This window comes from Ovis aries, chromosome 3 (assembly GCF_016772045.2).
Source record: "Ovis aries strain OAR_USU_Benz2616 breed Rambouillet chromosome 3, ARS-UI_Ramb_v3.0, whole genome shotgun sequence".
Taxonomy (NCBI): Eukaryota; Metazoa; Chordata; class Mammalia; order Artiodactyla; family Bovidae; genus Ovis; species Ovis aries.
In genome coordinates, this window is record NC_056056.1 from 65,841,386 (window position 1) to 66,129,743 (window position 288,358).

At 37.2% G+C, this 288,358-nt stretch overlaps 2 protein-coding genes across 18 annotated transcripts; one reads left to right on the plus strand and one right to left on the minus strand.

Moving 5' to 3' along the window:
- Positions 1–27,531: 27,531 nt before the first annotated feature.
- FANCL (FA complementation group L) lies at positions 27,532–116,897 on the plus strand. 11 transcript variants are annotated; one of them, XM_060412167.1, is made up of 15 exons: positions 27,532–27,668; positions 40,060–40,112; positions 41,586–41,644; positions 43,838–43,898; positions 44,935–45,062; positions 49,587–49,643; positions 56,751–56,851; positions 77,941–78,034; positions 83,036–83,104; positions 109,917–110,067; positions 112,922–113,005; positions 113,454–113,499; positions 113,577–113,658; positions 114,508–114,624; positions 115,926–116,897. In XM_060412167.1, exons 6-15 carry the CDS (start codon positions 49,590–49,592, stop codon positions 116,046–116,048), a joined length of 921 nt encoding a protein of 306 aa, XP_060268150.1. In that variant the 5' UTR covers positions 27,532–27,668; positions 40,060–40,112; positions 41,586–41,644; positions 43,838–43,898; positions 44,935–45,062; positions 49,587–49,589; the 3' UTR covers positions 116,049–116,897. The 11 variants fall into 11 exon arrangements, with proteins under 11 accessions (XP_060268150.1, XP_060268148.1, XP_004005981.2 ...); XM_060412165.1 differs by lacking the exon at positions 44,935–45,062; XM_004005932.5 differs by lacking the exons at positions 40,060–40,112; positions 44,935–45,062 and having other exon boundaries at positions 115,926–115,997; positions 116,352–116,897.
- VRK2 (VRK serine/threonine kinase 2) lies at positions 116,424–215,163 on the minus strand. Of its 7 annotated transcripts, XM_060412156.1 has the most exons (15): positions 214,976–215,163; positions 212,799–212,960; positions 185,948–185,997; positions 185,202–185,271; positions 183,044–183,131; positions 181,640–181,745; positions 180,365–180,457; positions 148,141–148,273; positions 139,584–139,704; positions 136,958–137,016; positions 132,801–132,967; positions 129,208–129,306; positions 122,887–123,048; positions 118,091–118,128; positions 116,715–116,800 (listed from the first exon to the last, which is right to left on the minus strand). In XM_060412156.1, exons 2-14 carry the CDS (start codon positions 212,932–212,934, stop codon positions 118,117–118,119), a joined length of 1,296 nt encoding a protein of 431 aa, XP_060268139.1. In that variant the 5' UTR covers positions 212,935–212,960; positions 214,976–215,163; the 3' UTR covers positions 116,715–116,800; positions 118,091–118,116. The 7 variants fall into 7 exon arrangements, with proteins under 7 accessions (XP_027822607.1, XP_027822608.1, XP_060268138.1 ...); XM_027966806.3 differs by lacking the exon at positions 118,091–118,128 and having other exon boundaries at positions 116,424–116,800; positions 212,799–212,939; XM_027966807.3 differs by lacking the exon at positions 118,091–118,128 and having other exon boundaries at positions 116,424–116,800.
- Between the last annotated feature and the right edge of the window lie 73,195 nt (positions 215,164–288,358).

The following is a 288,358-nucleotide window of genomic DNA, read 5'->3' on the forward strand; positions in this document are numbered from 1 at the left end:
CATGGGGTTTCTTAACCTCAGCAATATTGGCATTTTGAGCTGAATCATTCTTTATTGTGGGTGACTGTCTTGTGTATGGTCATTCATTAGCCTCTACCTACTAGATTTCAGTAGTGCTATACACCTTCCCAGGAGACAACCAAAAATGTTTCTAGGTATTGCCAAATGTCACCTGTGGGTCAAAAATTGCTCTTGGTTGAAAACAATTGGTCTATGGGCATCTCTATATAAAAGTTCCACAAGAACTTACATCTTAACATGTTATATACTAAATATACCAATTTTCTCTTTATTATGCCTATTCTTAGATATTTGTACCATTATCAAGACCTTAGGCCTCCCAGGTGGCATTAGTGGTAAAGCACCTGCCTGCCAGTGCAGGAGTCAAGAGACATGGTTTGATCCCTGGGTTAGGAAGATCCCTTGGAGGAGGGCATGGCAAGCCACTTCAGTATCCTTGCCTAAAGAATCCCATGGACAGAGCATCCTGTGGACTATAGTCCATGGGGTTGCAAAGAGTCAGACACGACTGAAGTGACTTAACATGCACGCACTTCAAGACTTCACCAATTCAGAAATCTCTTTTTTCCAGGACCATTGCATATGCATGTACAACTGGTTTATTCAAATTACCATTCAAACAAAGTTTCAAATTGCTCTTAAGTGTTGTTTCTAAGTCTCTTTTTAAAATTGAACCATCATTTCTCCTCTTGTCTTTTTTCCCCCCGTAACTTTGAAGAAACTGCTTTAGTTGGCTTTTGGGACTTCCCTGGTGGCTCAGAAAGTAAAGAATCTGCCTGCAATGCAGGAGACGTGATTTCGATCCTCGAGTCAGGAAGATCCCCTGGAGAAGGGAATGGCTACCCACTCCAGTAATCTTGCCTGGAGAAGTCCATGGACAGAGGAGCCTGTCAGGCTACTGTCCACGAGGTTGCAAAGAGTTGGACATGACTAAGAGACTAACACTTTCACTCATACTTGGCTTTCTGAACTTGCCTGATCTTTTCCTTCTGATCTCATTCAACTTCTCGCTCTTTTTTTTTTAACCAGTAAACTGGAAGTTACATCCAAAATCTTGGTTAGATTTGTATCCAACACTTTTGGTGCTGTACTTCATATTGCAGTACCTCTGTCAACACATAATGTATGGACATGTGGCTTTTAGCTAAGGAGGTATCAGGTGGTGATGACTTGATTCCACCATTATAGAATTGAGACCTTAACCACTGGACCACCAGGGAAGCCGCTGGAGGTCCATTTTTGACCCAACAATTTGAGATGACAATTAGATATCTAAAGTAGATATATTATGTGGTCGTTAGGTAGGCAAGTCTGAAGTCTGTAGTGAGAAAGATAAGTTTAGAAGTCATCAGTGTATGGAAAGACATTAACCTTCATAGACTAGATGGGAATCACTAAAGGGAGAGAGTATATGTCGAAGAGGGTCCAGGAGTGAGCGAAGAACTACCCCAGATATTATAACTGGATGAAGAGAAAGAGCTAAAAGATTTCCAAGAGGCAGGATCTACCTCATTAAACATGAGTTCTCATAACTGTTCCTCAGCACCTTCCCTGTACTGTGGTAATCATCTCCTACATGGTCTTACTGCCTCTAGTTCTGCGTCTTCTAATTCATGTTCCACAGAGCTCTCTGATAAACATTTCTAAAAGTGAAGTTTCTTAGATTCATTTCCAGACTAAAAGCTTTTAATAGCTCTGCTCTTTTTGAGGATCAATCCCAAATGCCTACTCATGTGTTTCTTTCCTACCTGCTCAGCCTCACCTCTTGCCGATCCCCATCCCTTCTCTGTAAGCATCTCATGGCAGTTTCTCAGATATCCTAAGCTGTTTTTTTCTGTAACTTTTATTCAGCTTCTTCGCAGGATAATTTATTTCACTTGGTGGACACATAACTCACAGATCATGTGCATGAGTGCACGCTCGGTTGCTTGATCATGTCAAACTCTTGCTATCCCATGGGCTGTAGCCCACCAGACTCTTCATCCATGAATTTCCCAGGTAAGAATACTGGAGTGGGTTGCCATTTCCTCCTCCAGGGGATCTTCCCAACCCAGGTATTGAACCCTCATCCCTTGCATCTCCTGCATTGGCAGGTGGATTCTGGAAGCCCTAACATTCATAGTTTTGGACTGATCTAAAAGTAATTCACTTATTAAGCCTTTACTGACACCAGTGAGGTGGAATTGACCACTATTATTCTGCCACCACTGAACTGTGTGTGTGTCTCAAAATGTGATCTTAATGCACTGCTCCACAAACTGAGCATAAATATAATCACTTTTTAAATTTCCAGTGAATTACCTAAAGTAGGTAATTCTCTGGTAGATCAGACAGTAAAGAATCTACCTGCTGTGTGGGAGCCCTGGGTTCGATCCCTGGATTGGGAAGATCCCCTGGAGGAGGGCATGGCAACCCACTCCAGTATTCTTGCCTGGAGAATCCCCATGGACAGAAGAACCTGATGAACTATATAGTCCATGGGGTCATAAAGAGTCAGACACGACTGAGAGATTAAGTGCCAAGTAGACCTTAAATGCCATATCAGGGGGGAAAAAGCATTTCTCACTCTATCCTTCCCTCAAATTTTCCAAGGCTCTACAGGTTTACATAATCTAAAAAGAATAATCAGAAGGATATTCAGTGTGTGATAATCAATAGAGCTGTTGAAAAAATCCTGGTTCTGCTTCCACACACATAGTGAGCATATACTTTTCTGCTCACTTGAAGAAAGAGGTGTCCATGTTATTTTCTTTGGCCAATGAAATATGAAATGACGTGGTTCACTCCTTGCAGGAGACTTTAAGTTCTGCTATCTGTCTTTACTTTGCCTCTGCTGCAGTGACTATGCAAGCACATGCTGAAATAGTCTTCATCAGCCTGGGTCCCTGCTGTGATAAGCATTTCAACCTGTATTGGAATGTAGCATGAGCAGGGAATAAGCTTTTTTTTGTATTTAGCCACAGAGATTTCAGAAGTGTTTGTTCCAGGGAATAATATAGCAAATTCAGTGATATGTACACTAAGCAGGGAGAGTCTGAAAATTCTAATAAATAAGGCATTAAAAAAGCATTTAATGCCTCTGGAAATTGTCCTAAGGGAATACATTACAGGAAGAAATAGTTATTCAAAAATATCAACTTGAGCCATCATTTGCTTTCTCTCTGTCCCAGCTTCCTTAGCTCAATATGATGATATCTCCAGTTTGGATGGTATTACTGTTGCAGAAACCAGTACTCAAGAAACCAAGCACCATACTCGGCGAGTTGGAGAACTCAGGTTTATTTCACCAGTGGGCCCAGAAGAGTTAACACTCCAAGTTCTGAGCCCCGAACAGAAGGGTTAGAGTTTTTATACATGGATAGGCATGATTAAGTGGTTTGTGGGTTTGCAGGAGCTGGGCAATTGCAAAGAGCAGGACGAGGGTGAGTGAGACAAACTCCAATTCCCAGTATTGTGAGTCCCCACTTTCTGAGACCTATGTGATCCAGACTTTGCAAGGAGCAAGCAACCTGAGTTACAGAGGTAGAAGGAGCAGGAGGTTATTTACAATTTTAAATTTTCCTCTTCATTATCAGGAAGACAGCGCTCCTTTTCCCCTCAGCTCACAGTCAAGGGATACAATATCTCACAGAGAGGTAGGCCACCACTTATTTCCTCTGGCTCTGAGTTGCAGAGGCTAAATTTTGGCAAGTGTAGCCAAGAAGTCACAAACTCCCTTCTTCCACACAGCTCCCACTCATAGGGTGGAGGTTATACCCTAGGCTCAGCATGGCCCAGAATACAGGAGCTTCCAATCACCTTCACCCCAGCTTGTTTGTGGTGTGGTAGTCCCATGCTGGGAACCAGAAAATGGGGGAAAAATGATATACAACTGGTGAATTAAGCACATGAAAAGATGCTCAATATCATTAGCCATAGGGAAAATGCAAATAAACCACAAGGAGATACCACTTCACATCCACCAGGAGGACTATGGTGAAATAGGAATATAATAACATGTGTTGGAGAGAATGTGAGGAAATTGGAACTCTTATATACTGCTGGTGAGAATGTAAAATGGTGTATTTTAGAAAAGAGGCTGGTGATTTTTTCAAATGCTAAGAACCTCTAGAATTACCATATGACTCAGCAATTCCACTTGTCTATACATCTGAAAGAAATGAGAACATATATCTGTGTATAATGTGATACATGAATGTTCATAGTAGCACTATGTTTAATAGTAAAAAAATGGAGACAACCCAGGTGCCCATCAACTGATCACTGGGTAAATAAACAAAATGAGGCCTATCCATACAATAGAGTAATACTCAGTCACAATTGAAGTACTGATAGATGCTACATTGTGGATAAATTTTGAAAACTGGGTTAAATGAAAGGAGCTAGGTACAAAGAACCACATATTGTACAATTCCATCCACATGAAATATCCAGAACAGGTAAATAGATAGTGGCAGAAAGTGAATTTGTGGTTGCCTAGCACTGGGTTAGGGAGTGGCTTCCCTGGTGGCTCAGACAGTAAAGAATCCACCTGAAATGCAGGATACCTGGGTTCAATTACTGGGTGGGGAAGATCCCCTGGAGGAGGGCATGGCAACCAACTCCAGTATTATTACCTGGAGAATCCCCGTGGACAGAGGAGCCTGGTGGGCCACAGTCCATAAGGTTAAGAGTCAGATACGACAGAGCGACAAACACACACACAGCCACTGGATATGGAATTGCACAATTTAAATTGGTGAGTTATGCATGAATTATATCTCAACAAAGCTGTTTATGGAATTTAAAAATATTCATCACAACCTAAAAGTTGAAAGTAATGTTTTATTCACTGGAAACTTTTAGGACTTCAAGTAACCCTGAGAGAACGGCTCTGAGGAGGCAAGAAGAGGAGCCAGGTTACATAGAAGTTTTGCAACAAAGGGCAGGTAGTCTGAACATCAAAAGATTATTGTTAAGTAAAGAAAACCAGGTATCTCAAATTAAGGAATTTAGCACTTTACTATGTATGGGCTCTTCGTTTTCTGAATGTTGAGCTTTAAGCCAACTTTTTCACTCTCTTCTTTCACTTTTATCAAGAGGCTTTTTAGTTCCTCTTCACTTTCTGCCATAAGGGTGGTGTCATCTACATATCTGAGGTTATTGATATTTCTCCCGGCTATCTTAATTCCAGCTTGTGCTTCTTCCAGCCCAGCGTTTCTCATGATGTACTCTGCATATAAGTTAAATAATCAGGGTGACAATATACAGCCTTGACGTACTCCTTTTCCTATTTGGAATCAGTCTGTTATTCCATGTCCAGTTCTAACTGTTGCTTCCTGACCTGCATATAGGTTTCTCAAGAGGCAGGTCAGGTGGTCTGGTATTCCCATCTCTTTCAGAATTTTCCACAGTTTCTTGTGATCCACACAGTCAAAGGCTTTGGCATAGTCAATAAAGCAGAAATAGATGTTTTTCTGGAACTCTCTTGCTTTTTTGATGATCCAGCGGATGTTGGCAATTTGATCTCTGGTTTCTCCACCTTTTCTAAAACCAGCTTGAACATCTGGAAGTTCATGGTTCATGTATTGCTGAAGCCTGGCTTGGAGAATTTTGAACATTACTTTACTAGCATGTGAGATGAGTGCAACTGTGCAGTAGTTTGAGCATTCTTTGACATTGCCTTTCTTTGGAACTGGAATGAAAACGGACCTTTTCCAGTCCTGTGGCCACTGCTGAGCTTTCCAAATTTGCTGGCATGTTGAGTGCAGCACTTTCACAGCATCGTCTTTCAGGATTTGAAATAGCTCCACTGGAATTCCATCACCTCCACTAGCTTTGTTAGTAGTGATGCTTCCTAAGGCCTACTTGACTTCACATTCCAGGATGTCTGGCTCTAGGTGAGTGATCACATCATCATGATTATCCTGCTTGTGAAGATCTTTTTTGTACAGTTCTTCTGTGTATTCTTGCCACCTCTTCTTAATATCTTCTGCTTCTGTTAGGTCCATACCATTTCTGTCCTTTATCAAGCCCATCTTTGCATGAAATGTTCCCTTGGTGTCTCTAATTTTCTTGAAGAGGTTCCTAGTCTTTCCCATTCTGTTGTTTTCCTCTATTTCTTTGCATTGATCACTGAGGAAGGAAGGCTTTCTTATCTTTCCTTGCTATTCTTTGGAACTCTGCATTCAGATGCTTATATCTTTCCTTTTTGCCTTTGCTTTTCGCTTCTCTTCTTTTCACAGCTATTTGTAAGGCCTCCCCAGACAGCCATTTTGCTTTTTTGTATTTCCTTTCCACAGGGATGGTCTTGATCCCTGTCTCCTGTACAATGTCACGAACCTCCATCCATAGTTCATCAGGCACTCTATCTATCAGATCTAGTCCCTTAAATATAGTTCTCACTTCCACTGTATAATCATAAGGAATTTGGCTGCAAAGAATATAATCAGTCCGATTTCAGTTTTGACCATCTGGTGATGTCCATGTGTAGTCTTTTCTTGTGTTGTTGGAAGAGGGTGTTTGCTATGACCAGTGTGTTCTCTTGGCAAAACTCTATTAGCCTTTGCCCTGCTTCATGGGAAATCACTTCATGGGAAATAGATGGGGAAACAGTGGAAACAATGTCAGACTTTATTTTTTTGGGCTCCAAAATCAGTGCAGATAGTGACTGCAACCATGAAATTAAAAGATGCTTACTCCTTAGAAGGAAAGTTATGACCAACCTAGATAGCATATTCAAAATTAGAGACATTACTTTGCCAACAAAGGTCTGTCTAGTCAAGGCTATGGTTTTTCCAGCAGTCATGTATGGATGTGAAGGTTGGACTGTGAAGAAAGCTGAGTGCTGAAAAATTGATGCTTTTGAACTGTGGTGTTGGAGAAGACTCTTGAGAGTCTCTTGGAATGCAAGGAGATCCAACCAGTCCATCCTAAAGGAGATCAGTCCTGGGTGTTCATTGGAAGGACTGACGCTAAAGCTGAAACTCCAATACGTTGGCTACCTCATGTGAAGAGCTGACTCATTGGGAAAGACTTTGATGCTGGGAGGGATTGGGGGCAGGAGGAGAAGGGGACAACAGAGGATGAGATGGCTGGATGGCATCACTGACTCGATGGACATGAGTTTGGGTTAACTCTGGAAGTTGGTGATGGACAGGGAGGTCTGGCGTGCTGCGATTCATGGGATCGCAACGACTGAGCGATTGAACTGAACTGAACTGAACTGATGTATGGGCTCACTGAAATCCTTCTTTTGATAGGCACCTCAGCTATCTGGGGCTGATTTCCTCTTTTCACATCCTTAATTTCCTCAGGGCTCACCAGCTCACCATCTGTGGTGGCTGCAATTGCTGATGACTGAGACATCATTTGTTTACTGATATGTCAGGAGAGACCTGGGTTTGATCCCTGGGTTTGGAAGATCCCCTGGTGGAGGGTATGGCAACTCACCCTAGTATTCTTGCCTGGAGAATCCCCATGGACAGAGGAGCCTTGCTGGCTACAGTCCATAGGCTTGTAGATTTGGTCATGACTGAGCAGCTAAGCACAGCACACAGCATTCCATATCTCATGTTATAAATTATAATCGGTATTATAGCATCTTTCCATACTAGATAGTAAATCCTTGACAGGAGGAGCTATGACTCATTCATTTATCTTCTTCATTTATCAGAAAGGCGTAGTTTGAGTGTGAAGAGTATACTTTTGGTATTAGGACAACCTCAGTTTTGTAGGCTTGAGAAAATTATTTCAGCTCCCAAAGCATCAGTTTCCTCAGCTGCATAATGGAAATGATAGAACGAACATTGTAAAGTTTTCACAGGGGTCCACTGAGATAACACATAAAAAGCGTTTACTTCAGTGCCAGGCATATAGTGGGTTCTTAATAAATGTTATATATCATTTATAGCAGATGCTTGAGACACATATTTTGAAAGGACAAAAGAAGGTAAAATAATGTATGCATGGGCAATGGGATTTTGGGGATAATAGCTTGGGAAAATCTGAATATGTTGATGGTGTTGAATTTTACACTGCCAGGAAGACAAGTTGGGAAATATAACAAATTCTAAGAAGCAGTTTTATAGCAATTATGAATAAGAATCTTTTAGAGAAGTGGTAATATATGCAATAAAGCAAACTAGAAGAAAACATGAATTATAACTGCTGTCTGGAATCAAGAAGTCATTTATCTCCAAGTCTCAGTTTATAAAGCTATAATACGTGGATAGTAATCCTTGTCCCAGCTACCTCACAGAATTACCGGGAAGCCCCATTGAGAGAGTAGATATGAATGGGTTTTGAAAACAATGCAAATGAAAGTACTCTCCTTTATTAAATTATTAGTTCTTTACAATAGTAGCAGCAATCCTGCATACATAATTATTCAGATATTAATTGATGATGGCCACAGGTTGGGTTCCCCATGAAGCAGATGATGAGGGGAAAATTTCTTAGAAGGAAGTTTATTAGAGAGTTGTCGGGGGATCAGTACTTACAGGAAATGGAAGGAAGAAGGACTGGGTGGAGGGAAACAGGCTTGCATGCTCAGTCACGTCCAACTCTTTGTGACCCCAGGGACAATACTCCGCCAGGCTCCTCTCCCCATGGGTTTCACCAGGCAATAATATTGGAGTGGGTTGCCATTTTCTCCTGAAGAGGCTCTTCCAGAACCAGAGACTGAACCCGCATCTCCTGTGTCTCCTGCATTGCCGGTGGATTCTTTATCACTTGAGTCACCTCCCTCAGCTGGAGGGAGAAGTGGGAATGTAATTCAGGCACAAAGAGTCCTTAGCTGATGACAGGGCGAGCTCTGAAGCTGAGCTAGCCCTTCAGAGTGTCCCTCACTGTGGAGAAAGAGAAGCCTTCTGTACCCATGCATTAGCAACCTGGGAACAAGTTACGACCTTGGGACAGTCAGCTCACTTTTCAGCAGAGGGCAATTTGCAGAAAGGGCCGACAGCTAAGAGCTGTTCAACCTTCTCAGTTGGCTGAGGAACATTAGCTGGTCCTACAGGAAATTTTGACCAGCACGACACATCATCCACAATGACAAAGTAGGGAGTTCGTAGTCAGTGAGTGCTGTGTTGCACTGTTCTTAGTTGTTCAGTTGTATCTGACTCTTTGTGACTCCACGGACTGTAGCCCGCCAGGCTCCTCTGTCCGTGGGGATTCTCCAGGCAAGAATACTGGAGTGGGTTGCCATGCCCTCTTCCAGGGGATCTTCCTAATCCAGGGATCGAACCCAGGTTTCCCACATTGCAGGCAGATTCTTTACCATCTGAGTCACCAGGGAACCCCAAGAATACCGGAGTGGGTAGCCTATCCCTTCTCCAGCAGATCTTCCTGACCCAGGAACTGAACTGCAATCTCCTGCATTGCAGGCAGACTCTTTACCAGCTGAGCTACCAGGGAAGCCTAGTCAATGAATACAATCTACCAAAAGACTTCCAGTTTGGATAAATTAGGCCAGTTGTGTTATTTGTGCCTTGGCTATTTAAACTGAGAAAACACACACACTTTTCTTTTTGCCTCAATGATAAAGAAAAATCAGCTCTGTCCATAACTGACAGTTTCTAATAGAAACAGTTTTGGTAATCAGGATTATTAAGAAGATAAGAATTCAAAATGTCTAAATATTACATCATTTTAGTTGGTAAAAACAAATATTTCTTTTTATGGAGTAAGTTCATTAGGAAGGTTTGGGGACAGAGAAATTATTGATTACATCAAAGATATAGTTCACTGCCATTAAGTTAATGTTGATATTAAAACACTGTTTACAAAATAATCTTTATAACCATTAGAACAGCAAAACAATGCTGATTTCAAAATGTTTTGATAAAGAACCAAATATATCAAGACACATGCAAAATTCTCCAACTACATCATGAGAAAAATTGTTATTTTTGACACAAGTCTTTTACCAGATTTCTTGAAGAGTGAAAATATGCTAACATTTTTGTCCATTGGAATCATACATTACAACTGCTATTTGAAAGATTTTAAAAGTTGGTTTATAATTTATTTTTTCCTCAAAGCTTAAGAGCTTATTCTTGAAAAACTTTTCACTTTTTTATAACTTTTTTACCTTCTGATATTTTTAAACGTCCAGAATTATTGCCTTTAGAAGTAAAAAAAAATGTAAGAACACATTTATGTACAATAAATTGTTACTGAAATTTAGGATGAATTTGTTACTAATCTGTAGTGCTAGCTATTCTCAAAGATATTCAATTTTATTATTCCTCAGTAAGAAGAAGCTGGTAAAATGTTTTCAAATAGAAGTTTAGCAAAAAAAAATTTGATAAATAGATAAAATGGTTTATGGTTGTTTATTCCAGGATAGGTATTTCAGATTTGTTGAATGTGTTTAAGTGTAGATTCTTACTCTACATAATATCACCTGGGCCTTATCACAGAAGTTCAGGGAAGAATAATAGTGGAGTTTCAGAGAAGTGGTCTTCATATTTTCAACTCAAACATTACCCAGATTAAAATGTTTAATTGTACATATTTCTGACATCTAAAATTTTTCATTATAAGTTTAAATAGATCCTAAGATAATTTTGGCATGTTATAAATGTTGGACTTTTTACAATATAGCTCTTACTGTACTCTTTTAAATGATGAAATGAAATCTAAATACCATCGCGATTTGCTTTCCACTGTATTAGAATAATATGTGCTACATCCTAGTGTAACAAATGAACCCCACAATTTCAGTGCCTTAACTATAACATGGTTTATTTCTCTTCCATATGAAGTCAGTTGGAAGACATTTCAGACACAGCTTCTTTCTACCTCATGCCTCCATCATTCCTGAGGGCTTCAGAATCCTTTGATTCAAGCCAGTGGACAGGAAAATAGAATGTTGAATCATGCACAGAAGGTTCCATTGACTACAGCTCAGTCACTTGGCCACGTCAAATAGCAAAAGGGACTGGAAATGTTTAGTTACAGGCCCAGGAGAAAGAGGAAATGGGTTTGGTGAGTCCTCAGTGGTCTCCAATATAGTTTGCTCTTCTGATCACCAAATATCCTTCCTCTTCTCAAGCAAAAGGCATATTCATCACCTCCCCCAAGGGGACACCCAAAGTTTCATCTGTCACTGCATTCATCTCAAATTCCAGGATCTCTCAGCGGTATATAACTTCTCTATTAGAATCGGGATTTAGATTTCTCAGTCACTGCCACCACCCCTTGCCACTTCAAAACACACATACATACACACACATACACAATACAGTGGTGAAGCAGGGATGGGGTAAATATATTCAGTTTACTCATTTGGGGAAGGGAATAGAAGATAATAGAAGATAACTGTGTTCATAGAGTTTAGGAAATCTTGCAAGTTAGGTACTGTAAGGAGCCTCTACTCTGGCAGAAGGAAAATTTTCTGGGTTTTGATTGGGTTTTGATTCTGCTCATCAAGTCCAGTGATTTCTGTGGCTTCTGCCTATACACAGATTCATTTTTATCCATTTTTCATCCATAGTCACATTTGACATGGGCATAGCTTCATTTAGATGGCTAAAGGATTATGGGCTTTAGCTCAATATATTCTACACAGCATATAAAGTTGTATTTGACTGAAATGAGGTTAGTTGAAATTTAACTAACTAAAGATATTTAAGACTATTCTGGCACAGGGGTTATCTGTGGGGCTTTACAGTTGTTGGATGAATTTCTTTGCTTTCAATTTTTATATTCTTCTGAGTTTACATCTATTTTTCAGAGTATCAGGACAGCTGAGGAAGAGAGAATAATTTCAGTTGTGACTTCCACCAAATCATGCACAGGAAGGTAACAGAAGATACTTTTCAAAATACTGAACAAATTTTAAATACAGAAAATACTTCTACACTATTACAATTTATAAGAAATGTACCAGTACAAAGCTGTAAGTATACTTATATTAATCTATGTTCAGTGAATAATAATCTAAAGAGTTCTACATAGTTGTATGATTTCATCTTTTGTCAGTCAGATTTTCATATGAAGTCCTAGCCTTAAAACTTTGACTTCACCAACCTCAACATGTGACACCTTTTCCTTTGTGCCTTTTCACTTTCACAATGTCCTTTCTTTTGTACCTTTTTTAGGCTATAAAGAAAAATCACATTAAAATGAATCTTCTTCAGATGGACCATCTGAAGATTTTAACTATTTTACATGAAACAATTTTATATACTTGAGAGGATTTTGAAGTTACTTAAAATGTTTTTGTCATTTTGAAATAATGAGATATATATATATATAGTTACTTTATATATATAATTACTCTGAATTTTGGAATGATGCTATATAATCATTTCTGAATGATAAGCACCTACAAATGGGGAAATTATCTACATCTTCCCTAATAAGGTTTATGTGCATAATTTGAACATGATCATCTTAAGGGTTTGATGAATTCTTAATTCATCAAATAAAATAATCATTATGTAAAGATGTTTTACTGTAACTCTTTGTTGCAGCTCAGTCTAGACAGAACATGAACTTCAGCCCCTGCTGCAATAATTGGTTCATAACTTTTCACCATTTCCTGAAAGCATTTATTGTCCACCTGAAAATAGCAAAATTATCTTCCTAATTGTTGACAAAATAGTAAAAGCATCCAATTCCAGTATTCTACTTTAGATTTCAGAAACATATTCTTAATTAGGCAGACAATTCACAATATGAATAAGATTTTAAAAGTTTTTTTCAGGTTTATTATTCAGATAATCCATATTTGACTGTGTGTGTAGGTTTTATTTTTGAACCCATTCATTTCTTTCAAATCCACTTTCAGAATTGCAAAGGACCTTAGAGATCATTATGTGATTTATACAAAAGCAAAGTTTTGAAGTTTCTTGACTCTCTTCATTATACTATATTTCCTCCAGCTTGATAGATAACTTTATACCTGACAACAATTACATTTATAAAAATATTTGCTAATACCTTCTTTTAAAAAAATTTATGGTATTGTTAAGTAACTGACTTCACAAAGAAAAATGAAGAATCTTTTATTTTTAAAATATCAACTAATTATGCAAGTTCCTTCTTATTTTCTTGACACTGATTTGCTCTTTGATATACTGGGATTTCATATACACTTTTTATATTCCAGTATTTTCTACACGGGTTTACCTGGTGGCTAGGTGGTAAAGAATCCGCTTGTCAATGCAGGAAACATGGGCTTGATCCCTGGGTCAGGAAGATCCCCTGGAAAAGGAAATGGCAACCCACTCCAGTATTCTTGTCGTGGAAATTCCACAGAGGATCCTGGGAGCTACAGACCACGGGGTCACCAAAGAGACTGACGTGACTTAGTGACTAAACAACAAACAACTGTATACACATACACACATATCTATGCAATTTTAATGACTTTTAGACATTCTATTGTTTCACATAACTTAAGCATTTCCAACTTACTGGACATTAGGTCATCTCCTAGATCTACAAGCTTTTATTTTTTCTATAAACTTTTAAAAGTTATTTTCTTAGGATATACTCCCATAAATGGTACTTACTCAAAAGAAGATAATTTTATGGTTCTTCCTACATATAAGTAAGTTTCTTTTTAGAAACAGTTTGCAAATTATACCTACTATCAGAAATGTATCATTGTAGGCTTCCCTATAGATCTGCTAACATTGATGATTTTGAATAGTAAGATTTTGAAGAATAAAGTATTACTATTTTTTTTATTAAGACAGTTGAAATGATTTTATTTTGAAATGACTTATGTGTAAAATCACTTCTGAATTTTAGGATGATTTTAATTTAGTTTTGTTATTTCTCAGAATTTTGTAAAATTAGCTATTTTCACATTACAGATAATTCAGGTTACTTTATTTGCTCTATTTGTCTGCTAATAAAGCAAGCAACATTAAACAGAAACTAAATTACTATTTTAGTAAATGCTATTCTATCAACAAAGAAGTCTTTAAAGGAATAGCATGAACCACACCATATAATATACTTTCATAGTTTTCTTATTCTACGTGTAGCATATTTCATTACTGTATAGTTCACACATAAATTTATAAAATATGAAGTTCTGTATTGCAGAACTTAACTGATATTCTACTTGATATTCAGTTAGTAAATAAAATATAAATTAATTTTAGTATTCTTTTGAAAAATCAACTTGTAAATATGTAAGTTTCTATATATTTCCCTTATAATAATTAAAATTATCTCTGTATTATGAGGATCATTTAAATATTGGATTGACACTAATAAACTATGTTTTCTTCTTTAGCTAATATCCTCTAAGCCTTAACCATGTAGCCAGCTAATTGTGAATGTGGAACCATAAAACATGTGTCTGAACAATTATTTGTTTGATTAGTGCAGTGACTTCAACTGGCTGCACAATAGTTCAGTTCAGTCACTCAGTCATGTCCGACTCTGCAACCCCATGAACTGCAGCACGTCAGACCTCCCTGTCCAAAACCAAATCCCAGAGTCCACCCAAACCCATGTCCATTCAGTTGGTAATGCCATCCAACCATCTCATCCTCTGTCATCCCCTTCTCCTCCTGCTGTCAATCTTTCCCAGCATCAGCATCTTTTCAAATGAGTAGGGACTTTGCATCAGGTATCCAGGGTATTGGAGTTTCAGCTTCAGTATCAGTCCCTCCAATGAATAGCCAGGACTGATTTCCTTTAGGATGGACTGGTTGGATCTCCTTGCAGTCCAAGGGACTCTCAAGAGTCTTCTCCAACGCCACAGTTCAAAAGCATCAATTCTTCTGCACTCGGCTTTCTTTATAGTCCAAATCTCACATCCATACATGACCACTGGAAAAACCACAGCCTTGACTAGACAGACCTTTGTTGACGAAGTAATTTCTCTGCTTTTTAATATGCTGTCTAGGTTGGTGATAGCTCTCCTTCCAAGGAGTAAGTGTCTTTTAATTTCATGGCTGTAATCACCATCTGCAATGATTTTGGAGCCCAGAAAAATAACGTCTGCCACTGTTTCCCCATCTATTTCCCATGAAGTGATGGGACCAGATGCCATGATCTTCGTTTTCTGAATGTTGAGCTTTAAGCCAACGTTTTCACTCCCCTCTTTCACTTACATCAAGAGGCTCTTTAGTTGATCTTCAATTTCTGCCATAAGGATGGTGTCATCTACATATCTGAGGTTACTGATATTTCTTCTGGCAATCTAGATTCCAATAATGCTTCTTCCAGCCCAGCATTTCTCATGATGTACTCAGCACATAAGTTAAATAAGCAGAGTGACAATGTACAGCCTTGACATACTCCTTTTCCTATTTGGAACCAGTCTGTTGTTCCATGTCCAGTTCTAACTGGTGCTTCCTGATGTGCATATAGGTTTCTCAAGAGGCAGGTCAGGTGCTCTGGTATTCCCATCTCTTTCAGAATTTTCCACAGTTTCTTGTGATCCACACAGTCAAAGGCTTTGGCATAGTCAATAATGCAGAAATAGATGTTTTTCTGGAATTCTCTTGCTCTTTTGATGATCCAGTGGATGTTGGCAATTTGATCTCTGGTTTCTCTGTCTTTTCTAAATCTAGCTTGAACATCTGGAAGTTCACGGTTCACGTATTGCTGAAGCCTGGCTTGGAGAATTTTAAGCATCACTTTACTAGTGTGTGAGATGAGCACAATTGTGCTATAGTTTGAGCATTCTTTGGCATTGCTCTTTGGGACTGGAATGAAAACTGACCTTTTCCAGGCCTGTGGCCACTGCTGAGTTTTCCAAATTTTACTGGCATATTGAGTGCAGCACTTTCACAGCATCATCTTTTAGGATTTGAAAGAGCTCAACTGGAATTCCATCACCTCCACTAGCTTTGTTAGTAATGATGCTTCCTAAGGCCCACTTAACTTCACATTCCAGGATATCTGGCTCTAGGTGAGTGAGTGATCACACCATCGTAATTATCTTGCTTGTGAAGATCTTTTTTGTACAGTTCTTCTGTGTATTCTTGCCACCTCTTCTTAATATCTTCTGCTTCTGTTAGGTCCATACCATTTCTGTCCTTTATTGAGCCCATCTTTGCATGAAATGTTCCCTTGGTATCTCTAATTTTCTTGAAGAGATTCTTTCCCATTCTATTGTTTCCCTCTATTTCTTTGCATTGATCGTTGAGGGAAGCTTTCTTATCTCGCCTTGCTATTCTTTGGAACTCTGTATTCAGATGCTTATATCTTTCCTTTTCTCTTTGCTTTTAGCAGGTATTTGTAAGGCCTCCTCAGACAGCCATTTTGCTTTTTGCATTTCTTTTCCTTGGGGATGGTCTTGATTCCTGTCTCCTGTTCAATGTCACGAACCACTGTCCATAGTTTATCAAGCACTTCAGATCTAGTCCCTTAAATCTACTTCTCACTTCCATTGTATAGTCATAAGGGATTTGATTTAGGTCATACCTGAATAGTCTAGTGGTTTTCCACACTTTCAATTTAAGTCTGAATTTGGCAATAAACAGTTCATGAACTGAGCCACAGTCAGCTCCCAGTCTTGTTTTTGCAGACTGTATAGAGCTTCTCCATCTTTGGCTGCAAAGAATATAATCAATCTGATTTTGGTGTTGACCATCTGGTGATGTCCATGTGTAGTGTCTTTTCTTGTGTTGTTAGAAGAGGATGTTTGCTATGACCAGTGTGTTCTCTTGGCAGAACTCTATTAGCCTTTGCCCTGCTTCATTCTGTACTCCAAGGCCAAGTTTGACTGTTATGCCTGGTGTTTTTTGACTTCCTACTTTTGCATTCCAGTCCCCTATAATGAAAAGGACATCTTTTTGGGGTGTTATCTCTAGAAGGTCTTGTAGGTCTTCATAGAACCATTCAACTTCAGCTTCTTTAGCGTTATTGGTTGGGGCATAGACTTGGATTACTGTGATACTGAATGGTTTGCCTTGGAAATGACAAGAGATCATTCTGTCATTTTGGAGATTGCATCCAAGTACTGTGTTTCGGACTCTTTTGTTGACTATGATGGCCACTCCATTTCTTCTAAGGGATTCCTGCCCACAGTAGTAGATATAATGGTCATCTGAGTTAAATTCACCCATTCCAGTCCATCTTATTTTGCTGATTCCTAGAATGTTGATACTCACTCTTGTCATCTCCTGTCTGACCACTTCCAATTTGCCTTGATTCATGGACCTAACATTCCAAGTTCCTATGCCATATTGCTCTTTACAGCATCGAACCTTGCTTCTATCACCAGTCACATCCACAAATGGATATTGTTTTTGCTTTGGCTCCATCCCTTCATTCTTTCTGGATTTATTTCTCCACTGATCTCCTGTAATATTTTGCGCACCTACCAACCTGGGGAGTTCATCTTTCAGTGTCCTATCTTTTGCCTTTTCATACTGCTCATGGGGTTCTCAAGGCAAGAAGATTGAAGTGGTTTGCCATTCCCTTCTCCAGTGGACCACATTCTGTTAGATCTCTCCACCATGACCTATCTTGGGTGGTCCCACACGGCATGGCTTAGTTTCACTGAGTTAGACAAGGCTGTGGTCCATGTGATGAGATTGGCCCGTTGTCTGATTTTGGTTTCAGTCTGTCTGCCCTGATGCCCTCTCTCAGTGCCTACCATCTTACTTGGGTTTCCCTTACCTTGGACATGGGGTATCTCTTCACGGTTGCTCCAGCAAAGCGCAGCCACTGCTCCTTACCTTGGGCATAGGGTAGCTCCTCTTGGCTGCTGCCGCTGACCTCAGACATGAGGTAGCTCCTCTCGGCCACTGTCCCTACCTTGGACATGTCAGCTGCACAATAGAGTCATATGTAAAATGTAGATTCACTAAGTCCAGGATAATGGTTTCAAACTTTAGCTTGCATCAGAATTGCATGTGAAAAAATAAATTTGTTTATCACTGTTGAGCTTGTCTCCCAGATTTAAGAGATTCAATAGGTCTGGAATGAGATCTTCCTAGGTGATGCAGGTCCAAGGACCAAACATTGAGAAACACTAGTTGAGGGTAAATCTGCACACCTGTGTATTAAAATAATTTAATATGATTCAGTTCAGTTCAGTTACTCAGTCATGTCCAAGTCTTTGCGACCTCATGGACTGCAGCACACCAGGTCTCCCTGTCCATCATCAACTCCTGGAGCTTGCTTAAACTCATGTCCATTGAGTTGGTGATGTCATCCAACCATCTCATCCTCTGTCATCTCCTTCTCCTCCTGCCTTCAATCTTTCCCAGCATCATGGTCTTTTCCAATGAGTCAGTTCTTTGCATCAGATGGCCCAAGTATTGGAGTTTCAGCTTCAGCATCAGTCCTTCCAATCAATATTCAAGACTGATTTTGTTTAGGATTGGCTAGGTAGATCTCCTTGGAGTCCAAGGTACTCTCAAGTGTCTTCTCCAACACCACAGTTCAAAAGCATCAGTTCTTCACTGCTCAGCTTTCTTTATGGTCCAACTCACATCCATACATGATTACTGGAAAAACCATAGCTTTCAATAGACAGACCTTTGTCAGCAAAATAACGTCTCTGCTTTTTAATATGCTGTCTAGGTTGGTCATTGCTTTTCTTCCAAGGAGCAAGCATTTTTAAATTTCAAGTCTGGACTCACCATCTGCAGTGATTTTGGAGCCTAAGAAAATAAAGTCTGTCACTGTTTCCATTGTTTCCCCATATATTTGCCATGAAGTCATGGGACGGTAAACCATGATCTTTGTTTTTTTAATGTTGAGTTTTAAGCCAACTCTTTTACTCTCCTCTTTCACTTACATGAAGAGGCTCTTTAGTTCCTCTTCACTTTCTACCTTAAGGGTGGTGTCATCTGCATATCTGAGGTTATTTATATATCTTCAGGTAATCTTGATTCTAACTGTGCTTCATCCAGTCCAGCATTTCTCATGATAAATAAGCAGGGTGAGAACATACAGCCTAGACATATTCCTTTCCTAATTTGGAACCAGACTGTTGGTCCATGACCAGTTCTAACTGTTGCTTCTTGACCTGCATACAGGCTTCTCAGGAGGCAGGTAAGGTGGTCTGGTATTCCCATGTCTTGAAGAATTTTCCAGTTTGTTGTGATCCACACAGACAAAAGCTTTGGTGTAGTCAATGAAGCAGTAGATGTTTTTCTGGGATTCTCTTGCTTTTTCCATGATCCAGTGGATGTTGGCAATTTAATCTCTGGTTCTTCTGCCTTATCTAAATCCAGCTTGAACATCTGGAAGTTCTCAGTGCATGTAGTCTTGAAGGTTAGCTTGGTGAATTTTGAGTATTACTTTGCTAGTGTGTGAGATGAGTGCAATTGTGTGGTAGTTTGAACATTCTTTGGCACTGCCTTTCTGTGGGATTGGAATGAAAACTGACCTTTTCCAAACCTGTGGCCTTTGCTGTGTTTTCCAAATTTGCTGGCATATTGAATGTAGCACTTTCACAGCATCATCTTTTGGGATTTGAAATAGCTCAACTGGAATTCCATGACTTCCACTAGCTTTGTTCGTAGTGATGCTTCCTAAGGCTCACTTGACTTTGCATTCTAGTATGTCTGGCTCTAGGTGAGTGATCACACCATCATGGTTTTCTGGGTTATGAAGATATTTTTTGTATAGTTTTTTTGTGTATTCTTGCCACCTCTTGTTAATTATATTCTTCTTCTGTTAGTTTTATACCGTTTCTGTCCTTTATTGCGTCCATCTTTGCATGAAATACTCCATTGGTATCTCTAATTTTCTTGAAAATATCTCTAGTCTTTTCCATTCTATTTTTTCCCTCTATTTCTTTGCACTGATCCCTTAGGAAGGCTTTTTTATTTCTCCTTGCTGTTCTTTGGAACTCTGCATTCAGATGGATATATGTTTCCTTTTCTCCTTTGCCTTTCTCTTCTTTTCTCAAAAACCATAACTGAAAAACGGATCACAAACAGTCAGACACAACTGAGCGACTGAAAAACAACAATGAAAAGATCACAAGTGTTCCCTCAAGTGTGTGCCTGCTAAGTCACTTCAGTTGTGTCTCACTCTGTGCGACCCTTCGGAGTATATCTTGCCAGGCTCCTCTATCCAAGGGGATTCTCAAGGCAAGAATACTGGAGTGGTAATACTGGAGTCAGGATCTTCCCAACCCAGGGATTGAATCCGAGTCTATGTTTCTGGCATTGGCAGAAGTATTCTTTACTACTAGCACCACCCGGGAAGGCCATCCCCTCTAACCCCCTTTTATTTCTCAGCTTCAGTTTTCTAGAATAAAAGTGAGGACTTTGTGGATCTTCTCTTTGTGTGCACTTTCCTCTTGCTTGCCTTTGGTTTTTCATTGAGTACTTTTTCATGATCTGTTGGACGTTTCTTTATTTTCTTTAGGAAAATGTCAGTTCAGGCCTCTGTCCATTTTCTAATTGGGTTGTGTTTTTGTTGTTTTGATGTTGAGTTGTATATATTCTTTTTGTATTTTGGATGTTAAACCCTTATTGGATGTATTGTTTGCAAATATCTCCTTCCATTCACTAAGTGGCCTAATAAGGTTGTTGATAGTTTCCCCTGTGTAAAAGCTTTTTAGTTTGATGTAGTCCCATTTGTTTATTTTTGGTTTTGTTTCCCTTACCTGAAGAGACATATAAAACAAATGTTTCTAAGACCAATGTCAAAGAATTTACTGTCTACATTTCCTTCTAGGAGTTTTATAGCCTTAGCTCTCACATGTAAGACTTTAATCCATTTTGAATTTATTTCTGTACATGGTGTGAGACAGTAGCACAGTTTGATGCTTTCTCATGAAGCTGTCTAGTTTTTCCAACACCATTTTTGAAGAGGGCTGTCTTTTCTCCATTGCATTTTCTTGCCTCCAATTAATTGACCATATGTATAAGAATTTATTTCAGGCTCTCTATTCAGTTCCATTGATCTGTGTCTGTTTTCGTGCTGGCACTATACTGTTTTGATTACTGTAGCCCTGTAGTATATTTAAAAATCAGGGCGCATTATACCTCCAGATTTGTTATTCTTCCTCAACATTGTTTTGGCTACTCAGGGTCTTTTATGTTTCCATACAAATTTTAGAATTATTTGTTTTAGTTTTATGAGAAATGCCATTGGTATATTTGATAGAGATTGCATTGAATTTGTAGATTACCACAATCCCAGAGGTCTCTTAAACTATCCTCATTTTAAAAAATTCTTTTTCCTTTTTTTCTGTTCAGCTGGGGCAATTTCCACTACCCTATTTTCTAGTTCAGTGATTGTCAAATCCATTCCTTTGTATCATCTAATCTACTGTCGAGTCCTTCTAGTGTATTATTTGTTATTGTGTTCCTTTGCTCTGTTTAGTTCTTTATATTTTTTAACTTTTTGCTAATCTTTTCACTGAGTTCATGCATTCTTGATTTATGATTATAAAGATCAATGTTCATCCATTAAACATATTTATAATCATTCCCTTGGACTTCTTATTGGGTGTATTGCTTATCTTCATTTAGTTCTTCTGAAGTATTATTTCTTTGTTTTAAACACATTCCTGTCTCTCCTCATTCTACCTGATTTTCTGTGTTCATTTCTCCTGATCTTAGAGAAATGGACTCATGTTGGAGAGGTTTTATGGGGCCCAAAAGCTCACTCCATTCTGTTTACTAAAGGTGTCCCCTATGCTCCAGAGGTGCCCCCTTTATGTGGGCTGTGTGGCCCCCTTCTCTTATGGTGGGGCCAACTACTATGGGCACAATGGTAAGCAGTGCCAACCTTAAGCCTATCTGGCTGCCAGTGCACTGCCTTATGTGGTAGCTGCTTCCTTGCTGGTGGGCAGGGCTGGGTCTATGCACAGCTGACATCTTGAACCAAGGGCTCTGAGGACTGACAAGTGACTCACTGGTGGATGCATAAGCTTCTGGCACTAACAGGCTAGAGGAAGGACTCCAAAATGGTGCTTGCCAGCATCAGCATCCGTGTGGTAGAACATACTCCCCCAAATGCTCTCACCAGCATCACTGTCCCCAGGGCAAATCCCAGTTGCCTCTTGCCTCTCTGAAAGCTTCTCCAAGATTAGCAAATGTGTCTGGTAGGATCCCTTCAAATTACTGCCTTTGTGTAGGAACTTGGAGCCTGTGAGATTTTGTGTCCACCCTTTAAGAGCAGAGTCTCTATTTCCCTACAGTCCTCTGGCACTTCCCTATGCACGCCCTGCTGGCTTTCAATGGCAGATGTTTTGGGGTGTCATGTTCTCAGGTCAGGACTCCTGGGCTGGGGAGCTCAATGTGGGACTTGGACCTCTTGTTCCTTATAGAGAACTCTGCAGTTGTGATTATCTTCCCATTTATGAGTGATATCTATCTACCAGGGTATGTGTGTATTAACACATGAGTATATCCCTCTACCTGTCTCACTGTGGTTCCTTCTTTGTATGTTTAGCTGTGGAAACGCTTTTCTGTTGTTTTCAGGTTGTTCTCATAGGAAATTGCTCTGTAAATACTTGTCATTTTTGTGTGCCCATGGGAGGATGTCAGCTCAGGGTCTTTCTACTCCATCATGTTTGCCACCAACCTAGAGGGCTCTTCCACCTGGCTGCTCTACACCATTCTTCCTTAATGTTGGCATTTCCCAACATTCTTACCATCTTTCTTCAATACTCTCAAGCAAACTCTCCCATATCATTCTCACTAATGTCAATGGTTGGCAGCCCACTTCTATATTCATAGGAACTGGGAGAAGAAACAAGTGGGACAAAGCTGAAAATCTGGGCAATAAAATAGTTATAGACCCTAATTAAAATGGTACAAGTACTTAAGTTCAGTTCAGTTGCTCGGTCATGTCCAACTCTTTGCAACTCCATGAACTGCAGTATGCCAGGCCTCCCTGTCCATCACCAACTCCCTGAGTACACCCAAACCCATGTCCACTGTGTCAGTGATGCCATCCAATCATCTCATCTTCTGTCGTCCCCTTCTCCTCCTGCCCTCAATCTTTCCCAGCACTGGGGTCTTTTCAAATGAATCAGCTCTCCGCAGCAGGTGGCCAAAGTATTGGAGTTTCCGCTTCAGCATCAGTCCCTCCAATGAACACCCAGGACTGGTCTCCTTTAGGAAGGACTGGTTGGATCTCCTTGCAGTCCAAGGGACTCTCAAGACTCTTCTCCAACACCACAGTTCAAAAGCATCAATTCTTCAGTGCTCAGCTTTCTTTATAGTCCAACTCTCACATACATACATGACCACTGGAAAACCATAGGTTTGACTAGATGGACCTTTGTTAGCAAAGTAATGTCTCTGCTTTTTAATATGCTATCTAGGTTGGTCATAACTTTCCTTCCAAGGAGCAAGCATCTTTTAATTTCATGGCTGTAATCACCAATTGCAGTGATTTTGGAGGCCAGAAAAATAAAGTCAGCCACTGTTCCCCCATCTGTTTGCCATGAAGTGATAGGACCGGATGCCATGATCTCAGTTTTCTGAATGTTGAGCTTTAAGCCAACTTACCAAATGCCATGATCTTAGTTTTCTGAATGTTGAGCTTTCAGCCAACTTTTTCACTCCCCTCTTTCACTTTCATCAAGAGGCTTTTTAGTTCTTCTTCACTTTCTGCCATAAGGGTGGTGTCATCTGCATATCTGAGGTTATTGATATTTCTCCCAAAAATCTTGATTCCAGCTTGTGCTTCTTCCACTCCAGTATTTCTCATGATGTACTCTGCACAGAAGTTAAATAAGCAGGGTGACAATATACAGCTTTGATGTACTCCCTTTCCTATTTGGAACCAGTCTGTTGTTCCATGTCCAGTTCTAACTGTTGCTTCCTGACCTGCATACAGCTTTCTCAAGAGGCAGGTCAGGTGGTCTGGTATTCCCATCTCTTGAAGAATTTTCCACAGTTTCTTGTGATCCACACAGTCAAAGGCTTTGGCATAGTCAATAAAGCAGAAATGGATGTTTTTCTGGAACTCTCTTGCTTTTTCGATGATCCAGTTGACGTTGGCAATTTGATCTATGGTTCCTCTGCCTTTTCTAAAACCAGCTTCAACATCTGGAAGTTCACGGTTCATGTATTGCTGAAACCTGGCTTGGAGAATTTTGAGCATTACTTTACTAGCATGTGAGATGAGTGCAATTGTGCGGTAGTTTGAGCATTCTTTGGCATTGCCTTTCTTTGGGATCGGAATGAAAACGGACCTTTTCCAGTCCTGTGGCCACTGCTGAGTTTTCCAAATTTGCTGACATATTGAGTGCAGCACTTTCACAGCATCATCTTTTAGGATTTGAAATAGTTCAACTGGAATTCCATTCCTCCACTAGCTTTGTTCATACTGATGCTTCCTAAGGCCCACTTGACTTCACATTCCAGGATGTCTGGCTCTAGGTTGAATGGGAATGATCACACCTTCATGATTATCTACGTCATGAAGATCTTTTTTGTACAGTTCTTTGTATTCTTCCTAATATCTTCTGCTTAAAACTTTAAGACAAAATTTTAACTTAAAATTTTAAAAGTTTTTAATATTACAGATGAGGTGAAAGTCTCCCCAGGCCATCACCCCCATTCCTTGTCTCCTATCTCTTGCCCCAGATGTAACCATTGCTAAAAATACACTGTGAGTTTATTTAAACATAAATGGTATAGTAGTAAACATGTTATGCTGGAACTTGTATTTTTCAATCATGAGAATGTTTTCAGATTTTCCTATGTTAGGACATGTAGTTCTTCCCCAAGAAATAGCATTTAATTACTAACTCAGAATATATAAGAAGTCACAACCCACTCCATTATTCTTGCCTGGAAAACTCCATGGACAAAGTAGCCTGGAGGGCTACAGTCCTTGGGGTAGCAAAGAGTTGGGTACGACTTACCAACTAAGTATGATGTAAAAGAAGTCATGCCTAGGACATCTTAAAGAGGGTGAACTTTGGTGCGCGTCTGTGTGAAGTTTGTTAAAGTGATAATTCACCGTCTTTCTGAATTTTAAACATACTGAGTATTCCCTGTGAATTTGAGGGTGGCTGTTTTAGACTGTGCTATATGTAAACAATGGTCTTAGCATAGCACATACAAATTGATGATAGTGAGAGCCAGGACTTAATCTTGAACACCTGAAGAGAATGACTGACTTATTGAGTCAAAAAACCTTATATGCTACCTCTCCTTGTTCTCTGATGGTTGGATTCCTCACACAGACGTTATCAATATAGAATGCTCAATTACAAATTTGACTACCATGAATGGGTAGTTGAAATTGGGTATCTTTTCCTTAAGGACTAAGATGATATCTAACAATAAATTTTGTGAAAATTTCTATATCTGTGGTTGGTTATGAGGATTCAGAGGCAAGGAAACAACAGTGTGGCTATTAACTGCACAGTTCACTATATCGATGGTAGGAGTGAGTGTAATAAAGATGGCTTGTCTGGACAAGTAATTTCTGTTCATGGAAGACTCAACTGATATTTAGGAAGTTTCCAGAAGTTTATAAGCCCAGAAAGTCCTTTGTGAATACATGATAACAGGAAACCGAAGATATTTAGGTATCAACAGATATATAATAATAAATTAATAAATAAAATCAGTGCAAAGAAATAGAGGAAAACAACAGAATGGGAAAGCCTAGAGATCTCGTCAAGAAAATTAGAGATACCAAGGGAACATTTCATGGAAAGATGGGCTCGATAAAGGACAGAAATGGTATTGACCTAACAGAAGCAGAAGATATTAAGAAGAGATGGCAAGAATACACAGAAGAACTGTACAAAAAAGATCTTTACGACTCAGATAATCACGATGGTGTGATCACTCACCAGGCTTCCCCATCCCTGGGATTCTCCAGGCAAGAACCCTGGAGTGGGTTACCATTTCCTCCTCCAATGAGTGAAAGTGAAGTCTCTCAATCATGTCTGACTCCTAGTGATCCCATGGACTGCAGCCTACCAGGCTCCTCTGTCCATGGGATTTTCCAGGCAAGTGTACTGGAGCAGGGTGCCATTGCCTTCTCCAGCCTATAGGACTACTGGATATTAATTAACATTTTAGTAAATAGTTAATGAACACCAACAATATACCAAGAAATATACCAAGTGATTAGGGAAAGCAATAATTTTCATCAATAAAAGGTTTCCAAAAAGAGGTAGCAGTTGAAAAAGCCTTCCATGGGGAACAGCGTTGTGGGGGTGGTAGAGAAGTTTGAAATACTGGAAACAGCAAATTAAAAAAAAAAAAATTTATTTACTTACTTGGCTGCTCTGGGTCTTAGCTGAAGCATGTGGGATCTAGCTCCCTGACCAGAAATCCGGATCGAACCTAACCCTAACCCTGCATTGGGAGGGAAGAGTCTCAGCCACCGGACCACCAGGGAAATCCTTGGTAACAGCAAGTGTTTTAACTAATAAGTTATAAGTCCTTGAAGGTATTGTCTATACGTGCTAATTATCCTACTGTTTTAACGACCTTCACTTTATGCCCCTCACAAAACTTGTAGCCTGTCATCTTTCATAAACGAACTGCATAACTTGAATGGAGGCATGCCATGCCTCTGGGGAGATTCTCTAACTTTAGCCTGTGCAACATAGTACCTCCAGGGCTTGTAACACAGATGATTGGGCATCTCTCTCAGAGTTTGGGATTCCCTAGGTCTGAGACAGACGGGTGAGAATTTGCCTTTCTGTAAAGGTGATGTAAAATTTCCCACATGATGCTAATGGATCCAGGATCTTTGGAAAGCCACTGCTTTAGAGTAATTTATATTTACATTGCTAACATTCTTGTTTTTCTCTAAGCATCCAGAAAACTTATAGTTTTTGTCAAACTAAGTATCTTGAAAAAGTCTCATCCGATTTTGAGGGCAATCAAAACGTTTGGGTGTGAATCTTACTCATTTTTGCATAACCTGTAGCCTATTACAATGACGTTTAGCAAATACAAGGGTTCAAAAATACAATATTGAATACTGAATTGACTGAATATTGATTGAATTGATTGCAATATTGAATACTGCATTGAATATTGATTGAAATCAAATGTGCAGTAAATATTAAGTTCCTTAATCACCCCTTAGTAAAAAAAAAAAAAAAAAAAAGGAATGGATAATTACCATTCCTGAATTAGAAATATGTATACCAGTATCCTTGCCTGGAGAATCCCACGGACAGAAAAGTCTGGCTGGCCACAGTCCATAGGGTCACATAATCTTTGTGTTGGTCCTACTTAAGTGACACGACTTAAGTGACTTAGCACGGCACATAGAAGGGTTGTTACAGAAATATTAAATTCGGCTCCTCAAGTCCATTAGCAATTTCCCCTCCTGTTTTGCCTTAGATATTCACAAGTGCAACGCACCAGAAACCTGGTGTTGACTTGAGTCTGGATTAATATAAACATCCAACACGGTTCTCCGGACAATCATAGCTAGTATGATCAGGTTGGGTCAGGTTCAGAAAATAATCTTCCCTCCTGCCTAGCGTTGGGGCCAATGCTGCCTCCTGCTGAGCCCAGGCATCCCGACTACCACCGGACCTTCATTTTCGCCCAGGGAAAGCTCGAGACTTCCCGCCAAACGCGCCGAGTGTACGTCTCGGCGCCCCAGGCGCAGGCAAGACTGCGCATGTGCGGAACCAGCGGCCGCCAGTACCCCAACGGTGCAGCGGGCCGCGCGCTATGGCGGAGACGGAAGCGACCCTGCTGCGCCAGTTTCCGCTCTTTCTGCCCCAGAACCGGGCGAAAACCGTGTACGAAGGCTTCATTTCGGCTCAGGTATTCGCCCGGCTGATGCTCTTTCGCTCGGAGAGCTTTCCTTTGGCGGTGCAGCCTGGGCCGTGGAAGTCTGTGACCCGAAGGATTGGGGGAATCGGACTTGCGGTTTTTGAGAAGGGTGGCCCGCGAGGGCTCCTCGGAGAGTAGAAGTTTGAGAATTGTGGGCTGTTGCTGGAAACCCGTTCCTCGCCGCCGTTTGCACGCCTGGGCCCCGGTAACCGCCTACGGGAGACGCCAGGAGGTCCGCGCGCGCGGGGAGAGTGGGGCGGGGGGCCGGGGGGGAAACCGGCTGCGGGCCACGCCCCCTCGTCCCCGCCCCTCTCTGCCTGGCTCCTAGGTTGGCGTCGGTCGCACGTTTCAAGTTTTGAAAAAATTGGTCAGTTTTTGCTTGCCGCGATACTTAACATTCGCTCAGCCCCAGGAAGGTTGGAGGCCATTCAGAGGGTTGTCCTGTGCTCGCTCGTTATATTGATATTTCCCGAAGAAAGAACATTTTTGAGGAGAATCTCATTTTGGCTCTCTGCCAAATCCAGGGTACCAGAGCACATCCAGTTGCGGTATTTTGTAGGAACTCATGACAACCGAATTATCTTTGCCGATTCCAGGTGGCCTCTCTTGGTGGAGTTTATTACACATAGTAAACACGTGTAGGGCTTTGAAGTTACAAAGCGCTTTCCAACTACAATATCTCACCTAATCCTCAGTCTTTTGAAGCAGAAAAAAAAATCTCATTTTATTGTTGAGTAAATCACGGCATGGGGAATTGAAGGGGATTAAGTTACTTGTCCTTGATCGCAATAGACTCCTTTAAACTCAGTATATCTAATGCCACTCGTAGGGTTTCCTCCTCTACCAAGCTACCTTAGGTTAGAATTCTGAGTATAGACTTTGCTTTCCGGACAAATTCGCCCTCTCCCCAACTAGCACACATACTTTTTGAGGATAGGGGCCATGTTTTAGCAATTACCACATGGTTTGAAGTTTCCTCAAAACACTATCAAGAATATTGAGTGAATTATTTAAATTCACATGCTAAATGAAAATTTTACCTATTCCTAAAAATATTAGGTGTAGAACTAATCCTAAATAACACGGATTAAGAAAAGATTATAGACCACACACTTGAACTTCATTTGTTTTCAAATTCATTGTGACCATCACAGAAAGTAGATTTCATCACGAAAGGTTAAATTTCATTGTTACTTCTGAAATAAAGTTAATCCACCGTTTCCTCCCCCAGTTGGAAGTATTGGTCTTGAGTGACCGAGTTGAAAACTTTCACAACATTTAGAAAAGTTGAAGAGATATTGCTTGTATCTGCTGAAGCTTCTTAGAAAACATGTAGCCATCAGTAGTCAGATTAGATGAAATTTTATAGAATCCTTGCTTATAGCTACAATTTTCATTTTACTTGGCTTAAGCAGCTGTTGAAATCCTAACCTGAAGATCTTATTTAACATTTGTTTTGGTGGAGCTCGGTTTTTCTAAAAATGTTTGTCTTGTATATAATTTCAAATTTACAGAAACATAGCAAGGATGTAGGAAAAATTTGTATATACATTTGAGGAGATTCACTATTTTCTATTTGTCTCATTTGATTTATTCTGATGTGTATGTGGCTGGGTGTGTACACACATTATTTCCCTGAACAGTTTGAGATTAAGTTGCAGACACAGTGCTCCTTTATTCCTGAATACTTAGTGTATATTTCATGACAACAAGGACACGCCCATAACATTGCCTCAGTACCATTATCAAAATCAGGAAATTTAATCATCATATAATACCATTATCTAATCTGAAGTCCAAATTCAGATTTTTTTTTTTAATGTTGCCAGTTACGTTTTTTATACCCCTTCCAGCCCCTAACCATCTGGTATAAAATGTCACATTACATTGGTTGTCCTGTCTCTTTAATCTAGAGTAGTTCCTTGGTCTTCCTCTGTTTTTCATAAACTTGACATTTTTGGGGTACAGGCTGGTCATTAGGTAGAATGTCCCTCAATTTAGATTTGACTCTTTCCTCATCCTTAAGTTCAGGTTATGCAGTTCTGACACATATGCCACAGAAAGAATATCATGTCCTTTTTAGGGCGTGGGATGTCAGCAGGTCTCATTATTGATCATGTTATCTCTGATCACAGGTTTAAGGTGGCATCTGCCAGATTTTCCTCTTATAATTATTAAGGACTTAGAGGAAGCTACTTTGAAACATCAAATTCTCTTTCCTCCCCACCACCTCCATTGTAGCAGCCATTGACTCTTGTTCCAGTCAGTTAATTGATGTTTCCCAATGATGATTTTCTTTCTTCTGTATTTATTAATTGTCATTCTGTGATAGAGTGACTTTCCCTTTGCCATTTATTTATATCAGGCTTATGGATTTTAAAAGTAATTTACCTAATGGATTATAATCCTTTCTTTCCTATTTGACGTTTAAATTATCCCAAATTTGGCCAGTGAGACAATATTTTTCTTGATGTGTTTTTAACAATCAGCAATTTTCCCTCATTACCGTTTTAAAGGTATCCTGTAGATGCTGACATGTATGTTTTATTTTTTAAAAGTTAATTTTAATTTGTAGTTTCCCTGCATTCGGGAGTTATTTAATAGATCTAAAATTTTTCTCATGGAATGTCTTTTTTCATTTTAATTTGCTATTTCTGGTTTTATTGCACTGTGAATAAACAGTGATGTTTTTAAAAATAAAATTTTATTTATTTGTGGGTGATCTGTGCGTGAGTAAAAGGTGTTTTCCCTGTTATCAGATTCTTTATCTTCCCTTAAGTAAGCTTTGGTAGTTTGTTTCCTTTGAGAATTTTCATCTAGATTTTTGAATTTATTGGTTTAAAAGTTTATGATATTCTCTTATTATCCTTTTAATGGCTTTGGGATCTGTAATGATGCTCCCTATTTTGGTTGCCTTTTGCTGTATATGACTGTTCCACACCTTAGTGCCTTAAAACAACAGACATTAAATTATCTCACCTTTTCTGTGGATCAGGAATTTGGATGTGACTCAGCTGGATGACAGAAGAGGCGATGGCACCCCACTCCAGTACTCTTGCCTGGAAAATCCCATGGACAGAGGAGCTTGGTGGGCTGCAGTCCATGGGGTCACGATGAGTCAGACACGACTGAGCTACTTCACTTTCACTTTTCACTTTCATGCATTGGAGAAGGAAATGGCAACCCACTCCAGTGTTCTTGCCTGGAGAATCCCAGGGACGGGGGAGCCTGATGGTCTGCCGTCTATGGGGTCGCACAGAGTTGGACACAACTGGAGTGACTTAGCAGCAGCAGCAACAGCAGCTGGATGATCTTGGATCAGTGTTTCTCCTGAGATAGCAGTGAAGATTTTGGCCAGGATGTCTGTTATCTACACACTTAACTAGAGCGAGAAAATTTTGCTGCCAAGATTGCTTATTCACGCAGCTATAGATTCAGTTCAGTTCAGTCACGTCTGACTCTTTGCGACCCCATGAATTGCAGCACGCCAGACCTCCCTGTCCATCAAGAACTCCCGGAGTTCACCAAACTCATGTCCATTGAGTCAGTGATGCCATCCAGCCATCTCATCCTCTGTTGTCCCCTTCTCCTCCTGCCCCCAATCCCTCCCAGCATCAGAGTCTTTTCCAATGAGTCAGCTCTTTGCATCAGGTGGCCAAAATATTGGAGTTTCAGCTTTAGCATCAGTCCTTCCAAAGAACACCGAGGACTGATCTCCTTTGGAATGGACTGGTTGGATCTCCTTGCAGTCCAAGGGACTCTCAAGAGTCTCCTCCAACATCACAGTTCAAAAGCATCGATTCTTTGGCGCTCAGCTTTCTTCACAGTCCAACTCTCACATCCATACATGACCACTGGAAAAACCGTAGCCTTGACTAGCTATATATAAAAGGACTCAATTTTTTACTGCTATTGATAGAGGCCTCAGTTCCTCACCATGTGGACCTCTCATAGTGTTGTTTGACTGTCATCACAACAGGGCAGCTGTCTTCCCTCTGAGTGACTGATAAAACAGAGAAGTTAAGCAGAAAGCTGCACCGTGCTTTTTCTCTCCCAGCCTCTAAAGTTACACATTTACTTCTGTTTTATTCTGTTTGTTAGAAGCAAGTTCTCAAATCTGATTCATATTAAAAGGAGATGAGGCGCCAATGCTTTAAGGTAGAATTGGCAAAGAAGTTATGAATATAATCTCATGTCCATTCCTGATATTGGTATTTTGTGTGTGTCTCTCTTCTTTTTCCTGATGGATTTGGATAGGGACCTGTAAGTCTTACTGATCTCTACAGAGAATCAACTTTGATTTTTTATTTTTCTCTGGTATTTTCTGTTTCTGTTTCATTGATTCCTGATCTTAAATTTCCTAATTTTTTAGGTGGAAGATTAGGTCTTTGATAATGAGACATTTTTCTTTTATAGTGTAGATAAACAATATTATTTATATAATAAGAATTCTGTTAAATTTATTGGATCTCACTTGATAGTGTAGAATATGGTTTATTTTGGTAAATGTTCTGTGTATACTTGGAAAGAATGTATATTATGCTGCTGTTGGGTAGAGTGTTCTATAAATGTCAGGTCAGATTGGTTCATAACGCTATTCAAGTTTTGTATATCCTTACTGAGTTTCTGTAGTTGCTCAGTTAATGAAAGGGGGTATTGAAATTTCCAGCTACATTCAGTTTGTTTAGTCGCTCAGTCTTGTCTGACTCTTTGCAACCCATGAAGTGCAGCACGCCAGGCCTCCCTGTCCATCAACAACCCCCGGAGTTTACCCAAACTCATGACCATTGAGTTGGTGATGCCATCCAACCATCTCATCCTCTGTCATCCCCTTCTTCTGCCCTCAATCTTTCCCAGCATCAGGGTCTTTTCAAATAACTCAGCTCTTCACATAAGGTGGCCAAACGAGTTTAAGTTTCAACATCAGTCCTTCCAATGAATACCCAGGACTGATCTCCTTTAGGATGGACTGGTTGGATCTCCTTGCAGTCCAAGGGACTCTCAAGAGTCTTCTCCAACACCACAATTCAAAAGCATCAATTCTTTGGCCCTCAGTTTTCTTTATAGTGCAACTCTGAAATCCATACATGACTACTGGAAAAACCATAACCTTGGCTAGACGGACCTTTGTTGACAAAGTGATGTCTCTGCTTTTAATACGCTGTCTAGGTTGGTCGTAACTTTGCTTCCAAGAAGTAAGCATCTTTTAATTTCATGGCTGCAATGACCATCTGCAGTGATTTTGGAGCCCCCCAGAATAAAGTCTGACAGTGTTTCCACTGTTTCCCCATCTATTTGCCATGAGGTGATGGCACTGGATGCGCTGATCTTACTTTTCTGGATGTTGAGCTTTCAGTCAACTTTTTCACTGTCCTCTTTCACTTTCATCAAGAGGCTCTTTAGTTCTTCTTCACTTTCTGCCATAAGGGTGGTGTCATCTGCATATCTGAGGTTATTGATACTTCTCCCGGCAATCTTGATTCCAGTTTGTGCTTCCTCCAGCCCAGCGTTTCTCATGATGTACTTTGCATATAAATAAACAGAGTGACAATATATAGCCTTGACTTACTCCTTTTCCTGTTTGGAACCAGTCTGTTGTTACATGTTCATTTCTAGCTATTGCTTCTTGACCTGCATTTGGATTTCTCAAGAGGCAGGTCAGGTGGTCTGGTATTCCCATCTCTTTCAGAATTTTCCACAGTTTCTTGTGATCCACACAGTCAGAGCCTTTGGCATAGTCAGTAAAGCAGAAAAAGATATTTTTCTGGAACTCTCATGCTTTTTCCATGATCCAGCTGATGTTGGCAATTTGATCTCTGGTTCTTGTGCCTTCTCTGAAACCAGCTTGAACATCTGGAACTTCATAGTTCACGTATTGCTGACGCCTGGCTTGGAGAATTTTGAGCATTGCTTTACTAGTGTGTGAAATGAGTGCAATTGTATGGTAGTTTGAGCATTCTTTGGCATTGCTCTTTGGGGTTAGAATAAAAACTGACCTTTTCTAGTCCTGTGGCCACTGCTGAGTTTTCCAAATTTGCTGACATATTGACTGCAGCCCTTTCACAGAGTCATCTTTTAGGGTTTGAAATAGCTCAACTGGAATTCCATCACCTCCACTAGCTTTGTTTGTAGAGATGCTTCCTATGGCTCACTTGACTTCACATTCCGGGATGTCTGGCTCTAGGTGAATGATCACACTATCGTGATTATCTGGGTCATGAGAATCTTTTTTGTATAGTTCTTTCTGTGTATTCTTGCCACCTCCTCTTGGTATCTTCTGCTTCTGTTAGGTCCATACCATTTCTGTCCTTTATTGAGCCCATTTTTGCATGAAATGTTCCCTTGGTATCTCTAATTTTCTTGAAGAGATCTGTAGTCTTTCCCATTCTATTGTTTTCCTCTATTTCTTTGCATTGATTGCTGAGGAAGGCTTTCTTCTCTCTCTTTGCTATTCTTTGGAACTCTGCATTCAAATGGGTATATCTTTCTTTTCTCCTTTGCTTTTGCTTCTCTTCTTTTCACAGGTATTTGTAAGGCCTCCTCAGACAGCCATTTTGCTTTTTTGCATTTCTTTTCCTTGGGGATGGTCTTAATCCCTGTCTCCTGTACAGTGTCAGGAACCTCTGTCCATAGTTCATCAGGCACTCTGTCTATCAGATCTAGTCCCTTAAATGTATTTCTCACTTTCTGTTAGGGATTTGATTTAGGTCATACCTGATGGTCTAGTTGTTTTCCCTACTTTCTTCAATTTAAGTCTGAATTTGGCAATAAGCAGTTCATGATCTGAGCCACAGTCAACTCCCGGTCTTGTTTTTGGTGACTGTGTAGAGCTTCTGCATCTTTGGCTGCAAAGAATCTAATCAGTCTGATTTCCGTATTGGCTATCTGGTGATATCCACGTGTAGAATCTTCTTTTGTGTTGTCCTTCCAATGAATATTTAGAACTGTTTTCCTTTAGAATGGACTGGTTGGATCTCCTTGCAGTCTAAGAGACTCTCAAGAGTCTTCTCCAACACCACAGTTCAAAGGCATCAATTCTTCAGTGCTCAGCTCTCTTTATAGTCCAACTCTCACATTCACACATGACTACTGGAAAAACCAGAGCTTTGACTAGATGGACCTTTGTCGGCAAGGTAATGTCTCTGCTTTTTAATATGCTGTCTAGGTTTGTCATAGCTTTTCTTCCAAGGAGCAAGTGTCTTTTAATTTCATGGCTGCAGTTACCAAACTGCAGTGCTTTTGGAGCCCCCCAAAATAAAATCTCTCACTGTTTCCATTGTTTCCCCATTTATTTGCCATGAAGGCTTCTCTGAGCTGTGATAATTTTTTAGACCTTCCTTGTTTTCGATGACTCTGACTCCTTTATGATTATGAAATGACCCTTTTAATTGAGGAATTCTAGTCAAGTTTATTGTAGGACACTGCTCTACTAGGATTTGCCTTTTTTCTTGTGATTAGGCTTTATGGGTTTTTGAGAGAAACATCACAAAGTTTAGATACCATTTCATCACATCATGTTAAGGGTACATATTATCAACATGATTTATGATTGTTGATGTTGACTTTGATCACTTGGCTGAAGTTGTGTTTGTAGGTTTCCCTACTGGGATGTCGCTTTTTTTCCGACCCCTTTCCATACTGTATTCTTTGGCAGGAAGTCACTATGAGCAGCCCTTATTAAGAAGTGGGGAATTATTCTGCCTCCCTTTTGAAGTGGAGTATCTATATACAGTTAACCCTTGAATAACGCAAAGCTTAAGTGTGCTAAACCTTGTGGGCGTGAAAATCCATCTGTGAAATCAGCCAAGTGCAGATTGTATAGCACTACAGTATGTAGTTATTGTAAAAAAAAAAAAAAAAAATCTATGTATAAGTGGACCTGAACAATTCAAACTCATGTTGTTCAAGAGTCAGTCGTAATTTATCTGGAATTCTTCTGCGTACGAGATTAATTTCTCCATTTCTTAATTCAATCATTTATATCAGTATGGACATACAGATATTTTATATTTTGAATTATATTCTAGCACTACGTTATTTGTTGTTTAAGTCATTCCAGCTTTGGCACAGTTAATTATGCTTTAAAGAGATTTTGAAAAATAAGAAAAAGGTCTTTTATATTTATCTATATATTTACTGTTTCTGATACTCTTTGTTGTATACCCAGATTTCCATCTTGTTTTATTTTGTTGTTATTTTTGTTCAGTCACTCAGTCATGTCCATGTCTTTGTTACCCGTGGACTCATTTACTTTCTCCCTAAACTTGGTCCTTTACCATTTCTTGTAGTGCATATCTGCTAGTGCTGAATTCTTCAGCTGTTTTATGTCTCAAAAATTGTTTATTTGATCTTTTGAAAGATACTTTCACTGGGTATAAAGTTCTAGGTTGACTTCTTGTTTTAGTGCTTTAGCAGCTTTGTTTCATTGTCTTGTTTTATTATGTATGAGAAATCTCTACTTTTTATCTTTATCTTTGATCCTCTGTAAGTGTATTGTTTTTCTTTGACTGTTAATATTTTTCTCACTGGTTTCTGTCAATTTGATTGTGATGTTCCTTGATGTAGTTGCCTTCATGTTTTTCCGTCATAGGGTTTATTGTGCTTTTTGGATCTGTATTTTCATTTAATTTGGAAAAACTTCAGCCATTATTTCTTCAAAAAGTTTTTTGCTCCTTCCTGCTTCCTATGTTGGGGACTCCAAATACATGTGTATTAAGTCACTTTAAGTTGTTCCATAATTCATTGATTTTTTTTCCCATTTTCCAGTCAGTTTCTCTGCTTTCTTTGGATGTTCTACTTCTGTGTTTTCAGGTACACAAATATATTTTTTTCAGTGTTTAATCTGCTGTTAATAACTGTATTGTAACATTTTTCATCTCAAACGTTGTATTTTTCATCTCTTCAACTTGGGTCTTTGTGTTTTTTTGTGTCTGTTTAGCATACTGATGCTTTTCTCTACCTTCCTGAACATAACTGCTTAAGTGGAGGAGGGGAAGCTCTATCATCTGCCATTTTATATTTGTTTCTCTTGATTTTTCTCTTTTTAATCTTATTTTCTTACTTCTTTGCATACCTGGTATTTTGATTGGTTGACATACATTGTGCATTCCACTGGCTGTATGAAATTTTTTGTTCTCTTAAATATTCTTGATTTCAAAGAACCAACTCATTGTAAAAGCCTTTGAGGCTGGGAAAGATTGAGAGCAGGAGGAGACAGGGGCAACAAGTAGAGATAGTTGGATGGCATCACCGACTCAATGGACATGAGTTTGAGCAAATTTTGGAAGATGGTGAAAGACAGGGAAGCCTGGAATATTGTAGTTCATGGGGTTGCAAGGAGTTGGACACAACTGAGTGACTGAATGACAACCGTTAAATTACTTGGAAACAGCAAATCTTTCCAAGGTTTACTTTTAAGCTCTGTTAAGCTGAAACAGAACAGACTTGAGCCTAGAGATCTGGTTATGCCACTAAGACAACACTCTGAAGAGTACTGTTTAATAGCTCTTATAGTACAAGGTTTTCCACTCTGATTGGTTAGAACATGATTCTTTTAGCCTTGTGTGAGTGCCTCGAGATATTCTCTTATCTCCCCATCTTTAGGTAGTCTCACATCCTGTGGCAATCAGTACTCAGCGGAAGAACCCTTTTTAGGAATTCTCTGAAGTTCTGTAGAATTATTCTCTGTGTAATTTTTCTCCATGTATTTATCTCCTCTTTTGTACTATACCTTGTAAATTCTACATGCCTTGGCCTCCCCTTACTCATGCCTGTCTTCTCAAATAATAGAATATGTTAAGCTCTATTTGGTTCTTCATCCTTGCCCTGCAGCCTGAAAATTCTCCAGGCTGGCCAATTACAGAGACTTTTCTCCTTTGTTTCCCTTCTTTCAGGGCTCATTGTCCTGTGCTGCCTGTTGTTTGATGTCTAAAAATCATTGTTTCAAGTATTTTGTCCAGTCTTTTAGTTAAAATGGGAAGATAAATCCTTCCCGGTTGTTCCATTATATAAACTAAAGGACGTTCCCTTTCAGTTTCTTAAAGGAATACTGAATTACATATTATTAAGTGAGCATTTTCACTCGGATTATTAAAAGTTTGTTCCACTGTGGCTTTTTAAAGTCTTGTTTTATTTATTATTCTATTTCCCATATGTTATTTGATCTTTTTCTTATTGGGGTTTTTGTTTTTTTTATTTTTGCTTGTGTTCCACTTCAGTTGCTTTTCTCAAGTGGTCTTTAATTTTTTTCTCATTTGGTCATTTTCTTACCTTTTTGTCTTTTATGAATTTTTTATTTTATTCTATTCTCTTTTGAATAGCTCTTAATTTATCCTTCCATTTTAATATTATTTTGTCTTTTTTCCACCTCAGTTTCTGTTACGAGGTTTTAAAATTTCTGAATCTGGGTGCAAATACTCACCAAATAATGTTTAATTCAGTATTGTAATTTGTTTATGCCTTTTGTTTTTTGTTTATGTTGAGGGACTGTCATCACCTGAAATGTCTCAGTTCTTATTTTTTTTAATTTATATATTTATTTTATTTGGAGGACAATTACTTTACAGTATTGTGATGGTTTTTGCCATACATCAGTGTGAATCAGCCATAGGTACATATAATGTCCCCTCCATCCCGAATCCCCCTCCCACCTCTCTCTCCACATTTTGATTTTGTCTCATAGTAGGTTAGCAGGTCATAGTAGTATGCAGGTCAAGAAGCAACAGTTAGAACTGGACATGGAACAACAGACTGGTTCCAAATAGGAAAAGGAGTACATCAAGGCTGTTTATTGTCACCCTGCTTATTTAACTTATATGCAGAGTACATCATGTGAAATGCTGGACTGGATGAGGCACAACCTGGAATTAAAGATTGCTGGGAGAAATATCAATAACTTCAGATATGCAGATATGCCACCCTTATGGCAGAAAGCAAAGAAGAACTAAAGAACCTCTTGATGGAAGTGAAAGAGGAGAATAAAAAAGTTGGCTTCAAACTCAGCATTCAGAAAACTAAGATCATGGCATCTGGTCCCATCACTTCATGGCAAATAGATGGGGAAACAATGGAAACAGTGGCAGACTATATTTTGAGGGGCTCCAAAATCACTGCAGATGGTGACAATGAAAAGATGCTTGCTCCTTAGAAGAAAAGTTATGACCAACCTAGACAGCATATTAAAACGTAGAGGCATTACTTGCTGACAAAGGTCCATCTAGTCAAAGCTATGGTTTTTCTAGTAGTCATGTATGGATGTGAGAGTTCGACTATAAACTTTGAGTCAGTGCCGAAGAATTGATGCTTTTGAACTGTTGTGTTGGAGAAGATCTTGAGAGTCCCTTGGACTGCAAGGAGATCGAACCAGCCCATCCTAGAGGAAATCATTCCTGAATTTTCATTGGAAGGACTGATGCTGAAGCTGAAATACCAACACTCTGGCCACCTGATGCAAAGAACCGACTCATTGGAAAAGATCCTGATGCTGGGAAAGATTGAAGGCAGAAGGAGAAGGGGATGACAGAGGGTGAGATGGTTGGATGGCATCACTGAGTCAATGGACATGAGTTTGAGCAAGCTCCGGGAATTGGTGATGGGGTAGCAAAGAGTTGGATATGACTGAGCTACTGAACTGAACTGAGCTTAGCATTGATGGACACATTATCTTTGTGTTTGTCAACCGTTGGCTGCAGTAATTTGTTAAATTCCTCAAGCATGCCCTCTTTGGATCTACATAGCAAGGAAATGCAAAATAGAAGGAATATATGTATATTTATGGCTGATTCATTTTGCTGTACAGCAGAAACTGATACAGCAGTGTAAAGCAACTATAAGTAAGTAAGTGTAAGTGTACTCGCTCAGTCGTGTTCGACTCTTTGCGACCCCATGGACTGTAGCCCATCAAGCTCCTCTGTCCATGCGATTTTCCAGGCAAGAATACTGGAGTGGGTTGCTATTTCCTTCTCCAGGGGATCTTCCTGACCCAGGATGGAACCTGGGTCTTATGCATCACAGGCAGATGCTTTACCCTCTGAGCCACCAGGGAAGCAATTATACTCTAATTTAAAAAAGTACTCTCTTCTGTTTGCAAAATGCAGTTTACTTAATGGATGATTGTTTTCGGTAGTGTTGGAGGAAAAATCCAGCATTTTTAATGTTATGTAAGACCCTCAGTTTCCCATAGTTGCTACTTTTTCCTCTTAACACCGTTTCCAAAGGATCACCCTTTTACTATCTTCTACTTTTACAGTTCTTATCCAAGATGAGGTCCTTGACTTTTATGTTGCTAATTCTTTATTTTTCACACATAATCTAATCCCCTCTTCTGTTTTCTGGGTTTTTTTGTTTTGTTTTTTTTTTTTTTTAAATTTCCTGAATCCCCTAGCTCTCTCAAAGGACTTGATGTAGGAGCCTCAGGATGGAAGGCACTGGAAAGCGGTTTGTATTTTTCTTCTTACAGGCAGTTTGGAAGTTTATACCATTCTCTTTCTTCTGCCTCTGCCTAAGACGGGATTTTTCTGGTTCTATTTGCTCTTAATTTTGATGTACATATTTTTGGGGAATGGTATGTAGACAGATTCAGATTTAGGCAACTGTTGATACTTTTGTTTGCTGTAAATTTGGAAATTCTTCATGAGAGCAGTTAACATTTTTTTTCCTATGATTTAACTAAAAAAAGATAATTTTAGACATTTTCTTGAATCAGTATTATGACATGTGACATGGCATTTCACTTTTAAAATGGTTGGATTTTGCAAATAAGAGACTTTGGAATTTTATTATTTTACGTAACACAGTTGAGTAGAGTAGTTTTACTATTTTTCATGTAAATTTTGAGTTCCAGATTGTTCTTACACCTATGTGTGGGGTGTCTATAAAGTTAGGTTAAGGTTACTACATAATACTTTTTAGTGGTTTAATGAAATAGTGAATTATTGTTACTTGACCTTTTGAAAAGGTCAGTAGTACATTTTGTTTCATTTTTTAAAGGACATTTAAATGTAATGAAAGTCAGAACTGCAATATTACCATGAAAGTAAAGGTTATGGGGTACATTTAATTGTGTTCCTCTATTTTTGAAACTGCTTTGAGGGAGATTCTGATAAAATTCTCGTGGTAATTGTTTTTCAAGAATTTTATTACTCTTTTTCATTTTATACTGTTGGAGTAAAAGATTATATTTCTGTTTGTCTTTTTCTGCTTACCTTTGCTTAGATTTCATGTGTATTATGCTATTTAAGGTACAAAGTTTAAGCTGCTTTCCCATTCACTTTCTCAAGAAAGTAAAACAGTATATTTCTCAGAGAACTGTCCTTCTTTCCTTAGAAGGACTTTTAAGTAAAATTTAGTTTTTTCAGATTATAGTTAATGAATATTTAAATTAAGTAACAGTGTTTCAAGGATTTTATTTATTAAAGGTCTTTAAGTGTGGGAGAACTAAATATACTCCAATTTATGAAAATATTTCTCTGGTATATTAAGATTATTTAAATATTTTCACTTTATTAAAATTTGGAAAACTACAAATATGGGGTATGTCATGATTTTTTCTTCTATTTCCAAATCAGTTTGAGGGAATTTCTTTTTTCTTGAATTTATTTCCTAAGAAATAACATTTAATTTTCTCCTTTATGTCTGCATAACAATTTGTTAGTATTTCTTATTTATGTGAATGACTTTTTCTTTAAAAACAAAATCCTGTCTCAGTGTTTTGATTACCCAATAATCACAAAAGTTTCTGACATATTTTTCAGTTATTTTCCCTTAAATGCACTATTTTGTTGGTTGTATTTTAACAAGAATTTGAATAAAGTTGATACCTTTTAGAAAATACAGGAAAATGTTGCCTTTTTTATGTGATTCTGATTGACTTCTCTTAATTTGAGTGAAGCTTTTTAATATTTTCCACAGGGAAGAGATTTCCACCTTAGACTATTGCTGCCCAAAGATTTACAGCTGAGGAATGCCAGGTAATGTGGTATTTTGTTATATACTCTACAGGCATCTTGGTGGGATGGGCAGTCACATCTGTATAAACTGATTCTGTTTGTTAGAGTTCTGCTTATTAATTAGTTAGGCAGAAGCATTTCTGATTTTTACAAATCAGTGTGCTTTTTAAATGATTTTCTGTGATGTTGAAGTGCTCTTCAACAGCAACACAGTCTAGTTTACTTTCTATTTAAAGCAGTAAACAACAAGTGAAAATATTTGGAGAATAGAAAATAATTAGAAAACTTTGTTTCCAACTTTCTGACTGATGTTAATTATGTGTATGTTCAGGCATGGGAAGCCCCACAACATCAGTTCTGCCCTGATAGAAATTAGGTGTCATCATGGGCTATAGGTATTGACAGCCCTTCAAGGAATGTCAAGAGATGAGAATAGAAATTTAGGTAGCACCTAAAATCTAATTTCTGCTCCAAAATTTTTCTGAGGGTAGGAAAGGAAGAAGAATCCAGAGACAGTTATGAGTAGAACTGACAGGATTTTGTGACTGATCAGAAGTGGGAGATAAGAGGGAGACAGGAGTGGAGGATTCTTTGCAAATTCCTAACTCAGATCACTAAGCTAGAGAAGAGGTCACAGATGGAAGAAGTTGAAGGAGAGTTGTTTTCAGGCATATCAGATGTGAAGTATGAACAGGAGATTTTAGTAGGTAGTAGTATTTTGGTTGGAGAAGGAAATGGCAACCTATACTCCAGTACTCTTGCCTGGAGAATTCCAGGGACGGAGGAGCCTGGTGGGCTGCCGTCTATGGGGTTGCACAGAGTCGGACACAACTGAAGCGACTTAGCAGCAGCAGCAGCAGTGTTTTGGTGGGGAACTTAAGCATGAAGCTTGGAGTGGAGATGTGTGTAGAAGTCACAGTAGTCATGGGATTTGGGGCCATGAATGTGGATAGGTTTTCCTGCATGGATAGAGTGAGAAGAGAAAGCTAGTGACATAATCTGGAGGGCATAACAATATTTAAAGGTGCAGTAAATAAAGAAGACCTTGAAAGAAGACAAAGGATTGAGAAGATTTAACAGGAAAACCTGGACAGTTGTTTCTGAAACCAAAAAAAGAGCAGCTTAAAAGTCAGAGTGGTTAACAGTGTTTAGTGTTGCAAAGGGGTCAGGTTCGATCGCAGGTTTCATGTAGTGGTTGAAGTCGGCTTGTATTGGGGTTTTTGGAGTGGGTAGAAAGGAAATGTAAACAGTATAAACTACTTTGAAGAACAGGAATGGCCAGAGAAGGGTGTGCAGTCAAGGAAGAGTTATAATTACATATTTTCTTAAAAATAAGATTTGCTTAAACAAGTTACAGAGGAAAAAACGCTAGTGGAAAGTAAGGATACCACAGTAAAGGAGTAATTAGTGAATTGATGTGACTGAGCTGGTGGCAGGAGGTGGAAAGTACATTTGAAGATGGGGTTCCCCATGGGCAGTCGAATGAGCTATTCTGCCCTTGTGACAGGAGATAGCAGAGAGGATGTGGGTTAGCAGACCAGAAAAGGAGAGTCATGATGGTTTGAAAAGACCATGGTTGGGAAAACTCAGACTTTCTACTTTTAGGTAAGTAAAAGCATTTCTAGAAGAGTTACCTAACAGTGTTAAGAATGCAGCTGAGGGTGAGACAGTAGATAGTTGAACATTAATTTATCACTACTTACACAGTTAAAAGTATATATGTCCTTAATCTGGAATTTAAGGAAGATTAGATTGTTATAATGGACACAGGAGCCTATGGGGCTACAGTCCACGAAGTCTCAAACAGGCAGACATGGCTAAGCCAGCACAAACACAGATTATTATAATGCATTTGGTTTCTCAAATACAAGTTCTGTAAATTATGATCAAAACTGTTGGTTTTATTTAACCTATCTTGGAAAAGAATCCAGTTCAAGAAAACGTTGCTTTGGATATGTTAAAGTTAAAAAAAAATATACTGTTTGTTTGCATGTCATTTGCTGATTGCAGTCATTTATATTTTGAAATAAAGTTAGTACCAACAGTGTGAAGACATGATTTTCAACAGTACTAGCGGTAAAAATTTTATTAACTTGTCAGAATTATGTTTATGTCATTCTTTTCTATGTATGTACATACTAGAGTTAGCATACAAATGTTTTTTTCTTTTAATTCTAAACATGAACAAACCATTATGTTCCATTAAAATTTTAGATTACTATGTAGTTGGCAGCTGAAAGCAGTACTTAATGGATATCATCACATAGTACAACAGGTAAGTCCTTTTTTTAAAAGATTTGTTTTAAGTGAGGGTAGTTAGTTAATCTGATCACATGGACCAGAGCCTTATCTAACTCAATGAAACTATGAGCCCTGCTGTGTAGGGCCACCCAAGATGGATGGGTCATGGTGAAGAGTTCTGAAAAAATGTGGTCCACTGGAGAAGGGAATGGCAAACCACTTCAGTATTCTTGCCTTGAGACCCCAATGATCAGTATGAAAAGGCAAAAAGATAGGACACTGAAAGATGAACTCCCTAGGTCGGTAGGTGCCCAATATGCTTTTAGATGTCAGTGGAGTAGTAACTCCAGAAAGAATGAAGAGATGGAGTCAAAGCAAAAATACCACTCAGTTGTGGATGTGACTGGTGATGGAAGTAAAGTCTTATACTGTAAAGAGCAATATCGATAGGAACCTGGAATGTTAGGTCCATGAATCAAGGCAAATTGGAAGTGCTCAAATAGGAGATGACAAGAGTGAACGTTTAAATTTTAGGAATCAGCAAGCTAAAATAGACTGGAATGGGTGAATTTAACTCAGATCATTATATCTACTACTGTGGGCAAGAATCCCATAGAAGAAATGGAGTAGCCATCATAGTCAACAAGAGTCTGAAATGCAGTATTTGTATGCAATCTCAAAAATGACAGAATGAAATCTCTTCATTTCCAAGGCAAACCATTCAATATCGCAGTAATCCAAGTCTATGCCCCGACCAGTAATGCTAAAGAAGCTGAAGTTGAATAGTTCTGTGAAGACCAACAAGACCTTCTAGAACTAACAGCCAAAAAGGATGTCCTTTTCATTATAGGGGACTGGAATGCAAAAGTAGGAAGTCAAGAGATACCTGGAGTAACAGGCAAATTTGGCCTTGGAGTACAGAATGAATCAGGGCAAAGGCTAATAGAGTTTTGCCAAGAGAACACACTAGTCATAGCAAACACTCTCTTCCACAAACACAAGAGAAGACTCTACACATGGACATCAGCAGATGGTAAATACCAAAAACAGACTGATTATATACTTTGCAGCCAAAGATGGAGAAGCTCTATACAGTCAGCAAAAACAAGACCAGAAGGTGTGGCTCAGATGATGAATTCCTTGTTGCCAAATTCAGACTTAAATTGAAGAAAGAAGGGAAAACCTCTAAACCATTCAGGTATGACCTAAATCAGGTCCCCAACAGTTATACAGTGGAAATAGATTCAAGGGATTAGATCTGAAAGACAGAGTGCCTGAAAAACTATGGTGAAGGTTCGTGACATTGTACAGGAGGCAGAGATCAAGACCATCCCCAAGAAAAAGAATTGCAAAAAGGCAAAATGGTTGTCTGAGGAGGCCTTACAAATAGCTGTGAAAACAAGAGAAGTGAAAGGCAAAGGAGAAAAGGAAAGATATACCCATTTGAATGCAGAGTTCCAAAGAATAGCAAGGAGAGATCAGAAAGCCTTCCTCAGTGATCAGTGCAAAGAAATAGAGGAAGACAATAGAATGGGCAAGACCTGAGATCTCTTCAAGAAAATTAGAGATACCAAGGGAACATATCATGCAAAGATGGGCACAATAAAGGACTGAAATGGTATGGACCTAACAGAAGCCGAAGCTATTAAGAAGAGGTGGCAAGAATACACAGAACTATGCAAAAAAGATCTTCATGACCCAGATAACCACGATGATGGGATCACTCACCTAGAGCCACACATCCTGGCACGTGAAGTCAAGTGGGTCTTAGGAAGCATCACTATGAACAAAGCTAGTGGAGGTGATGGAATTCCAGTTGAGCTATTTCAAATCCTACAAGATGATGCTGTGAAAGGGCTGCAGTCAATATGTCAGAAAATTTGGAAAACTCAGCAGTGGCCACAGGACTGGAAAAGGTCAGTTTTCATTCCAATCCCAAAGAAAGGCAATGCCAAAGAATGTTCAAACTACCTCACAATTGACCCTCATCTCAAGCACTAGCAAAGTAATGCTCAGAATTCTCCAAGCCAGGCTTTAGCAGCACATGAACTGTAAACTTCCAGATGTTTAGCTGGATTTAGAAAAGGCAGGGGAACCAGAGATCAAATTGCCAACATCCACTGGATCATCGAAAAAGCAAGAGGGTTCCTGAAAGACATCTACTTTTGCTTTATTGACTATGCCAAAGCCTTTGACTGTGTGTATCACTTTCATCAAGAGGGTCATTAGTTCTTCTTTATTTTCTGCAATAAGGGTGGTGTCATCGGCATATCTGAAAATCTTGATTCCAGCTTGTGCTTCATTCAGTCCAGCATCTCTCACGATGTACTTTACATAGAAGTTAAATAAGCAGGGTGACAGTATATAGCCTTGATGTACTCCTTTTCTGATTTGGAACCAGTCTGTTGTTCCATGTCCAGTTCTAACTGTTGTTTCTTAGCCTGCATACAGGTTTCTCAAGAGGCAGGTCAGGTGGTCTGGTATTCCCATCTCTTTCAGAATTTTCCACAGTTTACTGTGATCCACACAAAAGGTTGTGATCCAGTCAAAAGGTTTGGCATAGTAAATAAAGCAGTAGATGTTTTTATGGAACTCTTTCTCTTTTTCTATGATCCAACGCATCTTGGCAATATTATCTTGTTCCTCTGCCTTTTCTAAAACCAGCTTGAACATCTGGATGTTCATGGTTCATGTACTGTTAAAACCTGGCTTGGCAAATTTTGAGCTTTACTTTGCTAGCGTGTGAGATGAGGGCAATTGTGAGGTAGTTTGAACATTCTTTGGCATTGTCTTTCTTTGGGATTGGAATGAAAACGGACCTTTTCCAGTCCTGTGGCCACTGCTGGGGTTTTCAAATTTGCTGGTGTATTAAGTGCGGCACTTTGATAGCATCATCTTGTAGGGTTGAAATAGCTCATCTGGAATTCCATCACCTCCACTAGCTTTGTTCGTAGTGATGGTTCCTAAGGCCTGCTTGACTTCACATTCCAGAAGTGTGGCTCTAGGTGAGTGATCCCATCATCGTGGTTATCTTGGTCATGAGGATCTTTTTTGTATAGTTCTTCTGTGTATTCTTGCCACCTCTTCTTAATAGCTTCTGCTACTGTTAGGTCCATACCATTTCTGTCCTTTATTGTGCCCATCTTTGCATGAAATGTTCCCTTGGTATCTCTATTGTTTTCCTCTATTTCTTTGCACTGATCACTGAGGAAGGCTTTCTGATCTCTCCTTGCTATTCTTTGGAACTCTGCATTCAAATGGGTATATCTTTCCTTTTCTCCTTTGCCTTTCACTTCTCTTCTTTTCTCAGCTATTTTTAAGGCCTTGCCAGACAACCATTTTGCCAAGAGACGTTAGGAATTTACTAAATATGCTCTTTTTAAAACCTATTTTGCAAAGTATTATAACACACTGCATTATGTAGGTTTTTTCTTTATCAAGCATTTTATGGAACCATATTTTATGTAAAATATTTTCCGTCTAAAGTCCTCAGCACATTTCCCGGTAGCATTTGTGTTGAAACTTTATTTCCATGTTTGGAACTTCAGGGCCTTCAAATGCATTCACTTTCTCTTCCTGAATAGTGGTGGTACCAAAAGTATCCCAGGACCCTTTTAGGAGTTGTAGGACATCTGTGGCAAAAGTGTGATTGTAGTTCAAGGAACAGAACTACAACAACAGAACTAGCAACAGAAAAGTGGGGTGGAAAGCACTTAGGATCAGGCCTGCATATGTAATAAGAGTAGATGTAAAGGCAGCATAGATGAAATATAGGCAGGATTTATTTAGTTACTTTAATTTTTTTTTAATTTATAAGTTATACTTTAGACACACTTCACCCACTTTATCCACATCCCTACCCAAATTCAGTTATTCATAATGTTTAGGTTCCTCTTCCTGAAAATTCTTTTAATGATTAGAGAAACAAGCAAATCAGTTACTGAAGCAATTGAAAATAATGAAATACCTCTTGTAGAAAAGTAGATGCAAATAGAGCTGCCTTTCTTTTAATGGTTTATTAATTTGTGTGTTTTTCCTGATCTTCTGTTTTCTCTATCTTAAAGCAGGTTATTATCTATGGTAAATGACAATGACAGTTACTCTCACTTAAAGCAGTACTGAACCACAAAGAAATACAGGAAATTGTTTGATTTGTAGAAAGTAGACTGTCATTGCTGGCAATATAATTACAGCATATTTTTAAGGGAATGTTTACATGATTTCTCTTTGTGTTCTCTCCACCATCCCCTCCCCTTTCACTGAGACTATATTGTATGCTAAAGTTTAAGAAATGAATCTGAGATAGCTAAATAGCTTGAAGAAAAACTCTTAATGAAGACTTAAGATTCATAAGTTTTTCTCCACCAATTCACCAAGAGAGCTCCTAGAAAAAGTCCCAGTTATGTATCTTCCCCCTTGCCCTCCAATACTATAGAACCCAGTATTAGTTTTAGTCTTTGTTTTATTCCAAAGTCCAGGTGAACGTTACTGTTCTTTCCTGGTGTCATTTTTAACTTCATTAAATATGAGTCAGGGCTGGAGATGTGGTCAGCAGTCTTTTCTGTGAAGGGCCAGGTAGTAAATTTTACAGGTTTTGGGGACCCTAAGATCTCAGTTATGACTACATAGCTCTGCCCTTGTAGCACAGAGCAGCTTTGACAAGTGGTAAATGAATAGGCGTGGCTGCATTTCATCACAACTCTATAAAAACAGCTATTGGGCTGGATTTAGCCTCTGAGCTGTAGTTTGCTCACTTTTGGTATAATTTATTACTTATCACTAGTCAACTACAGGGGAAATATATAGAAGAAGGGAAAGTCAAAGATTTGTTCTGCAAACTTGTGCCCTACCAAGCTACATTAAGGTATGAATCATATGCCTCGTGTATTGCTGAATACTTTAGATTATTATTTTTCTCCTCTAAAAACTGAAATTTACATATCAGCTTCAGAACTGTGTGGTGGTAGTGCAGTGCATTATAAAAAGTAGCAAAAATAACATTATTTTGATTTGAAGCAGAGAAATGATGTAGATTTATTTAATAAAGCAATTTTAATGAGAATCTTTTTGCTTTTATTTTATAATAATTTTCTTTTAAGAATCAAAGATTTCTAGGAAATGGAGCCCTGACACTTTAACACTGTACTTTAGAAGTTATTTACTTTTTGTCGTATTATTGTAACTGTTTTACCTTATTGAAAGATTGACTTCTTTTGAATTAGTACAGGTTAGTTGTGAAAGGACAAAATTAACAATTATAGGCAGTCTTTAAGGTCAAAGAAAAAATTAAAATAGACAGTATTATTGATTAGTTAATTCATTATTCTAACTAGATTTAATTGTATGGATTTGCCTGATTTTTATATTTTATACTCCTCTTGACATTCCAGTCATACTATTTTTTTTAATAGTGCTGCGGTTTGCTAGATTTGCTAAACTTGACAGTAGTCTGTGCTGAAGAAATAGAGTAATGTGTGAGACTTTAAGTGCCATGCTTACATAATTCAGCATATCTCACCAAATTAGATTTGAGGGTTTTAATTACTCTTTCAGAATGAAATTGGTAGAAATAATAGTGTTGATGACCAATAATTCAATTCTTATACTTTTAAGATAGCTAATATTTTTTTATATTTATATGGACTTTAAAAAATTTTCCATTTCCAGTGCATGGAATATTCATTGTACACATGAAATTAATTAGAAATATGTTTTGGTCTAGAGAATGCAGCAGTCTCCTGATCTAGTGAGTTTTATGATGGAGTTGAAGATGCTTTTGGTAAGAATTTGTTTTCTAACACTGTCATCATACTCTGTAAATCTGGTGTGTTTTTGTAATTCCTTTAAAAACTAACATTAGAATTTAAAACTTCTCAACTCTCAGTCATTTAATGTTTTATTTTACTCGTGCATAAATGTGGATGGTACTTTTCTGGAACTGCAAGAGGAATAGAATTATGTGTAAGAACCAATTTGATGGGTACACTTGACACTAGACCTGGACAGGTTGTGAAGAAATAAAGTATACTTCTGGTCTGTTAGAGAATGTAACATCAACAGAGATTAAAAAATCACTTAAAGATATGATGAAAGTGAAAGTGAAGTCGCTCAGTCGTGTCCAACTCTTTGCGACCCAGTGGTCTGTAGCCCACCAGGCTCCTCTGTCCAAGGGATTCTCCAGGCAAGAATACTGGAGTGGGTTGCCATTTCCTTCTCCAGGGGATCTTCCCAACCCAGGGATCGAACCCAGGTCTCCTGCATTGCAGGCAGACACTTTAACCTCTGAGCCACCATTCATATACAATTACAGATTTCTGAAAAACTTGTTAAGCTTCATTACATATTTATGTCAGTTCAGTTCAGTTCAGTCGCTCAGTTGTGTCCAACTCTTTGCGACCCCATGAATCGCAGCATGCCAGGTCTCCCTGTCCATCACCAACTCCCGGAGTTCACTCAGACTCAGGTCCATCGAGTCAGTGATGCCATCAAGCCATCTCATCCTCTGTCGTCCCCTTCTCCTCCTGCCCCCAGTCCCTCCCAGCATGAAAGTCTTTTCCAGTGAGTCAACTCTTCCCATATATATATAGTTATATACAATTGATTATTCAGTTCAGTTCAGTTCAGTCCAGTCGCTCAGTTGTGTCCGACTCTTTGCGACCCCATGAATCGCAGCATGCCAGGCCTCCCTGTCCATCACCATCTCCTGGAGTTCACTCAGACTCACATCCATCGAGTCAGTGATGCCATCCAGCCATCTCATCCTCGGTCATCCCCTTTTCCTCCTGCCCCCAATCCCTTCCAGCATCAGAGTCTTTTCCAGTGAGTCAACACTTCGCATGAGGTGGCCAAAGTACTGGAGCTTCAGCTTTAGCATCATTCCTTCCAAAGAAATCCCAGGGTTGATCTCCTTCAGAATGGACTGGTTGGATCTCCTTGCAGTCCAAAGGACTCTCAAGAGTCTTCTCCAACACCACAGTTCAAAAGCATCAATTCTTCGGCGCTCAGCCTTCTTCACAGTCCAACTCTCACATCCATACATGACCACTGTAAAAACCATAGCCTTGACTAGACGGACCTTAGTCGGCAAAGTAATGTCTCTGCTTTTGAATATACTGTCTAGGTTGGTCATAACTTTTCTTCCAAGGAGTAAGTGTCTTTTAATTTCATGGCTGCAATCACCATCTGCAGTGATTTTGGCCCATGAAGTGATGGGACCAGATGCCATGATCTTCGTTTTCTGAATGTTGAGCTTTAAGCCAACTTTGTCACTCTCCTCTTTCACTTTCATCAAGAGGCTTTTTAGCTCCTCTTCACTTTCTGCCATAAGGGTAATGTCATCTACATATCTGAGGTGATTGATATTTCTCCCAGCAATCTTGATTCCAGCTTGTGTTTCTTCCAGTCCAGCGTTTCTCATGATGTACTCTGCCTAGAAGTTAAATAAGCAGAGTGACAACGTACAGCCTTGACGTACTCCTTTTCCTATTTGGAACCAGTCTGTTGTTCCATGTACAGATCTAACTGATGCTTCCTGACCTGCATACAGCTTTCTCAAGAGGCAGGTTAGGTGGTCTGGTATTCCCATCTCTTTCAGAATTTTCTACTGTTTAAGTTAACTGTGGATAAATTGGCTTCCTAGGTGGCGCTAGTGGGAAAGAACCCATCTGCCAATGCAGGAGACATAAGAGACATGGGTTGGGAAAATCCCCTGGAGGAGGGCATGGCAACCCACTCCAGTATTCTTGCCTGGAGAATTCCCATGGACAGAGGAACCTGGCAGGCTACAGTCCATGGGCTCGCAAAGAGCTGGACATGATTGAAACAACTTAGCATGCATGGATACATAAGATACTTGATTAGCAAAAGAAGGAAGACTACAGTAAATACGCATGGACCCATGAGCAAACTACAAAGTTTTGCCTAAGATATTTCTTTACCTACCTACTCTTTTAGGAGAAGGGGACTGGAGCATTTTAAAAGGTTTCCTACATTCTGAATTTGGTTCATTAGATAGTCATGCTATCTTTTAACATATTATACTTTTTTTTTGTAATCTAGCAGTTAAATTAGAGGTCTGAATGAAGTTGCATTCATTTCTCCTGATAATAATACTTCATGCTCTGTACTTCTTACTCTGCATAGGAGGTACATGGTGTCTGGTGGTTCCTCATTTAATAGAGTTAAGATTAGTCAATAGGTTTAGATCCATCCAATATAAAGTTTCTGATCAGCCTATCACCAACTGATTTTAGCTTCCAGTGGTGGTCATTAACTACATCCACTGTTTTGTTAGGGGTTGCAAATGGTGATTTTAAAAAATCCATCATCTACATTTATTAGCTGAAAATTTCACAGAAAAGAAGTTCCCCTCATCATTTATTTGGTAAATTTGAGATCTTGCCCATATTGGAATAAGGATAAGTGCTTGATTTTTTTCCTTTTTTTTAAAAATCAATTTTAAGAATAATGAGTTGGTACCTAGGAATTCAAAGGGAACTAATGATTTTTTTATTATTATGAAACCATGTATTTTAAAATATTTTATTAACTTTAGTCCATTGCGATTATTATTGTTTTTAATGCTTAAATTTTACCAGTTTTGGTCAATATAAGTCCTTTCATGTTGGCTCCTGAGTTCTTTTAACACAATCTAAGCTTCGCTTTGTGGCACCAGTTGCTCCAGTTCCATTCACTTATCCTGTTTTACCAAAGAGATATGGTTTCTTTGTAGGAAATGGTATTTGGATGCCACAGTCTTGAAACTGGCATGTTCATTGCTATTTGTTGTTCAGGCATTAAGTCATGTCTGACTGTTTGTGACCCCATGGACTGCAGCACCCCAGGCTTCCCTGTCCTTCACTATCTGCCAGAGTTTGCTCAAACTCAGATCCATGGAGTCAGTGATGCCATCCAAGCATCTTACTCTTTGTCACCTTCTTCTCCCCCTGCCCTTAATCTTTCCCAGCATCAGAATCTTTTCCAATGAGTCTGTTCTTTGCATCACCTGGTGAAAATATCGGAGCTTCAGCATCAGTCCTTCCAGTGAATAGTCAGGGTTGATTTCCTTTAGGATTGACTGGTTTGATCTCCCTGCTGTTTAACGGATTCTCAGAGTCTTCTCCAGCACCACAGTTTGAAAGCATCAGTTCTTCAGCACTCAGCACTCCCTTCTTTATGGTCCATCTCTCACATCCGTACATGATTACTGGAGAAACCATAGCTTTGACTGTTCAGACCTTTGCTATTACTTGTTTTCATTTCAATATTTTCAATTTACATCTGGCATAGGGATTTTACTTCTTTGACTTTTATGCTTATATCTCTCTTCTCTTAAATCTGAGTTTTCATTTCTAGTATTTCTTTTTTATTGAAGTTCTGTTGATTTACAGTTTCGTGCCAGTTTCTGATGTATAGCAGAGTGACTCAGTTATACACGTGTATACATTCTTTTTAATATTCTTTTCCATTATGGTTAATCACAGGATATTGTATATAGTTCCCTGTGCTGTGTAGTAGGACCTTCTTTATCCATTCTAAATGTAATCATTTGTATCTACCAAACCCAAACTCCCAGGCCATCTCTCTCCCTCCTCTCCTACTCCTTGGCAAGGACAAATCTGTTCTCTGCGTCTATGAGTCTATTCCTGTTTGGTAGATGGGTTCATTTTGACCAGATTTTAGATTCCGCATGCAAATGATATCATACAGTATTTGTCTTTCTCTTTCTTAGATTTCACTTAATGTGGTAATCTCTATTTGCAGCCGTGTTGCTGTGAATGGCATTATTATTTTTTAATAGTTGAGTAGTACTCCATTTTATTCATGTACCACATCGCCTGTATCCATTCATCTGTTGATGGACATTTAGATTGTTTCTATGTTTTGGCTGTTGTGAACAGTGCTGCTATGAAAATAGGGTGCTTCTGTCTTTTTGAGTTAATTTAGTCTGGTTAAATTCCCAGGAGTAGGATTGTTGGATCATGTGGTAATTCTAGTTTTAGTTTTTCTTTTCCATTTTGAGTATTAACATAGTTATAATTTTATGTTTTACTTATGCATTTCTCACATCTATAAAATATTTCTTATATTTGTTTTATAAAATTACAATGCCACTATATTTCTACTAACAACTGAAAGCATTTTGTTATTTCTTTGTGGTTCTGTTTTCTTTTTATTGTTAGCAGCAGCTGCCACATATTGAGAACTTAATTTACTTGCTAGATTTGTTTTGAATTCTTTTCTTTAATATTCATGACAAAGGCTTTGGTGAAAAGTTTGGGATGAAATGAAAGTATTTAAAAAGTCACTTTCTAAAGTTTAAATTTTGACTTATAAATTTGTAAACTGTAGTTAATAAGGTTTATCAAAATTCATTGTAAATTTTGTCAAAGGCTACAACATGATAACCTTAAAAAGGTAACTTGAAGTAGTGAAACATTTTGGTTTACATCTCCTTGACATTGGACAAAAGTTGAAAAAGTTTCTTTTGACTTTTTATCATAATTTCGATAAGCCGTACAAATAGGACTAAGAGAACCAGAGTAAAACTATGTGGCCCATTAGGTTTTACTATGAAGCTAACTAAGTTAAGCTCTAATGGTCATTTAATTTTGAAGAAATATTCATTAGTTTAAAATAGTGTGGTTGATCTCTAATTCACAGTAGTCTGTATAGTACATTTGTTTTTACTTTCCTAAATAAGATCCTGTACTTTAACTCTCTAAAATTGTGGACACGGTTGGTGATACTATTGCACATTTGTGGGAGTCTACCTAAAGATGTAAGAATTATTAGTTTATTTATTGGGTTGTATTATTAGTAATAGGGTTAACCGAATATAATCCCTGGTGAAAATATTAAGATTGTTGCCCAAATGAAATCAGTAGCTGTTGAACTTTTTTCAGGACATTTTGTTAAATTTCTCTTGGAGTTTCCTAGTGCTAACTAGGCATATAGTAGGAGTTTGATACATATTTATTAAATGAACAATTATATTTTAAAAGAACTCAATAGGTAGATTATTTTATTCCTTTTTTAGAGCTGAGTCACTGAGTGCCTAAGGCCTCAAAACTTGGAATTGTTTAAAGTTAGGATCTAAACTCATGGTTTGTAAAGCCTATGTTCTTTCTTCTAAGTACCTTTGCTTCATTCTCCACAATTCTCTGTCTTTGCCCTTTTCTCTGTTATGGTTCTAGAATAGGAATAACTTGTCTGACCCAAAGTAGAAGGCAGAGTTAGCACATGTCATAAATCTAGGATTAAAGTACTCTTTTATCCAAGTACATTATTGTCCATTTGTTTTTATCTTCAGTATATATGAATAACAGTAATTAATATTTTTGAATTGAAAAAAATTTCCAAAGAAATACTGTGTAACTCTTAACATGTTTGTAAATACAGGCACTGTACTGACTCCTGTTAGTAGTATTTGTAGCAGGAGAATCTTAATACTGATAATTTTTGTGGACCATCAGGTTGTTTATATATAGCACTAAGTAGTTTATGAAAAGGCAGTATACTTTTTGTCTTCTAGGAGCTTCCTTTCTGATTCAAATTGACATTCTAGGCCTTACTAACCAGTTTTCAGGGTTTGGTTTGTTTATTTTTATCCTAAAGCAGATTCAGAACTGTATTTAAGTAGTTTCAGTTAGCAGTCCTGATTTTTGAAATGTTGTTTTGTAAAAATCTAGTCTTTTCTAGTGTTAATTTAGTAGCCTTCTATCCATGTTAATAAACATATTTAAGTGAATAAAAATGTATACATTTTATTAGGGTTACCAGAAATCTTTATAATTTTAGACTTGTTCTTATGTTGTTTTGTTATTATATCTGTTTTTTTAAATTTTTATTTCTTTAATTTTTATAATGTGCTTAGTCATGTCTAATTGTTTGCAACCCCATGGACTGGAGCCAGCCAGGCTTGTCTGTACTTGGGATTTTCCAGGCAAGAATACTGGAGTGGGCTGTCATTTCCTTCTCCAGGGGATCTTCCAGACCCAGGGATTGAACTCTGGGTCTCCTGTGTCTCCTGCATTGGCAGGTGGATTCTTTATCACTGAACCATCTGGGAAGCCTGCTTTTTATAATACCTTTTAATAATCCAAACCATATGAACCTCTGTGTAATTCATATGTACATTTATTTTTTACTTTCCAAGTAAGATACTGTCCAGGGTAACACCTTTGAAGTAATTGGTAATTTTCAGCCCCAGCAACTCTAGTGATGCTTGTATTGCTTGTAAAAAATGTAAATTTTAGTTTTGTTCAGGGGAACATAAATCATCTTAAAGATGTCATAGGTAGGTTTAGTGGGGGAAAGAAGCTGTGATCTAACCAGATAGATGGTAAAATGCTTCACTGGTCTGGGAGTAATACAGCATGGAATTCAGTAAAGGAAATAAACAGGTTAACTATTGTGATAAAGAAGGATTTTTGTTTGTAAGAATGTGATTCATAATGGTGTACAAATATATCGGTCTAGGCCATGTACATAGAGTTCAGGCTTTTCTTTAAAGGTACATGTTTCTTTCTATCAAACATTATATCCACAGGGGTAGAAAAATAGTAAAGCCTGAGGATGAGGATTTTGCTTTGTTCTTTGGTGATCCTTTTTCATCTGTGATAGACATGATAGTCTAGGAGAATATTAGACATTTCAATATTAAGTTTGTATGGTATAATAATTGACATTTTTACATGACCTTTGGTGCAGTCCTTTACCCCTTTTTTTGTCTTTTTTTTTGTTTTAATGAGGAGGGAAATCAGCTGGATTTTCTATAAAGATAATGGACATGTTAATGAGGTGCAAGAGTTGTGCTTTGTAGTCAGGTACTAATAATTCATTGTGTAGCATTCCACAGCTGATTCACGTTTTTTCTTTTAAACAGGAAGTTGCTTTAAAGAATAAAAAAGAACCATATGTACTACCTCCTCCTCCCAAGTTCTACTCAAGCCTTATTGGAGAAATAAGAGCTCTTGGTTGGGATAAGTAAGTCTATTTGAAAATCTGTTTTAAGATATGCCTATTTTTTTTTTTAACATATTTCAATTTGATATATTCACAGCTTTAGCAGTTTATGTTTTTAGTCAAAGCGTTTCATTGTAGTTAGAGTATCTGATCCTTTTTGTGACTATGAATTAAAGGTGTGTCAGCGTAAAAAATTGACTTACAAGGTAAAATACTAAATATAATTTGGAAAAAATAACCTTTTTATGTACACAGTTAGCTAAGAAGTTATCAATGTTACTTTGTTTTCTTTTAGTTGTAGTGAGATATAATCGACAAAATTTTAACACATTTAAAGTGCACTGTGTGATGATTTGATGTACCTGTACATTGTGAGAGGATTACCACAGTTGCATTAATTAGCATATCCCTTCACCTCATATGGGCTTCCCTTGTGAAGAATCTGCCTGCAATGCTGGAGACCTGGGTTCGATCCCTGCATTGGAAAGATCCCCTGGAGAAGGGAAAGGCTACCCCTTCCAGTATTCTGGCCTGGAGCATTCCATGGACAGAGGAGCCTGGTGGGCTACAGTCCACAGGGTCACCAAGAGTGAGACATGACTGAGCGACTGTCACTCATTCACCTTGTATATTTGCTTTCTTGCTGAAATTTTTGGGTCAATTTCTTGTTGCTGTTGTATGGGAGGAGAATTTTAGGAACCTGGGACTGCCATTGACTGACATCACCTGATTTACTTAGGTTCATATCTACTATCTTGTTGCATATTTTCTGTTTGTCTCATATATTTTGTGTTTTTCTGTTCATCTGCCTTTATTTGAATTAATCACAATTTTTATTATATTTTTCTATTAACTTGTTAGGTACTTACTTTTTTTATTCTTTTAGAGGTTACCTTAGAGATTACAATAGACACACAGCAAAATGTATATTGTAATCTTTACCAGTTTTCTTATATTGTGAGGATCTAAAACTCTATTGCAGTTTCTCCCCCTGTTGTTATTGTTATAATGCATTTTAATTCTATATGTAAATTTGACAAACATTATTATTGTTTTTAAAGTCAGTGTTTATACATACACACACAATTCTTTTCCCAGTGTTCTTTATTCCTTCCTTACTGCATTTTTATCATGTCTGGAATAATTTTCCTCCTGACTAAAGAATTGTTTTTAACATTTTTTTATTGAGGTATGCTTGACTATATACTAGTTTCAGGTGTACAACATAATGGACTTATCAGGTGGTTCAGTGGTAAAGAATCTGCCTACCAGTGCAGCGAGACATGAGTTCAATCTCTAGGTCAGGAAGATCCTTTGTAGTAGGAGGTGGCAACCTCCTCCAGTACTTTTGCCTGGAAAATTGAATGGACAGAGGAAACTGGTGGGCTACAGTCCATGGGGTTGTAAAAGGCAGACACAACAGAATGAGTGAACTCATACACAGGTACAACATCCACTATGACTGTGTATTATGAAATGATTGCCACAGGAAGTCTAGATAACATCTGTAAGCATACATACATATTTTTTTTTTCTTATGATGAGAACTTGGAAGATTTACTTTTAGCAGCTTTGAAATATACAATACAGTTGACCCTTGAACATCACAGGTTGTTATATGCAGATTTTTTTTCAGTGAATGTTACTGCAGTACTATCTGATCTGCCATTGGTTTAATGCATGGACGTGGAACTGCAGCATTGGAGGGCCTATTGTAAAGTTATAGGTGGATTTTCAACTGTGCTGAAGGTTGGTGCATCTAACCCCTATGTTGTTCAAGGGTCGTCTGTTCAATATTATAAGCTATAGTCACTATATAAGCTGTAATGTATATAAGCAGTTATGCTCCAATTAATTATTTTCTAACTGGAAGTTTGTACCTGATGACCTCTTTTCAGTCATTGCACTCACCTTCCACAGCTATCTCTGGCAACCCCCAATCTTTTCTGTGTATCTATGAATTTAGTATTTTAGGATACTTTTTAGATGCCACATATGAGTGACATCATGTTTTCTTCTGTTTGTCTTATTTCATTTAGCATAATGCCCATTAGAGGTCATCCACATTGTTGCAAATGGTAGATGTCCTTTTTTATGGTTGAAAAATATTCCATGGTGTGTGTATATATATACACACACAGACCACATTTTATTTATCCATTCATCTGTCAGTGGGCACTTGGGTTGTTTCCGTGTTGGCTGTTGTAAATAATGCTGCATTGATGGATGTGCAGGTATCTCTTTGACATTATGATTTGTTTCAGACATATACTCAGAAATGGAATTGCTGAATCATATTGAAGTTCTGTTTTTAATTTTAGAGTGCATATAGATTTATAATTGCTGCATCTTCCTTGTGATTTTCCCTCATCATTAAATGTTTCTTTATGTATCTAGTAATATTTCTTGCCTTAATGTCTACTTTGTAGTATAACTCTACTAGATTTTAATGCTCTATTGAAATTCTCTTATTTTTTCTCTGTATTTTCATAAAGTTTCTTCTACCTGCTCCCATAATCTAGATCACCTTGAGTCTGTTTTTAATTTATTTATTTTTGTGTGATTTTCTGTCAATATAGTCCTGGATCTTGGCATTCCTGGTACTTCTATTAATTTTTGTTAATAGACTTTGTTTTTTTAAGAGTAGTTTTAGTCATCACAAAATTAGGAGGGTGCAGAGATTTTCCATATACTTTCTTCCCCCAAGTAAACCCTTAGATTCCCCCATTATCAGCATCCCCTGTCAGAGTGGTACATTGGTTACAGTGGATGAACCCACACTGACATATTGTTATCACCCCTAAACCACAGTTTACTTTAGCATACACTCTTAGTTATATAACTTCTCTCGTTTTAGACAAATGTATAAAAACATGTATCTGCTACTATAATACAGTACAGAGTAATTGCACTGCCTCTGAAATACCTTATGTTCTACCTACTCATCCCTTCTTCCGCTCTGACCCCTGGCAACTACTGCCCTGTTCACTCTCTCCAAAAGTTTTGCCTTTTCCAAAATATCATGTGGTTGGAATCATACATTATGAAGTCTTTTCATGTTGACTTATTTCACTGGTACTATGTATTTCAGTTTCTTCTCAATCTTTTCATAGCTCATTTGTTTTTAGCACTGAATAATATTTCATTGTCTGGGTGAACCACAGTTTATCCATTCACAAGTGGAAGGACATCTTGGTTGCTTCCAAGTTTGGGCAGTTATGAGTAAAGCTGCTGTAAACAGCTGTGTGCAGGTTCTTCATGTGGATGTTATTTTTTAACTCTGTTAGGTAAATACCAAGGCCTAGACTTTTTTTGAGAGCTAAAAGTAAAGGTTTTTTTTTATTGTCACAATTGATTCAGTACAAAGTTGAATACTGTATAACAACAACAAAAAATGTAAGATGTTGTCTCCCTGTTTCTGCTTAGTAACATGATTGAAAAGTGAAAGTGTTAGTCGCTCAGTCATGTCCGACTCTTTGTGACCCCATGAACTGTAGACTGCCAGCTACCTCTGTTCATGGGATTCTCCAGGCAAGAACACTGGAGTGGGTTGCTGTTTCCTTCTCCAGGGGATCTTCCCAACCCAGGGATCGAACCCAGACCTCCGGCATTGCAGGCACATTTCTTATCATCTGAGCCACCAGGGAAGCAATAACATGATTGCTTTTTCTTAAAAAAAAAAAAAAGAAAAAGCAAAAAGGGGAGATACGAGGAAGCTGTCTTAATTTCTATGCATTCTAGCTAATGCCCCTTTTTTTCTTTTTTACTATCCTGCTGGCTGTTCTTCAGCCTTTTGCCCTTGGCCATTCAGGCTTCATTGCTATGCCTGAGAATCTTTTGTTGAGTGTTGCAAATTGTATATTAAAAAACTTAGAGGCTCTGGATGATATTTTCTTCTACAAAGGGTTTACTTTTTTTTTTTGCTAGGAAAATAAAGTGGGGGCAAGTTGCCATAGAGACTGCATTGATTCAAGATGGGTTGTAGTTTTTGCAGGGTTCTTATTGTCCCCTCTCCACCCCTAGGCTATAACCCTCCAGAGCTTTCAAGCAAGAGTCAAGTGTGTTCATTTGGATTTCTCCCTTGGTAGATCCTAAACTCTAAACTTGGTCTTTGTAAGGCTAGTTTATCTCTCCATTAGAGTCTGGGCTCCATTTTGAGCAGTGCTTCATATGCATCTTGTTTACTTTGCTTTTATAGTTAGCCCTCCAGGGATTCCCACTGAGAGCATAGATATGTTCACTGGGACTTTTCCCCACTGGTGGGTTCTAAATTCTAATTAATTTCTCTTGAGTATTATGAGATTTCTAAATATTACACTTTGTTTTTCATTGGCTTTCTGCTTGGGTTTTTATCCTCATATACCTTGGAGTTTATGAAAAGTTTTGATGAAAAATTGCCAGAATATTAGGATCCAGTCTCTGACCCTACCTTTTCACTAGATTCTGGACCTTTAAGTCTCTTATTTTTATTCCTCTATTCTCATGAGATTGCCAGAAATGCTGCTGAGTTGGTTTTTGTTCTTTTGTTTCTGTTTGTTTGTTTGGCTCAGTTCAGTTCAGTTCAGTCGCTCAGTCGTGTCCGACTCTTTGCGACCCCATGAATCGCAGCATGCCAGGCCTCCCTGTCCATCACCAACTCCCGGAGTTCACTCACACTCATGTCCATTGAGTCCGTGATGCCATTTCACCCTCGGTTGTCCCCTTCTCCTCCTGCCCCCAATCCCTCCCAGCATCAGAGTCTTTTCCAGTGAGTCAACTCTTTACATGAGGTGGCCAAAGTACTGGAGCTTCAGCTTTAGCATCATTTCTTCCAAAGAAATCCCAGGGTTGATCTCCTTCAGAATGGACTGGTTAGATCTCCTTGCAGTCCAAGGGACTCTCAAGAGTCTTCTCCAACACCACAGTTCAAAACCATCAATTCTTCGGCACTCAGCCTCCTTCACAGTCCAACTCTCACATCCATACATGACCACTGGAAAAACCATAGCCGTTACTAGACGGACCTTAGTCGGCAAAGTAATGTCTCTGCTTTTGAATATACTATCTAGGTTGGTCATTACTTTTCTTCCAAGGAGTAAGAGTCTTTTAATTTCATGGCTGCAGTCACCACCTGCAGTGATTTTACTGATAACTCTCTGCTTGCCCCATTTCCTCAATCCTCCTTTTCTTCCCCTGGGGGAATTGCTAGATACCCTGAGGGAAAAATGGCTGAAGCATTGTCTGTTTTACTTCTCTGTTCCCCCTTCTTCAGGACCTTGGTCTGTCAAGTCCTGGTTGCCTTAGCAATTTTTTGACACCTTGAAACTTTGTTTTTCTTTTCCTTGTCATCAGGCTGCTTTAGTTATTCTCATTGGAAGTTTTAGTCTAAGGTACTCCACACCACCCTTATGGCAGAAAGTGAAGAGGAACTAAAGAGCCTCTTGATGAAATTGAAAGAGGAGAGTGAAAAATTTGGCTTAAAGCTCAACATTCAGAAAATGAAGATCATGGCATCCGGTCCCATCACTTCATGGGAAATAGATGGGGAAACAGTGGAAACAGTCTCAGACTTTATTTTGGGGGGGCTCCAAAATCACTGCAGACAGTGACTGCAGCCATGAAATTTAAAAAATGCTTACTCCTTGGAAGGAAAGTTATGACCAACCTAGATAGCATATTCAAAAGCAGAGACTACTTTGCCGACTAAGGTCCATCTAGTCAAGGCTGTGGTTTTTCCTGTGGTCATGTATGGATGTGAGAGTTGGACTGTGAAGAGGGCTGAGCGCTGAAGAATTGATGCTTTTGAACTGTGGTTGTGGAGAAGACTCTTGAGAGTCCCTTGGACTGCAAGGAGATCCAACCAGTCCATTCTGAAGGAGATCAGCCCTGGGATTTCTTTGGAAGGAATGATGCTGAGGCTGAAACTCCAGACTTTGGCCACCTCATGCGAAGAGTTGACTCATTGGAAAAGACTTTGATGCTGGGAGGGATTGGGGGCAGGAGAAGGGGACAACCAAGGATGAGATGGCTGGATGGCATCATGGACTCGATGGACATGAGTCTGAGTGAACTCCGGGAGTTGGTGATGGACAGGGAGGCCTGGCGTGCTGGGATTTATGGGGTCACAAACAGTCGGACACAACTGAGCGACTGAACTGAACTGACTTCATTTTTTATCCAGAAATGGACATTATGTATAATTTTAACTGTACCATTATGATTAGATTGAGAACTGATTAGTGCATATTCATGAAATTAACCTTATCTGATAAGGTGTCATTCCTGAATAGGATTTGGGATAGAGACAGAGAAGACAAGTAATGAATTGAGGTGCACTTTTAACAATCCTGCTGAAGTTAGAAAGATTTTTCTTCAGGCATTGATGTCATGAAAGTGAAAGTCGCTCAGGCATGTCCTACTGTTTGTAGCCCCGTGGACTGTAGACCAGGCTTCTCTGTCCATGGAGTTCTCCTGGCAAGAATATTGGAGTGGGTAGCCATTCTCTTCTCCAGGGTATCTTTCTGACCCAGGGATCAAACCCAGGTCTCCTGCATTGCAGGCAGATTCTTTAACATCTGAGCCATTGATGTCATGGATGTGATTATTCTTTGGATTTGAAGTGATAGAAGAGAAAAATTACTTTGACTTATTTTCTGATGGTTAAATATTAAGATTTTAGTGTTTAGAAGATAGGGATGTAGGAAGGCCTTGGAAAGGGAAGTAGCAATGTTCTTGTTTTATTTCTGTTATTTTGATAGTTTGAGGCAATTTCTAAGTAGATGTGACATTATTGGGAGAACTCCAATAATGAGGATTAGTTGAAGCATTGAGTATGCAAATATCAGATTTTTGAATAATTTTTTTTTCCACCGATTGTTTATCAAATGCCTATAATATAAGGCAGTGAAGATACACAATCAAGACTTAAGATTCCTCATGGAACTTATATCTAGGTAGAAGAATCAGAATTTAAGTAGATGATTCCAGTAGTACTTAATTCTAACTCAGGTAGATACTATGGAATATACCTAAAGGATTTTTTGAGATCTGTTAGCAACAAAGTTAGAAGTAGTGCAAGTACATAAAATATTTTATGGAATAAGTGTTTTTATAGATACATAGAAAGTACTGACTTTTGCTTTGCTTTATACACATTCTTCTGATATGGGAGAAAAAAAGAAACAGGTCTCTAACTCAGATAATAGATGAAAGCCAAGGTAAGGATATGAATACTCTACTATAGCATTCATCACAATATTAATGTTTGTCTTCCCTTTAGACTAAGGTTATTATGTATCGGAAATTCCAATTATAAGTTCCTGCTAGATACTTTACAGTTCCTATTTAATTCTCCGAAAAAGTTTCAAGATGTATATTTTTATCCCCAACTTCGCTTATAAGATGCATGTACATGGCCAAGGCTGGCTGCTAACAGTGCTCTGGTATTTGGCTTGACGATGCTTCTTGGAGTTGTGCTCTGGAGATGGCTCTGGTATGGAGCCTTTAGTAAAGCTCCCTCAAGTAATTGGACATAGATTTTATTAGTTTCAGCCTCAAAGTGTGACTCTCCTTATGGAAAAAATTTGCCATGTGAAAAAATGATAGTTTTCAAATCTGTTGCTTAGATTTATGAAAAATCATAGTTTAATTATAGTAATTAGGATGCATGATTGAATTAGAATATACCTGCTGTTACCTAATCATTTGTTTCATAGTCTTTACAATAATGTGTTAGCAGAAGAGAAGTTGTCTACATGGATTGTGAGAAGCCATATAGTAAGGTTTTGTCAGTATTTATCCACCACAGTCTGGCAAAGCAAGAACATCTTTCAATTTTATTTTTGTGACTTAATTCTTAAATCAGGCCTAGTACACTTGAGACACTGATACTACTGGATTTCAGGACCCATGGAGTTAAAAATGACACCTGAACCACTGTCTTCATGCTAGATTTGTTACCTTTTGAGGCCCTGCCTGAGCAGCTGGCCAAGTTCTTAATTTAAAATATTTTAAAAAATAACATACATAATGATTTGCATGACAAATGGATGTAAATGGATTTTCAAACTCTCATGATTCCTCGACCATGTCAATACAGTCTATATTTTACTTACACTCTAAATAATAATCTTTAGATTTGTTAGTGGAATAGTAAAATCCAATCATAAAAAGAAGGATTTTATTTAAGGTAAGGAAAACTTAGTTGTGTTTTTAAATTATATACTTGACATATCTAATCAACTCTAGGATCAGGTTTTGTAAAAAAAAAAAGTTAGAAAAAAGGAAATATTTAAAATATGATTGAAATCTTTCCTTTACTCCCTTTATTTGTGTACATTTTTAATAGAAACACAGTGAGAATTAGTAGGTGATCTTAAGTTTGATCGCTATTGCTATAATTTCTATACTTGCTTCAACTTTTGTAAGAACACACTAAAAACACTAGTTGTCCTAGGGTAAGATGAAGTTGTGAATAATTTTGGGTTTTATAACTGGCTCAAAAAAGTGAGTGATGCAAAAAAGTGTCTTGATAGCTTTCTGTTAACTTTTGCTTGTGTTGTGTTACAGAATAGCTCATTAAAACACTAAGAATTAAGCAGAATCCTTAGGGTTTAACAGGATTTTCTGCTTGGTATTAAGGAGGTCCTGAAGTTGAAAGCATTGTTTGCTTTTCATTATGTTGGTGCAAAGATAATTGCGGTTTTGCACTGTTGAAGTTTGACATTTGATATTAAAATACATTTAATGTGGTTATGTTATACATCATTTTAATTCACATTTCTCACTTTACATTTTTTTTTTTTTTTTTGCTAATGACATTACTTGCTGTTTATTTTAGACCATGGAAATGATGTTAGACAAAAAGCAAATTCGAGCAATTTTCTTATTTGAGTTCAAAATGGGTCATAAAGCAGGGGAAACAACTCACAACATCAAAAATGCATTTGGCCCAGAAAATGCTAACTGAACATATAGTGCAGTGGAGGTTCAAAAAGGTTTGCAAAGGAGATAAGAGCCTTGAAGATGAGTGTAGTGGCAGGCCATTGGAAGTTGACAGCAACCAGTTGAGAGCATCACTGAAGCTGATCCTCTTATAACTACGTGAGAAGTTGCTGAAGACCTCAACATCAGCCATTCTACAGTTATTAGGCATTTGAAGAAAATTGGAAAGGTGAGAAAACTTGATCAGTGGATACATCATGAGCTGACCGCAGATAAAAAAAACCCGTCATTTTGAAGTGTGGTCTTCTCTTATTCTACGAGTCAACAATGAACCATTTCTCCATCAGATTATGACATGTGACCAACAGTGGATTTTATATGACAACCAGTGATGACCAGCTCCACAGTTGGACTGAGAAGAAGCTCCAAAGCACTTCCCAAGGCCAAACTTCCACCCAAAAAAGGTCACGGTCAGTGTTTGATGATTGTTTGGTGGTCTGCTGACAGTCTGATTCAGTACAAGTTTCTGAATCCTAGTGAAACCACTGTATCTGAGAAGTATGCTCAGCAAATCGATAACTATCGAAAACTTCAATGCTTTCAGCTGGCATTGATTAACAGGGCCCAGTTTTTCAGCAAGTTATACCACCAGTGCTTCAAAAGTTGAATTAATTGGGTTACGAGGTTTTGCCTCATCCTCTCTATTCACCTGACCTCTTGCCAACCAACCATTTCTTCAAGCAACTTTTTGCAGGGAAAATGCTTCTACAACCAGCAGGAGGCAAAAAATGCTTTCTAAGAGTTGATCGAATCCTGAGGCATGGGCTTTGGCACTACAGGAATAAACAAAGTTATTTCTCCGTGACAAAAATGTGTTGATTGTAATGATTCTCTATTTTGATGAACAAAAATGTATCTGAGCCTAGTTAAAATTATTTAAAATTCACTGTCCAAAACTGCAATTAAGTTTGCACCAACATAATAGAATGGTTGATCTATATCTCAGTTTACGTAGGATAGTCCTAACTAATTCCTTTTATCTTAGCTGATTTTAGTCGCAAATGTGTCCCAGTACAGTTCAGTTCAGTTGCTCAGTCGTGTCTGACTCTACAACCCCATGAACTGCAGCATGCCAGGCCTCCCTGTACATCAAGAACTCCCGGAGTTTACTCAGTCTCATGTCCATTGAGTTGGTGTTGCCATCCAACTGTCTCATCCTCTGTCATCCCCTTCTTCTCCCGCCTTCAATCATTCCCAGTATCAGGGTCTTTTCCAATGAGTCAGTTCTTCACATCAGGTGGCCAAAGTATTGCAGTTTCAGCTTCAGCATCAGTCCTTCCAGTGAATATTTAGGACTGATTTCCTTTAGGATGGACTGGTTGGATCTCCCTGAAGTTCAAGGGACTCTCAAGAGTCTTCTCCAACACCACAGTTCAAAAGCATCAATTCTTCAGCACTCAGCTTTCTTTATAGTGCAGCTGTCACATCCATACATGACCACTGGAAGAACCATGGCCTTGACTAGATGGACCTATGTCGCAAGGTAATGTCTCTGCATTTTAATATGCTGTCTAGGTTGGACATAACTTTTCTTACCATGAGCAAGAGTCTTTTAATTTCATGGCTACAATCACCATCTGCAGTGATTTTGGAGACCAAAAAATAAAGTCTGTCACTGTTTCCATTGTTTTCCCATCTATTTGCCATGGAGTGATGGGACCGGATGCCATGATCTTAGTTTTCTAAATGTTGAGTTTTAAGCCAACTTTTTCACTCTTTCACTTCTATCAAGAGGCTCTTTAGTTCTTCTTCACTTTCTGCCATAAGGGTGGTGTTATCTGCTTATCTGAGGTTATTGATATTTCTCCTGGCAGTCTTTGATTCCAGGTTGTGCTTCATCCAGTCCAGCATTTCTCATAATGTACTCTGCATATAAGTTAAATAAGCAGGGTGACAGTATACAGCCTTGACATACTCCTTTCCCTATTTGGAACCAGTCTGTTATTTCGTGTCCACTTCTAACTGTTGCTTCTTGATATGCATACAGTTTTCTCAAGAGGCAGGTTAGGTGGTCTGGTATTCCCATCTCTTTCAGAATTTTCCACAGTTCATTGTGAACCACACAGTCAAAGGCTTTGGCATAGTCAATAAAGCAGAAATAGATGTTTATCTGGAACTCTGCTTTTTCAGTGATCCAATGGATGTTGGCAATTTGATCTCTGGTTCCTCTGCCTTTTCTAAAACCAGCTTGCACATCTGGAAGTTCGCATTTCACGTACTATTGAAGCCTGGCTTGGAGAATTTTGAGCATTAGTTTGGTAACGTGTGAGATGAGTGCAATTGTGCGGTAGTTTGAGCATTCTTTGGCATTGCCTTTCTTTGGGATTGGAATGAAAACTGACCTTTTCCAGGTCTGTGGCCACTGCTGAGTTTTCCAAATTTGCTGGCATATAGAGTGCAGCCCTTTCACAGTATCATCTTTCAGGATTTGAAATAGCTCAACTGGAATTCTATAACCTCCACTAGCTTTGTTCATAGTGGTGCTTCCTACAGCTCACTTGACTTTACATTCCAGGATGCCTGGCTCAAGGTGAGTGATTCCACCATTGTGATTATCTGGGTCATGAAGATCTTTTTCGTACAGTTTTTCTGTGTATTCTTGCCCCCTCTTCTTAATATCTTATGCTTCTGTTAGGTCTCTACCATTTCTGTCCTTCATCAAGCCCATCTTTGCATGATATGTTCCCTTGGTATCTCTAATTTTCTTGAAGAGATTTCTAGTCTTTCCCATTCTATTGTTTTCCTCTATTTCTTTGCATTTTTCATTGAGGAAGACTTTCTTACCTCTCCTTGCTATTCTTTGGAACTCTGCATTCAAATGGGTATATCTTTCCTTATCTCCTTTGCCTTTCACTTCTCTTCTTTTCACAGCTATTTTTAAGGCCTTCTCAGACAACCATTTTGACTTTTTGCATTTCCTTTTCTTAGGGATGGTCTTGATCTCTGACTCCTGTACAGTGTCACAAACCTCCATCCATAGTTTTTCAGGTACTCTATCTATCAGATCTAATCCCTTGAATCTATCTCTTACTTCCACTGTATAATCATAAGGGATTTGATTTAGGTCATACCTGAATTGTCTAGTGGTTTTCCCTACTTTCCTCAGTGTAAGTCTGAATTTGGCAATAAGGAGTTCATGATCTGAGCCACAGTCAGCTTCTGGTCTTGTTTTTGCTGATTGTATAGGGCTTCTTCATCTTTGGCTGCAAAAAGATATAATCAATCTGTTTTGGGTATTGACCATCTGGTGATGTCCATGTGTAGACTTCTCTTATGTTGTTGGAAGAGGTTGTTTGCTATCACCAGTGTATTCTCTTGGCAAAACTCTATTAGCCTTTGCCCTGATTCATTCTGTACTCCAAGGCCAAATTTGCCTATTACTCCAGGTGTTTCTTGACTTCGTACTTTTGCATTCCAGTCCCCTATAATGAAACGGACATCTTTTTTAGGGTGTTAATTCTAGCAGGTCTTGTAGGTCTTCATAGAACTGCTCAACTTCAGCTTTTTCAGCATTACTGGTTGGGGCATAGACTTAGATTACTATGATATTGATGGTTTGCCTTGGAAATGAACAGAGATCATTCTGCCTCTTTTGAGATTGCATCCAAGAACTGCATTTCAGACTCTCTTGTTGACTATGATGGCTACTCCATTTCTTCTAAGGGATTCTTGCCCACAGTAGAAGATATAATGGTCATGTGAGTTAAATTCACCTGTTCCAGTCCATTTTAGTTCTCTTGATTCCTAAGATGTTGACATTCACTCTTGTCATCTTCTGTTTGACCACATCCAGTTTGCCTTGATTCATGGACCTAACATTCCAAATTCCTATGCAGTATTGGTCTTCACGGCATTGGACATAACCTCACGGGACTGGGGAAACAGACTCTTGGAGGGCACAAACAGAACCTTGAGCCCACCAGGAGAAAGTAGCAGTGACCCCAGAAGACTGACCCAGATTTACTCGTGTGTGTCCAGGAGTCTCTGGTGGAGGTATGGGTTGGCCGTGGCCTGCTGTAGGGTTGGGGTCAGTGAGTGTAGCAGTGTGTGCATGGGACTTTCTGAAAGAGGTCACCATTATCTTCATTACTTCCACCATAGTTTGACCTCAGGTCAAATAACAGGGAGGGAATACAGCCCTGCCCATGGACAGGAAATTGGATTAAAGATTTACTGAGCATGGCCCCACCCATCAGAACAAGAACCAGTTTTCCCTTAGTCAGTCTCTCCCATAAGCTGCTTATCCTTCTCCATCAAAGGGCAGACAGACTGAAAACCATAATCACAGAAAACTAAGCAGTATGATCACAGGGACCACAGCCTTGTCTAACTCAATGAAACTATGAGCCATGCCGTGGAGGGCCATCCAAGATGGACGAGTCATGGTGGAGAGTTCTAACAAAACATGGTCCACTGGAGAAGGGTATGGCAATCTACTTCAGTATTCTTGCCTTGAGAACCCTATGATTCGTATGAAAAGGCAAATGTGTCCCAGTTTGAAAGAAATACAGTCATTTTGTTATAGGCTACGTTATGTTTAGCTATGGTTTTTCTGATAGCTTCCCTGATAGCTCAGTTGGTAAAGAAGCCACCTGCAATGCAGGAAACCCCAGTTTGATGCTTGGGTAGGGAAGATCCTCTGGAAAAGGATAGGCTACCCACTCCAGTATTCTTGGGCTTCCCTTGTGGCTCAGCTGGTAAAGAATCCGCCTGCAATGCCAGAGACTTGGGTTCAATCCCTGGGTTGGGAAGATCCCCTGGAGAAGGGAAAGGCTACCCACTCCAGTATTCTGGTCTTAAGAATTACATGGACCATTTAGTCCATGGGGTCACAAAGAGTTGGACATGACTGAGTGACTTTCACTTTCATGGTTTTTCTAGTAATGTACAGATGTGAGCGTTGGGCCATAAAGAAGTCTGAGTGCTGAAGAATTGATGCTTTTGAATTGTGGTGCTGGAGAAGACTCTTGAGAGTCCCTTGGACAGCAGGGTGATCAAACCAGTCAATCTTAAATGGATTCAACCCTGAATATTAATTGGAATGACTTGATGCTAAAGCTGAAGCTCCAGTGCTTTGGCCCACTGATGTGAGAAGCCTACTCGTTGAAAAAGACCCTGATGCTGGGAATGATGGAAGGCAGGAGGAGAAGGGGGTGACAGAGGATGAGATGGTTGGATGGCATCATCAACACCGCAGATATGAGTTTGACCAAGCCACAGGAGATACTGAAGGACAGGGTAGCCTGATGTGCTACATTCCACATGGTCGTGAAGAGGTGGACATGAGTTAGCAACTGAATAACAACAGTGTTTGTTTTAGTAATCACGTGACCCTAGAAAATATTAAATGATTCAGACAGGAGGTATGATCTGATGTTTTTGTCCCTTCTAGACAATATTATTTATCATTTAGAGAGAGTAAAATTAAACTATTTGGTCTTTCAAATTTGTTTTGGTAGAGTTAAATTTTAGTAAATTTACAGCTGAAATATTGTCAACATATATTGAATTATGTTTTTAGTTAAGCCCACTGTTTTTGCAATAGACTTATTCACTGATGGTGATATTTTCTGTAATTTTCAGTGCATTTAAAAGAATTTTATAACATATTGGAAGAAATGGAGATACTTGTTAACACTAAAGTAATTACAGTAATTAGACAAGGTTTTAATTCTGGCTTATCAGCTGTGTGATCTTGGGCAGGTAACAACCTCTCAGAACCACAAAGTTTTCATTTTTTAAATGAAACCAATGATATTTAATAATAAGGGTTGAAAAGAAATGTAAGTTATGTGACTCAAATAATTCCTTCTCTAAAGTAAGTTCAAATTTCTTGAGATTATAGTTCACCAAAAAGGTCCAACTACATGAGTTTTACAGCATATAGTTAGTGTCATGGTTTAATTATCACAATAATTTTGTTGTATAACGCATAAGAACATAGATGTTAAAAGTATGACTTTCTTTCTGAATTACCTTTATATAGAGTGCTTTTACCTCATAATGTATATCCAAATCACTGAATGCAAATTATTTGATACTGAAAAATTGTCTTTCTAAATTGGTAATATGTTTAGTGTATCTAAACAGAATTTGCTTTAATAGTATAAGACTTACATATGTATCAGTAAATATGAACCAGTCTGACAGCAACTTGTTTATGTTATTTGATACATAGAACATTGACACATCCATAGGTTCAGTTCAGTTTGGTTTAGTTGTTTAGTTGCGTCCGACTCTTTGGTGGTATCTGCATATCTAAGGTTATTGATATTTCTCCTGGCAATCTTGATCCCAGCTTGTGCTTCTTCCAGCCCAGCGATTCTCATGATGTACTCTGCATAGAAGTTAAATAAGCAGGGTCCATTCTGAAGGAGATCAGCCCTGGGATTTCTTTGGAAGGAATGATGCTAAAGCTGAAACTCCAGTACTTTGTCCACCTCATGTGAAGAGTTAACTCATTGGAAAAGACTCTGATGCTGGGAGGGATTGGGGGCAGGAGGAGAAGAGGACAACAGAAGATGAGATGGCTGGATGGCATCATGGACTTGATGGACGTGAGTCTGAGTGAACTCCGGGAGTTGGTGATGGACAGGGAGGCCTGGCGTGCTGCAATTCATGGGGTCGCAAAGAGTCGGACACGACTGAGCGACTGAAATGAACTGAACTGAACCAGGGTGACAATATATAGCCTTGACATACTTCTTTTCCTATTTGGAACCAATCTGTTGTTTCATGTCCAGTTCTAATTGTTGCTTCCTGACCTGCATATAGGTTTCTCAAGAGGCAAGTCAGGTGGTCTGGTATTCCCATCTCTTTCAGAATTTTCCACAGTTTCTTGTGAACCACACAGTAAAAGGCTTTGGCATAGTCAGTAAAGCAGAAATAGATGTTTTTCTGGAACTCTCTTGCTTTTTTGATGATCCAGCAGTTGTTGGCAATTTGATCTCTGGTTCTTCTGCCTTTTCTAAAACCAGCTTGAACATCTGGAAGTTCATGGTTCACGTATTGTTGAAGCCTGGCTTGGAGAATTTTGAGCATTACTTTGGTAGTGTGTGAGATGAGTGCAATTGTGCGGTAGTTTGAGCATTCTTTGGCATTGCCTTTCTTTGGGATGGGAATGAAAACTGACCATAGGTAAATATTTATTCCTTATTTTAAAAAGTTACTTGATTGGAAGGCAAAACTTCCATGAAAAGGAGTTGTATGATAGTTTTGAGAAAGGTGAAGTGTTTTTGCACTACAGATAATTTAGGAAGGTTCTTAGAGGAGGTGAACATTGAGAAAGTTTGGAAGGAATATAGAAAGCCTTAAAAGGGTGGGAATGGAGGAGAAAAGGTAGAGGTGATGGAAATGTGCAATTCATTTTTGAACTTCAGAGTGGATTGGTTGGTTGTGTAAAAGGATTAATATCAGGGTCAGACTGAAAGGTCTTAACTATTAAACTAAGGATTCTTTATATGCCAGGCAATGGGGACTAACTGAATATTTTTGAGTAAATGGTTGATATGTTAATAAGATAACTTGGAAAGATTATTTCGCAGAAGGCAGGATAGAGGTGTAGGGCTTCCCAGGTGGTGCAGTGGGAAAGAATCTGCCTGCCAATGCAGGAGACACAAGAGATGTTGGTTTGATCCCTGGGTTGGGAAGATTCCCTGGAGAAGGAAATGGAAGCCCACTCCAGTATCCTTGTCTGGAAAATTCCATAGACAGAGAAGCCTGGCATGCTACAGTCTGGGGGGGTCTCAAAGAGTTGAACACAACTGAGTGAGCACACACACACAGAAAATATAGGAATTTAAAATATCAATTAGGGAAGTGATTTTTGAAAAAGTTAATACTTAAAAATGGAAACAAACTGTGATGCTTTATTAAAACATGCAAGTCTTCAGTCTTCCTTTTGGTGTTATTACTACATAAAATGGATCTAGATATTTAAAGAAACTATAAAACTTAAGCTTTTGGTCAAAATAAATACCAAGTATTTCAAGAGATATAAAGCACATTCTTTTTGTTTTTCTGTATTGAGAACATTCACCTATTAGACAGAACAACAAAAACCTTTCTAAAGTTTAAGTATCCCTTTCAAATGTTTAAAAAACTTAACTCTTAAAGTTTAGTACCATTTACTTATTGTAAGCAGTAACTTATAAAGAAATGCAGCAAATGATAAATGGAAATTCAAGTGCAAAAAGTATAGTGTTTTATTACTTTAGATTTTATATTTTTGTTTTTATTTTTTCTTAGTTTTAGAATATGTCTCGCTAAGTAGTAGATACCTAGACTCCTTCTAAATATAAATTTTAAATATGATTTTATAGCTTCTCAAAAAAATGAGTTTTCCAATAAAGTTCCCCAAATGTATTATTTAAATGAGTAGAAATTATTTCGTATTGTTTAAATCGAGCTATCCAATTTAACAGTAAAATAGAACATTTAAAATAACTTTTTTAAAGAAAAACTTATTTTAATTTTATTTGTAAGAGCTTATTACTGCTTTTTCCCCTTTAACATCTATTCTGTAGGCCAAACATTAAGATATTCTTTTCTTTTGTGAATGGATAGAGATATATATTATGCTAGTTAAGGCACAGGCTGAGTTGCTGTTCACAAAGAACTCCAAATCCTCAGAGTTTCACACAAAACAAGTTGTGTCCGACTCTGCAATCCCAGGGACTGCAGCCAGGCCTCTGTCTTCCTCACCATCTCCCACAGTTTGCCCAAGTTCATCTCATCCTCTGACACCCTCTTCTCCTTCTTCCTTCAATCTTTCCCATCATCAGGGTCTTTTCTAATGAGTTGGCTAATATTGATATTTATATTAGCTATGTTTTAAGTCCTCCATAGCTACAGGTGTTTAATGGCCAGTCTTTGGACAGTGCAGATGCCATCATCACAGAAAGTTTTGTTGGTCAGAGCTGTGTTAAGAGGTTGTTCTTTAAAAATTCCATTTTTTGTATGTTAGTAGAGAGAAGATGTAAATATATACACTCTTCTCAGCATCTTGAATCTGGAGTGTTGATGTCTTTAGAAAGTCAAAGTTTGCATGGACTTTGATGGGTTATATTAGCCTAATTTCTACACTATCGGAAGAGAGAATGGGAGGGGTGGTGGGAGGTACAGCCACTATTTGGTTACAAATGATCTGAAAGGTGTACATATCACTTCTGCTTGTAGTACATTGGCCAAAATTTAATGATATGCTTATACCCAGGGGCAGCTGGAAAGGTTACTAGCTGGATGGAGTGTACCCAGCCAAAACTTGGTTTAGCTGGGAGTGGAGGCAGGGATCCTATTACCAAATGAAAGCAGCTGAGAATAAATACTAGAGGACACTTGCCAATCTAGGTCACATGTATTTAATATGATGATCACATTTAGTTTTCTTCATTTTCCTCAAAGTAGAATCAATGTGGGTAAAGTGTTTCATTTTAAGTGACCTTGCTGAGATTAACCTGAAATTATTATTTTTTAAAATTTGAATTATGTTTTACAGTTCAGTGGAATTAACCTTATAATCCTTTTGATTCAGGGCAATACTTTGAGCATGAACCTGTTTTTCTCTAATGTATTATTTCTATATCTTAAACTTTGTGGCAAGATAATCTTGTTCCTGTGATTGCAAACGAAAGACTAGAACTTTAGTTTATTTCTGTCTTACTTAATAGACATTCTATAATTTTGAACTGTTGATGCCGAGCAGCAGTGAGGAGTAGGAAAGGTACTAGTTGGTGATTTAGTTTTTCCTTCTATCTCCATGTTCCTTCTTGCTTTCTCTATGTGTATATATTTATCATGCTTCTAAACAATTTAGGGTTTATAATGAAAAGCAATAGGCTTTTTCCACACCACTTCCCATCCCTGGTCTTATTCTTTGAGATACTCTGAAATGTTCATGTTTATAAGTAACTTCTATATTTTAAAAAAATATGCCTATATTCAGCATTACTTGATTTATCAGAATTACATACTGATTAATTACTGTAACAAAAATAAACTTAGTTCATATACTACCTTCTCTCTCCCTTCATCACTATTCTTTTACTCTTCTATTAGCTTTACTATTTCTTAAACTTCTTACATGTCTGCTTAAAGATGGTATCTCTTACTCTCAAATTAGCAATTATAAAATTTAATGTTTCTAATCTTCCCTCCTCATATGTTCCCCTTTCTACTTCTCAGTTTTTGTCGTCTCTCTTTTAAATTGCAATGATCAAATATATTTACATTCATTTCCGTAACTATAATTAAGTCTGCTAGCTTTGTCTATTGCTGAATTCTAAAAATTGTAATTAGTAAGCAGTTTAATTTTTTATGACTACATAAATATTTTTCACTGAAAAGCTAATGGTAGAGCAATTACCATTTTTAACATAGCTTTATTGTTTATAATTTAGTTTAAATTTTCCTCTTCCCATTTTGGTTTTTTATATTTTTAAAAAATTTCCTTAATTTTCCCCCACATATCAGCAATACCCTCTACTCTGTAGACTTTCTGTTCTGGCCAGCCAGCTCCCTTCTGGAGTCTTATTTTCCTGTCTTCTGATCTGTTTTGTCAGTCAGTGCACTTCTGACCACTTTATATTTTTATAAAGTTTGTTGAAAATTTGCTTTGGTTGGTGCTTTTTGTAACTGTGAGTTTATGTATGTCTCTTTGAAATTCCATTTTTTGTATATGAGTAGAGAAGATGTAAATACATACATTCTTCTCAACATCTTGAATCTGGAGTGTTGATGTCTTCAAAGACTCAGATGCCCGTGTATCTAACCCTGACAGGCATATTGATAAAACATGCGATAAAGTCCTATGTTCTGCATTTTGGAGGGGAGCGGAATTTGTGATGTTTATAGATAAAGCTGAAAGAAAATAATGATTATCTATATAAATTCATTGATACTTTTATGTAAGTAGACATTTCTAGAATAATTTTAGCTTCATTTGTTTTCTATGACCTAGAGTTTTCATAGATTATGATAAATTTTTTCTGTCAATAAGGATTGTTCTGTTCTACTTTTTATTCTGTTATTCAAAATTTGTATTTTCAGTTTGAGATCTTTTCATTACAGATAGTATTCCACAGTTTTATTGCCCAGAATTTCTTGAAATTGACCTATTTTACTATTATATCTGGCCAGTGACTTAACAGCACAGAGTGTTTAAAAAAAAAAAATGATTCTTGGGTGAGGAGGCTAATGTTAGTGTTGAACTCTAATAGGTTTTGCCATCAGTCTGGATGATAAGTAGTACAATACTCTTAGGCTACTTTTTATCTTTACAAGAGAATGGTATTGTAAAAATGTCAAAAAAAATATCCACACGCCCAGTTCACCAGTAAATATACTGCTAAATTTGATCCTTTTTGGCAGTAGCTAATGCTACTCAAGGGACTGTATTTTTACAGAATGACATATTTCAAAGGGTATCGGTTTCCATTTGAGAAAATTCATGCATTTAGAGCAACTTAAAGCCAAAACAATTGTGCTTGTGCTATATGTTTAAAATATTAGTCATCTTGAATACATGCTCAGGTTAAATGTCAGAAGCTATATAGTGCACAACAAGAAAATTTATTGTTGGGAGACCAGGCGGTACCTGTGCTTATACAGCACTTTCCTGAGAGGATCAATTTGAGTATATGAACTGATATTAGCCAGGTGTTTGTACAGTAACATTATTGATAATAAAGGAGAAGTTCATCGAGGAGAAAAACAAATAAAGGAAGCATAAAAGTCTCATACTGTATAAAACTACAGAAATGGATCAAAGAGTTTGACAGGAAGTTTAATGTGTACATAAGTAGAGTCTGACAGGAACATGCTGTGTGTGCCAAAGGTTCCAGTTATGGAAAACCGAAACATAGCGCTCACTGACCACAGCATGAGCCTTGACACACGCTGTAAATAATCCGGAGATCTATGACTGCATTAGGCACTGGGCTGCTGTATTAACGGCAGTAAATCTATAGCAGCATAATGGGATGGCATGCAGAAATTCCTCTGATTAATTTTTGTAATGGATTAATAGGAATATAGCAAATATTTTCAATTCCTACCATCCCCCAACCCCTTCCTCCCCCCAGCCTCACCCTCCCCATTGAGATCTTTTCTTATTTCCTTCTACTCACCAGGCTTGTGTATGTGGATCCTTGCTTTAGTCCCATCAAGTTAAAAGCAGATGTTTCTGGTAGAGAGCATCTAATCACTGTCAAGTTGAAGGCGAAGGTATGTGCTTCGTTAGACTGTTACTCTGACCAGGAAATACCTTGTGAAGTGAATTCTGAAAATGTTTTCAGTGTAAACAAGTGCTAGTTGCTTCTAAACTATATATATATATGACCCCTAAATAAATTATTTTGGAATGCCTCTGATTTATTCATTAAGTTTCCCAAAGCCTAGATATATTTTCATGTCACTATTTTAGTTCAGATTTGACCAAATAAGGCTTGGAGCTTCAAAGTTATGTTATGTTATGTTTGTAACATCCTATGTAGAAAAGAATTGGAAGTTTCTGCTATTCCAAGTTCTACTGAAGAAGTCTTTGTCTTCAACTTTTATTTTTTTATGAACTACCTTTGTTCTTATTTCTGACTTCCTACCACACCCCAAACACAGACCCATATATATGGATACTTTTTCTTTTCTTCGCTGATATTTTTTTACTTCTGGTTTTAAAAATTTTGCAGAGGTTATATACCTCTATTTATAGAGCCCTTACAGGTTAGTGATCTATACTAATTTTATTGGCATAATGCATAGCTATTTTGTCATTTTTTAATTATACATTGTGAATTTTGAGAAATAAGTAGAACAAGCAAGTTCAGGATATTAACCATATACTTAGTAATCACTGGAGAAACATTAGAATTTGAGAAAACCAGGTCATCTAACATTTTTTTGTTCTTACAAGTCATCAATCAACTCTATTTCAAAAGATTATAATGATGAAAAGATCAATTGTGTTTGTCCTTTTTAAAAATGTGTCTGGCATTTAAGCTTTTCATGAGAATTAATATATAAAGCTGTGCTGGGGTGACACAGAAAAGTTGATATCTTATAGTGCCTCTATATCAGACAGATTAAGAAACGACTCATTCTTTTCTTACACACCGAATGTTTATAGTTCTAAGATACATATGTGGTAAGTTTTGAGAAAATATTAGTGGGATATAAATATTAATTGTAAAATAAGTTACATGAATATTTTTATTAAATGAAAATGAAAACACTTATTTTCCTTTTTAATTAAAAAATTTTTTTTAAATCAAGGAGAAATCTGCCTTTATCCTTCCAAAGGTCACATACTGCCAATGGCAAGGTTCTGTCAGTTTCTTCAGAGTTTTATTTGTTTTTATTTTTTTTAATATTCTAGTATTTTGTACATTGATAAAAATTGCTGCTATGAAGACCAAAATGAAGAATTTAAAATACATCCTATCCTGATTCTATTTTTTTTGATAGCCTCATTTCTTGCCATCTTTTCTACTAACTGAGAGAGAATGATTTAAATCTACATTGCCTGTAACTACATCTATAAGATTTTATTATTAATTTTAATTAATGATATTTTTGATAGTATTCAGAGGGAGGATGTGTAGCCACTAGAATGGTCCATCCTTTCTGCTTTTTCTTAAAATTTTTCAAAGTAGATAAAGGTGGCCCTTTTAATATTCTTCTGGAGAGTATTTTCAGGTGTGAATTTTTGCAGCACCAATAGTTATAAAGCACTATTATGTATGCCCTGGCAAGAAAAAAGAGAAAGCTTTGAGTTTTTAAGAAATTAGGAAGAAAAATAATCTGCATTAAAAAAAAAAAAAAGGCAGAAACTAAATGAATCTTATATTGGTAGGACTTATTAGTCTTAAATTGTCCATTTAGTTCAATTTTCATAGAGACCAAAGTTGTCTTTCAGGTGTGGTAATTTCTTTCTTAAGAATATTTGGGATTGTCAGTTAAAAACAGTGAAAGCTAAAACTTAACATGTTAAAGGATCCTTAATACAATGCAAAATCTTAATCCAAACTGAATTTTATAGGGCCAGGCTTATTTTTTTGACAAACCTTGCAACATGATTATTTTTGTAAATACACAAACCTCTGTTTCTTTTATCTGATACTTTTTGATATCTAGTAATGTGTTTGTTTTTATTCTTAAATACAACTTTACCAGTTCTGGCCCTCTGCCTCACTGTTTCCAGAAACCCACAAAGAAAATAATATGAATTCTGTCCAGACTTGCTCTATGAAAAGTGAACATATAATCAAAAAGAAAGGCCATAAGGAAATCAGTTGAATTTTGGTATTTTTATAAGTGTATTTTTAATGCAGTATTTACAGTTCATCCTAAACCATAGTCTTTTCTTTAAGAAAGAGGTAGCCCAGAGCTTCCTTAGTTTTGGTCAAAATCAGAACTGCTTGAAAAACAAATCATAGATATTTCTGAGACTGGGCACTCTGATGACTATTTTTATAATCTGCTGCAATTTGATGTATTATTCTGTCAGGGAGTCCAGTCATGAATTGAGTTGGGTTAAATTTTTCCTTAGGAACGTATGCTATAGAGTCTAATATATATTGTTTGTTATGAAAGTATATACTCAATATTATATAATCATATTCTCTTATAGTTATTAATTTGATTGAATTGTTTCAAGTGAGACTTGAAAAACTGTATTAAGTACCATACCTATTTTTCAGTTTCTTTATGTGGAGCTTTAGTTATTATTGTCAACTAGATTTGTAAAGTAAAACTTTGACAATCTCTAGTGGCTTGAAAAATACTTTGTTATATACATTATAGTTAGTATTACTCAATGGACCATGAGTTTGAGTAAGCTTTGAGAGACAGTGAAGGAGAGGGAATCCTGGTGTTTTGTAGTCCATGGGGTTGCAAAGAGTCAGACATGACTGAGCAACTGATAACAACAATACAGACAACTCCAAAAATGAGTATCTAGGGATGATACTGCATGAGTCATGTTAAATCATCCAGAATTATATAAATTTGTGCCTTTTAGGTTTGATACAGTTATATAATGTTTATTATATAAACAGAATTGATCTTGAATGTGAATATAATACAATATTTATACATCAACTCAGTAAAGCCAACTATTTATAGATCAGTCTAATTTATTGTATACATATTTGTATGTTTGCATAAATGTACCTAAATATATATCTGGATGTTATCTCAGATATGTGGAATCATATTTATTTTAACCTGCTTTTTGTTTAACTCCTTGGGGATCTCTTTTTTGTTTAATTCCTTGTGGCTTTCTTTATCAGTACACATGTGCCATTTAGTACCCTGAGCCCTGTTTGAATGTAGGATCATAATTCTCTTTTAACATAATGTGCCATATATACTTAATGATTTCCAAAGTTACAGGCACTTTACTGGGTTTATCTATTCTGTATACAGTAAACATTAAATTCTTAGGCTTCCCTGGTAGCTCAGAAGGTAAAGCGTCTGCCTGCAATGCAGGAGACTTGGGTTCAATCCCTGGGTCAGGAAGATCCCCTGGAGAAGGAAATGGCAGCCCACTCCAGTACTCTTGCCTGGAAAATCCCTTAGACAGAGAAGCCTGGTAGACTACAGTCCATGAGATCGCAAAGAGTCGGACATGACTGAGCGACTTCACTTTCACTTTAAGTTCTTAACCTTGATTGATGATTGCTTAGAGAGTTGATATTGTTCATTGTCAGCCAAATAGACAAATAGCAGCAACTCAAGGTAAACTAAATGTTCCATTTTTGACCCAAGGAGGTTTTAAGTTTGTATTTTTTTTTCCAGAAAATTCACATTTTAGAGGGAAAAGAGATTTTACAATACTTTTGGTTGTGTTCTATTATTTTTACATATGAAACAGGCAGAGAAGTTAAATGACTTGTCCAAGGTCAGGAGTTAATTAGCGGAACCATAAACCAAAGAAAGCGAAGATCTCTGCCTGCATTTACTTTGAGATAATCACATGACTTGTAAAAATTGCATGCAAATTGTTTTTCTAGTGATTGCAGCAGTTATAATCAGAAGAACATCATCTAATAGTTTGAATTGTCTGAAGTAGGTCTTCTTCTATAATCTCAGCCAGATCTTCCTTTCTTTCCCCGGAAGTTAGAGCATAGTTATATGTTTATATGGTTTCCTTGTATTTACCTTTGTGATATCAGTTCTGCATAGCCAGATTCCATTAGGCAGAGTGTACAATGACAGGTTTATTTTTAGCCGGCCTGTTATAATTAAATGTTAATTCTTTTTGAAGCATTGATTTCAAATGGGCTGATGTTTATAACAAATACTGTTGTGATACTTTTTTGTGTCCTTTTCCTATGCAGAGAAGTAGTTAAAAATAGAAGGTTGAAAAAAGTGAAAGTCTAAAACTTAGGTTATTTTGTCAAATGAGGGAAAGGAGTTTTCCTAAAATGGGTTTTCTTTTTAGTAAATTTAGCTTTTTAAAGAAAAGAAGTGAGCATTTAAAAAATTACATGTGTCTTTTAAGAATCCAAACTGAATCTTAGAGAAATCATGTAATAGAATTCTCTAATAACAAAATTGATTTTAAGGAAGCTATCTTTTGTCTTTGTTAACTCAGAATTGTGGTTAGTCCTTTGGCTGTCACTTCTTATATAAAACTATTGAGGGGTTAATTTTCTGTTTATCAACCATGAAAAAATTTTTTCTTAAAACTAATATTTTGTTTTTCCTTAATAAACCAGAAGGCATTTATTTCATTGTTTATTAGTCTTCTCGCTAAAATTAAATGCTTTGTTGTGGAAAATAATTGATAACTGTATGTGTTCATTTTGTGCATTTCTTGATTCTTTTAACAAGTATTGCCTCTTTAAGTAGTGACTGAGGCTGTTTGAGGTTAAATTTTAGACTGAAAAGAAATGAAATATCAACCATTTTGATTTGTCATTTTACAGATAAAGAAACGGAGATTCAGTGTGGTTTGCCCCTCAAATCACATTAGCAGCTGCCCAGAAACTGACTTAATTCATTACTACTGATTGGTTTGGCATCCCCAAATCACTACACTTTGTACCTCTTGAGCTTGTTGACGGTTTATCAGCTCTTCACACCTTTATAATACTAGAACCAAAATATATATAATACCTTTGCATTTATAGAAATACTTTTCCTAATATATTCAGTTTTTCTAAAATATTTATGTGAAATGTCACAGTGAAACAAAAATGACCCTAATTTTATGCTTTTTTGTAGTACCCTGCAGAATCACCAGATTGTGTTGTGGATTTTCCTGTTCCATTTTCTGTTTCCTGGACACCACAGGTAAATTCTTAAATTTAAGTAGCTAAAAAGCATTTTAAGTGGCCATTATAAAGTGGTCTTTTCAGTTTTGTTTAAACATTTATTTATAAACAGGATTTTGAGAGTGTTGCTTTCATATTTCCTAGCATTCTCCCTGCCCTCTGACTGTCTCCCCGCCTCCTTCCTCATCCTCCAAACACACCCACACAGACACCCCATTCAGCCTTTAGATCTTTATGCTTCATTTTAAATAAACATGAAAAAGCTCTGTTGACAGAAATTGTCCTTTAATTTTAAATCCTAAGGAGCTCTGTTATAAAGCAGTGAGCAGTAGGTTAAAAATTGGGTGAAATTTTTCAGATATAATATCAGAGAATCTTTTTCAGAGGAGAATGAGTTATGACTGAAAATATAAATCCTGCCATTTCTGTTCAGTTTTTATTGTTTTAAAGTATTTGTCCTTAGTTCGCCCTTGAACTTATACTATATTCTTTTTGCATATGCTTTGGAATATTCTTATTTTGATTATTTCTCCTGCTCCTGTCAGTTTAATTTCTCAATACATTGGTGATATCTAACAAGTTGATGTATTTAGGAGTGCACTGTAAATTGTACCATTATGTAGATAAAATGTGGTATGATTATCAATAGTTCTGTCATCAACATTGACATGTGTGACTTTTAAAGATCTGGCAGGATGGTGGTTAGGTTCAAAGAGAAATCTAATGACAGGTAATCTAATGTCTCACCAAGTAAATCGATACCAATATGAAGAGAATCTTTCTATTCTTATGCAAAGTGAAAAAAATTCCTACTGACATTTAACAAATACTCTCTGAGTAGAGGCTACCCTTATTTTTGTTATGAAATTTTGGTAGGTTCAAGTGAAAATTTATGCTTACATTTAAATTCTAACATATAGAGTAAAGTAATCGTCTTGTTAGTTTAAAAAAAAAAAAAAAAGCCTAACAGCATTTACATTGTTGTATGAGGTTTCAAATATTAAATTATACCATCTACATTTAAAATATATTTTTGTCATTTTCTTCTTTAAAAACAAAACAATCTCCCTCCTTCCAATGGAAATCAAGAAAACACAGCAAAATATAGGTGATGAAAAACACTATGATTTGCTTTTGGTATTGTGATATGTGTTATAAATACATAAGATATACTGTGTGTTTTTTTTTTAAAGAATTGGAATTGTACATAAATTGAATAGTTTCAGTTTGCCTCTATAAATTTTATTATGTGAGATCATGAGATAACATTGTACCTAGATTGTATTACTCTTTCCATATGTTATCTCTAGATTATAATTTAATATTTATCAAAATCCCAAGGTTGAAGAATATGTTTTTGATTAATTTCCTAGTTTTTTTTTTTAACATGTTTAATCATGCAAGTTTTCCCCAGACTTTAATCTGCGAAGAAGTTCACATCTCCACAAAAGGACTGTTAGCAGTTACCTTATCCTGCCATTTAACAAAATTAGTTTGTGACTCTAACATTACAAAATCTTAAGAGCAATATCTTCTAAATTTTGTGTCCCTACTTAACACCAGCTAAGTACCTTGCACAAATAAGCATGGAATAAGTGTTTATAATATTAATTCAAATCCAGATTTAGATTTAATTGTGTCATATGTCAGGTTTTCTATTTTTGTATTAGTTCTAAGAATACAGAATTAGTAGTAACTGGAATTGCATCTTTTTTTTTAATTAAAAGAACATATTAACATTGTTAGTATAGTACAGATAAAAATTTAGACATCATTTTAACCACAACTCAAATTTGACATGTTTAATATTTATCACATTTGTTTCAGATATATTTTTGTCTCTTTTAGGAATAAAATGTTCTGGGGCTTAAAGTTTTACTTTTTCTTCTCTCCTTTCCTTTGTTTCCTTCTGTCTCTTTCTAGAGGAAAATCTTTTTCTGGAATTGATGTGTATGCTACCCATGCATACTCTCTTGCTACATTTGTTTATGCCATATTCTATAGTATTTTCAGTCTTTTTTAAACGACATTGTTTCTGAGATTTACCCATGATCTGTGCCTGTATAGTACATTTTAAATGCTTTATATCATTTCATTATATGAATCCACCAGTTAGTTTATTCAGTGTCCTAATGATATGGTTGGTCACAATTTCTTGCACAATTTCTTATTAAACAGTGCTGCTATAAACATCTTTCTATGTTTCCTTTTATATATGTGAGACTTTTAAAATGGTTTATGCTTTGAAGTGAAAATGCTGGATTGTAAGGAGTATACTCTTTGAGATTACTAAACATTGCCAAGTTATTTTCCCAAATTGGTTGTGTAGCTTTATACTCCTACCCAGCAGTGCATAGTAATTTCTATTTCCCACACCCTTTCTATGTCATTCTGATTTTACTCTGATCTTAATTGCTATCAAGAACTGATACTCTTTATTGTTGTGTTTATAATCTTTGCCTACTTATATTTTTGTTTTTTATTATAAGCATTTCTTACATACTTTGGATACTAATTATGTATTGGTTATATGGGATATAAGTGTCTTTATCCCTGTGGCATGCTTTTTAACTTTGATATATTTTGTCAAGCAGAAGTTTAATATTCAGTGTGGTCACATTTATCAGTCTCTTCATTGTGATTTCTGCTTTATGTGTCTTGAATGAGAAAATTTTTTGTATCTTGTTTTTAAAAGATATTCATTGAAAGTTTATTGTAAAAGTTACACTTTTTTCATATTTAAATATGATAGGAATTATATTTACACTTGCCTTTTTTTTATATGCTTATAGAATTTGGATGTATCTTCATTTGTGGAGGTCTGAGGTGATTTTATTTTTCTTTTCCATGTACTACTAAAATTGTCCATTGTTAGAGTTTAGCTGTTCATTGTTAAGGATTTTGCTGCTATTTCCAGATGAACTCTTGAGTGTTTTAGCATGATAAAAGTGTTGGCAGTATTAGTTTATGTTTTGAAAGTGTGAAGCAACATCAAACTTCTTTGCTGTGTGTGATTTTTTTCATTGACCTATTGGAAACAGTTCTGCTTGTGAGAATTACTGTCTTTTTCCTTTTTTAAAACAATTTTTAAACAGTTGTGGTTCTTAAAGAATTGTAGTATTGTAGTCTTACAGCAAACTTACATTTAAAAGATTGTAAACAGGTGCCAGATAATTGATTTTAAAAAATTTCGTCTCCTTTTTGTACATTTCCTATTTGGATTCAGTGTTTCTGGACTTTAAACTTAGAAGATCTTTATTTTCCTTTCTTTCTGTAAAATAATAGGCATGACTTTGTGGCATCCATATTAAAAATGGGTAATTTTCCTTATGGTCCCTGTCTTCCTGCTGGGTTGATAATGTTTTGATGTATTTTTCTTTTGCTCTGATGAGAGGTCTGCTGCTGCTGCTCTGACATATTCATTTGGATGAATAATTATAACTTGCACAATGTCAAGCTGAAGATGGTAGGGTTTTGTGCGTCATGACAAGCCTAGTAGCCAGTGCAGGTGTCTCACAGCATGATCAGCAACAGCCAGTGTATTCTGGCTCCGAGGAGGCATTTAGAGTGGTAAGAAATGAGCACCAAGGGCAAGGCTGCTGCTTCTACTGCTGCCGTGCTATGTGCCAAAGAAACACAAAGTGCTTCTCAAAGACAAGTGACTGCACACCTCTTGTCACATATTTACTTTGTTTACCCAGTCAGTTTTCTTTTATAGATTTCAGCATAGGAATGTAAGAGCATGTCATGATTTTTATCTTATTCTACTTCCCAACATCACAAACGCTCTAAAATGTATCTAATTTGCTGCCCTTTGGACTTGTATATCTAGATCATATATATGAATAATGTAGACTGATGAGACCATAGGATGCTCTAATGTAAGATTTTACATGCATTGACAGTAGTGATTCTGTAAAAATAAAATTACCTTTCTGCAGGTCACTGATCAACCCAAAATAGATGCTAAAGTTGTACCCTTACCTGTAAATATGCCATTAAGTGTAGGCTTCAGTTAACTAGAATTTTCAGAGATTGGATATGATATAGAAAACAGTGGTCATTATATTCTTTTATCATGTAAATCTCATATTCTTGGGAGTAATGCCATGAATATAAGAAGAGCAAAACTAATGATAAAGCCTGTGGCTGATAATCTGATGGTGAATGAAGAAATTGTAATTAAAGGAAAACAGTCCTATTACATAGCAGTGAGAATGATCCATTAGTTAGAGCAACAGACTAGCAGTTGGGTATCCTTGGTTCTGTTTACAGTTCAGCCATTGACTTAATTGTATAATCGCAAACAAATCACAAGGCTGCTCTTTGCCTTAGTTCGTATGTATATGAAAATAATGAACTTTTTCTAAGAGATCTTAATAAAATAAATTTGGTTTAAAACAAATAGAATGGTAGATGGAGAAAATGCTCAGTATCATACTGTATGGACCCTAAGGATATTCTGCTTTTTTGATCTACTGGATTATCTTTCTTTCCATTTTTTCTCTACTGTCCTTGTTGGAGAACTCATAGAACTGGATTTTTGTTCAGTCTTTAATTGGTTAAATATTCTTTTGGTTTCTTGGCCATCTTATTGTGGCTACAGTGGTGTGGATAAAAAGACATCAAAGAAATCATAACAAAGAAACTTAGTTCATTATTGAGACTATGTGATATGATTGACCTGTGTGACATGGTATCCTATTGAACTCAGTAACTTACTAACTGCTTCTCTTTCTTTTTTTTAAATAACATGTATTTTTAAAGTACCCCTACATTGACTCTTTAAAACAGAGCAAAAAGAAAAGCCAGCAAAATTTAAAAAATGTGAAATCACCTTTAATGCCTTCATTTATAGAGTCGGGATGTCACTGGTTAATCTGAACCTGTGCTTATCACTTAACAAAATATTTATTTTTTTTGAAATATTATTTATAATGCTATGCATTTATTATTCCAGATAATCTTTAGGATAATTTAGTTTTTAGTTATAATTGGGTTTACATTTATCCATCCAATTAAGAACTAATATATTCACAGTCTAGGAACTGATTATCTCTACGTTTATTTAGGTCCCCCAGTTAAGTAGCTATAGTTTTTTAATCCACATCTTGTACATTTTTGTTGCGTTTATTCCTAATTATAATATAGTTTTTGTTGCTATTGCGATTTGGTCTTTTTTTAAAATCACGTTTTCTAGTTTGTAATATGGGCCAAGCTATTGATTTTTTAAAAAGTGTATACTCTAATAAAAGTTGTATATGAACATAGTTTAAAGAGTTAGATTTACAAGGGTTTTTTTTTGTTGTTGCTGTTGTTTGTTTTCTTTTCAGACAAAACAGCATAACCTAGCGTCCTTCCCACCTTTTTCTCCCTCTCCAGGGCCAACCACTTTTAATTGTTAGCTGATCTTTTGGTGTTATAATGTAATATGCATTATTACATGCTCTTGTAATTATACTACCTTTTGTTTGTTGGTTTGGTTTGGCCATTATCTGTTAACTTCCCACGGTAGATAATGAGGAATTTGCTATTTCATTTTGCTATTTCTTCTGCCTTTCCCCCACTCCAAACACATATGAATACTTCCTGTGTTCTTTTTCTTTTCAGATAGTTATCTTGTAATTTTGATTATCAATATTCTGTTTACATTATTATGGTGAGCATATACGTATACTATGCAGAGATAAACCATGTAGTTAATTAGTATTCAATATTATTTTTCCTTTGTTGCCCCAGTTTTTGCTACCACCTAGAGTTAACAATTGTCTATTTCATTTTCTTAGTTTTCTGTGTATTTAAAACTCATTCAATCCACAATTTTCCATCAGTTGTCTAAATCTACTCTTAATTATCTAGATGGGGTTTTGTATTAGCTTTACTTTCTGGTAAATTTCATCAACGTTTTCTGGTAACCTTCCTTTTGAGTTTTATTTTTTTTTTTAATACTGTCATGTTAATTTCTAAGAGTTTACTTCATTGATATATCTTCTTTTGTCCCTAGAGATACTAATAATATATATCTTTTTTTCCCACCTGAATAGTTTCTGTTTCCTTGAGTTGCTTTTTCTTATCATCTTTGGTTATTTGCTCATGATTAAAAGTCAGCTATTATAAACTATTTGAAGGCTCTGAGTACATGACTGGGGGCTTGTCAATTGTGAACCTCATTGTAGAGTCACCTGAATAGATCTCAGAATAGATTACCCCAGATGTCAATATTTTAGGTCTTTTTGATTGATTGGTCAGATTTGTTGAGAAGACTCTTTTATTTAGCCTTCTGCCTACAAGTTACTGAGCAAACAGAAAATACTCCCTTATGGCAAGAGTGGACCAACACTACTGAGCAAGAAATAGCAGTCTAGATTAGTAACAGTTAACCCTCTTTCAATATACATTTATATTATGTTGTATAATTGTATATATAAACACACCCACATCCATATATGACAAGTTAAGTGTTATCTCTCTCTTTGTATGTTGAACTACATATACTCTAAAGACAATATTTCCATTTATATGCAATAGTCAGGAAGTATTCTGATGCTGAAAAATAAAATAGAGATGATTAATACAAAACAACTGTCAGTCTCACCAGGCTCTCTGGTTATGGTAGATGACTATATATATATTGTAACATAAGTAACAAACTAACATAACATATAACAAGTAACATATATATATATTGTAAAATATTTCTCAACAGAAATATTGAGAAATACCGTTTGGTCTTACAGTGTGCCGGTTAATGTATTACGAATACTTGGACTATAGTTTGGAGGAAACCAATAAAATATTCTTATATAGCAAGTGTCCTAGGTAAAAGAAAATATATAAGTATCAGTCTCCAAATGGCTTCTTAATATTGTGATTTATATTTTAAAATGCTTTTGGATAAAAAGGATTGTCTTAGCTTGTCAGTAAAGCAATTTTATCTCAACACAAACACAATTTATTAACATTCTCTATCTCATGTTTTGTCAATGTCAGGGACTCTAGAAAATTAATATACAATGTCTATTTGTACTTTTTTTTTTTAATCCAAGGGCTATTTTAAAATATTTGAATATTGGTATATATATGTGTGTGTGTGTTTTAAGCCATCTGTTTGGAAGAACAGATACCCGTATTGAAAATAAAGTTCCAGTAGACAGAAGACAGAAATGATAATTCAAATATAAAAGATGCTAATTCAAGTATGATCTGCTAGAATCACTGATTAATACTCTCAGCTATATATACTTACTTTCTTCCTCTTTTTGTGCTAAAAAAAAAAAAGTTGAATATGAGAAGCCAAACTAACTTAGCAGATGGATATAATGAAGCAAACCAGAATTTTGGAGTTGGTAGATAGCAGAGGCAATGGAACAGTATTTTTTTATTTTTTTTAAGTGATGTTCCTGTTAGCATGTAGCTCCCTGGCTCTGGTTGTGAAGGTAACATTGATAGCCAGCAACACACACATTTTATTAGTCTTGACCTTCTGTGAAAGCAAAGATCTTTGTGAACATTTATTTCCTTATTTTGTTGTTTTTAGTGTGAATAATAACAATTAGATATAGTCAACTTTTTGATGAGGGTAGAGTAGAACCCTTTTGTGGTATGTCCTTCCTACCTAAAACAAAAAGCTAGACTAGTTTGCTTTTTTCTGATTGGCTTAATTTTTTTTATTATGTAGAACTTTATTTTAATACCAAGTAAAGGAAGTTAAAAACAGTTAACATGGAATATTAGAAATGTATTTGAACCAAATACTAAGGGTCTTAAGTAGCATTGTACAAGACGTGGTTTTTCTCAGCGTTAACAATCTGAGGGATATAAATGGATCAACAGCCACAGGGGCTTGTTCATCAGTCAGGCTCAGGCTGCCATGGTATCGTAGGCCTATCCTGGCATTCTTAGCATCTTTATTATTTTTTAAAATTGTGATAAGATAGACAAAATTTACTATCTTAACCATTTTTACAGGTGCAGTTCAGTGGTATTAAATACATTCATCAAGTTTTTGGTTACCTTTACTACCATTCATCTCCAGAACTCTTTTCAGATCTTGTAAAACTGAAACACTATACCCATTAAACAGTAACTCCCCTTCTCTTCACCAGTGTCTAGCAGCCACCATTCTAGTTTCTAACTCTATAGTTTGACTATGCTAAGTACCTTACATAAGTGGAATCATGCAGCATTTGTCCTTTTTGACTGGCTTATTTCACTGAGCATAATATACTCAAGTTTCATACAAGTTGTAGCATATGTCAGAATTTGCTTCCTTTTTAAGATCAAAAATATGTCATTACATGTATAATACCACATTTTGTTTATCCCTTCCTCCATTGATGGACTTAAATTGCTTTCACATTTTAGCTCATGGGAATAATGCTGCAGGTGAACGTGGATGTGCATATATAGCTCTATGAGTTGCCACTTTTAATTGGTAATTAAATTACCAATAATTAATTGGTAATTTTATCTTTAATTTTTTGAGAAACTGCTATACTGCTTTCCAGAGGTCCTGTACCATTTTACATTCCTACAACAGTGTACAAGAGTTTCAGTTTCTCCATATCCTCCTAAACACTTATTTTCTTTTAATGAGTGTGAGTGAAGTGATCTTATTACAATTTTGACTTGCATTTCCCTAAGAGATATTGAGTGTCTTTTCATGTACTTATTGGCCATTTCTGTATCTTCTTTGGATACATGTTTTAGTCCTTTGCCAAGTTTAAAATAAGTTGTTTTTGTTGTTGAGTTTTAAGAGTTCTCTATATATTATAGATATTTATCCTTTATCACATACATGATTTGCAAATGTTTCTCCCATTCTGTGCGTTGCCTTTTTACTCTGTTGCTGCTGTCTTCTGATGCACAAAATTTTTAAATTTTCATCAAGTCTAACTTTTCCTATTGTTGCCAGTGCCCTTGGTGCTATACTGAAGAAATCATTGCCCGATCCAGTGTCATAGAGCTTCTGCCCTGTGTTTTTTCTGAGAGTTTTATACTTAAACAGCTCTTATATCTATGTCTCTGATCCATCTTAAGTTACTTTTTGTATATGGTACTAGATAAGGGGCCAACTTAATTATTTTCCATATTGATATCCAGTTTTTCTAGCTCCATTAGTTGAAAAGATTGTTCTTTTCTCATTGAACGGTCTTGACACCTTGTCAGAAATGATTTGATCATGTGTATGAGTGTATGTTTCTAGGCTCTCTGTTCTGTTCCATTTGTATGTTATCTGTCTGTATGCTAGTACCACATTGTTTTGATTCCTGTAGCTTTACAGGAAGTTTTGAAATCAGAAAATGTGATTTCCACTTTGTCCTTTCCACTTTTTTCCTCCATGTTTGTTATTCTTTTTCAAGATTGTATGGCTATACAGGGTCTCTTAAGATTCTGTGAGTTTTAAGATGGGGTTTTCTGTTTGTGCCCCCAAAAAATGTCATTGGGATTTTGATAAGGATTGCATTGTCTTCCAGTTCATGAATGTGGGTTGAGATTCCTTTTATTGATCTCTTCTGTTAATTTTTATCAGGAGTGATATAACCATTTGTGTTTTCATTTTATGTCCTTAACCTTCGTGGTTAATTACTAAGGCTTTTTTTCTTTTGGTTTGCTTTTTGATGATATTGTAAATGGAATTGTTTTCTTAATTTCTTTTTTGGGTTGTTTATTGTTGCTGTTTGGAAATGTAACTAGTGGTCAAAGAGGTATCCTGGCCCTTTGCTGAATTAACTTCTTAGTTGTAATAATTTGGGGGGTGGTATTTAGGATTTTTTGCCTGTAAGTTTATATCATCTGCAAGCAGGGATAATTTTACTTCTTCCTTTCTTATTTGGATGCTTTAATTTCTTTTTCTTATCTAATTGATCTAGCTAGAACTTCCAGTACTGTGTTGAAGTGTTGAAAGTAGGTATCCTTGCTTTGTTCCTGATCTTAGAGGAAAAGCTTTCAGTCTTTGAGCATTGAGTATGATGTTTGCTGTTCCTTTGTATTATATGGCTTTTATTTTGTTGCAGTAACTTTCTTTGATCTTTGTTGAGTTTTTATCATGAGACGGTGTTAAATATTGTCAAATGTTTTTCTCTGGGTCAGTTCAGATGATTAAATGGATTTTTTTTCATTCCATTAGTATGGTGTTTTACATTTTATTGATTTACATATTTTGGGCCATTTTTGTATTCCAGGAGTAAATCCCACCTGACCTGTGTGTGTAATATTTTTAATATGCTGCTAAATTTGGTATTTTGTTAAGGATTTTTCTTTTATCAGTATTCAAAAGGGATCATGGTTTTTAGTTTTCTTGGGGCTTTAGTATCACAGTAAAGATAGCCTCACTCAATATGCCAGCAAATTTGGAAAACTCAGCAGTGGCCACAGGACTGGAAAAGGTAAGTTTTCATTCCAATCCCAAAGAAAGGCAATGCCAAAGAATGCTCAAACTACTGCACAATTGGACTCATCTCACACGCTAGTAAAGTAACGCTCAAAATTCTCCAAGCCAGGCTTCAGCAATATGTGAACTGTGAACTTCCAGATGTTCAAGCTGGTTTTAGAAAAGGCAGAAGAAACAGAGATCAAATTAAATTGCCAACATCTGCTGGACCTCAAAAAAGCAAGAGAGTTCCAGAAAAACATCTATTTCTGTTTTATTGACTATGCCAAAGCCTTTGACTGTGTGGATCACAATAAACTGTGGAAAATTCTGAAAGAGATTGGAATAACAGACCACCTGACCTGCCTCTTAAACCTGTATGCAGGTCAGGAAACAACAGTTAGAACTGGACATGGAACAACAGACTGGTTCCAAATAGGAAAAGGAGTATGTCAAGGCTGTATATTGTCACCCTGCTTATTTAACTTATATGCAGAGTACATCATGAGAAATGCTGGGCTGGAAGAAGCACAAGCTGGAATCAAGATTGCCAGGAGAAATATCAGTCACCTCAGATATGCAGATGACACCACCCTTATGGCAGAAAGTGAAGAGGAACTAAAAAGCCTCTTGATGAAAGTGAAAGAGGAGTTGGCTTAAAGCTCAACCTTCAGAAAATGAAGATCATGGCATCTGGTCCCATCACTTCATGGCAAATAGATGGGGAAACAATGGAAACAGTGTCAGACTTTATTTTTTTGGGCTCCAAAATCAGTGCAGATGGTGATTGCAGTCATGAAATTAAAAGATGCTTACTCCTTGGAAGGAAAGTTATGACCAACCTAGATAGCATATTCAAAAGCAGAGACATTACTTTGCCAACAAGGTCCATCTAGTCAAGGCTATGGTTTTTCCAGTAGTCATGTATGGATGTGAGAGTTGGACTGTGAAGAAAGCTAAGCGCCGAAGAATTGATGCTTTTGAACTGTGGTGTTGGAGAAGACTCTTGAGAGTCTCTTGGACTGCGATGAGATCCAACCAGTCCATTCTAAAGGAGGTCAGTCCTGGGTGTTCATTGAAGGACTGATGTGAAAGATGAAACTCCAATACTTTGGCCACCCCATGCAAAGAGTTGACTCATTGGAAAAGACCCTGATGCTGGGAGGGATTGGGGGCAGGAGGAGAAGGGGACAACATAGGATGAGATGGCTGGATGGTATCACCGACTCGATGGACATGAATTTGAGTAAACTCCGGGAGTTGGTGATGAATAGGAGGCCTGGTGTGCTGTGATTCATGGGGTCGCAAAGAGTCGGATACGACTGAGCGACTGATTTGACTGACTGAACCTCTTTCAGTCAATCAGTCAGTTCAGTCGCTCAGACGTGTCCGACTCTTTGTGACCCCAAGAATCACAGTACGTCAGGCCTCCCTGTCCATTACCATCTCCCGGAGTTCACTCAAACTCATGTCCATAGCCTCCTTATACTCACCTAAAAATTAGTTAGGAAGTATTTTACCCTTATCAATTTTTTTGGAGAAGTCTGAGAAGTATTGGTGGTTGTGGTAGTTGTTCAGTCAGTAAGTCATGTCCAACTCTTTGCCCCCAGGGACTGCAGCACTCAAGGCTTCCCTGTCTTTCACTATCTTCCAGAGTTTGCTCAAATTATGTCCATTGAGTCGGTGATGCCACCTAACCATCTCATCTTCTGTCACCCTCTTCTTCCCCCCATTCTCAATCTTTCCGAGGACCAGGGTCTTTTCGAGTGAGTCAGTTCTTTGCATCAGGTGGTCGAAAGTATTAGAGCTTCAGCATCAGTCCTTCCAATGAATATTCAGGGTTGATTTCCTTTGGGATTGACTGGTTAGATCTCCTTACTGTCCACGGGAGTCTAAAGAGTCTTCTCTAGCACCACATTTTGAAAGCATCAGTCTCTGGCGCTCAGCCTTATGGTCCAAGTCTCACATAAGTACATGACTACTAGAAAAACCATAGCTTTGACTATATGGACCTTTGTCAGAAGAGTGATGTCTTTGCTTTTTAATATGCTGTCTAACTCTGTCATACATTTCCTTCCAAAGAGCAAATGTCTTCTGCAGTCACTGTCCACAGTGATTTTGGAGCCCAAGAAAATGAAATCTGTTATTGTGTCCACTTTTCCCCCTTCTATCTGCCATGAAGTGATAGGACAGGATGCCATGGTCTTAGTTTTTTGAATGTTGAGTTTTAAGCAAGCTTTTTCACTCTCCTCTTTTCACCCTCATCAAGAGGCTCTTTAGTTCCTCCTTGCTTTCTGCCATTAGAGTGGTATCATCTACATATCTGAAGTTGATGATATTTTGTTAAGTTGTTTAAAATGTTTGTTGTAATTCATCGATACACTATCAAGTCCAGAACTTCTCTGCTGAGATCTTTTGAATACTGATTCAGTCTCCTCACTCATTATTCTATTCAGATTCTCTATTTATTTGTGGTTTAGTCTTCCATTTTATGTTTTTAGGAATTTATTCATCAAGGCTATGCAATTTGTTGGTATATAATTTTTCATGAAATTTTTTCATAAAATTTCATGAAATTTTTCTGTTATAATTCCTGTTTTTGTAGAATGGTAGTAATATCCCTACTGATATTTGATTCTAATAATTTGAATTATCTTTTTTTCTTAGTCAATTTATCTAAAATTTTGTCCACTTTTTGAACTTTAAAAAGAATCAACCTTTGGTTTCATTGTTTTTCTCTGTTGTCTTTTTATGTTTTATTTTACTTATCTCCTCTCTAATCCTTTCTTTCTGCTAGCTTTGATTTTAGTTTAGTTCTTTAGTTGTAAAATTAGGTTGTTGATGGTCTTGTTTTTTAATGTATGTATTTATAACTATAAATATCCTCTTTACTACTTTTGCTACATTCTGTAAGTTTTAAATGCTGTGCTTTCATTTTTTGTCTCTTAAGTTTTTTCTAATTGGGCTTCCCTAGGTGGCTCAGTGGTAAAGAATCTGCCAGCCAATTCAGGAGATGTGGGTTCGATCCCTGGGTTGGGAAAATCTCCTCCAGAAGGAAATAGCAACCCACTCCAGTATTCTTGCCTGGGCAATTCCACAGACAGAGAAGCCTGGTGGGCTACAGCCCATAGGTCTAAACAACAACAATCAATTTTCTGATTACACTTGGATCTCTTATTTGATCTTTATTGAGTATGTTGTTCAATTTCCATAAATTTGTGGGTTTTCCAGTTTTCTATTACTGATTTATAACTACATTCAGTTGTGGTTGGAAAAGATACTTTATATGGTGTCTGTCTTTTCAGAGGTATTCATATGTATTTTATAGCCTGAAACATGTTCTGGAAAATATTCCATGTGCATTTGGGAAATATGTACTTTTGTTACTGTGTGGAGTATTCAATATATGTCTGTTAGATCTTGTTGGTTTGTTGTGTTGCTCAAGTACTCTCTTTCCTTATCTTTCTGGTTGTTCTGTTATTGAGAGCAGGGTATGGATGTCACCCAAATATTATTGTACAACTATTTCTCTTCAGTTCTATTAATTTTTGTTTCATGTTTTGATGGCTGTTATGAGCTGCATGAAAGTTTTTAATTCTTATAAATTTGTGATGAATAAAACCTTTTATTAATACATAATGTTCTTTGTTTCTTATAATCTATTTTGATTTTAAGTCTGTTTTGTCTCATATTAGTATAGCCACTCCTGTTCTCTTTTGGTGATTGTTTACATGGAATATCTTTTTTCATTCTTTCAGTTTCAGCTGATTTGTGTCTGTGGATCTAAAGTGAGAATGTTATTGATAGCATGTAGTTGTATACCACCCTGCCAATATGTCTTTTGATTAGACGGTTCAATCCATTTACATTTATAGTTTAATACTGATAAGGAGGCACTTAATCTGTCATTTTGCTTTAGAGTTCAATTGATTTTTTTGGAGGTTAAACATTTAAATTCCTTCTGTCATATATTGTCCTGGATATTCTATAGTTATTTCCTCTATGGTTACTGTTAGGATTACATTTAACATATTGAAGTTATAATCCAGTGTAATTTATATACCAGCTTAACTTCAGTGAGTCAATTCTTCGCATGAGGTGGCCAAAGTACTGGAGTTTCAGCTTTAGCATCAGTCCTTCAACAGAAATCCCAGGACTGATCTCCTTCAGAATGGATTGGTTGGATCTCCTTGCAGTCCAAGGGACTCTCAAGAGTCTTCTCCAACACCACAGTTCAAAAGCATCAATTCTTCAGTGCTCAGCCTTCTTCACAGTCCAACTCTCACATCCATACATGACCACAGGAAAAACCACAGCCTTGACTAGACGGACCTTAGTCGACAAAGTAATGTCTCTGCTTTTGAATATGCTATCTAGGTTGGTCATAACTTTTCTTCCAAGGAGTAAGCATCTTTTAATTTCATGGCTGCAGTCACCATCTGCAGTGATTTTGGAGCCCCAAAAAATAAAGTCTGACACTGTTTCCCTGTCTATTTCCCATGAAGTGATGATAATAATACTAGCTTTTATTATTTGCCTCATGTATTTACCTTTACTGAGATCTTTAAATCTTCATAGGGCTTCATGTTACTGTCTAGTGTCCTTTGATTTCAACTTATAAGACTTTTTTTTAATAACATTCCTTAAAGGACAGTGGCACCCCACTCCAGCACTCTTGCCTGGAAAATCCCATGGATGGAGGAGCCTGGTGGGCCGCAGTCCATGGGGTCGGTAAGAGTTGGACACGACTGAGCGACTTCACTTTCACTTTTCACTTTCATGCATTGGAGAAGGAAATGGCAACCCACTCCAGTATTCTTGCCTGGAGAATCCCAGGGACGGGGGAGCCTCATGGGCTGCCGTCTATGGGGTCGCACAGAGTCAGACACGACTGAAGCAACTTAGCAGCAAAGGACAGGTTTAAATGGTAGCAGACTCCTTTTGTGTATCTGGGAATGGCTTCATTTCTCACTACATTGATGGATAATTTTGCCAGCTTTAGGATTTTTTGTGACTTAAAAATTTTTTTAGCACTTTGAATATATCACCCACTGTTTTCTGGTCATCAAATTTCTGATGAGAAATCTGCTGATAGTTTTTGACACTCCCTTGTATGTGATGAGTCACATCTCAATCTCTTTGAAGGCTCTCTGTCGTTTGAAAGCTTGATTTTAATGTGTCTTTTGTGGATCTGTTGGAGTTCATTGAGCTTCTTTGATGTGTATATTTATGTATTTCACCAAATTTGGGGATTTTTTAGTCATTATTTCTTCGAATATTCTGCCATTTTCTCTTCTTCTGGGATCCCACAATCCATATATTGGTTAACTTGATGGTGTTGTAGTTTCTTAAATTCTGTGCACTTTTCTTCGATCTTTTCTCTTCCTACTTCTCAGACATAGTAACTTCTGTTGTCCTGTCTTTATGTTCACAGATTTCTTCTTTTTGCCTGTTCAAACTCATCTTTGAATTCTCTTAGTGAATTTTTCATTTTTAGTTATTGTTATTTTCATGTTTTTTCAAGGTTTTCTTTTTCTGTATTTTCTATACATTGTTATCTTGACTTTCTCTACAATTTACTTTAAAGTGTATGTATCAGTTGTTTCAAATTTTTTTGTCTAGTAGAGATACTCTCAGGTCTATTTTTGGGAGCTGTTTGTTTTTTCTGTTAATTTATGTTTTTCCTTTGAGTCAGGGCTACACTTTGTTTTTGATGCCCTGTGGTTTTGTTGTTCTTGAAAACTGGAAATTTAAATCATATAACGTGGTAACTATAGAAATTGGATTGTCCCCTATCCCCAAGGAGGAAAGATCAAATTCTCTCCTGTTTCCAATTTGTGTGTGTGTGTGTGTGTGTGTGTGTGTGTGTGCGTGTGTGTTCTTGATTGTTGGCCATCTTCTTGTCCAGGATTAAACTGAGGTATAAACTTAGGGTCTTTTTGGTCTTTTTCGAGCCTGTACCTTTCCCTGGGCATGCAGAGTGACTTCCTAAATTTTCCTGTAATGAGAGTTGCCTTTTCTTTCTTTCAGTTGTGTTGCAATACAGTTGACATATTGCACAGGGCAAGTGTGAGCTGTACAGCATATTGATTTGACATATATGCATCATGAAATGAACAGCAGAATAAGTTTAGTTCCTGTCCACCTCATATAGATTAAAAAAGAGGCAAAAATTATTTTTTCTTGTGATGAGAACTTTTAGGATTTACTTTTAACAAGTTTCATATACAAGTGTTAATTATATCAAGCATGTATATTACATCTCTGATATTTACTATAACTGAAACTGAAAGTTTGTACCTTTTGACCACCTTCATCTGATTCTTCTACCCTCCACCCCGCCCACCCCCCACTCTGTTCAGTTCAGCTGCTCAGTCGTGTCTGACTTTTCGACCCCCATGAATCGCAACACGCCAGGCCTCCCTGTCCATCACCAACTCCCGGAGTTCACTCAGACTCAAGTCCATCGAGTCAGTGATGTCATCCAGCCATCTCATCCTCTGTCGTCCCCTTCTCCTCCTGCCCCCAATCCCTCCCAGCATCAGAGTCTTTTCCAATGAGTCAAATCTTCGCATGAGGTGGCCAAAGTACTGGAGCTTCAGCTTTAGCATCATTCCTTCCACAGAAATCCCAGGGCTGATCTCCTTCAGAATGGATTGGTTGGATCTCCTTGCAGTCCAAGGAACTCTCAAGAGTCTTCTTCAACACCACAGTTCAAAAGCATCAATTCTTCGGTGCTCAGCCTTCTTCACAGTTCAACTCTCACATTCGTACATGACCACAGGAAAAACCATAGACTTGACTAGACGGACCTTAGTCGGCAAAGTAATGTCTCTGCTTTTGAATATGTTATCTAGGTTGGTCATAACTTTTCTTCCAAGGAGTAAGAGTCTTTTAATTTCATGGCTGCAATCACCATCTGCAGTGATTTTGGAGCCCTCAAAAATAAAGTCTGACACTGTTTCCACTGTTTCTCCATCTATTTCCCATGGAGTGATGGGACCGGATGCCATGATCTTCGTTTTCTGAATGTTGAGCTTTAAGCCAACTTTTTCACTCTCCTCTTTCACTTTCATCAAGAGGCTTTTTAGTTCCTCTTCACTTTCTGCCATAAGGGTGGTGTCATCTGCATATCTAAGGTTATTGATAGTTCTCCTGGCAATCTTGATTCCAGCTTGTGTTTCTTCCAGTCCAGTGACCACAAATATGATCTCTTTTTCTGAGTTTGTTGTTTGAAGTATAATTGACCTACAACACTTTAATTTCTAGTGCACAATATACAGTGATTCAGTATTTCTACACATTTCAAGAGCAACACCATTGTAAATCTAGTTTGCCATCTGTCAACATACAAAGATACTACAATAATATTGACTATATTCCCCACATTGTACATTTCACCCCCATGACTCATTTATTTTGTAACTGGAAATTTATGGGTCTTAATTTTCCTTACCTATTTCTCTCATCCCAGTTAGGTTGCTTTTGAATGTTATAGTCTTTAATACCTGACACTCAGAAGAGGAAAAAGAAAAATGAAGAGGAAGGAAGGGGCAGTGGCTCCTAGTTCTGCAAGTCACTTTTGCAGGAGATTGGAGGAAGTGAAGGAAGAACAGCTGAAGGAAGTGCAACAGCGATATCCAACTGCTTCTTTGTCTTTTCCTCTGAGATGAGAAGCGGCAGTCAGTCATCAGATCATAGGCATGTGGTATTTGAAGGACACATCGTGTTCTCTTACCCTGACTCATATAAACTGTGTGCAAGGCGCTCATGTAGTGTGTGCAGAGCTGCCTGTCAGGGAGCAGGGTGATGGGTAGCCCCTCCGAAGCTGAGCTGATATTGACCAGAGTTGCAAGCCTTCAATGGACTTAAGAGTTCCAGAATAGTTTCTTTCAGTGCATTTGTTGTCTAGGTGGGAAGACGGATTCCTACTTTGCTTTCTACTTTGTAATCTACCCAGAATCCTCATTTAATTAGCTTTACTTTTTTTTTTTTTTTTGATGGTCTACAATATAGGATAGCTTTGGACCACATTGGAAGTGCCCATACATTTTCAACATACACCTGACAGAATTTATTTGCTTCTCTTTCCCTGTCTCCCTTATCTTTTTTATAAGCAGAGTTGCTACCTTCTGTAATGGCTACACATGGAGTGAGTATGTTTCATTTGATTTTGGGCATATATACTCTCCACATGTCTTAAGAATAGTAGCAAATATTTTAAATCATCAGCAGTCAGTTATAGTAAAAGTAAACTATAAGAAGAGTTGATGTATGCCTTATGGATTGTATGCCAGAGAACAGTATTTGATTAAATAGATTTAGTTATACCTACAGAAGGAGTTGAGAACATCAATGAAGCTTGCAAATAAGAGCAAATGAACTGATATTTAAGAGATTTATCATCTCTTTAAAGATATCTTATTGGGAATATTGCAATTAATATTAAAATTAAATTTCTCTAAAAGTTTAATCTCTTGATATTTCCTTATTCTGTTGAAGCTTTTTGAATCCCTCAGAGATAAAGATAAAAATGATTATTAGAGGATTTATCTGCATGTATTATAGGAAAGTATAAAAAAATCAGAATGGAAAGCAACTGTTGCAAGTACCAGAAAATTATGCTATTAATTTAAGTGTCATCAGAGCACAAAAGATCACATTCCGGGACTGTGAGAAAATTATTAAAATACTGGAAATAATAGTACTTAAGATGAAGATATTATACTCTAAGATCTGGTTAAGTGACTGACATTATTATATCACTTCAGGTATTATAAAAGTAACAAAATGCTTTTAAAGATAATAAGCGTTACATTTTGAGATTGGCAGTGTTCACACTTTTCTGCTTAAGTGCTTTCCTAGTTTAACATAATTTAATAACAGTTATGGGGGAATAGCTAACATCTTAGTTCCCATATATATCCCTTCTCCTTCCTTGTTCAATATATACATATACAAGTGATAAAACTTTATTCTCCAAATGGTGGGTTAATGAACAGTGACTCTTCTGCCTTTGTCCTTGGTGTTAGAAATTTGGCTATTTTGTAAATTGTTTAGCTCCTAAATGTTGAGAAATACACTACAAATCTGTTGCAAAGAAGGGATTGCTATATAGAGCCATTACTGTCCAAAAATCAGAACAGCCTGGTGTGTGCGTGCTGAGTAACATAGTCATGTCCAACTCTTTGAGACCCTATGGACTGGGTCCATCAGGCTCCTCCATCCATGAGATTTTCCTGGCAAGAATACTGGCATGGATTGCCATTTCCTTCTCCATTTATATAGTTTTTTTGAGGTATAATTGATATACAGTAATCTGAATGTATTTAAAGTGTATGATCGGGTGATCATTGAGAAATGTTTACATGGGTGAAGTCAACCCCACAGTCAAGATAATAAACATTTCCACAGCAACCAAGTTTCCCCTTCCCCTTTTAAATCTCTCCCTTTTGTCCCTTTTGTCCCTCCTCCTGATCCCCAGGCAACTACTGCTCTCCTCTCTAGAGTTTTATATAACTCTATGTACTTTTCTATGTTAGGTTTCTTTCATCAGCATAATTAGAGATTATCAGTGTCATAGTATGTACTGATAATTCATTCTTTTTATGCTGAGTGGTACTTCTTTGTATGAATGTAATCACATATTGTTTGTTTACCTGTGATGGACCTGTGGGTTATTTCCAAGATGTGGCTGTTATGAATAAGGTACTATGAACATTATATGAATCTCATTATATGAATATATGCTTTCCTTTCAGAAAATACCTGGAGTTAGAATGGCTAGATCACATAGGAGATGTACAGTTTTTTTTTTTTTTTTTTTTCCCTTCTTGAAAAATACTGTTGAGAGAGCAAAAAGACAAGCTATAGACTAGGAGAAAATATCTGCAAGATATATAGACAATGCACATATGCTCAGAATATACAAAGAGCTCTGAAAGCTCAGTAGTAAGGCAGGAGCCCTAAATAGGCAGAATTTACACACACACACACACACACATACATGTTATTTCAAATAATCCCTTTTATTACTATTAAAGCTTTATATAAATCAGTTTTAAGAGGATAAGTTTATTCAAAATAGGCATATTTAACTCTTGGAGAATGTCACTTCCCTTTTTGGCACATGGCTAAGACTTAGGTAATCCTTGCTCCCTACTTCACTTCCTTTGCATCCACTTTTTACTCAGCCTCATTGGTTCAGTTCATTTCATGATTGTGTATCTTGACAAAGCACCTCACCTCAGCTCTACCAATGCTGTTTGCCCAGAGCTCTTCTAATGTGGGGACCAGTGATGCTTGTGTGAGCCACGAGGCGTATGTATGTATGCAGATCTGCAATGTGAGAGAATTTGTAACCCCACTTAGAGCAACACGACCAGTCAGGAATGGAAGCCAGTGAATAAATGCTCCTGAATTGTTTCTTGGGTGGCAGTTCTGAGGAACTTTCTCCATAACTTCTCACAGAGCCACCGTTGACCACAGTGACCATCTTGAAAGTACTTCCTTACTTTAGTTTTCTCTCTTCTCTTGTACTCTTTCCAGTCCCTACTCCCTCAGTCCCTAAGATTACTTCGAGTAACCTATCTGTACTGCCAGCCCTTGCCTCAGGCTTTGCTTTTTGGGGGAGATTTCCAAGTTAAAATTACCATTGCATGTATCACTTAATGTTATAGCTACAAATAAAGATGATGTAGGACAGTGGTCCAAATATACCAGTTAAACTTACAGCCCACAAATTGACCTTCCTGCAAAAATCCTGATGTTTGCCTTTTGCATGTTTGATTTGTTCTTCAAAATTGAACAAAACCTTTGCAGCTCTATGTGACCTTCTAAACAACATAACTTGACAATTCTTTTAAAAACTCAATTTATTTTAATTCAAAGAGTATACTAATCTCTCAAATGATGTCCTTACCCCTACAGAACTTTTTCTTTACACTTGTTATCAGCTTCCTTTGACTTGTCACCACTATTTGAAAAATTCTATACACCTTCTATATAATAATGGGTCACAGCCACTAACTTCTTAGCTTATATTTGTTGGCCAGTTTCTTTGTCAAACATAAAAAAGAGATCATTAACCTTTCAGTAATCAGGACTAGCATGTTTTGAAGAGTTTAGACTTTAGCATATAAATCACTCATTAGTGAGTGGTGCCAGTGGAAACCAGAGCACCAATTCCTTTCACTGAATATAACGTTTTCATCTCCTTCCTTATTTGTTGGTTGTATGTCATGAGAAAAGATGCTATCCTTTAGGATTTCCGATGTAATCTAGTTTTCTGATGGTTTGTTTATTTACTAAACATAAAACAATAACCAACTTTACCTTCCTCTGCTTAATTGTTGGGGCACTTGGTTAATCACACTTCCCTGTGATAAAACTTGGCAAGCATTTCCAAAATTGACCATTTCAGTAATATAAATAACTAGTCAGGAGATAAAATATGCCTTTTCATTGTTTTGGTAAGGCCATAATTTGGTGACATTTGCCCAGAATGGTTCATGATCTAAAGGTTTAAATGCCAAATCTGTCATACCCAATAAACTGTTCAGAATTGTGTTTATTCAGAAATGTTTAGTGCATCAACACAGGGATCTCACATACATTTCTTCTCATTGAGATGCCTGTATACACAATGGTCCAGGTATCCTGATTTCAGTGCAGAGGATTTCGTTAAATGCCTTAGGTGAACCCAGTGTGAAACTGATCTCTTAATATCTTTATGCCTGCTCTTTTCAAATCATGTCAAGATGTCTTTTTTCTTTGAGATTAATACATTCTTTTTAATATTCTGACCGTTGCTTTTCACACAAGACGACTGGTCTCCATTTCAGACTCTCTTCCCTGTTAAATCTAGCTCTTGAGCTCCCAGTGCATGGAATGTTACAGATGTAGTTTTCCAATGTCTGGTGGTTAGTCTGTGTCCTTTTTTGCCTGTCACTGCCCTACCCCACATAAAAATAGAATGAAAAATACATGGATAAAATAATATGGTTGGTATGCCATTGAAATGGTGTGCTACAAATCTTTGGAGTAGGTAGAGGATATAGAATGTGCTCTTCTCATCTTGTTTGATATTTTTTAACTTTCTCAGGACTTCTATTTTAATTTGAAAAATGGTTTAAGAACAAGAGGTTGTTTAGCATCACATCCTCTCCCCACCATAGCACGGCTTATGTGAGAAGCTTCTACATCGTAATCTTGGTTACCAGGGTACTTTTCTTCTCTGTAACAATTTATTGCTTTTGGAACACAAAGCCATTTCTGTTTGTTTTAATTGTTTATTTTGCTAATTTCTCTTGTCTTCCGCCTATAGCTTTTTCCCTCTATTTCTTTTAATCATGTGTATGTGCAAAAATGATTGACATTTTCCTTTAATTAATGAAACTAATCAGTTGCAATGTTCCACATGTGATTTTTGGATGTTCATGATATTTATTACTTTTATATTTCTGCTAGAAATTTATGATTTTATAAATTATTTCAAAACTCAAAAGTTTTAGAAGACTGAAATCTTGTCCCTATATTTTAGAAAATAATAGCAATTGTATAATGCATTTTTTTACTTCTCTTCCTTAAATATGCAAGGATAGAAAATGTAATCCAAATATTTTCATCCTGGTATAATAGTTCTTTTAATTAAAGAGGAAATGTTTGTTCTATAGTGAATCATAAATTATTTATGATGTGAATGAGAAAATGTTTATAAACATAATTTGGAAAAAAATGGGAGTATTTATAGTAACTGGCATATTGAAAGAAAATATTTGTACTTTTGAGTGGACAGAATCATCTACTTTATGAATTTTCAAAGTTATATTTGAATTCTTGACTTTAGGTCTGAAAGTCACCTTAGAAGTTATCTATGCTTTTGATTCTATGGCACACTCACATTTATAGATGTAATATTAAGGCTTCAAGAGGCTGAGTATGTCTTGATCAGTTACTTTGTTACCCTACCATTAGAGTGGTGATATCTTTGTGAACTGGGTTCTTTTATCTTTGTATTGGAGATCCTAACATAGTCCTGATGCATGGTTGAAATATTAGTTTCATTAAATTTAGTATATTTTTCACTATACACATCATGAAATGAAAGGACAGCAGACAGACCTTTTATTTCTGTTTCTATCTGTGCTCTTTTGTGATTATACAAATAATATATATTATTGTGGGAAGTCTGGACAAGTACAAAGAAAATGAAAATTGTCATTAAAAGGGTTGTTTTAAAAACTATACTACTTAGCGACAAATGAAGCTTTGAATCAAAATCATTGGTGTTGAATCATTACAAAGCCATTATTCTAGAATGGATTAAGAGCATATACCATGGTCCCATAGGACTTTAAGAATTCTCACATCTTCAGTGGCGTTCTGTAATAAAGCAGTGACTTGTAACGGGAGGGGTGTAAGAAAGAAGCCATACCATGGAATTGAGCTACCTAGTTACTGAAAGAAAAACTACGTTGGGAAAACAAACCCACTCCCACCCCCCAATCCAGTATACCTTGTTTTTTGTACCATCCTCTTAAATCTGAGGCTTTGCTCATCTCTGAAACTGCACTTTACTTCATCATACCTGAAACTTTGCACTTAGAAATAATGTCTAAACTTACGAGGTGAAGTATTTTTTAAATGATTATGTGAAATTTTTCTCTGGGAAACGTTATCCCCTTTTCTTTAATATGTATGTATAAATTTTGAAAGTTGATTTTCAGTAAGTAACCTTTTATATTAAGGGTGTTAATTAATCCTTTGTCTAATGAGGTGCAGATCTTTCTGATTTGATAGGTTGTGAATTTCTCTAGGTCAGGGACCATGTGTACAAGATAGTTTACAATGCAAGTAGTTGCATTTTACAATTTGTTGAGGGTAGATCTCATGTTCTTTGTTAAGAAAACCCCAAAAGGACATAAGGAAACTTTGGAAAGTGTTGGCTGTATCTATCACCTTGATTGTGGTGATGGTATTAATGGATATATGCATATGCCCAAAGTCATCAACTTGCACACACTGAAGATGTGTAGTTCTTTGTATGACAAGTATACCTCAGTAAACTATTAAAAATCCCAACATACTGTCTAGCAAATGGTTTATTGTATTTGCATCTAATGATTAATGACTTTTATTGTAAGCAAAGAAATTAAAGTATTAGATTTACAGAGTACAAAAGTCCATTACAGTAGGAGGGCTATGTCTAAAGGAAGAAAATTCAGTTAGAAGGTTATCTGCTTAAAACTATGCTTAAATTCCTGGCTTAGGCAGTAGGACAAGTAGTAGTCGCTTCACTAAGAAAAAACAAAAATAAAACAGGAAGGGAATTCTTCTTTGGGAAGATGATAACCATCTCAGTATGGTGTGTGAGTTAGACAGCCATATAGATATCATCAATATAGAAATGGCTAAGTAGTTTTGGATTCTCTATCTGCGTTAAACAAGTTTGTGAATGATCATAGAGAATGTGGTTATTGAAGCTTGGAGTAGTAAATATACCCACAGAAAATATTTCATTTTATTATATATAAACATATCTTTGTATGCATATTGAACAATATTAACTGTAAGTCATGATAAAGAACTGTGGTTTTAATCACTGATAACATAAAATATAATTTGCAAGCTACCTGTAAATAATGGTAATCCTAATCAATAGAATGATGAAAGTCATCAGTGGTTATATTTTAATGTCAAATAGTTTAGTTCAATTTAAACAAATATTTCTTGAACAGTTCTTAGAATTTGTGTTGCTTTATTCCATGGTAGTATCACAAGGACAAAAACATCACTTTGAGAAGAACTGCACTTAAACTGTGTATTGTAAACCAGGAAATCATAGTATCAGGTTTGTAGAATACAAAAATCAACTGCAATGTAAATGGTGGGTTTTAGGGAAATATAACTAGAGGGGAAAAAAATCCAGTTAGAATGTTGACTTACATGGTTTTAAGAGAGAGACTGATACGTTCGGGGATTTATTTTAAATAGGGTACCCTGCAGAAAGGCAGATGAAGTCAAGGATGGCAAATCTAGATATCGAAATAAGAATAATGGATTATTTTGATAGTATATAATACTAAGATAATTACCAAGAAATGTTAAATATGGACTTAGGTCTCATGTTAGCTTTTGAACTTATTAGGTTATAAGACCGGAAATCTACAAGGGTCAAAACTGGTTTCTTAGTTGGGTATATAAAGAATGATGGTGTATTCAGTGAAAGAGGAAATAAAGGACATCTCATAGTTAAAAAAAAACAAAAAACACTTGGGAGTCTGGTTTTCTGATTTCTGGATTCTGGCATCTAAACTTGTAGATAAGTATGGTATACTAGAAGAGAACAGACATCCTACTCTCAAATTCCTAAAAGGTTATTTTTGGACATTAAGTTCTAGTTCCTACTCTTTTTTTCTGTGTATAGAAGGTTAGAAGAGTTGAAACTACCTTTGTGAATCTGAGCTATGAAATCCATCTACATGTAAAACCCTGCTGAAGTGAGATGAAATGGATTTTCCTTAAGTATATAAGTATAAAATACATTTTTAAAGAAGTGAGTTATTTCTTTTCACCTTACTCAGGGTGTATCATATTCTTAAATTATTGGCTTATATCAGTTATTTTGGATGAGTACATTTGCAGTATTTTTGGTGACTTCATTTTTTCTTATTTGAAACAATAAAATACCTAATTCTTTTTTAATGGTTTTAGTTTTGATTGCTTTTTATATAAAATATTTAGTAAACAGTTGTATCTTTTTAATCATACATTATTTTATGAGAAACTCTTGACTTTGAATCAGGTAATTATGAATTGATTTTTAAAGTCTGACAGCTTTAATTCTTGTCATGTAGTGAAAATGTATTTAATTCCCATGATGGATTAATGCCTGAAATACTGAATTCAGAGACTGGCTAAAATTTAACATCAAAAGAAATCTTGTAATTTCTGTTTGTATTCTTTAAAAATGAGGAAAGCCTTCTCATAATCTATGTCTAATTAAGTCTGCAAAGTTACTTATTAATAGTGTATAAAAGTAATGTAATCAGATTACAAATAGCACTGTAAATACAGTGCTTGATAACTGGGTAAAATTTTTCATATTAAAAATTGTGTAGACTGCTGAATGTATATTATATACATTAATAGTTTAAATATACTTTGTATTAATAATTACTTTTCCATACATATAGAACAAAATTATTCATAATAAAAATAAATATGGTTTTAAAAAAGTTTACTTGGTAAGTGCACAGTTCAGTGACAGTCAAAGAATTCTGTTAATACTAATAGTGGTGAAGAGATACAAAGCAGGGAGAGTTAACTATTGTTTACCAGAGCCTAGTTTTAGCTGAAATGAAACAGAGCTTAAAACTTGTAAACTGAGTTGTAAGCGGAAGATTATCTGCTATTGATAGTCATACAACTTATTCAGCTTTCACTTGTCTATTCACAGAGCTCCTTAATCAGCATTTATAGTCAGTTTTTGGCAGCACTGGAATCACTGAAGACATTCTGGGATGTTATGGATGAAATTGATGAGAAGACTTGGGTACTTGAGCCAGAAAAACCTACACGGAGTGCTACAGCACGCAGAATTGTATTAGGTAGGGTGAAAGAGGATTAAGGAAGTGTTTTTTCTTTTTTTAAAGATGTCTGAGTGTATTTTGTATTACTTTGGAAAAGGAATCTAAGATGACATTGGATTTTAGATGAGACTTTTTTGTATGAGGGATGAACTATGATTTATTAGTACATATTTAAATGTAAATATTTTAAGTAGAAATGACAACTACTGAGGTGTTTCATTATAAAAGGTGATGATCTAATACATGGATGTAGCATTCAGATAGTGCTTAATTAGCTTTTAATTAGCATGGAAATTGTGGAGTAGATTTTTTTTGAAACTTCCATTACTTGGGAAAAAGCTGTTAGAAATAATGAAGTCTTCATTTGTGAAACTAGACAAGATTAGTATGAACAAGTCTGGGAATACTTTCTAACAGGAATATAGAGGAGGATAAAAGAACCTGAAGTGGCATGCATGCCATTGAAGAGTAAAAGGAAAGCTTTACAAAATAATAATTGAATATATATTAAGTATTATACTGCTGCTGCTGCTGCTAAGTCGCTTCAGTCGTGTCCGACTCTGTGCGACCCCATAGACGACAGCGCACTAGGCTCTGCCATCCCTGGGATTCTTCAGGCAAGAACACTGGAGTGGGTTGCCATTTCCTTCTCCAATGCATGAAAATGAAAAGTGAAAGTGAGGTCGCTCAGTCGTGTCCGACTCTTCACGACCCCATGGACTGTAGCCTACCAGGCTTTTTTAATTAATAAGAGAAGGAATAACCATAAATATCATCCTGGCAATATTACCATATTCTATTTACTATGAAATTACTGTTTTATATATTATCATTATGAGCAAGCAATACATGAAATCAGTTTTAAAGTTCAACCTTTCAAGCTTTTAGAAGTTTTAAAACTATATTTGAGATCACACTAAATAAACTATAGTTTTATGAAGGATATTTTGATGTGAATCATATCCAAATTACTGAGCAGTTTGCATAGTTTCTACCTAGGCATAGCAGATTATCTAGCTGGGGAAAGGGACACATTACTACGAGAAGTGAGAGAAGTGCAGCAGTTCTACAAATAGTACTGTTACTTACTGAGTTTGAGAAAGTCTTAGCAGTATTTAACTTGGAATAGTTAACCAAGTTACAGTATATTTGTGAACAAGTATATATTAAAATGAAAATATTGTCTCCAAAGAAGTATAGTATTGATGGCCCCATTATATAATTATTTCTCCAGGTTATGGTTAAATACACTTTTTACTTTATTTCTCATGATTCAGCATAAACAACCTTGGTTTTATTCACTTTCTTTATATATTTATGTTTTAGCTCCTTTTTTTTTTTCTCTTCAGACGTTGATTTGCCTTTCTAGGACCAAGTTTTCAGCAAATTAATCAAAAGATTTGATAGTATGACCATTGTTGTTAGGTGAAAGTTTCTGCAGCCATTAGCAGATATTGCTAAAGGCTAATGTGAAATTTGTGTTCGTGGTAAAACATGCATCAAACAGTGAGATTATAAGTTACCTTTGTAATTTTGTTTTTCTTACTGAATTACTGTACTCATTTTTTATTTTACTTATTTCTTTTTGCCAGATCTGTAATAATTATATTTATATTGTTGCCACCCTTAGCCAAAGGATTATGCTATAGTGTATAGAATTTATCAAGACATTTTTACCATAAAAATGAAATCCAAATTAACCTTAAACAATTACACTATGCTGCTGCTGCTGCTAAGTCGCTTCAGTTGTGTCCGACTCTGTGCGACCCCATAGACGGAAGCCCACGAGGCTCCCCCGTCCCTGGGATTCTCCAGGCAAGAACATTGGAGTGGGTTGCCATCTCCTTCTCCAGTCCGTGAAAGTGAAAAGTGAAAGTGAAGTCGCTCAGGCGTGTCCGACTCTTAGTGACCCCATGGACTGTGGCCCACCAGGCTCCTCTGTTCATGGGATTTTCCAGGCAAGAGTGCTAGAGTGGGGTGCGGTTGCCTTCTCCAAAACAATTACACTATATGTACCTTCGATAAAAGCAATAAAATTTCTGAAATTTGTACTCTATATAGTATAGTCAAAATTTATCAAAGAATGTAGTATCAAGTAGAAATTGCTTACTTCTTAGATTTCATGAACTGTTAGTTGTTTTTGATATTAAATGAACAGTTTCCAAACATTTAATATGAATTGAACCCTTTGTTACCCTACACAGGAAATCTTCACATGGAGAAACAATGTTTGTATAAAATTCAACTCTTAAACATTTATTTTTACCATTTATTGTATTTTTAGTCTTTTATGTTCTTCTTTTCAAGAAAGTTATAGAAGTCATTTAGAGTATTTTTCAGTTTGTAACTTGTAATTTTTTATATTAGAGATCTTTATCACTCCATAGAAAATTGTAATTCAAACTTTAATGGAATTCTGACCAGAATTCAGGTGGCTCAGTGGTAAAGAATCCGCCTGCCAATGCAGGAGATGTGGGTTCAATCCCTGGGTTGGAAAGATCCCCTGGAGGAGGAAATGGCAACCACCCCACTGTTCTTGCCTGGAAAATCCCATGGACAGAGGAACCCGGCAGGGTCTTCCAGGGAGGGTCACAAAAAGTCAGACAGAACTGAGCAACTGGGTGCACACACACAGCTTATGAATTGGCACTGTGTTTTGAAACTTAGGATCCCAAATCTTTAGTCATGATCAAAGTTTTAAAATTACTTCACTTCTTTTAAATTATGAATTAGTAATGTATTTACTTTTGTAAAAAACCATATAAAACAATCTTTCCTTGGATATACAATGAACTAAGTACCCAAATTACTCCTTTATATTTTTTTTATGAACCATTCTACTTCTAAAAGCTTTAATATTCTTTTATTCTAGGGAATAACATTTCAATAAATATAGAGGTAGACCCCAGGCATCCCACTATGCTTCCTGAGTGCTGTTTTCTTGGAGCTGACCATGGTATGAGATCTCAGGTTTGAATGTTTTTAACAGAATCATAAAATCCTTGTCCACTACTGTAATTAAATATTCTAATGTATTAATATACCAGTGGTAAGTATCTTAAATGAAAATGTCTCATCGTGAACTCTATTTCTGTGTTTCTTTATATATATATGTGATTTAGATTTTCTAATCAGATAGTTAGGAAATGAAATCCTGTAATTAACAAATACTATGTATATTTCAAATTTTGTAACTGTATGATGGTAGATGTTAATTAAACTTGTGATCATCATTTTGCAAAATACAGATACCAAATCATTATGCTGTATACCTAAATATATAATATAGTGTTATCAGTTATATAGCTCAATAGAGACAAATTCTGTGCCAAATGTGACTTTAAAAATGAAAGCAGCAAGCCCTAAATTGACTTTTTTTTTTCTTTTTAAAAAAATATCTGAAGTGGTAAAACCTCTGGGAATTAGGCTGAGCAGAAACATACATTTGTGGTAAGTATCTTTGCAATACAATTTACTTTTTTCTATGATTAAACAAATTTAATAACAATTTTTTTTCATACTTTCAGGGATCCAGAAAACAGTCTGTTACAAAATTTGAAAAATGTTTTAGAAATTGACTTTCCAGCTCGTGCTATCCTGGAAAAATCTGTAAGTTTTATCAGTGCTTTGATATTCCAAATGGTATTGCATAATGAAACTTAAATGTTCTTTTAGGCACCAGAGAAAAATGAGGCTGAGAGGGAAGGAACTGGAAGAATATTACAACAGACTTCTGAACTGCAAGCAACAGTTGCATCAAAGAACTTATTAACCTTTGATTGTTGTTATAAGTGTACTTTTTTCATGGTCTTCAAGCAGTGAAGTGATTAATGACATCTTTATTATTAAAAATCGGGGGAAAGTTCCAGCATAGCTAATGAGATGTTTGGATTTTCTATACTGTCTACTTATGGCTTACTGAAATAAAGTTCTAATTAGTTTGAAAGAAGTCTTTGTGAAAGATAGCAGTATAGTTTTTTAAAACTGAATAGATACTACTACACTGCAAAAATAATAGAACTGATTTATGACGAACGTGGACTACTAAATTGGTGGGATGTTTTTGTCTTTTTCCTTTAGTTACAGACTTTTGAAGTTTAGTATAATCACAAACTGATGTCAATTCCTGTTTTTGCATTCTATCATGGCATTATATTGATGTACAAACTAGAAAAATTACTTAAGCCCAAACATCTAGTGAGCCAGAAGCAGAACCTGTTTTTTAGTATATCTGTGTATATTATTTACTGGATGAAAAAGGAAGCCTTCTCTTGCAAATAGCTTTTCTAAGGTGTTAAACAGTGATGTGACTGTATTTTCTATAACATAGCAATATAATTACCTTTATAAAAATGTTATAAAAATTTAACATTATCTAACACCATATTCATTCTTTACTTCACCTTGTGTATTCTTTTTTCCTCCCACCCATCCCCAAATATTTCTTTTCTTTTGAAGGATTTTTCTATGGATTGTGGGATTTGTTATGCCTATCAACTTGATGGTGCCATTCCTGATCAAGTGTGTGATAATTCACAGTGTGGCCAATCTTTCCATTACATATGCTTATATGAGGTAAAAATAAAAATATCAGCAAGACTTAACAGCGTAGGAAATACACATGTGAAATCTAAAATAAAATCTGTTTAGTCAATAGTGATCACCTTTTTTGCCATTAGCTCCTTTACCATTCATTCCAAATGCCCTGTTTCATTTTTTCATGATTACTGATGAACTTAGAAATGTTCTAAAGTATCCAAGAAGGGGGGACATGTATCTAGACTATATTCATGGATTTTTCACTGATGTATAGCAAATTAAAGATTCTGATGGAACATTGGAATCTTTGTGTAAATACTTCATGTAACCATAAAGTAGACTCAACCAAGTAGGACTAATGGTGGCAATAAAGTGAAATGGAGCTAGTACTACAGAGTACCTGTTACTTTTCAGGCTATAGAATAAATGTAATAATCCTACTTTTGATATCAAGAGTGCATTTTGTGATCCGAATATCTCACAACACCTAGTCAGTGACACTTTCCTTACTATTTATTATATGTTAAGTCTGCGTTCATTCCTGTCTGCAGTCACTTGCTCTCTAGCATTTATCTTAGGGCACAGCAGACATATAATTAACTATGTGTGCATCTGTCTACAAAAACAACCTGTCATTGTATAGTGCTTTCACTGTTCAAAGACTTCCTTAAAATCACCTCATGATTTTTGTGATTAGTTTAGTGGCTGATGCTATCTGCAGTTTAACAGCGGAGAATTTAGGTAGGGATGTCAATTCACCTTATATAAAATCATAAAATATGAGGTCTAATTATAGAGATACTCTTAAGGGAACATATGCTTTCTTTTGTAATAATGAAAATTCATTTAATTTTTAAAAATGGGTTGCCTCCTGCTTGTAATTAATGGGTTGAGAATTAACCCCACTACTGGTGATTAAGATCAGAATTAATACCTAAATTTTAAGAGCCTATGGTATCTTTTATAGCAGGAGTTCTTAATTTGTGATTCATGGATTTAGGTTAGGTCTGTGAACTCCATGGATTTGAACACACTATTTTGGGGTACAGCTGTGCTAGGGTAGAGAAGGTACATGCATTTTATCAGATCCTTAAAGGGGCCTGTAATTTGATTATAAATCAGTGGTACAGACCTTAAAATCCATCCTGGTTTCCCCTTGTTTTTCAGCATTTTAGTAGTTTAGTATTGGCTCAGAAAATGTTTCTCTTTACTCTTGCAAAAGAAAATTAAGAAGGCAAATCTTCTGACATAAAAATATAATGTACTCAAAAAGAATGAAATGATATTTGGAGTACCTGTAATCATGCTGACATTTCTTCTCTGTTCACAATTTTCAGTGGTTGAGAGGACTACTGACTAGTAGACAGAGTTTTAACATCATGTTTGGTGAATGTCCGTATTGTAGTAAGGTAAGCAATTTATTTGTCACATTTCATAAAACTGTACCTAGCTTCCAGTAATGTGTTTTAGAAGATTTATTTATGTAGTATAGAAGATTTATATATATAGTACATATAGTATACAATTTGATAGTATATCAGTATATATAAAACTTTTAGAAACATTTGTCAATTTATTTTAAAAAAACTTGTAAGATAAATTTGCCTCTATTAATATTTTAATTTAAATCTCTCTTTAGATCAAAAATAGGTTAACCCCTTTTCTAGTTTTCCTAGATGATCTGAATCTTAAGCATTTTCTTATTTATTCTTACCTATTCATTATACCATTTCTAATATAAAGCATTCCTCTCTTTCTATAAGCCAATTACCTTGAAAATGTCTGGGAGAAAAGCCTGAAATAAGAATGCAGCATTCCTGTGAAGAGCTAGAAACTTAAATTATCAAAAGGATTTTATTTGATAACTTCAGAGAAAATATAAAGCAAGACATACTAATATCAAAAGAAAAATAATGGTGAAGGCATAATAATATATATCTACTTTTATCTCTTCGCTAAATGTAAACTGGGACATTGTAAACCAGAATCCTGTAGAACTGTCTAATTCTGTGACCTCCATACCATTTGTAGAAGTGTTTGTGTACCAAGATGGAGAGCTTGACTTGTTGAACATATCTGGATCGGTAAAATCTTGATGGGGTTCATAAAATGAATTTGGGAATTGTATACAGCTGGATTCATGTGGAGAACTTTTTACATCATTTTGAAATTCTTGAGACTCACAATATTTTTGTCTTCTTCTTGTGCTTTCCTATGAGAAAATACATATTTATTATGTGTTAGGTTTGAGTTATCCAAGTATTTTAGTGTACTCTTTAAGAATGCTAAATAAAATGTGTTACATAAGATCAGGTTTTTATGTGCTTTATTATTTTTCCTGAGAAGTTATTTTTAGGTTCTGGATTTTAAGTATTTATAAAGCATCAAACAATCAATCTGGTTAATTCGACTGGATCTTTTAAACAAAGAAGTAGGCTATTTCTTAAATAATTTATAATCTAAGGATAGGATAGCATATGAAAATAATGATTTTTTTGGCAAGAAAAAAAAACAGGCTTAATCTGAACAGTCATCATTAGAAGGCTTTTTTGGTCAGTAATTAAAGATGCTAGAAGCAATGGGGCACGATGGTACCTGTGGACTGTGCACCCACATAGCATGGTATCAGCCAGTGGCCTGTCCACTGTAGCTTCCTGCCCAAGCACCAGTATCTTCCCATAACAGACCTCAAGAAGACAGCTGGTAAAAATCTATTTGTTCAGAAATTGACCTGAGAAAAGATGCTCACTCTAACCTCCTATGCAAAAAGGAATCAGTCTATACAAGTTAGTTTTACCATGCCCAAAGAGATGTCTTGAAGGCTCTTCAGCTTTTCCATTAAGAAATTACTGAGATAACTACAAACTGCTGCCTGAGAACTAAGAAAGTCACACGAATGAAAGTTTCCTAAAGCTTTGTCAGTTTGATTCACTAAAAAGGCAAAATGAGTTAATTTAATAGTTACTCCAGTAGGCCAATAAAGCATTTCTTTCACAAAGAAATATACCATCAAATAATATTTCTAAAGGATAAGAGCCACAGGTAAGCTAACTTAAACTGTATTTACATACAACTTAACTTACATGTAGAAATGAATGATCTAGTTAGTCCTCATCTAGGTAAAAATAGAAGCTGACTATTGAAATTTCAAGACAGTCCTCTCCTGTGTGACCTATATACCTTGTCTCTCCTTAAGCAACAACGGATGATGTCAAATGGGAAAGCACTCATAGAAGGATTTAACCCTCAGCTGTCTTCCTGAGAGCTCTGATTGGGAAAGACAGTCTATGGTAGGACTGGATAAGTGGCTCACTGACTGCCTGTTTATGAGTTAAGTTTTATTGGTACACAGCCCTACTGACCACCACTGCTTTGCATTAAGCAAGGGATAGCAAATAGGCAGCATCTCACATCCTCCTTACTAGAAAACATTGCTTTTAGTAATTAACTGAGAACTACTAGACATAAATGGCAAAAGGCAAAAAAACTGGAAGAAACTCACTTGTTCTTCAATACTATATCCATACCTCAGAATACCACCTAGCAATAAAAAAAAGAATGAGCTATCAATAGATGCAAAATTTGGATGGATCTCACAGACATTATGGGGAAAGAAACAAAACCAATCTGAAGTTACATAAATGTATAATTTGGTTTATACTGACATACTCAAAATGACAACATTACAGTGATGCAAAACAGACCAATGCTTTCCAGGGTTTGGGACTGGGGGGACCATGTCACTATAAAGCAACATGAATTCAGTTATCATTACCAGGATACTGAAGATGTTAAAAGTATAAAAGAATATTATGAACTACACAGTGCTGACAGATTTGACAAGTTAAATGAAATGGACAAATTCCTTGACAGATCAGTTACCAAAACTGACATAAGAAGAAAAAGAAAATCTAATAATCATGTGACAGAGAGTAAATTCATAATTTAAAATTTTACAACAAAACTATAGACTTAGATAGTGTTCTTGCTAAACTCTCATTCATGAAAGACAAATCTTATTGAAACATTTTCTGAAAATAGATACTTCCCTCTAATGTAACTTGCACAGTGACTGGAAAACAAAATCACACAAGGATACTGAAACAAAAAGTTACCACTGTCTCTCATCAATGGAAATATAAAAATCTATGATGGAAAAACAGCAAATTGAATTCAGTATGACAACACATCGTAACTAAGTGGAGTTTATTATACTAGTAAAGATGAAAAATTATATGATCTGAATACATCCCAAAAAACAATACCCATTCATGACTAAAATTTATTCTTCAGTAAACTATAAATACAATGAAATTTCCTGAGCCTGATATACAGGGCATTTAGGAAAAATCTACAGCTAACATCATACTTAATAGTGAAAGAATGAATGCTTTCCTCCTAAAATGAGGAATATAAAACGGATGCCCACTCATCACTACACTGAATAGTCAATATAGTATTAGAGGTCCCAGCAGGTGCAATAAGACATGAAAGAAATGAAAGACATGTACATTAGGAAGAAAAGTTTCAGAAAACATGGCTGATTATGTAAAAAATCCTAAGGATACAAAAGAACTACTAGAACTAATGAAGTGAGTCGCAGGAAGATCTCAAGACACAAGGGCATTACAATTTCATTTCTATATACCAGCAACAAATAACTGGAATATGAAGTTTTTGAAAAATGACATTTAGAATAGGATTAAAAACCGAAATACTGAGACATCATTTTAACGGAAGCAGTGTAGGCTATCTACACTAAAAAATATTGTTTAAAGAAACAAACGGAGAGAAGTGTCAAGTTCTTGCATTGGAGAATTCAATGTTGTTGGGATTTCAGTTCCCTTTAGACTGATCTTTAGATTCAGTGTAGTCCCAATTAAAATCCGACTCTGCTGTTTAGTGGAAATTGACAAGATGATTCTTAAATTTTTAATGGATCTAAAATGGCCATGGCATCTTTGAAGAAAAGAAAGGGGCTGAAGGACTACCTGATTTCAGAACTAAGGATAAACAAACTGATCGAAAAGAGAGTCTAGAAATAGAACCATGTTTATATAGTCAGCTGACTTCTGAAAAGGGCTCCAAAGAAATTAAATTAGAAAAATCTTTTTTTAAGTATTTACTCTGGGACTTCCCTGGTGGGCCCACTGGCTAAGATCCTGTGCTTCCAAAGCAGGAGGCCTGGGTTTGCTCCCTGGTCAGGAAATGATCCCACATGCCACAGCTAAGACCCAGTGCAGCCAAATAAATAAATATTAAAGAAACGGTGTGGGGATAACTGGCTTACAACATTGAAAAAATGAACGTCAACCTCTATGTCACTCACACTATACCCAATTGATTTGAGATGGCTCATAGACCCAAATATGAAAGCTAAAACTATAGACCTTCTAAAAGATATCAAAATAACTTTGTGATCTTCAAGCAGGCAAATTGATAGACTGAATTTCAAATAAAAACAAAAAGTTTCTGTTCATAAAAGCCTAAATAAATAGGCAGGATGCACACAAGGAGAACATTTCTGCAATATAGATATTGAACAGGGGACGTGGAATATGTAGAGAATTCCTACATCTTAAAAACAATTATTCAAATAAAAGATAAAAACACTTGAAAGGGCACTTCACACAAGAAGATATATGAGTGGCTAGTCAGCACAGGAAAAGGTGCTCACGATGATTAGTTATCAGGTAAATGATAACTGGAATCACTATGAGATACTAATACACACAATGCTACAATGGCTAGAAAGACTTACAAACACCAAATAGTGCGGAGGGAGGATGTGGAATGGCTGGAATTTGCATACATTATTGGTGGGAGTATAAAATGGCAAGTATCTGTTAGCTCTTTATAATGTTGAACATACATCTCTCCTGTTACCCAGCAATTCCACTTCTCAGGACAAACAGAATATATCCATAAAAGGACTTGTGTCATAACGGCAGACAGTGACTGTGGCCATGAAATTAAGATGCTTGCTCCTTGCAAGGAAAACTACGATAAACTCAGACAGCATATTAAAAAGCAGAGACATCGCTTTGCTAACATAGTTAAGTTATGGTTTTCTCAGTCATGTATGAATGTGAGAGTTGGACCATAAAGAAGGTTGAGTGCCAAAGAATTGATGCTTTTGAACTATGGTGCTGGAGAAGACTCTTGAGAATCCCTTAGACAGCAAGGAGATCAAAGCAGTCAGTCCTAAAAGAAATCAATCCTGAATGTTCACTGGAAGGACTGATGCTGAAGCTGAAACTCCAGTACTTTGGCCACCTGCTGCGAAGAACTGACTCATTGGAAAAGTCCCTGATACTGGGAAAGATCAGGAAGAGGGCAGGAGGAGAAGGGGGCCACAGAGGATGAGATGGTTAGATAGCATCACCGATTCAGTTACATGAATTTGATCGAACTCCAGGAGATAGTGAAGGACAGAGGAGCCTCGGGTGCTGCAGTCCATGGAGTCAGAGTCTGACACTACTTAGCAATTGAACAACAACAAGAAGGGTCAGGGGAAGCCCAGGTGCCCACTAATAGGAGAATGTATATACAAATTATGATGTAACTATACAATGGAGTATTACTCAACACGAAAAAGAACAAATTACTGGTGGGTGCAATAATATGGAGAAATTTCAAGAAACCATGCTGAGTGAAAGAAGCTAGAAAAGAGGGCATACCATACGACTACATGTATGTGAGGGGCTTCCCTGGTTGCTCAGGTGGCAAAGAATCTGCCTGCAATGCAGGAGACCCACATTTAAACAAAACTAAATTTAGTGATGAAAATCAGAATATAAGTTGTCCCTGAGGGAAGGGGACTGACTGAGAAAAGGAACAAAGAACTTTCAGGAGTGATAAAATCTATACACACCTATCGCATTACCACCCCAATTAAAACAAATCCGTTTCTTTTCTTGGAATGTGGGCATCAGTATTTTTATATCCCTCTCTACTACATACTCAAGTGATACCAGTGCCCATTAAGGGTTGAAAAAGAGCATTCAAGAACCTCTAAATTTTGTCACTGAGTAATATTTGTCTTTAATTTTATAAATGGGAACTATAAAACTATAAAATTTTATAAATGGGGACTTCTGTTCATTTGAAGTAGATTATCAATTTAAAAAGAAAACAGAAAACAAATGATGCTACCATTGTTTTAATAACAATAAATGCAAAAGACTCCTATTAGTACTAAAAAAGCATCTCTCTCTCTCTCTCTCTCTCGATAAACTTGTATGCTTGCTGGTTACATGAGAAATGCCTACCTAGTATGCTTCTAATTTTTGCCTTGGCTGCCAAGAAGTTCAGAGGCAAATTCAGTGCTCACTTGAGCAATTAACATCCCAGTTGGCTGATTAACCAATTTGTTTTTCTTTCTTTGGGTGGGGGAGAAATAGAAGGAGGGGGCATTGAATTATTTTGTTTCATATTATAAACTACCTCAAGTCATTTGGGGAAAATGATGTTATTTAAATAACAAAATGTTGGGTGTTCTGGGAAAAAATGTTTTGACTGCAGATATAAATACCTTGTATGCCTCTTGTCAAAAAAGGTTAAATTAGGAAAGATTTGCTGTTGCTTGAATGAGTCATCTGCTAGAGGTGAGTCACTAGCCAAAGAAATGATTGGATGATATAAAAAATATGTCATTTAAAAATACAACTGGACTTCTCTGGTGGTCCAGTGGTTAAGAATCTGCCTGCCAATGCAGGGGTTCAATCTCTGGTCCAGTAAGATTCCACATGCCATGAGGAAACTGAGCCCGTGTGCCCTAGAGCCTGTGAACCACAATGAGAGAAGCCACCACAATGAGAAGCCCACAGCTCAGCAGGACTAGAGAGCAGTCCCTACTCACTGCACTAGAAAAAGCTTGCACTCAGCAAGGACCACCCAGTGCAGCCAAAAATAATAAAGAATAGTATATACAAGCACGGTGACAGGGACACTCTCACACCTGTTGATGAGCTGGACATTGGAGGAGTCTACGTAAAAGTGTGGAATACGGTGAGTCCCTTGGGGTCACAGACAGCATAACAAATTCAAGTGCATTTCATTACATTCTCAGGCTGAAGAAAGAATCAGATCTGCAGGCAAAGGTGCTCACTGTCATTCTGTTTCTGTGATAACTGGTGTTGGCTGCTTTGGTTTTATCTGCCAGATAGGATATTTTCTGTCCTTTATTTTTTAGTGCAACTGTGCAACCTTGGTCCTCAGGAAAAAATAAGAGTCTTTATTCCCAAAGGGCATATTCTAATGTAACCTTAAGGAAGACAACAAGAAAACACCTCTTACCCGCACTGTTTCACTGTTAAACAATCCAATCAGCTTCTCGTCCTCTTGCACTTTTCTCCTTGGTGTACGGGACTCAGCACTTCTCTCACTGTGGGCTTTTTTTTCTATTAACGTATCCTGTACCTGATAGACTTGTTTTGCTGCAGCCTTTCGTGAATCAACCTGTTGACACACAGGAAGTAATGACATACACAGTGAAAACTTTAGACATTTGTAAAAGAAAACTGCATTCATGTCCAGATTCTTGAAAAGCCTATACTTGCCAATCTTTGAAAAGAGGAAGAAATAAAGAGTAAACCAACAAATGGAAGTTACAGAAAAATAGAGTAGTTGGCAAGATCCAGGCCTATTCTCATCAATAGGACAAGACCAATTAAAATTAGTGTCACTGTTGTGCACTCTTTAGAAATTATCTCTACAGATAACTTGCTTATTGAAAACGGCATTTTTTACAGAAAACTGTCACATTTTAAAACTGCACATGAATTCATTATTAACCTTTGCTGGGAGTGGATCCAGCACATCTTTTCAGTTTAAATTCTTATTAATTAGAATCTTAGTTTCCTATCACTGAAGTGAGCCTAATTAATGTGAACATATAAAAGGAGCTTATGATATTGCTTACTTTTTTATACAGGTAATTTAACCTTTGAACAGATGAATAACAGTCCATGTCATCTAATTCTGTGTACCAGTATCAGAGGTTAAATTCTATAACAAGCTTGCTGTCTCTAAGGTTTCTTTTTCACACCACGCTGTTATCTGGGGGGATGACTGACTCTCAATAACCTTGAAGGAGACACGGAAATAGAAGGGCAGCTCCCACAATACTGTTGGAAGATTGAAAGCCACAGTGATGATCCTTATGTGAAGTATTTGTTCAGCAGCTTCATGTTTACAGCAGCTGAAAGTGCCATCACCTTTTTTTCATGGGTTAAATAGGGGGCAGAAGATAGGAACAGTACAAGGGGAAATAATGGAGTAGCCAGTGCCAAACTAGAGAATGAATTACACTGGCTGGGCAAGCAGAGCCTTAATTTGTAGTCTCTCAATTTTTAGCTTCTATTGCCAAATGTGTTCACTCTTTCCCTTTAAAATATGCTGGTGTTTTGTGGCTAGGTTTAAGCTGTCACAACACCATTCTTTATTCAGCCCTCCTCTCGGATCCCAGGTTCTCAAAGGGTAGCAAAGCCACCGCTTCTCAGTAACCTGAAAATTGGAATTGCTGTCTGATCACTCAGGGGTTCTTTATTTCTATCACTCAACTCTCTCCAACTCCTAGGAAAATTCATGTGTAACCACCTCATGAGCCAGTTTTCCACTGAAGTTGTCTTGGTAATAAATGCCCATCATACCACAAGTGTGAAACAAAGGGTTTCCCAAGGCTGCTCTACACAGTTCTATCCTAATAAACTGGTGACTTGCCAATCATCATGAAATGCGTTCTGTGACATAAAGGATTAGTTGAGATATTAATTGATGATTTTGGTGCCTCTTGTATGCTAGGCACTTTAGATGTGACAGTTTTGGACCCAGAAGCCTCTGATGCACAAACAAAATTTGTTCTAAAATATTCAGTCCCTGTGAGGCCTCCTGGAAGAGACAAGCCTTCCTGGATCTGCTGTCAGTTGGCTGGATGGTCAAGCTGTGTTGCCGTGAGCACTTCTAGCTGATAAAACAATATCCAGTTTATGGAAAATTTCTATTTCTAGGGAAACTTAAAATTGTAAGAGCAAAGTGGGATCATGAAGTTTAATCCTTACTTGTGAACAGAGTAAAACTTTTTCTCAAAGATATAAAACTAATTATAGAAAACACTTTGGATATCTCACATAATCAAATAGAAGGACACTATCCAAATGCGTGTCACTTTCCAGAAAGTGGCTATTCAAATAAGCTAATTTTTATTTAATTTTCCATTGACACTTCACATTGTTTTACAAAATAAGGAATACCTTTATACTTCTAAAATTCAATAAGCAAAAATATGCTTATAATTAAGAATTTATATGCTACCTTTTCTCACACAGAAAATAAATATGAAGATAAGTTTAACAGAATTATTTTGGGACAAAAAGCTCAAGAAAGAAATCTATAGATTTTTAAGGTCAATACAAAGATTACTACTACCCATAATAATTTATTCACCCCTGCATTTGCTACGCAAAACCTCAGATTTAGGGTGAAATAAGGAACAAACTTTTTCTTGCCTGAAACATAGGAAAGCTTGAATATTTTAAACTATGACCTATAGCTATTCCCTGCCTCCATAAGCATTTTTACTGAATATGATTTCCTTGAGTGAATTCTGGACATGACAACCCAATGGATGGCATAAACAAAGAGGTGGCCCTGATGATAGATTCTTCTCATTCAACTCTAGTCTCTTCACAACTACCAGAGAGTAATTTCAGCTAGCCTACTGTCACCTTGATTGAGGCAAATACTGCCAAAGACCTGCTTTTCAGGACAAAATATCAGTATCTCCAACACCTTAAGAAAAGTTTCAGTTCAGTTGCTCAGTCGTGTTTGACTCTTTCCGACCCCATGAATTACAGCACGCCAGGCCTCCCTGTCTATCACCAACTCCCAGAGTCTATCCAAATTCATGCCCATCGATTCAGTGATGGCATCCAGCCATCTCATTCTCTGTCGTCCCTTCTCCTCCTGCCCCCAATCCCTCCCAGCATCAGAGTCTTTTCTAATGAGTCAACTCTTCACATGAGATGGCCAAAGTACTGGAGATTCAGCTTTAGCATCAGTCCTTCCAGTGAATACCTACGACTGATCTCCCTTAGAATGGACTGGTTGAATCTCCTTGAAGTCCAAGGGACTCTCAAGAGTCTTCTCCCACACCACAGTTCAAAAGCATCGATTCTTTGGTGCTCAGCTTTCTTCACAGTCCTACTCTCACATCCATACACGACCCAGTGGAAAAACCATAGCCTTGACTAGATGGAAGAAAAGTTACTTACTCCTTGGAAGAAAAGTTATGACCAACCTAGATAACATATTCAAAAGCAGACATTACTTTGCCGACTAAGGTCTGTCTAGTCAAGTCTATGGTTTTTCCAGTAGTCATCTATGGGTGTGAGAGTTGGACTGTGAAGAAGGCTGAGCACTGAAGAATTGATGCTTTTGAACTGTGGTGTTGGAGAAGACGCTTGAGAGTCCCTTGGACTGCAAGGAGACCCAACCAGTCCATTCTGAAGGAGATCAACCCTGGGATTTCTTTGGAAGGAATGATGCTAAAGCTGAAACTCCAGTACTTTGGCCACCTCATGCGAAGAGTTGACTCATTGGAAAAGCCTCTGATGCTGGGAGGGTTTGGGGGCAGGAGAAGAAACAGACAACCGAGGATGAGACGGCTGGATGGCATCATGGACTCGATGGATGTGAGTCTGAGTGAACTCCGGGAGATGGTGATGGACAGGGGGCCTGGCGTGCTGCGATTCATGGGGTCGCAAAGAGTCGGACACGACTGAGTGACTGAACTGAACTGAAATGACTAGATGGACCTGTGATGGCAAAGTAATGTCTCTGCTTTTCAATATGCTATCTAGGATAGTCATAACTTTTCTTCCAAGGAGTAAGCGTCTTTTAATTTCATGGCTACAGTCACCATCTGCAGTGATTTTGGAGCCCCCAAAAATAAAGTCTCACACTGTTTCCACATCTTTTTGCCATTAAGTGATGGGACCAGATGCCATGATCTTCGTTTTCTGAATGTTGAGCTTTAAGCCAACTTTTTCACTCTCCTCTTTCACTTTCATTAAGAGGCTTTTTAGTTCTTCTTCACTTTCTGCCATAAGGGTGTCATCTGCATATCTGAGGTTATTGATATTTCTCCGGGCAATCTTGATTCCAGCTTGTGCTTCTTCCAGCCCAGCATTTCTCATGATGTACTCTGCGTATAAGTTAAATAAGCAGGATGACAATACACAGCCTTGACGTACTCCTTTTCCTATTTGGAACCAGTCTGTTGTTCCATGCCCAGTTCTAACTGTTGCTTCCTGACCTGCATACAGGTTTCTCAAGAGACAGGTCAGGTGGTCTGGTATTCCCATCTCTTTCAGAACTTTCCATAGTTTATTGTGATCCACACAGTCAAAGGCTCTGGAGAAGTAAAGAAAGCAGAAATAGATGTTTTTCTGGAACTCTCTTGCTTTTTCCATGATCCAGCAGATGTTGGCAATTTGATCTCTGGTTCCTCTGCCTTTTCTAAAACCAGCTTAAACATCTGGAAGTTTACGGTTCACATATTGCTGAAGCCTGGCTTGGAGAATTTTGAGTATTACTTTACTAGCATGTGAGATGAGTGGAACTGTGCGGTAGTTTGAGCATTCTTTGGCATTGCCTTTGTTTGGGACTGGGATGAAAACGGACCTTTTCCAGGCCTGTGGCCACTGCTGAGTTTTCCAAATTTGCTGGCATATTGAGTGCAGCACTTTCACAGCATCATCTTTCAGGATTTGAAATAGCTCCACTGGAATTCCATCACCTCCCCTAGCTTTGTTCATAGTGATGCTTTCTAAGGCCCACTTGACTTCACATTCCAGGATGTCTCGCTGTAGGTGAGTGATCACACCATCATGATTATCTTGGTCGTGAAGATCTTTTTTGTACAGTTCTTCTGTGTCTTCTTGCCACCTCTTCTTCATATCTTCTGCTTCTGTTAGGTCCATACTATTTCTGTCCTTTATCCAGCCCATCTTTGCATGAAATGTTCCCTTGGAATCTCTAATTTTCTTGAAGAGATCTCTAGTCTTTCCCATTCTGTTGTTTCCTCTATTTCTTTGCATTCATTGCTGAGGAAGGCTTTCTTATCTCTTATCTATTCTTTGGAACTCTGCATTCAGATGCTTATATCTTTCCTTCTCTCCTTTGCTTTTTGCTTCTCTCTTTTCACAGCTATTTGTAAGGCCTCCTCAGACAACCATTTTGCTTTTTTTGCATTTCTTTTTCTTTGGGATGGTCTTAATCCCTGTCTCCTGTACAGTGTCATGAACCTCCATCCATAGTTCATCAGGCACTCTGTCTATCAGCTCTAGTCCCTGAAATCTATTTCTCACTTCCACTGTATAATCATAAGGGATTTGATTTAGGTCATACCTGAATGGTCTAGCGGTTTTCCCTACTTTTTTCAATTTAAGTCTAAATTTGGCAATAAGGAGTTTATGATCTGAACCACAGTCAGCTCCCGGTCTTGTTTTTGCTGACTGTGTAGAGCTTCTCCATCTTTGGCTGCAAAGAATATAATCAATCTGATTTCGGTAATGACCATTTGGTGATGCCCATATGTAGAATCTTCTCTTGTGTTGTTGGAAGAGGGTGTTTGCTATGAGCAGTGCATTCTCTTGGCAAAAGTCTGTAAGCCTTTTCCCTGCTTCATTCTGTACTCCAAGGTGAAATTTACCTGTTACTCCAGGTGTTTCTTGACTTCCTACTTTTGCATTCCAGTCCCCTATAATGAAAAGGACATCTTTTTGGGGTGTTAGTTCTAAAAGGTCTTATAGGTCTTCATAGAACTGTTTAACTTCAGCTTCTTCAGCATTACTGGCTGGGGCATAGGCTTGGATTACCGTGATATTGAATGGTTTGCCTTGGAAAGAAACAGAGATCATTCTGTCATTTTTGAGATTGCATCCAAGTCCTGCATTTCAGACTCTTTTGTTGACCACGATGGCTACTCCATTTCTTCTAAGGGATTCCTGCCCACAGTAGTAGATATAATGGTCATCTAAGTTAAATTCACCCATTCCAGTCCATTTTAGTTCTCTGATTCCTAAAATGTCGATGTTCACTCTTGACATCTGTTTGACCACTTCCAATTTGCCTTGATTCATGGACCTAACATTCCAGGTTCCTATGCAATATTGCTCTTTATAGCATTAGACCTTGCTTTTATCACCAGTCACATCTACAAATGGATATTGTTTTTGCTTTGGCTCCATCCCTTCATTCTTTCTGGAGTTATTTCTCCACTGATCTCCGGCAGCATATTGGGCATTTACCGACCTGGGGAGTGCTTCTTTCAGTATCCTGTCATTTTACCTTTTCATACTGTTCATGTGGTTCTCAAGGCAAGAATACTGAAGTGGTTTGCCATTCCCTTCTCCAGTGAACCATATTCTGTCAGACCTCTCCACCATGACCCGTCTGTCTTGGGTGGCCCCACAGGGCATGGCTTAGTTTCACTGAGTTAGACAAGGCTGTGGTCTGTGTGATCAGATTGGCTAGTTTTCTGTGATTATGGTTTTAGTGTGTCTGCCCTCTGATGCCTTCTCGCAACACTTACTGTCTTACTTGCGTTTCTCTTACCTTGGATGTGGGGTATCTCTTCAAGGCTGCTCCAGCAAAGTGCAGCTGCTGCTCCTTACCTTGGACGAGGGGTATCTCCTCAGGGCCGCCCCTCCTGACCTAAGTAAACAAAAGTTTACTTCTAGTTATTTCCATTAATAGTATTTGAGGATTTCAAGAAGGCACCTCAGTTTACAGGGCACAGTTTATGATGCCTAGTATTGGAAAAATCATTCCCTCCTTTTTTTTTTCCCCAAAAGATGCTATAAGTTTCTAAGATTCTTATGGTGATATGCTATTTTCCAATACCTAGCCAAAACATTTTTGTTATAACTACTAAATTTAAAGGTACATCTGGGAGCTCCCTGATCGTCCAATGGTTAAGAGTTCCCCCTTCCAATGCAGGGAATGTGGGTCTGAGCCTTGGTTAGGAAACTAACATCCCACATGTCTTCAGGGGGACTAAGCCCACATGCTGCAACTACTGAGCCTGTGTATCTCAACTAGAAAGCCTGCGTGCTGCAGAGTCCACACGCTCTGGAGCCCACACAACACAACTTGAGAGGAACCCCGCAGCCCTACTGAAGAGCCCACAAAGATTCCTTGTGGCACAAATAAGATCTGACACCGCCAAAAATAAATATTTAGAAAATAAAAAAAAAGGCACAAAGCAAGCTGAGGGAAATAACACTTAAAAATTAAATATTCATAACTTTCATTTGAAGACTGAATTAGAAACATTTTGTTTATCTAATTATATATGTTTCCTGATCTACTGACTTCTTTTTTTAAAGAATCTTTGTCCAAAAAGCACAAGTCTGGAGTTCATTATTTATTCTGTTAAACAATTAGGTCCATGTATAGAAAACAAGAAATGTTATTAGTTGCTAATAAGGGAATTCTGTCTAAAAAGAGAGAAATTTTGGGCCATGTGATTGATATTCATTCTGGACTTAAAAATGATTTTTGTTATGGAAGCAATGAACTGTGGAAACTATCCTGTACTTGATCATTCAGGAGAATTGAGTTCAAGACATTTTATATTATCATACTGTGTTTTTGATCATCTTCAAGTCTAGGTTTTGCAGCATTTCAAAATCTGTAAACTTAATTTAAAAATAAAAAGATACTTCAGGTGTGGTCACATATGGTGAATCTATATATATAATTATTAAATATATTCAGTTCAGTTCAGTTCAATTGCTCAGTCATGTCCGATTCTTTGTGACCCCATAAACCACAGCACGCCAGTCCTCCCTGTCCATCATCGACTCCTGGAGTCCACCCAAACACATATCGATCGAGTCAGTGATGCCATCCAACTATCTCATCCTCTGTCATCTCCTTCTCCTCCTGCCCTCAATCCCTCCCAGCATCAGGGTCTTTTCAAATGAGTCAGCTCTTTGCATCAGGTGCCCAAAGTATTGGACTTTCAGCTTCAACATCAGTGCCTCCAATGAACACCCAGGACTGATCTGCTTTAGGATGGACTGGCTGGATCTCCTTGCAGTCCAAGGGACCCTCAAGAGTCTTCTACAACACCACAGTTCAAAAGCATCAATTCTTCAGCACTCAGCTTTCTTTATAGTCCAACTCTCACATCCATACATGACCACTGGATAAACCATAGCCTTGACTAGATGGACCTTTGTGGACAAAGTAATGTCTCTGCTTTTTAATATATCTTTCCTTCCAAGGAGTAAGCGTCTTTTAATTTCATAGCTGCAATCACCATCTGCAGTGATTTTGGAGCTCAGAAAAATAAAGTCAGCCACTGTTTCCACTGTTCTCAAAATACTAGAGAAATAAAGTCAATGTTCAATAAATATTGATCTGCTATGAAGTATATCCTGATTCATCTCAGTGTCTATATACTGGGGCTGATCCAACAGAAATTAACTAAAGTCTTAAGAATCCATATTATTCTTAATGTTTTCTTTTTACTCATAATCAAAATGCTCTAATAAAAAGGGAAATACAATATTTTTGATTGAGGCTCATTGGAAAAAAATGTTTTATGTTCTATCTCTGCATATAAAAAATGGTTTCACAGCAAACCATTGAATTTGATGAAACTGAAAATTCTGGTGGATAATAATTAGAATTTTATATCAGAGGATATAGCTATCAGTTTTTTAAATGGCTTCTTTTATATTTCAATTAAGTTTATGAAACTGAAAAACTACAAAAAAGGAAAAAATTTACTTAAATTAGTGTAGATTAAGTGGTGACCATTATTGCAAGGGAAATACTATGTCAAGGAAATGGCTCTTTGTTTTGTTGCAAAAGTGATAAAAACCCCAAAGTCAATAAAACTGTTAAAATAAGTCTCAGTAATTACCAAGATCAAAATCCAGTGGCTTTTTATTAAACATGAACTTTTGTTCTGCCTTCTGCAATACGTAAATAGTGCTGACAATTGGTTTGTGAGGCACTTGCTACAATAAAATGTAATTGTATCATGAGAGAAAGGTGACAATCAGGAGATCATGAAAAAATTACATATTCTCCCTGGTAGTTAATTAGCCATGCAAAACCTCCTCAAACAGATATTCTCTTCTATTAGGAATGATTACTATGCAGGCCTACAGATGTCAATACCACAGTCATTCAAATACTTCTTTCCCTACTAATTGAAGGTTGTAAAGCTCTGGTGCCAAGGTTTTGCTTCCAAAGAGCTAATTTATGACTAGAAGGATATTTTATGTCTTCAGTTGCAGCAGCTACAAAATTCAGCAAATCAGAACCATCTGTGCACTGATACTTGACTCACCATTCATCGAGCAGCCTATCAGTCACATTAGCTTGCATCTTGCATTCTTGGCTTGTGAACACTTATGATGATCCAAAGTTCAGAAGAAATATTAAAAATGAATAGCATCCTGACCCTATCCCAATGTACATACATCAGGAAACAAAGCCCTCCCCATATTTTTTTGCATATGAGCAGTGTCACGGCAGGGCTGAACATCTAGCTGCCTGTCCAGTGATGTTGATAGCAGTCTCAGGTTTCCCTCATCCTCTTAAAATATGTTTCAAGTTTTAATTCTTTCGTGTTCTTTCCAGTTCTAATTCTTTTTTTAATTTTTAGTGCTGCTGTGAGGGAGTCAGTTGGAAGATAAAGTGGAAGGCAAAACTTTAAAAAATAACTTATTTTAAAAATTGTTTTTACAGATTGAAATATCAGCACATACAAATGACCTGGTAAAATCTAAGAATAGTATTATTACCACCAAATTATGGCCGAACAAGTAAGCAAAAGCAGAGGGATGACTAAAGAAAATCTGAAGGAAAACAGAAAAAAAAAAAAAGATTTTTCATGAATAAAGTTGGATTAGCCTTTAATATCTTACTCTAGTCCTATCTCTATGATATTAGTGACTGATTTATTTGTTTAATAATACACAACGGGGCACACAGGTTCTATTTTTCTCCAAAAGACAAGTCAAAGAGACCTTCAAGAAAATTTCTTGGAGCTCAGTTAGGGGATAAAGGAATTAGAAATTATAAGTAAGAAACAGGACTGTCAGACTCATTCTGACACCTAAAACAACTTCATTTGGTCGATGAGCTTCACAGAAGGTCATCACTGGATTGCAGGAAATGGTACTTACCTTTTGATTGTTTGGAGCATGCATACTTAAGCTCTCTCCTTTAGTGCAAAACTCCAGTGGTCCTAAAGGTATTCCACTTGGGTTCAGAATTTTCTTGAGCATTTGATAGTCTGGCTTTTCATCATATGCTAAATTATGAGCACATACCAAATACTGGGCTATTTCACCTGTGAAGTATTAAGTTTTTTTAATATGTCATTCATAATAGGCAAAAGTCAAGACTACTATATTCTCAAAATCTCAGCTGTTTTTCTCTTACACAAGAATGTGCATGTGTACACATACATCCTCTATGAAGAAACTAAGAATGAACAACTCAACGTAAAGTACTTTTTAAATGATATCCAAACTTGACTGACATACAGTGACCTACAAATTTGACAAGATGGAGAAACAGGTGGGCTTTTATTTACATATCTGTGTTGATACAGTTTGTAATTCACTCATCAAAGGAAGCCATTTAAAAATTATAGTTATTGATTTGAATTTATGGGGTGCAACTACTAAGAATTACATGAATAATGGACTAGCCATGCGTCATACTTTTTCCCTAAAGTTTTCAAAATTCAGTTAAAAATAAGTTTTTTTGAAGTTTTAAAAATTCAGTTAGGAATACTTACTATACACCTCCTTAAAGGAAAAAAAAAAAAAATCACTGAAAATTTTAATTAAGGCTTTGACTTTGAGATTACAACAGTACATACATTTAGAAATGACCTTGAATTCTATGGTTTTAGCCATGATTGACTTTAGAATTTGACGATATCAGGTCTCCCATACCAATCTAGACCAGTGCAATCACAGCATCATCTTTCTGATTTAGAGCACAAGGAGGAGAAGTTGCCATCTTTTATTTCTTCTCTTCCCCAGAATGGTGTAGTAATCTCCCCACAAGAAAAAAAGCTGCAAACTACAAACTTTTAAATACATTAAGCACGAACAGAATCCGTAACCAAAACGACAAATACAGCCACTGTAAAACAAATGTAGCTTGCATTTTTGCTTCAGGTGGAGGTTCAATCTGAGATACAAGTAAGTGATAATATCATACACTATCTAAAAACTGGCATGTTTTCATTTGTTCAAAAATGTTTATACTCCATAAACTAGTTTTTACAAGGCTTCCTCTTCAAAAACTTATTACTAACCCAGACACAAGGAGCTCTTACTTTCTCACCAAGTTGTTTATATCCTATGGTGGGAAAGCTTTGTGAGTTGGAAGAAGTAACTGCCTAAAATTTTGCTCCCCTCCAGGTCTACCTCCTTTCAAGTAGGGAACTGCAGAGACACTGGGTATCACTCCCTACAGGGAAAAATTCGAAAAGGAATAGTCATCATCTCTCCCCCCAAGGAATGTCAGAGAGTGACCATTTTACACTGTATTGTCCACAGCTATTTTCTAGGAGCATAAGGCTACTATGGCTAAACTGAAAACTCTTGGCTACAGAGTTTGGTTCTTTTGGCCTTTTGGAAACTGATGCAATTCTGCAACCTCCTTTTTTCCTCTTGAATGTGTAAGATGTCAAAATTCTGTTACCTACCATTTCCTTAACCAGGATCTATAACTAGCAAGTGCTACAGCTTCATCAAAGTTTTATCTCATGTTTCCAGAAGCCCTTTAGGGGGCATCCGATTCTTGAAGAGATGAATAAAACAAAAAAAGATTAAATTATATTCACTACCGTTTTAATATAAATATTAATGTAAATATTCTGCTGTTCTTTGTTTAAAATTGGTAAGCCTGGTTTGGTATGCTGTGCTTAGTCGCTCAGTCATGTGTGACTCTTTGAGTCCCCATGGACTATAGCCTGCCAGGCTCCTCTGTCCATGGGGATTCTTCAGGAAAGAATACTGGAGTGGGTTCCCAAGCCCTCCTCCAGGGAATCAGGAATTCCTGACACAGGAACTGAACCAGGGTTTCCTGTATTGCAGGAGGATTCTTTACCAGCTGAGCTACCAGGGAAGCCCTACAATTCTATTAACCAGAATATCCCAAATAGAGAAGAGAGCTGAATATGTGAATATGCATAGTTTTCACAAATCACTGTTAGAAGACAACGGAAGACTCCTGGTGCTCTACCAGTTGACTGCAGCTGTTTTGGAAAGCCTTTGTGGGTCTGGGCTTTAAAAAAATGAGGTACCATGAGGTAGGAGAGGAAGAAAAAGAGAAGAGCCACCTCTGTTATGAATTTATTATGATAAACCTGATGCTCAGACGTTTGTGATATAGTACTGGTTTTAAATGTTAGCGTTTCAAGATCTAGATTTATTATATTAGGTACACCTTTTAATTTACTAGCATATTTCCAGAGCTATAAAACAAATGCTTTGAGTAGTATGAAATTATGATATTCTTGAGTCATCTGCTTTTTAAGCTAGTGAAATATTAAGTATCATTACTATCATTTCAAGAGACAGAAACTTTTGAAACTATTATTATTTCACTGAGTGGGACACGCATGCTGCAAACTTCTCAGCTATTTTATATCATAAAATGTCTTAGTAGCAAATCTTTTGTAAATCAGATTAATTCTCATGCTAGTAATACCCACTCTCCTAAGCACAAACAACTTGAGACTTTCAGTTAATCATAACGTTTCAACATTTTATGCTTTAAAAATAGAAATCTGCATTTTATAAAATAACACTATAGACTCAAACAAATGGTTTGTACTGAAAAAGAGGAGCCTGGCACTCCTCCTCCCATTTCTCATCATTCAAATCTCATCTCTAGCAACAGCAGTGTCCCAGAACACACACTGGTCCATAAGCATTTATTGTGTATGATTCAGGTCACCTGGGCTTTCTTTTCTAATCCTAAACTCAACAGTTTATTTTTTAGGCAGGAGGGACAATAAAAGACAGATACACAATTTAAAAAAATTGTTTTTTTAACATTTCATCTCTCATTTTGCTGTCTTATTGAGTAAAATGAAAGCTGCACGATTTGGTAAAAATGCAAATAAGAATATTAGCCAAAAATGAATACTGGCATATTGACTGAGTTACTCAGTGAAGTTACATAAACAAAAAGCTTTCATCTTGCAGCCCATCCCCACCAATGAGAATACTATTGTCCCATATGCCTTGCTCCAACAGAAGGAAAGGGACTACAGAGAGTGAAGAAGCAGCAAGACTCATATGGGGCAGACTTACAGGACTTGGGAAATGCAAGTGGGAAAGCACGACTGGTTTATTTGTTTCCTATGGAAATTAAAATTCTGGTTTCTGGTCAAAGAAGGGCTGTAAGTATAAGTTTAAAATGATTTAACTCTACTTTCAAACTCTCATGTGGAAACTGATACTATTTGACCTTCTCTAGACAGTCAGTGTACATATTTGCTTTCATAAGTCAGCTAAAAGCTAACTGAAATTGCCCGATACAAATAGAGATCAAGATTCACTCTGCTTATCGTCTCAGAAAGAAAGCAAACCGGACGGCAGAAGCAGGCTCTGTTCTGTGAGGCAATCTAACTCGGCTGTTAAATTGGGGCTGAACAATGTGCCATGCAGCACTTGGATAATTCTGAATCGCCTTGCTATTTTTACTGACAGCACTACCAATTAAAGAATTCCAAAACAGTCTATACTAACATGAAAGAGAAACCCGTTTAATGAAATATACTCTGAATCCCCAGGTCATATGCCTTGCCAAACCAAAAAAAATTCTTTTTCGGGTTGCTGGGTCAGACTATAATCCAGGTCTAAACAGCATTCAAATGTTTAATAGTTTGCTTTTTTAAATGATTAATTGAAAGCAGTCTTTCCTTAGATCAACTTTATCTTCAGAGAAACAAAACCAGAAAGTCCACTCTAGAAATACCAGATATAGTAGACCACTGAACTTGTGCACAGTTTCCCAAACATACATCTGAAAGAAAGCAGTGCCATCAGCAAAGCTGAGAACACTCCCTGAGCAAGTTCTTGCAGCATTCTTGTGTCCTAATGAAAAGAGGATCTAAAAGTTCTCTTCTCTAGCAACCTATTTGGAACCCGGCGGGGGCGGGGGGGGGGGGGGGGGGGGGGGGGGGGGGGGGGGGGGTGGTTTCTTCCCACCGCTGTGGGAAGGGGATTGGGTGCAGAAAAAGTGACAAGAGTGACACATGCAGTGACCTGGAAATCCTACAGGGGGAGATAGAAGTTATCATTTGACTCACGGCAGCTGCTTCCTGAAGGAGCCCATTGAAGTACCGACTCGGGGAGCTCATCCAACAGACTGAAACAAAGGAGAGTAAGGCACAGTGAATTTGTTTGCAATCCTCTGACATGCTGTTTTGATCAGAAAACAAAACTTGTTGATGGGTCACTAATAGGGTGACTTTCCATACTTTTTTTCCTACCCACCTGTACAGGATAAGAGGGTAAGTGGACAGGGGACATCCCTAAATCTCACTGATCAATTTTATATCAATCACCTAGAAACTAAACATAGAAATACAGTATAAATGCTTTAATACAAGGTCTGTATATGCAAATGTAGAAGTAGGGATACATGGTTTTTTTGTAAAAACCTCAAGAAAAAGATACATGAAAAAATTTTACCTGGATTTTCAAGATATTTTTCTTCCTGTATTTACAACTGGGAAGGGGTAAATTATTTCCTTTTTACGTATATTGTTCTTCACTGGGCAGTTGTTTTATGCTATGCTATCCCTGGTGGCTCAGACGGTAAAGAATCCATCTGCAATATTCGAGACCTGGGTTCAGTCTCTGGATTGGGAAGATCCCCTGGAGGAGGGCATGGCAACCCACTCCAGTATTCTTGCCTGGAGAATCCCCATGGACAGAGGAGCCTGGCGGCCTACAATCTTTGCGGGGTCACAAAGAATTGAACACAGAAGTGAGCAACAGCACGAGATTAAACAGATTAACAAGAAATAACTCCCCCAAAACCCATTATTCTAAGACTTTTCAGTGTTTTAGACTGAACAAGTACAAATTTCTTAAGTTGCTTCAGCCACAAATACATAAACACTCAATTAAAATTACTGATATGAATGATTCACAAACTCAGGCATAGGCACAACTGCAACAGTAAATGTACTGATCTAATATTACCTGATGTCAGGAACATAAAGGATGGAAGGGAGATACAGTAATACGGTTGAATATGCAAGCCTGCCCTTATTGGGAAATTCAGTGTTATGCCTTCTCAGCAAGTTGAATAAATTATGATTATGTACTATATAAGAAGTTTGAACAATTTATATCATAATTGAATATATATCTTATTAATATACATATATATGCCTCAATTATAAACTTCATAATACTAGCTTTACTGGTCAATAGGTTTATGCTATTAATCAGGCCAAAATAATATTAACAGAGGCAAGGGACCTAAAAATATAAATGGGGATTATGTTTATTAGTATTATGTTTTATTATTTATATGATACTCTATTACCTTCAAATATATACATGCAGACATATTCATTAAAGAGATCTGCAATGAACACATCTATACATGCATATTGATAAAAGACCAAAACAAATATCTGTAAGTCTGTGAATATCTGTAAGTCTTGTGAAAAGAAAAACTTATATATTATCATTAGAATTAATATGCTAGTTTTTAAAATAAAGCATTTTATTTAAATTAGATAAACTGAGGTGAGAAATTGGAAACCAAGACTGCTTACATGTGCCCATTACTGTGCTTTGACCCTGACTCATATTGAAGAGCATTAGTTACCTGAGGGTTAGATGGACACATCAGTCACTGCAGTAAATAACTGATGAGATCGTTCTAATGCTGACATACAAACGTGTTAGTTGGGGTAAGGGACTGGAATGATCAAGACTGAAGTGGAGAGACATATCTTACAATATATGTCAGTATTTACAAATGTAATCTGTACTACTCTCTGTCCGCGGGTTAGCTTCCCTCTCTGTTAAGAACTGATGTCACACTGAATTTGAAAGACTGATTTCTACAGATTAGTTACCCCTTCTGTAAACTTCTGTTGTGACTTGTCTTATTTAAAATACAGCAGCTTTTTCCAATCGTGATATTATTATCTGTACATAACTACTATTGAGAATATCTTGGTACATAATGAAAAATTGACTATGCTGTGTTATAAGAAATTGACTTTTTCTTAGGCCTGATCAAAAAGGCCTAAGAAAAAAGTGAGAAAAACAGTAAAAGAGTAACCCACTCTGCTCTTAGTCTAACCTAATTCTCAAGCTAATAAGAGTTTAGGTGATAAAAATTGAATGTGGAATATTATAAATGTTTATATGGCTGCAAAATGATCTCTTGGATAAACATTTCATATATAAATTTTGTTTGTTTCTTCCTTAAGAAACAGAACTCTCTTCCTCCCAAAACACAGGATTAAAAAGAAGTATGTTCTTCTCACTTGAAAAAATAAGTCTTGTTTGTCCCACTTCACACAGTTGCTTTGCACAGTTAATATCAATCACACCAAGCTACCAAGCTCACACTAACTCCATGTACTTGTACAATGATAATTTGAAAATACTCTTCCTTGAAAATACCACCACCTAGAATCTAAGCTTTGGAAAACACCCTGTGAAGTAACAAATATTTCACTTTATATTTTGCATTACAACTCAGTACATGTGATTTCATAGGTGTTAGCTTAACGGAGTGTATGTTTGTAAGCTGTTTGGTTTTTTAACAGATTTTTCAAATTTAAGAAATTTGCTTTGGCTATCATGTTAGTTGAGTGGCAGTCTTTTCTGGGATATTAACTTGCTTTAGTGTATCCTTTCAGCCCTGGTGTTGTAAATGATGGAATACTTGAAAATATGTACTTTGTTTTCGCAGCTTGGACAGCTACAGGGTCCTGCAGGCTCCTTTCCCAGGGCAGTCTCCCACATAACCACCGCAGCAGGCAGTAGCCGAGGATCTCAAGGTCACTTCGTCTGGACAGGGCTATAGGAATAAGCATTAAGACAGAAAGATGAGGGATAAGCAAGTTTTGAGAAATAGAGAAATCACTGAATGAACTACCACTGATGAAATATGAAAAAGCCAAATGGGCGATGTGTTTTGTTTGTTCAGCTGGAGAAAAGCTTAAACGCCCAGGCATTTGGCCCCAGTCCACAGACAGGCAGTGACTTGTTGCTGTTGAAAGTAAGGGTCAGTTTCCTCACCTCCTCCAACTTCATCCTTCCTTAGTCTGGCCTGTCACATGAACTTGATCTCCATGGCCTCTGACATGATCCAGACAACCCATAACCTGGCACCAACACTTTCTCAAAGAGCCAAGCAGTAAAACAAAGAAATAAATGTCTGCAGCTAAATTGCTAACATATGTTCCAGGAAGTCCATGGGGTCTGCATTGGTCATGCAGAGACCCTTCGAGTGCAGACTAAACATTGATGGCCTTTCCTGTTCCACTCATACTAGTAGCCTTTGAAAGTGGAAGAATATGACAAAACTGCCATCTAGTGTGCAGTATTAAAAGTCTTTCTTAAGACTTTTCAATTAAATGACAGTACAGGAAAAAAATGCCTTCTGTTTTGTGGGTACACGGATCTAGAATTTTACAAATATGATTTTAGATATAAGCAGTGCTATGGTGAAACTCTGGTCAAACATCCTGAAAAAAAAAAAAAGGTAAAGCAATAGAGTGCATGAAGGGTGAAGGCGGAGGTGGCAGGAAGTAGATTTTAAAGCAAAATACAGGCTTCCAGAATTTAATATAAGATGGCTTTTCATTAAAAAATACAGTAAAAGAATACATTGAGGTCACTGTAAATATCATTTATGTAAAATTACTAAATGACAGACTAATTTCATGATAATTTTATGTGTTTTTCTAAGTAGCTGATTTCAAAAGAAGGACAATGAAATCTAGTAAAACATCAAAATGTAAAAAATATTACTGAAATAATGATCAAAACATTAACAAAGTCCCACAAAATAAACTCATTTTTATAACCATTCCAAATTATTATAAAACAATAGGTTGGCTTAGATTTCTACCAAGACTTGAATGTTCACCTGTGTAGGGATATAATATCTCCTAAGTGTAATTCATGGCTGCTAAACCTGCTGTAAACAGGTATCCTATTTTATTATCTTTCATTAAATATACTCTGAAAAGTCACTCAGTAAACTCAGTTTTTAATTTTAAAAGTCGTCTACTAAGAACAATGTTGCTAGCACACCATAACTACTTTTGGTCACCATACATAAGTTATTATAAAAGCAGAAGACAAGATTAGCTCTCACACATACTCTATCTTAACTGCTATTAGAGTACTGGATTATTAAAGGCCCTTCAATTGAGTAGAATGTGACAGTCCCATGGGTATCATTTCCTTTCTGCACAGCTTCAACAATGTCCTAATGCAAGACTTGGCTCCCCTATTAAAATAAAAACACAATCTCTACCATGCTGTTTTGCAGTGATTTCTTCAGTAATAAATCTCCCATTAATAATGGAATGGTTCCATTTGTACAGATGTGTTCACAAGTCCCTTTTCCATTATGGCAATTTCTGATTACTACCACTTAAAAAAATTCACATCCTCTAATTTTCAAAAAATTATATTCTGGCACCTGTTTGGACAATATAGGCTACACACAAGAGACCCTCTGAGGAAAAACAACCAGAATTAAAATCGAATGAACATTTCCAGCCATTTCCCCCAACCCTCCAACTGAGGGATTAATTGATATGAAGCTGTAAGTAATGACAAGTCATTTAGATTCCTAAAGCCCATCTTTCATAAACTGGTCTTCATCTGAAATAGCCCTTTGAGAATTAACTTTACTTCACTAGTATAGTTCAGTCTTACCTAATTAAACTATGGCATCACATTTTTCAAACTTTTATTTACTTTTACTACATATATACATTAATAACCATGGTTAGGTAAATGTTTTACCACTGTTTCCACTAAGTTCTACAGATATACACGTAATGTTAAAGAAAAAAGTCTACAGTAACTCTTTCCCACCATTGAACAGTGAGATGAAAGGATTAAAAATGCTTCCAAGCACACACCTCTCCCTGAAACTTCCTCTCAGGGAAACAAACTGCAAAGTGTGATGTGTTTATTTGAGAATCTAAACTCTAAGACTGTACCAACGACTATGTTCTCTTTCCATCTACTACCTACAGAAGAGCAATTTTAACACCGGTTAAATTAATTAAAATATTTTGGATGCCAATATTAGCATCTATAAGTGGGTATGTAATTAACACAGTAAATTGGCCATATATCTAAATTTAATGTAGATGTAATTTAAACAAAAGATAGATAATATAATATCTGTTAAATCTAGGAATCAAACATTTGGATATTTACTGTATTATTCTGTTATTTCCTGTATATCTGACAACAAAATGCTGAAAATTAAAAAACAAGAGTTGATCACAGCTGAAGAAGACAATGTCTAACTGAAAATATTTTTTAATTTGAAAGCTGAAACATATATTATGGATTATTTTATTTCTGTATAATTTGTATTTCTGTATAATTTATCATAACACATAAAGTTTATCAGGTATACTTATAGTTAATATAATCATTAACTGCATATTTTCATGTATATTTCCTATATGTAAAGTCATACTTTTACTTATGGTATTACTGCTTAGAAATATAGGAAAATTTAGTTGTTAATATTTTTCTTCTACATTCTCATGTCACTTTCTAAATATAATTTAGCATCCAATTTTTTCTTTGCTTTTTAATATGGTGGTGTTCTCAGTTGCTCAACATTTCTAAAAGATTATTGCCAAGAGAAATCCCCCCCAAAAAATGCACAGGTGGAGTGGGACTTGAATTCTATTTCCCTAGAAAGCAGATACCAGAAACAGCTGACACTAGCATAATTAAAATAAAAACAATCCATGTGATTTATGAAGCTGCTACTGTGCCAGACACTCTAACTGCTTTTATCTTATTTAATCATCCTAACAATAACATGAGGTAAGTATCATTAACCCTGTTGACAAATAAGAAAATAGAGCCTCAGAGAGGTTAAACAACTTGCTCGGTATCACAGAGCAAAAATTCACAGAGCTCTGCACTGAAATCCAAAGCGTTTAGAATCTAAAGCCAACACTCAAATCTGCCAATTACTTTGCCTCCCTTGTTAGTTTTAGCACCATTCAGACAACCTTATATATACTGCTTCTACAGTTAGGGAAGTATTTGAAGCAGGCATTTTAACTTAAAACACCAAAAGATATACTGACCAAAGACAGGTGTACTAGCAAGGAAGAAATAAGCAGCAGATCCTGAGGTCTAAGCTGCAGCACTATCAAAATTTTTTATGCAACCAACCTTTCATGAAACTATTTGTTTAAAACTACCTCATTCTGATGAAAAAGACTGGCTAATTAAAACATTAATTTATAAAGTGTTAAACGGTTCTTCCAAGCTGGAACAGAAAAAACAAAGAAATCACACTGGAGAACTGGTCCTTACTATGAAGATAAACTGCAGTAAAATTATCTGGGTGAGATTCACCAAATGGAATCAAAGAATTGGGAGAAAAAGAAAAATATCAGTGTTAATCCCCAAATGAATCTGATTATTTGCCTAACATGTTTTCTGTATAGACAACAGTTTTTTTCTTATATAGAGTAACATTATAAAGTAGGAGGAAAAACAAGTTTTTGTAGGAAATAATAAAATGAACCTGAAAACTTCTGCCTTAAGCAAACAGGGTTTAATTGCTCAAAATACTAGTTTATATATTCAGAAATGACAATAGGAAAGCAGAAAACATCTGAGTAAGATGCTCACCTGAGAAGTGAATCGTGACTATCTGCAGAACAGATTTAAAGGTTACTCTTGTTTTGCTAACTAGTAACCTATGTTATTTTTTATTAATTTTTTAACCTATGTTATTTAGTAGTTTTCCGAGTTCAGATATATAAAGAGCTAGGGAACTTTAAGGTGGCTCCAATTTACTGCAATTAGGATATTAGGAAAGTAGAATGCAATGTGTCACATTTCAAATAAATAAAATCAGGTATCTCATTTCTTCAGTACCTTTTAAATCTTAAGCCTTAGTTTTTGATGAGCCACTACTGTGTGATCTCAGGAGAAGTTATTCAACAGAGTAAAGGTATCTTACATTTGGCCAATGTGTATTCTTAACCCAACCAAACAGTTTAAGATCTATGCCAAGACTTTGAAAGTCTTGTCTAAATGTCAAAATTGGGTTATGCCACATAGAGGGAATAGTGCCTTCATTAAAATTTATTTATACATCAACCAAGGAGTATCTGTAGCAGTGAAATTTGCTTAAAAATAAAATCAACGGTATGTTTTTCTGACCACTAGTAGATTCAATAGTAACTTGAAGGTTTACCTTAATATCTTATAATTGAAAGATGGGTTCCCTTTTTTGAATTATTGTTTAGGAAGTTAAATATTGTGTAAACCATGTCATTTCCCCAAGTTTGGTAGCATGAAAACACATTCGCAGTTTATCTCACATATATTTTGTAAGTTGGAGTGCCATATTAGAGTGAAATGCAGCCATGCAGGAAATAACACAAGACTTGGATTTCATAAACTGTAGCAACTGGCAAAAAAATTTAAAAGCATGCAATATAGTCTTTTCCTTGATACTGAATATATCATATAAACAAATGGACATTTAAAATGCAATTTAGATATCACATTGTATGGTCATCAATGATGTTGAATTAAAACAGGTATTATACACTCAATGCACAGGTCTGAAGTATTTAAAAAAGCTCAATATGTTAAATGCACTATATCTCTAGAGAAATTAGGTATTGACTGCATGCCTCAGTGAGCAGAAAAATCTACAAAAATCCATACCACACATTGATCCCAATATTGCTTTTTAACATTACTAAGAATATAACAAATTTTAAAATAGTGTATTTGACACAGATATAATTCTCTTTAATTATCAGGCAACAAGCCCCAAAATATGTCAATGTTTATACATGTTGGTTTTTATGAATAAAAGATTAATAATAGATGAGATAAGCCCAACATGTATTACTCTAATTTTACACTAAATGAAGCACTTCAGCCACTCACAAAACACTTCTAGGTCATGTAAGAGAATTGAGTTTAGAAGAATAATTGCAATTTGAAAAAATACAGATATATACATGTACAGTAGCTCAAGAATAGTTATCTATCCATTCACCCAGCTGTTCATTCACCTTTATATATCTCTATTCATATTCTACTTATAGTAATACAAGTACCCTCCTTTTACACAGTTGAACTAAAAATGCTTATGTAAAACTGACGACTGGCACCTTATACAAATTCTTTCATTATGAAAACCCAACTATTAATAATCCACAGAAACATGAGAGTTAGCTTCAGTTTCTGAATAACCACTACAAAGGTAACAGACCCCACAGCCTGACCAGTTAGCAATATATCTGTTTAGTGTCTAATCCATAAGTCAGTCTTACACTGAAGGCTGGATATTTCCCAGGGCCTGATCAAGCCAAGATAAACCTAAAACATAACAAATGCTCTGACAACTAAAGATTCTATTTCCTACTGATAACTTGTTTTGCTCTTTATGTTTTCCCTTGCATTATCTGTCTCAGTATTTATTTGATCTCATAGCTGCACTGGTATAGAAAAGATTTTTCTGAGATTAAACTACATAATGTATACTGAAGTAAACACATTAATATTTATGAATCTGACCTTCTGCATTTACCTACAGGATTTATGGCCTTGTTTATACTAGTTTCTAGATAGGACTAAATAATTACTTCATTTCTAATAAAATCCTAAAGTGAAATGTTTTATTTTGGACAATTAAATCTAAAACATTAGGAATGAATAGTTTTCAAATATTTGAGGATACCAAACCTTTCAGTTTTCATACTAAAGTGCATGTTAAAATTTCAGCAAATGTGTGTACATGCACATCTATGCATCTTTATGTGGAAGTATATATGTGTGTATACATATATGTGAAGGTATATGCATATATATGTATATCTATATGTAAATACGGATATGGTGAGAACTTTACTATATACTCTATTTTTAATGCATTAAGGGAATCTAATTTTTATAGAAATCTTTTTAAACCTGTGGTAAAAATGAATATTCACTCCAGCTTATAACTTTTCAGCAAATTCCAAAAATACGTAGTAGAGGTTCCAACCTGAGTAGCCTTCCCAAAGAAGTAGTATCTTTCTATTACTATTCTCAGTTCATTCTTCTCTCCAAAGACCTAGCATGGTGAAATCTACCCAGCTCATCAACATGTATTATTATCTAGGGAGCAAAAAGTTTAAATACACTACAGAATAAAATATTGTTCAAAACTTTCATGAAGGTAGCATAATGAAAATATTTACCTACACTATGGAATAACTGAGGAGGACTTACAGAGTCCAAACAGTGATCAGACCAACATCCATCAACTCTACTTTCCCATTCCACAATCACAGTTGTCAAAATCTAACCATATCAGTATTAGAGCTATTGGTTGAACTTAGTGGCCCAATCATAAGTTAACATCATCAATACTGTAACTGGACCAAAGCTTAAGAGTCTGTACGATGAATTTACAGTTATACTACTATCAAAAAGTACTTTCAGGTTTCTAAATATTCTTTCATACTAACATATCTTGCAATAGTGAAGAACAAAATTCACTGAGAACTTTAAATTAAAAAAACAAAACAAAACATTATCAGTGAACATCTGACTTTTACATTCCTTGTGCTTAACCGCTCAGTCTTGTCTGAATCTGCGACCCCATGGACTATAGCCCACCAGGCTCCTCTGTCCATGGGGTTTTCCAGACAAGAACACTGGAGAGGGTTGCCACTCCCTTCTCTAGGGGATCTTCCCAACCCAGGGACTGAACCCAGGTCTCCTGCAGTGCAGGTGGATTTTTTTACCATCTGAGCCACCAGGAAAGCCCTTAATTAAAGCCAATGTCCCATTTATATCTTTTTTAAAAGGCCATTGATTCATTAACAATGTTAATGGTGAAAAATAATACAATATTATTAAATTTCTGAGTGAAATCATTACTTTTTCAACCAAACTATCTTTGAAAAAACTGCAGTGATTTCTCTTACTCTGATCAGGAGTTATATGAGCCAATTTCCAACCCCCCAAATTTACCCTATGATTCTTCCTGAAAGGAAGAAGGTACACAACTGACACGCTTGCTTCACTTTTCAGGGGCCCACCTTAAACTGGAGTGGGTTTTAACTGCCCTCGAAAATGATCGAGACCCTCTATATTACATGGTCAATGGTCCTTTTAATAGAAAAGGCAATAATATACAGTTGTTTGCACCAACAAAAACTTGTCAGAAAGTATCAGTTTAGGGTAATAGTTCGACAGCCATTAACAAGTACAAATGTCTAACTGTCTTTTAGTAAAAATGAGGTCCATTTGAAGCTGTTTAAAAATTATTTACGTGGTTTAGTATATTTGAAAATACTTTTGTAAACAAAGTTTATGAATAATATAATTTTGAAAGCCAAAGTTTTTCAATAGTCACCATTTTTTTTTTACTAGCATAACATTAGAATTGACTTTTTGTCTTGCTGACAGAGCAACTAAGAAAGTACAGTTGCATTGACCATATTGATTGTGAACAAAGCAACCATCAGTGGGGACTCCACACCATATATTTTCAATATTGAACTCCTACTTCCTTTTCCATGGCTTTCTGGGTCGGCTATTGGATTTGGACTGCAGTGTAATAAACAGCTAAGGTTTAATTAATGGTAAATGAATACAAGACATAGGTTATGACTTTAACTAATTAGGGAATTGTTGAATTAAGTCTGCCTTGGAATGCAAGGCAGTACAATCAATATCCAATAAAAGGACTATGTATGTAATTTACCTGCAAATGTGTTTCCAATACCATCAAAGTGAGTTTAAATAAGTAAGATATATGAAAGGTGACTAGGAGAGATTTCCACAAGTTAACACTTCATAGTTTCAGAAAAGACTTCCTTATTGTTGAGATGGTATCTTCTAAAGCTCCGATAAGAGCACAATGAAAAATAGGAATCATTCTTCACACACGTACCTGCACCAAATCTGAAAGTTTCTAAAGCATAAAAATTCAGTTGTTGACTGTCAAGTTTAACGTAAACAAACTAGTACTCTAGGCTGCTCCAAATGAGCATCAAATTTTGCTTACTTGACATCTTTTATTCTTTTTTCACTTGTCAAAAGTGTGCATCTCTTCTCTCAGTTAGAAGGATATTTGTTGACATACAGGAATTCACTACTTTTGATAAAAATCTCCCCAATGTTCTCATTCTTCAAACTGACCAGGCAAAAAGGTCATTTCATGGAGCCTTAAGACTTTGTTCTAATTATTCTGAAATAAAAAAAAGAAACCTACCTACTCCCTTGTGGGCATCCAAGCTGGTAAACTCTATTGTCCCGTTATGGCCTTTTTTAGGATTTTCCTGATACTGTTTGTGGGTCCCATTGGGACAATATCTGTAGGAAAGTCCATAATCTGCAAGATAAACCTGGAAGACGTGAACAGAAAAATGAATAATGTTTCTGTCCTTTGAAAATTTAACCTTTATAATTAAGTCTTAAGAAACTGATAGGTTAAGAGAACCTCAGATCTGTATTTTATTAAACCAAATGGTGCCTTCGGATAAAATATATACAACTGGGGGCCATAACAATGAACCTTCTAACTTAAATCCTTACTTCAACATAGGCATATCTTGTTTCTGAGTTGACTTAGATTTTTATTCTTTTTATTCGGCTCTTAAATTCCCTTTTCCTCCAGGTGGGCATGTAGATGTCATAAACCACAATATGTCTTTTTATCTATATTCATACAGCTTATGAGGATCAGCCTTTTTTCTTAGTAACCCCTCCCTGTAACATAAAACTATTTCAACAGGGAGGGGAGATGAGAACAATCTAAAAATAGTAAGCTAATATTCCAGGAATCTCCATTAACAGGAAGCATAAAAACAGTGAACAGACTATAAGAGATAATGACTATCAAAATTTAAAAAACAAAAAACAAAAAAACCAGCATCATGTTGTCCATATTTAAGAATGGAACATCAATGCTGTACTTCTGGTCTTTCAGACCAATCCATATCATCACTGTTATCTTTGTAAGTCAGTCAGAATCTAAGCAGGGTATCTAAACAGCATACAGATTGTTGAAAAGTCAGATGGCAACTCAAGTGAATTTTCCTAAGGTTACCTTTGGAGAGAGAAAGAAGGGAGAGGAGAAGTAGTTTTACAGATAGAGCATACACTGAATAGGGAAGTGTTATGATTAGATGTTTATTCTAACATATATCAGATGGTAAAGAGTCAGTCTGCAATGCAGAAGACCTGGGCTCAATCCCTGGGTTGGGAAGATCCCCTGGAGAAGGGAATGGCACCAACTCCAGTTTTCTTGCCTGGAATATCCTACAGACAGAGCTGCCAGGCAAGCTACAGTCCATAGTGGTGCTAAGAGTCATACACAACTGAAGAGACAGCACGCACGCACAGTCAGAATATTATACTTTTCACCTACATGTTACCATGATCCTCTCCCCTCTAAACCACTGGAAAAGAAAGCAGCTTCAACTTTTAAAATGGGTTGTTTCACATGTATTTCTTTAAAATTTAGGGAATAAGGCAACACTTCACAATGTTCAGCTTCAAGACAAGAGTATTAACATTAGAATACAACTGGAATTTTAAAAGATACCTATTAACTAAATTTTAATTGAAGTTGTTCATTTCAGGACAGCCCAAGTAAAGATATTCTGAACTTCAAAATATAAACAACACAGTTTCCTTCATTTGCTGAAGAACATAGCTTGCTAGATTGTATGAAAACATGATATTTCAGTTTTGTCTCTCACTCACAGATGCCATTTCTCAACATGGCTTCAGGAGTAACTGCCCAAAGTAACTGCACTTCAGAATCAGATGTAAAACTGGTTGCTTTCACTATTTATGATGCATTTTTATCTTTATTTGAGAACTAAGTAGACTTCACTTTGCAAAGTAGACATCCTGAGAATGTAGATATTGATAGCAAATGGAAAGGATCTCATTCAGTTCAACACAGATATCAAAAGTTTTACAGATAAGAAAAAGCTAAGAGAATTCAGCACCACCAAACCAGCTTTACAATAAATGCTAAAGGATCTTCTCTAGATGGGAAACACAGAGAAGAAAAAGACCCTCAAAAACAAACCCAAAACAATTAAGAAAATGGCTACTGGAACATACATATTGATAATTATCTTAAATGTAAATGAACTAAATGCTCCAACCAAAACACATAGACTGGCTGAATGGATACAAAAACAAGTCCTGTATATATACAAGAGATCCACTTCAGATCTAGGGGACACATACAACCTGAAAGTGAGGGGAGAGAAATAGCTATACCATGCAAATGGAAATCAGAGGAAAGCTGGAGTAGCAATACTTGTACCAGATAAAAAAGACTTTACAAAGTAAAGACTGCTACTAGAGATAAGGAAGGACACCACATAATGATCAAGGGATCAATCCAAGAATATACAACAATTATAAATATTTATGCACCAAACACAGGAGCACCTTAATACGTAAGGCAAATGCTAACAGCTAGGAAAGGGGAAATTGACAATAACACATTAATAGTGGGGGACTTTAACACCCCACTTACATTAGTGGACAGAAAATACATGGACAGATCACCCAGAAAGAAAAAACAAAAAAGAAAACACAAGCGTTAAATGACACAATAGACCAAATAGATTTAACTGATATTTATAGGACATTCCACCCGAAAGCAGCAGAATACACTTTTTTTCTCCAGTGCATACAGAACATTCTGCAGCATAGATCACATACTGGGTCACAAATCAAGCCTTAGAAAGTTTAATAAAACTGAAATTTCATCAAGTATCATTTCCATAATGCTACGAGATTAGAAATCAATTACAGGGGAAAAAAACAAAACCTATAAAAAAAATCACAAACACATGGCAAAGAAACACGCACCATTAAATAACTAACAGATCACTGAAGAAATTAAGAGGAAATAAAAAGAATATATAGAAAAAAAATGACAACAGAAACACAATGGCTCAAACCTACGGGGTGCAGCAAAAGCAGTTATAAAAGGGAATTTTATAGCAATTCAATCTCACTTCAAGAAACATCTCAGATAAACAATCTAGCCTTACACCTAAAGCAACCAGAAAAAGATGAACAGATAAAACCCAAAGTCAGTAGAAGAAATCATAGTGATCAGAGCAGAAATAAACAGAAATGTAGAAAACAAGAGCAAAGATCAATAAAACTCAAAATTGGTCCTTAGAGAAGATAAGCAAAATTGATAAACTTTTAGCCAAACTATCAAGAAAAAAAGGGAGAGGACTCAAATCAATGAAATTAGACATGAAAAAGAAAGTACAACTGACACTGCAGAAATACAAAGGATCATAAGCAACTATATGCCAATAAAATGGACAACCTGGAAGAAAGAGACAAATTAATGGAAAGGTACAACTTTTCAAGACTAAACCAGGAAGAATTAGAAAATGTGAGGATATCAATTACAAGTAATAAAATTGAAACTATAATTTAAAATCTTCTAAGAAACAACAGTCCAGGACCAGATGGCTTCACAGGTAAATTCTATCAAACATTTTAAGAGCTAGCACCAATCCTTCTCAAACTCTTCCAAAAAATTACAGAGGGAGGAACACTCTCAAATTCGTTCTGTGAGGCCACCATTAGCCAGACACCAAAACCAGACAAAGATATCACGAAAAAAGAAAATTACAGACCAGTATCACTGATGAACATAAGATACAAAAATCCTCAACAAAATATTAGCAGACAGAATCCAAGAGCACATTAAAAGGATCATACACCATGATCAAGTGAAATCTATCCCAGGAATGCAAGGATTCTTCAATATACACAAAGCACTCAATGTTAACACCATATTAACAAATTAAAGAATAAAAGAACGATCTTCTCAACAGATGCAGGAAAAACTTTTGACAAAATTCAACACACATTTACGATAAAAACTCTCCAGAAAGTGGGCACAGAGGGAATCTACCTCAACATAATAAAGGCCATATATGACAAACCCACAGTAAACATCATTCTCAATGGTGAAAAACTGAAAGCATTTCCACTAGGATCAGGAATAAGACAAGGATGTCCACTCTTGCCACTCATATTCAACATCGTTTTAGGAGTCCTAGTCATGGCAATCAGAGAAGAAACAGAAATAAAAGGAATATAAACTGGAAAATTAGAAATAAAACTGTTACTCTTTGCAGATGACATGATACTGTACATAGACAATCCTAAAGATGCCACTAGAAAACTACTAGAACTAATCTATGAATTTAGTAGAGTTGCAGGATACAAAATTAATGCACAGAAATGTCTTGCATTCCTTACAATAATAATGGAAGATCAGAAAGAGAAATTAAGGAAACAATTCCATTCACCACTGCAACGAAAAGAATAAAATATTTAGGAATAAATGTACCTAAGGAAGCAAAAGAACTATACTCAAGAAAACTATAAAACACTGATGAAAGAAATCAAAGATGACACAAACAGATGGACAAACATACCATGTTCTTGGATTGGAAGAATCAACACTGTCAAAATGAATGTACTACTCTAAGCAATCTATAGATTCAATGCAATCTCTATTAAATTGCTAAAGGCGTTCTTCACAGAATTAGAAGAAAAATTTTTACAGTTTTTATGGAAACACAAAAGACACCAAATAGCCAAAGCAATCTTGAAAAAGAAACACAGAGGCAAAGGAATCAGACTCCCCAATTCTGAACTATAGTAAAAAGCTACAGTAACCAAGACACTATGGTACTGGCACAAAAACAGAAATGTAGACTAATGGACCAGGATAAAAAGTCCAGAGATAAACCCAGGCACCTATGGTCACCTAATCTATGACAAAGGAGGCAAAATGTACAATAGAGAAAAGACAGCTTCTTCAGTAAGTGGTTCTGTGAAAACTGGACAGTTACATGTAAAAAAAAAAAAAAAATGAAAGTAGAACATCACCAAACGCCATACACAAAAATAAACTGAAAATGCATTAAAGACCTAAGTGTAAGACCAGACATTATATAACTCTTGGAGGAAAACCGAGGAAAAAACACTGACATAAACTACAGCAAGATCTTTTTTCACCTACCACCTCCTAATAAAAAACAAAAATAAACAAATGGGACCTAACAAAACTTAGAATATTTTGCACAGCAAAGGAAACCATAAACAAGAGGAAAACACAACCCTTAGAATGGGAGAAAATATTTGCAAATGAAGCAATGGACAAAGGATTAATCTCAAAAATATACAAACAACTCATGGAGCTCAATACAAAAAAGCTTCCCAGGTGGCACGAGTGGTAAAGAAGCCACCTGCCAATGCAGGAGACTTTCAAGAGACGTGGGCTTGAACCCTGGGTTGGGAAGATCCCTTGGAGGAGGGCATGGAAACCCACTCCAGTATTCTTGCCTGGAGAATCCCATGGACAGAGGAGCCTGGCGGACTACAGTCCATGGGGTTGCAAAGAGCTGGGGACAACTAAAGCAACTCAGCATACAGCACGCACATAGAGATCAACACAAAAAACAAACAACCCAAGTGAAAAATGGGCCTAAGATCTAAACAGGCATCTCTTCAAAGAAGACATACAGATGGCAGAGGCACATGAAAAGATGCTCAACATCACTAATTTTTAGAAAAGTACAAATCAAAACTACAAAGAGGTATCACCTCAAACTGGTCAGAATGGCCATCATCAAAAAATCTACAAACAGTCCATGGAACTTATAAATTCTATACAAAATGTACAAAATCAATACAGTCCATGGAATTCTCCAGGCCAGAATACTGGAGTGGGTAGCTTTTCTCTTCTCAAGGGTATCTTCCTAATCCAGGGATCGAACCCAGGTCACCCGCATTGCAGGCGGATTCTTTACCAGCTGAGACAAAAGGGAAGCCCAATTAATCGAAAAATACCAGTCAAAACTACAATGAGGTCATCACCTCACACTGATCAGAATGGCCATCATCAAAAAATCTACAAACAATACAATGCTGGACAGGGTGTGGAGAAAAGGGAACCCTTTTGCACTGCTGGTGGAAATGTAGATGGATACAGTCACTGTAGATAACAATATGGAGGTTCCTTAAAAAACTAAAAGTAGAACTACCACATGACCCAGCAATCCCACTACTGGGCATATACCTTGAGAAAACCATAATTCAAAAGGACACATGTACCCCAATGTTCAGAGCAGCACTATTTACAATAGCTAGGAGCCTGGTGGGCTGCAGTCCATGGGGTTGCACAGAGTTGGACACGACTGAAGCTACTTAGTAGCAGCAGCAGCAGCAGGACATGGAAACAATCTAAATATCCATCTAAAGATTAATGGATAAAAGATGTGGTACATATATACCACGGAGTATTACTCAGCCACCAAAAGAAACAATAAAGGGTCATATGTAGAGACATGAACGGACCTAGAGTTTTTCATACAGAGTGAAGTAAGTCGGAAAGAGATAAACAAGTATCTTATATTAACACATACATGTGCAATCTACAAAAACAGTGCTGATGAAACTATTTCCAGGGTAGGAATAGAGACACAGATGTAGAGAATAGACATGTGAGCACATGGCAGACAGGGAAGGGGAGAGTGAGATGAACTGAGAAATTAGGATTGACTTGTGTAAAACAGATAGCTAGTGGAACATTTAAAAAACACAAGACACTCAGCTTGGTACTCGGTGGTGACCTCGATGGGTATGACAGAGAAAGGGTGGGATGGAGGTCCAAGAGGGAAGAGATATATTTATACATAGAGCTGATTCACTTCATTGTACAGCAGAAGATAATACAGCATTGTAAAGCAATTATATTCCTATGAGACTCTTGCTAGGTAATCCTGGTTGTTGGCTTTTCCCTTTCATCACTTTTAATACATCCTGCCTTTCCCTTCTGGCCTACAGAGTTTTTGCTGAAAAATCAGCTAATAGCCATAATGGGGATTCCCTTGTATGTTATTCAGTTTTGTTTTGTTCTCTTACAATTTTGTGAGACACGTAGGGAAGATGTATCACTATACACATTTAACAGATGAAAAATAATATGATGCACCCAAATAATGTAAGTCATCCAAAACTCATTAAATTCAGCTTCTACAAAATATTTTATTGTTTTAGTGAATTTTTTGGCTGTCCCCTCCCCCTCAAAAAAACATCTAATCTACACTAATACTTTCAAGGACTTTCAATTTTAATATTTTATTATTAAAAAGGTAGCATAGTGGCCATGGAGACACAACCTCATTAAGAACGAACTGGTCTTTCACCTGTGAGGAGTGCAATAATCTGACAGCCTCCAGAGGCAGCGCCACTAGGAACCAGCACAGCATGTGAGCCGAAGCCACGCTCTCCCCTGGCAGCTCCTACTAAAGAATGATCATGGCGGGAAGGCTCTGTGGCCATTTTTACCCAATTGGAGACTCTTCAAAGGGGACCCATTAGCTCTGGTGCTCCCTAATTGGCTGAGATTTTGTGAGAACTGTATCACAGTCTGAGCTCTCCGTGCCCAATCTTCCTGTTTCCTTCTCTTTCATAGGTGTCATTGCAACATCCCACTCTGAAAGCTTTCCTTGTCCAAACCCGCTTCCTCTCCTTTCATCTTTCTATTGTGCTGTGCTGTCGCTTCAGTTGTGTCTGACTCTTTGCGATTCTATGGACTGCAGCCCACCAGGCTCCTCTGTCCATCTGATTCTCCAGGCAAGAATACTGGAGAAGATTGCTACGCCTTCCTCCAGGGGATCTTTCAGATCCAGGGATTGAACATGTGTCTCTTATGTCTCCTGCATTGGCAGGCAGCTTCTTTACTGCTAGTGCCTTTCTCTTATACAGGTACTATACTCTCTCCCCTCAATAAAGAGCTTGTACTCCTAATGCTATCTCCACATCTGTGTCTCTGAAAAATGAATTTGACACAGATAGTAAATTACAGCCCTGATTAAAAGCACTAAACTAATATAAGATGAAAAACAAATTAGCTTTTGATGACCATGAAAATCATAACTTTTCCTATACTAAATAGATCTGCCTCAAAAATCAACTTCCTATTTTACCTAGCCCAATTTACAACCATAGAGCTAGGCTCAGGTTTCCCTGATAGCTCAGCTGGTAAAGCATCCACCTGCAATGCAGGAAACCCCAGTTCAATTCCTGGGTCGGGACGATCCCCTAGAAAAGGGATAGGTTACCCACTCCAGTATTCTTGGGCTTCCCTGGTGGCTCAAATGGTAAAGAATCTGGCTGCATTGTGGGAGACCTGGGTTTGATCCCTGTGTTGGGAAGATCCCTTGGAGAAGGGAAAGGTTACCCATTCTAGTATTCTGGCCTGGAGAATTCCATGGACTGCATGGTTGAGGCCAGGTTCTCACGTTCTACATTTAACTAAATCTTTCCTTCCCTCTCCTTGCTTTCTTATGCTTACAGGATCTTATAACACTTTGTTTTTCCAAGTGGACCAGAGAAAGGAATGATTAAAGAGCAGTGTGTGATAACTCTTCCTTGCAGTGAATCACACCGGAAGGACCTTTGTCTTCAGTTCAGCACTCCTCCAGGAACACCCCAAGGGCTCTTCTCCACTTACTACCATATCTCCTGGATTGACACCTCACACTTCCAAGATCCACCACTCATACCTGAATCCTATTCTGATAAGTAGACCCTTTTAAACACAAGGCTACTCTTGGGTTTTCATTTGTGTTCAGATGGATTTACTATTTAAAAATGTACAGTTATTCAGCTTTTATTTATGCCTTGGTTCCACATGTATAGGCTATAAACCCCTATAGGACAATGATAATGATATATACATTTTTATATACATGACAGCACCTACTCTGAAGTCTTCTGCACAGGAAGCTTAAATGAAATTTTATTGATCTGACTTGATAGTAATAATTGGACAAATAGAAATAAATCTCTTTCAACAGCCACCTGAGTGCCAGGCATGATCAAATATGAAGAATCATACATTTTTAAAAGGAATGCAAAGGCAACACGCGCTTTACAGAACTCAAATTATTTAACCCTCATGACCCTAAGAGCAAGCTATTTTAAGATACCTTGAGGATGAGAAAAGACGATGAGTGAGTTTGGGTTCTCTGTGCAAAACAAATAAACCTACAGCAACTGGCAAAGTTGAGATCAGAATCTAAATCGGCCTAACCAGAAGACTGAGATTTTTCCCAGCGACTCACAAAGAGGAAGGAGGGATACCACCAGCACATCTAGAAGTGACATCTACTCTGAAAAAAGCCTAACAGATTTTAAAATAACAATATTTTAGAGTAGGGGTGGAGACAGGTTATTTCCTAATTGGGGAACTCAAAGAACAAAGTGACACTGAGTTGGGCCTTGAAAAATATCTAAGATTTTCACGAACGGAGATAGGGAAGAGGAGATAAAACAAGGAAAGCCAGGGCTGGATTAGTGTCTGCTGGGAGTGTAGAGGTTATTAGAAACACATTACAAGCCAGGAAAAAAAAAGGAAAAACAGTTAGAATGGGTTTATAGGAGGCTTTGAAAACCATGCTAAGAAGCTGGGACACAATTTCTGCAGGCAGAAAGAAGTCACCAAAGTTTTTTGGCAAGAAATAATATTATCAGTGCTGGCAGCATCATAATGGTGAAATGAAAACAGAGACTCCATTTAGGAAAATATGGTAACAGTCCAGGCAAGAGACAATGAGAGGCTGGAGTAGGGTACTAGTGAACAAAGTAAGACAAAGAGAACAGTAAGAGGACTAAGAGTCAAAAGTAACTCTAAAAACAGTGTGGCTAGTTGAGTGAGGACTGAATGACCTGGCAAAAAGAGAAAAGGAGGAAGAAGAGAAGATTCAGATAGAAAATGATTTACTCATCTTTCTATCAAAAGCAAACTGGTTGACTGATGGCTAACACACTAATTCCACTAGTCTCTGCTTCTCTCAGTTTATGCAGATCTGAATGATAGATTCACAGATGATGGAAAACATAAAGGACCTCCTTCCCATCAAGAGTCAAATCTGCTGCCTTCCTGTTCCTCAAGCAACCAGGAAACCTAAGTACCAGGCAGCCAGAACAGCTCATACAGAAGCATTTCTCAACTCCTGTACGACAGACAGCAAAGTGTGAGGTGGAGAAGCAGGTGCAAGAGATAACAGAGCTGGAACAGAAAAAAAGATGTTAATGTGGACAAATGCCATTGCTCATTGAGATGTGAACACTCATCATATTACGACTTAACCTCCACTTTGCAGATTCACATTAAAGAGGTGTGGATACAGTCCCAAAATGTGACTCACTTTTCAAGAACTTAAATCTCTCCTGTTGTAAAATCTAATCACCTTATCATAATTTAGACTATTTTATACAATTAAAGTCTTTTAAGTAGCATATCCTGTTGTAGCAAGAAATGTGTCTTAAACTCTCATCAGAGACTGATGGAAATTATACTATGGAGGGAGATAGTCACTATTCATGACTTTCTTTAATCTCAATTTAGAAAACACTTTCAAAACTGGAGGAAAATATATAGACTTATTCAGCAACTTTAGAGGCTCTTATAAAAAAAAAAGACAGCATTTATCTTATTTCAATAGCACATAATATTTTCCTATTCTCTCAACAAGATACCATAATGTGAAAATCTTCACAATAAACAAAATGCTTACTGACTAATGGAAACCACTACATGCCAAAAGGGGAATGAAGCATGGAATGAATAACCAGCATGTTTCTGTTCACAGAAGTCATTCATATCTACCAGAAACCTATATGCAGCCTCATAGATGCCACTACATTTTGATATAAATCTGCTCTTTTTATTCTTTTATTATACAGTACTTTTTTGTTTTTCCTCAACTTCCCCATCTTCCTTTTGCCATTAACACAACACTGCAGATGACACTGTGTCCTATTAATAATAGCCTAGACAAGAGAATATGACTTTTAAAAGGTGCCAGGTTACTTTTCAAACATGGGATTTATTAGAATAAATATTAAGGTATATTTTTCAAAAATACAGTTTGATCTTACATACTGTTTACATGTACTTTATATGTTGGGTTTTTCTCTTCTCCTCCTATATCTCACAACTGGAATTGTATTTTTTTTCCTTTATATTTAATATTTATATTTATTTAAATAATAAAATTTATTATTTATTAATAAATATTAATAAATATTTAATATTCACTGTGATTAAGAGACTTAAAGACACATCCATGAAGTTATCATGTGAAGAAAAAGCAGAAAGCTGTGCCTTTTCACTATCTCTTCACTCCATCTACTGTTCCATGATACCCAAGTCTATGACTCCTTGAAATGGGGCCATAAATTCAAGTATCATAACAAAACGCATTATATTTAGGGATTTTCCTAATGATACTAGCATTTTGACCCTATAACCTATTATATTCCAACCTGCTCTCCTATTCCAACCTGGTTCTTCAAGCAATATCTAGAAGCCTATTTGATCCAAGATGGTTGGGCTATAACTTAATATGGTTTCCAGACTTTGGGGGGAAATTCCCTCAATAATACATAGGTTAACAATTGCCTCTTTACTAAAACTGCCACATTTACAAAATGAAATTTTTTCAATTACAGTCAATTTCCAATTTGTTCTTCTGACACAAGTTCTCAATTATATGAAAGAACCTACAATACCTTCTCTTTCTGATTTCCAATTGATATGAAAGTGCTTGTGTTTGTCCTTAAACAAAATAAACAAAGAGGATAATCTGAATTGCATCCAATTTACAATCTTCCTTTTTGTCTAAATCAAACAGAAGCTTAAGACTTTGCAATATGTTGGTAAGCAGGTAAACATTATTATCGGGCTGGTGGGATCTGATTTCAGAACTTTCACAGGACACGGGGAATCAGACTTCTGGAAGGCACAAAATCTTGTGTGCACCAGGACCCAGGGGAAAGGAGCAGTGATCCCACAGGCGATTGAGCCAGCCCAGCTGCTGAGTGTTTGAGGGTCTCCTGTGGAGGTGTGGGTTGGCAGTGTCTGCTGTAGGGACAGGGGCACTGGCAACAGCAGTCCTGGGAGGCACGTGTTGGCGTAAGTCCTCTGAGGCTGCCATTAACCCTACCACAGAGCTTAAACACTCCAGGACTAGGTTGCCTCAGGCCAAAAAACTAACAGGGAGGGAGCACAGCCTCACCCATCAGACAAATGTATTAAAGATTTACTGAGCATGGGTCTGCCCACCAGAGCAAGACCCACTTTTCCCCACAGCCAGTCCCTCCCATCAGGAAGCCTGCATAAACCCACAGCCTACAGAATGAAAGCCACAATTACAGAAAGCTAACCAAAATGATCATGTGGACCACAGCCTTGTGTAACTCGATGAAGCAGTGGGCCATGCCATGCAGAGCTACCTAAAATGGACAGGTCATGGTAGAGAGTTCTGACAAAACATTTACTGGAGAAGGGAATGGCAAACCACTCCAGTATTCTTGCCTCAAGAATCCCATGAACAGTATGCAAAGGCAAAAAGACATGACACCAGAAGATGAGACCCCAGGTCAGCAGGTGTCCAAAATGCACTGCGGAAGAGTGGAAAAATAGCTCCAGAAAGAAAGGGAGGCTGGGCCAAAGCAGAAATGATGCTCAGCTGTGGATGCGTCTGGTAGTAAAAGAAAAGTTTGATGCTGTAAAGAACAATACTGCACAGGAACCTAGAATATCAGGTCCATCAGTGCAGTTCAGTCGCTCAGTCTTGTCTGACTCTTTGCGACCCCAGGGATTGCAGCACGCCAGGCAGGCTTCCCTGTCCATCACCAACTCCCAGAGCTTGCTCAAACTCACGTTCATAGAGTCAGTTATGCCATCCAACTACCTCATCCTCTGCCATCCCCTTCTCCTTTTGCCTTCAATCTTTCCCAGCATCAGGGTCTTTTCCAATGAGTCAGTTCTTTGCATCAGGGGGCCAAAGTATTATAGCTTCAGCTTCAGCATCAGTCCTTGCAATGAATATTCAGGACTGATTTCCTTTAGGATTGACTGGTTTAATCTCCTTGCAGTCCAAGGAACTCTCAAGAGTCTTCTCCAACACCACAGTTCAAAAGCATCAATTCTTCAGCTTCAGGTATACGGTTCAGGTTAGGTCCATGAATCAAGGGAAATTTGATATGCTTAAGCAGGTGACAGCAAGAGTGAACATTGACAGTTTAAGAATCAGTGAACTAAAGTGGAAGGCAATGGGTGAATTTGATATAGATGACCATTATATTTACTACTGTTGGGCAAGAATCCCTTAGAAGAAATGGAGTAGACTTCATAGTCAAAAAAAAATAAGAGCCTGAAATACAGTACTTGGGTAGAGTTTCAAAAACAACAGAATGATCTTGGTTTGCTTCCAAGGAAAACCATTCAACATCACAGTAATCCAAGTTTATGCCCAACCACTAATACTGAAGAAGTTGAATGTTTCTACACATGGACATCACCAGATGGTCAACACCAAAATCAGACTGATTATATTCTATGCAGCCAAAGTTGGAGAAGCTCTATACAGTCAACAAAAACAAGACCGGGAGCTGACTGTGGCTCAGATCATGAACTCCTTATTGCCAAATTTAGACTTAAATTGAAGAAAGTACGGAAAACCGCTAGACCATTCAGGTATGACCTAAATCAAATCCCTTATGATTATACAGTGGAAGTGAGAAACAGATATAAGGGCCTAGATCTGATAGACAGAGTGCCTGATGAACTATGGAGTGAGGTTCGTGACATTGCACAGGAGACAGGGATCAAGACCATCCCCGTGGAAAAGAAATGCAAAAAAGCAAAATGGCTGTCTGGGGAGGCCTTACAAATAGCTGTGAAAAGAAGAGAGGCAAAAAGCAAAGGGGAAAAGGAAAGATATAAGCATCTGAATGCAGAGTTCCAAAGAATAGCAAGAAGAGATAAGAAAGCCTTCTTCAGCAATGAATGCAAAGAAATAGAGGAAAACAATAGAATGGGAAAGACTAGAGATCTCTTCAAGAAAATTAGAGATACCAAGGGAAAATTTCATGCAAAGATAGTCTCAATAAAGGACAGAAATGGTATGGACCTAACAGAAGCAGAAGATATTAAGAAGAGGTGGCAAGAATACACAGAAGAACTGTACAAAAAAGATCTTCACGACCCAGATAATCATGATGATGTGATCACTCACCTAGAGCCAGACACCCTGGAATGCGAAGTCAGGTGGGCCTTAGAAAGCATCACTATGAACAAAGCTAGTGGAGGTGATGGCATTCTAGTTGAGGTATTTCAAATCCTGAAAGATGATGCTGTGAAACTGCTGCACTCAATATGCCAGCAAATTTGGAAAACTCAGCAGTGGCCACAGGACTGGAAAAGGTCAGTTTTCATTCCAATCCCAAAGAAACGCAATGACAAAGAATGCTCAAACTACCACACAATTGCACTCATCTCACACGCTAGTAAAGTAATGCTCAAAAATCTCCAAGCCAGGCTTCAGCAATATGTGAACCATGAACTGCCTGATGTTCAAGCTGGGTTTAGAAAAGGCAGAGGAACCAGAGATCAAATTGCCAACATCCTCTGGATCATGGAAAAAGCAAGAGAGTTCCAGAAAAACATCTATTTCTGCTTTATTGACTATGCCAAAGCCTTTGACTGTGTGGATCACAAGAAACTGTGCAAAATTCTTCAAGAGATGGGAATACCAGACCACCTGACCTGCCTCTTGAGAAACCTGTATGCAGGTCAGGAAGCAACAGTTAGAACTGGACATGGAACAACAGACTGGTTCCAAATAGGAAAGGAGTGCGTCAAGGCTGCATATTGTCACCCTGCTTATGTAACTTATATGCAGAGTACATCATGAGAAACACTGGACTGGAAGAAACACAAGCTGGAATCAAGATTGCCGGGAGAAATATCAGTAACCTCAGATATGCAGATGACACCACCCTTATGGCAGAAAGTGAAGAGGAGCTAAAAAGCCTCTTGATGAAAGTGAAAGAGGAGAGCGAAAAAGTTGGCTTAAAGCTCAACATTCAGAAAACGAAGATCATGGCATCCGGTCCCATCACTTCATGGGAAATAGATGGGGAAACAGTGGAAACAGTGTCAGACTTTATTTTGGGGGGCTCCAAAATCACTGCAGATGGTGATTGCAGCCATGAAATTAAAAGACACTTACTCCTTGTAAGAAAAGTTATGACCAACCTAGATAGCATATTCAAAAGCAGAGACATTACTTTGCCGCCTAGGGTCCGTCTAGTTAAGGCTATGGTTTTTCCAGTGATCATGTATGGATGTGAGAGTTGGACTGTGAAGAAGGCTGAGCACCGAAGAATTGATGCTTTTGAACTGTGGTGTTGGAGAAGACTCTTGAGTACCTTGGACTGCAAGGAGATCCAACCAGTCCATTCTGAAGGAGATCAACCCTGGGATTTCTTTGGAAGGAATGATGCTAAAGCTGAAACTCCAGTACTTTGGCCACCTCATGCGAACAGTTGACTCATTGGAAAACACTCTGATGCTGGGAGGGATTGGGGGCAGGAGGAGAAGGGGACGACCGAGGATGGATGGCTGGATGGCATCACGGACTCGATGGACGTGAGTCTGAGTGAACTCCAGGAGATGGTGATGGACAGGGAGGCCTGGCATGCTGCGATTCATGGGGTCGCAAAGAGTCGGACATGACTGAGCGACTGAACTGAACTGAATGGTTCTATGAAGAGCTACAAGACTTTCTAGGATTAACACATACACACACACACACAAACACACAGACAAAGATGTCCTTTTTATCCTAGGGGATTGGAATGCAAAAGTAGGAACTGAAGAAATACCTGGAGTAACAAGCAAGTTTGGCCTTGGAGTACAAGATGAAGCAGGGCAAAGGCTAACATTCTCTTTGCCAAGAGAATACACTGGTCATAGCAAATACCCTCTTTCAACAACACAAGAGACAACTCTACATACGGACATCATCAGATGTTAAACACCGAAATCAGACTGATTATATTCTTGGCAGCCAAAGATGAAGAAGCTCTATACAGTCAACAAAAACAAGACCTGAGCTGAGCTCAGATCATCAGTTCCTTATGGTAAAATTCAGGCTTAAATTGAAAAAAAAAAAAAAAAATAGGGAAAAGCACTAAGCCATTCAGGTATACCCTATATTAAATCCCTTATGACTATACAGTAGAAATGACAAATAGATTCAAGGGATTAGATCTGGTAGACAAAGTGCCTAAAGAACTATGGATGCAGGTTCATAACAATGAAGAGGAAGCAGTGACCAAAACCACCCCAAAGAAAAAGAAATGCAAGAAGGCAAAGTGGCTGTCTGAGGAGGCCTAACAAGTAGCTGAGAAAAGAAGAGTAACAAAAGATAAAGGAGAAAGGGAAGGATATACCTAACTAAATGCAGAGTTCCAGAGAATAGCCGAGAGATAAGAAACCCTTACTAAGTGAACAGTGCAAAGAAACAGAAGAAACTAGAGATACAAAGGGGATATTTCATGGAAAGATGGGCACAATAAAGGACAGAAATGGCAAGGACCTAGCAGGAGAGATTAAGAAGAGACAGCAAGAATATATAGAAGAACTATACAAAAAAGGTCTAAATGACCTAGATAACTACAATGGTGTGGGCACTATCTAGAGCCAGGCATCATGGGGTGTGAAGTCAAGCAGGCATTACTTAAGCATTACTATGAACAAAGCGAGTGGAGGTAATGGAATTCTAGCTGAGCTATTCCAAATTCTAAAAAGACGATGCTGTTAAAGTGCTGCACTCAGATGCCAATAAATCTGGAAAACGCAGCAGTGGCCTCAAGACTGGAAAAGGTCAGTTTTCATTCCAATCCCAAAGAAAGGCAATGCCAGAAAATATTCAAGTGAAAGTTGCTCAGTCGTGTCCAACTCTGCAACCCCATGACTATAGCCTGCAGGCTTCTCTGTCCATGGAATTCTCCAGGCCAGTATACTGGAGTGGGTAGCTATTCCCTTCTCCAGGGGTTCTTCTCAACCCAAGGATCGAACCCAGGTCTCCCATATTGCAGGTGTATTCTTACCACCTGAGCCACTAGGGAAGCCAAAGAATACTGAGGGGGTAGTCTATCCCTTCACCAGCATCTCTCTCAACCCAGGAATTGAACCGGCAATATTGCAGGCATATTCTTTACCAGCTGAGCTACCAGGGAAGCCTGAAGAATGTTCAAACTACTGTACTGCACTCATTTCACATGCTCACAAGGTAATAAAATCTTTCAAGCTAGGCTTCAGCAATATGCGAACCAAGAACTTCCAGATGTACAAGCTAGATTTAGAAAAGGCAGAGGAAATCATCAATATCACTGGATCACAGAAAAAGCAAGGGAATTCCCAAAAAACATCTACTTTTGCTTCATCGACTACACTAAAGACTTTTGTGGATCACAACAAACTATGGAAAATTCTGAAAGAGATGGGAATACCAGACCACCTTACCTGCCTCCTGAGAAACCTGGATACTGATCAAGAAGCAACAGTTAGAACCAGACCTGGAACAACAGACTGGTTCAAAATTGAGAAAGGAGTATGACAAGGCTGTCTATTGTTTCCCTGCTTATTTAACGCATATGTAGAGTACATCATGCAAAATGCTGGCCTGGATGAATCACATATTGGAATTAAGACTGCTGGGAGAAATATCAACAACCTCAGATATGCAGATGATACCACTCTAGTGACAGAAAGTGAAAGGGAACTGAAGAGCCTCTGATGAGCATGAAAGAGGAGAGTAAAACAGTTGACTAAAAACTCAACAGCCAAAAAATGAAGATCATGGCATCTGATCCCATTACTTCATGGCAAACAGATAGTGAAAAAGTGGGAACAGTGGCAGATTTTATTTTCTTGGTTTCCAAAATCACTATGGACAGTGACTGCAGCCACAGAATTAAAAGACACTTGCTCCTTGGAAGAAAAGCTATGACAAACCTAGACAGTGTATTAAAAAGCAGAGACATTACTTTGCCAACAAAGGTCTGTCTAGTCAAAGCTACGGTTTTTCCATTAGTCATGTATGGATGTGAGAGTTGGATCATAAAGAAGGCTGAACACTGAAGAATTGTTGCTTTCGAACTGAGGAGCTGGAGAAGACTCTTGAGAATCCCTTGGACAGCAAGGAGATCAAGTCATTCCTAAAGAAAATCAATCCTGACTACTCACTGGAAGGACTGCTGCTGAAGCTGAAGCTCCAATACTCTGACTACCTGATGCAAAGAGCCAACTCGTTGGAAAAGACTCTGATGCTGGGAAAGACTGAGAGCAGGAGGACAAAAGGGTGACAGAGGATGAGATGGTTGGATGGCATTCACGGGACACGAGTCTGAGCAAACTCCAGGAGACAGTGAAGAACAGGGAAGCCTGAAGTGCTGTAGTCCATGGGTCACAAGGAGTTTGACATGACTTAGTGACTGAACAACAAAGCATTATCAGAGCTTGTATCTTTAACAGAAGATACAAAATAATAGCTGGTATAATTTGACTGTGATTACTGTATTATAAAAAGTTTCACTTTACAAAGCAAGTTGTGTTTACGTAAAACACAGTTACCTAAACATTTAAAAGCATCTCCTTGCTCTACATTAACTACAAATTCTATTCATTTCCAAGACACTGTTGAAATTGTCAGCAATCATGCCATTCTTATGTGTATTTCCCCTTGAGGGGTCCACAGTTGTCTGTTTCTGTGATGTCATGAAGCATGTTGCTGTTGTTTAGTCACTCAGTCGTGTTCAACTCTTTGTGACCCCATGGACTGCAGCAAGCCAGGCCTCCCTGTCCCATTTCCCAGAGTTTTCCCAAATTCATGTTCACTGCATCATTTGATGCCATCCAATCATCTCATCCTCTGTCGCCCTCTTCTGCCTTCAATCTTTCCCAGCATCAAGGACTTTCCCAATGAGATGGCTGTTCCCATTAGGTGAAACTCCAAAGTATTGGAGTTTCAACTTTAGCATCAGTCCTTTCAGTGGGTATGCAGGGTTGATTTCCTTTAAGAATGACTGGTGTCCAAGGGACTCTCAAGAGTCTTCAGCAACACCACAGTTCAAAAGCATCAATTATTCGGTGCTCTGCCGATATGGTTCATCTCTCACAACTGCACATAACTACTGGAAAGACCATAGCCTTGACTATATGGAGCTTTGCTGGAGCTTTGTTGGAGCTTTGTTGGCAAAGTGACATCTTTGCTTTTTAACACACTGTCTAGGGCCCTTGTAACTCAGCTGGTAAAGAATCTTCCTGGGAGACCTGGGTTCAATCCCTGGGTTGGGAAGATCCCCTGGAGAAGGGAAAGGCTACCCACTCCAGTATTCTGGCCTGGAGAATTCCATCGATTGTATAGTCTGTGGGGTTGCAAAGAGTCGTACACAACTGAGCGACTGTCACTCACTAGGTTTGTCACAGCATTCCAGCCAAGAAGTAATCATCTAATTTCATGGCTGTGCAGCACATGGCATTTTAGTTCCCCAACAGTGACTGAACTAGGGCTGTTACAGTGAAAATGCCAAGTCCTAACCACTGGACCACCAGGAAATTTCCAGTTCACAGTTTAACAGCCCCTAAACCATGGTGGCTCAGGCAGTAAAGAATCCACCTGCAATGCGGGAGACCTGGGTTCAATCCCTGGGTTGTGAAGATCCTCTGGAGGAGGGCATGGCAACCCATTCCAGTATTCCTGCCTGGGGAATCTCCATGGACAGAGGAGCCTGGGGGGATACAATCCATGGGGTCGCAAAGAGTCAGACACAACTGAGCACAGCACAGCAGATACAGGCATACCTCTTAATCCAGCCAGTTTATACAGTTCAATGAGTTAACTCAGAATTCAGAAATGCCACTTTCCCATATTAACTAGTAAATAAAACCATATTCAGCCCTTAACAGGTTCTCAGAGTCTCAGTACTGGGAAATAAGCTTTATAAAAGATTAATTTTAAATATGGATACCATGGCTTTCAAATTATATTATGATGTTTTTCTTCAATAATTTCCCACCCATCATCACCCTCCAATAATGACTCCAATAGTCTATATTCATATACCTGTCATTTGGAAAGTACTTTGAAATAAGAATTTTTATATGGAGCTAATCTGATTCAAATCAGACATCTTATTATAATACATACATGTACAGAAATTTTAATTATAGAAACACTATTAAATATCAGATAAGAAAGCTAGAAATACATTTGATTACTTAAATAATTTTAAAGTAATAAATTGGAGTATAGTAAAACTTGGTAGTATTAACACATTACAGAATGTTAGATGGAAATAAAATTTGGAGCTGACTTTACTTGACAAATCATTCTGAAAGGATTCCAAAACAGAAAGTTTGTAGAAATGATCTATGAATAGCAGATACATGCAACCTGTTAAATCTTTAAAACAATATATCCATATGATAAATAATTACACTGAGATAAAATGCCAATGAAAGTATATATTTTAAAAATAATTCTATTAATATAAAACTCATAAAATATTAATTTTCAAAGTTAAAATACCTAAAGTCATAGCAACAATTTTCAAAGTCTTATTGCCCAACTGAAGAAATACAGCAGAAACTCACTAGGAAGAAAGAAAATAACATGCACGTTATTGTACGCTTTAAGTGACTATAAACACTACCATGTTATTTAATCTGCAGCATAACCCTATACATGCAATATCAAAATATTTTAAAGTAGCCTTGCCAGCTGTACCATCTAGCAATATTATGGTATCATCAAGTTAAGATCATATAATGCTACTCTGGAAATAATAAAATACAGAGGAATGTTACCAGGACTATATACGTTCAACAAAGGAAATGCTCTCTCTAAATGGTAACCAGATAGGTTCACATACCATGTAAAATTCTTATAAACACAAATTCACACTCCATCTTATAAGTAACTGTGATGGACAAATGGATTATGTTAGAATCCCCTCTAACAAACAGTGAACAAGCAGCTTTAATGAAGCTTATGACCCTATCCTATGGATATCCTAGAGAATCTGAAAGCAAGCATTTTGCCAGCAGACACAGGTCAGGTGCTATAATTCCTGCTCTCATATCATTAAATTGTTTTTCTAAATTTGAACTTTTTAACTTCTTTAGCTATACAACAGCAAGCAACACGTTGAAAACAGTTTAAGAAACATCAGCTTTGGTAATAAGTATTAAGTACTTGGAAAACACGTTTTCAGAGAATTACAGCCTTTTACAGCAAGAAGAAACTTTTGAGTTCACTTAGCCAGAGCTCCACGTTTTACAGAGAAAAAAGCCAAAATCCACACAGGTGAAATAATTTTCTGAAAGCTGCAATTCAAAGTGTTAGACCTGGGACCAGAACCTGGTCTCCTGACTTAAGGTCCAACACAAATCCCAGTAATCAAACAAGTGTTTATAAAAATTACAGCTTTCCTATGGTATATTGATCACTCCAGATGTTGACATGAAGAATTGTTCCCCTGTACCAATGAGGGCCATCCCCTTCGATTTAGTAGGAACTCCGGGGCAGAAACACATGGGGCATGGTGAGGTCAAAGAGCTGAATAATCAAGTACCACTTAGTCCTGGTACTAAGTCAGAGGTATCAGCCTCCTGTCCTAAGAAGTCAATGAAGTATTTCTTGAAGGGTTATTAATAAAGGAACACTAACCAAGGTGCTGTAAGGAATTCAAAAAAAGGAAGAGAAGTATACCTTCCTAAACATAAACCTCAAGCCTCTTCATCATTCTTGTTCAGAATATAAGACAAAACAAGACAAGTGAGATTTTACTTTAACATTTGCTCACTTAAAATACACATTAGAAGATAAAGGAAATTAGAAATGGAGATCAGTGCAGAAGAATCATTAAGAAAGTCTTCAGGTAAGAGCTGGGATGTAAGCTTTGCCTGAAAAGAATAATGTGCTTTTGATGGCCTTCCACACATGAGGAGCACATCAGCACCAATGAAATAAAAAGATGGGCACAAACCATCATTTAAGCTAAAATGCTTCAACTTTGCTAGTGATGCTGGGAGATGCAGCCAAATGAATAGTTCAGTTCAGTTCAGTTCACTTCAGTCACTCAGTCACATCCGACTCTTTGTGATGTCATGAATTGTAGCACAGCAGGCCTCCCTTTCCATCACCAACTCCTGGAGTTTACCCAAATCCATGTCTATCGAGTTGGTGATGCCATCCAGCCATCTCATCCTCTGTCGCCCCCTTCTCCTCCTGTCCCCAATCCCTCCCAGCATCAGGGTCTTTTCCAATAAGTCAACTCTTTGCATGAGGTGGCCAAAGTATTGCAGTTTCAGCTTCAGCGTCAATCCTTCCAATGAACACCCAGGACTAATCTCCTTTAGCATGGACTGGTTGGATTCATTGGCAAAACCACTACTCAGTATCATTTCTCATAATACTATTTTAAAGAATTTTTAAATCAAACCAGTATATTTGATTTCCATTTCTTCTACAAAGTATAATAGGGAAGCCCAATATTAGCACTAAAGAATGCAAAACAAAGATTCTTTCATATCTTGTCTAAAATGTTTTAAAATATCTTATTAAAACAGAGATGATGTAAAGAAGCACCTAAAAATCCTCGATTTTTTTAAAATGAGAGTTTTCCATAGATAAAGTTGGTGGTTTTTTTGTTGTTTTCAATAAAAACACTGAAAATCATGAAAGAAGGGTAAGGGTGTACACTTCGAGAATCTTAAAACTTCTAAATCTGGACAGTGTCAGATGAATTATCAAAAAATAGATGCTATTAAAATGCAGGGAAAGTAATGAGAAGAATCAAAATAATTTATAATAGGCATTTAGACTTTCAATGGGGCTATTTTTAAAGAAAAACATTATTTAATCCCACTGTGAATATTTTTGGGAAACCTTCCCCAAGAAACCAAACAAAATAAAAACATCCCAGAACATCAGGTGTGCCCCCAACTAGCTATCCGGGACATGACTTTTGATTATTATCCTTGTCAGAATCTTACCATTTCACCTTAAATAAGAAGGCTGCTATTTTTATGCAAAATTTCTTTGACTCTACTTTCCAGTTTTATCTCAATCCTTATAACCCTTTTGCTTTGACAAAGGCTGTATAAATGTCAACTTTTCTTGCCTTTTCTTCATGTCAAATCATTCAACGTCTTCCCTCTCTAATTTTGAATTTTTTCTCACTTATTTTTTTTCCCAGTAAATAGCTTACTACTTAAGTTCCTTTCTCCATTGTTTTAATTAAAAACATAAACACACAGAGAACTAATATTTAAAACCATAAACCAAGAAAACCTTCTGGAAACAAAAAGCTTAATTAATGTATCAAAAGGGCCCATAAAGTAACTGGGAAAACCAATACACAGAGATCTACTCTAAAACATATCCTGGTAAAATGATTTAATTCAGTTAGGTCGCTCAGTTGTGTCCAACACTTTGTGACCCCATGGACTGCAGCATGCCAGGCCTCCCTGTCTATCACCAACTCCTGGAGTCCACCCAAACCCATGTCCATTGTGTCGGTGATGCCATCCAACAATCTCATCCTCTGTCATTCCCCTTCTTCTCCTGCCCTCAATCTTTCCCAGCATCAGAAAGTGAAAGTCAAGTTGCTCAGTCATGTCTGACTCTTTGCGACCCCATGGACTGTAGCCCACCAGGCTCCTCAGTCCATGGGATTTTCCAGGCATGGATACTGGAGAGGGTAGCCTTTCCCTTCTCCAGAGGATCTTCCCAACCCAGAGATTGAACCTAAGTCTTCCACATTGCAGGTGGATTCTTTACCAGCTAAGCCACAAGAGAAGCCCACTTATGGCAAAGTGGGAATAAAATGGCTGGATTTATACTCCCAGTGTAGGCAGGATAAATAAAATAACAACTTAAAAACAAACCTGCTACTAGGGGACCTCTCTCATGGTCCAGTGGTCGAGAATCCACCTCCCTATGCATGATATGTGTTTGATCCATGGTCTGGAAACTGAGATCCCACATGCTGGAGGGCAGCTGAGCCCCCATGTCACAACTACTGAAACCTGTGCAACCTAGAACCTGTGCTCCACAAGAGAAGCTACTGCAGTGAAAAACCCACACACCACAGCTAAAGAGTAGCCTATAGGCAGCAGCTTCTGCTTCTGTTAGGTCCCTACCATTTCTGCCCTTTATTGAGCCCATCTTTGCATGAAATGTTCCCTTGGTAGCTCTAATTTTCTTGAAGAGATCTAGGGTCTTTCCCATTCTGTTGTTTTCCTCTATTTCTTTTCATTGATCGCTGAGGAAGGCTTTCTTCTCTCTCCTTGCTATTCTTTGGAACTCTGCATTCAAATGGGTATATCTTTCCTTTTCTTCTTTGCTTTTCGATTCTCTTCTTTTCACCGCTATTTATAAGGCTTCCTCAGACAGCCATTTTGCTTTTTTGCATTTCTTTTTCTTGGGGATGGTCATGATTCCTGTCTCCTGTACAATATCATGAACCTCCATCCATAGTTCATCAGGCACTCTATCAGATCTAGTCACTTAAATCTATTTCTCACTTCCACTGTATAGTCATAAGGGATTTGATTTAGGTCATACTTGAATGGTCTAGTGGTTTTTCCCACTTTCTCCAAATTAGTATGAATATCAATAACCTCAGATATGCAGATCTACCACACACTTATGGCAGAAAATGAAGAAGAACTAAAGGGCCTCTTGATGAAAGTGAAAGAGGAGAGTGAAAAAGTTGGCTTAAAGCTCACCATTCAGAAAACTAAGATCATGGCATCTGGTCCCATCACTTCATGGGAAATAGATGGGGAAACAGTGGAAACAGTGGCTGACTTTATTTTTCTGGGCTCCAAAATCACTGCAGATGGTGATTGCAGCCATAAAATTAAAAGACGCTCACTCCTTAAAAGGAAAGTTATGACCAACCTAGATAGCATATTTAAAAGCAGAGACATTACTTGGTCAGCAAAGGTCCATCTGGTCAAGGCTATGGTTTCTCCAGTGGTCATGTATGGATGTGAAAGTTGGACTATAAAGAAAGTTGAGTGCTGAAGAATTGATGCTTTTGAACTGTGGTTGTGGAGAAGACTCTTGAGAGTCCCTTGGACTGCAAGGAGATCCAACTAGTCCATCCTAAAGGAGATCAGTCCTGGGTATTCATTGGAAGGACTGATGTTGAAGCTGAAACTCCAATATTTTGACCACCTGATGCGAAGAGCTGACTCATATGAAAAGACCCTGAAGCTGGGAAAGATTGAGGGCAGGAGGAGAAGGGGACAACAAAGGATGAGATCGTTGGAGAGCATCACCGACTCAATGGACATGGGTTTGGGTGGACTCTGGGAGTTGGTGATGGACATGGAGGCCTGGTGTGCTGCGGTTCATGGGGTAGCAGAGTCGGACTTGACTGAGCGACTGAACTGAACTGAACTGATAGGCAGCAGCAAAGACCCAGCGTCACCAAAAATAAATAAATAACCTACTATAACCTAAATAAACTTCAATATAACCACACGTCTACTATAATGGCTTAAAAAAATTTTTACAACTAATGAAGCCCAAATGGTGGCATGTAATAGAACAGCTGGAATTATCTACATTGCCTTTGGGAATATATTATGGTATAATCACTCTGGAAAACAATGTGGCTACTTCTTTTAAAGTCATACATACACATTCACGTGGGGCTTCCCAGGTGACACTGGTGGTAAAGAACCCAACTGCCAATGCAGGAGACTCAAGAGGCACAGGTTTGATCCCTGGGTTGGGAAGATCCCCTGGAGGAGGGCGTGGCAATCTACTCCAGTATCCTTGCCTGGAGAATCCCATGAACAGAAGAGCCTGGGGCTATGTTCCATAGGGTCACAAAGAGTTGGATACCACTGAAGCAATTTAGCACACATACACGTTCACATACTCTGAGAATTCCATGCCTATTTACCCAGAAGTTAAAATATATAACCTATACAAAAACCTGTACGTAAGTGTTTCTACACCCTCATTCATAATTGTCAAAAACTGGAAACAATACAATTATCTATCCAGAAGTAAACAGGAAAGAAACTGCAATAGTTTTCAGTGGACTACTACCTATCATCAAAGAGTAATGAACTACTAACGAACTGCAGCATGGATCAACCTCAGAAATATGCTAAGTAAAGGAAACCAGACACAAAGAGTAAAAACCTGTAAGTCCATTTATATGGCATCACTAAAAATGTAAAAAAAAAAAAAAAAAAAAAAGGCAGAAATCATTGCCTCAGTGAGAGAAGGGGACTGACTGAGGATGATAGAAATGCTCTATGTCTCGTGGTGCTGGTTATACAATTTACATGTGTAAATACACATCACACTATACATTTAAGAAGATGATTTTATTGTTTGTAAATTATATTTCAATAAATCTAACCTTAAAAAAGCAGGCACGCTTTTAAAGGCTTTTAATATATATTTCCAAATTGCACTTCCATTAACTTGATTTCATCTCCTACTCTCATTTAATTCACATTCCCACTGGCATTCTACAAGTGCCTGTACCCTCATCAGCCTGAATGTCATCAGATCATTATTTTAGACTTTTCCTATTTGCTAAGTTCTTCTGAAATGTTGCCTCATTGTTTTGATTTGTACATCTCTCAGTTGTTAGTGATGGGGAACTTTTTTCATCTATTTCTCAAACAGTTCTATTTCTTCTATGTTGTTCATTCTTTTTAATCATTGTTTTAAGAAACTATTTGTTGTTTTTTATTAATTTTTTAAGAACTTGCTATATATCCTAAAGTTTATCTGTCATAAATACTTCTCAGCTTTTCATTTGCCTTTCCTTTTCCAACTTTTTAAAATATACAGACACCTTAAAATTTGAAATTTCTCCCTATTTTCTAAGATTTTAGGGGTATTTTTATTAAGAAATTTCTCTCTTCACGTACAGTTCAGTTAAACACCCAGCTAAATGCTATTTTTTTAATATGCTCCATTTTTTAACTTTTTAAATCTCTGCTGATGCACTGGCTGTTAGCGACATGTGGCTTATAAATTTAAATCAATTAAAATTAAGCTTCCTCCCTAGGTTTCTTCTAGATGTACAGTGTCAGGTCTTCCATTTAAGTCTTTGAACAACTTTGAGCTTATTCTTGTATATGGTATAAGAATCCAAGTCTACTCTTTAGCATGTATATATCCCATTTTTCCACCACCATTTATTGATGAAACTATCGTTGCCCCATTGAATATTCCTGGCACCCTTGCCAAAGATTAACTGATCATATATGCATTACTCTCAGTTCTGTTCCATTGCACTGGGTCTGCTTTTATCCCAACAGTATACTGCTTTGATTACTAGAGCACAGCAATATAGTTTGAATCATGAAGTATAATGCCTCCAGATTTGTTCTTTTTCCAGAGTGCTTTGGCTTTTCAGGGTCTTTTTTGCTTCCATATACATTTGAGGACTTGGTTTTTATTTCTGTGAAAAATATCACTGGACCTTTGGGAAGGACTGCACTGAATCTGTAGACTGCTTTGGGTTCAGTTCAGTTCAGTTCAGTTGCTCAGTTGTGTCAAACTCTTTGCGACCCCATGAACTGCAGCACGCCAGGCCTCCATGTCCATCACCAACTCCCGGAGTTCACCCAAACTCATGTGCATGCTTTGGGTAGTACAGACATTTTAACAATGTTAATTCTTCCAATCCATGAGCACTGGTTTTAGCAATGATTTTTCGCAACTGAAACCAAAGGCATAGGTAACAAAACCAAAAATATACAAGTAGGACTACATCAAATGAAACTGATCCCTCAGAGCCAAGGAAATCATCAACAAAATGAAAAGGCAACCGATGGGATGGGAGAGAATACCTGCAAGCCACATTTATCTGCTAAGGGTTAACATCCAAAATATACAAGAACCCATAAAACTCACTTGCAAGGCAAATTAACTCAATTAAAACACAGACAAGGGAACCTAGACAGTTTTTCCAAAGAAGACATACAAATGGCCAATAAGTGTATGAAAAAATGCTCAACATTATTAATTATCAGGGAAACGAAAAATCAAAACCATAATGAGACATCACCTCATACCTGTTAGAAGGCTATTAGAGACAGCAAATGTTAGTGAGGGTTTGGAGAAAAGGGAGCCCCTGCACAACTGTTGGTGGGAATGTAACCTGGTGCAGTCATTACGGAAAACAGTATGTGTGTGCATGCATGCGTGCTCAGTCATCTCTGATTCTTGCAACCCCGTGGACTGGAGCCCACCAGGCTCCTCTGTCCATGGAATTTCCCAGGAAAGAATATTGGAGTGGATTGCCATTTCCTACTCCAAGAGATCTTCCTGACCCAGGATCAAACCTGCATCTCTTGAGTCTCCTGCATTAGCAGGTGGATTCTTTACCCACAGTGCCACCTGGGAAGCACAGAAAACAGTATGGAGCGTCTTCAGAAAAAAAAACCCAAACATTAAAAACTGAATTACTATATGATCCAGCAAACTACTTCTGGATATATAGCCAAAGGAAATGAAATCATTGTCTTGAAGAAATACCTGTATTCTCCTGTTATTGCAGCATTATTAAAAGTAGCCAAGACATATAAATAACCTTAGTGTCTACTGATGGATAAATAAAGAAAATGTGCTAAATATATGCACAATCAGTCCTAAAAAGGATAGAAATACACCACTTGCAACAACATGGATGAACCCAGAGGACATAATGCTAAGTGAAACAAGGCAAGGCACACTGAAAGACAATACTGCATGATCTCACTAACATGTGAAATATACAAAAAGTAACTTATAGAACCAGAGTGTAGAACAGCAGTGCCAGGGGCTGGTGGGGGAGGGAGCTGGAAGAAATGGAGAGATATTGGTCAAAGAGTACAAACTTTTAGTTAGAAGATGAGTTAGGTTCTGGGGATCTAATGCCCAACATGGTGACTACTTCAAATCTGCTAAAAGAGTACATCTTATGTGTTCTCACCATAAAACAAAACAAAAAGCAACTATGTGAAGTGATCGGTGTGTTAATTTGATTAATCATTTCACAGTACATACATATAATAAATCATCACTTTGCATACCTTAAAAAATTCATGTTGTGCAACTTAAACATATGCAATTTTTGTCAATTAAACCTCAATAAAGCTGGGGAATACCAGACCACCTGACCTGCCTCTTGAGAAACCAATATGCAGGTCAGGAAGCAACAGTTAGAACTGGACATGGAACAACAGACTGGTTCCAAATAGGAAAAGGAGTACATCAAGGCTGTATATTGTCACCCTATTGATTTAACTTATATGTAGAGTACATCATGAGAAATGCTGGGTTGGAGGAAGCACAAGCTGGAATTAAGATTACCGGGAGAAATATCAATGACCTCAGATATGCAGATGACACCACCCTTATGGCAGAAAGTGAAGAGGAACTAAAAAGTCTCTTGATGAAAGTAAAAGAGGAGAGTGAAAAAGTTGGCTTAAGCTTAACATTCAGAAAACTAAGATCATGGCATGGGTCTCATCACTTCATGGCAAATAGATGGGAAACAGTGGAAACAGTGTCAGACTTTATTTTGGGGGGCTCCAAAATCACTGCAGATGGTGATTGCAGCCATGAAATTAAAAGACGCTTACTCCTTGGAAGGAAAGTTATGACCAACCTAGATAGCATATTTGAAAGCAGAGACATTACTTTGCCAACAAAGGTCCATCTAGTCAAGGCTATGGTTTTTCCAGTGGTCATGTATGGATGTGAGAGTTGGACTGTGAAGAAAGCTGAGTGCCGAAGAATTGGTGCTTCTGAACTGTGGTTGTGGAGAAGACTCTTGAGAGTCCCTTGGACTGCAAGGAGATCCAATGAGTCCATTCTAAAGGAGATCAGTCCTGGGTGTTCACTGGAAGGACTGATGCTGGAAAAGACCCTGACGCTGGGAGGGATTGGAGACAGGAGGAGAAGGGGACGACTGAGGATGAGATGGCAGGATAGTATCACCGACTAAATGGACATGAGTTTGAATAAACTCCAGGAGTTGGTGATGGACAGGGAGGCCTGGCGCACTGCAATTCATGGGGTCGCAGAATCAGACACAACTGAGCGACTGAACTGAACTGAACTGACTGAAAGCTGGGGAACAAAGTAAGATGAAAAATATCACTAATTAGAATTAAGGTAAATTTTAAATTCAGTTCTTCAGTCACACTAGTTACACTATTACAGAATATTTATAGAGCAGTTTCAAATTCAATTTTACTAAATTTATAGCAAGGTAGGTAAAACTGAGCAGCAAGTTACAGTAAGTTCTCACAAAGCATTCTTCCCTCTTCCCAAATACAGCCTTCCTCACTATCAACATTCCACACCACAGTATCACATCCATTACAATGGATGAATCTACAATGATGCAACGTTATCACTAAAAGTCTATAATTTACATTAGGGTTCACTTTTGGTGGGAATATGCTAAGAGTTTTGACAAATGTAAAATGACATCTATCCATGATTTTTTTGCTTCCCTAAAGTCCTCTGTACTCCACCTGCTCATCCCTCCCTTCCCTCTAACTCTTGGCAATCACTGACCTTTTTGGTGTCTTCATAGATTTGCCTTTTCCAAAAGTTAAATAATTTGAATTACACAGATTTTCAGTTAGTAATACACATGTAAGCTTTCTTCATGTCTTTCCATGCCTTAACTGCTCATTTCTTTTTAACGCCAAGTAATACTGAATTGTCTAGATGAACTAGTTAATTTATCTATTAAAGGACATCTTGGTTGCTTCAAGTTTTGGCAACTATGACTAAAGCTGCTATAAACATCTCATGTAGATATTTGTGTGGATATAAGTTTTCAACTTCTTTGTGTAAATACCAATGAACTCAACTGCCAGATCATGTTATAACGCGCTCAGTTTTGTAAGACACTGCCCAGTTGTCTTCCACAGTGGCCAACCCCCGGCAGTGGATCAGAGTTCCTCCTGCCCCACGTCCTCATCAGCACTGACACTGTGCTACCCACATTTCAAGTGCCTAACAGCCCATGTGGCTAATGGCTACCACACTGAACAGTAACATACAGGATATTTCCATCTTCACAGAAAGTTATATTGGGAAAGTAGCTCTATAGGAACCAAGGTGACAGCTTTTATTTTTCTCTGTATAAACCCATCCCTTCTCTCATTTAATTTTGTTAGTTCTTTGTTTATGCTTGCTCAGAAGTTCAAATCCTTACCCAGCTACTATGTGACCATTAACAAATTATTTAATACCCCCCACCTAGTAGATGAAGAACAAGCTGGAATCAAGATTGCTGGAAGAAATATCAATAACCTCAGATATGCAGATGATACCACACTTATGGCAGAAAGTGAAGAAGAACTAAAGAGCCTCTTGATGAAAGTGAAAGAGGACAGTGAAAAAGTTGGCTTAAAGCTCACCATTCAGAAAACTAAGATCATGGCATCTGGTCCCATCACTTCATAGCAAATAGATGGGGAAACAATGGAAACACTGACAAACTTTATTTTCTTGGGCTCCAAAATCACTGACGATGGTGACTGCAGCCATGAAACTAAAAGACGCTTTCTCCTTGGAAGAAAAGCTATCAGCCTAGTTGGCATATTAAAAAGCAAAGACATTACTTTGTGAACAAAGGTCCATCTAGTCAAAGATATGGTTTTTCCAGTAGTCATGTACAGATGTGAGAGCTGGACTATAAGAAAGCTGAGCACTGAAGAACTGATACCTTTGAACTGTGGTGTTGGAGAAGACACTTGAGAGTCTCTTGGACTGCAAAAAGATCAAACCAGTCAATCCTAAAGGAAATTAGTCCTGAATATTCATTGGAAGGACTGATGCTGAAGCTGAAACTCCAATCCTTTGGCCACCTGATGCGAAGACTGACTCACTGGAAAAGATCCTGATACTGGGAGGGACTGAGGGCAGGAAAAGGGGACGACAGAGGATGAGATGGTTGGATGGCATCACCGACTTGATGGACATGAGCTTGAGTAAGCTCTGGGAATTGGTGATGGACAGGGAAGCCTGGCGTGCTGTAGTCCATCAGGTCACATAGAGTTGGAGATGACTGAGTAACTGAACTGAACTGAACCAAATCTCAGTTTCCTCATATTATTTCAAAAAGTGAAAGTTGTTCAGTTGTGTCTGACTCTTTGCAACCCCACTGACTAGCCTGCCAGGCTCCTCTGTCAATGGACTTCTCCAGGCAAGAATACTGGAGTGGGTTGCCATTTCCTTCTCCAGGGGATCTTCCCAACCCAGGGATTGAAGCTGAAATCTTCTGTGCTGCAGGCAGATTTTTTACCATTTGGGCCACCAGGGAAGCCCTACTTATTAATTTAATGCATTAAATTAGATAAGCAAGATAAGATAAATTATAACACTCATCATATTAAGTCCTCATTTGCAAACTCTTCCCAGTTAGGAGTTTGTTTTCTGAATGTCTGTCTCAGTACGGTACTTTGAGGATCCTTACTGAAGGCAACAGCTTAATACTGTATTTACCCGATCTGGATTTCTGTAGCCCAAGAGTAGATTTGCCGCTTTTATATCACCATGAACATATTCATTTTCATGTATATATTCCAGTACATCCAACTGTGAAAAGAAATATATACAGTTATAGTGATGTCAATTTAGAACTCATGATCAACCTGAACATTTTGAATAGAAAATAACACTTTTTTTTTTTCATATTAACAATTACAAAGTGATGTATTTCCCAACTGTGCATTTATCTATTCTAAAATTATCACATGTTCTGGTCACGCATCCTGGGGAAAAGTTGCATAAAAGGATTCTTGAACACCAAATGTTTTAATGTTTTAGGGGCACCTGTGATAGAAAGGAAGCCAAGACTCAGCAATACCTGACACTCCCAACAGTCTGATGCCCAAATCTTCTGTCCAAAGAGGAGAAACATAGCAAAATCGGAGAACTGAAGTGAAATAATCATGACGCCCACTCAGCAACTCCTCACTCAAGCAATAATTATTAAGTAAGTTTTGAGGCCCCCAGAACAAAACACCATGTCCATTACCACAGAGAAAGCCATTCTCCCTCTGTAGAGCAACAGAAAACATCTATGCTTCCTCTCTGAAGCCCTTGAGACTTGCATGTTACCTACACCTAGTGCTCAAAAAACATCTGCTGGCTGGCTAGAGGATGAGTGGGAAAATTAATGAATTCTATTTGCCACATCCCAATCTGGCAGGAGTAGTCGCATTCTGTCTAAAATGGAAAAAATAAAATGAAGCTTAGGCAAACCAAACACCAACAAGATAAGACAAATACGTGGTACAAACAAAATGTGTGCATGGGTGCTAGTAAGATTTCATTGCTTCTTGTTTGGCAAAGTATATATTGATAGTATTCACTGCCACATTAATGACTGCCACCATCCCAAACTCACAATAAAAACTTTATAGCACCCCCTTATCACATGTGTGATTGTCACAAAAATAACTGACAAAAGAGAGGTTATTCTTATAGCAATGCAAGCTTGTCCTGGTATGTAAAACAAAGCTGTGAGGCGGGGAAAAAAAAAAATCAGCAGAACCAAAGCCTAATTGAGTTTGTAGTGCCAAACACAGCACATTCTGTCACTTACAGAGCCCACTGTTATCAATTTCACCAAAATAGCATCTACTCTCAATAACTGACATTTCTAGGGCAATAATCCTTCATTCTCTGATAATTCCACAAAGGGCAACAATTTGTATGTTGTAACAAGTAAATAATCTGAAAATGGAGCATGGGAAATAAGTCATTCTTTCTTACCATTCGGATACCTAGCTGCAAGACAGTTGACTTTTTAAAAGTACCATTCTGGTCTGAGATCTTCTGCAAATCTATTCCCAGTCTTTCCATTACCATAAATCTGTAACTATAAGAAGGAGAAGTCAAAAGGAGATGTTAAAACGGCAATGCAGAAACTGTCCATTTATGAATTTGAAACAACCATGGGGATGACCCAGAGAGATGTTATGGGGAGGGAGGTGGGAGGGGGTTCATGTTTGGGAACGCATGTAAGAATTAAAGATATTAAAATTAAAAAAAAAAAAAGAAACAACAGAAAAATGCCCCCAACCTAACAGTGAAGAATGATCCAATCTGAACTGAGAATGAATGTATATTAATAATCTTGGCCTTTTGCAGTATTTACTTTGCAGATAGTTTCTGAGTAGAAGAGCAAGCTGTGCCGAGCCACTTACATGGTCTTAGATCATGAAAAGAGGAGTCTTTCTAAATTAGTCTTCAACTTAATTTATTTTGATTCTACTACCTTCTTGATGTACGGCCTTGAGCAAATTATTTTCCCATACAGAATATTTTCTTTACATTTGTTTCTTGACCTTATAAAATCATATTTACTTTCTCTATACATTTATAAACTTGTGTTTTTATAAATGCACTTCTTCCTTTTCTTTTCTGTTTGAGACCTCCTCCTCTTCTTCACTTCCCTTCACTTACATACTCACATCAGCCCCTGTTCTCTATGTAGCCACACACAAAGGCATATAGAAATTTTTACATGTTTTATAAAAATGTGATCTTCTTATAAGAACTTTTTTGCCTCATACTTTTTTCAATAATACCTCACTGAAATCCTTCAAAATCAACTGGTAGTGCTCTAACTGATTTCTTTAATGAGCTACATAGTATTATATGGTATGGATGTACCACTAAGAAATGGGAAATGATGAGATATAACTTCTAAAATAAGATTATATAAAGACTGTGACTTTCTTCTTGGATGTATACTCTTGTGTGTGCTCTTTGTCCTCTCTTTCAATTACTGGAAGCTGGCTGCTATGTCTTTTTGACACTCAAGCAGCCAACAGAGAGACCTACATAGTGAGGAAGTGAGGCCTGCCAACAATCATGAGTGAATTTAGAATCAGATCTTCTTAGGCCTGCCAATAGCCACATGAGTGAGCTTCCTCAGTCAAGATGACTATAGCCAGGAGACATCTGACTACATCCTCATGAGAAGTCCTGAGCCAGAACTATCTAGGAAAGCCATTTTTACATAGATAACTGACCCACAGAAACTAAGATAATATTAGTTTGTCACTATAAGCCACTACATTTGAGGTAACTAGCTATATAGCTACAAATAACTAACAGACCACATAAGAAATAGTTACAGGACAATATCTGATGATAGTAATTCCATTTTACCTTTTTCCCTTGAATTCAGTAATGCCAGATCCATAAAACAGAGGAATTCCCAAATAATCAAGCTTTTTGAGTTCTATCCATTTTTTGACTGTAAAGACAAATTTAACAGGAAAAAATATATATATTTTTAGAAAGGTATTTCTTACATTTGTGTAGATGCTTAAACTTATTTAGCTAACAAATAGAAATTAGACCTTCCTAAAAATATTTTTTTAAATCAAATATATCTAGCTAACAGTTTCAAATTTTATTTATTGCAATAATTAACAGATAATATTAAATACATAATACAGATTTCTAACATTTAAAAAGTCATAATCACTATACTCAATACTCTAATAATCTATATGGAAAAAGAATCTAAAGCAAGTACAGAAGAAACTAATACAATATTGTGTAATAACTATATTCCAAAAAAATAATAAATAAATAAATAGAATATGCAACAAAAACAAAAATAGTCATAGTCATAAAATTCACTGATATCATTTATTGCTTCTCACCCTATTAGCTAAGATCAAGTGTAGCATGGGGGCTTCTCGGTTGGGACAGTGGTAAAGAATCTGTCTGCAATGCAGGAGACACGAGACACAGGTTCGATCCCTGAGTCAGGAAGATCCCCTGGAGCAGAAAATGGCAACCCACTACAGTATTCACGCCTGAAAAATTCCTTGGACAAAGGAGCTTGGTGGGCTAGTCCATGGGGTTCTCAGTCGGACACGACTGAGCAACTGAGGACACACCATTTATCCAAATGTTTCTATCCATTAACAAAATTCATTCCCTTATAGGCCTGTTAAATTTTCAAATTAAAATAAAATATGATAACTACCAAAGGAGCAGTAGAAAGACAGCTTTTTCTTTCTTATTACTAAAAACCTAAAACCAGAGTAGCAAAAAAAAAAAAAAAAATGGGGCTTCACTGGTCACTCAGTGGGAAAGAATCCACTTGCCAATGCAGCAGACACAGGTTCAATCCCTGGTCCAGGAAGATTGCACACTATCGCAGGCAACTGAGCCCCTGCCTCACAACTACTGAGCCCATGCACCCTAGAGCTTATGTTCAGCAACAAGAGAAACCACCATAATGTGCACAGCAAATAGAGATAGCCCCCACTCACAACAACTAGAGAAAAGCCCAAGCAGCAACAAAGACCTGGCAGAGCCAAAGTAAGATGTTTTTTGAAAATAGAAATTGGTCAGGAGAATCATCTTACTCTGAAACTACATTGTACAGAAACTATTTTGATTAAATTTTGTTTAAAAAAAAAAAAACAAATTCACTTAAATAATCAGGCAGCTTATTTAATTTTTCACTTTTCTACCAAATATGCTTAATGTTTAAAACAGCTCTACTGATAAACAATGAAGTTTAATGGATTCTATTTGTTACTCTGACATAGTTTAAGCAGTTAGTAAAGACTACAGTCTTGATGTTCAGGTTTTATTTAAGAAAACAAAGTTAATTATTGAGGTGAGACTCATCATTCTTTTTCCTAAACATAATGTAAATGACCTTGATTATATAGGCATTACTCATATCAATTTCCTTCAAGCTTTACAAATCCATCTGTATCATATCGTTTTTACAAAACACTTCTATTCTTCTTAGCCTTGCTCATATTTATTTCATAGTCTAATCCTCTAACTGGTAGTTCTTACATCTGATATTCAGCTCCAATTAATTTCCCAACATACAAATTTTCAACATTTTTAACTGATTTTCTAAATCATCTTAATGTTTATTATCATTTTCATACAGTTTGGCCTAATCTATTGTATGGTCATTCCTTTAATTTATAATTTACTGCCCATTTTAATGTCTTTTCTTTATATCCTTTCTCTCCAAATGGTTTTTTGCAAAAGAAATAATTTCATCCTATCTTTTACACCTGAAGAACTCTCGGTGGCTTCAATCAACAATCCAACATTTTATGTAAGGTAACAAATAACTTCAATTTGAAATATATAACCCATTATGTACATAATATCACTATTTATATACCTCTGTCATTTTTACATAACAATTAACTGATCATTTTACAATAAAAATTTCCAATTGAAAAAGATTTTCCATAAGGCCAGGAAAGGAAAAAATATTGACTCCCCCTTAGCAAACATACATATGGAAGTAGCTTACTTTACTTATTTTACTTACTACAGTCTTTTTTTGCTGCTCTTTGATAAAATTTAAGTTCTGAAAATAGTGGGCCATTTTCTTGATATTCCTATAAAAGAAAAGAACAATTGATTTTATTAGAAAAAAAATTTTAAAGATGGAATTGGTATTTCAAATGTGAAAATACGAGTATACATATATAATAAATAATAGTACCTGAATTACAAAAATCTCAAGATTTTCTCACTAAATAAAGAATCTAATTTTTAACATTTTGTAATGCTATCACTATACAGTCTTACACATGAAAGCAGTCTTCTTATGGAAGGAACTTACTAAAAACACAAAATTGTACACATACACAGACACTCATGTGTACTAACATGCAAAACAGGGTGGATACACTGCAAACTACCTTGGTGGTTCATTCATACATGATACTTTTACTGAGTTTCTCCTATTTTTCATTAATTATACTAGGCACAGGGGATGCAATCACAGATAAAACCTCATTCCTGCCATTATGGACTTCACCATCTAGAACAGAGAGGAAAAGAGGAGAAGATAGATACCTAGATAAGATACAAGGATGATAAATGTCAACGAAGAAGAACAAAATTCCCTAGTCTTTAAATTTTTACAATGTAAAAATATATAGTAATGTTTGTTGTGTTGATCATAAGATCATAAAGACTAAGATGAAAAACATTTTTACAAAAATGAAATAAAGCAGAAAATAAAAAAGTCAAATGTATGTGAAACATAAATTTAAGAGCAATACTTACCACTTTTATTACATGTCTTGCATCTTTATCTGGTTCATTTGTGGGGAAAGCTGCAAAAGAAAGACAGTGAGGGAAAAAAAATGGTTGTTTCCAATTCCTGATTGTTTACTACGTCCCAGACACTGTGCTAAGAACCTCTTATGGTACCACCTCTGTTTTATAGAAGATCCTTCTTAAGGTTTAACAAGTTGAATAATCTGCTCACTAAGTAGCAGACTGGGGACTGAAATTCAAATCTGACACCATAGCCTACACTCTTTACCATAAACCATATTCAAATATGCAAACATGGAAACCAGTAGATTATATTGATCACTTAGATCCAAATGCAGGGGAAACTATTCTCTAGACATATAGCATTAAACCCCAAAATGATATACAGTATAATCTATTCACTCCATTTTGCTAAATTAAAATCTATGATAATTCAAAGTGAAAACTGATTCATTTTAAGTAGAAACTTCAAAACAACTTTTACTTGGCAAAATTCTAAAGTAAATCAAGTTTGAAAGAGAATAAAGTAAAAAAAAGTTGATTGCAACTATGAAATTAAAAGACGCTTACTCCTTGGAACGAAAGTTATGCCCAACCTAGATAGCATATTCAAAAGCAGAGACATTACTTTGCCAACAAAGGTCTGTCTAGTCAAGGCTATGGTTTTCCAGTAGTCATGTATGGATGTGAGAGTTAGACTGTGAAGAAAGCTGAGCGCTGAAGAATTGATGTTTTTGTTTTGTTTTGTTTTTTTCTTTAGATATGTTACTGAACTGTGGTGTTGGAGAAGACTCTTGAGAGTCCCTTGGACTGCAAGGAGATCCAACCAGTCCATTCTAAAGGAGATCAGTCCTGGGTGTTCTTTGGAGGGACTGATGCTAAAGTTGAAACTTCAATACTTTGGCCACCTCATGTGAAGAGTTGACTCATTGGAAAAGACCTTGATGCTGGGAGGGATTGGGGGCAGGAGGAGAAGGGGACAACAGAGGATGAGATGGCTGGATGGCATCACCAACTCAATGGACTTGAGTCTGAGTGAACTCCGGGAGTTGGTGATGGACAGGGAGGCCTGGCGTGCTGCATTCATGGGATCGCAAAGAGTCAGACACGACTGAGCGAGTGAACTGAACTGAATGCTCTTTGCTTCCTGAGGTAGAAGCTGGTAGAAACTCCCTGCTTCTATTCTGAAAGCAAGTTGCCAGAACAGCAGAACATAAGAAACATAAAAGCCCAAAAGGAAACCAAGAGTTTTAATTCGATATGCAACTTATTACATTGTAAGTGGGGGAAAAAATATCCAACTAGTCCAATGTCTTACTCTTTGCTGATTTCAATCCGTATAATCTGAATCTTCTCTTCATATGATTTCACATGAATATAATCATGTGTTGACATAACACTTGAATCATCCCCACACTTGTCATTTGATAGCTATACAATATTCTCTATAAACTTCCAAGTCAGATTATATTGGAGGGCCTAAATTCAAAATCAATTGATCAGAAGGCTCATGGAGATGGACAGTGAACAAATAAATTGTCCTAGTGATCAAGGAGGTCTCATTACAATAATCAGTTAATTAATTAAACAATTCTACTGTTAACCAAAACACATTCTAGGTAGTGAAATTAACTAATGACAGAAAACAGACAAAGTATCTGCTTTCATAGTCTAATGGAGAAATCAGACATTCATCAAATACTCATAGAAAAGTGTAAAACCAATTACATAAGTGTTACAGGGAGAGGAAGATGGCACAATGAGGTAGATGGTGTAATTTAACTTATATAAAAGGGAACACTTGTACAAGCATAGTTGGAGAGATAGTAAAGGGCTAGATGAAAATCTAGCTAAGAATTTCTGTCCATAAAAAGCTTTAAAAGCTTGAGGTGTCGTTTAGGACAGAAGTGAAGTGAAGTTGCTCAGTCGTGTCCGACTCTTTGCAACCCCATGGACTGTAGTCTACCAGGCTCCTCATCCATGGGATTCTCCAGGCAAGAATACTGGAGTGGGTTGCCATTTCCTTCTCCAGGGGATCTTCCCGACTTAGGGAGTGAACCTGGGTCTCCCACATTGCAGGCAGATGCTTTAACCTCTGAGCCACCAGGGAAGCCCAGGAAACACATAATTAGATTTGCATCCTGAACAGATCAATACACTATAGTGTGGAGAGCAGACTGAAGGGGAACCAGAGTATATACACACAGATCAGTAAGGATTTAATTTTGATAGATTAGAAAAGGGAGGACTGTAGATTAAAGTATCAATGGCAGATAAAGAAAAGTAAGCAGATTCCAGAGATTCCACAAGGTGAAACTGATAGGACTTGATCATGGAGGGAAAGGTATACAGTTTGGTCGGTTATAGCTGACAGATCTATTGGAAGTTGAGAAGAATGATCAAGCATGGACAGTGATAGTATTGAAAGTAGTCACCTAACAACATAGAAACAAAGATAAATAAAGCAAAAATCAGAATACAAGGGAAAATTCTTAAAAATATAATCATAGTGAGACATATTAATGTTTCTCTGAGAAAATTTTATCAAGTGCTGAAACTATAAGAATAGGAGCATGTTGATGTCATTAATAATTTAAATATAGACTTCTATTTATATTAATTTATATTAATCTTTAATCTATCCTCTGTGAATTGTAACTTGTATCATTAAAAATATTCATCTATGTTTCATTTAAAAATAAATAAAATTTAATTTTAAAAAAAGTAGTTTCACATCTTCATTTAAATTTCTGAAGGGATGTCTGATGACCTGAAAAGGCATGCATTGTACACATACATGGTATTTGCCTTCCTAGCATCTCTTTTCTAGCCATTGGAAACTTTCTCTGATTTTTCCTTTGAGGAACCCAACCTCAAACTATCTATGTAGACCTAGAAGGGCTGCGATCATAGTGTATCCTCCCTTACATTCCAGAGCTGGGCACATGACCAAGCCTGGCGATCTGCAATGTACAAGCCCACTGGCCACCATAACTAGTTCAGAAAGAGCAAAGTGCTCAACTAGGTAGAAAAGTCTTCCCTAGCAGTTGATGTAACTAAGCAACACAAGACAGATGATAAACTTTTAGGATACCAAAATCTTAGAAATATCAGTGATCACTTTTCTCCGGTAAATGGAAAATAAAGCCTGAAAATAAAATCCAGAACTGAGAAAAGTAGGGTTAAGGCAGGGAGAAAGAAAAGAGCCCTAGTGACACTGCATAAGCCCTGGAGTACTCATACCTAAAAGCCAAAAACGTCCTGTACTTCTCACTCACAGTTAATAAATCTCCCTTTTGATTAAATTCATTTGAGATTCTGAAATTGGCAACCAAAGACTTACACAGACTGCAACAATGGAGTGTTCCATATGCAAGATTATTTTAAAGGTACTGTGTCATAGTTTAATGGGCAGTGTCAGGCATTACATATAAAGCAGATCTTCAGTTCAGTTCAGTCACTCAGTCGTATCCGACTCTTTGCGACCCCATGAATCGCAGCATGCCAGGCCTCCCTGTCCATCACCAACTCCCGGAGGTCACTCAGACTTTCATCCATAAAGTAGATCTTACATAAACAAAAATAACAATTCATGAGGAAGATAATTATGAACTTTCAAGCATCTAACAGAGACTTAGGGCTTCCCAGGTGGCACTAATGGTAAAAAAGCTGCTTGCCAATGCAGGAGACATAAGAGACATGAGTTCAATCCCTGGGTCAGAAAGATTCCCTGGAGGCAGGCATGGCCACTCTCTCCAGTATTCTTTCCTGGAGAATTCCATGGACAGAGGAGCCTGGTGGGCCACAGTACATAGGGCTGCAAAGTATCCAACACGACTGAAGCTACTTAGCAGCACCCACAGTGGAGACTTAATATACATATATAAAATTATGATGTACATTATAATCAATAACATCTTTTATTTTTAAAAAATGTCAATAATAATAAATTTGAGTAGATTAAGCTCACCAGTTAAAGAAAGAAACTTTAAGGTTGTCAAAAAATAAACAAATGTATACTATTTATAAGACAACTAAAACCTAGTGATGCAGAGAAACAAAATAAAAAGATAAGAAACAAATTAGCTGAAATTAGCTGAAAGAAAGCTGGAAAAATCATGGAAGATTTTAATATAATTTCATAATGTATAGGCAACCAACAAGAATAAATTGAAACAATACAATTAACAGTTTTTATCTAAAGTCCACATTAAAAAAAAAGAATATATTTTCTTTTCAACCTGACATAAAACATTTTTTAACTGCCCATACTTTTACCAAGAAAGCAGACTTCATCACCAATCAAAAGACAGGGTGATTGAATGGATAAAAAAATAAAAAGGACCCAACTATATGACATCTACAAGAGATTTGTTTCTGGTTCAAAGACACACAAGATTGAAAGTGAAGGGGTGGAAAAAGATGTTCTATGTAAATGGAAACCGAAGAAAGCAAAGGAAACTACACTTATGTCAAACAAAATATATTTTAAACGAAAAACTGTAACAAGAAACAAGTAAGATCATTATATAATGATAAAGGGATCACTTCATCAAGAGGATATCACAATTGTAAATATCTATGTACCCAAGATAGGTGAACCTAAATATGTAAAGCAAGTATTAACAGATCTAAAAGGGGGAATAGCAATAAAATAGTATAGGGCTTTAATACCCTACTTTCAACAATGGATAGATCACCCAGAGAGGAAATCAATGGGGAAATAATGGATGTAAACTAAACATCATATAAGAGAAATCTAATAAACATACACAGAAGAGTCCAACAACAGCAGCAGATACACTCTTCTTAAGTACACAGGAAAGGTATTTTCAGGCTAGATCGTGTTAGGTGATGAAGCAAGTCGTAACAAACTTAAGAAAAATGAAATCATATAAAGTGTTATCAAGTGCCTTTTTGGACCACAATGATACAAAACCAGATACCAATTACAAGAGAAAACTAGCAAATTCACAAATATATGGAAACTGGAACAATATACTCTTGAACAATCACTGGCTCAAAGAAGAACTTTTCAAAAATCAAGAAATAACTTGAGACAAATGAAAATGGAAACAAAACATATCTGTACTTGTGGGTTACAGTTCTAAGAAGGAATTTTGTAACAGTAAAGTTTCATACCGTGAAAAATGAAAAACCCTAACTTTACATATCAAAGAACTAGAAAAAGGAAGCTCAACATTAGTAGAAAAAGGAAATAAAGACCAGAATGGAAATAAATGAAACAGAAGTAGAAAGAAAACGGAAAAGATCAATTCAGACAAAGACTACATGAAAATTACAGACCAGTATCTCTAATGAACATACATGCAAAAATACTCGACAAATCATTAGCAAATTGAATACAACAGTACATTAAAGAATCATATACCATGATCAACTGGGATTTATTTTGGGGATCCAAGGATGGTTCAATATGCACATCAATTAACATGATAAGCTACATTAACAAAATGAAGGATAGAAACCTTAAGATCATTTTAATAGATGCAGAAAAAACACTTGACAAATTCAAAATCCTTTCACGATCAAAAATTCTCAAAAACTGAGTAATGAAAGATCATACCCAAACCTAACAAAGGCTAATTATGAGAAACCCACATCCAACATCATACCCAAGTAAAAAGCTGAAAGCTTTTCTCTTAAGATCAGGAACAAGACAAGGAACTCTTGCAACTTTTATTCAACATAGTACTGAAAGTCCTAGCCAGTGAAGTCAGGCAATAAAGAGAAATAAAAGACATCCAAATTGGGAAGAAAGAAAGTAAAATTATCTGTTTGTAGATGACACCTATGGAGAAAATCCTTATGACTCCAGCATACAAACAATAGTGTCAAAAAGAATCCATTACTTATGATATATTTAACCAAGTATATGAAAACTGTGTACACAGAGGACTTTAAAACACTGACGAAAGAAAACACAATGAATGGAACGATATCATGTGCTCATGGATCAGAAGAATTAATAGTGTTAAAATATGCAAACTAGTCAAACAATATACAGATTCAATGTAATCTCTACCAAAATTCTAGTGGTATTTTTCACAGAAATTGTTTTAAAATCTACATGGAACCACAAAACATCCTGAATAGCCAAAGTATACACAGCAAGGAAAACAAAGCTGGAAGCATCACATCCCCTGATTTCAAACCAGATTACAAAGCTGTAATAATCAAAACAGGATGGTACTGGTATAAAAGTAGACATGAATCAAGGGTATAGAACAGACAGCCCAGAAATAAACCTATAAATTCATGGTCAATTAATTGACAATGAAATCAGGAATACACAATGGGGAAAGGACAGGCTCTTCAGTAAATGGTGCTAGGAACACTAGACAGCCACATGCAAAACAATTAAACTGGACCCCTATGTTATCTTGTATACAAAAATCAACTCAGAATGGATTTAAAGACTTGTGAGTAAGACCTAAAATCATAAAAAATCTAGAAGAAAACATAGGGGGTAGGTTCCTTCATATTTGTCTTGGTAATGACTCTTTTGGATCTAACACCAAAAACAAAGGCAATAAAAGCAAAAATATTTACACAGGTGGGACTAACTAAAAAACTAAAAACTTCTGCATAGCAAAGGAAACCATCAACAAAATTAGAATGCAGCCTATGGAATAATAAAAGATTTGCAAATCACATATCCAATATCAAAACATAAAAAAATGATACAACTCAATAGCAAAAACAGATAACCCAATTTTTAAATGGATAAAGGCTATTTTTAACAGATTTTTTCCAAAGAAAACATTCAAATGGCAATAGGTGCATGAAATAGTGCTCAAAATAACTGATTACCAGGGAAATGCAAATTAAACCATGAGATCTTACCTCATACCTGTTAGCATGACTATTATCAAAAAGACAAGTAGTAACAAATGCTGGTAAGGATGTAGAGAAAACGAAACCCTTTGAAGGAATATAAACTTGTATAACCACTATGGAAAACAGTGCGGAGGTTCTTCAGAAAATTAAAAATAGAACTATCATGTGATCTAGCAATTCCACTTCTGGATATATTCAAAGGAAACAAAAGCTGGTTTGAAACAGTTATATAATGTATGATTTCAACTATATGCCATTCTGAAACAGAGGGCAGAGGGATAAATAAGTAGAACACAGGAGAAACTTCAGGCAGAGAAATTACTCTGCATGATACTATAATGGTCGATACATGACATCATGCATTTGTCAAAACCCATAAAACTGAACTATATAAGTGAACACTAATGTAAACGATGGACTTTAGTTAATAAATTGTAACAAAATCACCACAATAATTCAAGACATCAATGCCAAAATTACACAAAACTGGGACTATCTGATAAAGACTTCAAAGAAACTATAATAAAAATGTTCCAGAAAGTAACAGCAAACACTTTTGGAATAAATGGAAAAGTCAGATTAGTGTAGCAAAGACATAGAATATACAGAGAAAAAATTAAATAACACTTTTAGAACTGAAAAATACAAAAAACCTTGAAAGGAGCTAGAGTAAAATGGTTAGTTACAAGGTAAAATGACTCATATTACTGTAGATTTCTCATCATAAACCCTGAAGACCAGAGGGAAGAGTCACAAACTATTTGAAGTGCTGAAAATAACAGTCAATCCAATATCCAGCAAAAAATATCTTTCTGGAATTAAATAAAGACATTCTCAAGTGAGGAATACTAAGAGTAGCCATAGCCAGCAGATCTGCTATATAAGAATTGCTAAACAAAGATATTCAAAAAAGAAAAGAAAATCATATAAGGAAATGTGGACTACCAGGAATAAAAGAGAAAAAATAGTAAATATTGGGAAAATGCAATGGATTATTCCTTTCTTCAGTTAAAATGTATTTCATCGTTGAAGCAAAAATTATAATATAGTCTGGAGGAATTTAAATTAGTCTAGATGTAATATATAAGACAACTACAACATATCAAAATGTGTGTGGTTCTGCCAAAGAAGGACTTAGAATCAAATTTAGCACTGAATACTTTTACTACAAAAGAAAGATTCAAATAAGTAAGTTTCCATCTGACGGAACCAAGGAAAGAACAAACCAAACCCAAAGAAAATGGAAGAAAGGAGATAAAAACAGAAATCAGTGAAACTGAAAACCAAAAATACAGTGAAGCCACAAAACCAAGAGCTGTGTCTTTGAAATGACCAATAAAAAGATAGCAAGACTAACAAAAGAGAAAACAAAGAGAGAAAAGTGATCTTATACTAGGTATGAAAACGGAATGTCACTATAGAAACTAGTATTAAAAGTATAATAAACAAGTATTATGAACAACTCTATAGACAGAAACTTGACAACTTAGATGAAATGAAACAACTGCTTAAAAACACAAACTACTGAAAGTTACCTGAAATGAAACAAATAACCGAAGAAGTACCAGATGAAATCAAGCTTTAAAACAAACAAACATTGTTCAGGAAAAAAGGTATCTCTAACCCCAGATGGCTTCACTGTGAAATTCTACATAACACGTGGAAAAGAAGTAACATCAATTCTGTATACTCTTTTCCAAAAAGCAAAAATGGAGGGAATAATTCACAACTCATTTTATGAAGCCAGCATTACCCATAAAACCAAAACCAGAAAGAGATAGAAGAGGGGGGAAAAAACCATAAAGAAAGAAAGAAAAAGAAAACTACTCAGAAAGAAAAATAGCCTCTTCTCATGTTGATGCAAAATAAAAAATAAACTAAATAAGAAATTAATGTCACCTACCATATTAAGAATGTAAAAAACCCCAAATGATCACACCAATTGATGCAGAAAAAGTGTTTGACAAAATCTGATATCCATTCAAGATAAAAACTCTCGGACAGTAAAGGACAGCTTCCTCAACTTGAAAAAGAATATCTAGAAACAACATATAGGTAGTAGTATTATGAATGATGAGAGGCTGAATGTTTTCTCCCTTAAACTGGGAACAGTCAAGGATGTCCACTCTCACCATTCCTACTCAATAAAGTGCTGGAAGTGCTAGCTAGTGCAAAACATCAGGAAACAAAAAGTACACAGACTGGAAAGGAAGAAATAAAGTGGTCCCTACTCCTAGATGATATGATTAACTATACAGAAAATTCCGAAGAATCTGAAAAAAAACATTCTAGAACTAATAAGCAAGTTTACCAAGATGAGGTCAAAAAGAAAAATCAATTGTATTTTTATACACTAATAATGCACAACTGGAAAACAAAATTACAAAAGCAGTATCATTTTCAATAGCATCAAACATTTCAAAAGAAAGAAAAACATATATGCCTAACATTCCATGTACAGGATTGATATGCTAGAAGCCAAAACGGTGATGAAAGGAATCAAAGACCTACAGAAGTGGAGAAAGATACTATATTTGTGAACTGAGGACTCAACATGTCTTCAATGTCAACTCTCCAAAATTTTGTCTCTGACAAAAGAGAGGCAAAAATATTATTGAAAACAAATACACAATATACAACTCTGGCAGAAAATGTAAAAAAGGAAAACAATAGACTTCAAGGGGGAAGTGAACTTCAAATAAACACAATTTGAATACATAGAAACTGTGGAGACAGAATGCAGGTTATACGAGAATAACAAAGCTAGCAAGATGATATTGGTACATATTTTCACCACTGTGTCCAAGACTACAGCATATAAAACTTCTGATTTTTTAAAATTTACTAAATCACCACACACAAAATGAGTTCTCATACAATTGTTGAAAAAAACTTATTCTGGATAATGCTGTTAAATTCCTTCCAAATATAAATTCTTGTTAATTGCATATTCAAATTTCAGTTCAGTTCACTTGCTCAGTTGGATCCGACTCTGCGACCCCATGAACTGCAACATGCCAGGCCTCCCTGTCCATCACCAACTCCCAGAGTCCACCCAAATCCATGTCGATTGAGTTGGTGATGCCATCCAACCATCTCATCCTCTGTTGTCCCCTTCTCCTCCTGCCCTCAATCTTTCCCAGCATCAGGGTCTTTACAAATGAGTCAGTTCTTTGCATCAGGTGCCCAAAATATTGGGGTTTCAGCTTCAGCATCAGTCCTACCAATGGACACCCAGGACTGATCTCCTTTAGGATGGACTGGCTAGATCTCCTTGCAGTCCAAGGGACTTTCAAGAGTCTTCTCCAACATCACAGTTCAAAAGCATCAATTCTTCGGCACTCACCTTTCTCTATAGCCCAACTCTAACATCCACACGTGACCATTGGAAAAACCATAACCTTGACTAGAAAGACCTTTGTTGACAAAGTAATGTCTCTGCTTTTCAATATGCTATCTAGGTTGGTCATAATTTTCCTTTCAAGGAGTAAGCGTCTTTTAATTTCATGGTTGTAATCACCATCTGCAGTGATTTTCAAGCCCAGAAAAATAAAGTCAGCCACTGTTTCTCCATCTATTTGCCATGAAGTGATGGGACTGGATACCATGATCTTAGTTTTCTGAATGTTGAGCTTAAGCCAACTTTTTCACTCGCCTCTTTCACTTTCATCAAGAGGCTCTCTAGTTCTTCTTCGCTTTCTGCCATAAGGGTCATGTCACCTGCCTGAGGTTATCGATATTTCTCCCGGCAATCTTGATTCCAGCTTGTGCTTCTTCCAGCCCAGCATTTCTCATAATGTACTCTGCATATAAGTTAAATAAGCAGGATGACAATACTCCTTTTCCTATATGGAACCAGTCTGTTGTTCCATGTCCAGTTCTAACTGTTGCTTCCTGACCTGCATACAGGTGTCTTAAGAGGCAGGTCAGGTGGTCTGGTATTCCCATCTTTCAGAATTTTCCACAGTTTATTATGATCCAAACAGTCAAAGGCTTTGGCATAGTCAATAAAGCAGAAATAGATGTTTTTCTGGAACTCTCTTGCTTTTTTGATGATTCAGCAGATGTTGGCAATTTGATCTCTGGTTCCTCTGCCTTTCCTAAAACCAGCTTGAACATCTGGAAGTTCACGGTTCACTTATTGCTGAAGCCTGGCTTGGAGAATTTTGAGCATTACTTTACTAGCGTGTGAGATGAGTGCAATTGTGCAGTAGTTGAGCATTCTTTGGCATTGCCTTTCTTTGGGAGCTTTACTATTCAACTTTGAAAGTGAAGTCGCTCAGTCGTGTCTGACTCTTTGGAATCCCATGGACACCAGACTCCTCTGTCCATGGGATTTTCTAGGCAAGAGTACTGGAGTGGGTTGCCATTTCCTTCTCCATGGAATCTTCCCAACCCAGGGATCAAACTCAGGTCTCCTGCACTGTAGACAGACACTTTACCGTCAGAGCTTACTAATTATTATAGCATAATCAATTATCTTCAAACTCTTTTAGTAATGAAATATTTCTTTTCAGCCTGATAAAAAGATTAGAACAAAGCAGAATTCTCAGGTTGAAACATGGGTGGAGGGACCAGAGCCCCTACTCCTTTTACCTGTATATTTGGGTTCCATAGAGACCAGTATGAAGACCTAACAGGTGACTGATTAGTCATTTCCTGACCTTGTTTATGATACCTTTAGTTATATTTGTAACATGTTCTTCTTGAATATCTGCTAGATTTTCTTTTTTTTTTCTCTTTTCTCTAAGGAAAAAAGATACAACACTAGCAATCTGGCCATATCAAATTCTATCGTTTTATTTTCACTTGGTTTTATTAACCTTTTGCCATTATACAATGTCCTTGTCTAGTTCTCGTAATGGTATTTTACTGTAGAACATAAGATAATTTTTTAAAATGCTCATCTTACTCTTTGCTTACACATGCATGAAAAAACTTGATTTTTTAATATCTTAATATTTTATTGTTTTCAGGTATTTCTCTTTTGGCAAGTAGTTATGGGGTTTTGGTCAATGACATTCTTTAATAGATTTCAGACAGTTTTTTGTCCAGTGTGGTAACTGGCAATTGTGCTGCAGTCCATGGAGTCACAAAGAGTTGGACACAACTGAGCGACTGAACTGAACTGTACTGAACTGATAATACAATTATGATATGAGGACAAGATGGTTGGACAGCATCACCAACTCAATGGACTTGAGTTTAAGCAACCTCTGGAAGATGGGAAAGGACAGGGAAGCCTGGCATGCTGCAGTCCCTGGAGTCTGCAAAGAGTTGGACACGACTGAACAACAAACAACAAGTTATAATACAACACTCTGCAAGTTTATATTATTGTTATTCTTTTTTGCTCCCCTTCACTAATTATTTACTGGTTGTGGTATATATTACACATTTTATTTTATCTTATAATAGACTATCTTTCAATCCATTTATTTTCACTCCACACTGATATACTCTAATTCAGATGTTTTCATTAGTATTAACTAAATACATTTTGAACTTGCCTGACGAGTTGATATATAACAACTTTTCTGTTTAACTCTTAATCCTGTAAGTCCTAACCACAGTTCTTGACTCTATTTTAGAAATGCAAAATGTATTGTAAAATTATGTCCATAACTCCAGTTTTCACTCAACTTTTACTTTGTATCATCAATCTTTTCTCAATATTATAATTCATTTATCTCTTGGAAGTCTTATTCACTTACATACTTTCAAGTCTACTTTATCTTTGTGGTAATCTGTTATCAAATCATTTCAGATTTCCTAAATCCTCAATTGTTTCCTTCTCTCTTAAGAAGAATTCAGTTTGGCCAAATAGTATACTGGAATGATAGTCATATTTCTCTTAGCTCTCTTTATACTGTCAGTCTATGAATTAAGGGCTGAAGTAGTTATTGAACTCCCTTCCTGAAATCATATATTTTACGTTTAAAAAGCTACTATGTAAGAGTTTTGGCCCCACTCTCACTTTTTGAAACACTTACTAATATTCATGATGAAATTAGGTTTCAAATAAGGGAAATCTTCCATATATCATTCCACATGGCCTCTACTTTGCAAGTCTTTACATTTTCATATAATATTCTTATTCTCTAAAAACATACTAAATAAACAGATAATAGAACCATTAATATCCCTTTACATCATTTTTCTGTGGCTTAGATTTATTTTGCTTGCTTATTGATAGCAGAACTAACTCTTTGTTCAGCTGGGTCAATTCTTTCCTTAAAGCCTTTATCCACGTTTTAGTATCTCTCACCATCTCTCAGGATCTCAGAGATTCTCAGGGTCAGAAGGAACTTAAAGGTCAGTCCCCAACCAAAAACCTCTTATTTTTAACATAGATTCCATAATGCATTCAATTTACATTAAACTAATTTCAGAACATCTGTACTTGCTCAAATGTTTTCTACTAGAATGAAAATTCTGGTCTCATGGAAGTCTTATAGCTTTTCTTCTTCCCCTTTTCATCACACAACAACTGTCTGTTAGATTTGCAACTCTGTTTTGCTTTCATTTTTTTTTCTTTAACCTTTTATTTTTTTTCAGTTTTATTTATTTTACTTTACAATATTGTAAAGTAAAAAGTAAAATAATATTGTGGTGGTTTTTGCCATACATTGACATGAATCCCCCATGGGTGTACATGTGTTCCCCATCCTGAACTCCACCCCTACTCCCTCCCCATCCCATCCCTCTGGGTCATCCCAGCGCACCAGGCCCGAGCACCCTGTACTATGCGTCGAACCTGGACTGGCAATTCATTTCACATGTGATAATTTACATGTTGCAATGCCACTCTCCCATATCATCCCACCCTCACCCTCTCTCACAGAGTCCAAAGGACTGTTCTATACATCTGTGTCTCTTTTGCTGACTCACATACAGGGTTATCGTTACCATCTTTCTAAATTCCATATATATGCGTTAGTATACTGTATTGGTTTTTTCTTTCTGGCTTACTTCACTCTGTATAATAGGCTCCAGTTTCATCCACCTCATTAGAACTGATTCAGATGCATTCTTTTTAATGGCTGAGTAATACTCCATTGTGTATATGTACCACAGCTTTCTTATCCATTCATCTGCTGATGGACATCTAGGTTGCTTCCATGTCCTGGCTAGTCTATGGCTTTCTTTTCATCTGTCTGGAAGTGTATTGTGTGGGGATTGTTCAGTGGGTTTTACTACTTTTCCTTCTACCATCCTAACACTTTGTAAGACAGAAGGTTTATATAACTAATATTCCATCCTCAGCTGTAATACAGTACTCACATTTGATACTGGAAATCTATGTCAGATACTGGAAATCTATGTCAGAAGTGTAACACATAACCTTTTAATAGAAACATGATGAAGTGTAATGAAGAGCATTTTTCTTCACATTCTCCAGAAACTGAAATTAATAACTATCACCAAAAGTGCTCAATAACATGCACTCTAATGTAATATTATACTTTGTTCATTCTTTTCCTTGCTATGTATATACTGGCAAGAAAAAAGTATCAAAGCATGAAACTAGCATTACAATATCTAATAAATATCACTTCTCCATTAAAAACAAAGATGTGCCTATACATGAAACGTTATAGTTTTTTCATAAAGTAATCTATGGGTACATGGTAAATATTATTGTATAATAATATGGTGACTGAATAAGTTTTTAAACTATACTTATAAATATTTTGGTATACGAACAAATCCTATCAAGAAACATATTCTTTATCAACATTTCACTTATCCAAGTATTTTTTTTTTTTAATTTTCTTAAAAGACTTAGTTTTCTAAACAGTATATCTTTAAATTATTTTACCCAATGGAAAAAAGACATGCCAAAAACAATTCAATATTTGTAAAAATATCTATTTTCACATGATGCTTATTAAAGTCTGTCATAGGGATTTAAAGAGGCTTCTTTTGATCTCCTTGTTGCTTATTACCCGCAAAATAAATGCATAATATCCCCATAAACTCAACATACTTATTTTTTTAAAGCAGAAAAATCTAATCTTTCCCATCAGTTTGCATGCACTACTGACTGATTATTCTCACTTTTTTTTTCATAAAAATATTGTTTGTTCTAGGTACATTTTTAGTATATGTATTTTTTCCAGTTCTTAACATTAGATTTACTATAAATATCAGATGTACTTTCACAGATTTTGTGAAAATATTAAAAACATATCACGAATGCTCTACACCTCAAGTTGTCAATCTGAATGAAAATGACACTATTATCAGAATCAGTGCTAACATATTTCTTAAATTAGCTGCCAATACTATCAATTAAATATTTCAGTTATTTTAGAAATGAGCATGTCACAGGCATGTCATTTGTCACTACTTTCGCTGGCTAGTAATAAATTCAGAGTGTTCTTTGACAAAAGACACCAACCAGGAGAGCAGAGAGACCCGAGTTCAAATGGAGATGGAAGACAATTAGACAAATTACTTAACATTCCTAGGCCTCAAAACTGCCTTGTCAAGCTGCTGGGAGAACTAAATGAAATAATCCATATGAAGCATTTAACACAGAGCTTGGCACACACTGAGTAAAAGATTCTATTAGTAGTGGATGAGGATGAAGATTTCCTAAAAAAGGTTTCAGAAACTATGCCTGGCAGCATGCCCCAGACACATATGACTCATCTGCTAGTCTTTACCAGGGATTCTTGCTTTCATTCCTTTTCATTGCTCTGTGTCTTGTGTTCACGGCTCCACAGTGAGGCTTTGGTTAACATCACCTCTGTGAATTTCATTAGGTGGCCTTCAGAATAGCTACAATGGATGCTAAGCCTTCCATGAGCCTCTTTCACACACGTTGTAGCTTCCGATTGCTCTTGCTTGATATAAATTTGCAGGAAGCTGCCTTTACTCCACACTAAGCATAGGAGAGAAAAATGGCCAGTGTCTCTGGGGAATAATTAACAAAAGACAGTTTGTTTCATCTTCATGATAAAATACAGCACTCCTATTAAAAGGCAAATTCATCATTCCCAAAAGTTAAATAGAATGGCACTTTAAAAGTAATTCCAGCTGATTAAATTTAGGGTTCTGAAAAAAAAAATTAATTCATGAATATACTCTGAATCTTTCATTTGATTTTAAAATGTATAAATGTTCATTTAACTTTGAGCCCTTGCCTCTCAGTGTTCTATTCTGAGCTAGTCAAACAAGTGGTAGCAGGCATGCTGGGCTCAATAATACTGCCTCTCATATTTAAATACTCTTTTTCACTTGGATTGCAAATTAAAGACAGTCTCCTGAACACTGACACATTTTCAATGATTGATTTTGCAAAACGTGTTGATTTTTCCTACACTGTTTTGCCTCTGTGTGTGTCAACTTTGGCCTTCTTTTCTTGCTCCTTTGCAGCACTGCTGTCTCTTTGAAGCCATTGTCTGTCTGATATTAAAAATGTACGTTGAACCTCAAGACTAATTACACAGAAAATTCCTGATCTCAAATATAAAATACCCATGCCCAGAAACTATAACAAAAGCTTCTGACTATGTACAAAACTCTTAATCAAATCTTTCATTCACTTGGATTAATAGAAATACCAACAATTTATTTTCCATTAAAGTTGTGTTTATATTCTTTGAAAAGTAGATTTTTAAAATATATTTACATGCCTGTAAGTCAATCCATTTAACATCAAACCCCATCTATTTTCTCCACAAAAGTTTATACTTGCTGTTAAGTCTACTTCAATTAAATGCTACTCTGTAGAATTGTTTCATTCTAAACACAAAACTGTTTAATCTTAATATAATGTCCATTTTTTTTAACTCTCTCTGCACTGTGCATTAGCAAAGTAGACTCCCTCAATAAACCTATAATCTATGGATTAAGTATATAGCTTCTTATTTTTAAAAAACATACTTGGAAAGAGAATGAATAGAAACTTACATCCTCTCAAGCTCCTCAAGATAAATAAAATAAGGCCTCTAACTCTAAAAAGGGAGACCCTTACACACATGCCACATGTTATAGTACCAACAGCACAAAATTTCATCTCAGATAAGATGACTGTTGGGAAAATTATTTTTCCCCAACAGACTAGTTTTAATTTAACCAATCATTTTTTAAGCTGTTATATATTGGGCCTTGTTGAAGCACTCTGAGAGAAGGCCTACGAGGAGTTTATATTCTAGTATTGGTGGAGGGTAAACAGTATACAAATGGTAATCATAGGAAACAAGATAAGCACTGGGAAAGAACACATTACAGGAAGGAACAAAGAGCAAGCAAGACAAGTTGTGGCTACTCCCCTGATTGCCTCGTTAGCATGTTAGAATTTTCATAAGGCCTACCAGCCACCATTTGTTTCCACCAGTGATCCTAGCAACAGACTCCCCTAGCTCTCAGTCTACTGAATCTATGGACTCTGCTCAAATTCGGCTGCTGTTCGCCTTTTTGTAAGACCAACTCGCCTCTGTCCCTAGTTGTTCATCTCATGCAGTTACCAACTGCAGTAAATGCATCACATGCCACCACATGACTATTTTAGGAAACCCTGCAGTGTACCAACTGGCTAGGGCAACCCTGGGCATGAAATTTTAGTTCCCTGAAAGCGATGTTTCCGAATGGAAAGATGAGAGGAGGAGGAGAAGGGAAGTAGCCATACTCCTCTTAAATGGCCACGATACCTAAGCAGAGCAAGTTGGAGTAAGGTCTGCACATGAGCCAAAGCTTAGAATTTCATTGCTTTTGTTGGCTCATGTCACTTCTTTAATTAATGTCACTTTCTCTGGTTTAATATCAGAGCAAGTGACAAGAGTGCTTCTGGATGAATTGTGTTTTCTGAGGACTGTATGGCATACTCTCCCGCAGTCTGACGGAGGGACGTGCCAGCTTTACTTGGCAGTTACAATGCACCAGCTTTAGTTTTAGTAGTTTAATTTGTGGCAGTTATATGTTTTGAATACGTTGAAGTATTCACAATGGTCTCATGGAATCTGCTCCATAGATAAAGTTTACACAGTGGAAAAGAAAAAGCAATGGCTATAAGGCGATTACAAAAAGCTTCTCTTGGCCACAGCTGGTCTTACAGGCATTCTTGTAAATTTAAGAGCATTTAGAGAATACGATTAAAGTGATCACAAGGAATGATGCCCTTTTTTTTTTTTTTTTTTGCCCAGTTCTGTAGCTGGTGTGAGACGATCATAAGGAATATGATATTTAGAACTCAATTTTATGCAAAATCCATTATTCAAGAAGTGAAGTTTATATACATGATAGACATGCAATGAAATAAATGTTAGAATAGGAAGCTTTGTTACTTATGCATTAAGTCGTTTCTAACGTTTTGGTAAACTAACTTTTTATTGATATAAAATTCAAAAAAATTTCTGCATTTAGAGAAAGGACTAAACTTTTCCCTTTATTAAAGATCTTTCTGTTTCAGACTGAAGTAATCGGAAGGTTTTTAATTTGGAGTTTTTCCTTCATCTCCTTTATACACTTTTGTGAAGCCTCATCAGCTCATGGTGAGAGCTGCCACCAAGGAGTTCTTCCAAACTTTACCTGCCCTTTCTAAATTTAGGGTTCTTTACTGCAGCAGGTTGAAGATCTGGCTTTGAATGCACCTGGCTCTGCTGGAGAACAGAAATATTCATCTCCACTGAATGCATGCTGCTTAAGTGCTGGAGGCACTTGCAGGAGAGTAACTCTCATCGGAAACTTCATTACAATACTTTTCTCTTCCCTACATGAAGTAGTAATTCTCATTCACCAAAGATAGAATTTTGCTTGACACTGCTACAGGAGCTCCTGTTTGACTTTCAAAATTAATCAACCTCTAAGCTGGAGTAGAAATGGCATGTCCTTTAACCTTAAGCACAAAAAGCTCTCAACAGACTGCAGTTTTTATATCCCTGGATGGGAGTTTGGGCCCCTGATACTTAAACTTGATGCACATACTGGGTTTCTGGCATGCTTTTGCCCATACCCATCTGCTTGGCTGGCACTGTGCCCATTCAGAAGGTGTGATGCCAGTTTCAATAGGGCATAGGTGCCAATCAAAGATGGGCTTGGAGGGGCAGCATGCAGAACGCAGCAAAAGTCAGCTCTTCTGCCAGAAGATCCTCCTGTTATCATACAATGCCAATGAAGGGCCACATGCCTCATTGCCTAGGATCACACTGCATCTGTAGATGTTTCTGGCCTTCAGTGGATATCTTTCTACGGAATCTTTTCCCTCAAGTATTACTTGATTGGAGATGTTAAAGGAAAGTCTTCCTGACTAAATGAAGTCAGGACAACTTTCTTTTTCCCTTTTAAAAGAAACAGTGGAAACCTTCAAAAATTTTCTTGAAATAATTGCCTTAAAATGCTCTTTCATGTAGAAAATTGCATAATGTACTCAGTTCATGTAATGGAGTTACAAGGGACAAACATTCTGAAGATGCAAGAATTGCAAAACCAAGTATGTGAGCAGTATAAGATCCGTGAACATTTTTGAATCATTAAGTGAGGAGGGTGCACAAATTTTCATCATCCAAACAGCTAATTTCTAGTGAATACTCCTATTTAGAGCTTTAGAGTTTCTTAATTTTCTTCTCATTTATTTTATAAACATAGATATTCCTGTTTCTTAAAAAAAGACTACTTCCTACTCTTCTTACATGCCTAAAGAAAAAAGCCTAAAACACTTCAGAAGCTAAACTCCATTCATATTTCATAAGGAAGCCAGAACCTCCTGAAAGTTGAGTTTTGTTTTTTTTTTTAATTGTGTGACAATAGAGGTGAACTCATTTCATGAAGAAGAAACTTCCCTATAGCAATAGGCTTCAAATTTAAAAACCCTGACCACTGAAACCATTGTAAGATAGTAACAGGTGCAGTGGGAGAGACATAATGCATAAATTATTGAAGAACAGAGCAGTTTGTAAATCTTCCCTTAAGGCAAAAGAATTTGACAGTAGAATGCTGAAAATGAAAGCCCATAATATAAAATGTTAAGAAGATCGGACACTTACAAAAATGAAAAAGACAAGAAAAGACTAAGTAAACCTTAGTAGAATGCTTCCTTTTTATAAAAGAATCCAAACTTTTGCAGGTATTTAGATTTCTTAGCCGGAGAAGGCAATGGCACCCCACTCCAGTACTCTTGCCTGGAAAATCCCATGAACGGAGGAGCCTGGTGGGCTGCAGTCCATGGCGTCGCACAAAGTCAGACACAACTGAAGTGACTTAGCAGCAGTAGCAGCAGCAGATTTCTTAGCTGGTAAGTAAATGAACACTGTGCTTTTAAAACTCAAAATTAACAGCCAATGGTCAGCACATACAAAATTGAAATACAACTTCTAGGAAATTTAAATTCTTATGAAAGGTACAAGACATTTATTAAATTCACAAAATCCCAAGCAATCTCTTCATCTGTTGATATTATACCAACTGCTGTTGTTTCTGGTAAGTCGCTTCAGTTGCAGCCTACCAGGCTCCCCCACCCCTGGGATTCTCCAGGCAAGAATACTGGAGTGGGTTGCCATTGCCTTCTCCTCCCACCAAAATTGTTACTAGGAAATTTTGTGGATGATCCCTGGAGGTGAGAAGCAGGAAATAAATGTGAAATAAGGATAACTTGTACTAGAAGCTGTCATATATAAGATAAATTAGTTCCCAGCTAAAGGTTTAAGAATGGTATAGTTGGTATAATCCGGAGAAGGCAATGGCACCCCACTCCAGTACTCTTGCCTAGAAAATCTCAGGGACGGAGGAGCCTGGTAGGCTGCAGTCCATGGAGTCTTGAAGAGTCGGACACGACTGAGTGACTTCATTTTCACTTTCCACTTTCATGCATTGGAGAAGGAAATGGCAACCCACTCCAGTATTCTTGCCTGGAGAATCCCAGGGATGGGGGAGCCTGGTGGGCTGCCGTCTGTGGCGTAGCACAGAGTCAGACACGACTGAAGTGACTTAGCAGCAGCAGCATTGTGGTGGGACCACAATGTTGCACTGTGTTAGGTCAGATTAACTGCTTATCTCAAAGTCTTCTTTATAAAACACTGCCAAAATAACATTTAATGCAATATATTATGAAGCAATGCATGTTTTAGTAACTTTATTTTGTTGCCAGCAATATCATTAGGCTCTTCAGAACATTACTCTGCATACCTTAAAAATCAATCCATTCTAGCTGACTAGAAAGTTGTTATCGTTTAGTCACTAAGTCGTGTCTGACTCTTTGTGACCCTATGGACTGCGGCCCACTAGGCTCCTCTGTCCATGGGATTTCCTAGGCAAGAATACTGGACTGGGCTGCCATTTCCCTCTCCAGGCGATCTTCCCGACCCAGGGATCAAACCAGCATCTCACATACTGGAAGGCAGATTCTTTACCACTAAGCCACCAAACAAGAAAATAAATAAAATAAAATAAATAAAAACCACACATAAAAATCTTTTTCTATTTAGACAGAAGCCTATTTCTTCATCGCTAAGTGAGTTAAACTCTGACAATATCTACAACTCTCAGTTACTCTATTTTCTCTCTGCCCCACCCCACAAAGATTTCTTCTGTTTCTAAAGAACAAAATTGAGCTAATCTGAGAGGATTACCCAAGAAATGTATGGTAGTCACTTGATCTAAACATTTATCCATGAATAAATGATTGATCTTAATGCTTCAAGAATTAACTTTAGTTATAATAACATTATTTATAAAATATAATGCTCTTGATTTACTGTCAATAAAGCATATGTGGATTTTATAGTTAATTTGTCTCAAGTTTTTATGACTAAGAGTGTTATATTTAAGATTACAGGCTGGAGTTAAGGGTGACATCTATAATTATGGGGGAAAAAAGCAAACTGGCCTGGGTGGGTGTAGTGGTCCGACTTCAGTCTCAATCTCTGAGGCAAATAACTGGTAAACATATAGCCTGTGCTTAATATTCCAAAGATGCTAAACGGTCATGGCTCTGCTCAAATTCTAAAAAATAAAACTTCTACAGATAAATCATTCTATCATTTGTTACTTCCTCCTCCAGGGGATCTTCCCAACCCAGGGGTCAAACCCACCTCTCCTGCATTGGTAGGCAGATTCTTTACCACTTAGCCACCTGGGAAAGCCATATAAGAAGACTTTATAGGAATCTGGCTGAAGTTTATTAGCTATAGTTCTGTTTTTCTAGATTTTTGACTAATTCTGAAACATAATACCTTTCATATCTGAAACATAAGATACAGCTTATGTGAGAAATTTTCACTATGTCATCATGAGTACTACTGTAAATTGAAATGGGAAAAACATACACTTTGGCAAGTAAAATGTCATAGAGTTCCACTGACATTCTCTGTTTCTCAGTTTTACCACATTTAGTAGCTAAGCCCATCACAGTCCATGGGAGGACAAATGGAAAAACCCTCCCATACATGTCTTAGTCACCGTGCTAATCCGAGCACCAGACACCGAATTTAGAGCTCAGCTGAGAATGGGACGTTCTAAATAAATAAATCAATTCCAGTGAACTGCTTATGAAGTTCCAAGTTCTTTAAAAACATTACCTTAATCACTGCAAGTATTATTACCTCAATCCTAGAGGATAGAAACAAAGATTCCTGAATAGATCAAAGTCACTCAGTTCGCAAAAGGCTCAGGTCAAAATCTTAAGCTGTGATCTATGAAATTCCCCAATTTGCTTGGTTCTGTGTTATACCTAGCACTAAAGTAAAATTCAAACTCTTAGTTCTGTCTCCTGAAGTTTTAGAATTTTTTTTTCACTTATTTGATCCTGAGGTTACTGCAAGCTTTCCCATTCCCTGAAACAGTTTCCTTTCTTCCTTTTCCCCTCCTCTCTTTTCAAATGCAAAGACAGAACTTTGTTTTATGTTCAGACTTTCTTTTCCCTCTTATTACTACTTCTGTTACTGCTACAGGAACATTATTTCTTCAAGTTTAGAGTAAATACAAAACATCTCTGCCCCTTCCCCTTTACTTCTTGCTGACTACTGAAAGGCTTTTGTTATTGATCTAAAAACTACAGGACAGCTGCACGTGCACATATGAGTCAGTCAGGGCGGTTAGTCTCTTCTCAGCCTTAGGTGACAAATGCTGGTGAAGCGTCTGCTCAAAGTGTATCTGGAAAATATAATGCTTAACAACGTAGCTGGACACAAAGGTATTAGGGAAACCTGAACTGGCCGGCTACTTCATCTATACAGGAAATGATGAGAACCATGCTAAAATGCAAAACATGATATAATTTCATATGGATTATCTCCGCTTGAAAATAATACGTAAAAACTAATTTTAACAAAGTTATTGCTGACAGCATCTCACTGAAGAGCTGAGATTATGAGCGCCACTTTTGATAGAACAGTAACAACATTTGCAACACACAACTTTTCCTCAAAATAGCTAAACATTTCTTTAAAATCTTACCCCAGTCGCATGCATTTGCTCATATATCCAGGATCCAGGTTCTAAAATTCAGATAGTAGTGGGTACTTCATAACTATGAAATCTTGAAAATTATTGCAAACTAAATATTATTGAGAAAAATTAAGTAAACAATATGTGCAGTATCTAGACTGAAAGAAGCAAGGTTTTTTCTATATTTGAATAGGGGCAAATAAATCACATGACTAAGCCTAAATTCCTAATTCTACATGCCTAAATTCCTTTTTCACAACAGGAACCACAAGTAACATGTATACACATATATGTATGCATACACACATGTTAAACATGCTCTTAAATTTAAATACATATTAACACATATAATATTTACATTTAAAAAGAGAAAAGAAATAAGACTAGCATAATCAATACTTTTCTGTAGTTCTCTGAAATTACTCAAAATAATTCAAATATTAGAATAACTGATAAGCTGTGCAATCCAAGGTTATAGTTCAGCCACATCAGAAATAACTTATTCAACTCCATTTCTCTGACCTTGAGTCAAGACAATATACCAGAGATCTTAACGCTCATCTGTATTAAGAGAATTCATCAATTCAGAGTTTCAACCAACAATTAATTCTTCAAAGACTATATTCTGTAGACTCAGGGTCTTTATCTGCAACATTCCACATGGTAGCCACTACCTATAGGTAGTTATTGAGTCCCTAAAATGGGACTAGACATATACTGGTCTAGTCTCATTTAACTAAAGAAGTGAAATATTTCCCTTTTTTAATATTAATGATGTGTTGGAATTATACTTTAGATATATCACATTAAATAATACATATTATTTAAATAAATTTCAGCTGCTTTTTTTAAAATCTGGTTCCTAGACAATCTTACATTCCATATGTGGCTTACATTATAATTCTGTTAAAAAGTGCTTCTTGTGTCACTAAATCTAGTACTTAACATTTTTTAAGCAAGTTCAAACCCTTTAAATAGGGAAGTTGTTCTTTATCCAACCCACACTATACTTTTGTGTTGGTCTTATCTTCCCAACTAGATTAGACACTCAGGTGATTAATAGGAAGTTACTTATTCACTGTATTTCACCCATTTATTTGATACTAAAAACTCAACTTCATTAGAAGAGGAGCTTAATCATTCAAGATCCATGAAACACATTTGCGTGAGAAGGGTGGCAGAATCAGTTCAGTTCAGTCGCTCAGTTGTGTCCGACTCTTTGTGACCCCATGAACTGCAGCACACCAGGCCTCCCTGTTCCATCACCAACTCTCAGAGTTCACTCAAACTCACGTCCATCGAGTCAGTGATGCCATCCAGCCATCTCATCCTCTATCATCCCCTTCTCCTCCTGCCCTCAATCCCTCCCAGCATCAGAGTCTTTTCCAATGAGTCAGCTCTTTGCACGAGGTGGCCAAAGTATTAGAGTTTCAGCTTTAACATAGTTCTTCCAAAGAACACCCAGAACTGATCTCCTTTAGAATGGACTGGTTGGATCTCCTTGCAGTCCAAGGGACTCTCAAGAGTCTTCTCCAACACCACAGTTCAAAAAGGTCACCCTAAAATATGCCTGTTTGGCAAAAGAATTATTTTGAACTGAAGGCACTTGAAAACTAGCAAATTCAAGGAAAGGCTTTCTCTGAACTCTTTATTTGGCTAAAGAGAGAACCCTGCCCCCCCCCCCCAAAAAAAACACAAAACCAAAAAACACAACTCAACTGTTTTAAATTACATCTAAGAGAGCTTCATTAACCAGGAAAGACTGACTCATCACAGAAGAGATTAGAAACTGACATCACTCCCAAACTTTGTTACAGATTAACACAGCCCCCATCTACTCTTCTACACGCCTAGTAATGTCTCTTAAAAATCATGTACTGCTCCTTATTAAGATGGCACGTAAGCTCTCAAATCTTACCATGCTTTAGGATATTTATTCAACTATTTTTCCCCCTGTAATATTACTGTGCATATCTGAGGTTATTGATATTTTTCCTGGCAATCTTGATTCCAGCTTGTGTTTCTTCCAGTCCAGCATTTCTCATGATATATTCTGCATATAAGTTAAATAAGCAGGGTGACAATATACAGCCTTGACGTACTCCTTTTCCTATTTGAAACCAGTCTGTTGTTCCATATCCAGTTCTAACTGTTGCTTCCTGACCTGCATACAGATTTCTCAAGAGGCAGGTTAGGTGGTCTGGTATTCCCATCTCTTTCAGAATTTTCCACAGTTTATTGTGATCCACACAGTCAAAGGCTTTGGCATAGTCAATAAAGCAGAAATAAGATGTTTTTCTGGAACTCTCTTGCTTTTTCCATGATCCATTCTGAAGGAGATCAGCCCTGGGAATTCTTTGGAAGGAATGATGCTAAAGCTGAAACTCCAGTACTTTGGCCACCTCATGCGAAGAGTTGATTCATTGGAAAAGACTCTGATGCTGGGAGGGATTGGGGGCAGGAGGAGAAGGGAACGATAGAGGATGAGATGGCTGGAGGGCATCACTGACTCGATGGACATGAGTCTGAATGAACTCCAGGAGTTGGTGATGGACAGGGAGGCCTGGTGTGCTGCGATTCACAAATAGTCGGGTCACAAAGAGTCAGGTCGCAAAGTCGGACACAACTGAGCGACTGAACTGAACTGAATATTACTGTGCACATAACATCAAAAAATTAATATATTTGTATACCTTTTCTCCTGTTAATCTTCCTTCTATCAGTTTATTTCATAAACCCAGCTATTAAACTTAGGAGAGCAAATGGAATGTCTTTCCTCCTCTGTACTCTAAAATATTTAATAAGGAACCCAAGATTCTTCCAATGAAGGCTTTTTTATCAACTTCTTAAATGCCTCCAGACATAGATGTAATAAGTCAATATATTTAGAATTTCTCCTTGAGAGGATTTTTTTTAATCACTAATATTTATCTTATTAATTAAATCTCATCTTGTAATGGATATCCCTTGATCCTTAAAACTATAGATAAAAGGTAGCCCTGAACAATCCTTTTAAATCAATATGATTTAAAATTTTTTTAATGTAGTGTAAAAACACACTCAACTTAGGTTCCTTACTTGTACCAAAAAACAGAGAAACTATATTTAAGTGTCTGTTAATTATCCTAAAGATAGCACATAACTAGTACCAATCTAGATGTACAAGAGAGAAGTTAATTCATTTCATGCAACAGATGGCCTTGGAGTACTAAGGCCCAGTTCTCTAGTGAGACCTACTGAAGAAATGACCAAAACCTTATACTACTTCAACATTAATGATTCACATGGGAAATGTTCATAATCAGAGTTGTGTTCTCTTGAGTAAAAAACCGATGTATCCAAGAAAACACACTCTCAAAACAGAACATTAACCATCTGTCTGGGAGACTGTGTAACTGTGCTCTGAAAAGACTTTCTAAGAGTCATTTAGAAAGACATGAACAAGAAGGGACTAGGGTGAGTAATATCTTGAACCTAGCATAGACATTCTACTAAACACTAACTATCTTCATATAACTTACATTTATGAAGTCTATTTTATCTCAATTTTCAAAATATTAAGAAGTCACAGTCACATAATAAGAGTATCTGGTGACTTATACTTTACCTAAATATATCAAACCAAATCCTCCAGAGCCAATCAGCTTGCCCAGCACCCATTGTTTTCCTTCCATGTCATCCAGGATTGTGCCTTCCGGAAGTGGAATAGGAAGCTTGTATTTCTCTTTTCTTCTTGGTGGCATCACTTCTGTTGACAGAAGGAGTGAGGCTGTGATTAAAAATAAAAACAAACAAACAAAAAAACTCCACTTAAATACGTTTCTCAAAATGTCTTCTGTGCACCTTCCCAGAAATTAGGATTCTGAAGTCAACTGGGATTGGGAAAGCCCACATATTATATTCAAACTGGAGATTCACCAACATTACAATATTGAAATTGAAGAGACACTGATACTAAAAAAATCAAAGCGTGTTGAACCTCACTTAACATTTCCAAAATTCAGTTAGGGGGTCAAAATACCTATTAATCATTCAGAATATACCTTAAATGAGTTAATTTCCAACTACAAAGAGAAAATAAATTTCATATATATGAAAATACTCCTTTCATTGAGAATGCTAAATGTCAAAGACAAAAAGCTCTTCAGTCACTAGAAAAAAAAAAAAAATACAGCTCTTTTAGGCTGAGATAACATGGACAATGGCAATGTACGTCATTATCAAACCCAGCAACTGACACAAATCAATAAATATTGGTTAAATAAGCCCAGGATTTTCATGGATGCGTAACTAAGCAGAGCACTAAGCCACTGTGCAGTTAGTTTTAAGGCTACCATACTACTGTTTCAACTTCTGCTTCTCTCTACCCTGTCCCTTCCCCATTATCACCGAAGTGAAAACTGCCCTGCCTTAGAAATTTATGCAGCACTACCAAAAACAGTGTAGAAATGCCACAGAATAGCCACACAACTTTAACCAATTAACTATAATTGTACATAGGCTAGTGAATCTTACTAGAGATTTTTGAGTAGGACTAGAAAATTTCTTAGGGAAAACAGAACGCAGAGCATGTAAGCCTGAAACCAAGTGTGAAGGTAACCACAATCCTCTAAGTAGTTTCAAAGAATTTTTTTTAAACCTGGTGAGTGCCTTCGAAATGAAAGTAGTCTTCACTGTATAATCTATCCATCTTCTGAACGAGGTTTCTGTTCCTTCCAGTAGGCTTTCCCTGCTTCACTTATATTAACCCAATGCCCTATCTTACTCAGCAGCAACACCAGGGTAGAGCAATATTCACTTGTCCTCCTAACTCGAACACAAAAGAAGCTGAGAATTCATATGAACAGTGCCCAAAAGAAGGAAAAGTTCTGACCAGTACTTTATACTGGGGGCTTCTCTGGGGGCTCAGACAATAAAGAATCTGCCTCCAATGCAGGAGACCTGGGTTGGATCCCAGGGTCAGGCAGATCCCCTGGAGAAGGGAATGGAAACCCACTCCAATATTCTTGCCCCACGGACAGGGTAGCCTCATGGGCTACAGACCATGGGGTTGCAAAGAGTCACACAATTGACTGACGTTTTCACTTTATATATACTGACCACTATCTTGACTTTAAATACTGGTATCCAACACTTATTTGCTGATTTAAAACCTTAAGTCTTCAGATAACAACTTTTCAGCATTAACAACATTCTCCATCAATATACAGAAGATAAAAACCGTTAGGGGCAAAGTCCGTGACACCAGAACTTGAGGCCTGAAAGGTGTCTATATAATGAACACCCGCGGCACGGATCCAGGGTTCAAAGCACAGGAGGAAGCGCCAACCTCCTCTCAAGGCAAGTTCCAGACAAGCTAGTCCCTGCTGTTTCAGGGCCCTCCCCGCTAGGATGAAAAGTGCTTAACACGAGTTTCCGGTGATAAACCGGTACCCAGAAGCCTGAACCCGAGCCGGGACTGGGCTTGGGGAGGCCTCGGAGACAGACCGTGACAGCGGGGCCAGGGGCGGCCCACCGCCCGCCTGACCCCTCGGCCTCCAAGACAGCCCCTTTACCTTCCCACCCACCCAACTCCCCACTTCTTGCCACGCCCATGGCCTGCCCGAGCCACCGGAAGCCCGCCGGCGTCCGGACTCTTCACTTCCTACCTCGAGCCCCTCTAGGCCGGGGGAAAGAGAAACCCAATCCCCTTTCCCGCCTAACTCCCCCGCCCCGCGTTTTGCGCAGACGCGTGGGGAAGGGGAGCCAGGATTTCGCGCTGAGTTTTAAAAAGTCAGAACCCACCGCGGAAGCAGGGAACCCTCCCGGGCCCGGGCGTCTCACTCTGACGGCAGTTCCTTCCCGGCCTGGGGCGCCGCGCGGGCGGGGCAAGCGGGACGCGGAAGTGCGGGGTCTCGCCGCGACTCCCAGGACCCGGGGACGAGGGAAGGCTTGCCAGGCGCTCGGCGTGCCCGGCGCCTCCCTTGGGCCTCGCGAGGCCGGGCGGGGCGGCGGGCCTCCAATCCCGCGGGGAGGCGGGCCCGGAGCCGGCGCGGCCCTCAGTAGGGGCCAAGCTAACTTTCTGCGCCTCGTGCCGCATCGCTCACCCAGGGCGGAGACGCCGTCCCGGGGTTGCCCGGGGGCAACCGTAATTAACTTTAAAACTATAAAAACATTTTCTAATTTTTTTGGTCTGTGAAGTGGAAATAAGCCTATTTAGGTCAATAAAATTTGTTAAATTAAAAAAATTATTCTGGTATTTCTTAAAATGATAAGGAAGACTTTATTCAAAACTCTTGCAATAGAATGTAACCATTCTACCTCCCCGCCGCCAGGCCGGCACAGAGCTTTGTAACATTGAGCATGGATACATGTGTGTGTATATTGCTGAGTCCTGTCGGTGTTCACCGGAAACTACCACAACTTTGCTAATTGGCTATACCCCCATACAAAATAAAAAGTTTCAAAGTTTGAAAAAAGAACTCTTGAAATAGGAGAAAGAGCCATGCTCAATTCCAATTATGGACAGAAAACAAAAGTGGGAATTTATGGCCAAGGAACAGGTTGGGGTCAGTGGATAGAAAATTACTAAGAGGAGATATCAGGGCAAAGAGTTGTTCAGTCGCCCAGTTCAGTACCACTCTTTTCGACCCCATGAACTGCAGCATGCCAGGCCTCATTGTCCCTCACCATCTCCTGGAGTTTGCCCAAGTTCATGTTCATTGCATTGATGATACCCTCCATCCATCTCCTCCTCTGTCGCCCTTTTCTCCTTCTGCCCTCAATCTTTCTTAGCATCAGGGACTTTTCCAACAAGTCTGTTCGCATCAGATGACCAAAATACTGGAGCTTCAGCTTCAGTGTCAGTCCTTCCAGTGAATATTCAGGGTTAATCTCCCTTAAGACTGACTAGTTTGATCTCCTTGCCGTCCAAGGGATTTTCAGGAGTCTTCTCCAGTATCACAGTTGAAAGGCATCAGTTCTTTGGAATTCTATCCTCTTTATGGTGTCCAGCTCTCACAACCATACGTGACCACTGGGAGGACCACAGCCTTGACTATATGGACCTTTGTCTGCAGAGTAATGTCTCTGCTTTACAACACGCTGTCTGTTTGTCATCGCTTTCCCATCAAGAAGCAATCATCTGATTTCATGGCTGCAGTCACTGTCCACAGTATTTTGGAGACCAAGAAGAGGGAATCTGTCACTACTTCCACCTTTTCCCCTTCTATTTGCCATGCAGTAATGGGGCCGGATGCCATGATATTTACTAGGAGGAAATATCAGGGGGTAAAGAGAGTACTTGCTAAATAGTGCTAACAGCCTCCATCTCCAAATACCATCACGTTGGGAATTACATTCAACATGCAAATTTTAGGAGGGTACAAACACTTAGCCCATGACAGTTAGTAAATCCTGCAATCAACTTTCAAAATATACCCACAATCCATCACTTACTGCTGCCCCTACTTCTGTCTTTCTGGTTGAAACCACATGTCTTTGCTGGAGACTGATAGTACCATCCTAAAAGCAATCCTATTTATCACCCTTCCACTCCTTCGGTCTCTTCACATCAAACAGCCACATGGTCTTTTTTGAAAAGCTTAGATCACTCCTCTGCTGAAAACACTTCAGTGCCATCCTAATTCAGTCATTGTTAGCCAGTCCTCATTATGACCTAAAGCAGTGTTTTTCAACCTTGGTGCTATTGACGCTTGGGCCAGACAACTCCTTGTTAACAAAGAAAAGAACCTCAACACCTAACTTACATGCCACAGAAAAATTAACTTGAAATTGATCATAAACCTAAATCTAAATATAAGAGTTAAAGCTATAAAACTTTTGGAAGAAAACCTGGGAAAAAGATTTTATCTTGGAACAGGTAAATCTTTGTAATCTTTGAATTTGTGTAATGAGAATATACCTGGGGGCAGGGGGAAAGCTGAAAACCTAAATAAAGATATTCATAAATTAACTTCATAATTATTAAAAACTTTTGCTCTTCAGAAAGCACTAAGACACCAAGTTTTAGTGTGCATGTGGAATAACTGGAACTCTCTTAAACTCCTGGTAGGGATCCAAAATAGCACAGCTACTTTGGAAAACAGTTTGTCAGTTTTTCACAATGTTAAACATATAATTAGCATATGGCCCAGTCAGTATTCATGTTCCTAAATATTTACCCAAGAGAAATATGAACCTATATCTACACAGTGACTTGTATTACTTGATTACAAAGGGGCTAGTGGAACTTTTTGGAATTCTTGATTGTGGCAGTGATTACATGATTATACATTTGTCAAAATTCTTTTAATTGTACACTTAAAATTCAAGAATTGTATTGTTTGTAAGTTATGCTTCAACAAAACTGTTAAAAAGGAAAGAATGACTGAAGAGAAAGATGGGAGGAACCTGAATCCTTGAGACCGTTATTTCTCATGTTAGGTAGCTAGAATAGGGAAAAGGAGTCCAAAATGGTGGTGGCTAAAAGACAAGGAAGGAAAAAGCCCACAAAAATAGAACAGAGGAAGGTCAAAGAAAGGTCCGAGGACTGGAGTGAGGACTTCAGGTGGAATGGCACTCCTGGCTAAGCCCAATTTGCATAGGACAGGCCCAGCGGAAAGAAAAAAAGCATAAAAAGAGGAGCCAAAGGGCTTTCTCTCTCTCTCTCTCTCTCTCTCTCTCTCTCTCTCTGGGGCGCTCTTCTCTTTGCATCTTTGGATCGACATGCCCTCATGACTCACAGATGGATTTTCCTGCTATCTTCTAAATAAAATAGAGCTGTAACACTGATCTGTAACACTGATTTGTCTAAGAGCTGTAACACGGTCCATTTGAGACCTGAGAGCTATAACATGGTCTGTCCAAGACCCAAGAGCTGTGACACACTGAGGGGTCTTTAATGTCCATCACTCCAAATCTTTGTTGTGACTAGACAAAAACCGAAGGCATACATTTGCCTCACATCTCTGGTGCCCTGACTCAGGTTTAACCTGGCTGAAACAACCTCTGCGCAGAAGAGGCCAAGCACAGCAGGAGCCCAACTCAGTGACACTCCCACAGTAGAAGCGAACGGGAAGAAAACCCAGCGCAGGGGAAGGCCCATCATGCTGGAAACCAAGACAGCAAAAAATGAACTCAACAGAAAGCTCACGCGGTTCAGCCTCAGTTTCCAGAAAACCTCTGGTTAAGATGGGAAATAACCAATCCACTTCCCGGCAGACATCCCTGAGATACCTCCTTGATAACTGGAAGCTGTTCGATCCTCTAACTCTGAAGAGGAGTCGCTTAAAATTCTTTTGTGCCACTGCATGGCCACAGTATCCACTGGAGGACGAAGAACACTGGCCTGAGGATGGGAGTTTAAATTACAATATCATCCTGCAGCTAGAATTATTCTGCAAAAAACAAGGAAAATGGACAGAGATCCCCTATGTCCAAATTTTCTTCTGACTAAGAGATATGAAGGAATTATGTCTTAAGTATGGGATTGTTGTATGCCCTAAAAGTGAGCCTACTAGACAGATGATGTTAGGCACAGGCAACCAAGAGAAGGAACCCCCCCCCCCAAAAGGCTCACCTCCCATGCCCCCAAAAAGACTGGAGCCTCCCATAGCTCCTGAATTGTCTGGTGCTTCTTCCTTGTATCCAAACGTGTCCCCATATCCAGGAGCACCCCCTCCACAAAAGCCAGCTTGAGTATGTCCCTTAGTTGAAAATGGAGGAGAATTCAGATCAACCTGGGTCCATAAGCCCTTCTCCCTCTTAGAACCAAGACAGATCAAACAAGACCTGGGAAGCTATAGAGATGACCCAGGCAAATATATAAATACATTCCAACATATTACCTTGGCCTTTGACTTGACGTGGAAGGACATCATGGTCGTATTTAGTCAAACTTTATCTGACCCTGAAATTACTAGGGTCTTAAAGGAAGCCCAAAGGTATGCAACAGGGCTTCACATGTCAAGTGATAGATACCTAGTAGGGAAAACTGCAGTCCCCTTCTCTGATCCTAATTGGAATTCTAATGACCCTGAGCACATCTAGGAAAGAGATCATTTTCTAATCTGTGTGAAGGCAGGACTAAAAGCAGCCCAACAAAAAGTAATCAGCTATGCCCGGGTCTTAGGAATAACTCAGGAGCCCAACAACAACCCCATTGCCTTTCTGGAAAGGCTAAAAGTGGCCCTCCAAAAGTTTACCAATCTGGACTTAGACTCTTATGAGGGACAGGTGATTTTAAAGGACAAATTCCTGTCCCAGTGTGCATCAGATATCAGAATTAAGTTACAACAGCTACAGCAGCAGGACCCCGCTGCCTCTTTAGATGAGATGATCCAGACAGCCACCAATACCTTTTATAACAGAGAACAGGAAAAGAAGGCCAAGACCCAGGAGAGGGAGAGAAGGAAAGAGACAAGGCATGCCCAGATGCTGGCCACCCTCCAGAGAAGCCCTATGGCACACCCTGATTCCTTGAAGGACAAGGCACTAGGCAAATGCCTAATCTGTAGACAGATGGGGCATTGGGCCAAAGAGTGTTCAAACTGTCACAAGTCTCCTAGAATGGCTTGCCATAAATGCCATCAACTGGGACACTGGGTGGCACTCTGCCCTCGGGACCCAAGAGCCTCAAGGTCAAGTGCCAAGCCTACCCTCATGATGGTTCAAGAGGACTGAAGCAGCCCACTCCAGCCAGCCTGCCTGTCACAGATAACCATCACAGGGCTGGAGCCAAGGGGGCAACTGGATGTGGCAGGTAGGTCTGAGAATTTCTTGGTTGACACAGGAGCTACCTACTCTGTCTTGATCTCCTACTCCGGAGACTTCTCCTCCCAAATCTGTACCATTTTGGGTGCTACAGGAAAAACAACTACTAAAAGATTCACCTGAGCACTTCTTTGTTGCTGGGATGAACAAGTATTTTCCCACCAGTTTCTGGTGGTCCCTGAGTGTCCTACTCCCTTATTGGAAAGAGATATACTCACTAAATTGGGGACCACCCTTACGATGGGAAGCTTTTCAGCCCCTAGAACTCTACAGCTCCTGGTTACTACTGAAGAACCCATTACACCTTCTTCAATAGAGAGGGACCAAAAACTATGGAAAGACAAAATTAACCCCCAGGTGTGGGACCAGGGAATTCCTGGACGAGCCCACCAAGTTGAACCGGTCATCACTGTCCTCCGAGATTTCACTCGGTTTCCTAACCAGAAACAATATCTCCTCAAAAGAGAGGCTCAGGAGGGACTATAACCTTTAATAAATAAATTCCTTGCTTGTGGGCTATCAGTTCAGTCCAGTTCAGTCACTCAGTCGTGTCCGACTCTTTGCAACCCCATGAATCGCAGCACACCAGGCTCCCTGTCCATCACCAACTCCTGGAGTTCAACTCAGACTCATGTCCATCGAGTCAGTGATGCCATCCAGCCATCTCATCTTCTGTCGTCCCCTTCTCCTCCTGCCCCCAATCCCTCCCAGCATCAGGGTCTTTTCCAATGAGTCAACTTTTCACATGAGGTGGCCAAAGTACTGGAGTTTCAGCTGTAGCATTTTTCCTTCCAAAGAAATCCCAGGGCTGATCTCCTTCAGAATGGACTGGTTGGATCTCCTTGCAGTCCAAGGGACTCTCAAGAGTCTCCTCCAACACCACAATTCAAACTCATCAATTCTTTGGCGCTCAGCCTTCTTCACAGTCCAACTCTCACATCCATACATGACTACTGGAAAAGCCATAGCCTTGACTAGACAGACCTTAGTTGGTAAAGTAATATCTCTGCTTTTGAATATGCTATCTAGGTTGGTCATAACTTTTCTTCCAAGGGGTGTCTTTTAATTTCATGTTTGCAGCCACCATCTGCAGTGATTTTGGAGCCCCCCAAAATAAAGTCTGACACTGTTTCCACTGTTTCCCCATCTATTTCCCATGAAGTGATGGGACTAGATGCCATCAGTCCCACCAATTCACCATGTAACACCCCAGTCCTTTCAGTAAAGAAAAAGGACGGAACCTGGTGAACGGTTCAAGATCTCTGGATCATAAATGAAGCTGTAGTCTCCCTCCATCCTACATTACCCAGTCCTTATGTAATCTTGGGAGAAATCCCACCCAGTGCCAAGTGGTTTACAGTCTTGGATCTCAAAGATGCATTTTTTTACATACCATTGGCTAAAGAATCCCAATATCTTTTTGCTTTTGAGTGGGAGGCCCCAGGAGAAAAATACCAACAGATGACTTGGACAGTATTACCTCAGGGGTTCAGAGATAGCCCCCACTTGTTTGAACAGGCCCTTAGCTGAGATCTCCTAGATCTGGACCTGGGACCTAATGGGAAAATATTACAATATGTAGATGACCTACTAATCTGCTCTCCAGATGGGAAAATACCCAACAACATGCAATTCAGGTTCTAAACTTTTTGGCAGAATGTCTCCCGTGCTAAGGCACAGATGGTTGAGACAAAAGTCACTTACCTGGGAGTTCAGATTACACATCGGTCTAGGAGGCTGTCCTCTGACCGGGTACAAGGAATCCTCCAGTTGCCCTCCCCCATGACTCGAAAACAATTGCGAGTTTTCCTGGGGCTAACTGGGTATTGTGGAATCTGGATACCCAACAATGGTCTAATTGCCCAGCCCTTATATGAAAGCTTAAAGGGATGAGATGATTCAATCCCACTGATGTGGAGAACTCCTCAAAAGAAGGCAGAGGCTACACTAAAACAGGCCTTAACTCAGGCACCTGTATTGAGTTTGCCAGACCCAGAAAAAGCATTCCAAATTTATGTCCATGAAAGAGAGGGAATAGCTTTGGGGGTGTTATACCATGGCCATTGGACAATTCCAACAGGATATAAGCTTGAGGGGTATGAACCAGGACCCAAAAGATTCTAAGGAGTCACCACTATCTGTTCCAGGGACTCAAGTCCTAATTAAAGTCTGGAAAGATGGGTCCCCAAAGGCTCAACTCCAGCCACATGGAAGAGCCCCTACCCTGTAAAACTTTCTACCCCCACAGCAGTCAAGGTGCCAGGACATGACTCCTGGATTCACTACTCATGAGTCAAGCCATGGAAGAAAACAGAACAGGACACTCAATACACCTGTGAGCCCCTGGGAGATCTCAGATACCTATTCAGGATTACAAATGAGTGCCATTCTAATGAACACCCCAACATTAAGTTTCTGGGGATAAGATTTCTCAGGATAGCTCTAAAGAGCTAACACAGCTTGACAGAGGTTGTACTCCAAAACAGACAGGAGATAGATCTTCTGATCCCTGAACAAGGAGGGACTTGAGCCATCCTGGTGATGTGAATTTATAATTGGCTAATGCCCCTACTAGTCCTTGTTATGCTATATTGATACTGCTTTAAATTGCTCCATGTATTATCAATTGTCTAACCTGTTTTGTCTCTGACCAGGTCAACAAGCTACAACATGCAGTGCAGTTCAACAAAGATATAAAACTACAGCCGACCGCAAAAATATCACACACCCTTAGATGGACACCGCTATAAGGACTCTGAGGCTTGAGACTAGCAAGAGGGGGAGGCCCAATACCCTTCGCCATCCCAATTCAGCAGGAAGTAGCCAGAAAGACCTCGACGCCCCTATTCTCAAAGAATTGGGCCTCCCATCTCTTGAGGGGGGAATGTTAGGTAGTTAGAATAGGGAAAAGCAGTCCAAAATGGCAGTGGCTAAAAGACAAGAAAGGAAAAAAACCCGCAAAAATAGAACAGAGGAAGGTCAAAGGACGGTCTGAGGACTGGAGTGAGGACTTCAGGTAGAATGGCACTCCTGGCTAAGCCCAATTTGCATAGGACAGGCCCAGGGGGAAGAAAAAAAACATAAAAAGGGAGCCAAAGGGCTTTCTCTTTTTTTCCTCTCTCTCTTTTTCTCTCTCTCTCTCTGTCTCTCTCTCTCTCTCGCTGGGGCGCTCTTCTCTTTGCATCTTTGGATTGATGTGCCCTCACGCCTCAAAGATGGATTTTCCTGCTATCTTCTAAATAGAGCTGTAACACTGAGCTGTAACACTGATTTGTCTAAGAGCTATAACACAGTCGGTTCAAGACCTGAGAGCTGTGACACTCCGAGGGGGCTTTAATGTCCGTCACTCCAAATCTTTGTTGTGATGAGACAAAAACTGAGGAGCATACACTCGCCTGACACTCACTCACCTAACCTTGAGGCCACCATACTTTTCATATTCATGCATGAAGTATCAACAGAAGTATCCTTACTGTTAAAGCCACTTGGCATTTGTTCTATGTTTCTCGCAGTCAAAATCTTCTTAACAGATAAAGTTTCAAGTGCTAATGAAATTAAAATGCTAATAAACTTGTACTAAATAAAAATGAGAACAGAAGTGCAGGTAAACCTGTGTTGAGAATATGTGGGATGTTTTTAAGTGTTAGTATTTAATGCAGAATTTTATAATTCAGAGCATATTGCTATGTGTATGCTTCAAGATGAAAACTGACAGAATATAGAAATACAAATTTTGAAACTAGTGAAAGAACATCCTCTGAATGAACATGATGAGAAACAAGAAAGAAAAGAGAATTTAGACGTGAAAGCAGTGAAGTATGAATCATCAGAAGAAAAAATGCAGGGAAAAACAAGGTTTTCAAACAACACTATTTTGATAGATCTCATAGAGTATGAATGCTTTACCACAAACACACACAAACAAAAGGACTTTCTTGGCGGTGTGCCAGCCTGTAGGTATGGCATGGGTTCTGCTTTTCAAAGAACCAGGTGCTATAGAAATACTTGCATTGGTTCAAAGAAAAAAGAAAACCCTCAGCATTTAGCTAGCATACTTTACAATGCCAAGATCATTTCAAATCAATTAAAGTGTTAAAGATGTTGCATAGACAAGACATTTACAAAAATCCAATCTTTGTTATTTAATGTGAGAAAAGGAGATCACTTCACTGGAAACATTTTGCCTGCCAAACAAGCTAGTTCTGTTTTATAAAAATCAGGAGGCCATTTGCACTCACAAATGCACAATCCCTGGAGCACTAAGCAGTTACTGACACAGAAATTTTGAAAATAATAGTATTCAGATAAATGGAATCTCAAAGCTATCAGATAAACAATTGGACCAAATGCTATGCCCTTAACATTCTTCACGTACAAGACCATTACAAAGTATGAACTTGTTTGTCCAAAAGACATAATCTTGATTGTCCATATAAATGAAAGACAAGGACACAATAAAATGTCTTTATGTCATTTGTCAGTATGTCAGTTCAGTTCAGTTCAGTTCAGTCACTCAGTCGTGTCCGACTCTTTGTGACCCTATGGACTGCAGCACGCCAGGCTTCCCTGTCCATCACCAACTCTCAGAGCTTGCTCAAACTCATGTCCATTGAGTCGGTGATGCCATAGAACCATCTCATCCTCTGTCATCCCCTTCTCCTCCTGCCTTCAATCTTTCCCAGCATCAGAATCTTTTCTAATGATCATTTCTTCACATCAGGTGGCCAAAGTATTTGAGTTTCAGCTTCAGCATCAGTCCTTCCAATGAATATTCAGGACTGATTCCCTTTAGGATGGACTGGTTTGATCTGTTTGTAGTCTAAGAGTCTTCTCCAACACCACAGTTCAAAAGTATCAACTCTTCACCATTCAGCTTTCTTTATAGTCCAACTCTTACATCCATCCATACTTGACTACTGGAAAAGCCATAGCTTTGACTAGATGGGCCTTTGTCGGCAAAGTAATGTCTCTGTTTTTCAATATGCTGTCTAGATTGGTCATAGCTTTTCTTCCAAGGAGAAAGCGTCTTTTAGTTTCATGGCTGCAGTCACCATCTGCAGTGATTTTGGAGCCCAAGAAAATAAAGTCTGTCAGTGTTTCCATTGTCTCCCCATCTAGTTGCCATGAAGTGATGGGACTGGATGCCATGATCTTAGTTTTCTGAATGCTGAGCTTAAGCCAACTTTTTCACTCTCCTCTTTCACTTTCATCAAGAGGCTCTTTAGTTCTTCACTTTCTGCCGTAAGGGTGGTATCATCTGCATATCTGAAGTTCTTCATATTTCTCCCAGCAATCTTGATTCCAGCCTGTGCTTCATCCAGCCAAGCATTTGCATATACTCTGCATATAAGTTAAATAAGCAGGGTGACAATATACAACCTTGAAATACTCCTTTCCCTATTTGGAATCAGTTTGTTGTTCCATGTCTAGTTCTAACTGTTGCTTCTTGAACTGCATACAGATTTCTCAGGAGGCAGGTCAGGTATTTCCATCTATTTCAGAATTTTCCAGTTTGTTGTGATCCACACAGTCAAAAGATTTGGTTCAATTAAGCAGAAATAGGTGTTTTTCTCAAACTCTCTTGCTTTTTCTATGATTCAATGGATGTTGGCAATTTGATCTCTGGTTTCTCTGCCTTTTCTAAATCCAGCCTGAACATCTGGAATTTCACCGTTCATGTACTGTTGAAGCCTGGCTTGGAGAATTTTGAGCATTACTTTGCTAGTATGTCAATGACTCCATAAAATAGTTTCCAGAGATATTAATCAGTAGAGCTCTGTTGCTAAACAACTGGAAGGAAGTATGTATTGAATTATATCTCAAACTAAATGTAGTAAAACCTAATATTGGCTAGTCAAAAGTGTGCTTCTTAGTCCTACGGTATCCATTCCCCAATACAAGCATCATAAAAGGTTAAGTAAGCAAGTGTTAGTCGCCCAGTCATGCCCAACTCCTTGTGACCCCATAGACTGTAGCCCACCTGGCTCTTCTGTCCACAAGATTTTCCAGGCAAGGATACTGGAGTGGGTTGCCATTTCCTTCTCCAAGGGATCTTCGTGACCCAGGGATCGAACCCAGGTCTCCTGCACTGCAGGCATATTCTTTACCGACTGAGCTACAAAGGAAGAACCATAAAAGGCTAATTAATCATAAAACTGCTTTCACCCTTTACATCCTCTTTCTCCCCACCAATATGCCTGCAACAAGCAAAACATGAACTGGAAAGGAGGAAGGGAAACTTGCTGAATGATTTTTAAGTGGAAGCTGTGCTTTCAATAAGAATTAAGCTGATTATATATTCAAAGTAGAGGTGTCCTGCAGTCCACAGTTTTAGACTGTCTTTTCCCATATTTTTAGCACCACTGTCTTTCTGTTTTTAATTCTAAGGTCTTATAGGTCTTGATCTAAGGTTGTCTGAGATAAAATGATGGAGGATCTTTAATGCTTGATAAGAAATCTGGGTTTGACATTACAGATCTGTGCTGTCCAGTACACTAGTTATAAAACACTTATGACCATTTACATTTCAATTAGTTGAAACTCAGCACAATTTAAAGTTCAGTACCTTAGTTTCACAAGCCGTGTCTCAAATGTTCAATAGCCACGTGTAGCTTGTAGCTACCTCATTGGATGGAACAGGTTATGGACTATTTCTGTGATCATAGAAAGTTTTGTTGGACAGAACTACTACAGGCAATGGAGAATCAATGGAAACTTGAGCAGGAGGCTGACACTAACTGCTCATGTGTGATAGCCCCACAGCAAATAGAGTGGTGTGTATGTGACGGGTCTGTTTCTCAGCCAGTATCATGTTATTTTGATTACAGTAATTTTAGAATAGATTTAATTTCTTTTTATATTGTCTTGGATATTTTCATATTATGTGTACATATTCTATTTTTATAAACATAGAAAATAATGTGGAAGTTAGACATTATTCTGATACTGATTACTTTGGGTTCTGTCAGTATGTGGAACAGGAAAGCTGGGATTGAATTAATATTTTATTTTAGATCTCTGAAATGTTTTACTTACTGTGACAAAGAAAAACACATGAGTGTTATTTCTATAAAATGAAATAAATGATATACTCATTGCCTCACCACATTTGTTCTTTTAAAAAAGTTCTCAGGGAAGATAATTAGGTACCCAGTTGAATGTAGATATTTTATAGTTTAAAGGGATGTATATTCTTTTTTTCTATATAGAGGGTCCAAAATAATATTATATCAAATAAACTCCCTTTCTTAGAGGACAATGAAATACAATGTTGCTTATATTCCACTTTCTGTGAATGAACTATATTAGATGAAAAAAAAATCAGATAATTGGGGTCACTTCAGGAAACAATTGGATAAAATTAATGATCTATTGTGTTGGTCTCAGTTCTGGAAGGCCCATGCTTTATTTAGCCACCTCAAGCACACAAGAGCAAAATTCTTCTTATTCAAGTATATTTAAGAGGATATTTATAAGCCATTCTTAGGAAATAATTCTAATGGATTACAGCCATAACTAGCGTTTAGAAGTTCTTCTTTCCAAGATTGTTTTCCAATAATGCTGTTCAAAAGAATAACTTTATTTGAGGATAGTAATCTCATTTTCTGTCTGAATGTTATCCACACCTTAGTGTTTCATATCCTCACACATATGTGATTGAGTTTCATCTGATGCCACTTGAATTCACTTCTAAAATGGAGGAATTCTAGCACTCTTTCATACCTCATGGAGCTTTCTCTTTTCTCCTCTGCCAGGTTATGGAGAAGAAGGCTACAAAAACCATTCCCTAGTAGTGAAGTTAGTAATGCTGAATTGATTTGATAGGGGTGATGAACATTCAAATGCAAGTATATTAGAGTGAATCAACAGAGTGAAGTATTCTTGACAGTGCTCATTCATTTCACAAGGTACTCAATCAACTATGAAATGTAAATGTTACTAGAGTCATGAATTTTTCCTCTGAAGCAATCGGGACAATCTATTACAGGATATTTCACGCTATATGGATACTCTTGAGTTTTTAATATACATAGTAATTTCCTAGAATGCAGTACCTACCCATAACAAAAATAAACTGATAAATAGACAACCAAAAGATAGAGGGTAAGGAAACCAGAGTTTGGTAAAGAAATCATTGCCAGCTTCTGGGCAAGATAATGACAAGGGCAGACTTTTATCTTCCAGCTTTCAAATTCTGATTGTGATGCCCAATACCATATTTGTTTTAAATGGGAAAGAGGAAAAAATTCCACATTAGCAATAAAAAGTAAAGATGCATACTGGCCATATGTAAGATATTTTTTGAAACCTTTCTGTTAAAAGTAATACAGATAGAATGGTATTAAAGGAAGTCATGGAGTGCCAATGTCAAATAGCCTCTTTATCATGCACCAGCCCCAAGCATGCTGCATCCTGCGTCAGACATAGACTGGCGATTCAATTCACATGATATCCAAAAGTCCGTTATATGTGTTAGTATACTGTGTTTTTCATCCATCTCATCAGAACTGATTCAAATGAATTCTTTTAATGGCTGAGTCATAAGGTAGTTCTATTTGCAATTTTTAAGGAATCTCCACACTGTTCTCCATAGTGGCAAATAGCCTCTTTTAAAGAGCAATGTATTCATAATACAGTAAAGAAAACAGTGATAAATTACTAACACCATCCTCTGAAATTTAGAAATATTAGGGTTAAACTTGAAGTCCAGGCATTGTATCATTAGGAGCATAACCTCATGTATATGGACCAAAATATTTGGACTGTATCAAGGGCAAAACATATTATAGAACTATGAGCAGCCAACACTGCATCTTGTTCCCTACACCAAGAAAGGAAAACATTTAGAATAGTGCCCAGTGCAAATAGTTTGGATGAACACATGAAATTTAAAAATAGAAACAAACCTGCAACCTGGCACTGACTTGGGGACTGAAAAACAAAGATGAGAGGTGATGTTCATGCTCTGCGGCTAAGAAAGATTAACAAAATAGAGCAGAGGATGAAATGCAATGGCCAGAAATCACCAAGGAGAGGCCAGAAACAGCAATTCAGATTCAGTCACTTACTCAAATATTACTTGTGCTTGGCTCTGGAGGTAGACTGTAACAAAAGACATAGTCTTTGCCTTCTTAAAACTTATAGCCTTTTAGAGGGGACAGGCATTAAATAATCACTGAGAGAATTTATAGGATTCTATTAGCAGCTATAACAGGAGGAGCTAATTTTAACTGGCAGGCAAGGTCATGGGAAACCTTTGAGAGACTGACACTTAAAATGAGACCTGAAGGATGAAGAGTTGTTAGGAGGCAGACAGGTGGGGAGAAAAAACATTTCATGGAGGAAAGGATTTATGCAAAGTCCTGAGCTAGGAAGAAACTTGATGTATTTAAGGTCCCAAAAGGATGACAGTGAGAGATGACAGAGACAGCTGATCCTGGAGAGGTAGGCGCAGGACAGATAATGTTGAGTTCTGTGAGTTTAAAGTTGGTTTCTTTTTTTTTTTTTTCCCCAAAGTAAAATGAATAGCCACTGAAGAATTTAAACAAGGGAGTGACATGATACTATCGACATTTTAGGATTACTCTGAGTAATCATTGTCTCAATAATTCATAGTGGGGAATGGCAAATGGTTATTAAAATTTGTAAGCACTTACTGAGACCTCAGAAATTATTTGGGAAACAACTATACTATCTTCACACGCATTGAATGGGAGCCTAAATTACTTCATTTCTATGACAGAGGAGTTATTTCAAAACCCTTAAGGTTTGGGAAGATATCAGAGTTACGCTATTATATTGTAACTTTTTCCATTTATTACTTGATCTATACAGGAGATATTAGTGAGAAAATCATATCTATTTTGATTTAGCCTAAGACTAAGAAAGTATAGACAATCCTCTGTGGATGACCAAACATAGAAAAATTACCACACTCAAGGAAAGAAGCTCTTATTTACACTATATTCCTTTTTTTAAAAACCAAAACTACCTATTTCAAATAATGAAATTCCTACAATAAACAGAAAACCACTCTAAAATTTTCCTGAGTCATGTGCAAAGTAAAAGAAGCCATTTTTACTATGAAACTGATAGTCAGTCAGTCAGTCAGTTCAGTCGCTTAGTCATGTCCAACTCTTTGCAACCCAATGAATCGCAGCACACCAGGCCTCCCTGTCCATCACCAACTCCTGGAGTTCACTCAGAGTCACGTCCATCGAGTCAGTGATGCCATCCAGCCATCTCATCCTCTGTTGTCCCCTTCTCCTCCTGCCCCAAATCCCTCCCAGCATCAGGGTCTTTTCCGATGAGACAACTCTTCGCATGAGGTGGCCAAAGTATTGGAGTTTCAGCTTTAGCATCATTCCTTCCAAAGAACATCCAGGGCTGATCTCCTTCAGAATGGACTGGTTGGCTCTCCTTGCAGTCCAAGGGACTCTCAAGAGTCTTCTCCAACACCACAGTTCAAAAGCATCAATTCTTTGGTTCTCAGCCTTCTTCACAGTCCAACTCTCACATCCATACATGACCACTGGAAAAACCATAGCCTTGACTAGACGGACCTTAGTCAGCAAAGGAATGTCTCTGCTTTTGAATATGCTATCTAGGTTGGTCATAACTTTTCTTCCAAGGAGTAAGTAGTATGTATTAAATTCTTATTACTGTTTAATAAATTGACACAAAGTTATGACTTAAGTAACACAAATTTATCCTCTTATGGAGCCGGAGGTTAGAAATCTTAAAATCAAGATGAGAGTAGGTTGTGTTCCTCTGGACACTGTAGGGGAGGGTCAATTTCCTTGAGTTTTCTAGCTTCCATAGGCTGCCTACACTCTTTGGCCTGTGGTTCCATGTTCTGCTTTTAGAGCCTAGCGGTGTAGCATCTTCCAGTATTCCTCTCTGGTTCTGATTTTCCTGATCTCTCTTATATGGACCTTTGATAATACACTGCACCGACCCAGATAATCCAGAATAATGTTTCCTTCTCAAGATCCTTAACATAATCACGTTTACAAGGTCTTTTGCCATGTAAAGTAACATTCACAGTTTCCAGGGATCAGAACATGGACATCGTTAGTGGGTGTGTAGCTGTGGTGTGTCATTATTCTAACTACCACAAAACATTCTAGAAAAAAATTCTCATGGATCAAAGATTAAAAAAAAATAAAAACACATAACAGAATTCTAAATTACAAAGTAAAGCTGTAAGTAACCCAAGTTGTTACATCTGAAAAGGCAATATTAGTAATATAGAAGATAAACTTACAAAAATATTTTAGAATTCAAAAGAAAGGATAACAAGCTTCAGAGATAAGGGAAAATATCCATAATATGGCAGGACAAAAATCTACTTACCAGCGATTAAATGAACCTCAAAGATTACTCTCTAAGACTTTAAATAAAGGAAGAAAAAGAATCGACCACAGAGCTATAAATAAAATGATTTTGACTTAAGAATGCTAAATCCAGTCAAGTTATTTTTATGCATGATGATGCAAATGGAGATATCATCAAATAAGTAAAAGTCAGAATATATACTAGCAAATCGACTTGAATAAAGTGTCTATGGACATGGAGGAAAAAAATACTAAAATAAGTCAAAAGTAAGAACAAAGGTTTTTTTCTATCTATTTCATAACTGTACCACCAATGGAAGAAAATTTCATTGGCTGGACAACTTGAAGGGAAAACTGCTCTCTAGAATTTAAAAAAAAAAATGAAGTTCTTGGAGATTTACAGGAGTAAGATAGGAGAAAGAAAGAACATGAAAACCAGAGAGATGGTATGAAGCTGGATATTGAATGAAGTAAGAGATCGTTATGGAGACGTTGGCTATAGGAGAAACCAAAGATCGTTCAAGAATGATAATGTCTACTGTTTCACTTAAAGTTGTTTGAGTTGCTGTGATTTCAACTTCTCTTTTACCTTCCTCCCATTTGTTTCCCAGTTTGTGCGAGTGTGTAAATTGAAGAATTCATGTCTACATCTGAGCAAATGTGACTCAAATCAGAAATGGCACATGAAGAAGTAACATACCAGAAGTAGCCATGAGAATGCAAGCCCCTAAAAATCCATAGAAATTTTAAAGGGTGGATCTGAAAAGACTGGAAAGCACCTGGTTATCATTTCAATTGCATGTAAATTATAAAAATTACAGTTGGAATATAATGGTAGTAGCCATTGATGATTTGAACTCCAAATAAGTAGTTTAAATATCATTTTAAATGTATTTAAAAGATTTCTTTATTTGACCTCTCAACTTTAGCAATTTTTTCCTCCACTCCTACTGAAGTCAAGTCAACTGAAGTCAGTTACTCTGAAGGGAGGTAGGAAATTGCCAATCGTACCTTTGGTGTCATCACCAAAAAAATGCATTCTTTCCCATCTCAGGTCTCTTCCTTGGGCTTCCATAATATCAATAATTTCCTGGTGCTTCTTCTAGTCTACTGGCTATTCATTCTAAATGTACTTTGCTTAATCTGTCTCAACTCAGCCTTTATTCAGGGCTCAGACACTGATCATCTTTTATTCTATCTAGTACCAAAGCTTTAAATGCAATGTATATGTTGTAGACTTCAAAATTTATATCCTCAGCTGTTTCAGTTACCATTTGGAGTGATAAACAATCCAAACTTAGTGGCATAAAACAAGTGTTATCTTACTAAGCTCACATATTCTGTGTGTCAGAGACTTAGAGAGGATGGCATGCCCTTGTTGGGTGATTTGCAGGCTAGGGGTGACTCACAGCCTGAGGGCTAGCACCATCTGAAGGTCTGACCACTCAGGTGTTTGGACTAGAAGACCCGACTGATGACTCTAGAGCTCAAATAATATTCTACAAGGACAAATACAATGATTAAGTGTCTCGTGAGACGTTTGTCTTAGAACATCAGAAAGCATTGTTAGCAGCCAGAAGAATGTGCCTTCTTCTTCCAGATTCTCAAGGAAAGTTGGATGACTGTAAAAGGTAACAATCAACAGCCAAAGATAACTGTAGACCAGGAGCTAAACACATCTCAGAGCCAAAGTGTCCATTCTGACACAAAATCAAAAGTGAAAACTCCTAAGGACCTCAATATGACAAGGAAAGCAGCCTGTGTCTGCCTAAGCCTAGCAACTTGAACAATCAAGTCATGAGAAAAGACAGTGGCTAAGAAAAGAATATAGGGGAAGATCTCTCAAACCAGCCATGCTACTAGCTCCTGGTTAAGTCTGCATTTGGTTAGTATAGAATTACTTAACTTTCTTCCTAAATGTTAGTAAAAGTTTCTTTCGTAACATGTTTCTACTTGAATTGATGCAAAGCACAAAGCTCCCATCTGAACAACATTAAAAAGGGAAATCAGAGACTTTGAGAGTTGAAGTCCAAACTGCCTGTGAGGAAACCAGTCTAAAAACAAAATAACGGTAGATGCTGGCCATATAGGTGAAGGATATGGAAGGTGGAGAAAAACTGGAGATGAAGTTATATAGATCACTTCATGCCCAGAGGTTTCCATTTTATTTTTTTCCCCTCTACCTGCTTTGTAATAGAAATAGAAAGCAGTCCATCAGCTTCCATAGAGCTCCTTAGACTTTTAAAGGAACTCCTTCAGATATGGAGATGACTTATATGCAGAGTACATCATGAGAAATGCCAGACTGGATGAAGCACAAGCTGGAATCAAGATTGCCGGGAGAAATATCAATCACCTCAGATATGCAGATGACACCACCCTTATGGCAGAAGGTGAAGGAGAACTAAAGAGCCTCTTGATGAAAGTGAAAGAGGAGAGTGAAAAAGTTGGCTTAAAGTTCAACATTCAGAAAACTAAGATCATGGCATCCGGTCCCATCACTTCATGGTAACTAGATGGGGAAACAGTGGAAACAGTGACAGACTTTCTTTTTTGGGCTCCAAAATCACTGCAGATGCAGCCATGAAACTAAGACACTTTCTCCTTGGAAGAGAAGCTATGACCAACCTAGACAGCATATTAAAAAGCAGAGATATTACTTTGTGAACAAAGGTCCATCTAGTCAAGGCTATGGTTTTTCCAGTAGTCATGTATGGATGACTTGGACTATAAGGAAAGCTGAGTGCTGAAGAACTGATGCTTTTGAACTGTGGTGTTGGACAAGACTCTTGAGAGTCCCTTGGACTACAAGGAGATCCAACCAGTCCATCCTAAAGGAGATCAGTCCTGAGTGTTCATTGGTAGGACTGATGCTGAAGCTGAAGCTCCAATACTTTGGCCACCTGATGAGACTTATTAGAAAAGACCTTGATGCTGGGAAAGATTGAGGGCAGGAAGAGAAGGGGATAACAGAGGACAGGATGGCTGTATGGCATCACTGACTCAATGGACATGAGTTTGAGCAAATTCCAGGAGATGGTGAAGAACAAGGAAGCCTGGAATGCGGCAATCCATGGGGTCACAAGAGTCAGATATGACTGAGTGACAACAACAACAAATACTGAATAGACTTCTCAGCTAGCTTTTTTGGAGTTATTGGTTGACTAAACTGGGGGCTTACCTGATAGCTCAGTTGATAAATAATCTGCCTGCAATGCAGGAGACCCCAGTTCAATTCCTGGATTGGAAAGACCCCTTGGAGAAGGGATAGGCTACCCACTCCAGTATTCTGGCCTGGAGAATTCCATGGACTGTATGGTCCATGGGGTCACAAAGAGTCGGACACAACTAAGTGAATGAACTGAACTGAATCTTTGTTAAAGAGTGTTAGTAAACAGGATCTATAGCCAAGACCAGGAAATGATGTTAATAGCTGTCTCTCTCTAGGAATGCTGGAGTATGAAGCACTTGATCGGGATTCGTAGATATCCCAAGGTAAAAATTTCCTCTGTTATGAATTCTAAGAGTAGCTGTAAACGCAGAGGTAGCAGTGTGATAGTTCCCATTACAGTAAAGACCTAGATTATGAGATTGTTTGAGCTCTTTTTAACAGCAGTCACTGTCTTTCTTACCAGGCCATTCTTCCTTCGAATCTAGCCCCAGCCATGGTATTTCACTCCTCCACTAGATAGACATATACTGTAGCCTTACCTCATTTTATTAGAACTCTGTTAGTCAGCCACATCAAATTATTCTTAAGACTTCTGTTTTAAAAAATTTGCCTTTTTCAGTTTTTTAAAAATAAAAGTAGACTGGAAAACTGAACCAAGTATCACTAGATCAACAAGATTATTAATTTTTTTTCTAATTTTAATAAAAAGCTTAACATATTTTTCCTACTAACAGTTTTATTCACCTGGAGAAGAATTTTGTCCCTTTGCTTTGATTATCTTTGACCAAAATTCACTAGATCATTTGTTTGCCCATTTGGACATTTGGAAACAATAAGAGTTTTAATGCCTAATTCTTGAAAAAAATATAGGCTGTGGTTTATTTTTCTTCTCTAACTTAAGGGAAGGTTCTACCCCACGAGCTGTTTGGTGGCATCAGTGGTGACACAGTCACAGCTGGCCACTTGGTGTACTCCCCACGTGTGTTAGGTTCACTTCCTTCATGCACTTCCTGCGCATCAACCATCTCCAGTGATGCTGTGCTGCCAACATGCCCATTTTCCACACCCCCGAAAGCACCAAATGCTATGCGATTTCACAACCATACAGCTGTACTTAATGAAAGCATGACAAAGGTCCAGTTGAAATCTGATTTGAAAATTTTATGAAATTTACAGGAGACAAATCCAGACTATTTGTGAAAATAGCTTATCTCAAACACTTATTATAAAAATTTGTTGTTTCAATGGTAAAATAAAAAATAAAATAAAATACTGGCCACATTCATGGAAATACAAGCGCATCTGTTCAGTGTTTTATTCCTCTTTACTTATGTAGCCATTCCTATTGTCCTCTGTCATATCCCATGTTGGATACTTATACTTCTATATATTTTGTAGATGGAGCCAGTATTGTTTTCCTAGTCTGAAAAGCTTATGAGAATATTTTATCAATAATTTTATCAGTATTAGAATCAATATTTATTTATATACCTTGATTCAGATGTACAAAAAGTAATTTTTATTTATACAGTTGACAAACTATAATTGACTCTTCTCTTTATCTCTCTGCCCCCATTTCCACATTAGCTTCCAAATCCAGCAATCTCTTTTATACTCTTTCCAACACTCCCTCCATCACTCTCTCTAACATGTGACCCAAACAGAAATCATTATTTTGTTATTAATAAGTAGGGAAAACCATGTCTTTTGTTGTTTAAAAGACTCCTTATGATGTATATTCTGTCATCTTAGATGCTATGTTATCCATTATAGCTGTCTCTCTCATGCTATAGAAATTGTCTCATCACTGCTCATTCCTGTTGCAAGACCTAGTTGTAATTTGAATACCGTGGGATTTTGTGTTCATAGAGTTCATATGAGAGGTGTTTTGTCTTCACATATAACCCTGAATTCTCACTGGCCTCCACTGACGTTTTTCTCATTCTGCTGGCTTACTGGGCATCCTGAATTGGGTGTCCTTAGATCTGGAACATAATGGGATGGAGGTTCTAGACAATTACTAAGGGAAAATATTTAAAAGGGAAGGACACCCTTAATTTGCATTAGATGGTACTGTCAGTTCACTTCAGTTGCTCGTTGTGTCAAACTCTTTGCGACCCCATGAATGTCAGGACTCCAGGCCTCCCTGTCCATCACCAACTCCCGGAGTTCACTCAGACTCATGTCCATCAAGTCGGTGATGCCATCCAGCCATCTCATCCTCTGTCATTCCCTTCTCCTCCTGCCCCCAATCCCTCCCAGCATCAGGGTCTTTTCCAATGAGTCAATTCTTTGCATGAGGTGGCCAAAGTATTGGAGTTTCAGCTTCAGTATCATTCCTTCCAAAGAAATCTCAGGGCTGATCTCCTTTAGGATGGACTGGTTGGATCTTGCAGTCCTAGGGACTCTCAAGAGTCTTCTCCAACACCACAGTTCAAAAGCATCAATTCTTCAGCGCTCAGCTTTCTTCACAGTCCAACTCTCACATCCATACATGACCAGTGGAAAAACCGTAGCCTTGACTAGACGTATTGTGTTGGGAAAGTAATATCTCTGCTTTTCAATATACTATCTAGGTTGGTCATAACTTTCCTTTCAGTAGTAAGCATCTTTTAATTTCATGGCTGCAATCACCATCTGCAGTGATTTTGGAGCCCCCAAAAATAAAGTCTGATGCTGTTTCAATTGTTTCCCATCTATTTGCCATGAAGTGATGGGACCGGATGCCATGATTTAGTTTTCTGAATGTTGAGCTTTAAGCCAACTTTTTCACTCTCCTCTTTCACTTTCATCAAGAGGCTTTTTAGTTCCTCTTCACTTTCTGCCATAAGGGTGGTATCATCTGCATATCTGAGGTCATTGATATTTCTCCCAGCAATCTTGATTCCAGTTTGTGCTTCCTCCAGCCCAGCATTTCTCATGATGTACTCTGCATATAAGTTAAATAAGCAGGGTGACAATATACAGTCTTGACGTACTCCTTTTCTTATTTGGAAACAGTCTGTTGTTCCATGTCTAGTTGTAACAGTTGTTTCCTGACCTGCATATAGGTTTCCCAAGAGGCAGGTCAGGGGTCTGGTATTCCCATCTTTTAAAGAATTTTCCACAGTTTATTGTGATCCACACAGGATCCACAAAAGGCTTTGGCATAGTCAATAAAGCAGAAATGGATGTTTTTTCTGGAACTCTCTTGCTTTTTCCATGATCCAGCAGATGTTGGCAGTTTGATCTCTGGTTCCTCTGCCTTTCCTAAAACCAGCTTGAACATCTGGAAGTTCATGGTTCATGTATTGCTGAAGCCTGGCTTGGATTATTTGGAGCATTACTTTACTAGTGTGTGAGATGAGTGCAATTGTGCAGTAGTTTGAGCATTCTTTGGCATTGCCTTTCCTTGGGATTGGAATGAAAACTGACATTTTCCAGTCCTGTGGCCACTGCTGAGTTTTCCAAATTTGCTGACATATTGAGTGCAGCACTTTCACAGCATCATCTTTCAGGATTTGAAATAGCTCAACTGGAATGCCATCACCTCCACTAGCTTTGTTCATAGTGATGCTTTCTAAGGCCCACTTGACTTCACATTCCAGGGTGTCTGGCTCTAGGTGAGTGATCACAGCATCGTGATTATCTTGGTTGTGAAGCTCTATTTTGTATAGCTCTTCTGTGTATTCTTGCCACCTCTTCTTAATATCTTCTGTTTCTGTTAGGTCCATACCATTTCTGTCCTTTATTGAGCCCATCTTTGGATGAAATGTTCCCTTGGTATCTCTAATTTTCTTGAAGAGATCTCTAGTCTTTCCCATTCTGTTGTTTTCGTCAATTTCTTTGCATTGATCCCTGAGGAAGGCTTTCTTATCTCTCCTTGCTATACTTTGGAACTCTCTATTCAGATGCTTATATCTTTCCTTTTCTCCTTTGCTTTTTGCTTCTCTTCTTTTCACAGCTATTTGTAAGGCCTCCCCAGACAGCCATTTTGCTCTTTTGTATTTCTTTTCCATGGGGATGGTCTTGATCCTTGTCTCTTATACAATGTTATGAACCTTAGTCCATAGTTCATCAGGCACTCTATCAGATCTAGTCCTTTAAATCTATTTCTCACTTCCACTGTATAATCATAAGGGATTTGATTTAGATCATACCTGAATGGTCTAGTGGTTTCCCCCACTTTCTTCAATTTGAGTCTGAATTTAGCAGTAAGGAGTTCATGATCTGAGCTACAGTCAGCTCCTAGTCTTATTTTTGCTGACTGTATAGAGCTTCTACATCTTTGGCTGCAAAGAATATAATCAATCTGATTTTGGTGTTGGCCATCTGGTGATGTCAATGTGTAGAGTCTTCTCTTGTGTTATTGGAAGAGGGTGTTTGTTATCACCAGTGTTTCTTGGCAAAAATCTATTAGCCTTTGCCCTGCTTCACTCCATACTCCAAGGCCAAATTTGCCTGTTACTCCAGGTGTTTCTTGACTTCCTACTCTTGCATTCCAGTCCCCTATAATGAAAAGGACATCTTTTTGGGGTGTTAGATCTAAAAGGTCTTGTAGGTCTTCATAGAACCGTTCAACTTCAGCTTCTCAGGGTTACTGGTATGAATCTGCAAATGTTAGTGAGCTTTACCTACCCTATGGCTACATGGTTTTAAATTTCTTTATAAAAAAGTAATAATAAGTTAGATGGTACTATAGTTTAACTTATTATTACTTTTTTTATATAGAAATTTAAAAGTATATAGCCATAGGGTAGCTAAAACTCACTAACATTTGCAGATTCATACGTCTTCAGCAGTTAACAAAGATTTCTCTTTAGCTGTTGGCTTATAAGAAAAATTAAATGGTTCTTTCATTCCATTAACGTCAATATAGTTTACAAATTAAATGGAAGTATATTTACTCTCCAAAACACTGCACACTCCATACTGACAAGCTTAATTCATGACCTGCAAATTATTTTTTACCTGAAAACCTATTTTTCACTCTTTCATATTTTATAGGAAGAGTGCTGTGGATCTGTTGTCTTCAGGAGTCATATCAATGTTCTTTAGCCAAATATATAAAATGTTTTCATGTTACAGAAATTAATTATATAAATTTCATGTTAAACTGTCCCTCTCCCTCTTTATCTTTTTCTCTCTCACACACTTGTTTTTGGTCTCATTTGCAACACATTGACATTTCAATAACCTCAGCAATGGAAAGATTTTCTGTTATTCTCTCAGAAGGAAAAATGTGCTAGGTACATCTCTATGACATAATAGAAGTGAAACAGAGAAAGCTGAATGAGGGAAGACTTGCAGGAGTTGAAGTCATAGAAGAGTCGCATTTTATTTCATTTATACTAGTTTTATAGAACAGTAATGCATGAAGGGTACTCATCTATGCTGAAATCACAGAGAGCATTGCAAACTGATGAATGTTTACTACACATTATAAATTAGATGAAAAGTGCCTAGAAGTATGGGAATAAATGTTAGGTAAAGGAGGCACTACTTGGAAAGGCTAATAGAGGAACCAGTGATCTGCAAAGGTCAGGCAAAATGTTTTTGAGTGTCTCTAAGCAGAAGCTTACCTTTCCATAAAAGCCACTCAACTGTCATCCCTTCTCTGGTAAGCTGAACCAACCTTGAAAAACACTAGGAAAAAGGCTTCCAAGATATCAGAGCATCTTTAATCCAGCTAGGGGATTCATTCTGTCCCTGAAAAAAGTTCATGCCACTGTTCCCAGCTGCCCTCAGCTCTGAGACAGGTAAGAAGATAAATGCATGAGCATAACTGACCTAAAAGCCCTAAGCAATGAACATAAAGGCAGATAAAAGACTTGGAAATAATTAAGATATGGCAAATATTTTAATTAAAAAAATTGGCCTATGATTTTCTCTTTTTGTGTGATTCTTCAGTTTGGGCTTTCTCTAGAATTGGCCTTTTTATACATTTTATACATATAAATTCACTTCCCTGGTGGCTCAGATGGTAAAGCATCTACCTACAATGTGGGAGACCCGGGTTCGGTCCCTGGGTCGGGAAGATCCCCTGGAGAAGGAAATGGCAACCCAGTCCAGTGTTCTTGCCTGGAGAATCCCATGGACGGAGGAGCCTGGTTGGCTACTATCCATGGGGTGGCAGAGTCGGAGACGACTGAGCGACTTCCGAAGAATAGCCATACATATAATTTTATTTTATTTTTAATGAATGTTTTTATTTTAATTGGAGGCCAATTACTTTACAATATTTTGGTGGTTTTTGCCATACATTGACATGAATCAGCCATGGGTGTACATGTGTTCCCCTGTCCTGAACCTGTCTCATCTCCTTCCCCATCCTATCCCTCTGGGTTGTCCCAGTGCACCGGCTTTTAGTGCCCTATTTCATGCATTGAACTTGGACTGGTCATCTGTTTCACATATAGTAATACACGTATTTCAATGTATTCTCTCAAATTATCCCACCCTCGCCTTCTCCTACAGAGTCCAAAAAGTCTGTTCTGTACATCTTTGTCTCTTTTGCTGTCTTGCATATAGGGTCGTCGTTACCATGTCTCTAAATTTCTTATATATGTGTTAATACACTGTAGAAATGGTTTTTGAACGCTTCTTAGAAAATCAAATGAAAGGAGGAAACCACAATGAGAGCAACAGTAATGGTTTACCACATATTGAGCTATTAATATGTTCCAGGCCCTGTTCTAATTGCTTTCTAGATATTAATTCATTTAATAGTCAAAAAAAGAAAAAATGAAGTTTACATATACATGTAGTTTCCACAAAGTTGCTGTCACATAAAAAATTATGTTATACTTTAAGAGCTTAGTATTTTATGAGTCAGGTCTTTATGAGAGTATCAAAACCTTGAAATAAAATGCCTTTTAAGGTATTCAGCCCTTACTTAGGTAACAGATTTGCTTCAATGGGTCAGGGCATAGGCTATCTAGGAATAAATTTGGACAGGTTCAATTTTAGAACAAACACTTCCAAAATAAAACATCAAGAAAGCCATGATTCTCTTTCTGACCAAAAATAAATTAGAATTGTTAAAATCAATGAGCGTGTCTTCTCCATGGGTTGAACATCATATATCCACTGAGTTTAGATTCCCAGTAACAAATGATGTCACTCTATCAAGTGCTTCAATACTTCTAACAGAATGAAACAACACACACAAACTACTACTTATTCTTGATTTATTCTGATTTCTAAGCCTGTTATTTCAACCTCTAAATTGGAAATATCTGTCCAGAACTCTCAAGCTATTCACAAGTGTGAATAGTGCTTGTCAAGCTGAGACCTACTCACACTGACCACATTTCCAGCCTAAATGTATATTTATCTCAGAATCTGTTCTTGTGTCTCCCTATCTCTAGATTTTAAATATTTAAAATGTTTCTTCCTAGGTAGCTATCTGCTCATCACTCAGCTGTGGAATTACAGACTTCTTTCCTTTTCCCAGTGCATGCAAGCATGCTAAGTTGCTTCAGTCGTGTCCGGCTCTTTGCAACCCTATGGACTGTAGCTCGCCAGGCTCTTCTGTCCATGAAATTCTCCAGGCAAGAATGCTGGAGTAGGTTGCCATGCCCTCCTCCAGAGGATCTTCCTGACCCAGGGATCAAACCCATATCTCCTGTGGCTACTGCATTGCAGGAAGATTCTTTACTGCTTAGTCACCAGGGAAACCCCACCTTTCCCAGAAAAACTCTGAATTCAGCAGTTCTGTTGTTTACATCAGCCTAAGCATGACCACTCCCCTCCAAAGCTTCCATATTGATTTTGTGCTTAGGTGTTGTCTCCAGATGACTCACTTCAGCAGCTCTGATTGTGCTAATCCTTTCACATGTATCTTAGAGCCATAGGAACAGAAAATTTTTATTGCTAATGTTTATCTTGGAATATGAAGTCAAGTAGGCCTTAGAAAGCATCACTATGAACAAAGCTAGGGGAGGTGATAGAATTCCAGTTGATCTATTTCAAATCCTGAAAGATGATGCTGTGAAAGTGATGCACTCAATTGCCAGCAAATTTGGAAAACTCAGCAGTGGTCACAGGACTGGAAAAGGTAAAGTTTTCATTCCAATCCCAAAGAAAGGCAATGCCAAAGAATGCTCAAACTACCGCACAATTGCACTCATCTCACATGCTAGTAAAGTAATGCTCAAAATTCTCCAAGCTAGGCTTCGGCAATACGTGAACTGTGAACTTCCAGATGTTCAAGCTGGTTTTAGAAAAGGCAGAGGAACCAGAGATCAAATTGCCAACATCCGCTGGATCATGGAAAAGCAAGAGAGTTCCAGAAAAACATCTATTTCTGCTTTGTTGACTATGCCAAAGCCTTTGACTGTGTGGATCACAATAAACTGTGGAAAATTCTAAAAGAGATGGGAATACCAGACCACCTGATCTGCCTCTTGAGAAACCTATATGCACATCAGGATGAAACAGTGAGAACTGGACATGGAGCAACAGACTGGTTCCAAATAGGAAAAGGAGTACGTCAGGGCTGTATATTGTCACCCTGCTTATGTAACTTATGTGCAGAGTACATCATGAGAAATGCTGGGCTGGAAGAAGCACAAGCTGGAATCAAGATTGCCGGGAGAAATATCAATAACTTCAGATATGCAGATGACACCACCCTTATGGCAGAAAGTGAAGAGGAACTAAAAAGCCTCTTGATGAAAGTGAAAGAGGAGAGTGAAAAAGTTGGCTTAAGCTCAACATTCAGAAAACAAAGATCATGGCATCTGGTCCCATCACTTCACAGCAAATAGATGGGAAAGAGTGGAAACAGTGACAGACTTTATTTCTGGGGGCTCCAAAATCACTGCAGATGGTGACTGCAGCCATGAAATTAAAAGACTCTTACTCCTTGGAAGGAAAGTTATGCCCAACCTAGATAGCATATTCAAAAGCAGAGACATAACTTTGCCAACAAAAGTCCATCTAGTCAAGGCTATGGTTTTTCCAGTGGTCATGTATGGATATGAGAGTCAGACTATGAAGAAAGCTGAGTGCCAAAGAATTGATGCTTTTGAACTGTGGTGTTGGAGAAGACTCTTGAGAGTCCCTTGGGCTGCAAGGAGACCCAACCAGTCCATTCTGAAGGAGATCAGTCCTGGGTGTTCTTCAGAAGGAATGATGCTGAAGCTGAAACTCCAATACTTTGGCCATCTCATACGAAGAGTTGACTCATTGGAAAAGACCCTGATGCTCGGAGGGATTGGGGGCAGGAGGAGAAGGGGACGATAGAGGATGAGATGGCTGGATGGTATCACCAACTCGATAAACATGAGTTTGAGTAAACTCTGGGAGTTGGTGATGGACAGGGAGGCCTGGTGTGCTGCGATTCATGGGGTCACAAAGAGTCGGACATGATTGAGCAACTGAACTGAACTGAACTGGATGTTTATATTTGGCTGTTAGATAAAGAAGCCAGAAAAATAGAAGGGAGTGTTAAGTTTTGGCAATTTCCTCTGTTTCATTTTCAGTAGCTAAAAGGTGGAAGTAGCTCAAGTGTCCACCAACAGATGAATGGATAAACAATGTGATATGTATACAAATACATATATACATTCAGAAATATTATTCATCCTTACAAAAGAAGGAAAAATTCTGACATGTGCTATAACACAGATGAACATTAAAGATATGCTAAGTGACATAGGGACAGTCACAAAAGAACAAATATTGTATGATGACACTTACATGAGGTACCCAGAGTAGACAAATTCAGAGACAGAAAGCAGATTGGTCATTACCAGGGGCCAGGAGGAGGAGAGACTGAAGACTTACTGTAGAATTTCAGTTTTGCAGGATGAAAAATTTTGAAGATAGTTGTGGTGATGGTTGCAGAACAATGAGAATGCACTTAATGCCACAAACTGTACACTTTAAATGATAACTTTCGTGTATAATTTACAGTAAAAACCTAGTTATTTAAAAAAATAAAACAACTCTCGCTCCCCTCCATCACCTCTAGTATGTGAACTTCTAATCTCCCACTTTTGTTTTCTGTAATATTTTACAGAATTTCTCGCAGAATTGATATGTTTTACATTTACTCTTTTCTCATTCCCTTTTAAAAAAAATCTGCTTGTTGCTTAAAATACTATTTGAGGTTTATATTAGAAACATAATGTCTAAACAGCATCAATATTAAATATTCAAGTTTTCCCACTTTCAGCTCTGGCCCATCTATTCATGGCTGTCAAGCACAGCAACATTCCATGCTTACTTGATTCTCAAGGCTGTTTCTGGCATTTTCTCAGAACTTTTCAAGTAATTACTTTTTGGGTATCAAGGGACTTATAACAACCAAAGAGCATGTTGCTCATCTCAGTCATTGTCTGGGTGCGTTGACACTCATTCTAAAGGCACTGACACTATTTTGTGAGCCTGGCCTCATGATTGAGATCACATAATTGCAATAATTAGGAAACTCACCTTAGGATATTATCAAAATGACCCGCCCAAACCCAAGTCCATATGGTTTGAAATAGCTAATGAGTCAGTTAATGTGCTATGTCCAGGAGTAATGGGTACTCAATATGGATAGCATGAAGGTATAATTTACCAACTTTCTGACTGATTAAGGTTTTCAAGTGGACATTTTGCAGCTTAAGGAGGGTTCAAAGTATTAACAGCATTGATGGTTGAGACAAAATGAAGAGGCAATGATTGTTTAAAAGGCAAGGGCATTGGAATTTGAGCAATTTTGTTCAATCATATATTCCAGGCTAAAAAAAATGCACTGCTATATAAAACCAAATGAAGATGTAGGTTTTAGTAGCCACCTGTCCTGGCATGGAGACGTATGGGAGCTGTTACTAGCTGAACCCTGTGTAAAAACTAAAGAAAATGAAAAAAGCTGTAATTCACTGATTTTAGGGTGGGCTAGAGAAAAAGGATGAAGTTTAATTACCAAAAAAAAAAAAAAAAAACCCACACAAACCTAGAATCAATAATAACAGATGTCTGCATGGAAACGATCCACTGGGTAACTGATTGATGTATTTTTCATTTCATAGATTAGTATAAACTCAAAATTGTCACAATATCTCTGACTGACTTGTTGACTGTGGTATCTAGAAAAAATTAATATCCCAAACATATTCAAACATATTTATAAGTGGGAATTAAGAAAAATTCTATAGTTAACACATTAGCTACTCATCTGAAACCCTTATGACAAAGACATGTACTTTTTTTTTGAATCTGAAAGAATTTACTACCAGAGAATTCTTATAAAGAAAAAATTCTTAATTTGGAGTCCATAGACACTCAGTAAATTCCTGTAAGACAGAAAAGTCTGTGAATGTGAATATAAAAGTGAGGGAAAAAAATATATATATAATATTTATTTTCACTAATTTTAACAGAGATTTAACCTACGTAGCAAACAATGTAGCATTAGCATTACTTACGATTTTTCCACCAAAAGAAATCGAAGATATTTTCATATCATAACAGAGCTGTTTTGCATATCTCAAAATATCATTTATGTTCATCACTATTACAAAAATCTGACCCAACGTCAGATCTAGGTATTTAAAAAATTTTCTAACTAATTTCATAATTTTATTTCTTTTATGATCCTATGTCTATTATTTTATTTTATCCAGTTAAAAAAGTCAAAACTTTAAGAGAAATGAGTCCAAAGCTCCCCGGGTCTGGCAAGGGATCCATGGCACAGAACCATGTTAAGAACCTCTGCTACACAGTGACTTTATTAAGGTCTAAATGATCGTACTAGACCAGTGGCTTTTAAGTATCAGAATTACTTCAGAGATTTTATCTTATTATGTAAAAAAACAAAAGATAATTCATGCACATTAAAACATATTCAGTTATATAACACGACAAATTATATAATAAAAAGCAAGTTCCTTTCTTACCCCAAATGCTACTCACCAGAAGCAACAATTATTTTCTATGAGCCTTTTGCTTCAAATCTAAGCATATATGTAATATATTTTATATTCTATTGTATATACATATATTTATATAGGACATTAATTTTTTCTGTTTTACACAATAATCTATACCTTAGCTTTGTCACTTTACAGTGTATCTTGACAATTACTCCATGTCAGTATAGAGAAAACAGTTCATTTTTAAGTTTTAATGGCTAAGTTGTATTTGATTATACGAGGTATCCCTACTTTATCTGATCTTTTTTGATTGCATTCAGTATTTCACTATTTCAAACAATATCCCTAAGTACTGATTAATATTTTCTGTGTATAGATATTCTGCATGTTTTGATGTGTTTACTCTTGGTATGTCCCCTTGCTTTATGCTTTTTTTTTTTTTTTTTGGTTTGTTTTTAACGCTTCTTTTTAATCCATCCCCAATTGCCTGTGTGTCTTTGTTTTGCAAGTAGATTTATATTTTCCCTCTCAAAGTTCAAATTGTTTGAAAAGTTGAAAGTGCAAAGTTTTTCCTGTTTCTCTAATTATTTCTCTGTAACTGTGTGTGTTAGTTGCTCAGCCGTGTCTGACTCTTTGCGACCCACTGGACTGTGGCCCACTGGGCTCCTCTGACGACGGGATTCTCCAGGCAAGAATACTGGAGTGGATAGTCATTCCCTTCTCCAAGGGATCTTCCCGACCCAGGGATTGAACCCAGGTGTCCCACGTTGCAGGCAGATTCTTTACTGTATAAGCCACCAGGAAAGCCCTCTATAACTGTAATTTTGTATAAATACTCAATTTTTTCTTTCTTGGAATAACATCTATTTACTCTTTAAGCATTAAGAGAATTAGTATACTTCTGAGTAGTTGTTAGATGCCATGGTTCTCCTCAGAAGTATAGCTTTATGAACAGAATCCCACAGGTTATGTTGATGAAAAGCATTTGTTTAGAAAGAAAGTCTGTACCAGAACCAGGAGGTTAGGAAGCCTGAAGGATCCTGAAATAAATTCTAAACTCACTGTCTTTAGGTCAAGGCTTTCTATTCCCACCACACACCCTGATTTCCTGGATAATTGTCTTATTTCTCCGTCACATTTGCCATGAAAACCTGAAATGAATATGAGCCATGGCTAAATTTTAACTCCTGTCAACATTACATAATGCTGTCATTTACATGATGACTGCAAAATTTTTACAAAATAACTAAGAGATATTTATTCGTTAGTTGTAAAGCATAGATTACCCCCACACTTAAAGTACGAGTAGTTACTAATGTTCTTAGGGTTGCCAGCTCTGTGATAGGGTGTTCAAATTTTCTCTTTATCATTTTAATGTTTAGTATGGTATCATCATTTAGTAATTAACTCACAAATATTTCTGATAGCAGATATTATGCTTGGTACTTTAAATAGAAATTTGAGGAAGGAATAGTTCTTGCCTGCTGAGCTTTTCATTAGGTAGGAAAGGCATTTAAAGAGGTATTTTTCAATACTGTGTGAGAAGAACTGTATTAGTGATGAGCGTATGTAGGTAGTATAAGCCAAGCTTGGTTCAGGAAAACTCCTAGAGAAGGGGGCACATAACCTATAATTACAGTTATGTGGAGGTCATTTGGATGAGATTAGGATGTACTGTAAGTAACTCTGAATGCCTGGGACTAGAGCGGCATTTTAAGTGAATGGAATAAAACCTGCAGAATGGACAGAACCTGTTATTTGCACCCTCAGACCTGGAAGTGGTCAGCTCTGCCTTGACCATATAGAGAAGCGTTAAAAAGAAAAGGACTTCCCTGGTGGCTCAGACAGTAAAGTGTCTGCCTACAATGCGGGAGACCTGGGTTCAATCCCTGGGTCAGGAAGATCTCCTGGAGAAGGAAATGGCAATCCACTCCAGCATTCTTGCTTGGAAAATCCCATGGACAGAGGAGCCTGGTAGGCTACAGTCCATGGGGTCTCAAAGAGTCAGACACGACTGAGCTACTTCACTCACTTAAAAGGAAAAATCAGAGTTTGGTTTTTAGCCAGACAATATCTCTACTATAAAAATAAATAAGCAAAACAAAGATTTTAATGTACTTTCTTCATATAAACCAGTGTTTTTCTTTTAGACTAGCATTTTTATTCAGAGGAATTAGGGAGAAGTCAGATGTATACTTAAGTAGCCTGCAGGGCATATCAGAATTTCTGCAGAAGTGTTATAATTTGAAAAAAAGTATACTTCAACATTACAATATCATGCTACATTTATAAATGAAAAAATAGCTTTTGAAACACAAATTTTAGGAACATAAGACCTTAACAAATATTTGCTGCAAATGAACATGAATTTTAGAAAGGAGAAAAACACTCACGTACATGAGTTATAAAATAAGATCTTTTAGAATTAACAAGGTAGAATGAACCAAGTAAAACTTTTCTCTCACTGGAGAACTGGACTTAATATAGTGGATTCAAAGCTCTTGTTTTTGAAAATATATTTTCTATTTTCTAATATTCAAGAGAGATTATTTTCTACGCATTTGTTGTCTCTATTACATTGCAACATATTCAATGAATATTTTCATATAATTATCACGTAGCAGCTTAAAAATTCATGGCATCTTGCTTATTTATTTGTTTAACAGAAATTCAACAACAAATCCAAAAGAATGGCCTTACTATAATTAACAAGAAATAAGGTAACTTACTTTTTCAAGGAGATGTATTACATATTTAATCACATATTTCAAATTTGGGTCCATAATACACTAATGTCAGTGCTTTGGAAAAGTAAGGATCTCCCATTTTAAAAAAAAAGAAAAGAAAACAGGAGGTTTGCATTTTAGGATAGTAATGTGAGCACATATTTTTAACATTGTTCTAAGAAATTGATCAAAGAAATATAAATAATGGGAGAAATTTTTAAAAAATCATGAACATGTTGCATAACAGGAAAGAAGTCCATTTAGAGGCCCGTGTTAGAGGACGGTCCCTACAAAATCTATTGCAGATGGGAGTAGATGGAATGTCGTAAAAAACTAGTTTGTGATAAGGCACTTATAATAAAAAAAAGTATGTGGGAAATAAGAAAACAAGGTTGCCTAACATCGCTGACAAAATCCAATCTCTGAACAGAACCTGATGATTTAGTTCCTTCCAGTAGGGAGTGAATGGAGGGCAAATAATACAGGGTACCAATAGAAAAACTGGCTGAGTGGCTGGTGTCACAACAGACCACCCATGAGATTAGCACCGTTAGGTGGAAAAGGCAGGGCCAGGTGCTCACCTATAATTTGGGATTCAACAACTGTGGAAAAGAAACCCTCTTTCCACAGCAGAAATGTTTGCCATATGGGTCCTTCTCCCAGACAACTCCTGAAGGCACTTGGGACTCTCAGATCCAGCAAAATAAAGCCTCAGAAAATGAAGATGTTTCCTTTTCCCCTTTGACTGTAGCTAAAACAGAAATGAAACCTACCTAACATCAACTTCCCCAACTGAACAAGAGTCTCACTCTGTAAAGTTGAACCAACAGAAAAATCATCAGGCCAACGGAAATATTTAGTAATTCTGGGGAAGGAAACCATTGTGAGGAGATAAAGCAAATATCCTTTGGAGGTAACAAAACAGATTTATTTCAAGAAACAGGAGCAAATTTTCAAAACTCTCTAGTTCATGTTCCCCACAAGAGTCTAGAAAAAATGTCATCCATGCAAATGTAGTAATTTAGAAATTTTAAAAGATTGGATTTAAATGCAAACCCTATTCAAAATTGAAACACAATAAAGAGTCTATAAATTAGAAGTTCTATAGAAATATGGTGATAAGACTATCAATAATAATTCGTGTTTGTTAACCTTTTATTATGTGTTTTTTTTATCCACACAATGTCATTATTAGGTGAATGCTAATATGTTCTCCATTTTACAGATGAGGAAACCAAGGCACAGAACAGTTAAATAACTTGTTCAAAGATTGAAGATTTGTAAGTGGTAAAGTTAGGCAGTATAATTCAAGAGCCCAGAGACTTAATTCTAGAAAAAGAAAAAGGAGTGAACCAAAAATTAATAATCAAAGAAAACCTCATAATACAAATTAAGATAGGTATTTAAATATAACAAAGGACATTGTATTAATTGGAATTATACTTGCTCATATAGTAGTGATAATTTACACTGCTATTGTCCAATGTACATTGTATAGATTCAGTGGTTTATCTCTTTAGGAAGATAGAAAAGGGCACCAGATAGAGCAAATTACAACATAGTATGTTCCTAAGTTTGTGCATGACTTTTTAGTACATGTATCAATTTTTAAAAACTGATAATATGAACTAATTAGCAACGAATTATCTCAGCTAAGAATAGCTGCTATTAAATCCTTGCTATAAGAAAGTAGAAACACTGCAATATCGTTATTGTCTAAGTGATATTTCTTCTGAAAGTATTATTAAAGGATTAACCTATAACATGTGCAAAATTTGAGTAAATTGAGAACATATTGCAGTTCAATATAAAAATAACATGGAAAATTTAATCAGTTTGTATTGAACAAGTTACTATCTGTCTCTTTTTACAAAACTCTTTAGCAAGTATTACTTATTTAAAAATATAGGAAGGGAACTACATATTCAAAAAAATTTTTAGATAATTGAAATTAAATTCTTTACAAGGCTAGCACTGGAAGACATTTTAATTTACTTATTTTTTTCAACATCACATAGGATATTAGCAATCAGAATATGTAAATATATTATCTAGATCAAGTATTCTGCCACTGCTCTCTCATGCATTTTTGATGGCCTTAGTAAATGTGCAAAGAACAGACACAAATAAATGTAGCTGGAAGTTACAAAAATGCCTTTTGTAAGTCCACTTATACAGTTTCAGTTCAGTTTCAGTTCAGTTCAGTCGCTCAGTCTTGTCCGACTCTTTGCAATCCCATGAATCCTAGCACACCAGGCCTCCCTGTCCATCACCAACTCCCGGAGTTCACCCAAACTCGTGCATCGAGTTGGTGATACCATCCAGCCATCTCATCCTCTGTCGTCCCTTTCTCCTCCTGCCCCCAATCCCTCCCAGCATCAGAGTCTTTTCCAGTGAGTCAGCTCTTCGCATGAGGTGGCCAAAGTACTGGAGTTTCAGCTTTAGCATTATTCCTTCCAAAGAACACCCAAGGCTGATCTCCTTTAGAATGGACTGGTTGAATCTCCTTGCAGTCCAGGGGACTCTCAGGAGTCTTCTCCAACACCACAGTTCAAAAGCATCAATTCTTCGGCACTCAGCCTTCTTCACAGTCCAACTCTCATGGTAAAAATCAAACTTTGGTTATAGTATTTATAGATCTTTTTATATTTCTGGAACTTCCCTGGTGGTTCAGACGTTAAAGCATCTGTCTACAATGCGGGAGACCTGCGTTTGATCCCTGGGTCAGGAAGATTCCCTGGAGAAGGAATCGGCAACCCACTCCAGTACTCTTGCCTAGAAAATCCCATGGATGGAGGAACTTGGTGCAGGCTACTGTCCGTGGGGTCACAAAGAGTCGGGCACGACTGAGCTACTTCACTTTACTTCTTTCTATTTCTATTTTCATATTTCACCATTAAAATGTGTTGGCATTTAAAAAACAGAGACCCTAATTATTTTTCTTCTTGATTATTTTTTGTTTAATTTTGTTCACCTAAAACAGAAATTAAGGGACTTCCCTGGTGGTCCAGTGGCTAAGATTTCACTCCTAATGCAGGGGACCTGGGTTTGATCTGTGGTCAGGGAATTAGATCCCACATGTTGCAACTAAACATTCCCCATGCTGCAGCAAAGACTGAAGCTCATGAAAGCTGCAACTAAGACAGCATAGCCAAATAAATAAATAAGTAAAACTTGGAATTAAAATAATTTATTTTTAAAAATAGAATACATCTAAAGTTAAAATTTCACTTTTTTTGAAATATTATTATTCTCCATAAACCTACTTCCTCCTAGGGATGATTTGAAACCCTGCATAATTTGAATTTTTTAAAATACCGGAATGTTTAACAAAGTTTTTGCCACATTAAAACACACTGGAAGATTTAAATTTCATTTTTTTCATTAAAAAATTCAAAGTATCTGGCTACAGAATAGTAACAAAAATAGTATTATTTAGATATAACATGCAAGTATCTGTCAGTAAACATGATTTACCCAGGCTTGTATAAAAAATTGGTTTTTATTCATGGTTCCTGTCACAGAGCTCCTAAAAAACCTTGGAATTTCCTGAGTGATGGAGTGTCTTCTGTTGTTCATAGAAATTAACTTTTTCACTATGAGTTTATGCTCAAGAGGTGACTCAAGGTGACCCTTTAGATAATTTCAAGGGAGAAACTGGCCACACTTGTAGGAGAAAGTGGCTGGGAATAGAGTTTAATCACCTGTGATCAATGATTTAATCAAGCAGGTCTAAGGAATAAGACCTTCAAAACCAGTGAGATTCAGGGAGCTTTGTGCTGGTAAACACCTCAATGTGCTGGGAGGGTGACTCTCCTGGACCCTGAAAGCTCTGCTCCTTCCTCCTAATACCATGCCCCTTGCATCTTAACCATTTGGCTGAGTTGTAACCTTTACAATAAACCAGTAATCCAGGTACAGTGATTTTTCTGAGTGCTATGAATCATTCTATTAATAATTACTGAAGCTGAGGGTAGGGGTAGGTTGTGGGAGCTCCTGAATTTTAGGCAAGTCTGACAGAAGTGTAGGACCCAGGAACTGTGACTGGTGTCTGAAGTGAATGTAGTCTTAGGTGATTGAGCCGTTATATCTATGGAGTCTGATGCTAACTCTGGGTAGTTGGTGTTAGAATATGAATGAATTGTAGAATACCCAGCTGGTATCAAAGATTTAGAGAACTGTTGTTGGAAAATGACATATGCAGATATTGCTTTCCATATAGTAAGTGATATTTAGTTCAGATAATAGCATTTATGTAAGCAAATGACTTTATGAATTTGAATTTGTGGCATAACAATGAGAACTCCTGGATTTCAACTGTTAACAATTTCATTTTGTGGAACTGGTTTTAATCTCCCAGTATATTAACAAGACCCAAAAATGAAATGTCAGGAGTAAATGCCATGAACACATCTCTCTTGGGCTTCCTTGGTGGCTCAGATGGTAAAGCATCTGCCTACAATGCAGGAGACCTGGGTTCAATCCCTGGGTTGGGAAGATCACCTGGAGAAGGAAATGGCAATCCACTCCAGTACTTTTGCCTGGAATGTCCCATAGACAGAGGAGCCTGGTAGGCTACAGTCCATGGGGTCACAAAGAGTCGGACACAACTGAAATACTTCACTTTCACACATCTCTTACCATCTTAACAATTTAATGACTATTATTAGGCAGGGAAAAAATCCATCAGGAGGAAAAACACACCAGACACATCTTGTGTCTTTCTTCCATGATTTAATATAACTTATTAGATGAATGACACTAAGTCATAGTTTACAATACTTATTAATAGAAATTCCAATTCAAGTATCTTCTCAGCTAGCAGTTTTGGATAGAAGCTTTTTGACTGGCAGTTGAAATCATCATAAATAGAGTAAGAACTTTAGAACTGAAAAGAATTGGAAAAAACCCCTAAAATGTATGCCATGAATATTAGTAACCAAAACCAATTTCATTGGATGGTATATCTAGAGCAGAGTGTGACCAACCCAGTCTAGCCAGCATTGTTGAAGGTTTGCCCTTGCTCTAAGGCAGCTACTGTTTGAGGGAAAGTTGCTGCTCCTAATGCAAATTCAGTGACTTCAATTGTCTTCTCTGACATTACCAAAGAAAAGATCCTCTGGGCTGTTAAATACATATTTTTAAAAAATCTGATATGTATTGCAGAAAGTCCAAATGACTAGCTCTTAAAATAATGCACGTGACTTCCAAGCTACAGTGGTCAGCTAAGCTTTGTCTGATAAAGCTCCCACTGAAAAGCCTCTGAGAACACAGGAACACTTGCAGAGTTGCAACTTTACTATAAAGTGAATAATGTGTTAAATATTTATTTGAGGGCCTATTCTGGGCCAAGCACTGCTTTAGGTAAACATATAGGGAAAATTCCCTGTCTTTTTAGAGATGTCATTCTGGGCAGGGTAGAGGCAGACAAGACACAATTAACCTGGAAGGATTCAGGTAATCAAGGGAAGTCAGAGAAAGCTTCCCCAAGAAAGGGATGCTTAAACTGAGAGGTATTAGGAAAGGCTGTGAGTCAGTGTTGGGAGGGGTAGGAAATGGCCAAACTGTGTCTGGGAGTTTTCAACAATGAGAGAAACTACATTGACAGCGTCCTGGAGGATAGATTGGGGAGCATCGGAGTGAATGTGGGTTAGCCTAAGGAAGGGGTCCCGGAAAAGATGATGTCTACATGCACTGATATTGTGGAGGTAGAAAGGAAGAGAAGCCGATGACTTTAGTTCTGTTTCAGAAGTGAAATAAACAGGAGTGGAAAATGAATGGGACATGAGCGATGATGAGGGACCAGGAAGTGTTAAGGTGAATTCAGAAATTTAGTCCACAAAACTAGAGGAATAGTGGCATCATTAATGATGTAGGGAACAACAAAAGTTGACCCAGTTTGAGGGTAGAGAGAGGAATCATTTGTAGTATGATGGAGTGAAAAATAAGTCTAGCTTATCCATTTATTAGCTTTGTGATGCTTTTTCTCTGAACCTCAGGTCTTTCATCTTTATAAAGTGAGGCCGTAGAGTCTTCTATGAGGGGGAGGGATACACAGAGTTGCCAAACTTAAAGTATTAATTTTGCAAAAGTATCAGATTGAGAAGGATGGCACTCATGTCTGGGCCCCCAAAAGTGTTGCATGGACAGGAAGATAGTAGATGGGAATGAGTCCCCATTCCTATATCAGTAATGGAGGCCTGTGTTCAACCACAAAGAGATTATTCCCCTGGCTAAGGCAAACAAAATTGACCAACATTAAATTTCCTATCATTGAGTATCTGAAAGGCATAGAACGTAAACTAGACAGAGGTGAATAGGGACAGATGACCCCTATAATGCCTGGATATTAAATCAGCTGTGAGAGTAGAAATAGAAAAACATAGGGAATTAAGGGAATTAGTACTGTGTAGAGATTTTTATTTTCAACTGGCAAGCAGGAGGAGAGGGTTGGATGAACTGAGTAGCCATGTGTAAAATAGATAGTTAGTGGGAAGTTGCTGTACACCACGGGGAGCTTAGCCCCGTGCTCTATGATGATACAGAGGGGTGGGATGGGGAGGTGGGAGGGAAGATAAAGAGGTAGGGGATGTACATATACTTACGGATGATTCATGCTGTTGTACAGCAAAATCAACACAACATTGTAAAGCAATTATCCTTCAATTAAAAATAAATTTAAAACAATATTAAAGAAAAACCCTAACTTAAATTAATAAGCAGTCACATTCATTTGCCACAGAATTATAGCAGCACTATGAGGTAAGGATTATCACCTCTATTTTAGAGCTATGCTAATTAAAGCAGAGACAAGCTAAGTGATTTACCCAAGGTCACACCTCCAGTAGGTTGCAGAGCTGGGTTTGAACCTGAGTGATATGTTTCGAGATACTATGCTTTTAAACAATACACCAGACTGACCTCTCATTGTAAAGGAACCAGGTAGTGGAGATAAGAGGAACCAGAGGAAATGCAGAGGAACCAGAGATCAAATTCCTAACATCCACTGGATCATAGAAAAAGCAAGAGAATTCCAGAAACACATCTACTTCCGCTTTATTGATTACTCTAAAGCCTTTGACTGTGTGGATCACAAAAAACTGTGGAAAATTCTTAAAGAGATGGGAATACAAGGCTACCTTGGCTTCCCGAGAAACCTGCATGTTGATCAAGAAGCAACAGTTAGGATCAGATATGGAATAACGGACTGTTTCAAAATTGGGAAAGAGTACATCAAAGCTGTATATTGTCACCCTGCTTATTTAAATTACATGCAGAGTACGTCATGTGAAATTCTGGGCTGGATAAAGTTCAAGTTGGAATCAAGATTGCCTGGAGAAATATCAATAACTTCAGATGCAGATGACACCACTCTAATGGCATAAAGCAAAGAGGAACTAAAGAGCCTCTTGATGAAGGTGAAAGAAGAGTGAAAAAGTTGGCTTAAACTCAACATTCAAAAAACTAAGATCATGGCATCTGGTCCCATCACTTCATGGCAAATAGATGGGGAAACAATGGAAATGGTGACAGAGTTTATTTTCTTGGCCTCCAAAGTCACTGTGGATTGTGACGGCTGCCATGAAATTAAGACACCTGCTCCTTGGAAGAGACGCTATGACAAACCTAGATAGCATATTAAAAAGCAGAGATATCACTTTGCTGACCAGTGTCCATACAGTCAAAACTATGGTTTTTACAGTAGTCATATATGGATATGAGAGTTGGACCATAAAGAAGGCTGAATGAGTGCCAAAGAATTGATGCTTTTGAACTGTGATGCTGGAGAAGACCCTTAAGAGTCCCTTGGACTGCAAGGACATCAAATCAGTCAGTCCTAAAGGAAATATTCATTGGAAGGACTGAGGCTGAAGCTGAAGCCCCTATAGTTTGGCCACCTGATGTGAAGAGCCAACTCACTGACAAAGACTCTGATGCTGGGACAGATTGAAGGCAAGAGAAGAAGGGGGCAACAGAGGATGAGATGGTTGGATGCCATCATAGACTCAATGGACATGAATCTGAGCAAACTCGAGGAGATAGTGTAAGACAGAGAAGCCTGGCATGCTGCAGCCCATGGGGTTGCAAAGAGCCAGACACAACTGAGCAAGTCAACAATAACAACAGTGGAGATAAAACAATTCTGTCTCAGTTGCACCAAATAAGCATTAACCAGAAACTATAAACTTGAGAGTACTCATGTATTGTTCTCCAGATTAATATAAGAGAGGAGAATTTTGTCAGTATCCCAGTAGACACTGAGTAGAAGAAACTTTGGAATGCATATTCACATTGTCAATTTACAACATATAGGCCTGGATATACTGGTTGCTCCTCATTAAAGAATGAGATATCCAGAAAAAAAAATCAACATGAGGAATCAACAAAACATAATCTCATTAGTCAATGCATATCTAAACCCTACTTACCTTTGGAAAAAAATTAGCAACTATGTTGTACTCTTTACAATTTCAATAAAATATGGGCTTTAGGAATAAAATGAAACTGGAATAGTCTGAAATAGTAGATGACATGCAAAGAGCAGAATGATCAAAACTGACACAGCAGAACATCAAATTAGAAATTAAATAAAATATGCATATAATTCAAGGTGTGAACATCACAGGTGATGTGAAAGCAAAGTGATCAGGTCTAAGAAGGCATACTAGATTTATTAATTATATTATTTTTAAACTACTGGATTGGCAAAAAATTTCCTTTGGTTTTTAAGTAAAAACAAAAGATAATTTTTTTTATTTATCAACATATTCATGTTGTTTCACTACATTTTGCCATTTTTTCAGACAACTTTATAATTCTACCTCCTAAAACATTAGTTCTTTTTGAACAAAGAACTGTACCAACTTCCTTTTACAGTCTTTCAGGGAATTGAAACATTTTTCATTAAGAGAATTTTGTAAAGGCTGAAATAAATGGATATCTGAAGGTGCAATGTCTAGTGATATAAGGCTGATGAATCAGAACTTCCCAGTCAAACTGTAACAGTTTTCGCCTGGTCATCAAAGAAACATGTGGTCTCCCTGATGGAAGATTATGCATTTTCTGTTGACTAAATCTGTAATCTTTTATCCATGGCTGACTTCAGTTGATTTCAACTCGAAGCAGTACTTGTTGGAATTAAAAGTCTAGTTTTCTGGAAGGAACTGACAATAGAGAACTCCCTTCCAATACCACCATATACACACATCACCTTCTTTGCATGAAGACTGGCCTTTGGTGTAGTCGGTGGTGATTGATTTCACCTGCCCCATGGATTCCACATTATTGTGCTGTATCCACTTATCATTCCCCATCCCAATTTGTTTTAAAAATAGAACATCTTCATTACATTTAAGTAGAAAATTGCCTGTAGAAATACAGTCAAGAAGGTTTTTCCCCCTCTGCTTCATTTACATAGAATTCAAACATCAAAGCAATTAATATAATCAAGCTGGTGCAAATGATTTTAACCTCCTGATTTGGATATTCTGAGTATGTTGGCTATCTCCTGTGTGGTATAACATTGATTATTTGCAGTTAATGTCTCGATTTGATTGCTGTCAACTTCAACTAGTCTACCTGAACAAGGAGTATTGTCTGGCGAGAAATCACAAGCACAAAACTTTGCAAACAACTTTTGACATATTCAATTGGTCACAGCATTTTCTTCATACATGGCACAAATCAAAATCATTTTTTTGTGTGTGTATTTCAGTTGTATTTTTACCTTTCTTGAAATAATTAAGCACGTGTAGTTGTGCTCAGTCGCTCAATTGTGTCTGACTCTTTGTGACCCCATGGACTGTAGCCCACCAGGCTCCTCTGTCCATGGAATTTTCCAGGCAAGAATACTGGAGCAGGTTGCCATTTCCTTCTCTGGGGTGTCTTCCCAACCCAAGGATCAAGCCTGTGTCTCTTGCACCTACTGCATTGGCAGGCGGATTATTTACTACTGTGCCACCTGGGAAGCCCTAACAAAGCATCATATGCTAAAAGACTTGCTGTTTTTTTTTTTCCATCTTCAATATTAAAATGTCTACGCAAAAATTCACCAATTCTGATGTTTTTAAAAAATTCATGTTAATATGACAGCTGTCACAATTCAATGTAATGAAGTTGTTTTGAATTAAGTTAAAAATGACTAAAGGCTAGAGCCATCCCTTGCAAAAAACCAAACAAACCTTTGGCCTCCCCAATAAAAATAAGAAAGAAATCAACCTTTACACATATTTAGTGCCTATTGGTTCTTTTAGTTTAGGTCACCTTATCTTGTTTCTTCATATATATGCTTTTTATTGATTGAGTGACAGATATTAAGATACTTGAGATATAGGATGATGTTGCTGTCTTCCATAGATAATTTATATTTGCTTCTGGTAGAAAGCTAGTGAAGTGAAGTCGCTCAGTTGTGTCTGACTCTTTGCGCCCCCGTGGACTATAGCCCACCATGCCCCTCTGTCCATGGGATTTTCCAGGCAAGAGTACTGGAGTGGGTTGCTATTTCCTTCTCCAGGGGATCTTCCTGACCCAGGGATCGAACCCAGGTCTCCCGCATTGTAAGCAAGACGCTTTACCGTCTGAGCCACCAGGGAACTCTAGAAAGCTAGTAGAAACAATCAACAATTCCTGATTACCTTAAATCAATCAAATATTAGTTTTATTCAAAGCTAAGCTTCAGTCTCTAAAAAGAAAGGTCTGTCTGGTTCACGCTTACTCCTTGTTTGTAGCCCAATAGACTTTCCATGCCCTAGCTCCCCCAGATTCTATATTTTTGCAGACTACACATGCTGATTTTTCTCTGCCTTCACAAGCCCAGTGAAATCTCTGCTCAGTTTCTCAGGTCGATTAGATTTTCCAGAATCAGTATAAGTTTTTAAGGAGAAAGCAATCAAATGCCTGGTTTTACATTCTGAGTTTCTTTTTCGTTTTCTATCTTTGATACATAAATTTTTAATACCAGTTATCATCTACTGATTTGAAACAATTTTTTTTGTTGTTCAAATTTCCTAGTTCTCAGAGGAAGACTGGTCAAAATTTCCAAGTTCCCAATTATTGGAAATAAGACTCTCGACTCAATTTTTTAAAAGTAAAACCATTGCCAGAAACTTCTGAAATCTTTTCTTTATATATGCTGTTCCTTTGTAGCTCAACTGGTAAAGAATCTGCTTGCAATGCAGGAGACCTTGGTTTGATCCCTGGGTCAGGAAGATCCCCTGGGGAAGGGAAAGACTACTCATTCCAATATTCTTACCTGGAGAATTCCATGGATATACAGTCCATGGGATAGCAAAGAGTTGGATACGACTGAGTGACCTTCACTTCACTCACTCACTTTATTTACCTAAGATGTATTAATATACAATTGTGTCTAAGAATTTTAAGTCTGTTTAGGATTGACTGGTATTCTTAATCTGAGTTTTGATGTTTAAAACAACTCTGGAAGAGTTTTTACATTTTATCTTTTTGAATGTTGTTACTGATATTTTCAATTGTTCTCCCATGTTTTTAATTCCTCTTTTATGTCTTATACTTTTTCTTTGTACTAGATTTTTATATCATCTCATTAGATTTATTTTGCATCTTAACTTTTATTCAATTAGGTTTAAATTGCTCTTTACTTCACTTATTGACATTTTACATTTAATTATCCTATTGTTAAAAACAGTACCCAATATAATCCCTATTTTGTAAACCAAATTAATACTTGGAAGATTAGAAATAAATGTATCAAAAAGTAAATGCTTTCTAAAAAGTATTTAGAAATTCATATTGGAACTTGAAATTATTTTAATTTTAATCTGTACCCTTTCTAAATTTTTCAAATTTTCTACCATGAGCTTACATTGCTTTTGAAAAAATGAAATCAATGATTTTTAAAGAAAAATTTTTCTAAATTTTTCAAATTTTCTACCATGAGCTTACATTGCTTTTGAAAAAATGAAATCAATGATTTTTGAAGAAAATCCATTTTGATAATTTTTTGATGTATTAATAGCTTTATCTTCTTAGATATTTTTTCTTTTAATAAATTAATCCCTATGTAAACCTGGTTTCCTGGCAAAAGAGTTTTTGCATCTAAATCCCTACATACTGACCATGCTAATTTATAAAGACATATCAAACAGAAGACAGTGTATTTGACAATTCTTGATGAATACTTTCTAGATGATCAGTAAAACTAAAGATCTTCATCACATGAATGTTAATGCCTGAATATTTTGGAATTTCTTTGCTTTTCAACTGTGAAATTAGACTAAATGGTCAACTAGCTGGTCTTTGGAATTAGAATAGTGGCTAGCTAGCTAGTCTTTAAGTCTTTACATTCACTGTGACTGCTGAGAATATGATAGACTATTATTTATACAGTTTTAAAAATGGTTTTCTACTGGACTGGAAGAACTAGTTTCTGTCTCAACACTCCCTGATCAACTTCAAAATTTTTGATATTTCACAAAGCAAAATGTTTGGATTCTTTGTCTGATTCAGTGAAAGAACCCAGGTAAATGTTTATCTGAGAGAAGTTTTATTTATGTAGCCTATTAAAACTTAGCCAATACAACCACATATATGAAAGAGTTAGAAACATTTCTACTCTTTGCTTTGAGTATTAGTTTTTTGATAAACGATAAAATTGAAGAAAATCAATCATTATTGGGGAATATTAAGGAATAAAATAACATTTTTGGACCATGGTTGACAGCAGGTAATTAAAATTATGAAACACAAAACCCTGAATAAAGGGGACCACCATATTCTGATGTCTGCAAAAGGGCAGTACATATGTGAAAATACCTTATTTAAAAACTTTAAATATTGGGTTGGCCAAAAAGTTGGCCAATATTGAGATTCTTTGGAGTTTATAATTTGATGGAAATGGCAAAGTGTTGTTAAACTCTACTTGCACAAAGTATGAATATCATGGCCTCATAACCCCTGGAATAGTGTGAATATCTAAAAAAATCGTTGTGAAATGGAACAGAATAAGTTATGACTTATTCATGGCTCATGACATATATTTTAGTAATGTGACTTTTAAAAACTTTTTCTGATGTCTGAAAAGAGGCAGCATATATAGGAAAATATCTTATTTACAAGCTTTAAATATTTGGTTGGCCAAAAAGTTCTTTGGGGCTTTTTTTTTTTTTTTCCTGTAACAGCGTATGAAAACTCAAATGAATTTTTTGGCCAACCCAATATACTGTAAAATAGCTATTGTAGACATCATCGATATTTCCTATGCCCATTTCTACTTCTAAACTGAGGGCAGTTCTTTCCTCTTCTCTAAAATATTTGTTCCCCTGTTTCCACCTATCCAAATTCAGCTCTTCCTTCAGAAGAATAAATGGAAATGGAAATATAGAAAAGTTAACAATTGACTTTCTTACCTGAAGCAAAGCACTTTAGATTTCCCTAAAACATTTCTGGTGAGCAAGAGCAGTCATTCATTTTGAATTTCTGTGTTGCACTTAGGTGATTTAGAGGACATGAATCTAAACAAAAGAATATGATTTGAGATCCTCTTCTTTTATTATATTCAGTGACATGTAGCAATATTCACAAGAATTCAAGTAAACAAACATAACTGAATATCAGAAGTAATGATTAGGTACGTTTTGAAACCTGATTCCTTCCCATGAATTAGAGCATAAATGTATGAAAAATATGAAGTGTATGAGAACAAATTTGGTCTATCTTGTGATTTAAAAAAATCTTAGGCTGTTTTTTATTTAAAATAACATTTCATTTCATCTGTATAGTAGCATGCTTTATTATTTTGGAAATTATGTCACTGATAAAAATATTACATTGTGTTACAGAACATTGCTATAGACAGAAAAATTTGGTATTTGAAAACCTTGATTATCTGCTGTGCATATTTACCTTATTCTAGCCTAGATGATTTCAGAGGCCTTTTCCTGTACAGAGTCGTCAGAGAGGCAAATAGAAGTCCAGCTCCTGAATTTCTATTTATGTTATTACTATCTAATGAATTCTATTGTACAGCAGGTGTCAAATCATATCGGGTGTTTTGCAATCGAGTATGAATAGAAGATGTATTGCTACTGCAAATGAATCTAATATGAAACTAATGAGCAGTAATGAGCAACTGTTTTGTCATTATTGAGGCAACCACTGAGATGCTAATAAACTCTCATTTTTGCTCTTTAGAAATAGCAGTGACCAGGATTTATAACATGGCCTTAATGTCCCCAAAGCCTGAGGCAAAAATAAATAAATAAATAAATAAACAGTGAAACCCTAAACTGAGAATAATTTAGCCATTTTCTATATGATTGTCCTCTCTCTTATTAAAATGAACCTGTTATAATGCCTTTTAAGTATTTCTATAACTGAAGAGAAAAGATGAAGAATGAGCATCCATTAAATGAATATGAAGTTAAGAAGATAGGCATCTTGCCTAATTTTCCTTAATGTAAATATAATAATTCTAGAGTTTTTCACTCACCAGTTCTTTTACAGTATAATGAAGCCTAATGTAGGCAACTTTTTATTTTTAAACCCAGTTACTTTGGAAGTAACATTATTGAGGGACTTTTTGTAATTAACTTATTTGTTCTCATGAATGGCCTAACTTGGTAAATAACCCAGAGCACTTATCGCATGCTATTATGGCCATATACTTTATGCTTCTGCTTTCCCTACAGTAGCGTAGGGGCAGGGAGCTCAATAAATATTTATGAGATGAATGGTGAATAAGTAATTGAATGAATGGGGAAGAAGCTAGTACATTAAATTTGCTTTCTTAGGTAGAAATAATGTGCTTTAAAACAGATTTTAATACACTTTCATTTGTTATGTCCTAAGACCCTAAGAACTCTGCTTCCAAATACTTTAACTATAGGACAAAAACAAATAATTTAGTAACATGACTTATGTAAACTTGTTGCTTCAGCTGATAAACCTATACTAAAATCTAAGACTAATTTTGATATCTTCCTACAGATGTTTGCTAGAACTCATGGTTTTAACAAATGACTCAAGACTTAATTGGTACTTTAAATAGATACCTCTAGCAATAAAGGCCTCTAGCAATATTCTTTCAGACTTTTTATATATTTATGTACTTTACATATTTATGTATATATGACTTTTATAGCCTCAAAAGTCCACCTATTTGATTAAAGGTAACTAAAGCTTTGAATTATTAACTTTCTATCTTTGCTTTTGATTAGGCTGTTGTAGACATATGTGTACAGACGGAAAGCTATTCGATTTGAATAATTTAATATGTTCACTAAAGGGAAGATTTCGTTTCCATTTCTCATAGTTATATTATGCACCTACATGTAGAAATTCCACTTTTTTGATAGGTCTGACTAAACTATGTAATAAACATTATATTTATATTGCATGAAATCTATAAAATTAAATAATAAGATTAAGTAAAGAAGGAACTATAAATTGAATGTTTGAAACTTAAAAAAGAATAGAGCCATGTGACTTGAACTGCTTTTTTATTTGACCCTGGAGACCCAAACTATTACACAAAGACGAAGTTGACTCAAGATGGAGGAGTTGGTTAGATGGACTGTAACTTTAAATTTGTGTCCGTCCCTCCTCCAAGTAAACCCAAACTTTCTGGTATCCTGACTTGTCCACTTCCCATACCTCTATACCTTGTAACATAACAACTGTCCAATATTATAAATATTTTATTCATATCTATAAATGTACACAAAAGTTTACAAAATTCTAGGTTTTGAAACATATGAAAATGGCAAGTAAGTTTCATGTTTTGATAACTTTTACTACATAATTTCCTTTACTGACTTCATATACCTTCAGAATGAATTAGTCCAACATGCAAATAATTCTTAGCACAGGCATCTATGTTACTTAGGAGACTATTTTTCATGGACTTATTTCTTGTAGCCGACAATATCTGTGACTAATTGTGCTACTCATAAATTCAAGTAAAGCAATGTCCTCAAAATACATCTTCTAGTAATTATTGTAGGCCTCTTGTTCTCTGTGGTGATCTAAAGAACAGTAAGGATAGTTAATTGTGCCATAGAGATACAAGTTATGGGTCATTGGAGCCTATTCATTAAAAGTAAAATAAAATCCCCAACATCATCTTTAATTTTGGTAAGGAGATTCTCCTACCATTTAAAAGCATTGATAACTTTTAAAGGAATGTGCCCTAGAGACAAGCTATATGTTTTAGAACACTTTCCATTGCTTCCCTGTCATCATGAGAAAGAAATAAAAGTATGAATTATCTTTTAAATTAAAATTTGAAGTAATTCCATTATATATGCTTGAGAATATATATGAGGATACATTAAAAAGTCTGCTACTAAACCAAGGAAATGTTTACTAAGGAGATATTTTATTAAATTTATTTCTACTGAACATCAATTGCTTACAGATGTTAAGGAGAATGATGGCACAATATTTAAAGAGTTGTAACAACTAATAGAATAAAAAATCCTTTTTATACATTAATATTATTTCTCATCAAAGTAATACATGCATACAGTAAAAATTAAAATAGCAGAGAAAGGCTTTTAATAAAAAGCAATAGTTTCCTACCTTAGCCCTGACTACTTTTTGGCCTGCTCCTGTCTTTATTTCTTATAGTTGTTATCTTCCTAATTCTGTTGATTTGTTTGTTTTTTCAAATGTAATTCAGCCTTCTTCTTTTTTTAAAAGAATGATTTATTTTTGGCCATATCACTGGCATGTAGCATCTTAGTTCCTTGAATAGGGTTTGTACCGCTATCCCCTGCCTTGAAGCTCAGAGTCTTAACCACTGGACCACCAAGGAAGTCCCCCAATTCTGTTTTAAAAAGAGTTGATACAGACCCAGTGTGTCCCAGGCAGTTTTCACTCTAAACCTATAGATGTCTGGTCTGATCATCATGTGCCTATGCCACAATATTAATAGTTGTCAAATATTTTTAATAATAAGGCCATTTAAATAATAGAATTTGGGCTTCCCTGCTGGCTCAGTGGTAGATAATCTGCCTGCAATGCAGGAGAACACCTGCAATGCAGGAGATACAGGTTTGGTCCCTGGGTCAGGAAGATCCCCTGGAGATGGAAATGGCAACCCACTCCAGTCTTCTTGCCTGGGAAATTCCATGAACAGAAGAGCCTGGTGGGCTACAATCCATGGGTCACAGAGACAGATATGACTTAGCGACTAAACTATCAGCACAAATAATATAATTTATATTCTCATTTTTGGATTTATCATAATTAAACATTATCTCTTGAGTCAGTACTATTAAAGAAAATTTAGCTCATTCACAAGACCTATCTCTCCCACTTTTCCCAATTTATGATAGTTGTATGATTTTCTAAATCTCTTAACTTTATAATGCTAAAGAATACTTAATACTTAAAAGTTTCCCTGTATTTCTTTTTCTGTTAATTGTAAATTGCATTCCTGACTCCCCATTACTGAGGAGATTCTCAGGGATTCCCATTCTCTCTACATCTCTTCTGCCCACCATCTATAATATAGACATTAACACATTGTTCTGCAACCATATTGAAATCTTTATTTTGTCTTTTGGTTATATAGGTAGTGGTAAAGAACCTGCCTGCCAAAGCAGGAGATGCAAGAGATGTGGGTTCGATCTCTGGCTTGGGAAGATTCCCTGGAGTAGGAACTGGCAATCTGGTTCAGTATTGAAGCTACATGGCTACTGTCCATGGGGTTGCAAAGAGTCGGACATGACTGACTGAGCACATACATATGTAATTACATGTATGTAAATGACATGTATATTTAACTGAAATATGTATATAATTAACATAAAAATTGTGTATAGTTATATATATAAAGAGTAAATAGTATTTATATTATCATAAGATGTGCAAATACTTTCTCCTCTATAAATCCAAAGTCAAAATCTCTTATTAACTCAAAAGAGAAATTTCCAGGCATCAATAAATGGATTCTCTCTTCTTTCCTTCCATCCATTGCTCAAATCATATCATACTTTGGGTCTTATTTGGATCAGACTTTCTTGTATAGTTTTTGTTTTTCTTTTAGACCTGGAACCATCCTTCTTTTCTTGTTGAGACAAAGAAAATGTTAACCATCTTTAGCTTGTTCCTCATTTTGTCTGTTGCTTAGAATTTTTTTTGGAAGACATTCTTCCCTAGAGTTCAGAGATCTCCTATTCTAATTTGGGCTGAAATTCTTCGAAGGCCTTGTGGATACAGTTATATTCAATCAGTTGTAGCTAGTTCTCCTTCTTTCTACTCAAGATACAGATTTTTTTAAAAAGGTGACTGTACATATTTGCCTTCTTTCAGGATATGATGAGCACCTATCGTCCCCCAAATTCTTTTCCTAATTGATCAGTATAAAAAGGAAAAAGTCAGAAGCTTTTTCCTCTGCTCTTACTATAGTATCTCATAATACTTGTTATTCTTTGAGCTTTAGCCAACTTTTCTCTATTTTTATTAGTTTTCAAAGTATGACTTGAGGACCCTTGAGAGTCCACAACACATTTTTGGTGGTTTATGAGGTAACAGCCAAAATATGGAAACAACTTAAGTGTCCACTGATACACACACACACAAATACTACTAAGTCACAAAAAAGAATGAAATCCTTCATTTGGAACAACATGCATCAACCCTAAAGGTTATGCTACGTGAAACAAGTCAGCAGAGAATGACAAATACCTTATGGTTTTACCCATATGTGGAATCTAAAGAACCAACCAAACCAAACAAAAACAAACTCACAGATACAGAGCACAAGATTAATGGTGCCAGAGAGGAAGTGGGTTGGGGCTGGATGCGATGAGTGAAGGGGATCAGTAGTAAAGTGATGGATGGCAGCTAGACTTGTGCTGCTGATCATTTTGTGGTGTATGCGGTTGTTGAATTATAGTGCTCCATACCTGCGACTTCTATAATAAAAGAAAATATTTTATGATAACACTAAGACATTGTTTCTTCATACTGGCATTTTTACAGATGGTGAAAAAGCAAAGGTGGTAGGTAAAATGCAAGTGCCTTAGCATGAATCCAGTCAGTATTACCAAACTGGACTGAAAGTTCTTTTTTTTTTTTTTTTAACAATTTTACTGAGAGTGTTCTTGATGAAAAATAAAACTTTTTACTATATTAAATCTTTACCTTTGAGCACATCTTTTTAATACTGTATGACAAGGCAGGAAAAATACATAAATCCTTTCTGTTGTACACTGGAACACAGTAACTGTCTCGGGCAAAAGAACTTAAGTGATCATTTGAGAACTATGTAGAACTAGACACATTTGTTTTCATGAAACATTATTTCTATTTGAAAGAATGATTGACAGAAAAACTATGATAATGTAGGTGATCATATTTGCTTGATAATGAATGGAGAAAAATAATCTCTTTAAGGAAACCACTAACAGTGTTTATCACCAATAATAAAATTTAAGCTTTCAGGCAAAAATTAAGTTTTTGTAAAGCTCCTATCTACTACTGTGAGTTTGACAGCATCTCTAAAGTGTTTTTTCTTTCTTTCTGAGATTAGTGGTGATATTAATGAATGTGATTGCAATAGAAGAGCTACATAACCCAGCAAACTATTATTTTTTCCAAATGACAAATGTATGATGTTGCAAATCATGCCTAGATAAAAGATCCATTCAAAATACCCTACTGATCAATGCATTTCAACGTAACAGTATGGAAAGGCCACTGATGTGCTTTCAGATTCTACATTGCAAGTAACCTTTGAGACGCTATCACTTGTCAGATATTAGTGTAGTATCAGAGAAGAGTACCCAGATTTATCTGAAAAGGCTGTTAAAATGCTTCTTCCTTTTCCTACTACATTTCTGTGTGAGACCAGATTTTCTTGATATTTTTAATTAAAATTAAGATATCACAACAGATGGAATACAGAAGCAGAGAGAATTCAGCTGTCTTATTAAGCCAGATATTAAAAGAGATTTGCAAAAGTGTAAGATAATGTCACTCTTCTCAATAATTTTTTTTGTTTGTTTTGGAAAATACAGAGATTTTTGGTAAAAATACATGCACTTTATGTTAATATAGAGCAAGTTTATGGCTATTGTTTTTAAATGAATACATAAATACTTTTCAGTTTTAATTTTTAAAAGAGAAAATGTTGAAATATGTAATCCATATACAAATGGTCTTTGGGGGTCTTCAAAAGGGGTCCTAAGGCCAAAGCCCTATGTTTGACTTTTTGCCTGCAATGAACTGAAGTATCCACCATAGTCTTTCTGCTGAGTTTTTGTTTCTGAATCCTTCTGAATATTTTTGTCCTTCTATCACTCTGGCAGTAGGAAACTGGCTAGTTATGTTATTCCTTCAAACCCTGTAGAAAACAGCCCCTCTTCTCCCCTCCTAATCTGTACTTTGGGGAAATAATTATTTAGTTTACTTCCAGATTATTAAATTTACCATATTATTGACACTGACTTGTGTCCCCATATCTTTGAACTGATGCACTTTATGTTATGTTAGCTTAACTATTTCCTCCTCAGTTAGTAAAGGCTCTTCTCCTGAAAAACTTAGATTTTATTTTCTTCCCAGAAAGCTAACTCTATGACCTTAACACCTTTCTGATTTTAAGAGGCGGGAATCTCTTTAAGTGTCAATGCCTGTAAAGTTTTCTTTAAGAAGCTCAAATAGAATCATCTACTGACATTTCTGATAATTTTCTGAAGCAATAAGAAGAGGACAAAGATGGACACATCCTTTAAAAAGGGGACCCTTATTGTAGTAACATTGGTTCATCTTTTTCTATAGTACTTGAAAGCCTGTGCTCAGTAATTTATGTTAATGCTTTATTTTCGAAGTTTTCTTTCTTCCATAAGCTCTTCATACTTTGACCAAGAACTGACCTTTCCCCTCTTTGAAATTTACCCTCCAACCTACCCCCACTCTCCAGGCTAGCTTTTCATTAGGGAACTGGGGAGACATACCCTCACGTTGCTATGCATTGCGCTCTGGTGGCAGGCCTTCCTGACAAAAATCAAAGAGCTGCTAGTGCCGGAAGGATGAACTCTGTGATCTCAGCCCCCATAAAGAGAAGCATCCCCAGAGAGAGGTTCAATTCATGTCAGAGTTAAATCTTAACTCATCTGAGAGCTGAGAAGCACTCAGGCTTTTGAATATTTTTATTGAGAAACATTTTCCAAATCACAGATCAGATTAATATTTCGGTAACTCTGAATGAGTCTGGTCCAGGACAACAAACAGTACCAATGGCTCATGTGCACTGTGATTTAGAAAGAAGTTTTTAGGGTCTTTACACAGTTTCTGCTATAATTTTTTCCAGGTCAGTGAAGTGAAAGTCGCATAGTCATGTCTGACTCTTTGCAACCCCATGGACTGTATAGTTCTCTAGGCCAGAAGTTTATCCCTGCTCTAGCAAATCTTCCCAACCCAGGAATCGAACCGGGCTCTCCTGCATTGCAGGTGGATTCTTTACCCACTGAGCTATCAGGGAAGCCCTTTTCCGGGTTGGATAGGAACAAAGTCTAAACTCTGTTTCCTGTTTATTTTCTTTTTCCTTTCCACCTTTTCCCCCTTTCCTCCCACTCTTCCTCCCTTCCTTCCTTCTTTCTTTCCTCCCTTCCTTCTCATTTTTTCTAGGGACTTTTTGCTTTCAAGAATAACCCATTGGTTAGCACAATCTCATTCTAATGCACCTGTTTTGAGGAATTTTGAATACCATCAATAAAAATGGGCTATTCTCACAGGAATTCGTCTTCCTTTGACTTTTATGGCATTAAGCCCCATGTTACCCTAAATAAGATAGTGTTGTTAGTATTGGAAACTGTCTTAAAGTGGCAGTGAGTCACTATAATTCCAAGTTAGAAAAGACTTAGTTTAACTATGCTAAATGCTGAACGATATATACCTAACCTTCATGAGAAAGTCTTGGCTCTTAAGTAACAATATTGAGTGTTTAAATGTGGCAGTCATTGTTCTAAGTGACTTGCATGTACTAAGTTATATAACCATTAGAACCACTTCACGAAGGCAGTGCTTTTGTTGCACTCTTTTTATAGATGAGTAAATTGAGGCATTGAGAGTCTTACAACTTTGTCCAAAGTGCTAAGTGTCAGAAGTGGAATCAGAAAGCAGGCCAACTAGCTTCAGAGAATATGAATTTAACTCTCACACTATGATCCTTCTCTGGGTTTTCAAAATGGAGCATGATAAAAAATAAACAGTAGTGAATTCTGTTAGCAGTTTATGGGATTTTCATTATTTCTTATATCTAACTTTAGTGATTCATTTCCTTTTCACTGTAAGACAACTGAAATATTCATGCTTTGGTACATGTTGTTCCCTAATCTGAATCCCCTTCCTCTTTTTTGCTAGTGAAAAACAACCCATTCTTTATAGCTCATTTCAAATTTCACTTCCTCCATAAAATTATATCTGTTAAAAACCAGAGTCTCCTAAAATTTAAGAGTTGGAATAGAATACAGAGGATTTCTAGTAGAATTTCAACCCAAACCAAGAAATTACTGAACAAACCTGAGACCATTAGCTTCTGACTAAAAATAACCTCATACATGGCATCCAATATCTTATCTTCATAAATTTCTGTTTAGCTAGCAATTCTTACCGTCTTAAGCTAGACTTTATTCTTTTGACTGAAATTTAGCATTCAGTTCAGTTCAATTCAGTTCAGTTGCTCAGTCGTGTCCGACTCTTTGCGACCCCATGAATAGCAGAACGCCAGGCCTCCCTGTCCATCACCATCTCCTGGAATTCACTCAGACTCACGTCCATCAAGTCGGTGATGCCATCCAGCCATCTCATCCTCTGTCGTCCCCTTCTCCTCCTGCCCCCAATCCCTCCCAGCATCAGAGTCTTTTCCAATGAGTCAACTCTTCGCATGAGGTGGCCAAAGTACTGGAGTTTCAGCTTTAGCATCATTCCTTCCAAAAGAAATCCCAGGGCTGATCTCCTTTGGAATGGACTGGTTGGATCTCCTTGCAGTCCAAGGGACTCTCAAGAGTCTTCTCCAACACCACAGCTCAAAAGCATCAATTCTTCAGTGCTCAGCTTTCTTCATAGAAAAACTATGAAGAAAAACTATGAACTATCAGTTTCTTCCAACTCTCGCATCCATACATGACCACTGGAAAAACCATAGCCTTGACTAGACGGACCTTTGTTGGCAAAGTAATGTCTCTGCTTTTCAATATGCTATCTAGGTTCAGCTATTATCACTAACCTCTTAAATTATTCACTTATTTGCGCTTCCAATAGATACTTATTAGGGTTTTTTAATGTACATTCTTCTAGATGCTTCCCTGATGAGTCAGATGATAAAGAATCTGCTTACAATGCAGGAGACACAGGTTTGGTCCCTGGGTCAGGAAGATCCCCTGGAGAAGAAAATGGCAACCCACTCCAGTCTTCTTGCCTGGAGAATTCCATGAAGAGAGGAACCTGACAGGCTATAGTTCATGGGGGCTGCAAGAGTTGGACATGACTGAGTGACTAACACTTTCACTTCTAGATTCTATAAGATAAAATAATAAAGACATAGACCTTGTTTTAAAAAAACTGAATTTTTTAAGATGTCTAACATAGACCAGAAGACCAGGGAATGACAGTAAACACTGAGATTTAGAGAGAGTAGGATTCAGCTCTTTGGAAAAGAGGAAGAAAAACATTAAAAGCTGAGGAATGAGCCCTATTTTATAGTTGGAGTACCTGATGTGTAGAAAGCTAATTTTTTCAGGATCATAAGTTTAGTCATTGGAAGAATTGAAATCTGAGATGGCATTTCACTCCATAGTTGATGCTTTTAAATTAGGGTAATGAAAGAGTAGCATCATATTCAGGGAGTTGTATGTAATTATTTAAGGCTAAAGTGTGGGCTGTGATAAGTGAAGAGGTTGAGATGGTGGTAAAATGAAGAGTCAGGCAAAGGCCAGCTGGTAACGAACTTTGGAAGCTAGGCCAATTCATTTGGATTGTATTCTCATCCATTTCTTCTAACACTGGGAGAACCTTTTGAGTTTGCCCTCATTTTACTGATTTGGTTTTCTCTAATGATGACAATTTTGGGTTTTCCTGATGCAATTATTTTTTACTCTGTTGTTACTTTTAAAAGTTATTTGTTGCTTTGCCTAATTTGTTGCCAGCTTCATTTCTTTGTTCCATTCCATCTCAGAACATTGCCCTCTCATGACTCCTTGCTTCTTGCTTCATCATCATTTAGATATTTTTGTACATCAAATAAATGTTGAACATGGTATTATGTTTTGCATAGGAAGCAATTTCAGCAACACGCTTTTATTCCAGATTTTTTTTTCTTGTTTCAGTACTTTTGCATATTTACATATTTTAATGTAAAATATATATACGTATTTGTTTAACTGTGAACTCAGGGACATCTAAACAGGTGCTACATGCCTAGCACACTGTTGTATCTTAGTCCTCTTAACTGTGTATTTTAGCTCTGAGATAATTTGCACCTAGATCTGTCCATGATTTGAAAGTCAGCATTTCATGGTCTCTAGACCAGTCTGTTGGAGAAGGAGATGGCACCCCACTCCAGTACTCTTGCCTGGATAATCCCATGGATGGAGGAGCCTGGTAGGCTACAGTCCATGGGGTCGCGAAGAGTTGGACACGACTGAGTGACTTCACTTTCACGCATTGGAGAAGGAAATGGCAACCCACTCCAGTGTTCTTGCCTGGAGAATCCCAGGGACGGGGGAGCCTGGTGGGCTGCCATCTATGCCATCTGAAGCCACTTAGCAGCAGCAGCAGACCAGTCTGTTCTGCATGGCAGTTTTTCAGGACCTCTAACTGTTCTGGAGGATGAAATTAGTCTCTGGTTGCTGTTTGATTGCTGAGGGATTTCATATGTGTGAGGAGAGAAACATTCAATGGTCAAATAAGTTTGTGGGATACAAAGTGCTACTTCTCCCTCTTGGAAATGCATGATGAAGCACCTGGAGAAGTCCCATAACAAAGAAGCTTGTTAAAAACTACCGTGAAGCACCATCCCACACCAGGCAGGATGGCCATCATGAAAAACTACAACAAATGCTGCAGAGGCTGTGGAGAACAGGGAGCCATCTCACACTGCTGGTGGGAATGTACGCTGGTGCAGTCACTATGAAAGAGCATGGAGGTTCCTCAGAAAACTAAAAATAGAACCATCATATGATCAACAGTCCCACTCCTGGGCATATATGCAGACAAATCTCTAATTAAAAAAGATACATGTACCCCTATGTTCATAGAGGCACTGTTCACAGCAACCAAGGCATGGAAACAACCTCCATGTCCATTGACAGGTGAATGGGTAAAGAAGATGTGGTGCATATACACAATGGAGTATTATTCAGCCTTAGAAAGAATGAAATAACGCCATTTGCAGCAACATGGATGCAATTAGAGATTCTCATACTAAGTGGGTCAGAAAGACAAAGACGAATGCCGCATGTTATCACTTATATGTAGACTCTAAAATATGACACAAACGAACCTATCTGTGAGACAGAAGCAGACTCACAGGCATAGAGAAGAGACGTGATTATCAACGGGGAGAGAGTTGGGGGAGCAATGGAGCGGGAGGTCGGGGTTACTAGATGTAAGCTATTACATACAGAACGGATAAAAACAAGTTCCTACTGTACACCACAGAGAACTATATTCAATGTCCTATGGTAAACCATAATGGATAAGAATATTAAAAAGAAGAATGTATAAATTTATAACTGAATCACTTTGTTGTACAGCAGAAATTAACACAATGATGTAAATCAACTATATTTCAATTTAAAAAAGAAGATTGTTAATTATTCTTTTTAAAATCAGTATTTGTGAAACATTTTCAAGGAAGATGTTCTATTCATAGGTCTCTTCACCCTCTCTGGACACTGCTTTGGTAAATGCTATGAGATAAAGTCTGCTTCCTGTAGACTTTGTTGGCCTGCAAACATCAATCTTTCTCAACACTTATTTGAAATGCTTTTTCTTAGATAAATATATCCAAGTTCAGAGCATCTCATGTGGGTCAGTAGTAAAGAATCTGTCTGCCAACCAGGAGATGTGGGTTCCGTCTCTCCATTAGGAAGATCCCCTGGAGAAGGAAATGGCAACCTACTCTAGTACTCTTGCCTGGGAAATCCCGTGGACAGAGGAGCCTTGTGAGCTGGGGTCGCGAAAGAGTTGGCGATGAAACAACAACATGTCCAAGTTCTACACAATAGGGTCCTTCCCTCCCATTACTTCTTATCGTACTGTACATATTTTAACTTACTTTTTCTTTTTTGCTGAGATATCATTTACAGAGATTAAAATTCACCCTTTTAAAAAAGAGTAGTTCTATGTTTGGCAAATGCATATTGTCATGTAACTACCACTTCAATCAAAATACAGAATGGTGAATATTTAAAAACTTAAGTGTCTAAATAGGTATGTAAACAGAGGCACTGGTGAAGGGGAGGGATACTGGTAAAATCTGTCAAACTCAGAAAGCATGCCTCTTGCAGCTGACAAATGTTCACCAGTTTACCGGTAAATACAGACTCTGGAGCTACACATTAGAACAGGAGTAGATTAAACTGTTTTCTTAAGTGATCTGTGCCATTTTGTTTCAGGGAGTGAATTTAGGGATATTCAAATACGTATTCTTTTCCATCCATTCCTATGAACAAGAAAGTCATAAAGTTCCTCTTTCCAACTCTTTTCTCTTCGTGCATTTAATATATAGTTTGTATACTCAACTTCTCTTTTGTTTAATTTGGTGTGTGTGTCTACTGTAATCAGAAATTGAGAGGAAGATAACAGATACTGTTACCCTTTGCCTATGCTAACAGCAAAGTGTTTTATAAATAACAAAGTGTTTTTAAAATGTAAGATATTTTTCTGCATTTCTTATCTTTACAATAGTACTCAGCAAAATACGGATACAAGTTTACATGTAATGAGTGTTTTTCTTTGAGCTGTTGGTTGATGTGTGAGCAACACTAGCCAGTGATATTGCAGTGAAGTCTAATTTTAGATTTAGAGCTGCTCTCTGATGAAGTTTTTGACGATAAGCATAAAAAATTGCTGTGCCATACTGAAAGGTAAATCTTGATGCACTTCTGCCTGTGATCTGGTCCTACATCTGGACCATATTTACCCTGTCTAATTCTCTTCTTTCAGCTCAGTATGACATGCTCATTTTTAGTACAAGATAGGTCATGTTTATCTGTTGTACCATCTATGGTCCAGTGATCTCTTTTGTAGTCTAAGGGGAACTGTACAAAAACTGAACTGTGTCAAGGAGTCTGAGAGTGTTAAAGTTCACCAAGAAATAAAGATGAGGCTTCGCAGAAACAAGAGGGAGTTAAAATTAGTATGAATTGATTTCTTACCCCCTTTTCAGAAATTGTTCTCACATGTTGTGAGCCCCTTGGCCATTTATGTGATGCTCTGTGTTATGACTGTGACATGACTATGCCAGAGGATGGCCAAGGTCAACAATGTGACCTATTTTTATTTTTTCTTAATAGGAAAAAGTTGCCATTCTTTTCCCACACTGGCAGAGTCTTTCTGTGTGTGTGGCTTTGCAGACTCCTTTTTGTGAAAATTTCACATCTTTTCCTTTGATTAAGCTTGTTAGATTTCAGACCTCCTTGAACTTTAAACTTCTCATTTCCAGCTTTTCCAGTCAGATGTTCTAAATCTAGTGATCTCTTATACAGTATTATTAACTTATATATCCTTTGGCAGTTTTATAAATTATTGCAGAAATATTGTATTTTTCTTCAAATATTATAACAAACAGGATGATACTGCTGTTTTAAGCTACTTTGTATAAAGTTGGATAATTTTATTACCAAATCTGAATTCTCTGAAAGAAATGAGGATGTATTCCTTATGTGGATACTTCATACATCTCAACTTTCAGGTTTTCTTGGACTCTGAAGCTGGGCTACAAAGAAGTCTGAGTTGTTTGTGGATTAAATTAGTGACACTTACTTGGTTTAATCCTGAATCTATCTGAATGAATTACTCATATATTAAGGATACTATACACTCACTATGTAAACAACAACAAAACTTTTACTAAAACATGACGTACTTAATAGAAAATTCAGGTCATGTAACGGAATACAACATACAAAACAAATAACAAAAACCGAAATATATAAAATCAAGATGAACATTTCTTTTCCAAAATGTACAATTAAGTTAATGTTCCAAATCACCTTTCGTGTATGAAAAACCCAAGTGATGTCGGAATTGTATCTTAGGAAATATTGTGAGACTTTCAGCCAAGAGGGCAGCCTTAAGTGATGTGAATTTCCACCCAATCACTTTCTGGATCCAAGCACAGAAAGTGTTAGGAAAAATGATAATTGAAATGTACATTTGAATGTGAACCCAAGAAGTGGAAAACTTAGCTACCAGAAACAAAGATTGAAATCAGGTGGAATAGTGAGCTCTTACTGAAGTTGAATGTCTCATGGGGGACCTCAGGACTTTGATGCCTGGGTTTTAATATCTACATGGACATGTGATGAGAAATTAAATCCAGGCAAATCAGGATGCTGAAACTGAGCTAGAGAGTTGCTATATTCAGGAAACTGAGAATAGGAAAAAATTATCTGGTGGCTTGGAAGCAATAAGAAACCGGCATTTTCTAGTGCCATGGGTACGAAAAATCTATATAACCCCAGTTTGTGCTGGTGACTGCAGCCATGAAATTAAAAGACGCTTACTCCTTGGAAGAAAAGTTATGACCAACTAGATAGTATATTCAAAAGCAGAGACATTACTTTGCCAACAAAGGTCCGTCTAGTCAAGGTTATGGTTTTTCCTGCGGTCATGTATGGATGTGAGAGTTGGACTGTGAAGGTTGAGCGCCGAAGAATTGATGCTTTTAAACTGTGGTGTTGGAGAAGACTCTTGAGAGTTCCTTGGACTGCAAGGAGATCCAACCAGTCCATTCTGAAGGAGATCAACCCTGGGATTTCTTTGGAAGGTATGATGCTAAAGCTGAAACTCCAATACTTTGGCCACCTCATGTGAAGAGTTGACTCATTGGAAAAGACTCTGATGCTGGGTGGGATTGGGGGCAGGAGGAGAAGGGGACGACAGAGGATGAGATGGCTGGATGGCATCACGGACTCGATGAATGTGAGTCTGAGTGAACTCCGGGAGTTGGTGATGGACAGGGAGGCCTGGCGTGCTGCTATTCATGGGGTCGCAAAGAGTCGGACACGACTGAGCGACTGAACTGAACTGAACTGAACTGTGCTTTGAATAGCTCTGGGTGCAAATTCACAGTGATGGCATTAGGCAGTAGAACCACAGATATAGTTACTAAGAAAAACACTGAGCCATTGCTGATGGCAAAATATCTCAAGAAGAAGAAACCATAAACAATATGAAGAGATTTTAAGGTAAGTATGTCAGAAATGTAAAAGACAGAACAGAAAGAAGAAAACCATAAAACCTGGGTACATACAAAAGGAGAGCGAATGTTTTAAAAATGTGTAAATTAAAGCATAATTTACATGTAGTGAAATTTCACCCTTTTGGGTATATAGTTCTGCAAGTTTGGGCAAACATGTACAGCTGTACAACCGACACCACTATAAACGATATAAAACAGCTCCTTTGCCTCCAAATATTTTCTATGCCCTCCTTTATAGTCAATCCCTCCGCCCAACCCCAGGTCCCGAAAACAACTAACTTGTTTTCTGTCCCAGTAGCTTTGGCTTTTCCAGAATGTCATGTAAAAGAAGTTATACAGTATGTATAGCCTTTTGAATGTAGCTTCCTTTATCTAACTTGTTGCATCTGAGATTCATCCATGTTGTTGCATGTATCAGGACAGGAGTTCATTCCATTTTATTGCTAAATACTATTCCATTTATGGAGATGTCATATTATTTTTTGTTCACTCTCTAGTTGAGGGACATATGAATTGTTTCCATATAATTTTTTAGCAATCATGAATAAAGATGTTATAAATATTTACACATAGGTGTTGGTGTGAACATCCTTTCACGCAAATACCTAAGGCATCTGACTGTTGTGCCATATGATAAGTAAATGTATGCTCCTGCTGCTGCTGCTGCTGCTAGGTCACTTCAGTCGTGTCCAACTCTGTGCGACCCCATAAACAACAGCCTACAGGCTCCTCTATCCCTGGGATTCTCCAGGTAAGAATACTGGAGTGGGTTGCCATTTCCTTCTCCAATGCATGCAAGTGAAAAGTGAAAGTGAAGGTGCTGACTCTTTGAGACTCCATGGACTGTAGCCTACTAGGCTCCTCTGTCCATGAGATTTTCCAGGTAAGAGTACTGGAGTGGGTTGACATTGTCTTCTCCAAGTAAAGTATAACTTTACAAGAAATTTCCAAACATCTTCCAAAGAGGCTGTAATAATTTGCATTCCCACCACTAACATATGAGGGATTCCATGTATTCTGAATCCCGACCAGTAATTTGTAATGTCAGCTCTGATCGTCAGTATGGTATTGAATAGGAGGGATGAAAGTAGAACATTCTCACTTTATTTCTGATCTTAGGAGGAAATCATTCATTGTTTCACTAGTACATATGATGTTAGCTGGAGATTTTTGGTAGCTATCCTTTATCAGATTAAGGAAATAGAAGAAAATTCTCTTTAATTCTGAGTTTGGTGAGAGTTTTGTTGTTGTGTTGAATCACTTTGGATATTGAATTTTAATGATTCTTTTTCTGTATAATTGGGATTTAAATGCATTTTTAAATTTTTTAGCTTACTGACATGATATTATAATGATTGCTTTACAATGCTTAACTAGACTTGCACTCCTGGGATAAGTCTTATTTGGTCATGATATTCCGTCCTTTTTTTACATTGCTAGATTTAATTTAATTCACTAGTATTCTGTTGAGGATAGTTGTATCTAGATTCATGAAGAACAATAGGTTCCAAAAAATTTTTTGTAACCTATTTCTGTTACTTGTCTGGCCTTGTAATATAAGTCAGTAAATGCTTCCTCCTTTCCCATATTATAAAAGGGTTTGCATAGAATTGATATTATTTATTTCTTAATTGTTTGTTAGAATTTGCCAGCATGGAGTTTCCTTGGTTAGAAGATCTATAACTATAAATATAATGCCTTTAATAGACACAATAATTTTTTATTTTTCCATTTCTTCTTGAGTGACCTTTGGCAATTTGTGTCTTTAAAACAATTTATCTATGTTGTAAAATTTATGGAAGTGAAGTGAAAGTTGCTCAGTCATGTCCGACTCTTTGTGACCCATGCATAATCCATAGAATTCTCTAGGCTAGAATATTGGAGTGGGTAGCCTTTCCCTTCTCCAGAGGATCTTCCAAACCCAGGGATCCCACCCAGATCTCTCGCATTGCAGGCGGATTCTTTACCAGCTGAGCCACAAGAGAAGTAAAATTTATGGGAAGAGTCATTCATAGTATTTCCTTATTAATTTTGAATGTTTATAGTTGTTATAGTTGTGACCTTCAGTTGAAATAGGTAATCTTAACAATCAGCCAAATAGAAATTCTGAATTTTTAGAAACCAGAAAGATAGCAATTAAAATTGAAAGGTTAAACAGAAAGTTAAATACAGGGGTAAAGAAACTTAGCTTATCAGAAGATACTAGAGAGGACAAAAATCACTGTGATATAAAAAAAGTAAATCAAATATGGGAGGTATGAAACAGAAACAAGGAGGATAGAATGTTAAACTTGCATATATGTCTAAAAAAAATTCCAGAAAAGGAGAATAGGTAGAATGGTGATATCCAAATAGTTAATATTCTGTAATTCTCTAGAGGAGATAAAACATGAGTCTTTGGGCTTTGAAACCCAATGAATCCTGAGGAGGAAAGATAAAAACAAAATATATCCCTAGACACATTGATGTAAAATCTTAGCACATCAAAAAAAAAAAAAGAATCTTAGCACATTGAAGTACTGAAAAATAAAATAAGTTTTTCATCTTAGAATTTGTAACTCTGATCAATTGTCATCCAGGATTAAGTATGAAACAAAGACACCATCGTATAGTATCAGTGTATATAATACACAGATGTTCTTGCAGAAAGAACAATTACAAGGAGGAAATTGAGTCTAGAACAAAAACATCACGTATGAAGACATTATAAGCAAAGAAATTTGTGACTATATTAACTTGTAAAAATGAAAGATTAATTTGAGGCATTATTTTAAAAAGCTAAGATAGCAATCACATGGACAATGGGAGGAAATGTATGGAGCTAAAATATTTTAAGTTTCTTCTGTGATTTAAGAGGTGGATAGAGTTGGCTCAGCTGGTAAAGAATCTGCTGCAATGCAGGAGACACAGGAAGCATAGGTTTGATCCCTGAGTCAGGAAGATCCTCTGGAGGAGGAAATGGCAACCCACTCCAGAATTCTTGCCTGAAAAATCCCATGGAGAGAGGAGCCTGGTGGGCTATAGTCCATAGGGTCGCAAAGAGCTGGACATGACTAAGCATGAGCATAGACATATAGACTACTTAGGTCTCTAGTAGGCTTAGAATAAGTAGAGATTTTAGAAGAAGAGAAGATGATCACTAAGATAATAGAAATAGAAAGCAAACTATTCAGACCAGGAAGGGACGTTAACGAATAAATAGAATTTGATAAATCTAATTGGAGGCACAGTACATGAGAAACTCTGGGCTAGAGGAAGTACAAGCTGGAATCAGGATTGCTGGGAGAAATATCAATAACCTCAGATATGCAGATGGTACCACCCTTATGGCAGAAAGTGAAGAAGAACTAAAGTGCCTCTTGATCAAGGTGAAAGAGGAGAGTGAAAAAGCTGGTTTAAAGCTCAACATTCAGAAAACTAAGATCATGGCATCTGGTCCCATCACTTCATGGGAAATAGATGGGGAAACAGTGGAAATGGCGGATGGTGATTGCAGCCATGAAATTAAAATGTTATCTAGATAGCATATTCCACTTATCATCGACACAATGGACAGGTGGACTCCCAGGGAGGCCTGAGCAACTGGATGGAACTGAATGTCCATATATATTCTGACTTCACCATGTTCTGCAGGTGCTGTAGTCTCGCTGAGCTTTCTAGGTTTCAGGAAGTTCGTTTCTCCAGTGGTTTCCCTGTCAATTGCACATCACTATCGCTCCATCAGTGTCAGCTTCAGAGAGAAGTATTCTGATCACCATTTCTCATGAGTTATTATTATTTCTGAGTAACCTCAAATTCTTTCAACCCTCCAACATTTATACAACAAATTCTCTGTATAGTGTGGTTTTTCCTTCCTGGTGGAATGCTGAATAGACAGATCAAGATAGAATAGAATTGAAGAGACTGATGCAGTGTTTGTCTACCTGAGAGATATAGGTCAATGTCTTGTATTTAGTTAACAAAACTATCTGAAGATACATAAAGAAAAGGCCAATATAATTATGAGATAAAATGCAAAACCCCACAATTGTGAAAAGATTGTAAACTTTTTATGCTGAAGTAATTTTAGATTTTAAAAGAAGTTTCAAAAATATTTCACAAAGTTCCCATATACTCTGTTTCTCCTCAAATGTTTACACATTATCTAACAGTACAGTGATCAAATTGGTAATTAGCAGTGATAAATACCATTAACTATTATATAGATTTTATTCAAATTTTTTCAGTTATCCCACTAATGTCCATTTTCTGGTACAGGACCCAAAGATCCCATGGTACGTTTAGTTATCTGGCTTGGTCTCCTCCAGTCTGAGACAGTTCTTCAGTTTTATTTGTCTTTCATTACCTTGACATTTTTGAAGAATGCTGATTAATTATATATAGAATATCTCTCAATTTGGGCTTGTTTGATGTTTTCTCACAATAAGATTAAGGTTATATATTTTTTACAAGAACACTATAGAAATGATCTTGTTTTCTCAGTGTTTCATATCAGGAGATACATGATATGTTTAGTAACAAGTGATTTAGACTTTGAAAAGTTGGTTAAGGTAATGCCTGCCATATTCTCCACTGTTACAGAAGATATTTTTGACACTCCTATCTAAGAAACTGATAACAGAAATCTAAAAAAAAAATAGGTATGGAAGAATTTTAGAATACTACAAGTTCAATCTGGTAGGTACTGCATCCTAAAAAGTATATTTTATTCAAATGCACATTAAAATGTACAAAATTGGCATTATATTGGGCTGCCCAGTTGGCTCAGGGGTAAAAATCTGCCTGCCAATGCAGGAGCCACAGGAGATGTGGGTTTGATCTATGGGTCTGGAAGATCCTCTGGAGTAGCAAATGACAACCCACTGTAGTACTCTTGTCTGGAAAATTCCATGGACAGAGGAGCCTGGTGGGCTGAAGTCCATGTGGTTGCAAAGAGTCGGACATGACTGAGTGAGTACATTCTATTCAAATGCACATTAAAATGTACAAATATTGGCAATATATTAGGCTACTAAAAAGTTTTAATAACTTCCAAAGACATGGTACCGTATGAATGACATGGCATAATTTTAATGCAATGTAGTCATGATATAAAGAGATATTCAAAAGCATATGACTGAAAACTAACAAAAGCTATAAATATTTTATAAGCTAAATATCTTATTATAATTTACCTTGTACAATATAGGGCTTTGGATTGCAAGGACAGTCAATCCTAAAGGAAATGAATCCTGAATATTCATTGGAAACACTGATGCTGAAGCTGAAGTTCTAATACTTTGACCACCTGATGTGAAGAGGTGGCTCATTAGAAAAGATCCTGATGCTGGGAAAGATTGAGGTCAGGAGGAGAAAGCGGTGACAGAGGATGAGATGGTTGGATGGCATATTGACTCAATGGACATGAGTTTGAGCAAGCTCCGGGAGATGGTGAAGGACAGGGAAAACAAGCGTGCTGCAGTCTATGGGGTCGCAAAGAGTTGGGCATGAGTGAGCGACTGAACAACAACAAGTGAAATATCCCACATGAGCAATTTGTAAAAAAAACAAAAAAATGGCAGAGAATTTACTTGTGATAAAAAGACTAAAATAACTAGCTCTAGGAGATAACTTCTTCAAACATAATTAAGAGGGTAAAATATTAGAAGCAGTCTCTTTGAAAGTCACAGAGAAAGGGTGCCTCCAATACCTGTTCTCTCCTCCTGTAGTAATATAACCACTGATTTTAAAGTGGACCCATAGCTGCCTATATGGCCTGGCCTCTCTGATGAATGAGTATACCTTTGTCCGTTTTGGAAGTAATGTGTGTAACTTTTAGGATGCATCTTGAAAGGGAGAGAGCCCATCTCATTCTCGACACTTAGGCTTTCCTGCCTACTAAGCTAGATATATAACTGTGAATGGAGCATGTGGATGAGGACAACATCCTGAAAATGACAGGGCAACCAGATATAACCACTTTGGTCTCTGACACCATGGAGTCACTATACTAGCCCTGGTAAGTATTCTATTTTATTTAAACCACTGATTAAAAAAAAATCATCATCATAACTGTTGAACTTAAATTCTCTTTAATGTACCTTTTTTTTTAAACCACTTCTATTCACTGTTTTACTGGAGGTTTTAAGCAGTGAAAGAGAAAAAAAGAAAAAAGTGGTATAATTTCTAGTTAAGGCAAAATCTAAGAGGGTCTACAGACAAACCAGTTAACCTAGTGAGAAGGATCAGCCAGGTAGCTGTTTACAAGAACAATTATGAGGACAATAAAATTATACCATGAACTGGTAACAAGCAAACTGGAAAATGTTGTTTAGAAAAAGCAGTTTCATAATAGGGGGAAACCAAAATTGACCTAAGATTAGATGTACTAAAAAATTTTATTATGGACTTCCCTGATGGTCCAATGGTTAAGAATACACCTGCCAATGGAGGGGACATGGGTTCAATCCCTGATCCAGGAAGATCCCACAGGCCATGGAGAAACTGACCCTGTGAGTTAGCCCAAGCACTTGAGAGCCTGTGCTCCATAACTCAAGAGTAGGCCCTACTAAGGAAAGATAAAAATGAAAAAATGCTAACTTTTTTTCCAATTAAGCAATAAATTCAGCATAATTTAAATAAAATACCTAAAACCCTATTGTGTGGAACTTAATTAGCCAAATCAAAAAATCTTTTAGAAGTTCATGGTTATGTGATATACTAGATACAGAGAAAAGTATCAGAACATGTTTGGAAAGAAAACCCAACATCAGGATAGTGATGTTGGCTCTGGGGCAGGGGAACAAAACTAAAGAATATTAGGGTTCTCCAACTGTGTCTATAACATTTTCTTTTCAAAGTATCTACAGAAAATATGTCAAAATATGTGTATTCATTCCAGGTGCTGATTCTATACATATTTGTAATATTATTCTTTCTCCTTTTTGGACACTTGAGAAAGAAATTCTGGCTATGATGTACAGATATCTTAATAAAAACTCCATTAACCGCCAAACTTCTGGTTTACATATTGAATTGCAGAAATTCAACTTTAAAAATCAAAATCAAAATTTAACTTTTAAATGTGACCATTTGGGGTCTGCCATGCATCAGTTAAATTCCAGGATTTAAATGGGGGAGATCCAAGAGTAATTAAGTTCCCCCTTTCTATTTGCTGTGTCTGTTTATCATTGCAGCATAAATCACTGTCAATACCTGCTTCTTTACTATACCAGAATTTAGACAATATGCAGCACAGTGTGTTAATATGTAATTTCAACTTCTTTTTCTTTTTAGAAATCAGGCCTACATTTCAAGTCCTGCCAATTTGTCTGTATTGTGACTAGCTGCTTCATTATCTCTACTACTGTGGGCAAGAATCCCTTAGAAGAAAAGGAGTAGCCATCATAGTCAACAAGAGAGTCTGAAATGCAGTACTTGAATGCAAACTCAAAAACGACAGAATGATCTGTTTGTTTCCAAGACAAACCATTCAGTATCACAGTAATCCAAGTCTATGCCCCGACCAGTAATGCTGGAAAGCTGAACGGTTCGATGAAGACCTACAAGACCTTTTAGAACTAACACCCTAAAAGATGTCCTTTTCATTATAGGGGACTGGAATGCAAAAGTAGGAAGTCAAGAAACACCTGGAGTAATAGGCAAATTTGACCTTGGAATACAGAATGAGGCAGGGGAAAGGCTGATAGAGTTTTGCCAAGAGAATGCACAGGTAATAGCAAACACCCTCTTCCAACAACATAAGAGAAGACTCTACACATGGACATCACCAGATATTCAATACTGAAATCAAATTGACTATATTCTTTGCAGCCAAAGATGGAGAAGCTCTACACAGTCAGCAAAAACAAGACCAGGAGCTGAATGTGGCTCAGATTGTGAACTGCTTATTGCCAAATTCAGACTTAAACTGAAGAAAGAAGGGAAAACCACTAGACCATTTAGGTATGACCTAAATCAAATCCCTTATAAATATACAGTGGAAGTGAGAAATAGAGTTAAAGGACTAGATCTGATAGGGTACCTGATGAACTATGGATGGAGGTTTGTGACATTGCACAGGAGACAGGGATCAAGACCATCCCCATGGAAAAGAAATGCAAAAAAGCAAAATGGCTGTCTGAGAAGGACTTACAAGTAGCTGTGAAAAGAAGAGAAGCGAAAAGCAAAGGAGAAAAGGAAGATATAAGCATCTGAATGCAGAGTTCCAAAGAATAGCAAGGAGAGAGAAGAAAGTGATCAGTGATCAGTGCAAAGAAATAGAGGAAAACAATAGAATGGGAAAGACTAGAGATCTCTTCAAGAAAATCAGAGATACCAAGGGAAAATTTCATGCAGAGATGGGCTCAATAAAGCACAGAAATGGTATGGACTTAACAGAAGCAAAAGGTATTAAGAAGAGGTGGTAAGAAGACACAGAAGAACTGTACAAAAAAGATCTTCATGATCTAGATAATCACAATGGTGTGATCACTCACCTAGAGCCAGACATCCTGGAATGCGAAGTCAAGTGGGCCTTAGGAAGCATCACTACAAAAAAAGCTACTAGAGGTGATGGAATTCCAGTTGAGCTATTTCAAATCCTAAAAGATGTTGCTGTGAAAGTGCTACACTCAATATGCCAGCAAATTTGGAAAACTCAGCAGTGGCCACAGGCCTGGAAAATGTCAGTTTTCATTCCAATCTGAAAGAAAAGCAATGCCAAAGAATGATCAAACTACTGCACAATTGCACTCATCTCACACACTAGTAATGCTCAAAATTCTCCAAGCCAGGCTTCAACAATATGAGAACCATGAACTTCCAGATGTTCAAGTTGGATTTAGAAAAGGCAGAGGAACCAGAGATCAAATTGCCAATATCCGCTGGATCTGACAAAGCAAGAGAGTTCCATAAAACATCAATTTCTGCTTTTATTGACTATGCCAAAGCCTTTGTGTGGATTACCACAAACTGTGGAAAATTCTGAAGCAGATGGAAATACCAGACCACCTGACCTGCCTCTTAAGAAATCTGTATGCAGGTTAGGAAACAATAGTTAGAACTAGACATGAAACAACAGACTGGTTCCAAATAGGAAAAGGAGTACGTCAAGGCTGTATATTGTCACCCTGCTTATTTAACTTCTATGCAGACTACATCATGAGAAACACTGGGCTGGATGAAGCACAATCTGGAATCAAGATTGCCGGCAGAAATATCAATAACCTCAGATATGCAGATAACACCACCCTTATGGCAGAAAGTGAAGAAGAACTAAAGAGCCTCTTGATGAAAGGGAAAGAGGAGAATGAAGGAGTTGGCTTACAACTCAATATTCAGAAAACGAAGATCATGGCATCTGGTCCCATCACTTCATGGCAAATAGATGGGGGAAACAGTGGCAGACTATTTTTGGGGGCTCCAAAGTCACTGCAGATGGTGACTGCAGCCATGAAATTAAAAGATGGTAATGCCTTTGAAGGAACAACCTAGACAGCATATTCAAAAGCAGAGACATTACTTTGCCAACAAAGGTCCATCTAGTCAAGGCTATGGTTTTTCCAGTAATCGTGTATGGGTGTGAGTTGGACTGTAAAGAAAGCTGAGCCCCAAAGAATTGATGCTTTTGAACTGTGGTGTTGGAGAGGCTCTTGAGAGTCCCTTGGACTGCAAGGAGATCCAACCAGTACATCCTAAAGGAAATGAATCCTGAATATTCATTGGAAAGACTGATGCTGAAGTTGAAACTCCAATACTTTGGCCACCTGATGTGATGCTGGGAAAGATTGAAGGTAGGTGGAGAATGGGACAACAGAGGTTGAGATGGTTGGATGTCATCACTGACTCAATGGACATGAGTTTGAGTAACCTCTGGGAGTTGATGATGGCCAGGGAGGCCTGGCTTACCGCAGTCCATGGGGTCACGAAGAGTTGGACA

What these genes read in the sequence shown, in the direction of transcription:
- VRK2 (XM_027966806.3), bottom strand. Translation starts at nt 212,934, where the DNA reads ATGCCACCAAGAAGAAAAGAGAAATACAAGCTTCCTATTCCACTTCCG. An exon ending in GCTACAGAAATCCAGATCGG is followed by an intron (nt 148,274 to 180,364) that starts GTAAATACAGTA and finishes CACGTCTTCCAG; the next exon opens with GTTTATCTTGCAGATTATGG. An exon ending in TTAACAGTGAAACAGTGCGG is followed by an intron (nt 116,801 to 122,886) that starts GTAAGAGGTGTT and finishes ATTTTCTCATAG; the next exon opens with GAAAGCACAAGAAGAAGACA.
- FANCL (XM_060412158.1), top strand. Translation starts at nt 27,573, where the DNA reads ATGGCGGAGACGGAAGCGACCCTGCTGCGCCAGTTTCCGCTCTTTCTG. An exon ending in ATCATCACATAGTACAACAG is followed by an intron (nt 43,899 to 49,586) that starts GTAAGTCCTTTT and finishes GTTTTGGTCTAG; the next exon opens with AGAATGCAGCAGTCTCCTGA. An exon ending in ATTACATATGCTTATATGAG is followed by an intron (nt 114,625 to 115,925) that starts GTAAAAATAAAA and finishes CACAATTTTCAG; the next exon opens with TGGTTGAGAGGACTACTGAC.